Source organism: Diceros bicornis, chromosome 16, assembly GCF_020826845.1.
Source record: "Diceros bicornis minor isolate mBicDic1 chromosome 16, mDicBic1.mat.cur, whole genome shotgun sequence".
Classification (NCBI taxonomy): Eukaryota; Metazoa; Chordata; class Mammalia; order Perissodactyla; family Rhinocerotidae; genus Diceros; species Diceros bicornis.
The window spans coordinates 67,951,477-68,236,331 of record NC_080755.1 but is presented as its reverse complement, the minus strand read 5'-3'; the positions used below and the strand labels follow the sequence as shown (position 1 = coordinate 68,236,331).

At 48.5% G+C, this 284,855-nt stretch overlaps 6 protein-coding genes across 16 annotated transcripts; 2 read left to right on the top strand and 4 right to left on the bottom strand.

Moving 5' to 3' along the window:
* Nucleotides 1–30,161: 30,161 nt before the first annotated feature.
* On the bottom strand, nt 30,162–42,330 carry RBFA (ribosome binding factor A). Of its 3 annotated transcripts, none has more exons than XM_058557373.1 (7): nt 42,135–42,330; nt 39,785–39,827; nt 38,966–39,142; nt 38,163–38,275; nt 35,642–35,726; nt 32,260–32,333; nt 30,162–30,995 (listed from the first exon to the last, which is right to left on the bottom strand). In XM_058557373.1, exons 1-7 carry the CDS (start codon nt 42,293–42,295, stop codon nt 30,617–30,619), a joined length of 1,032 nt encoding a protein of 343 aa, XP_058413356.1. In that variant the 5' UTR covers nt 42,296–42,330; the 3' UTR covers nt 30,162–30,616. The 3 variants fall into 3 exon arrangements, with proteins under 3 accessions (XP_058413356.1, XP_058413357.1, XP_058413358.1); XM_058557374.1 differs by having other exon boundaries at nt 30,162–30,992; XM_058557375.1 differs by lacking the exon at nt 35,642–35,726 and having other exon boundaries at nt 30,757–30,992.
* A 1,240-nt stretch (nt 42,331–43,570) lies between these two features.
* LOC131415502 (probable 2-ketogluconate reductase) lies at nt 43,571–53,465 on the bottom strand. 4 transcript variants are annotated; one of them, XM_058557369.1, is made up of 6 exons: nt 53,038–53,459; nt 52,447–52,831; nt 51,365–51,536; nt 49,663–49,841; nt 48,113–48,209; nt 43,571–43,884 (listed from the first exon to the last, which is right to left on the bottom strand). In XM_058557369.1, exons 1-6 carry the CDS (start codon nt 53,392–53,394, stop codon nt 43,728–43,730), a joined length of 1,347 nt encoding a protein of 448 aa, XP_058413352.1. In that variant the 5' UTR covers nt 53,395–53,459; the 3' UTR covers nt 43,571–43,727. The 4 variants fall into 4 exon arrangements, with proteins under 4 accessions (XP_058413352.1, XP_058413355.1, XP_058413353.1 ...); XM_058557372.1 differs by lacking the exon at nt 48,113–48,209 and having other exon boundaries at nt 43,821–43,884; nt 53,038–53,463; XM_058557370.1 differs by lacking the exons at nt 43,571–43,884; nt 48,113–48,209 and adding an exon at nt 48,216–48,285 and having other exon boundaries at nt 53,038–53,465.
* Nucleotides 53,466–65,586: 12,121 nt separating this feature from the next.
* On the top strand, nt 65,587–85,302 carry TXNL4A (thioredoxin like 4A). Of its 3 annotated transcripts, none has more exons than XM_058557365.1 (4): nt 65,587–65,677; nt 66,087–66,256; nt 76,272–76,375; nt 84,985–85,302. In XM_058557365.1, the coding sequence occupies exons 2-4, from the start codon at nt 66,104–66,106 to the stop codon at nt 85,238–85,240; spliced, it is 513 nt and encodes a 170-aa protein (XP_058413348.1). In that variant the 5' UTR covers nt 65,587–65,677; nt 66,087–66,103; the 3' UTR covers nt 85,241–85,302. The 3 variants fall into 3 exon arrangements, with proteins under 3 accessions (XP_058413348.1, XP_058413349.1, XP_058413350.1); XM_058557366.1 differs by lacking the exon at nt 65,587–65,677 and adding an exon at nt 65,785–65,903; XM_058557367.1 differs by lacking the exons at nt 65,587–65,677; nt 84,985–85,302 and adding an exon at nt 80,265–80,685 and having other exon boundaries at nt 65,998–66,256.
* Nucleotides 85,303–86,417: 1,115 nt separating this feature from the next.
* HSBP1L1 (heat shock factor binding protein 1 like 1) lies at nt 86,418–92,312 on the bottom strand. Its single transcript, XM_058557368.1, has 4 exons — nt 92,016–92,312; nt 91,067–91,133; nt 89,954–90,048; nt 86,418–88,149 (listed from the first exon to the last, which is right to left on the bottom strand). The coding sequence occupies exons 1-4, from the start codon at nt 92,064–92,066 to the stop codon at nt 88,144–88,146; spliced, it is 219 nt and encodes a 72-aa protein (XP_058413351.1). The 5' UTR covers nt 92,067–92,312; the 3' UTR covers nt 86,418–88,143.
* Nucleotides 92,313–109,245: 16,933 nt separating this feature from the next.
* SLC66A2 (solute carrier family 66 member 2) lies at nt 109,246–182,244 on the top strand. Of its 4 annotated transcripts, XM_058557361.1 has the most exons (6): nt 109,246–109,289; nt 109,681–110,020; nt 116,826–116,959; nt 125,269–125,430; nt 157,998–158,214; nt 180,269–182,244. In XM_058557361.1, exons 2-6 carry the CDS (start codon nt 109,818–109,820, stop codon nt 180,474–180,476), a joined length of 924 nt encoding a protein of 307 aa, XP_058413344.1. In that variant the 5' UTR covers nt 109,246–109,289; nt 109,681–109,817; the 3' UTR covers nt 180,477–182,244. The 4 variants fall into 4 exon arrangements, with proteins under 4 accessions (XP_058413344.1, XP_058413345.1, XP_058413343.1 ...); XM_058557362.1 differs by lacking the exon at nt 109,246–109,289 and having other exon boundaries at nt 109,515–110,020; nt 125,269–125,322; XM_058557360.1 differs by lacking the exon at nt 109,246–109,289 and having other exon boundaries at nt 109,515–110,020.
* Nucleotides 182,245–187,362: 5,118 nt separating this feature from the next.
* KCNG2 (potassium voltage-gated channel modifier subfamily G member 2) lies at nt 187,363–244,178 on the bottom strand. The gene is made up of 5 exons (XM_058556626.1): nt 244,106–244,178; nt 224,377–224,650; nt 222,524–222,587; nt 221,876–222,479; nt 187,363–188,172 (listed from the first exon to the last, which is right to left on the bottom strand). Exons 3-5 carry the CDS (start codon nt 222,544–222,546, stop codon nt 187,363–187,365), a joined length of 1,437 nt encoding a protein of 478 aa, XP_058412609.1. The 5' UTR covers nt 222,547–222,587; nt 224,377–224,650; nt 244,106–244,178.
* Between the last annotated feature and the right edge of the window lie 40,677 nt (nt 244,179–284,855).

The window sequence follows — 284,855 nt, the reverse complement described above, 5'->3', positions numbered from 1 at the left end:
GGGAGCATATGAGAACTCTTTGTACCTCTGCTTAATTTTACTGTGAACCTAAAACTGCTTTAAGAAATAGTCTATTACAATTAAACAAAAAACAAACTGCAGAACTATGTGCTTCTTGGTAATTCTTTTGCATAATTAATTTAATTGAAATAGGTACTGCTGGGCCGGCCCCGTGGCTTAGCCGTTAAGTGCGTGCGCTCCGCTGCTGGCGGCCCGGGTTCGGAACCCCGGGCGCACCGACGCACTGCTTCTCCGGCCATGCTGAGGCCGCGTCCCACATACAGCAACTAGAAGGATGTGCAACTATGACATACAACTATCTACTGGGGCTTTGGGGGAAAAAATAAATAAATAAATAAAATTTAAAAAAAAAAGAAATAGGTACTGCTAATTACACACTAAAAATCGTCTGTCCTTTTTACTTTTTAAGTGAAGTCTCACATGTTGTTTTGTATTGCTACATTCTAATGTGCTATGAGAGATATGATGCTTATTCTTATGCTAGATAAGAAGCTCTCTTAGGATAAGAGAGATGGGGAATCGAGACGGATGTTTCTCTCTTGATTTCCTCACTCCTCAAACCCTTTAGCAAAGTAGAGAATATATCCCAGAAAATGATGCTCCATCTGAGTTTCCCCAAAGCTAGCACAGCTTCATATTAGGTGCTTAATCTATTTGTGTTACATCAAACTTCCACTGTAGGTTGATAACCACGCTTACCCATAAGATCCCTTATCATCAGATCACCTGGTTCCTAAATTTCAAAACCAAGTTAATTAGAATTAACTACTTTATCCCTCTTGTAAGACATCCAAAGGAGACAATCATGGACGTGAGCACAGTTTGGCTGTAAAGACAGTCATCCAGATGTTGTTTATAATATTGAAATGCTGGAAAAAACCTATTTCCCAACCACAGGGTGTGTCAGACACTTTGGTTCCTCTTCAGCAACCTCCCACTCTCTCCTTTTACTTGTGAACTGAACTCTGTTTTCTGCAGGCATGGAACAACACCACTGAGAGGAGGTGGGCTCCTGTGCGTCAGGTCAATCATACTCCATTCCACTTGACACTCATCAGTCTGGGATGGAATAGGACCCATTCTGGCCAGTGAAAGGGAAAAGGAAGTATGCTGTGGAACTTCTGGGAGAGGTCTCTCTCGTCGACAAAAAAGGGAGTTGTGTAAAGAAAAACCCTCCCTCCCTACTTTTGGATAGATGCAAAGATGTGGTTCTTGGAGCTGCTGTGGCCATCTTGTAACCATAAACAGAGATGGCCACCACTTGGCAGATGGCAGAGTGCAAAGATGGAAAGCACCCAGTTGTTGATGTTTTTGAGTGGCAGATCCATCCCAAGATTTCCTACCACTGTACTTCTTAGTAAGATGGTTACTGTCCTGATTTAAGCCACTTTTGTTGGATATTCTAATATGGGCAGCTGAAAACATCCTGGCTGACATCAAGGAGATTGAATGGTTAAAAACAACCATACAAGCCGAGAGGTGGGAGCAGCACAAGTGTCCATCACCACATGAATGGATACACAAAATGTGGTCCATCCACACAGTGGAATATTACTCAGCCTTAAAAAGGAAAGAAGTTCTGACAACTGCTACAACTTGGATGAACCTTGAGGACATTATGCTGAGTCACATAAGCCAGTCACAAAAAGACAAATACTGTATGATTCTGTTTATATGAAGTGTCTAGAGTAGTCAAATTCATAGAAACATAAAGTAGAATGGTGGCTGCCAGGGGCTGGGGAGGAGGAAATGGGCAATTAGTGTTCAATGGGTACAGCATTTCAGTTTTCCAAGATGAAAAAGTTCTGAAGATTGGTTGCACAACAATGTGAATATATTTAACACTACTGAACTGTACACTTAGAAATGGTTAAGATGGTAACTTTTATGTTGTATGTTCTTTACCATAATTAAAAAATTTTAAAAGAATAAAATATCTTAAATGATTATGTATCATTTAAAATGATATTTAATATCTGAGAAACATGTTTATGGAATGTTGGGTTAAGAAGGTATATATATAGAGGGACTTCAGCATGTCAGTGTGAGGAGCTCTGCAGACCTACTCCCCAGCAAAACTAGTGAAAATTACATATTTAAAAAAAAACATTTAAAGTCTCTGGAAATGGTCTCAAGGACATATAGCAAATGAAGAACCATTTACTGAAGAAAATCTACTACAGTCTAATAAGAACAGTGAGAGTCTGTGGTATTTGAATTGAGAGCCACTCCCTCCCTCCCCCTCCCAGTGCCAGAATGGTGCAGCCAAGAACACAGAATTCTCTCACCCCCAACTCCCAGCCAGCCTGTCTCCCTGGTAAGGGCAGGATGCCAGCATTTCCCATCCCCCCCAGCCACCTATTGCTGAAGCTGATTTCTGGGTGAGTGTGCCTTAGAGGTAGAGGCTCCCTTCTTCTGGCCAGTCCCCACCTGTAGGATGGAGGCTCTACTGTGGGCACTGTGTGCTGAGGAGACTGGTGCCCTGGTGGCGGTTTCACACCAGGAGAGGAAAGCCAATGAGACCTCAGGCTGCTGCCCCTTCCACTGAATGCTCAGAGAACTTGAAAATAGACTCAGAGATTACGCAATCAGAGAGAAAAATGAACAGAGACTCAGAGAAATGTGGGACACATTAAGTGCACCAACATACATGTAATGGAAAGAAGGAAAGGAAAGAGAGAAAGGAGAAGAAAAAATATTTAAAGAAATGGCTGAAAACTTCCCCAAATTAACAAAAACAATTTTCACATCTAGGAAGCTTAATGAACTCCAAAAAAGACAAATACAAAAGATCAACAAATAGACTCATCATAACTAAAAGTGCCAAAAGGTAAAGACAAGGAGAAAATCTTGAAATTAGCAAAAGAAAAATGATGTAGGAAAGCCCAATAAGATTAACAGCTGACTGCTCAAAAGAAATAATGGAGGCCAGAAGGCAGTGGGATAATGTATTGAAGGTGCTCAAAGGAAAAATGTCAACCAAGAATCCTATATCCAGAAAAGTTATCTTTCAAAAATAAAAGTGAAATAAAGACATTCTCAGATAAACAAAAATTGAGAGAAGTTTTTGCTAGCAGACTCACATTATAAGAAATAGTAAAGGAAGCTCTTCAGTCTGAAAGCAAGGGACCCCAGATAGCAATTTGAATCCACGTGTAAAAACAGAGTGTCAGTGTAGGTAATTATGTAATTATAAAAAACAGTATAAATTCATATTTTTTCTCATTTCTTAACTGATTTATAAAGCAATTGTACAAAACTATGTATATAATGAATTGTTGGACCTATAATGTATAGAAATGTAATGTATTTGACCATAACAGCACAAAGAAAATGGGTATGTGCAAAGGTGTGTTGGGCTGAGGACTCCGTATGGTAACTCAGGAAGCCCTCCGTATAGTGGTACTGAGTGAGCCTCTGGATGCAGTGCTAAGTGAAAAGAGCAGATTTCAGAACAGCATATATAATGTGCTACCTTATGTGTAAGAAGGAAACACAAATAAACACATATATTTGCCAGAATCTAGTAAAAATGGTTGGCTGTAGGGAGACGGAAAGTGGGGCAGGAATGGAAAGTGACCTTCTCTTACTACACCTCATTTTACAGTTATGACTTTGTCAACATTATACCTAATTAAAAGAAATTAAATTTAAGAAACTGAAACGAATACCACTATATATCACATTGGTGGTGCAATCATATAGAGAAACATTGTTTTACATGACTTTGACACAGTTTTATTGGATGTCCTTAATGGGATGCCTGCTAAAGAAAAAGGAACTGCAGCACGGTATTAAACTTCATTCAGTAACAATAAAGATGGAAAATGTTGATAATTGTTGAAGCTGGGTGATGAGGTTTCATTGCCATTATACTATTATACTATAGCCATTATACTATTTTCTCTACTTTTCTATATGCTTGAAAAATCCATAATTGAAAAAAATTGTTTCAAAATCCCCCAAAATAAGAAGTATATGTAGCTCTCCCCACCTAAACAATTCAGTGCTGAAGCCTCTCAGGGAGGCAGAGCCAGGCGGCCTCAAGTGGTATCCCAGTGTGGGGCGTCATACCCAAGTGGGGGAAGGAGGTGTCTGTGTATGAGGAAACTCAGCACAGGGTAAAGAGGAGACCCACATGGGGAAGGAGGTAGCAGTGATAGGAGATTGCCTATACGTAGTGGGATTGATCACAGAAGTCAGTTTATCAGCTAGAAACGGGGCAAGATTCTCACTGTCAGAGAAGACTTACAAATATGGAAAGGGAGAAGCTAGAAGGCTGGATTGGAATTGGAGGAATAGGTGTGTATCCATGGGTTTCAATAAGGAGACATAGAGGTCAGGTAGGCGGGCACTGTCTACCTGACGGGCACACTGTCCAGGTCCGGATAAAGGATTTGCCGCCTGACAGGGGTGCAGTCAGTAAACACCTCCCGCTGTAGCTCCAGCAGGGGTGCAGTCAGCAAACACCTTCCACTGTCTGCTCCTGCAGGGGGACCCTCAGCAAACACCTCCCGCTGTCCGTTCCTGCAGGGGGGCAGTCAGCAAACACCTCCCGCTCTCGGCTGCTGCAGGGGAACCTCAGAGAACACCTCCTGCTGTAGCTCCAGCAAGGGAGTCTCAGCAAATACCTCCTGCTCTCCGCTCCTGCACGGGTTCTGTCAGCAAACGCCTCACGTTGTAGCTCCTGCGGAGGAACCTCAGCAAATACCTCCCGCTGTAGCTCCTGCAGGGGAGCCTCAGCAAACACCCTCGCTGTAGATGCTTCAGGGGAGCCTCAGCAAACAACTTCCGCTGTCCGCTCCTGCAGGGGAGCCTCAGCAAACACCTCCCGCTGTCGCCTCCTGCAGAGGAGCCTCAGCAAACACCTCCCGCTGTCGCCTCCTGCAGGGGAGTCTCAGCAAACACCTCCCGCTGTCCGCTCCTGCAGGGGAGCCTCAGCAAACACCTCCCGCTGTCGCCTCCTGCAGGGGAGCCTCAGCAAACACCTCCCGCTGTTGCCTCCTGCAGGGGAGTCTCAGCAAACACCTCCTGCTGTCCGCTCCTGCATGGGTGCCGTCAGCAAACACCTCCCGCTGTCGGCTGCTGCAGGGGGAACGTCAGTAAACACCACCCACTGTAGCTCCCGGGTGGGAACCTCAGCAAATACCTCCCGCTCTCGGCTCCCGCAGGGGGAACCTCAGCAAACACCTCCCGCTCTCTGCTCCTGCAGGGGTACAGTCATCAAACACCTCCGGCTGTCGGCTGCTGCAAGGGAACCTCAACGAACACCTCCCGCTGTAGCTCCTGCGGGGAACCTCAGCAAACACCTCCCTCTGTAGCTCCTGCAGGAGTGCAGTCAGCCAACACCTCGGCTGTTGGCTCCTGTGGGGGAACCTCAGTGAACATCTCCCGCTGTAGCTCCTGCGGGGGAGCCTCAGCAAACACCTTTCGCTGTCGGCTCCTGCAGGAGGACCCTCAGCAAACACCTCCCGCTGTCGGCTCCTGCAAGGGAGCCTCAGCTAGCTAGCTCCTGCAGGGGGGAGCATCAGCAAACACCTCCCGCTGTCCACTCCTGCAGTGGGTACCTCTGCTGCAGGTGCTGCTTGATGAGGTCTAGGGCTCCCACATGGAGAACAAGTGAAAACGCAGGGCACATAGTTAAATGTAAATTTCAGAATTTCAAATTTAACTGGCTGTCGTGTATTTTATCTGGCAGCTCTACCGAGGTGGTACTCTTCCCGGGGCAGCCCCCATCTGGTGATGGCACAAGGTGGGGCATCAAGCACAAGGATTTCCCTGCAGCGGGACTTCAGGCCTCCATCACAGCCTCTCCCTCTGCCCAGCCTGCTTCCCACCCTTCCTTTCACGAGGTTGGGCCCTGTACACATCTCGCCCCAAACTCCTTCTCAGTGTCTGCTTCCAAAGAACGTGTGTGTGTGTCTCCATCAGTAAGGTGGCAGAAGGTGGAAAGGCAGAGGTCAATATGTGCGTGCGTGTGTTAGCGCAGCAACTCCACAACCGCAGTGGGCGCGCCTCGGGGCCAGACCTTGGTTCTAGGTTCCCTTCTCCACTGAAGGGAATGTGGTGGTCAACTCCAGGGTTGGGGCGGGGAAAAGACATGAGCGTGGAACTCCTTGTTGTGCCAGAAAGTCAGGACGTGCTCAAAGGAGAGGCATGAGGAAGATGCAGCCTTTCAAGGGCTCTGCGGTGCCTCAAATAGCATCTCCCCCAAATTCATGTCCACTTGGAACCTGCATATGTGACCTTATTTGGAAACAGGGTCTTTGCAGATGTAATTAGTTAACAATCTCAGGATGAGATCATCCTGGATTTAGGGTGAGCCCTAAACCCAATGACTGGGGTCCTAATAAGAGGAAGGGGAGGGAGACTTGGACAGGTACACAGCTTCAGCCTCAAGGTGAGATTCCAGAAGCTGGAAGAGGCCAGGAAGGACCCTCCCGCAGAGCCTTCAGAGGGAGTGCGGCCCTGCGGACACCTCGACCTTTGATTTCTGGCCTCCAAGACTGTGAGACAATTTTAGGCACCAAATTTGTGGTAATTTGTTACAGCAGCCACAGGAAACTAACACAGGTTCCCATTGTCCCAAATGGGGACAATTTAAGCAGCAAAAGAAATTAACCATAGAAATGAAATGTAACTATTGAATAAAATACAAAACCTTGAGTTCATATTGATATAAATATTTGAATAAAATGAAAGTTTGATGAGGAATGGGACATTTACATAGTTTCTAAACACCTCCCCAGAAATACATATTAATTTGAGGGATGGAGTAGTAACATCACAGTGTGGGGGGCCAGCAGGCAGTGGTGTGTCAGGTCCTCAGCATGGATGTCACCAGGAACCAGATGTCCAAGCTGAGAAGAGCACAGCGTCATTGCTGGGAAGTTCCTGCCAAAGATGCAAATCCTAAATCTTATCATGAGGGAACTTCAGAGAAGCCCAGAATGAGGGACGTTCCACAAAATAACTGGACTTCATCTCTCAAAAGTACCTCAGGGGTTCAACATCCGCAAATCAATCAACGTGATACACCACATTAACAAAACAAGGAATAAAAACCACATGATCTTCTCAATAGATGCAGAGAAGGCATTTGACAAGATCCAACGTCCATTTATGATAAAAACTCTCAAAATGGGTGTAGAAGGAAAGTATCTCAACATAATAAAGGCCATATATGTCAAACCCACAGCCAACATCATACACAACGGGGAAAAACTGAAAGCCATTCCTCTGAGAACAGGAAAAAGACAAGGGTGCCCACTCTTGCCACTCTTATTCAATATAGTACTGGAGGCTTTGGCCAGAGCAATTAGGCAAGAAAAAGGAATAAAAGGAATCCAAATAGGCAATGAAGAAGTGAAACTCACTATTTGCAGATGACATGATTTTATCCATAGAAAACCTTAAAGAATCCATCAGAAAACTATTTGAAATAATCAACAACTGTAAGAAAGTTGCAGGGTACAAAATCAACTTACGAAAATAAGTTGCATTTCTATATGCTAATAAGGAACTAACAGAAAGAGAACTCAAAAAGATAATCCCATTTACAATCTCAACAAAAAGAATAAAATATCTAGGAATAAATTTAACCAAGGAGGTGAAAGACCTATACAACGAAAACTATGACACTATTGAAAGAAATCGATGATGACATAAAGAAATGGAAAAATATCCCATGCACATGGATTGGAAGAATAAATATAGTTAAAATGTCCATGTTACCTAAAGCAATATACAGATTCAATGCAATCCCAATCAGAATCCCAAGGACATTCTTCACGGAAATAGAACAAAGAATATTAAAATTCATATGGGGGAACAAAAGACCTGAAATAGCTAAAGCAATCCTGAGGAAAAAGAACAAAGCTGGAGGCATCACAATCCCTGACTTAAAAATATACTACAAACTGATAGTAATCAAAACAGCATGGTACTGGTACAAAAACAGACACACAGATCAATGGAACAGAATTGAAAGCCCAGAAATAAAACCACACATCTAAGGACAGCTAATCTTCGACAAAGGAGCTAAGAACATACAATGGAGAAAGGAAAGTCTCTTCAATAAATGGTGATGAGAAAACTGGACAGCCACATGCAAAAGAATGAAAGTAGACCATCTTCTTTCGCCATACACAAAAATTAACTCAAAAGGGATCAAAGACTCGAAGGTGAGACCTGAAACTATAAAACTCCTGGAAGAAAATATAGGCAGTACACTATTGGACATCAGTCATAAAGGGATCTTTTCAAATTCCATGTCTACTCGGACAAGGGAAACAAACGAAAAGATAAACAAGTGGGACTTCATCAGATTAAAGAGCTTCTACAAGGCAAATGAAACTAGGATCAAAATGAATAGACAACGCACTAGCTGGGAGAAAATATGTGCAAATCATATATCCGACAGGGGGTTAATCTCCATAATATAAAGAACACACACAACTGAACAACAAAAATACAAACAACCCAATCAAAAAATGGGCAGAGGAAATGAACAGACATTTCTCCAAAGAAGATATACAGATGGCCAATAGACACATGAAAAGATGTTCAACATCACTAACCGTCAGGGAAATGCAAATCAAAACTACACTAAGATATCACGTTACACCCATGAGAATGGCTATAATCACCAAGTCAAAAAACAACAAATGCTGGAGAGGTTGTGGAGAAATGGGAACCCTCATTCACTGCTGGTGGGAGTGCAAACTGGTGCAGCCACTATGGAAAACAGTATGCAGAGTTCTCAAAAAATTAAAAATAGAAATATCCTATGAGCCAGCTATCCCACTACTGGGTATCTACCCAAAGAAACTGAAATCAACAATCCAAAGAAGCTTATGCACCCCTATGTTCATCGCAGCATTATTCACCATAGCCAAGAAGTGGAAGCAACCCAAGAGTCCCTTCACCGATGACTGGATCAAGAAGATGTGGTATATATATACAATGGAATACTACTCAGCCATAAAAGAAGACAAAATCGTCCCATTTGCAACAGCATGGGTGGACGTGGAGGGTATTAGCCAGACAGAGAAAGGCAAACACCGTATGATCTCACTCATATGTGGAAGATTAACCAACACACGGACAGAAAGAACTGTTTGGTGGTTACCAGGGGCAATGGGGTTAAGGGGTGGGCACAAGGGGTGAAGGGATGCATTTATATGGTGACTGAAAAACAATAATATACAACTAGAATTTCACAATGTTATATACTATTATCAATAAAAAAAAACTTAAAAAAAATACCTCAGGGTCCTGAAGCCTGCAGGAGGCCTGAGGCTACTTTGAGTGAAGGGGATTAAAGAGCCTCACAGGCAAACATAGCCCGAGCCTCGAGACTGGTCCTTTGCTGTAAGGGGCATCGTGGGGACAAAGGGCAGACTCAGAGGGTCAAGGATTACTGGCATCGGGCCAGATTCCCAGGCTGCTCCCCGTGCGGCCACAGGGGGTCTTGTGCGGGTTTGACACTCGGCTGTCACCATCCTGAAACTCTCACCTGTCGATCAAGGCTCCCGTCTCTGTGTTGCACTGGGCCCCACAGATTATGTAGCCCGTCTTGGATGGTGTTAATGTGTCAGCATGAGTATCCAGATTTTGATGGTTGCACCATGGTTTTGTAAGAAAACGTCCTTGTTCGTAGGAAATACACATTTTAAAATACACGTCAGCAGTGGTCTCGGGCATCAGTTCGCAATCGGCTCGCAAACAGTTCAGAAGAAAAGTGTTTTGTACTGAACTTGCAGCTTTTCTGTGAGTTGGGGAACGTTTCAAAGCGAAATTTTATTTTTAAAAAAGGTACGTGCACCATGGTGCCATTTTGTAAATACTTTCATAGAAAGAAGACTGGAAAGAGATATACCGGAATGTTCCCAGTGGTCACCTCCGGAGCTGGGGCACTGGAGCTTGTTTCCTTCCTTGGTTAGAATGTATTTCCTCCAGTGTCGGTAGGCAGGTGATGGGAGGGACGTTGCGTTTATGTTCACTGGGCCCACAGTGGTAGAGCAGAAATGGAGATGCCCTCCTCCCCGCAAGGCGCCCACCCCAGCTCTTCACTCCTCCTGTTTCCTCGTCTCCTCCCACAATTTCCAACCAGCCCAGGAAGTCTGCTCCCTTACCCTGACCAGGCGTGGGCTTCTGCCCATCCTTCCCTGAATTTGTTCTCATGATCCTGCATCTCTGGCCCCTTCTTCCCACCCTTGTCCAAGGTAGGTGCCCTCATTCGTCCCCATAACTACACCCATGCCCTTTCTCCTTCAAGAGAGCAGGCAGCTTTGCAAAAGACCTGAAGTTGCTCATCTAAAACCTGGACTTTTGTTCCTATAATTGGAGTGGGTTGAAAGACTCGACTTCTGTTCCCTTGAGTGGGTCCAGGGCCTTAGGGGAGCCAGAGGGTCTGTGCAAGGTGACATTGGAAGACTCAGCCAGGGGACACCCCTCACAGAGCAGGGGTTCTCCACACAGGCCTCTCACTAGGGCCACCAGGGCCCTGACCCCAGCCCGGCCGCACCCTGGAGACGCAGATGCAGTTGGTGTGGGAGAGGCCCAGGAGAGGAGTCCTCAAAGAACCGTGGGGGCTTCTGATGTGCAGCTGAAAATCACCAAGCTGTGTCGATTCCCTTCAGGGGGGCTCCAGGGGATGATTAAGCTCCCTTCCCCACCACAAAATGTCCTGGGGTTTGCAGAGTGTGCTTCTTGGGCCAGGGGCAGCAGTGTCACCAGGGAACCCAATAGAAATTCAGATGCTCCTGGACTGTGAGTCAGGAAGGCTGGAGTTGGCCCAGTGTCTGCTTCTACGAGCCCCCCCAGGGGAGGCAGGCTAAAGCCTGAGAACCACTGACCTACACCAACAAAACAAGAGACATGACGCAGGAGAGTCTATCAGCTGAATGTGTGCAGTCCTCTCACACTCAGCAGCAATGCCACACTGAAAGGTATTGTAGGACATAAGAATGTGGAGAATGAACTCACTAATCTGCTCGCAGGCACCTGGGAGTTTCCCTAGGTCAGGGTCTCGCACTGCTCACGTTGAGTGTGGAAGTGGGGCACCCGGGGAGCCGGGAAAGCCCCGGTGTGGCCTCTCCCTCAGGACGGGGAGTGCCTCAGCAGTTCTCACTGGCCCCTGTTAATAGTAAGGGTTTGCTGGCTTCTCAGAGGCACTGAGCATCCACGGTCACGAGTGTGGGCTCTGACCCAGGCACCTGGTTAGCTCCCCCAGCTGCCGCTTCACCTCTGCCTGGGCTTGTTTCCCTATTTGTAGGATGAAGACCGATCTCGCAAGCCTGCGCCCAGCAGTGGTCAGGGCGGCCTGGGGCTGGCTCTCCAGGCTGTCTTTCTGCCTTCCTCTCCCTCCACCCATCCTCTCTGCCTTTTTCCATGCCTGAATTTCCTCAGCGTGCTGCCCTCACGACTCTGAGACACGTTGGGCCTGACACAAACTGGACCTCAGAGAAAAAGAGAGAGCAACAACCTCTTTGGTAACAAGAAAATTGCCAGAAAGCAGCCCACCCGTCCATGGGGCATCTGCACATCAGACGTGTGCCAAGGATGCCATCAGATGCCATGTCCAGGCCATTGCCCACATCCGTCCCTGCTGGGGGCCTTTCCCAAGGGCTGGCGCAGCGGCCAAGGGCTGTAGGAGGCAGATGTGTGAGCCACAGCCCCTGCTAGAAGGGGAGGCAGAGTGCCCTCTCGTCATAAGGGGGCTCCTCCACCCACAGATAGAGAGCTGCAGCAGAGAGGTGGGGACTGCAGGCTGACTCCGGCTCTGTGACCTGGGATGGTCTACATGGCCTCTACTGTGTCCTCACCTGTAAAATAAAGATAATGGCATTTACCGTCCAGGATTAGGTGCCTAGAGCAATGCTGTGAGCACTTGGTGAGTGTCCGACTTGGTTATTACCATTCCTGTGGCACCATATGTGCTTGCTCTAGTCTCTGCTTTCCAAGATGATAGGTGGTTGTCTGATAAACTCATTACCACTGAGGTGTTAATGGCTAATAGTGAGTTAGCCTAGACCCCTCCCTGCCACACTTGGATTTCAGTGGGGGAATTCTCAGTGATTGTATCTGTCAGGATGCTTTTGGATGCAATTAACAGGAGGAAGTGAATTTGTTTTAACAACCCAGATCTTCATCATCTCACCTAACAGGAGAAAAGGGGCAGGAGATGTGAAGGATGTAGCTCAAAGACACTCAGGCCACGGTTTTCCGTGCTGTCTCATATTTGCCTGGCACATCTTCAAGCCGGAGGCAGGAAACGGGGCGTCTCCTCTCATGCCCTCACTTCTCCTTGGCCAGAGGCCCATTCCTAAACCAGTGCTGGCAAGACAAGCTGCCTGGATGCCTTGTTGGATGTCGGCAAGCAAGGAAGAAGTGGGGGCCTCCTTCAGCCCCACACACTGTAACGCCTCAACCCTAAGGAACGCGCCAAGATCAGCGGAATGTCAGCCACCCTGGCGGACAGTACCTGACCTGCCAGTTCTCTGCAGGGGGCCTGGGGCCAGTTGCCGAACCTCTCAGAGCCTCGGGAGCGTCACCTGTGACAGGGGCTGCCAGGACCTGCATGACAGGGTCGCTGCGAGGAGCAGGAGCTTGTCTGTGGAGGGCACTCACGACAGTGGTGGGCACTCAGCCAGTGTGTGGTATGACCACCACCACCTCCTGTTTTCCCAAGGGCCTTCCTCTAGTTGAGCTACTCAGTGTGAATATTTACATGTTTAACTGAACAAATATTAATGTTTTTGATACAGGTGCTGCCTTGGACCCTAAGGATTGCAGATAAGGGATTGTAGACGTATGCATATTTTCCAAAAGTGTTATAAGTGTAAATAAGATAAAATTTTATGTCTTTCTTGAATCTTTGTATGAGAGCTATTTGTACCTTTTCCAATTTTTTATTGTGGTAAAATACACATAAAATTTACCATCTAAACCATTTTTAAGTGTACAGTTCATAGTATTAAAGACATTCATACTGTTATGCAACCATCAACCACCAAACATCTCCATAATTCTCTTCACCTTGTAAAACTGAAATTTTACACCTGTTAAATAATAACTCTCCATTTATGCGTCCCCCAGCCCCTGGCACCCACCTTTCTACTTTCTGTCTCCATGATTTTGATGAGTCTAAGTATCACACGTAAGTGGAATCATACGGTAGTTGTGTATTTGCCACTGGCTTATTTCATTTTGCATAAGGTCCTCCAGGTTCAACCATGTTGTAGCACGTTGCAGAATTACCTTTCCCTGTAAGGCCTAAGAACATGTCGTTGTATGGCTAGAACACATTTTGCTTATCCTTTCATCCGTCAATGGAAACTTGGGTTGCTTCTACATTTTAGATGTTGTGAATAGTGCTGTTATGACTTCGAGACCTTGCTTTCAGTTCTTTTGGATATATACCCAAAATTGGAATTGCTGCATCATTTGGTAACTCTATTTTTAATTTTCTGAGGAACTGCTATACTGTTTTCCCCATTGGTGCTACCATTTGCATTCCCACCAACAGTGTGCAGGGGTCAAATTTCTCCACATCCTCCCCAACACTTATTTTCTTTTTTTTTAATAGTAGCCATCCTGCTGGCTGTGAGGTGGAATCTCATTGTAGTTTTGATTTGCATTTCCCTAGTGATTAGTGATGTTGAGCATCTTTTCATGCAATTATTGGCCATTTGTATATCCTCTTTGGAGAGATTTCTATTCAGGAGTTTTGCCTGTTTTTTGTTTTTTGGATTTTTTTGAGGAAGATTTGTGAGCTAACATCTGTTGCCAATCTTCCTTTTTTTTCTTTTTCAGTTGAGGAAGATGTGCACTGAGCAACATCCGTGCCAATCTTCCTCTATTTTGTAGGTGAGTCGCCACCACAGCATGGCTGCCAACAAGCGGTGTAGGTCCATGCCCGGGGAACTGAACCTGGGATGCCAAAGTGGAGTGTGCTGAACTTAATCACTGGGTTTTTTGTTGTTGTTGTTGTTGTTGAGTTGAGGCATTCTTTATATATTCTGGATATTGATTCCTTATCACATATTATTTGCAAATGTTTTCTCCCATTTGGTGGGCTGCCTTTTTACTCTATTGATAGTGTACTTGCACAAAGTTTAAAATTTTTCATAAAGTCTAATTTGTCTTCTTTTTCTTTTGTTCCCTGTGCCTTTGGTGTTACATCCAAGAAATCATTGCCAAATCCAATGTCCTGAAGCTTTTGTCCTATGTTTGCTTCTAAGAGTTTGACATTTACAATTTTTTTTTATTGTGAAATTTTTGTTGTACACCATTGTCAGTCACCATGTAAGGGCATCTCTTTACTCTCTTCCCTCTGGTAACCATGAAACTGTTCTTTTTTTATTTTATTTTATTTTATTTTTTTAGGGTTTACTTTATTTTTTATTTTTTATTTTTTTAAATTTTTTCTTTATTGCAGTAACATTGGTTTATAACATTGTAAAAATTTCAGGTGTACATCATTGTACTTCTATTTCTGCATAGATTACATCATGTTCACCACCAAAATACTAATTACAACCCATCACCACACACATGTACCGACTTATCCCTTTCACCCTCCTCCCTCCCCCCTTCCCCTCTGGTAACCACCAATCCAATCTCTGTCCCTATGTGTTTGTTTATTGTTGTTATTATCTACTACTTAATGAAGGAAATCATGCGGTATTTGACCTTCTCCCTCTGACTTATTTCACTTTGCATTATACCCTCAATGTCCATCCATGATGTCACAAATGGCTGGATTTCATCATTTCTTATGGCTGAGTAGTATTCCATTGTGTATATATACCACAGCTTCTTTATCCATTCGTCCCTTGATGGGCACTTAGGTTGCTTCCAAGTCTTGGCTATTGTGAATAACGCTGCAATGAACACAGGGGTGCATGTACCTTTACGAATTGGTGTTTTCAAGTTCTTTGGATAAATACCCAGCAGTGGGATGGCTGGATCATGTGGTAGTTCTATCCTTGATTTTTTGAGGAATCTCCATACTGTTTTCCATAGTGGCTGCACCAGTTTGCACTCCCACCAGCAGTGGATGAGAGTTCCCTTCTCTCTACATCCTCTCCAACACATGTTGTTTCCTGTCTTGTTAATTATAGCCATTCTGACGGGCGTCAGGTGATATCTCATTGTAGGTTTGATTTGCATTTCCCTGATAGTTAATGATTTTGAACATCTTTTCATGTGTCTGTTGGCCATCTGTATATATTCTTTGGAGAAATGTCTGTTCAGGTCCTTTGCCCATTTTTTAATTGGGTTGGTAGTTTTTGTGTTGGTAAGATGCATGAGTTCTTTATATATTTTGGAGATTAAGCCCTTATCAGAAGTATGGTTTGCAAATATCTTCTCCCAATTGTTAGGTTGTCTTTTCGATTTGTTGATGGTTTCCTTTGCTGTGCAGAAGCTTTTTAGTTTGATGTAGTCCCATTTGTTTATTTTTTCTATTGTTTCTCTTGCCCGGTCAGACGTGGTGTTTGAGAAGATGTTGCTAAGACCGATGTCGAAGAGCGTACTGCCTATGTTTTCTTCTAGAAGTTTCACAGTTTCAGGTCTTACATTCAAGTCTTTAATCCATTTGGAGTTAATTTTTGTGTATGGTGTAAGGTAAGGGTCTACTTTCATTTTTTTGCATATGGCTATCCAGTTTTCCCAACACCATTTGTTGAAGAGACTTTCTTTTCCCTATTGTATGTTCTTGGCTCCTTTGTCAAAGATTAGCTGTCCATAGATGTGTGGGTTTATTTCTGTGCTTTCGATTCTATTCCATTGATCTGTGTGTCTGTTTTTGTGCCAGTACCATGCTGTTTTGGTTACTACAGCTTTGTAGTATATTTTGAAATCAGGGAGTGTGATACCTCCAGCTTTGTTCTTTTTTCTCAGGATTCCTTTAGCTATTCGGGGTCTTTTGTTGTTCCATATAAATTTTAGGATTCTTTGTTCTATTTCTGTGAAAAATGTTGTTGGAACTTTGATAGGGATTGCATTGAATCTATAGATGGCTTTAGGAAGTATGGACATCTTAACTATGTTAATTCTTCCAATCCAAGAGCACGGAATATCTTTCCATTTCTTTGTGTCTTCTTCAATTTCTTTCAGAAATGTTTTATAGTTTTCGGTGTACAGATCTTTCACCTCTTTGGTTAAGTTTATTCCTAGGTATTTTATTCTTTTTGTTGCAATTGTAAATGGGATGGTATTCTTAATTTCTCTTTCTGCTACTTCGTTGTTAGTGTACAGAAATGCAACTGATTTTTGTATGTTGATTTTGTATCCTGCAAATTTACCATATTCGTTTATTACTTCTAAAAGTTTTCTGGTGGATTCTTTGGGGTTTTCTATATATAAAATCATGTCATCTGCAAATAGTGACAGTTTCACTTCTTCCTTTCCAATTTGGATCCCTTTTATTTCTTTCTCTTGCCTGATTGCTCTGGCTAGGACTTCCAGTACTATGTTAAATAGGAGTGGTGACAGTGGGCATCCTTGTCTGGTTCCTGTTCTTAGAGGGATGGCTTTCAGTTTTTCACCATTGAGGATGATATTAGCTGTGGGTTTCTCATATATGGTCTTTATTATGTTGAGGTACTTTCCTTCTATACCCATTTTATTCAGAGTTTTTATCATAAATGGATGCTGTATCTTGTCAAATGCTTTCTCTGCATCTATTGAGATGATCATGTGATTTTTATTCTTCATTTTATTAATGTGGTGTATTACGTTGATTGATTTGCGAATGTTAAACCATCCCTGCATCCCTGGAATAAATCCCACTTGATCATGGTGTATAATCTTTTTAACGTATAGTTGTATGCGATTTGCTAGTATTTTATTGAAGATTTTTGCATCGATGTTCATCAGTGATATTGGCCTGTAATTTTCTTTTTTTGTGTTGTCCTTGTCTGGTTTTGGTATCAGGGTAATGTCAGCTTCGTAGAATGAGTTAGGGAGCTTCCCCCCCTCCTCAATTTTTTGGAAGAGTTTGAGAAGGATAGGTATTAAGTCTTCTTTGAATGTTTGGTAGAATTCACCAGGGAAGCCGTCTGGTCCTGGACTTTTATTTTTGGGGAGGTTTGTGATTACTGTTTTGATCTCCTTACTGTGATTGGTCTATTCAAATTCTCTATTTCTTCATGATCCAGTTTTGGAAGGTTGTATGATTCTAAGAATTTATCCATTTCTTCCAGATTGTCGAATTGGTTGACATATAGCTTTTCATAGTATTCTCTTATAATCTTTTGTATTTCTCCTTCTCTGTTCCTTTCTTCTATACAGAATTGATGGTCACTTTAGTTTGACCTCTGTCTGAAAGCTGTACTCTTTAACTCCCCTCCTCCCTCATGTTTTTGATATCATATCTAACCTCTTTGTTGTGCATTTGTATCCATTACGTTCTAATCACGGAAATAGATAATTTTTCCTATTTGTGGCCTTTTCTTTTCCCCTTAAATCAGTCCCTTTAACATTTCTTGTAGCACTGGTTTCTTGGTGGCAAACTCCTTTAATTTTTGCTTATCTGGGAAAATTTTGATCTCTCCTTCCATTTTGAATGATAACCTTGCTGGGTAGAGTATTCTTGGCTGTAAGTTTTTTCCTTTTAGCACTTTAAATATATCGTGCCATTCTCTTCTAGCCTGTAAGGTTTCTGCAGAGCAGTCAGCTGACAGCCTTATGGGGTTTCCTTTGTATGTAACTTGACATTCTCTTGCGGCTTTTAGGATTCTCTCTTTATCTTTAATTCTGGACATTTTGATTATGATGTGTCTTGGTGTGGGCCTCTTTGGGTTTATCTTGTTTGGGACTCTCTGTGCTTCCTGTACCTGGATGTCTGATTCCTTCCTTAGGTTAGGGAAGTTTTCATCTATTATTTCTTGAAATAGATTCTCTGACCCCTTGTCTCGCTCTTCTCCTTCCGGGACACCTATAACACGGATGTTAGTGCGCTTGATGTTGTCCCAGAGGTCCCTTAGACTGTCCTCAGTCTTTTTAATTCTTTTCTCTTTTACCTGTTCACCTCGGGTAATTTCTTCTAGTCTTTCGTCCAGCTCACAGATCCGTTCTTCTGTATCCTCTACTCTGCTTTTGAGTCCCTCTAATGAATTTTTCATTTCCAGTATTGTATTCTTCATTTCTGATTGGTTCTTTTTTATATCTTCCATTTCTTTGTTGACATTCTGAGTTCATCTATTCTTCTCCCCAGATCAGTGAGCATCCTTAACACTCTTAGTTTGAACTCTCTGTCAGGTAGGTTGCTCATTTCTGTTTCACTTAGTTCCTTTTCTGGGGTTTTGTCCTGTTCCCTTACTTGGAATGTATTCTTTTGCCTCTTCATTTTGCCTCTTTCCCTGTGCTTGTGCCTACGTATTAGGTAGGTCAGCTACGTCTCCTGCTCTTGGATAGGTGACCTTATGTAAGTGATGGCTTAGGAGGCTTCCAGTGTGCTTCCCTCAGTTCTCAATGTTCCAGGGGTGACCCCTATGTGGGCTACGTGTATCCTTCTGCTGTGGCCTGTTTGCTCTCCCTGTAGGCGCCCAGGGAAGCTGGGTTATGCTCCTGGCCAGCTGTTGTAATGCTCAGCTGCTTATAGTTGTTGTGGGCCCTTCAGTCTCTTTATCAGGTGTGGGGATCCCCAGCACAGTTGGCTGCAAGTTCTAATACCACATTTGTGTTGCAGTATTTCTTTTAAGTGAGTAGGCCCCCACCGTGGCAGGTTGTTAGGCTCAGCGCCTTACAATTGCTGTAAGCCTCTAGCCTATTAGGTCTCTTGTCAGCTCTCTGAGGATTGCAGCTGGGTGGGGCTGGCCTCAGGCACAGGAGCACCCAATTGTTTCAGGTGTTGGAAGGTGGAGCAAACCTCCTATGTGGGTCTTTGAGAAGTACAAGTCTTCTGCGGCTGAGAAGCCCTGCTGCCCACAGGTCCACACACACAGTCAACACAGTCCTGCCCCGTGTGAGCGCCCTGACCTCCCCAAGCGGACCCAGTCTCTCCACGGCGGGAGCCCCACACACTCTGCCACCGCCCCACACTCTCCACCCGCTCCTTGTGCACACCCTGCCCCGCTCAAGTCGGCTCAGTTGCCAGGCTGCAGAGAACCCAGTCACCAATCTATGCAGGCCCACAAGTTGCCTGAGGGCTTGTTGTTGGGTGGGGCCAGTCTCTAGGGTGGGCTGCCTGCCCCAGCTGAGCTGGATTAAATTGGTGCTCTAGCGGGTGGGGCAGACCCTGGGCTAGCAGGCCTCAGGGAGAACTCCAATGGCGTCTGTGTCAGCACGCCCACACTAGGCCACAACAATGGCTGCCGCCAATGTCCCAGTCCCTGGAGAGGTCTCACCCCTCACCGAGATGCACTCAGGGCCTATTAGGTGAGTCTCTTGTCACCAAAGCACTGTGCACCTTTCTTTCTGGTGATTTTAGGGTGCTTCCTGAAACGGGTGAGTTTGCGCGCGGGCCCTTTAAGAGCCAGTTTTAGTTTCTTTGTGAACCGGGTTTTCTGGGGGTGCTCCCCAGTGTTTTAGTAGCAGGCACAGTCAGATATTATGCCGCTTGTCTCGATTGTGCTGGGTCCACAAAATGCCCACAGTGGGGGCGCTCCCCGGCTCAGGGCCCCGCGTCTCCAGGAAGGGCTGCGTACCTGTGAACTGCTCCCGGTGGCCGTGAAGCTGGTGGCTTGTGAAAGCGGCATTTTTCCTCTCCAGAAGGGAGTCTCTGCCTCTTCCACCTCGGTTAGGATTGTCCGTTGTTGCAGGAGTTCCTCTTATCCAGTTTTCAGTTCTGTCTCAGGGGTAATTTTTCCACGAGTAGTTGTAAATTGGCTGTGTCCACGGGAGGAGGTGAGTTCAGAGTCTGCTTACGCCACCATCTTGTCAAGACTCCCCCATGAAACTGTTCTTTCTGTCCGTGTGTTGGTTTATCTTCCACCTATGAGTGAAATCATGTGGTGTCTGTATTTCTCTTTCTGGCTTATTTCGCTTAACATCATACCCTCAAGGTCCATCCATGTTGTTGCAAATGAGACGATTTTCTCTTTTATGGCTGAGTAGTATTCCATTGTATATATATACTACATCTTCTTGATCCAGTCATCAGTTGAGGGACACTTGGGTTGCTTCCACTTCTTGGCTATAGTGAATAATGCTGTGATGAACACAGGGGTGCATAAGCTTCTTTGGATTGTTGATTTCAGTTTCTTTGGGTAGATACCCAGTAGTGGGATAGCTGGCTCATAGGATATTTCTATTTTTAATTTTTTGAGAACTCTCCATACTGTTTTCCATAGTGGCTGCACCAGTTTGCATTCCCACCAGCAGTGAATGAGGGTTCCCATTTCTCCACAACCTCTCCAGCATTTGTTGTTTTTTGTCTTGGTGATTATAGCCATTCTAATGGGTGTAAGATAATATCTTAGTGTAGTTTTGATTTGCATTTCCCTGATGATTAGTGATGCTGAATATCTTTTCACGTGCCTATTAGCCATTTGTATATCTTCTTTGGAGAAGAGTCTGTTCATATCTTCTGCCCATTTTTCGATTGGGATTTTTGTTGTTCAGTTGTGTGGGTTCTTTATATATTATGGAGCTTAGTCCCTTGTCAGATACACAGTTTGCAAATATGTTTCCCAGCTGGTGGGTTGTCTATTCATTTTGATCCTAGTTTCATTTGCCTTGTAGATGCTCTTTAATCTGATGAAGTCCTACTTATCTTTTCCTTTGTTTCCCTTGTCTGAGTAGACGTAGAATTTGAAAAGATCCTTTTATGACTGATGTCCAATAGTGTACTGCCTATATTTTCTTCCAGGAATTTTATAGTTTCAGGTCTCACCTTCAAGTCTTTGATCCATTTTGAGTTAACTTTTGTGTATGGCAAAAGAATATGGTCTACTTTCATTCTTTTGCATATGGCTGTCCAGTTTTCCCAGCATCATTTATTGAAGAGACTTTCCTTTCTCCATTGTATGTTCTTAGCTCATTTGTCAAAAATTAGCTGACCATAAATGTGAGGTTTTATTTCTGGGCTTTCAATTCTATTCCATTGATCTGTGTGTCTGATTTTGTACCAGTACCATGCTGTTTTAATTATTGTATTTTTGTAGTATGTTTTGAAGTCAGGGATTGTGATGCCTCCAGCTTTGTTCTTTTTCTCAGGATTGCTTTAGCTATTCGGAGTCTTTTGTTGCCACACATGAATGTTAGTATTCTTTGTTCTATTTCTGTGAAGAATATCCTTTGGATTCTGATTGGGATTGCATCGAATCTGTAGATTGCTTTAGGTAATATGGACATTTTAACTATGTTTATTCTTCCAACCCATGTGCATGGGATATTTTTCCATTTCTTTATATCATCGATTTCACTCAATAATGTCTTATAGTTTTCATTGTATAGGTCTTTCACTTCGTTGGTTAAATTTATTCCTAGATATTTTATTCTTTCTGTTGCAATTGTAAATGGAATTGTCTTCTTGAGTTCTCTTTGTTAGTTCATTGTTGGCATATAAAATGCAACTGATTTCTGTAAGTTATTTTGTACCCTGCAACTTTGCTGCAGTTGTTGATTATTTCTAATAGTTTTCCAATGGATTCTTTAGGGTTTTCTATATATAATATCATGTCACCTGCAAACAGTGCAAGTTTCACTTCTTCATTGCCTACTTGGATTTATTTCTTTTTCTTGCCTAATTGCTCTGGCCAGAACCTCCAGTACTATGTTGAATAAGATTGGCAAGAGTGGGCACCCTTGTCTTTTTCCTCTTCTCAGAGGGATGGCTTTCAGTTTTCCCCAGTTGAGTATGATCTTGGATGTAGGTTTGTCATATATGGCCTTTATTATGTTAAAGTACTTTCCTTCTACACCCATTTTGAGAGTTTTTTTTTTTAATCATAAATGGATGTTGGATCTTGTCAAATGCCTTCTCTGAATCAATTGAGATGATCATGTGGTTTTTATTCCTCGCTTTGTTAATATGGTGTATCACATTGATGGATGTTGAACCATCCCTGTGTCCATTATAAATCGCACTTGATCATGGTGTATGATCTTTTTAATGTATTGCTGTATTTGGGTTGCCAATATTTTGTTGAGGATTTTTGCATCTATGTTCATCAAGGATATCAGTCTGTAGTTTGCCTTCTTAGTATTGTCTGTCTGGCTTTGGTATCAGGGTGATGCTGGTATCGCAGAATGTGTTGGGAAGTGTTCCATCTTCCTCTATTTTTTGGAATAGTTTGAGAAGGACAAGTATTAAATCCTCTTTGAATGTTTGGTAAAATTCTCCAGAGAAGCCATCTGGTCCTGGACTTTTGTTTTTGGGGAGGTTTTTGATTACTGTTTCAATCTCTTGTGATTGGTCTATTCAGGTTCTCTATTTCTCCTTGATTCAGTTTCAGGAGGTTGTATAAGTCTAAGAATTTACCTATTTCTTATAGATTGCCCAATTTGTTGGCATATAGTTTTCCATAATATTCTAATCTTTTGTATTTCTGTGGTATCTGTTGTAATTTCTCCTTTTTCATTTCTAATTTTATTTGAGCCTTCTTTTTTTCTTGGTGAGTCTGGCTAAAGAGTTGTCAATTGTTTATCTTCTCAAAGAACCAGCTCTTTCTTTCATTGATCCTTTCTACTGGTTTTTGGTTTCAATTTCATTTATTTCTGCTCTGATTTTTATTATTTCCCTCCTTCTGCTGACTTTGGGCTTTGTTCTTTTTCTAATTCTGTTAGGTGTAGTTTCAGGTTGTTTATTTGGGCTTTTTCTTGTTTGTTAAGGTGGGCCTGTATTGCTATGAGTTTTCCTCTCAGGACTGCTTTTGCTGCATCCCATATGAGTTGTTATGGTGTATTTTCATTTGTCTACAGATTTGATTTGATTTCTTTTTTAATTTCATCAATGATCCATTGGTTGTTCAGTAGCATGTTGTTTAGTCTCCACCTCTTTGTCACTTTCCTGGATTTTTTCTTGTTGTTGATTTCTAGCTTCCTGGAAAACGTGCTTGTTATGATTTCAATCTTCTTAAATTTATAGAGGCATGCTTTGTTTCCGAGCATATGGTCTATTCTTGAGAATGTTCCATGCGTGCTTGAAAAGAACGTGTAATTTGCTGTGTTTGGATGGAGCGCTCTCTCTATATATATTAAGTCCATCTCGCTAAGTTTGCCATTTAAGTCCGTTATTTCCTTATTGACTTTCTGCCTGGATGATCTATCCATTGATGTAAAGAGGGTGTTAAGATCCCCTCCTATTATTGTGTTGTTGTTAATATCTCCTTTTAGGTCTGTTAATAGTTGCTTTATGTACTTTGCTGCTCCTGTGTTGGGTGCACATATATTTATAAGTGAAATGTCTTCTTGGTGGAGTGTTTCTTTTATCATTATATATTACCCCTCTTTGTGCCTCATTATCCACTTTATCTTGAAGTCAACTTTGTCTGATGTAAGTATGGAAACACTTGCTTTCTTTTGTTTGTCATTAGCTTGGAGTATTGTCTTCCATCCTTTCACTCTGAGCCTCTCTGTCTTTAGAGCTGAGATGTGCTTCCCTGAGAGAGCATATTGTTGGGTCTTGTTTTTTAAATCCATCCCACTACTCTCTGTCTTTTGGAGAGTTCAGGCCATTTACATTTACAGTAATTATGGAAATATAAGGGCTTGATGTTGCTATTTTATCGCTCATTTTCCAGTTCTTTTGTATTGCTTTTGTTTCTCGTCCCATGTATTTCAGACTACCAATTCAGTTTGGTAGTCCTGTATGGAGGTTCTCTTAGTTTTCTCTTTATTTATCATGTGTGACTCTGTTCCAATTATTTGGTTAGTGGTTACACTGGGGTTTGTATAAAAAATCTCGTGGATGTGATAGTCCATTTTTTTGATGGCCTCTTATTCCCTTAGGCTAAGTCCATTCGATCCTTTTTCTCTTCCCCTTCTAAGTTATTGGTGTCATATCTCATTCCATCTTGTGTTGTGAGTTTGTGTTTAAAGTGATGAGGTTATCTTTATTTTTGCTGTTTTCCTTACTTTGATATTTGGTTTTATAATTAACTGTTTGCTAATCTATTCTGACGGAGAACTGTAATTTTTCTGGATTTGTTGACCTATTTTCCTTCTTGTTCAAAACGTTGTATCGCCTTTCTTTTTTTTCTTCAGGCATGAAGGCCTTCTTGAGGACTTCTGGTAGTGGGGGTCTTGTGGCAATACACTCCCTTAGCTTTTGTTTTTCAGGTATAGTTATTACTTATCCAACATATCTGAAGAATATTTTCACCGGATATTCTTAGCTGAAAGGTTTAGTCTTTCAGAATTCTGAATACATGGTTCCACTTTCTCCTAGCCTGTAAAGTTTCTGTTGAGAAATCGGCTGAGAGCTTGATAGGAATTCCTTTATAAATTTTTTTTTTTTTTGTCTAGCTGCTCTTAATATTTTTTCTTTGTCGGTGACTTTTGCCAGCTTTACTACTATATGCCTTGGAAAGGGTCTTTTCATGTTGATATATTTAGATCTCTTTATTTCATTCACTGGTATTTCCAGCTCGTTCCCCAGGTTTGGGAAGTTCTCAGCTATTATTTCTTTGAACAAGTTCTCTCCTCCTTTTTCCCTCTCTTCTCACTCTGGAATACCTATAACTGTTAAGTTGGAGTTGTTAACTGAGTCGGACATTTCTTGGAGAGTTTCGTCATTTCTTTTTAGCCTTAGTTCTCTTTCCTCCTCCATCTGGAGCATTTCTGCATTGCTGTCCTCAATATTGCTAATTCTTTCCTTCATATTGTGAGTTCTGTTGCTTAAGATTTCCAGATTTGTCTTTATCTCCTCTATTGTTTTTCATCTCTAAGATTTCTGATTGATTTTTCTTTACAGTTTCAACCTGTTTTATGAAGAAACTCCTGATTTCACTGTCTATGTCTTCTTGTATTTTGTTGACCTTTTTTATGATAGCTATTTTTAATTCTCTGTCATTAATGTTATACATTACTGTGCTTTCTAGGTTGACTTCTGGGAGCTTGTCATTTTCCTTTTGCTCTGGAGATTTAGTATATTTTTGCATAGTGCCTGTCGGTGTTGGCTTATTTTTCCTCATAGTGAAAATATTTGGTCGCAGTTCCTCTTGCTATCGCTGGGTGGGGGTCAAGAGCTGTGCCCGCCTTGATCTGCGGGTGTTCTGCTGAGCCCGTGGCTGAGCTGGGGTGTGGCTGAGCTGAAGAACAGCTGAGCGGAGGCTGTTGGGGCTGGAACACGGGAACAGCTGAGACCAGAGTGTGGCTAGGCCAAAGCAGCTGGGGCTCTGGTGCAGGCCAAAGAAGCTGGCGCTGGAGGGTGGCCAAGCTTCAGCGTGGCTGAGCAGAAGCAGCTGGAGCTGGAGCGCAAGAACCACTGGAGCACCCTGAATTGGCGCAGCTGGAACTGGAGCATGGCTGGGCTGAAGAAGCAGGAGCTGGAGCGCCGCTGGGCTGAAGAAGCTGGAACTGGAGCACTGCTGAGCAAAAGTAGCTGGCGCCAAGTCAGTCGGAGCCTGAGTGTGGCCAAGCCAAACCAGATGGAGCCGGGGGTGAGGGGGAGTGTCAAGCTGAAGGAGCTGTGGCAGGGGTGCAGTCGAGCTGACGCAGTAGATGCCACTGTTACCCAACGACAGACAAGGAAACAGCAGACAGGTCACTCAGCTACCCAGTGGCAGATCCAAGTATTAAACCCAGAGCACAGATTTGAGCCAAATCACTGAAAAGCCCTCTGCAGCATGAGGTCACTGCTTCCTCCTTAGTCGGGATCTAACGATCCAGTGCTCCTATCCTGCTTGGGTCAGGATCTGATGATACAGCACCCACGTCCTCTCTGTATCCACAAAACCTGCTTTTGCCTCCTTTCTCTCTCTTCCTTTCATTCATCCTCAAGCCCCGATTTTCTCCAATGTTCCCAACGACTGAATGCTTTTTCAGTTGACTTCTTTTTGGCTCCATGTTTCCGCTTCACCTCAGCTTTTCTCAGACACAGGTTGAGGAGCCTTGGAGCCACTTCTGCATTTGCTGCTCATGTCCTCCTACCTCTGAGCCAGCAGGAATGTTTGCCCTTGATCTTGGGGAAAACCTGAATATTCCATTAATCAGTTGATCAACAGGTACCTTACTTTGGCTTGGGAAGCCTTGGGGACCGTGGTCTCTCTCCTGTGGAAGATGCAGGTGAGAACTTGACTCTCACCTCCCAGTGTGGTAAGGTCTGGGCTACAGGTATTAGGGGGAGTCTGCAACCAAGACCTGGGGGTTCACAGAAGGCTCCCTAGAGGACATGGCACCCTGGGTGAGGCAGAAAGTAGTGGGAAGAGCACGTGCCACAAAGCCACAGGAACAGAAGTGCAGTGAGGCACCCCATGAGGCTGTGCATGAGTCTGGGCTCTATCCAAGAGACCATGGCTCCAGGGACATCATCAGATGAGTGTCCCGAGGGTTCTTGGAGAAAGCGAGCCTGGAGGCAGGTGCCAGGTGAGGGGGCTGGGGCTCGCCTCTGCTAGGAGAAAGAAGGGAAGACGTGGAAGGCAAATAGTATTTAGCAATGAAACTTTGACTCTAATAGAATGAACAACTCAAGACAAATGCAGATTCAAAGCTGACTTGGACTGGCAGGTGTCCCAGTCCACAGCTGATGACCGCCTGAGTCGGCCTCATTCTTGGCATCTCCTGCAGGTCCTGGTCTCAGCTCCTCTCTACTGTGGAATGACCTCACGGATTTGATAGGCCCTGACTCTTCCTCCCTGTGTATCTTAGCAGACTGTTTCCAAGCCCAAACTTTCCTACTGGCAAAGCCCTGTTTAAATGTGGTTGCACAGACCGTCAGATGACAGGTGTGCATGATGAACACAGGTTGCTGGGATGGCCCACTGCTGACCTGCACAGGCTCAGAACACACACAGTGAAACCACCAAACCTTCCTTCACTTAAGCCACAACCCTATGGTTTAATAATTAATACTTTAAACCCCAAACATATGAATTTATGTGTATCTCTGTTAAATTTCATCTGATTGGTTTTGGTTGTCTCCACCTGTTAAAAGGCAACTTTGAGTTGTATTTTGTCATATACAGTGCATTATTCTTTCCAGTGTTACTTTTTACATAATTTTAATAATCTTCAATTAAGTATTGAGCAAGTTCTGGAGCGAGATTTTCAAATGCAGGTCTCCATGCCTCTCAACAGGCTGGCGTTGAAAGTGAGGTGAACAAGGCGTGTGGTGCGCAGGCCTTTCTCGACCCTGTGAAATTAGATGGAGCAATGAGATCGTCCATTTCACTCAAGCTTAGATACATCACAGATTTCACTGTTATGTTTTGAATATACTTTTATGATTATGAAAAGTACTTACTCTCTTTATTTAAAAAAAAATTACACGTATTGCAAACTTGCAGAGAAGATTCCATAAGAAACTGAGATGTTTGGACCTTTATTGATGGGACCTAGAAGGCCAAAACAGACAGAACACTCATTTGAAGAACATGACGTTTCCAAAGACTGAAAAAAAAATCTTTTCCCCCCAGGGAAAGATTCACCCTGAGCTAACATCTGTTGCCAATCTTCCTTTTTTTTTTTTTCTTTTCCTTCCCCAAACCCCAGTGCATGGTTGTATATGCTAGTTGTAGGTCCTTCTAGTTCTTCTATGTGAGCCGCCACCACAGTATGGCAACTGACAGACAGGTAGTGTGGTTCCATGCCCGGGCACTGAACCCGGGCCGCCAAAGCAGTGAGTGCCCAACTTGAACCATTAGGCCCTCAGAGCTGACTCCCCACTGTCTTTTGCAGGCAGTGCTCCCTGGAAGCCTGTTGATCTTTCTCTCCTATTAAGTGTTTTCATTTGCTCAATATTTGGTTATTTCCAGTTGTGTTTTCTGGCTGCGCAGACAGTTCTAAGATTTCCACGGTCTGTCCTTGGGTCTCACTGTCTCCACTAAGTTTAGGTGGTGGGACTTGGGGTCGTATCTGAGGCTCCACATGCAGATCACCAATTTATTGTAAACGGATTTCGGGAACAGCCATAGGGAGAGACATACAGGGCGAGTGTGAGAAGGGGCACACCGCTCGCCCCTCCATGTGTTCACAACCTGGAGGCCCCTGAAGATGCTGTGAGTGACTCGGGTTCCAAGTCCTTTCGTGGAAAACAAAGTTGAACAGGAAGCATTCTTTCTGTTTGGGAAGTCCTGTGTTTTGTTTCTTTTCACATCAAAGACAAAATTAGTCCTTAAAAACGTGCCGAGTGCTGCAGCCCAGTTGCTGACATGGGCGCTATTAATATTTCTCTGCCCCAGTCCACATGGCCACACATCCTTTCACCACTTGTCCCAAAGCACTCGGCAGGAAATGGAAACAGATCCACGTGATTGACTTCCCACCTCTTGTGAACACGACTGCAGCAGCAGCAGCTTTAGGGCCCGTGTGGACACCCTCCAGGGTCGCATCCCAGTCTCTGTTTGATGTGTCAACTTACTTTGCTCCTTTTACTCTTGGTCCAAATACTACATCTGTCTGATTCCTGGCCCTTTATTTTCACTCTACTTGAACTATTATGTGGTGTTTTGTCTATCCTGACAGATTGTTTTAACTCCTTCCTGTAAGTGTGTGGAGTATACACAAAATTCCTTGGGTCTGAAAATTCTGTTCCTGCCATTTGTTAATTTTATACAGAGCTTAGCCCTGGAGCACAAACGGAAAGAAAGGAGCAAGCCAGCCTCTTGGACCAGGCTCTCCTACAACCCCCATTCCTTTGACACATGGAAGACTGATGGGGACACCCGCATTTTGCTGTGTACCGACATCACAACCCAGGGCCTGCCACCACTTGCCCCCTGCACTTCCTGCAGTGTGGACCCCGAAAGTGGTCAGCAGCTCACTGCTGTGGGGTCAGTATTAACCATGTTTTTTATTTTCTGTATTTACGTTTTGACATCCTGGGGGTGTTGTTCGCTGCAGTGAGACAGCCCCTCTGAGGTCACTAACTCCTAGACACAGTAGATGGCTCCCCTGTGAGCAGGCCTCTCATGTGAGACCAGCCAGTCCAGAGCCAGATCCCCGACCACCTCTTTTACCTAGCTCTTACCCTCCCAGGTCGGCATTTCCTCTGCCCCAACGCCCTCAGGGCCGGGTACAGGACAACCAGAGACCACCCCTATGGTCAATGGCCTGCCAAAATTATTCAGACCATCCAACCCTAAGCTTGCCCAAACTTGCCTCCCTGCCTTGCCCATTCCTTCACACAGAAACCACTATCTGTCCTCTCCACTGCCCTGACTCCTGACCAATCTTGGTGCCTCCCTCTGAGGCCTTGCACAGTGTGGAGGCTCCTGACTCTTGCAAACTGAAGGTAATGAACTCTTCTTTCAAAGCAGCTGTCTCCAAGCCTGCCATCTTACCATCCCTGATTAGCACAAATCCCATGTACATTTAAAACACATCCATCCTCCCTCTGGAGGTTTCTTTGGTCAGGAGGGAGGAGGCTGTATGAGCAACCTGTGCTCGCAAGGAAATGCTCCACACACCAGGCTATGCACATCCTCACAGGCAGGCAGAATCACACAAACACTACCACACATGTACACGCCTGGAGCATCGCAGTGGTCTGCCTGTGTCCTGTGAGGCCATCCCTTAAACAGGGGCTGCTGCTGTGCTGGCAAAGGCTGAGCTTCTCGGTGCCATATCCCTGCTGGGGCACTGCACCCTGTCGCAGATGCCTGCAGAGGAAGCGGCACTGGTGGCCTGCCAGGGAAAAGGGCAATGCTTTCCTTCCTGAAACTTTACAAAAATGGAAATTCACTCCTGAAAAGCCATGTTACAAGTTTCCTTCCTTATCTTAATAGAGCACCTTTCTCTGATTATCTGAACTTTGCTAACGCCATGTTTAGTATTTCAAGGTTGATGATGCTTGGGAAAAGGAGATGTCCCAAGCCCAAAAGAATGTTTCTCTACATCACACTTAAATAACGGTTTGTTTTCTTCCGACATCTCTATAACACATGTGCTTTCTCTGAAAGGCATGTGACAGCCATCTTGTACTTAGGAAAACTACACGGCACTGCAGCACCATGCTAGGGGCCATTTTTAAAGAGTGAAATCACCATCAAAAGGCACAAAAATGTGAAAAATGCGGCACTAAACACACTGTGAAAAGGACAGCTGTTTATAGTATGAGATGAACCAGAAGGCAGAGCGCTGCCGTGTTTGAACTTAACTGGCAATGTGTGCATCACATGACTCCAATTTTCACCTCTCTGTGCACGTCAGAGAACAACCGTGAAAGTGCCACGAGTACTGACTGGGTGGTTACAAAGAGATTCTAGTCCATAGGCAAACTTGCAAATATGGAACCTGCAAACAATGAGGATTAACTGCGTTGCCATCCACCAAAATGATTCCTGAAGTTTCCACAGGTCCCCCCCCCTCCTCCCAGGAACAAAGCAGTGAGGCAGGGAGGCTCAGAGATGATAACGGATGCACCTCACACCAAGGCTTTCCTGTGGAACGCTAGAAACGTATCTTTTCTCACAGCAGAGTTCCTCTCGCACAGACAGGTCAAGTCGGCAGAGCTGATGCCTCGTGATCTCTAACGGTCACCTCACTCCTTTCTGTTGCCGCCTCTCTCCACCTGTGGTTCCTGCTCTGCTTCTGGGAGCTCCCACCCATGTCCCAGGCTATGTTCCCCCAGACAGGCCCTGCTGTCGGCCAGGTCGTCTTCACCTGCCGTCCCCCACAGGTGGTTCTTGGGGGAGAGGTCCTCGTCAATGCGGGGCTTGGTCTTTTTCCTCTTTTTCATTTGCTTTGTCAGCTCAGCCACATGCTCCAGGCTCACACTCCCATGCCCTCTCTCTTTCCTCCTCTTGTACTCCATGATCTGCTTGTTGAGCGCCTCATGATTGATCCCACACACACTCGAGTGCATTGCAGGGCCTGGAGTGTCGCACAGCGATGGGGCATTCTGGGCCTCGGGGTCCCTGCTGGGGAGAAGAGGACTCTTCACACTGAGCACAAATGAGCACCGAGAACACTTCCCACACCCCCTTCTGATGAACTGTCCTAATGTCTGTCTAGGGTAAATTGAGGAAGCAGAAGGAAAGTGGGGTGTGGCTGGGCTTTCTCCAGTCTAGAAGCACTCAGCCAGCTCTCCTGGGGCCTGTGTGGCACGGCCCAACAGGGATCTGATGTAGCCATTCTGTACTGCCATCAAACGCATTTTCAGTTTTTTTCCATTTAAACACGGCCAGTGCACTAGGTCAGCTAAACAGAATTATGGGTGGGGTCTTTTAAATCTACTCAGGCCACTTGGTGAAGCAAAAGAAAAGAGAAGACAAGAGTCTACGCTGGAGCAAAACCAAAGAAAGTCTTTCAAAACCCAAATCTGGCCATGTCACCCCTTTAAACCCTCTAACGCTCCACTCTGGAAGTCTCCAAGCCCATGGGTCCTGCTCCCCCTGCCTCCTCGCCGATTGGGACATGCGGACTCTACTGCATGGGGCCCCTGCTCTAGCTCAGTGTCCCCAGAGTGCAGCATCCCTCACCTGGAAGGCTGTTGCCACAGCCCTGAGCTCCTGAAAGCACCCACGTGATGGTGATGGAGCCAGTCAGACCAAGAGCCTGCCTGCTGGCCCCTCGCCTGGAACAGGCCCCTCCACATACACCCCTCAAATCCCCATGTCACTTTCTCAGACAGAGGCCTACCCTGGCCGTCAGATCTAAACCTGCGGTGCTGTCCCCACCCACTGGCCCTCCTGATCCCTGACCATGCTGTACCTCCCCCTCCTAACATTCAATTTCCTGCTCAGTGACATCCATTGCTTCCTATTGGCCTCCCCTAGCCAAGACCCTGCTGTCTGTTCTGTTTAGGGATGTATCCTAAGTGCTGGAACAGGGCCTGGAAAGCAGCAGGCACTCAATAACAACGTGCTGAGTGAATGAAGAGGATGAGGGGACACACCTGTCCTCACCTGAAAGGTGCCGCAAGGACGGCAGACACCACAGGCCCCGGACCCCTGGGTGGACCACAGAGGTCCTCCCGACAGCTGCACTAAGGTGCTGAGTGCTTCGCCAGGCTGCCACTGGTGCTGCCGCGTGCTCACGCCAGGCTGGGCCCTGGGGGCACGAGGCAGGGCCTGGCCCACACACAGTCCATGGCGTGTAGAATGGCGCAGTGCTGTGGAAACCAGCAATTCCAGGCCTGGTATCTGTCCAAGAGAACCAAAAACCTACGTCCACCCATGTCACCTGAAATCACTGTGCATAAAGTTGTCTTTTTCATCTGGGGGTCCAAAGTCAGCAACTGCCAGTAACCAATCAACCTGAAAAGGAGAAGAGAGAAGGTAAACAGCAGGCCACACCCTGTGCTGCCTGTGGCGAAGTGCGGCTCGATCAGAACATGAGCATCACGCTTCCCCATGCTGGCTCCACCGCAGGCCTCCCGACGGCCCTTCACGTCATGCCTTCCAGATGACGAGACCCGCTCAGTAGCAGGTGCTTTCAAACACCTCTAATTTTAACAATCATGTTTTCTCTGATAATGAACTGTGGCTTTTTTAAAACTACATTTAAAACTTGTGTTAGTCAAATTTATGAAGAAACTAGTTAAGTATTAGCTGAATTAAATAACAGTTACTGGTTTCTAATGTAGTTTTGTAAGATGCTTCAGTTTTGCCACAGAATTTGTGTGTCTGGGGGAAAAAAAGCCTCCCAGCACAGCAACATGAAAGTCACCCATTGGGGGTCCGGCCTTCAAAACCAGCTCTGCGGAGGCTGAGGGACTACATCGGGAATAAAAAGTGCTCCTCAGCAGGGCACACACACAATGCTGCCCACCCACAGCGGGCCCTGCTCCCCAGACACCGCAGGTGGCTCACACCTGTACTGGCCTGTTCTGACGGCCTCTGGGGTCATCCACCGAGGCTGTGCACTGAGATCCTACCTCGCAGCACTGACCCACTTCAGTGCGAGCCCAGGGGAGCCTGTGTCCAAAACCATGGCCTGTCATTCCCCAGGCAACATAAACCATTATCATGATGGCACAGCAATAAAAATCACACATGTGAAAAGCAGCGGAACCAGGAGAAAAATCAGTCCACAGAAGATACCAGAAACAGGGCTGATGATGCTAAGAAACAAGGACAAACTGGACTTTTCCAAAGTTAAAACTGGGAGAAAATATTCACAATGCACATACCTGACAAGGGGCTCATACCAGATAGATAGCAAACCCATACAACTCACCAATAAGCAAACCTTACGAAAAATGGGCAGAAGATTTATAGACTTCACAAAAGAAGGAAACACCAATAGACACATGAAGAGATGCTCAATATCGTTTGTCATCCAGAAAATGCACCCTGTTCATCTCCTCTGGGCACATGTGGGACGTGGTGAGGCAGACACTGGACGAGCTTAAGGTGGCCTCCAACACAAAACCCAACAGCGTAATCTCTGGAGAAAAGACCTGTCCCCAGAAACGCTTAAGCATTACATGCATGCCCCCAATGACTTGTCTGGAAAGGAACCTACAGAGCCAGGTAGGACCTTGCCAGCTATTAAGTCTACCTCTCCAGACAGAGGGACAAGCCACGGCGTGGTAAGAGCGGAGGGCTCATCCTCCCCAGAGAGAGGGACAAGTCACAGCATGGTGAAAACAGAGGGCTCAATCTCCCCAGAACGAGGAACAAGCCATGGCGTGGTGAGAACGGAGGGCTCATCCTTCCCAGAAGGAGGGACAAGTCACAGTGTGGTGAAAATGGAGGGCTCAATCTCCCCAGAGAGAGGGACAAGTCATGGGTGGTGAGAACAGATGGCTCATCCTCCCGAGAGAGAGAGACAACTCATGGTGTGGTGAGAACTGAGGGCTCAATCTCCCCAGGGAGAGGGACAAGTCACGGCGTGGTGAGAACTGAGGGCTCAATCTCCCCAGGGAGAGGGACAAGTCACGGCGTGGTGAGAACAGAGGGCTCAATCTCCTCAGAGAGAGGGACAAGCCCCAGAGAGAGGGACAAGTCATGGCATGGTGAGAGCAGAGGGCTCATCCTCCAGGGGAGATGAGGACTGCTTTCTACCATCCCGACCACATGTGCCGGGTGAACTCCCTGCTAAGCACCTTTGTGGCTCACGCCATGACCTAATTTCTACCCGATTCTTTAAAGAAGACTGCCGCTTCACCCCCTTGCTCCCTTTTCTACTAGCAAGTCACATCCGTCAAGGTTGTTATTTTTATAATGTTCTCAGTACCACTTGTGTAACAAATAATAAAAGACAGAAATGTCCAATTAGGCTTTTTTTCCTCTGTGGATCGAAATACTACCTAGTCCTCCAGTGAATAATAGCTACCTAATTATAATACTGTAAACGCTACTTACTGGTTTTTTGGGGTAAACTTTTTAAAAGCATAACATACCTTAATAACCACCAGGTAACCACCACCCACATAAAATATAGGTATATATTTACAGGTTTTAACCTTTATAATTATCCTATATCTAAAGGAAGGAAAACAATTATAAAACAATTATAGCTACAGGACAGAACACAAACCTTGTAAGCCTTGATGGAGTACAATAACCATCCACGGCTGAAATCTAGGGAGCTGTGAGGAGGGCAGCTCTGACTGCTGCGCATTTGTAATTCAAGAAACGGAGGTTTGGTTTACTAGTTTAAAGCATAGGCATTACAAAAATTAAAGCCAGAAACAGTGGTCACCTCTGGGGAATCAGGCAGGACAGGAGCACAAGAGACGCACTTTTCATGTGTACCTTACTTTTCTCAACTGTATACACTGTCTTTGAATATTTAAAAATTAAACTTAAAATCTTACTCATATAAAAGTTTACATTGTAAAAAGTTAATTATTTAAAAGCCTTACCTACAGATGGACAACAGGCACATGAAAAGACGTTCAACATCACTAATCCTCAGGGAAACACAAATCAAAACCACACTAAGATATCACCTTACAGCCGTTAGAATGGCTATAATCACCAACACAAAAAACAATGTTGGAGAGGATGTGGAGAAACAGCAACCCTCATACACTGCTGGTGGAAATGCAAAGTGGTGCAGCCACTATGGAAAACAGTATGGAGATCTCTCAAAAAAATTAAAAATAGAAACATCACACAACCCAGCTATTCCACTACTGGGTATTTATCCAAAGAACTTGAAATCAACAATGCAGAGATTTACGCACCCCTATGTTCATAGTAGCATTATTCACAACACCCAAGACATGGAAGCAACCCAAGTGTCCATCAACTGATTACTGGATAAAGAAAACGTGGTATATATATATAATGGGATACTACTCAGCCATTAAAAAAAAAGACAAAATCATCCCAGCGGCAACAACATGGATGGTCCTTGATGGTATGATGTTAAGCGAAATAAGCGTGACAGAGAAAGACAAACACTGTATGATTTCACTCACAGGTGGAAGATAAACAAATACATGGACAAAGAGAACAGATTAGTGGTTACTAATTAGAGGGGAAGGGGCTTGGCGGGTGGGCATAAGGGGTAAAGGTGCACATATACATGGTGACTGACAAATAAAGTAAAACTGAAATTTCACAGTATTATAAACTATTATGACCACAATTAAAAAAAAAAAGAGCCTTACCTCAGCTAGAGCTGCATTTTCTTTGTCCTGAACAAACACTATCGGTGGTACATTCCTCAGGGTCTGCTGGGACATCAAAAGATGCCTGGAGACAGAGACAATGCAGATTTGCGTGGCTGTAGGTGACGCTTAGTGGAGAGGTGTAACAGTGCCAGAAACAAAAATATATGGTAATCTCAAGACGCAGAAATGAGATCTGCTTATCACATCATCCAAAAATGAAAATAGCCGCCAAGCGCCACAGGAGGGACACAAACGCGTCACCACCACCACGCCTCTTAATCCTCTAAACGCGACTTCTGAGATCCTCACCCAGAACCTGATCTGAACTCAGATGCCCTCCTGCACATCACAGTGGCCTCATGCTCCACGTTTGGGCACCAACAACCTGTTGGTGTTTCGTCCCTCCCTCCATGGACATTCATGGGCAAGGACACCACAGCCCTCCCCACCTGAGTATCAGACACGGAAACGTCTTTGTGGCATTCAGTCAGGCAACCCAAGCAGATACAAGCTAAATTGAGGTGCGACAAGCACCAGTGAAAACGCTGCTGTGACACGTGGCATGTCTGCTCAGTGACACAGATCTGGGTACGCAGTTATGGAGAAACCTTTACACTGAACCTTGGGTGATCAGAAGAGTTGGGAAAAGGGACATTCTGTTTAACAGAATTTTCTGATTACCGAAAAATTAATCAGAAAACAATACTGTTATATCAACACTTGGAAAGCTCTTATTTTCTTGTTTCTTTTAAATGTAAAAAATGAAATAAACTGACCATTCTTTGGTACACAACTTCAGAGACTATCAGGGATTACAGTGATGTGTATCAGTGATCATGACGCAGAGGGGCTGAGGTGAAGGTATATGAAAACACAAGTTGCACACATGACTCTGACTTCTCAGCATCTGTCCCCTCCTCCTAGAAATGAAATCTGACATAAAGAGGAGAGGCGAGAGGGACAGAGAGAAAGGACAGGGAAGTGGCTTAGTGCTGGTTAGTTAGGTGTCTGCATTTTTTAAGACTGAGGAGAAAACTAAAGAGCTTTTTTACTATCACCCACCTCAGCAGTTCTCAAAGTTTTTGATCTCAGAACCACTTTATACTCTTAAAAATTACTAAGGACACCAAAGAGCTTGTGTTTATGTGGGTTATATCTATCAATATTTACCATACTAGAAATTAAAACTGAGAGTTTTAAAAATATGCATTTATTCATTTAAAATAGTAAGTCGACCAAATGTTTACATAGACATTTTAAATGAAAAACTATCTTTTCAAAAAAAACTGAGAAGAGTGGCACTGTCCATGTAGTTGCAAATTTCTTTAATGCCTAGCTTAATGGAAGACAGCTAAATTCTCATCTCTGCATCTGCATTCCCTCTGTTCTGATATATGGTTTTCGTTTTAAGAGGAAAATCCAGCCTCACACAGATCTGCAACTGGAAAGAAGAGCGTATGAAGAGCCCTTCGTGACAGTGTGGGTCTTCTTTGATACTACACAAAACTCAACAAATGCTAGTTTACTAATGGTTAGCTGCAATGTGGAATCTGAAACCAGATCAGTGAACACCCTCACTCTGCCACACTGAAATCCACTGGTCTATCCTGCACTTTGACCTTTCCCTGTGCATAACTGTGTAATCTCATGCACTGCTCACTGGAAAATACTGTTCGCCAAGTTGTGCAGATTCTCAGAATATGAACACATTTTACTACACAACATTGCATTTGTTAATATCACCACCAATCTCATCAAGAGTGTTTACCAGAAAGCTGTCAAACTCACAGCGGTGGATATAAGTTTCTAAAATTTTGATTTTCACTTGAAAGCTTGAATTTTATCCCTAACAAATACCGTAACAAATATGGTCAGTTGTTTCCCCTAAGTAACAGGTTCACTTTGCTTATTTTGGAGAAAATGTCTGTCAAACACCCAAATCTGAAGAACCATAGCTGGCTCACTTGTTCTGTCAAGTGAGAGAGTGTCCTCTTTGGCTCGTGATTAGCAGCTGCAGCGCTCCTCCTGAGACAACCATCCCACGTCGGCACACAGCAGCGTTTCACGTACACTTCCCACCACACGGAATACTGGGAAGACACGTATCCAAGGGCTGAGATTTAATAAAACGTGTAGCTTCTGCTTCTTCCCCAAATCAGCACTGTGTGTAACTGTGAGCGTATGGCATGAAGCTGCAACCACCACCAGGACACTGGGCCAGCAATTTTACCCACTGTGGCTTCCGTGCAAACGTCACCAGTGAGGAAGGAAAATAACGTCTTATTGTGAAAATAGCTCTAACCTCACGATGCCCCTCAAAAAGACCTCAGAGGTCCCTAGGACCAACTTTGAGAATTGCTGACCTAGATTATGGCTTACATGAAAATGTAAATTATACCCTGAAATTCAAGAAAATGCTTCCAAAATTTTCCTTAAAACCAAAAGTACTTAACGAGACAGGCTGGGAAATTCAACGTGTAAGCAAAGCAAATTCGTTTAGGAAGCAAAGCGTCATCACCTCATATGTGCAGCACTCCTCTGTAGGGCAGCCTGTGTGTGCGCGTTCTGCTCAGCAGACAGCGTTGTCTTCCAGTACACGCGGCAGGCTGAGAAGTCTGAAGTCAGAGAGACCTGAGCCCCACCCACCCCAGCCTCACATTACTTTCAGCTTACATGGGTTTTCCGGAGACAGACAACATTCAGGAGATGAAAAGTAACTCATCAGCAGTCTTCAGCTCCAGGCACCCCTGCTGCCCCAAATCTAGTGCTCCAGCCCTCTGCTCAGGCCACCACCTCCCACCGCACACTCATAGCTGAGGGAGTGGGGCCCGGAACCCGACACCTCCTCTTCCCTGACCCCAACCCCACAGTGCTCATCGAAAATGCCTGAACTGTCACTTATTCTCCTCACTACTTCAAATGGCTAAATCCACTCTGAGTGGATAGAGAGCAGCAAGTCACCCCCTTTATCTTTACACCAAGATAACGGCAGACACGTCTACTTCTCATCTTTCCCTTAGACCTTCCAGTGCTCCACTTTTCATCACTCACTGGGCATTTGACAATGCGTTCAGCACCGTCTGGTCAAAGGCCCCACCGGTGTGCAGTGAAACATCTGCTTTCGCACCACATGTGTGCCCTCTGTCTGCCTTTACTACTTAAATGGCCACACTTAGCATGACTTCTGCAGCCCAAACAAAAGAGGTTGTAAATGATGTGGTGCCTTCTTTTAACTGGTAGGCAAGACCGTGGCGTGTGGAGGAAGGGCGAGGCCTGCTGTCCTCAGCCCCCGTTTCCTCTTGTTCTGGCCCTGCAGTCTACCTTGGAGAGCTCCACGTTCAGGTCACAGATCTCCTGGCTCACTTCAGGGGTGCACAGCAAATCGGTCAGCGCTTTGTACAGGAGGCCATTCAGGGCCCTCAGACGCACATGGTCTTCTTTCTTGGTTTTCTTTGAGGTACTTTTCGTTAGGAATTCCAACTGGGATGGCTTGTAAGCCTCCATCAAAAAGAAGAACAGACACAAAGGCCAACATTACAACTGTAAATTATACTTGTACTAACAATAAAGGGGGCTGGGAGAACTTGAACACCTCGACACACAACAAACAAACGTTACTCTTAGCCATCTTAGCTTTCATTAAGCTACAGTTTATTTTACAGACCTGGATCCTTCTAGATTTTACCTAACATCCCTCAAAGATTAAAAGTACTGCCAGTACATATTTTTTCCCCCCGAAATTTTCAGTCAAATATAATCCAGACACCATAAAATTCTTCTAAAAGTGTACAATTCACTGATTTTTAGTACAGTGTATTTTTTTCTAACAAGAGCCATACGTTATATGAACTTTTACAGTCTAGGTATGCAAGTATGTGTATGTTATATACACACACTAAAAACTGAATGGATATTACCATATGGGAACTTGACAATACGTATGACATTCTGGAAGACTTTAGCATAATTTTTTTTTAAAGATCAAAATTCCATGTTACCAATGCATTTGGTCCCACCCATACAGACACTGCCCCTCCAACAGGGAAATGGAAAGACTGCCAGGCTGGAGCTTTGCTGACATTTGGAATCTCATGCGCATCAAGATTCTAAAGTAGCTCATCGCTGCTACTCTATACTTACCAAGTGAGAGCCCAAGGAAGGACCTTCATACCAAAACTTTTTTCTGTGGGGAGAAAATAAGAACTATGTTGGATGTTGAGGGCGAATTAAAGAAGAAAAAGTTACATAAGATAACCTGAGTCCACAACTGTTTCTAAGGGGCTAAAAAGACACAGAAATGATGTGACTGGAGACCTAAAAATTTAGATATCTAAGTGACAACAACACGGACTGTGGGGGAGACACAGACACGGTTTAATTTGACCTCATAATTATCACTTACAGTCTACTTCTGGTCCCAAAGATAGAGAAAGACATTCTAAAAAATATACCTACCAATCTGCATGGGAGCACTATACCCTACTTGATACAGCTGTTCCCGGAGGGAAGGGTCACCAACTCTGATACCCCCATACATGTATAACAGGACTGAACAACTAAGTGAATGGGTGGAGGATGGGGGAGCCAGGCATCTCACTGCTGCAGTGGGAGGTTACAGATATGCAAGGAAAAGCTAGAATGATCTGTGTGTAGTAGTGGATCAGAGTCGGAGTTCAACATAAACTCAAGTTTCACTTAATACCGACACAGACGGTAACACAGAAATGTTCATTGATGAGTGTATACGCAGGAGTTAAGATGAACACATTATTTTCTGCTCTGTCAGCTGAAAGGCCCTAAAAGACAGATGCCCCAGTAGCAACACACACACCCAGCTCTCAAATGGTGGTTTCCAATGCTGTTCTCCAAAAAGAGGAACCAGAGCTCCTTGGAGAAACGGCTGATTCTAGGGATAAGGCATCTTGTAGTGCCAGAAAGTAAGAAAGTCTCAAAAAAATTTAAAACTACCACAAACTCCCATAATAATGTGGTACGTCAAAGGGATCCAGAAGCCAACTGTAAGAGTTCCCAATGGTCAAAGCTGGAACGATTTGAGCAAAATAAAGGAGTATGAGTCCCTACTGACATGAATCAATTAATAAATGGAAAAGAAACACATCTCCCACGCAGAATTCCAAATAATTCACGAGTATAACTGCCCACTCCTTAGGTGTGGGCTGCACGTGGTGACTCCCCCCAAAGACCACAGTATGGAAGGCAGAGGGGACACAGCTTCATAGCAAATAAACCTCACAAACAGGACCTCAGCAGTGATCAACGCCAACATCAACACTGATAAACCATGTCGACAGCAAGTGCCCTAGCAATGATGTGATGGAAACGGCACTTTACCTCTGGGGGCTTCTTCCCAAAAACCCAAAAACCCATAACCCCAGTACTATTATGAGGAAAATATCACACAAGTACAAGTCCCAACAGAATGGCATCCTATAAAATATCTAACCAGTGCTCTTCAAAACCGTCAAGGTCACAAAAAACAGGGACAGCTTGAGAAACTGCCACAATCAAGAGGAGCCTAAAGAGATGATGACTAAATGTAATGTGGTTCCTGGATAGACTCCAGGGTACAGAAAAGGGACATTAGGTAAAAACTAAGGAAACGTGAATAAAGCATGGACTCTAGTTAATAAAAATGTATCAATATTGGTTCATTAATCATAGCAAACGTGCCACACTTAAGTAAGACGTTAATACAGCAGAAACCTGGTGTGATTATATGGGAACTCTACTATCTTCACCAATTTTTCTATTAAAACAAAAATAATAACATGTATCTACCAGAGTCAAAGTTGAAAGTGGTATGGAAATCAACATATTTTATCATACTTAACGTTAAAAAAAAATTATTCTGACAAGCTTTCTTTATTCCTCAAATTAAGCCCACATAGAAAGCATTAATATGGAAAGAAAACTCATATTTTTATTCTTTCCCTCTTTATTTGATGAAACTACTCTCCGGAAAAACCCTTCTGGTAAGAAGAAGCAACACAAATGTATACATCACTTCGCTTCATACGTTCACGCTGTACTGCTAGTTTTTAACAGACTTAAAACTGTGTCATCTCAACTGTGTAAAAGACAAAAGAGACCGAATAGAAAAAACAGTAAATGTTAACAGAGAGAGAGGCGGAACCACCAGTGATCCTTCAATCATCATTAACAAGCAAAGGCTGCGCTTGCTGCCCCGGCGCTGGGAGAAGCCCTGTGGCCCCCCCACCCCGAGGTCCTCCCCTGCCCTGTACGCCCCCTAGAGTGCACTGCCCCCAGCCCCGCGGACCCCTGCCCCGTGCACCCCCCTGCCCAGCCCCGCGGAACCCCGCCCCGTGGACCCCTGGCCTTCTCCGCCCCCTTGCCCCCTGGACCCCGCTCCGTGGACCCCTGCCATCCTTCGCCTCCTCACCCCGTGGACCCCGCCCTGTGGACACCAGCCCTGTCCCCCTGCGGGTCCCTCCCACTCGGGGCTCATTACTTAGTTTTTGAGGCAAATTTCTTGAGCAGGTTCTTGCCGCAGGGAACCGGGGAGCCGTGCAGGCCTTGGGCGCCGCCCAGACGGAGCGCCGCGTGACGATCGCCGAGCAGCGCCCGGAGCTTCCCGCGGAGACCCCACAGCCGACTAGCCACCGCCCACATGGCTGCCGAACAAGCGGCGGCGCGGCGTGCGGCGGCGCGACGAGCGTGCGGGTCGGATCGCCGTGCGTGCGGAGCGCGGTGGGGCGGGGCGCCGTGCGTGCGGGGCGATGTGGGGCGGGGCGGCGTGCGTGCGTGCGGGCGCCGTGGGGCGGGGCGATGTGGGGTGGGGCGACGTGCGTGCGGAGCGTGGTGGAGCGACGCGGGTAAACTGGGCGGTGCGGCAGGGAGGGGCAGGGTCTAGAGAATGGGTAGGCGAGGCGTGAAGCGGCGGGGCGGGCTGGCGACCTGTGGGCAGGACGCAGGGCGGCGACGGACTGGGCGGGGCCGAGTGCGGGGTGGGCGGGCGCCTGTGGGCCGGGCGGGGCCGAATGCAGCGTGGGCGGGGCCGGCCGCGCCGCTTTCCCACGCGTGGCAGGGCTCCGCTAGCGGCCGCCGAGTGGCAAGGTTGGAACTCGCTGGTGGTGAACCCTACAAACTGCCTGCCTGCCCTGAGCGCAGAATGAGGAATATAGTTTATGCAAACGCAGGAAGCTAACAGACGGGTGCCTTGCAACTCCCCTGCCACAAAGTAGCAAATGAAGAAAGCAGGGAGATGAGCTCTTCGCTGGGTGGCTAAATGCATTGCGGGGGTGGGGAGGCTGGAGTAGAGCCCCTACTCAAGTTTCTTCCCGGCTACACTGCCGATTCCTTTGCTCACGCCAGAACCTTTTCTTCCTGTAATGCCTCCTCACCAGTGTTCCTGGAGAAGGACCACACATTCAAAACCACTCCAGAAAGGAGGCGTACTCATCCAAACCTACTGTCATCGTCATCTCTGCAGCGGACCCTGCGTCCAGCACTCTCCTCACCTGTCCGTCCCCCACACACGCTCGTAACTGGCTCTCACAGAGACCGGGACTGTTTGGTCTGCTCCCCACTAGTAAGTAATCACCGGACAGCGGGGACTTTGTTTCCCGCAGTCCCAGCACTTAGAACAGGACTTGACACATAGAAGATGCTCGATAATCATTTTTTAAATGGTTGAAAGAAATGAAAGCAAGCTATACAATCCAAGAAGCGAGCAGAATTTAACAGGATGGAAAGCAACATAGCCCACTAGGAAATCCACAGACCTAGCCCAGAGTTTTAATCCAAATTCAAATATCTGCAGGCTGTGGGACTTTAGACAAGTAATTCTCTGTGCTCAGTTTCATTATGAATGCTAACAATAGAACTTCCCTCATTGAGATGCCTTGGGGATGAAGTGAGAATGGAAGTAAAGCACTTACCAAGATCTCAACAAATGATAACTATTATTACTAAAGTTTTTCAGCCAAAATAATATTAAGCCAATCTATATAATGGACTGTAACATAAAGTACATAAAATAAGAATTTTTTTTCACATTTAATCTGCCATGTTTTTATCCCACTGAATTCTCAGCCCACATAAATCATTTAAGTAGCACTTCATTAGGAATGGGAAGGCCATTGAGAGAAGCCAGGATGCTTTCAACTGAACTTTCCATCATCTGTCTTCTGGCTTGATGAGTTGCACTTCCGATGTGAGGTGTCAGAATGATGTTCTTTAACTTCAACAAAGGATGATCTCTGAAATACAGATTAATTGAAGAAGACTATTCAGAGTTGTTTGGTCTCTTTAACTTCATATTCTGGTTTCATATCCCCACCTTCTGATAGGCAAGGCTATGAGAGGCCTTATGGCATACTCTACACCTAGGTATGACCACCATTCATCTAACCCTAATATGGGGGACCCAACATTTTTGGGTGCAAAATACGTATCTTAACTGCACCCAGGCCATTAGTACACAATGGCACAACATGCATGGTGGATTGAACAACACTGGCCCAGAAGACAGAAAAGGGCTTTAGGGGAAATAGGTGCTGGTCTAGGCATCATGGGACAAACTGAATGCGCCTTTAATGAGGAGTGGCATTCAGAGGGAAAAGATTTATTAACTAGAATTAGCAGATTGGAAGGAGTTCTCTTCCAGGAAGAAAGCAAATGATGGGAGTCAGCCTGGAAAGATAATAAGGTTTTAGTGAAGTGGGTCAGGTAGACTCAAAGGTAATGATGGATAACAGTAAAACACTGCATTGGGAAAGGGCTGTAACCTGACCCAAGAGGGCCTCTTGACCACTTTAATACAGACAGAGGCCAAAGTAGCCATGACACTCCTTCCTAGCTACCGAGGCTCAAGGAGCACACTTTTAGGAATCTTATGGACCCCCAAACCTATGGAAGTTTCCTGGGGGCACTTGTAATTTATATCAATGCACTATGACTGCCCTCGCCCCCAGGATTGATCAAAGTAAGACATATCCTATAGTATGGTTAGCAGGGATAAGAACTATTCTGAAAAACACTCACATCCTCCTCATAGGAAGGAGGTGGGCCCTACTATATAACAGCACATATTTGAAACCAGTCTCAGTCGAGGCTATGAACTGAGGCAGGGTGACTGGCTTTGTGCCAACTGACTTGGAACTCAGAAATAACTGAATCATGACCAACTGTAGCAATACCTGTCCATAAAAATAACTGGTGTATAGGCAAGAGCCAATTCTGTTGAGAAGCCATAGCAAATACCTCTGTAATTGTTATTGATTTGTTATGTAATGAAACTGAATCGTACCAGATGGTGTAACACTGGCACTGTTGGTAAGATTTAGCTACCTCATGTAAATAAGTCATATGAAAATACTGATATTGATGATTGGGAGATTGGGTATTGGGAGATTGAGTTAAAGCTTCCTCAGGGTCTAATACCAATGAGAAATGACTGGCCTGAGGAAAAACTGGATTTAGCTAAATATCAGCTCATTTATATACTATATCGTGCTGCACAAGTTCATCATAAGGTACAAAGAGTGGTAGATGAAGGGGGAAACAAGTAATCAAACTAGTACAAAAATACAAAAACGTATGCAATGGCTTTATAGGATGGGTTAGTTGTTTCTTTAAATCTATCCCTGCCCCACATTGGCTCCTCCAAATGTTAGGCATAGTCATACTGATACTATTGCTGTATCTGTCATATAAATATTATAACAAATGTAGATGCTCCAATAAATATCGTTTTGCTGTAAGACAGCATAGACCAAGGGCCGGGGGGGGGGGGGGGGGGGGGAGAGGATGGCCTGTGTCGTATAGGATTAACTCAGCAGGCAAGCTTGGAGTGCTCAAATCCTGCACATTCCAAAGACAGGACTGGCCCTTGACCGGCCTCTGGGAGATAATCTCTGACCCCTTGAGATATATTGATATCCTGATAAGAGTGTTTCCTTATAACTGGTGTCTGGGCAAAGCTAGATAGTTTATGCTAACAATGTGCTTTGTAGTGAATGCCTGTTTTTGTTCGCCTGGGGCCCTGGGCCACTCAGTATCAGTTTGACCTCTGAAGGGGCTGGACACTAAGTAGCTAATGTCAGACTTGTGGGCCCTCCATGCCTACATGACTGACCTCTTGAAACCAAGGCTTGGGTGGTTAGAAATCCCCCACGTGTGATGTCACACATCATTGCTGGAAGTAGTAAGTACTATCCATACAATCTACTGGGAGAGGACAACTGAAAACGTGTGCTTGGCTTCTCCTGGACTCCACCCTAAGCATTTTTTGCCTTTGCTGATTTTAATCTGTATCCTTTCACTGTAATAAACTGTAGCTGTGAGTATAAAAGCTTTTCTGAGTTCTGTGAGTCTTTCTAGCAAATCATTAAGCCTGAAGGTGATCTTGCGGACTCCTAGCACTATTGGCAAATGAATTTGTTCTTTCTAAAATAATCTTGTAGTAAATCCTTTTGTAAAGCAAAGAATACTTATGTAGTATGACTAAATAGCTCCAAATTTCCTACTTTTTAAATTATTTTTTTTCACAGTAAGAATCAACAAAATGTCTTCCCAAAAAATCAAGATGAAAACTCAAACATATCTAATAAAGATAATATACAGGTTAGAAATTAATATGAATACCTAAAGATTGAGTTATTAATAAAATACTTGCTAAATCTCTTGACCACAAAAATGATTTCACATGGGACACTGGGAGTGCACCACCTATTAGGATAAAATAAACTTTGGGATATAACTCTGGTATTTGCCCTTTGGCTTGTTAGTGAATCTAATAAAAAGCTCATTTTAGCAGAATAGGCAACAAGGATGATCACATGACTTCTAGGTTTCTGAGTAAATTGAAAACTGTCTAAAATGCTCATGTTTCTTAATTTATATTAAAATTATTTTTGGTTCTAGATTAGTGGTTCTCAAACATTTAGTCTCAGGACCTCTTTACACTCTTAAAAATTGAGAACCCCAAAGAATATTTGTTTATGTGGGTTATATCTATCAACAGTTACTGTATTAGAAATTAAAACTGAGAAAAAAATTTAATACAATAATACAGAAGCACACATTTCATTAGCTGTCACAGTGATGATATAATCACATGTCATTGATTATGGAAAACTCCACTGTACACTTGTGAGAAAACATGAGTGGAAAGGTAAATAACATCTGACATTATTATGAAAATAGTTTTGATTTCACGGACCTTCTGAAAGGATCTCCAGACCACATTTTGAGAAACTCTATTCTAAATAAATTGTTGTTCTTCTCAGAAATGTCTGTAAGTTCTATGGTCAATCTTGATGATTTTAGATATTAAATTTGGTTGTAATGTCAAACATTCAGCTGACAGTGATTTGCTTATGGGATAGAAATCAAAGCTGGAGGAATCAAAGCTAGGAATAGCTAGTTTAATGAATGACAGCACCAAGATTCAAAATAAATGACAGAATCAAGACTCTAGTCCTAACAGGCTGGATCACTGGGTCAAAACACATAAGCAAATGAAATTAAATAGAAATAAATGTAAAATTCCACACAGGTACTTAAAATAATTAAGGGAGGGGCCGGCCCAGTGGGGTAATGGTTAAGTTTGCATGCTCCGCTTCGGCGGCCCGGGGTTTGTGGGTTCGGATACCAGGCACAGACCTACATACCACTCGTCAAGCCATGCTGTGGCGGCGTCCCATATACAAGGTAGAGGAAGATTGGCATGGATGTTATCTCAGGGCTAATCTTCCTCAAGCAAAAACAGGAAGATTGGCAGCAGAAGCTCAAGACCAATCTCCCTCACCAAAATTAATAATAATAATAATAATAAAGGGAATAACAATTTCAATCTTAGCTGACTAAAACTCATTGAGCTAAGGGTGCAATGAGGCTTACAGGAAACACGTGCCACAAACGCAACCTTTGTGTCATCTCCTACAGCGGTCAGGCCACAGCATTGAGAGGACATTTTCAAAGGACCTTAAAAACTCAAGTGCTGGAAGAAATAATAATGACAAGCTGTCTGGAAATGCCATCATTTAGGCTACAATTTAAGGATATGGAGATATTTAGCCTCAAAAAAAAAAAGACTAAGATGAAACGTAGAGGTTGTCTTAAAATACATGAAGGTTTGTAAAAGAGGAAAATGATCCAAGTTATCCTCTGATGCTCCAGAGGGCAAACCAGGGCCAACAGGTCAGGAGGCACTATTTTGGCTCAACATGAGGAAGACTATTCTGTGCAGTCTCCATGTATAGGTCTGCTGCCCAAGTGCCTGGAGCTCCATCCACGGAGGTGCTGATGCAGAGGCCTGATTGTCCACAGAACTGGACAGGTCACCAGAGGCCTGCTCAGGCCCCTCCAAGACCAAGACCCTACAGTTCTGTGACTCAATATGGCTGGAAAAGCCAAAAGCAGCAATTGTCTGAGGACTGCCCCACCTGTATTGAGAGAACTGTAGATTCTGTCTGGCTTTATTACCTGGGCAGGGGCTCTGGGTACGTCACATCCAGCGCTGCTGCTTTAATAACCCCGGTCTGAAGAGCTTCCACCAGGGCATCTTGATCAACTAACAGACCTGAGTTGACGAGACAATTCCTCTGCAGTCACCGGTTAGGCAGGAAGCAGGAAAGGTGCTTTGGTCACACAAGCTGCTGTTCCAAACACATCCTGGTTTTGTCAAAAGTCTGACAGAGAGAACTCCATTCTGCCTATTCATCATCACAGGCTGTGAGCCTGCTGTGTGCCAGGCAGTGCAATAAGGCCCTCACAGACGCTGTCTCACTGAGTCCCCCAATAACCCAGCAAAGCCAATACTCATTTTACAGAAGAGGAAACCAAGGCTCCTACGTTATAAACTCACCCAAGGTCACACAGCTGCTAACACACTGACCTGGATCTGAGCCCAGGCTTGTCTGACCCTGAGCCTGGACAGGTCTCACTTCATACCACTTCCTAAAACCACTGCAGGGGTCGAGCTGAGCCCCAGAGTTTTATATACACATTAAAAAACTGAACAATCACAGATACGATCCATAAGTCTCATTTCAAATACAAATTAGCAGGGCATGTTGAGCAGCAGAAGCTGAGAGAAAACCCTTTCCTTCCAGCAGAGACCTGCAAGGAGCCCACAATGAGGGCGCCTCCTTTCCGCTGACCAGGTGTGAGTGACTGCCCCACAAGTCAGGACCCAGAGCACCCCTGGCTTGTCTGTGCCACTGGTAGAGAAGCCTCGTCCCAGTCCTTCCTGGGCGTTTGTTTTCCCAGAATCTTGGCCATGTTCACCAGCCTCTGACATTACTGAAAGAACATAATGCACTGTCCTTCCTGCTCATCTGGAGGGTCTGAATTTTCAGAGGACACTCAAGCGTACTAGCTCTACCCTGTGAGGTTTTGTGACAAGCACTGTTTCTCTTGTTTTACAGATGAGAGACAGGTGTGGCTGTTGGCAATGCCGAGTCTCACAACTCCTCTGGCCCCCAACCCCGCAAAGGTGAGCCATCTGGACATCTGACGTCAGCACTGATCCTCACGTGTGCTGTCCCTCGCCAGTGTCCAGAGCACTCTGTCTCTCTATAAATCCCACACCAACCCACCACTACCTCCTGTACACAAACACGTAAAGCACCACGTAAATGTCAACCAAACTAACATTAAGTTATTTTTAAAGTAAAGGCTCAGAAAACTCATCCCCGTAAATTTTGCTTAATTACAACTAGAAGAGCAAAGTGTGATGCCCCTACCCCAATTAGATGCCCAAACTTGGATTTGAAAACCCCCATATTGTAGCATTCTCATTCTTTTTGCTACTAATTTGAGGTTCAAAATGATATGAAGACAAACATCAGAAATATTTCTAAACAGAAAGTAAAATCTCTTTAACTCACCACCCCACCTGTCTAAGTGGATTTTTCAGACTATGCAGCCATTCAGGAAAAGGTTGACTAGACGTGCTGAGAGAACAGCCAGGGGGTTTCTCCCACGTGACTTTCCAGCCATGCCAGCCCACACACAGACAGTGGAGCAGGTACCTCTGCCAATGTTGACGAGAATCGCGGTGGGCTTCATCAGCCTCAGCTCCCTCCTCCCTATCAGCCTCTGGGTCTGGGGCGTCAGGCTCACAGCCAACATCACGAAGTCCGATCGCTGAAGCAGGTCATCCAGCCTCTCACAGTAAGTGGCCCCAACAGCTTCCTCCTCCTCCAATTTCCTATGAAGGGAACAAGGAAGAAAAATCACATTCTCTAGTCAGAAATTCACCAAGTTGCCCCAGGAAGGAGTTTCTGAGGGGAGCCAGGGACTCGGTCTGTCCCTCCCTGGGCCAGACCCCCACGTGGGTCCAGGAGGCGGCTGGACCCTGTGGCCAGGACTCACCCATGGAAACCCCGTGGGCACCTCTGGGTTCTGAGGTGAGCCCTCGGTGTCTGTAGGGTGTCCGGACAGACCGGGAGCTCCTTGAGGCCAGGAGCCTCCTCTCACTCGTCTTTGAGCCCCCAAAGCCTGATACAAGCCCAATCGTGTGTCAGACACACTTTCAATGGCATCAGGGCATTGCCGAATGTGGGCAAACACAGCCAAGTTTCCAGAAAAACAATCAGGAGAGAGCCTGGGAGTGTTGTCTGTTGAACAGAAAGCAAGGATCCAAGGGTGTGACGCAGGCAGGATTTTGTGTTTTGTTTTTGGTCCAATCTTAACTCCTGCTCTGGCCACCCCAGACAGCTGATTATTCAACAGAAATTCCAAGCTCCAGGAGGTCACAGCATTCCTGGTGGCCACAACTGCCATACAAACATGGAATACAAAATTATACACTCTCTCCTAATACGTGTCTCTGCTGGGGGATGGCATGGAAGAAAAATGAACAGAATGGCCAGCACACCCGGCTCCCTCCTGAACACCCTGCCCACATCACAAACCCTGTCCTGGAAGAGCCCTGGCCTCTGTGTTTGCCCTCTCATTGCACTGAAAGTTGACACCTACCTGTCTCTCCACTGTCCACTGTGCAAATACAGTGACTGAAAACGGAGAACAGTTCTGATACAAAATCTCCCGGCTCACCATGCCTCCATGAATTTCTCATCGGCCAGAAATCTACTCCATGTGCAATGAGAAGTCACTAAATGGGTGAACAATGGCCATCATCTGGCTGGTTTGCAGAGGGGGCTGGAAGTTCAAGAGTGGACGTGAGCAGCCCCTTAGGAGGATGTGTGTTTCAGGTGAGAAAGGATGTGGCCTGAGCCCGGTGGCATCGATGAAGAGAGAGAGAACAGGCAGGTTGGAGGGTTGTTCTAGAGACAGAATCAACAGGACTGCGTGTTGGGCTGAATGCTGTTAGTGGTGGACAGAGGAATTGCATGTGAAAGGAAGTGGGTTTCAGATGGAATAACTGAGTCCATGAGCATATACCTCAGTACTAAAGAAGCCAAATTGCTCACTGGGTGTGGATAGCATATCCCATGATCAAAAAAATCACTTTAGAAATAAAAAAAGAACACAATTGTGAGTTAAAATCTCTTTTCTTTCTGGTGAAATTTTTTCAATAAAAAGAAGTCACATTCTCAGGTAATCATAAAAATACTACGATCTCTTTCTTGACCATGAATCCTACTTTTTGGAGAGAAAGAGTAGGGGAGTCTTATGAAAAATGGAGGGATAATATATCCAAGCCCTATTTAAGGCAGTGATAGTATAAGTTCCACTCAGTTAATTTCAAGTCCATTTTCTGAATTTTACCTGCATTTCCGATTGTGATACAGAATCTTCATTTCAAATGCTTTGGCCCTCTGAGCAATCTTATAGCCAATGCTGCCCATGCCGATGATTCCCAGAGTGGCTCCCGTCACTTCTTGACCCATAAAGTTTATATAAAAGTTCTCTGTATCTGGTGAAATAGCCAACTGATAACCTAAAACATACAAGGTGCAGAGAGGGCAGTGGGGACGGCATCACACACAGAAATCCCACAAGCCTCACTGGGACCTTTTGACCAAGTGACGAGATGCCAGGATGCCTGCAGTGGACCATGGGCACTCATGCATCTCGACCTGACAGCAAACAAATGTTCCTGCAAGGGATGAATGAAAGGAGCACACGGCAGTTTCCTCATAACAAAACCAGCCTCCTGATAGAATGCTTTAAAATAGCAATTTCTTTCACACTAAGGAAAGATTTCTGGTTAAAATTTGTTGGTTTTGGCATGTGTGCATGTGTGACCATCTGTGTGTGTGCTTGTGACCGTCTGTGTATATATGTGTGTATGTGTGTGAACCAGGAGCCAGAAACACAAAGAGCCTGTTTCTTGCTACTCTTTCCTCAAGCCCCTTCACACTGAAGCTCTGTCAGGAGGGTGGGCCGAGTGTTGAATTGCTACACTGCCTTTCCTGGAGACGCCCCCTGAGATGTCCAGTGTATAGGAGTCTACCTACTCACTTGTAGGCCTACACCCCAGGGTAGCATGCTGACCGGCCAACGAATGACCCCAAGGGCTTTTCTAAAGTGGTGCTGAAGTTACTTCACAGCACACATTTACCACCTGTTCCATGAGTGGGTGGAATTCGGTGGGGGAGAACATGGCTGCCTTAAGACAGACTGTGGGACCACATGTGCCCGGGGTGCCAGGCTTGGGCACGAAGTAGGCGGCAAATGACCAAGAGCAGCTCCAGTTCCCAAGTACAATGAAGTCCTGGATGCGGTGTGAAGAAATCAGGGCCAGGAAAAGACTTGTGGTTTGAAGACAAAATTATTTTATCATGCGTGTTATTAAATACCTGTCATCTGATCTCTCTGGAAAACCAGCGTCTCCAATGGCCGCTTACCTTCCACTACTCTCCGAGCAGCCGCCAGCAGTAAGGCCATCCCCAGGTCTGCCGTGGGGTTGGAAACAGCGTGTGGTGTGTTGGCCACCTTCACACCAAAGCTGGCAATGAGCTTCAGGTCAAGGTGGTCTAGACCTGCTCCTGAACTGGCAATAATCTTCAAGGAGGGCAGGCTCTGCAGGAGCTCCTGGTTAATAGCTGGCTTTCCGCCCCAGATATATACAGCTTGGATCCTTGGGCCAAATTGTATTTTATTTTCTAAAAATTCTTGCATGGTAATGAGATTAAAGTGTTTCTGCAGATCTCCAACATGATCCTCACATATACAATATGGTCCTTCAAATCCGGACACCAGAACTCCAGGTAGGTCCTGATCTCCCATGGCCTGCAGAAAGACAAACGTGATTTCTGATGTCACAGAGGAGAGTCCTTGAGAGCACAACTCGCATGCTCTTCAGGTTTTCTACATTACAACAAGAGAGGAATTCATTTTATTTCCTGGATAAACTCCTACAAAACCTGAAAGGCAATAGACCCAGAGCCCTGAAGGAACCAATGTCTCCATCACACCCACTCTCCTCTCTGTCTTACCTGGGGCTTCATTTCTGCTCTTAAGCTGTGCTGGCAGCCTGTGTGGTGGCAGCCTGCGAGCCAGCCTCCAATGACCCCCTCCCGGTAATCCCACCTTTGGGTGACCTCAATCCTGGAGTGCACTTCTAGTGACCTGAAACATGGCAGAAGTGATGGGAGGTCACTGCTCTCACTTGCTCTCTGCCCCGCTCTCCTGGAGGAAGCCAGGGCCCTGCTGGAGGTGGCCCGGTGCAGAGGCCCAGGCGAGCGAGCCTGGAAGCCAACGCCCGGTGAGCCTGGAGAAAGCAACCCTGGCCGACGCCTTGATGAACATTTTGTGAGACAGCCTGAGTCAGAGACACCCAGGTAGCCACTCATGTCCTCCTAACCCTAAGACCTGGGAGATAACAGATGTTTGTTATCTCTTAAAATTTAGGATAATTTGCTACGCAGCAATAAATAACTAATAAAACTGACCATTTTTTACTGAGAAAGTAAAAGATATTTGTTATTATCTGTCAAATGAATTAAAGTTTTATGTTCCTTGTTCCTAATTAAAAATAAGATATTTTAAACATTTTATAACTTTCCTCCAAAAAGAAAACCCGTTGCTTTTCAATAGTTGAGGCTAATGAATACATTTTATTTTTGGGTCAAACTTAGCTAAAAATGTTTAAAAGTTTTTTAAAGCTCAGAGTGTAATTGGTTAAAAAATACTTGTGTTTACTTTTTGGACTTTGAGTAAAAGACTGAGAGAGCTTTATTCAAGATAAGAAGATTTAGTTTATTTTCACAGAGAAGAGGCTCAATTCCTGACTGCTCTATCTTTGACTTTCCTAACACTGGTTATGGAGTGGTGGTACACGCCCATCACCCCATTATTGTCAGTGGTTGTGCGTGGAAAAGACCCAAGATTCTCCAGGTGACTCGTGGCTGCTCCAAATGCCACATGGGAGTAAGATTCCCGGTCAGGAGAGATGCAGGGATAGTGATGGGAGCGCCAGGCGGATTCAGGAGCTCACTCCTTTCTCCGTCTCTCTTCACACACACCAGGCTTGGACCATCAGCAATCACAGGCCAGGGGTCCAGCAAAGGAGCATGACACAGGAAGTCAGACCCCATCAACAGCTTCCTGAGAAGGAGCAGAAGGACTCTTTGCTGCTGGTGCTCAGCCCTGTGCTCAGAGGGGTGGACTTTGGCTCAGGCACAGCTCTGTGGCTGGGCCGAGGTCTCCCAGCCTTCCTGAGTTCTTGGTGAACCTGGAGTACTAATAACAGGGAGTGATTTCGAGCTGTACCCTAAGAGCACATTTCCCTCTCTTCCCCTAATTTCTGCATAGACAGAGCTAAGTGGACATGCCTCTGGCAGGTGTCCTTGAATGGACAGTATTAACATGACGGGGAGGCTGGGAACATTCTGACAACGAAGGAACACTCAACCAAGTAGGTATGTTATTAGGCACCTGCATTTTGTCCAACTCAAAAGAAATTTGGAAAAATCAAAAATTTTACAGCTGTGTTTTTGGCTAACAGAGTGATAGCTCAGATATGTACATCTTCTAACTGCCATGTGCATTTTCCTCATGTTATTCAATTTGAATTGTTAAAATAGATTAAAAATTAGTTATTTTCTTCTTATAAAATGATTGCTTAATTTAAAAAAGAAAAGAATATTACTTTTGTTGAAATTGCCTTCAACAACCCCAAGGCTCTAAATTCAGGATATTCTTTTTTTAAAGTCCCTGTAAAATTGAGACCCAGAAAGAAAAATAAAGTAGAATGAACTTCCAATGGCTTCGTTCAAAGGAAAGTCAGATGACATTTATACAGTACTCAGGAGAGAGAGGTGCGGAGGGAGGTGCGCAGATCCGCTGACCCTGAAGCAATGGGTGCTCGCTTGTGACTGCTGGGGACTCTGGGTACAGCGAAGGATGGAGGCGGGAGGAGGGGGGGCTACACGAGTACAGGCTCAGTCGCTCAACGAGGGCTCTGAGAACTGCGTCGTTAGGCAATTTTCTTATTGTGCTAACATCAGAGTACTTACATAAACCTAGATGGTGTAGGCTACTACACACCTAAGCTATGTAGGGAAGCAGAATTTGCCACCCCAAATACGTCTCTTTGGCATAAAAATTGTTTTAGGCTGGTTATTTTTTAAAGAAACAGCAGACATGGGAGAAGCTCTGAAAACCAAGTAGAAGTCACCCTTTTGTAAGAGACATTTACATTTGTAAGGGAAACCACGTGTACCAGTAAGAGGAGGATGACTCTAAATCTCTAGGAACTCTCTTCATCAATGGAGAAGGCAAGGACTAAAATCTGAATAACAACCTTACCCTTGTTTACTGTGCTTTTCCTGGTCACCTCCCATAACTGACTCCTCACCCCGACATCAGCTTTTGTCTTTAGCTGAAGATGGTATTTAAGGTGATGGCTCCTGCCATCTTGGCAAATTATGGGTCTCTCCCAGGTATACAGGAGGTACACACGTTATTAAACTTTTGATTTTCCCCTGTTATTCTGTCTCATGTCAATTTAATTCTTAGACCAGGCAGAAGAACTTAGAAGGGTAGAAGAAAATTTTTGCTCCCTGACAGCTATATGGTGCTAACCTTATGGGACCACCATCGTACACGTGGTCCGTCACTGACCAAAACGTCACTGACCAAAACGTTGTTATGCGGCACACGACTGTAGAGAGAACTAGTTCAATTCGCAGAAGACAGCGGGGTCAGAATAAAGAATGTATTTTTAATTTAAAGATTTTATTTATGTATTTATTTTCCCCCCAAAGCCCCAGTACATAGTTGTACGTCATAGCTGTACATCCTTCTAGTTGCTGTATGTGGGACACGGCCTCAGCATGGCCGGAGAAGCGGTGCGTGCCCGGGATCCGAACCCAAGCCCCCAGCAGTGGAGCGCGCACGCTTAACTGCTAAGCCACGGGGCCGGCCCATATTTTTAATTTAAAAAGCAAAAACAAGAAACATAAAAACCAAATGCAACCACTAAAAACATGTTTTAGTTTTTGAGACACAGAGAAAGAGAAACAACAAAGATGGAGTGAGGGCAGGACCGACAGACGAGAACAAAGCTGGAGGAAGTGCAGATGAGGAGCTGGGCTCTGCTTGGCTGTGCTTCTCTCTGAAACTCACTTTCCTCCAACGTAAAATGAGGGTAACAGACAGCCTTGCACGGTGGCCCTGATGGTGACACAACACGCAAAGCCTGAAGAACCAGCTGTAAGCTTTCAAGAATGGGAGTTACTAATGTTTAAACCTGAACAATTTAGATATTTACCCAAGTCTTTAAAAACGAACAAAACTACACCAAAGAGGGGGACTGGATTCATAAAACACAGTAAAATTTCTTAAAATTCTATTTCCTCATGCCTCTTCCTCTCTTAATATTTGACAGGTGACTCCAATACCCCCAAATCATCCTTACTTCCCCAATGTGCCAAGACTTGCTTCAAACCAGCCCCAGCTGGCTTTTATCTTTCCTTCATGCCAAATCTGTCCTCTTCTCCTTTCTCCAAACCTTTCAAAGTCTATGCTCATCCCACCTACCAGTTCTCTGCCCGTCCATGAGTATAAAATCAAAGTTGTTTGTTCTCTGCCCTCCACACAGACCCCTGGCCCAGATTCTGCACAAAGGAGGCTCAGAAAACAGGCTGGAAAAAAAGAATTTTCCATAATGAGGGGTAAGCGATGCCATGGTTACCACTCTGCTTTCTTATCATCCTTAGCATGATATTCTAGATTTGACAGAGAATCATCTAATCAGCACATGACTAGATAAGGGGACCTCAAATATTAAGATATGCCAAAGGGCTGACAGAGTCCAAAGGCCTGTTTGCACTTTTACGTGTGGTTTCTCCAGTCACCAGCTATCAACAGACCCAATATAATTTAAAACCAGTACTATCACAATGCATCTCAGCAAAAACAGGGGTCACCCTCCTAAGAAATGGATTGTCAGGGCTTGCTGAAATTAAAGAATGGCAAGCTAAAAAACCAGATTCACTTAAGGGTGTAAAATATGAACTAGAATCTGACTTGGGAACCCGAGCTTAGGAAAATAATACATACCGGTCCAAGTCGACGTTTAGGTTCAGGCAGAGTCCCTGGAGCTGCCTTAAGTCCTCTCTCGCACGAGGCACCTGTAAATAATACCAACATTGGGTTTTTCCTTGTTAAATCTTTTAGGATCGTGCAATGGAGGTCTGGACGAGTCTTGGGATTCTAATACGGCCCACCTGTCCCAGGTGAGGTCCGAGGTCACAGCCACACCCACGCGGCAGAGCTCGGCCCAGCCCACGCCGCAACATGTTAGGGGCACACTGACCTTTTAAAAGGACCCCAGATTTAAGGGACGCTCTAGTGGACCGCAGCCTTTTGGGCACGTCCCTGACAGTGAGCGCCGGGGTCAAGGAGCGCGGCGACCTCGCACCTGCCGGCCCCGCACCTGATTCCGCCGGCCACGCCCTCTGTCCCGCCCCACCGGGCACGCTCCTGCCCCGCCCAGCCCCCACCCGACGTGACCATTCTCTCTGCCCCGCCGGCCACGCCCTCTACCCCACCCCACCCGCCACGTCCCTACCCCGCCCCAACCCGACTAGACTACACCCTCCGCCCCGCCGGCCACAACCCCTGCCCCCGCCCAGCCCTCCCCGACTAGACCACGCCCTCCGCCCCCCGGCACCGCCCTCCGCTCCCCCCACCCGCCGGCCCCGCCCCGCCTCCATCGGCCCCGCCCACACCCCGCACGTTCACGCCCTGCTGGCAGACACGGACGGCGGAAGTCGCGGCGGCGCGCACCGGAAGCGTGCTTGCATGTGGCGGCCCGGAGGAGGTTGGTTGCGGTGGTGGTGGCGACACGGGGCGGTGAGGGGGCCTGAGGTGCAGCCCCCTTCGGGACGTTCGGGAAGCCCTGGGCCGCAGTGGGGTCGTCGGTGTGTGAGGCCTTTGCGGCGGGGAAGGTTGCTGGCCGCCGCCGCAGCCTGACGGGCGTGAGGACGTGCAGACGCGCGCCCGGGGTGAGGTGGCGGCGGCGGGCTGGCGGGTGGAGGGGGCGGGGCCGCGGCGGCGGCGAAGAGCCCGTCTCCGCGCGGCGGGACCGCCCTCTCCCGGGAGCGCCGCCGCCCTGCGCTGAGTCGCCGGAGGGCTCGCTCCCGCGCTCGTCAGAGCCGCGAGCTCAGTCTCGCCGCGTCGTCCCGCACCGCCCGCGCCGTTATTGTGGTCTTCTCTCCTGGTTGAACGTGAACTCGTGTGTCCCTGCCCAGGCAAGAGCGCTGCTATCCCGGGAAGGCTCTGGTCTTGGTGTTTTTGATAGGAGGTCGCGGGCCTCTTCGGGACAGCGTCGTCGGGTGTGCCGGCCTCCGCGCGGCCCTGCCCTCCCCGCAGACTCGGGGAGCCGGCGGCTCGCATCACCCCGCGCCTCGTCCCGGCTCTGCTCCCTTGACTGCTCCCTCTGCCGCCCTCCTCCGTACGCCGCAGCGAGGAGCCTGAAATCTACAGGATCCGATCTGCTAATCCCCCGCTTCCGGCCTCCCAGCAGCTGGCCTTACTCACGTGGTCAAGCCACACTCCTGAGCGCAGCCTCCGAGCGCCTGGTCTGGCCTGCCCACTCGGCAAACCCTGTGTGCGCCCATCGCTTGGGCTGCTCGTGTTCTGTCAGTAGCCCCACTGCCGAGCCTCAGGCCCTGGACTTCTGCCGGGCTGCCTGGACCAAACCCCAGCCCTTCCCCTAGTTCGCAGTCGTCTTGCAGGTCCCCACTCAAGTATCACACCCTTAGGGAAGCCCTTCCTGAGCTCCTCAGAGTAAGTGTGTCCCCCTGAACTCCCCGCTCAGTCCCGAAGGGCTTCGTCACGAATCCAAGTTATGTCTATGATTTCCTGGGCAATGCCAGGCCTTCTGCTGGACTGCACTCCACGAGGCAGGAACTTAGTCTCGTTTATCGCTCTGTTTCCAGCACTTAATATCTCTCTGGCATCTGCTCAATATATGTTTGTTGAATAAAGAATGAATGAAATGCAAATGGGGGGGGGGGAAGCTTCCCAAAACAACTCTGGAAAGTGTCTGGAAGAAGACATAGAGTTTTACTATTTCTGTCTCAAGACCATAAAAAATCTGTTGAGCAAGCATTGCCTTGCAAGAAGTGAATATTACCCGTAGTCACAAAAGATTATTTGAAGTTTTATTACTACCTACTACCAACTACCTACCGAGAGGGCTCTATCGAATTCAATCCAGCAAAGAGAATCCACAAATTGCCAGAATCCCTGCTGTGTTCAGTTGGAAGTCAATATATTGAAAAAATAAGAATTTGATAAAACTGGCTTTAACTTTTTAATTAAATGCGCACAGAATATTTGTGACGTGTACATTATAAAAATAGCAATAAAATGAGCCCCTGTTATGCACCACCAACCCTAAGAAATACACCATTACCAGTACTTTTGACGTTCCTTGTGCCACTGCCTGCTGCTCCAGAGGTAACCCCTATCTTGAATTTTATGACACAGATATAAAATTTGCCTAAGCAATATATTGTTTGCTTTGGCATAGTTTTGCATTTTACGTTAATGGAATTATACCTTATGTAGTTTTTGGTGACCTGCTTTTTTGTAAGCTTTTCAGTATGTGAGCTTCATCCCTGTTTATACACGGAGGTGTAGTCACTCATCTTAACAGCTGTATAGTGTCAATGAGTACACCTCAGTTTATCTATTTTTCTGCAGGTGGATATTTGCATTTCTCTTAGTGTAAATAAGGCTGAGCATTGGCCACTTTCAAAGAGAACATACTCTGTAAATTTGAGGGTTTCTCCCAAGAGCTCAACTCTGGTGCCTTTAGCAGGTCTGGACATAGAGATTTCTGCAGCTAAGCAGACGTACAGTCCTGGGTGACAGGGTCTTTCCCTCCTGACCATGCCCCACCCAAATGAGGGGTTCTTTTGGAACTCCTTTGCTTGGCTCGAGATGGGATGGAAACACCTCCTTTCTTCCCCAAAGGGAGGAGAATGAGAATGGGAATGTACATCACTCTACAGCTTCCTCCAAGGAAATGACGTCACAAGTTTCTCCAAAGTATTTTCTCACCTCCTCTTATATATCCTCAAGAGTGATGGACAAAGAGTGTAAACTATTCTTTCCTTTGCAAAATCTGGAGAAAGCTGGTCTGGCTTCTTTCTTTGGAAGATGTAGGCATTTTAACATTTATTTTCAATTTGGGGTCTCTGCTGAAATTTAAGAGAGGAAAGTCTCACTTTAACATCATCCTACATTTAACTTAAAACATTTTTTCTGTTAAAAATGCAAATTCTGGGAGCCAGCCCAGTGGCGTAATGGTTAAGTTCACATGCTCCACTTTGGCGGCCCAGGGTTCACAGGTTCGGATCCTGGGTGCGGACTAATGCACCACTCATCAAGTCATGTTGTGGCGGCATCCCATATACAAAATAGAGGAAGATGGGCATAGATGTTAGCTCAGGGCCACTCTTCCTCAGCAAAAAGAGGAAGATTGGCAACGGATGTTAGCTCATGGCCAATAAAAAGCAAATTGCTCTGGAAGAGTTACAAGGCTTTCCATTTTTCATTAGTAACAATTAGTTCAGTCAAATTGCTTTCTTCCTCAGCTTAACTCAAGCCAGTTCTGAAGGAATGGGCACTCTGGACATGTGTATCCTTTCCTAATGAGGCCATATAGGGACACCTTCTCCCACCAGACATCTGTCTTGCTCTTGCTTGAGAATTCCAGACTGTGTTATTTGATACTTATGTTTAGTCATATTTTTTAATGAAGAACTCAATTTCTAAAGATAAAATGTAATTCAAGATGTTTGATTCACCCAGAGGTGAGTTAGTCTGTTGCCCTTTTCTGGATGTTCAGATACTTTTTGAGGGAATGGAAGGAGGGATGGGGAGCTTGGCCAAATAATCAATTTCCTTTGGCTATTTTGGTGGTTTTTCACCTCATTCTATGAAGCCACTATTACCCAGATCAGACAAAGGTACCACAAGAAAACTACACACCAATATGTCTTATGAATAATACACAATCTTCAATAAAATACTAGCAAACAAAATCCAGCAACATATTTTTAAAAATTGCCAAGACCAAGTAGGATTTATCCTAGGAATGCAAGGTTGGTTTATCATATAAAAATCAATGTGGTACACCATATTAAAAGAACAGAAAACAAAACCCACATGATGAACTCAATAGATGTAGAAAAAGCATTTGACAAAACCCAACACCCTTTCATGATAAACTAGGAATAGAAGAGAATTTCCTCAACCTCATGGAGGGCATTTGTGAAAAACCCATAGCAAACACTATTACTTAGTAGTGCAAGTCTGAATACTTTGCCCCTAAGATCAGGAACAAGACAAGATGTCTGCTCGTGCCACTTGTTTTCAGCATTGTACAGTGGTCCCGCCTTATCCATGGTTTTGCTTTCTGAGGTTTCGGTTACCCGAGGTCAACCTTAGTCCAATAATAGTAAGTGGAAAATTCCAGAAATAAACAATTTATAAGTTTTAAATTGCATGCCATTCTGAGTAGCATGATGAAAACTCACACCATCCTGCTCCATGCTGTCTGGGACATGAATCATCCCTTTCTCTAGCAGATCCACGCTGTATATACTACTTGTCACTTAGCAGCCCTCTTGGTTATCAGACTGACTGTCGTGGTACTGCAGTGCTTATATTCAAGTCACTCTTATTTTACTTAAGAATGGCCCCAAAGTGCAAGAGTAGAGGTGCTGATAATTCAGATATACCAAATGAAGCTGTAAAGTGCTTCCTTTAGGTGAAAAGGTGCAAGTTCTTGACTTAATGAAAGATAAAAAATCATATGCTGAGGCTACTAAGATCTACAGTAACTTTTTTTTACAGTATCATTGTTCTGTTTTATTATTATTGTTGTTAATCTCTTACTGTGCCTAATGTATAAATTAAACTTTATCCTAGGTATGTATGTATAGGAAAAAACATAATATAGATAGAGTTCAGTACTATCTGTGGTTTCAGGCATCCAATGGGGGTCTTTGAATGTATCCCCTGAGGATAGAGGGGGTTACTATACAGGATTTTTTTTTAGCTAGGGCAGTTAGGCAAGAAAAAATAAAAAACATCCAGATTGGAAAGGAAGGAGTAGAACTGTCTCTATCTGCACATGACATGATCTGGTATATAGAAAATGTAAAGGAATCCACTAATTATTACTATTTGGAGTAATAAATAGTTCAGCAAGGTTGCAGAGTGCAAGATTAGCATACAAAAATCAATTGTATTTCTATACACTACTTATGAATAATCTGAATATATTTAAAATAATTCTATTTAAATAGCATCAAAAAGAATAAAATACTTAGGAATAAATTTAACAAAAAAAAAGTGCAAGATGAGGGGCCAGGCCGGTGGCATAGTGGTTAAATTCGCATGCTGCACTTTGGCGGCCCGGGGTTCGCAGGCTCGGATCTTGGGTGCAGACCTGCGCACTGCTTATCAAGCCATGCTGTGGCAGGCGTCCCACATATAACACAGAGGAAGATGGGTACGGATGTTAGCCCAGGGCCAATCTTCCTCGGCAAAAAAAAAAAAAACACAACAAAAACAACAAAAAAACGGAGGATTGGCAACAGATGTTAGCTCAGAGCTAATCTTCCTCGCCAAAAAAAAAGAAAAAAAAGTGTAAGATGTGAACACTGGGAAATGTAAAAGTCACAGAAATTAAGGAAGACTTAAATAAATGGAAAGACATCCCATATCCATGGATTGGAAGACTTAATATTGTTAAGATGGCAGTACTCTCTAAATTGGTATACAGATTCAACACAATCCCTATCAAAATCTCAGCTGCCTTTTGTGCAGAAACTGACAAGCTAATCCTAAAGTTTATATGGAAATGCAAGGGACCCAGAATAGCCAAACCAATCTTGAAAAGGAACAAAGACGACTGACACTTCCTGATTTTAAGACTTACTACAAAGGTACACTAATCAAGATAGTGTGGTACTGACAAATGGCTAGACATACAGATCAATGGAATAGAATTGAGACTACAGAAATACATACTTTAAAGTCAATTGATTTTCAAAAGGCTGCCAAGGCAATTTGATGGGGAAAGAATAATCCTTTCAATAAGTGATGCTGGGACAACTGGATATCCACATGCAAAAGAAGGTATATGAAAAAGAAGTACATGGAAAGATGCTGTATATCACTAATCCTTAGGGAAGTGCAAGTCAAAAGCACAATAAGACATCACTTCACGCCCACCAGGATGCTATAATAAAAAAACAAGTGTAGGCAAAGACGTAGAGAAATCAAACCCCTCACATATTGCTGTTGGGAGTATAAAATGGTCCAGCCACTTTTGAAAACAGTTTGGAAATTCCTCAAAATGTTAACCATACTCACCATATGATCCAGCCATTCCACTCATATATACCAAGAGAAATGAAAATTAAGTCAATACAAAAACTTGTATACAAATGTTCAAAGCAGCATTATTCACAATAGCCAAAAAGTGGAAACAGTGCAAATGTCAAGTGGTGGATAAATAAGACGCAGTGTATCCATGCAATGGAGTATTAATCAGCAATATAAAGGATCTAAGTACTGATGCCTACTACAATGTGAACCATCCTTGAGAACATGACGTTGTCAGTCACAAAAGACAATGTTACATGCTATGTGTTTCCATCTATATGAAATGTCTAGAATAGGCAAATTATAGAGACAGAAAACAGATTAGTGGATGCCAGAGACTGAAGGAGTGGGAGGGAAATGGGGGTAACTGCTCATGTATACAGAATTTCTTGGGGGTGATGAAAATGTTCTAAGATTGTAGTGTTGATTCCACAACTCTGAAAAACTACCTCGCTTTAATGGGTGAATCCTATACTACATAAATGATATCTCAACAAAGCTTTTTAACAAAAAGAGGTACCTGGAGATGGTATTAGTGATGGTTGCACAACCATGTGAATGTACTTAATACCACTGAACTGTATGGTTAAATGGGTAAATTTTACATATATTTTACGATAAAAAATGTTTTAAAATACTGGTTTCAATAAATTATTTTGGGGCATTTGAGTCTTATGCCTTAGCTTGGAGTACTCTTCCGTTAAAAACTGCTTTTGACAAGTAAAGCAACTGTTTGGAAAGCATGACTGCCAAAATGATTAATTTTAAGGACTTCGTGTGGGAGGGAACGAGACAAGCCCTTCCTCAGCGGTGACTTCCTCTCGGTCCAGCCCTTACTCCTGCCTCCCGGGGTCACGGTGGTCCTCTGTCCACCTCCCCGCCCCCCCTCTGCCCCGGGGTCACGGTGTCCTCTCTGTTCTAGCCCCCGCCCACGGTGGTCCTCTCCGGTCTGGCCCCCCCCCCGGGGGTCACGGTCGTCCTCAGGTCTAGCCCCCTCCCCTCTCCAGAGTCACAGTAGTCCTCTCTGCCCACCCACGGCCCCCCGGGGTCACGGTGTCCTCTCTGTCCACCCCCCGCCCCGCGTCACGGTGGTCCTCAGGTCTAGCCCCCCCCCAGAGTCACAGTGGTCCTCTCTGCCCACCCCCCACCCCGGGGTCACGGTGTCCTCTCTGCCCACCCCCCACCCCGGGGTCACGGTGGTCCTCTCCAGTCTAGCTCTTCCGGGGTCACGGTGGTGCTCAGGTTTAGCCCTCCCCTCCACAAAGTCACCGTGGTTCTCTCTGTCCACACCTCCCCTCCTCCCGGAGTCACGGAGTCACGGTGTCCTCTCCAGTCTAGCCCTCCCGGGGTCACGGTGGTCCTCAGGTCTAGCCCCCCCTCCCCCCCAGGGTCACAGTGGTCCTCTCTGCCCACCCCCCACCCCGGGGTCACGGTGTCCTCTCTGCCCACCCCCCACCCCGGGGTCACGGTGGTCCTCTCCAGTCTAGCTCTTCCGGGGTCACGGTGGTGCTCAGGTTTAGCCCTCCCCTCCACAAAGTCACCGTGGTTCTCTCTGTCCACACCTCCCCTCCTCCCGGAGTCACGGTGTCCTCTCCAGTCTAGCCCTCCCGGGGTCACGGTGGTCCTCAGGTCTAGCCCCCCCCCCCCCCGGGTCACAGTGGTCCTCTCTGTCTACCCCCCACCCTCCCCGGGGGTCACGGTGTCCTCTCCACTCTAGCCCCACCACCCCGTGTCACAGTGGTTCTCTCTGTCCACCTCTCCCACCCCACCCCCGGTCACGGTAGTCCTCAGGTCTAGCCCCCCCCAGGGTCACACCGGTCCTCTCTGTCCACTCCCCCTCGAGGGTCACGGTGGTGCTCGGGTCTAGCCCCCCCGGGGTCCCAGTGGTCCTCGGGTCAAGCACCACCCTGGGGTCACGGTGGTCCTCTCTGTCCACACCCCGGGGCGACGGTGGCGTCGCGGGCAGCTCGGTCCCTCTGACGCCCTGACTGCAGCGACAGCCGGTCCGGTAAAGCCGCCCCTCCCGACCGTGGCAGCACCCCTCCCAAAGGCCACCCGTGCCGCCCACCCAGAGTCCGCCTCCCAGCGCCAACGCTCCGACTAGGGACGCGCACGCACTGCGCACACACGCGCGCACGCACGCGTCAGCGCGCAAGCACACGCCGACGTGCGTCCACGCCCGGCGGAACCGCTGCCCCGGAGGTGCATGTGTTGGCGGAGGTGAGTGCGTGCGTGCGTGCGGGCGGGGCGGGGCGGGGTGGCCGGGGGTCCCGGGAGGAGGGGCGCGGGGGCGAGGGGCTGGGGTGCGGCCCGGGGCCCCCTCGCCCTGGGATCCTGGCTGCGGGGCGGGCGGCGCGCCGGGCTGTGGTGTTCCCGTGGGGGCGTGGGCGAGTGGACGCAACGGCCCTGGGCCCCTCCCGCGCTGGACTGACCTGGGCCCGTGGGGGTGGGGGCGCACCCGGGTCCGTGCGGCAGCCCTTGCCCCGCAGTGGGACTGACCTGGGCCTGTGGGGGCGGGAGTGGGGGTGGACCCGGGCCCCTGCGGCAGCCGCCTTCTGCGGGAGAAGCCCCCGGCGAGGGGTCTGCGGTCGAGCTGGAAGGGCTGGCACATGGAGGCCCTCCCTCGCAGGTACCATCGGCCTCAGGATGTCGTACATGCTCCCGCACTTGCACAATGGCTGGCAGGTAGACCAGGCCATCCTTTCGGAGGAGGACCGAGTGGTCGTCATTCGGTTTGGACACGACTGGGACCCCACCTGTATGAAAATGGACGAGGTTCTCTACAGTATAGCCGAAAAGGTAACGCGGCCCCGCTGCTTCACGTGGCGTTCCGTTCTCGGCTGGGTCATTTCGGTGTGTGTAATTTATTTTACTTGGCTCGTTGGCAGTAGAATTTAAAAGTGAGATTAAAAAACTGCGTCTGTACTCATTTTTCATGGCTGACTTTCCAATGTGCAACACGTTCACCAAATAAAGAGAAGCAGCAGGATTGATATACTGACAGAGTCTCTGAAATCGTGCGGAATAGCTGGTGTCTTTCTGGTAGAAGTTTCCATAGACTTTCAGATTTTAAAGAGGTTCGTGATCCCTCTCCCTAAACAAGTTAGTTCTTATTGGTAGGGCTTTTTTCAAAATTTATGTCATAGTGCTGTGCACAAAACAGATTTGCAGACTTTGGCAAGAGCTTGGAGTTTAAAAGGATTGTCCTTATTTTGGTATCACGGTTCATTTGTTGTATTTATAAAACAGAATGTTTATGTTAATAACATAGTATGTCTTATTCTTTTCTTTTGGTTCTTTTTTTCTTTACTCCACCATGTATTTTGTACGTCACTTGGTTTATAGCTTAGAATGATTCAAATGCAGGAAACATCAGGAGAACACGGAATTGTGCTTTGTTAGAGCTGGTTTCCCTAGTTTTTAATATTAGTACACTGGGTTGTCTGTGGCCATTGTTTGCTGACAATGAAAGTGCAATTGCGGGGTACTCTTATATAACCAGGGCCTTAATTCTTCTCTATAAATGATTTCCCAAGGTGACTTGAAGATAGCTTTGATTTGAGCTTTTGCAAATGTAGCAATAGGGAAAAGGCAAATATATTAGTGTTAATAAAATATTTAACTTATTAACATTCCATAAATAATTTGAGAGATTAGTCGTTTTAATGAAGGGTAAAACTAATGGAAACCTTGAAGCTGTCTTTTCTTTCACAGGAATAGGAGATGCTGATATAGGTTGGGTTAAAGTAATGCCTTGGAGTAAATAGTAACAGCTGTAAGGATGTATTTTGTATTCAGGAAAGGACAAACATTGCTAATTTTTACTGTCTCCGATTTGGTAGGTGAGGCAGAGCGAGGGGTGGGGGCAGTAGGGATGGTCCTTATATTTCAGTTGTCATGAGTGTCACTTGGAATGCTTGCTTCTCAGGTGCATCTCAGATTCTGATTCTCTAGGTCTGGGCTGAGGTCCAGAAATGGCGTTTTTAAGAAGCTCCCCTAGGGATTCTGATGTGACTTCCAGAAACCTCTCTGTGGAGGTCGGGGTCAGAGCCACTCACCCTCCTCTCCCTCTTGGACCCCAGACGTTGAGGACCTTGCACAGCTGCCTGGGGAGCTCCGGGGAGCAGCAGTTCTCTCACACTGGGGTCCTCCCAGTCAGGGTCGGAGGTCGTGGGTGAGGTGGTGCCAGGGAGTTGTTTATGCATTACTTAGCTGTAGCGGTCAAGGGCAGGTGCTGCTGAATTCAGTGGAGAAGTGACCAAGAGCACTTTTCCAATAACCAAACTGTTGCTGTGTTGACTTCGAAATAACTTGGGGTGTGTGTTCTGGATTCTGCCTTGCAGGTGGCGGCATAAACACCAGGTGATGTCGAGATCCTGCTGGCCTCAGCACGAGGCTAGGATGCTAGAGACGTGAGGGTCGTGTGGCTCTTCATGTCTGAGCAAAACTCAGCAAGATGCTCTTAGCTAGGAGACAGTTTGTGTGTTAACGTAAGTTTTTAGGGGCTTTTACCAGAGTGCTTTTCTGATCCCTTTATGTGTAGACTGATCACTGTATCACTTGTAGATATGGTCTTTGGTATTGAACATATTGATAAGAACAGTTTAATTGGGCTCACTTTGAAAATTTTTTTGGTCTTTTAAGTTACTCTTTTTCTTTTGTCCAAAAATTTGGCTTTCTTTTTTTGGGGGCGGGGGGGGCGGGAAGTGGTGAGGAAGATTGGTCCTGAGCCAATATCTGTTGCCAGTCGTCTTCTTTTTGCTGAGGAAGGTGGTCCTTGAGCTAACATCCGTGCCCATCTTCCTGTACTGTATATGTGGGACGCTGCCACAGCATGGCTTGATGAGCAGTGTGTAGGTCCGAGCCCAGGATTTGAACCTGCCAACCGTGGGTCACTGAGGTGGAGTGCGTGAACTTAACCACTTCTCCACCCAGGCCTGCCCCTGGATTTCTATTTTAATAAAGTTTTAATGCTGTATTATAGTAGAGTTATTGAAAATGCAAACTTTAAATGCTTTACAAGACTATTAATATTTTATTTTCTTGTTAGTATAAGGGGAAGATATGAGTTTATATCTGAAAGCCCTTGCTGGGGAAGCTCAACAGGAAATTTTGAAGTTTAAGGTTTTAGTATAAAGAACAATTTAACTCTCTATTTAAAAATCTCCCTCTGCAGAAATGGCAGATAATGGGGGATCTTCCTCATCTTGTTCCGAGCCCCGTTTGGATATCCCAGCTGTTTTAAAGTGAGTAAACTTTCCAATGTGGAGGCTGGACTTGATTATACTGTTTCTCCTGGAATGTGGTGTGTTGACTTGGTGCTTGGACAGGGGCAGCCCCACCTTGGCAGGATTAGTTGTGAGCTGTATTGAAAACACTGAGATATGCTTAAAGATTTTAAAGATGTCTGGAGTTTGGTAGAGTGATAAGAACAAAGTTTCCTCTTTAGTAGCTGATTTTATGCACAGCTTCAGAGACTGTTTCAGGTAGCTTGAGCTGTCTTCCCATTTTGTAGGAACACAGTTTGTCACAGCTCCTGTTAGCTAAATCCCATGATGGGTAAGAGTAAATGGGTTGTTTAATTCTGTGTTAAAAAGCCCATACAAATAGAGTTTGAAATACGTAAAACTGCAGTCATATTGACTCATGATTGTACATTCTAATTAAATTGTATATAAGGCCAAATATATTTATGGGACTTTTTAGGAGTGATTTTAGGGGATCATTTTCAAGCATCACATATAGTCAGTTGAAACAGTGGAACTTCGATGCTCAGTCAGATGAGGAATCTCATAGGAACCAACAGAATGCATGTATTTTTGTATTCACCATGGATTTGTGTCTCTGGACACCCGGAGTCCATATCCGGAGATATAACAACCTTGTAGCTAGCAGCAAGCTATGAGGGGCAGTATGAGCAGAGGTTAGGGGTGCAGACCGAGCTATATTCTGCCACTTACTGCCCATATGGTCTTAAATGGCTTGTCTCTGTGCCTCATTTTACTGATCTGTAAAAAGGGATAATAGTCCCTGACTCATAGGGTAGTTGTGAGGATTAAGTTAATATAAAAGGCTTCTAAAACATTTTCTGTCACACAGCAAGTAGTATATTCAGTAATCATTAGCCAATATTATTATTACCCTTGTCTCTCTCACATCACAATGTTTGTAAGTGTTATTGTGAGTAGAGAATCAGGGCACATAGTAGTTTTAGAAAAAAAGGTATGCAGTTTTTTGGTGGCTTTGAAATGAATTACCTAAAAATGTAAAAATTGACACTTCAGAAATATATAGTGCCAATTGACAGTCTAGAACATTTTTTTCTGGAATTTTGGATGGGTTCTTAGCTGATGGAGGAGCTCCATACAAAAGAGTGGCCTGGTGGTGGGCGTCCCGGCTGTCAGTCGTAGTGGTTTGCATGAGTTACTTTAACTTGGAGATGGATTTAGTGGCGTGCAAAGGACTGCTCAGCAGCTGAATCCCTGACTTGCTAAGAAAAAGAAAGTGTCTTTATGAAATATGCAGGCAACAGGGTCAGGAAGGGTGTCTGCTGTTGCGAGCGAGCAAAAGAACGTGTGTGATACAGAGCAGCCTGATAAGAGAAATGAAATTGGTACATGTGGTTCTTGGTTTAAAAAGTGCTAATCAATAGCCGGTTAAGATTATTACACATAGAGTAGGCAAAATGTTATTTTAGATGTAATAGACTTTGCAAATAAGTTTAAAGTACCATTTAAGAAGGTAAGACTCCCATGGGTAAATGGGCAAAGAACTTGAAAAAGAGGAAATTCCACTGGTTAAGTACGCTTCTAAGAAACACACGTTAAAACAGTGCACTGTCGTTTTTTGGATATATCAGAGATAAAACGATGTTGAGTTATTGGGGTGTGGTGAGAGTCGATTTAACATTCATGGAGGAGTAAAACTGTTAGCATCCTCTTGGGCAGCAGCTTGGCGTTGTGTGAAAAGCCTTAATAGTCACGCCTTACGCCTCTTCGGTAGGCAAACTTATGCTCCATGAGACCTCTGCTGTAATTTATAGCAAAATTGGAAACAACTACAATGTCTGGTGATAGGAGAACGTGGTAATGACCATAATCTCTGGTTTTTGAGGACTCGGGTCAGTCACAATGCGAGGTAGGAAACTGACCCTGTGTGGACCCCATGACAGCTCCCTGAGGCTAGCAAGTAATTTGTCCGGGCTCGGAAATGGAGAAGTTTGGGTTTTAAACTGGGAACATCCATGCCACTGAATGGAATATTATTTGGCCATTAAACATTATTTTCTAAGAGCTTTATTTAGTAACATGGGGAAACATTTGTTATAATTTCAGCTGGAGAAAAGCAGAATGTATAGGATCTCCTCACAGGGAGCATGTGTGGCTGGGGAAGAGGAAGCAGTTTCCACTTTAAAACACTAAGATACTATTGGTTTATTTGATTCATATTTTTTTAAATTATATAACTTGTTTAAAAAATACTGGACTGGATACAAAGCAGTGGTTTTTCCATTCCATTTTATGTTTTCAAAATGACTGTTTTCAAAATGGAGGAAAGATAAGTAGACACCCTATCTTAATTTCATTTTTATATAAAAAATATACAGAGATTTTGTTAACTGCAGATTCGTTAACGGATGTGAAATGTTCCGGAGGAAAAGTTCAGACCATGTGGAAGGCATCACGACAGAATCCCTGCAACCTACCTTAGGAGAAGCTTTGACAGATGGGAGCTTCTCCAGAGGAGAGAAGTGGGAGGGCTCAGGAGAGCAAGGCCGCCCGGCGCTGTGTTGGCACAGGCTCATGGCCGCGTAGACTGGTGAACGACGTCCATGCTGGTGGTCCCTTCCTTCCCACAAGTGTTCCAGCTGCAGCAATTGAGAACCCCTGTCAGGGCACTGCCTCTGAAGGAGAAGATGGGTTAGAGTTCAGTATCATATCAGTAAGCCCATACTGTCCAAAAACACATTTTTAGTGACGATGATATGTTTCTTGAGTTTTAAAATAAAAGTTTATTGTTGAAGTTCATTCGTTGAGTAAATATTTAGTCGTGCCGTGTGTGTCAGGTACTCTAGGGACACCCCAGAAAAGACAGCAGATGTGGCTCCTCGCCTTGGAGGCTTCACATTTATCTGAAGCACCATAATGTAGTTTATGTAGAGAGGAAGGGAAAAAGTACTGTGGTGTCACTTGGTGGTTTATTTTACTTTGAATGAGCTACAGTTTTCTTATCATTGAGGGCAAAGGGAAATAAGGCCTTTGTTAAAGTTATCGAGCTATGAAAACCAGCATTTACAGTGTGAAAATCTTATGACATTGTTTAGTTGGGGTAGTTGAATGTCCTCATATGAAATAGATGAGATGTATTTTAGTCACTTTTAAGAGGATATGGTTTCTCATGTCAATTTCTGCTGTAACTTGGGAGATGTGGAGGTTCCAGGAACCAGAACCAGTTAGCTAAATCATTCCCGTTGAATCTGAAAGGCGTCTTGGGCTTTCATTGGATTGGCAATTTCTGCTTTAGGAGACAGGTCTGTGTGTGTGTTTGGTTATACTCTAATGTTAATATCTATCATTTTAAATCATAATGTCTTTGTTTTATTATGTGAGAAGTAATAGAAGAAAGTGTCTCTGCTTTCTAGTGAAATTTGGATGTCGGCAGAACCCTAAAAAACTAGGGGGGTGACTTTTGCCGAGATACAGTTGTGCAGCGGGTTGAGTGGTTGCTTTTCCCCCGTCATCTGAGTGGCCGTGGTGACCATGAAATTATTTCAACAGGTTATTTGAACATTTGGTTCTCAACTCACGTTCCTGCAACTCACTTCTTCTCTCCTTTGCACAGACGCCTTGCCTTCTTTCACTGGGAAGAGAGGGAAGTGGGGTGGCTGGGAGAGACGTCTTTTCCTCCCCTGCCTCAACACCTAAGTCCCTCAGCGGCTTCCCTCTCCTCATAGCCAAGCTCCTAGCAGGAGGTGTCCATACTTAACGCCTTCTGTTGGTCAGACCTCTGCATGGCTTCCGCCCTGTGCTGTCTTGCCCTGCCACTCGTGACCTTCCAGTAGCCAGAGTCACAGACGCCTCTCAGGCCTCACCTGACTTGACCCCTCTGTGGCACTCGGCCCAGCTCTCTCCTTGGAGGAGTCCGTCGTCTCGTATTGTGAGTGTGCCTGTCCTGGTGTGCCTCTCCGGCCATCCCTTTCCTGCCCTGGGCTCTGCTGTGGGCTTCCGGCTGTCCACATCTTGGCTTGGTCACTGTTGGATGCGGACGGCAGTGGTGTCTGGTCACTCCTTGTAGGAACGTTTCTCTAGACGCTCCTTACTTTTCTCAGGTTGGTTTGTATAAAACTCAGCTCTTCAACTCTCCTTCCTTATAGGTAAATAACTGACCCCGGCCTCTTAAGCCTGCAGGGTCCCTGCCTGCGTTTCAGGCTCCCCTTCTTCCTTCTGAGCCACTGTTTCAGGTGCCGCCTCTGCACTGGGCGTGTTCTTTCTTTTCTTTTTTTAAAGTATTTTATTTGTCTATTTATTTATTTATTTCCTGAGGAAGATTGGTCCTGAGCTAGCATCTGTGCCAGTCTTCCTGTATTTTGTATGTGGGACACCACCACAGCATGGTGTGTAGGTCTGTGCCCATGATCCGAACCCATGAACCCTGGGCTGCCGAAGTGGAGCTTGTTAACTTAACCAGTGTGCCACTAGGCCAGCCCCTGGGCTTGTTCTTTCTTGCATCTGTGTCTTACACGTGCAGCTCTGAGCCTGACCAATTCCCCACCCTCCCAGGCCTCCTGCCTGCTCTGGGCAGGCTAATTCCTTCTCGACTTGGGTAGGAAATCTCATCCAGAGGTTGGGGTTGGAGCCAGACTTGGTGAGCCTCAGGTTTGCCGTTTGCGTCCCCTTGTGGCCCGGAGTCGCTTCACCTTCCGAGCCTTCACTTCATCACACACAGAGCATTAGTAATGTCTCCGTTTAGGGGTGTTGAAAGAATCAGGAGTGAGGAGTGAGGAGTGCCTTGCGTGGAGTGGATTCTCAGGTGTTCACGGGACAGTCTGTGGACTGGGTGGAGTAGGAGCGTATTCAAGTCCTGTGGTGAGTGCACTTGACCTGGTTCTTTGCTTCTGTTAGGGTTCAGATGAGGAGGTAGCTGCCACGGACCAGATGGAACTGGAAGGCAGAAGGAGATAGATATTTGCAGCTTTAAGCAAGTTTCATTTATTCAGTTGTCTTGTGATTGTTAAATTTCAGTATTTATGTTACTTGATATTGTTCACATACACAAAAAAAGGATGATACAAACTTGTGATTCTACTTTTTTCTATAGTTCAAACTTACAACCCTGTTCGTTTGAGTTTTAGAATAATTGAATATTTACATGGTGATTCCATAAGTTCATATTTAATGTAATAATCGTTATTGGTATTTATTTTGTACATTTGTCACTGAGCGAGGCATTGAAGGGACAAAAGTGAGTCCAGGTGTGACCTGCTTTCCGGCTGCCTGTGACCGTGTATAGTCTTAACGTCTGTGGTGCAGTTTTTGTTTTGTTTTTAAATAAAACCAGAATGCAATTTGTGAGTTCACCGTGAAAATAAAGCTGGTTCAATTGACCTGACCAACACATTCTTACCGTGGGCACCACAGGAAGCCAGAGTTTCAGAAACATGTTCACAGGGCATGAGATCAGACCAAGACGAGTTCAGGTGATGTGGACATGCACGGACGCTGCCTTGAGGCTTTTAAAAACGGCCTGGAGACAGTGGGGCCTGTGGTGGTGTCAGAGCACTCACACACAGCCAAGCGTGAGGCTTTTGTTATGGTTTCCTCCCTACCAAGGCCATGGGGCAAGAGGGGTCCTCGTTAAATGTAAACTTCCTTCCTTCCTTCCTCTTTGTGGTGGTGGTGGTGGTTTAAATTTCCATACTAAATATTTTTTAATGTTCTCAGACGTAGAGAGGAGAGTATAGTGAAGTCCTCCGTACCTGTCGCTCAGCTTCTACAGTCTTGTGCCATCTCACCCCTCAAGCATTTTTTATACTGCGGTATTTAAAGGAAATCCCAGATACCATGTTATTTCATCTGTAAATTACAGTCAGATTTTTAGACTTAGTTGTATATGAAGAGGCCCGTGTATCTTGTATGAGTTTTCTGGGGCTGCGGTAACAAAGCACCACAAACTGGGTGGATTAAAACAACAGAAATTTATCATCTCACAGTCTGGAGGCCAGAGTCCGAAATCAAGGTGTCAACAGGGCCGGGCTCCCGGTGAGACCTGTAGGGGAGAATCCCTCCTTGCTTCTTCCAGCTTCTGGTGTTGTCAGTGGTCTTTGGGGCTCCCTGTGTGGCCTATAGATGCATCCCTCCAGTCCTCTACGTTCACATAGCTTCTCCCTGTGTGTCTGCCCTCACGTGGCCGTTTTCCTATGAGGACACTGTTCAGGTTGGATTAGGGGCCTGCCCAACTCCAGAGTGACCTCATCTTACCTTAACCAGTTACATTTGCAAGAACTCCATTTCCAAATAGGGACACATTCTGAGTACTGAGGGTTAGGACTTCAGTATATCTTTTGGGGGATGGGGGAGACACAGTTCAACTCATAACATATAAATGGATATAAGGTTTCTAGAGGGCACTGAGACAATATTTGTAAGGAGCCCGTAAAATGACATGACCTTTGTTTGAAGATTCTGTTTTAGGAACTTATCCTTAGGAAATAACGAAGTATGTACACGGATTAAGGGTAAGAATGTTCACAGGTGAATAATTGATATTAATGAAAAGTCTGAATTATTCATGAAAAATCAGAAAGAAAATAACAAAAATGGTGAAAAAATGGCATAGCCATTTGATGGACTATTATGTTGCCATAAAAATTGTGTTTTGGGAAAGTATATAAGAGAATGCTTGTTGTTAAAGCAGGATACAAAATATTGTAGTGTGATCACCATATGACTGTATTTTGTTAACGCAGTATAGTCACACGTCGCTTAACAACGGGAGTACGTTCTGAGAAATGACTTTGTTGTTGTGTGAACATCACAGAGGATACTTACATAAACGTAGGTGGTATAGCCTGCTACCCACCCAGGCTCTATGGTAATAATCTCAGGGGACCACCATCATGTATGCAGTCCATGTTGACCGAAGCGTTGTTACGCAGTACATAACTGTATAAACAGATTTTTATATATATATATATTTATATACACACACATATATACCAAAAAAGGGGGAAAGAATATACTAAAACTATATTCTCAGCAATTAACTCTAGGTGCTGGGATTGGAGGTGATTTTATTTATAGTTTTCTGGGTTTTCTAAATCTTCTCTGATAAACTTGCGATTAAAAAAATTAAAGAAAATTTGTTGTATACAATATTATTTGGGGTACTAGTATATTAGTATTTGCAAGTTTTCAGACCTAAATAAGTGGAAGAAATAAATGTGAGGCTGAACTCTAAAGACATGTTTTAGAGCTGTTGTTTAATGCACTTAATTAAGTATTTGTAAAAGTTCAAATTTGGAAAAGTTTCTATAGATTATTATTAGGTTAGCATGAATAATATCTCTGTGGACATTTTCTACAGGATTCTCATAACTTGCTATTCTGAAAAATGGTAAAGTGAGGTGTAAGTAACCAGTTTAGGATCCTGATGGTGGTGTTATTTTCCTGTGTGTTAGCTCTACTGGGAAGAATGTTGGAGAGTTAGTTTGAAAATTGTCCTGTTATACACAGTTTCTTGATTTTGTTTTTTAGTGTGCTTTTACAGAATAAAAAATTGATTTATTATTTCACGTTTTTTTCCAATCTCCTTTTAGGTTAAAAATTTTGCAGTTATTTATCTTGTGGATATTACAGAAGTTCCTGACTTCAACAAAATGTATGAGTTATACGATCCGTGTACTGTCATGTTTTTCTTCAGGTATGTTCTCTTATCTTCAAGTCGTTATTGAAATTGAATGTTGTTGTTCTGGACGTTTAATGTAATCAAGACATCTTCATATTCTTCTATTTAGAAGGAGATCAGTTATGCAGCCCTATCACAACACAGTTTGTGTCTCCAGGCAATCACTCTGGTCTTCTCAATAATTTTCAAAGTAAAAATTCCAGTTTTAGCATTTACTCAGTAACAAATTACCCTTTTGAAATAACTTTGCCTAGAAACCTAGCTGAAGTGTAATTAAGTGGAAGACATTCTTATTGAAATTTAAGATACCTTTAAATAAATCTATTGTGGGCCGGCCCCGTGGCTTAGTGGTTAAGTGCGCGTGCTCCGCTGCTGGCGTCCCGGGTTCGGATCCCGGGAGCGCACAGACGCACCGCTTCTCCGGCCATTCTGAGGCCGCATCCCACGTACAGCAACTAGAAGGATGTGCAGCTGTGACATACAACTATGTACTGGGGCTTTGGGGGAAAAAATAAATAAGTAAAATAAATAAATAAATAAATAAATAAATCTGTTGATAAAAATGTCTGTTTTAAAATAACTCCTTTTTAAAATGATATCAGTGACTTTATTTATCATCCTTCTGTGATAACCCAAGAGGAAAACCTGTATTTAGTGACTTTTCTTATAAATATAAGATTATTTAATCAGCTGAAAAATTCTGTTGTGGACCCTAGTCAGTCAGTTATTGGCATGAGGAATAGAATTTTCATAATTGCCTCCGATTAATGTGTGTCCATGACTTACGGACTTCGCATCAAAGGAAAAGGTGAGAAAGGTGTCTGATGTAGACAGCAGATACGGTTGATGGTACTTATGTAATAAAGTTACATCATGAGTAAAAAAGAAAAATTTCTGTTGTGGGGTTTACCTTGGAAAGAAATCACCGTTTGACGTTGTTTTTACTTGTCAGAATTTCTTAGTGTTTATTGTTACCACAAAAATTGGTAAAGAGCAGTGTCTGCATTAGGCTGTACCTGAAAACTGAGCTCCCTTGTTGGTGAGGAAGGTCTGAGTGGACTGTGTAGGGTGTGTGTTAGCTTTGTATTCTGGGTAACAGATCAGCACAAACTTAGTGGCCGAAAACAGCACCATTTATGAGCTCGAGGTCCTGTGGGTCCAAGTCCAGGTGGGCGCAGGGCGTTCTCTCTCACGGCCTCCCAAGACCACAGTCACCAGTTGGGATCTTATCTGGGCAGTCGGTCAGGGAAGAATCCACTTGGCTGAATCAGGTTCCTCGTGGTGGTGGGTCTGAGGTCTCTTTCCTTGCTGGCTGTCTGTTGGGGCCCTCCATCTTCGAAGCCTGCCACAGTGAGTTGAGTCCTTTTCACACAGTCTCTCCAATTTGCTGTTCTGCTTTTAGGGGGCTCTGTGATTGGATTAGACTTGCCCAAATAGTCCCAGATTATCTCCTTATTTTAAAGTCAGTTGATTTATAACGTTAGAGACATCTTCAAAGTTCCCTTTGCAGTATAATGTAACAGATAATAGTCATGATGTCATATCACAGTCCTGTGGATTAGGGCAGAAAATCATGGGGTTGTTTTAGGATTTTGCATTCTGCCTTCTGGCTCCCAAGATTCACAATCCCTCATATGCAAAATCCTATGAATGAGGCTTCTTAGGGCAAGCTGTAAGCATAGCTCCTGGACACCACTCCTTATCTGTGGCCCCACCTCTCCCAGTATGTAGTGTGGGACAGGCATCAGAAACGGATCCACGTGGGGGACAGGACGTGAGGAGGAAGGGGGCTCTGATGGAGGGCTGGATCATCCTCCTAGCCTGATGCCCCTCCTCTGGGAGGGCTCCACCCTGGTGTTCCTGGGTTTTTCATGAAAGGCATTTGCAGCTGGGTTGTTTTCCATGCTGCTTCCTGCCAGAAGCATTTTGGGGTTCCATCAGCTCCTTTCACTGCATCCTCTGTCCCTCAGCCCGAGCTGGCAGTGTTTCTGTCCTGGGCATCAGGGGGATGCCTTCTGCCTGGCCACGGCTTCCTGGGGGAGGATCCATGAGGCATACCTTTCCTTGTTATGACTGAGTATTCTGACCCTTAGGTCTTTCCTGAGTTTCAGGAGAAGGTCCCGTGGCCTCTTCCTTCTCTCCGTGGCACGCCTTCAGCAGCCATTTCTGGGTTTCAGCATCTTTTGCCATCTGGAGAGACTGAGAATTTCTTCTTTTTGTGCTAACCGTTCTTACACCAGTTTGTCTCTCTTCTCATTACTCTAAGCCGCAAGAAGAAACCAGACAGCATCATCAAGTCTTTGCTTGGTTTTTCCTCAGCTAAATATCCAAGTTCATCACTGAGTTCCCACAGGACTCAGGACATGCTGTCGCTAGTATTCTGGCGCTGTGTAACAAAGACGTCCTCCATTCTCTACTTTCCTCCGAGCCCTCACCAGCAGTGTTCTTAAAGTCCACAGCTGTTTTATGCAATGTAGGCCTTTTCTATCATGCTCCTCAAAATGCCTCCAAAATCCTTCAGGTGGGAATCGTGAGGGCCGTCTCCTGCTCTCTGGGGCCAACCTGAGAGGTGGGAGATGCTGTGATGGGGAAGGAGGTTGCAGAAGGAAGTTGGGGCGGTGCTGTGGCAGATTGTGTATCTTGATGTTTTAGGACTTTTGCTGCACTCAGAAAAGGAGATGAAACCTCCTCCTACTGTTTCTGTGACCCAGAATTCTATGACAAGTAGTATCAGTACTTTAGTTAACTTATTCACTAAGTATATCTATTGAGTCCCACCAGGTTTTATGGTCTAGTGCTGTGACATTAAGTCCAATAAGGCAGGGTTCCTGCTGTCACAGTAAATTAGCAAAGGGAAATGGGGAGGTGCCAGAGGACAGGTATTTACAGAGACACAAATAGCGAATCAAATAGGGTGGTATGAGTGCCTAAAGGACAGCCAGAGTAAGTTCAGAACAAGCCACTTGCATGCCACCAGGGGCAGACACATGGGCGAGGGCACAGAGGCACAACAGCATATTGTGTTTGAGGACCTGCAAGAATGTGAATGATTGACAAGGGACAGTCGGGAGAGGGTAGAAGGTGAGAGGAGAGAGCCGGGCAGCGTCCAGATCCCCAGATTCCTGGGACAGTATGAAGACTTGAAAGGTTATCCTGGAAGGGAATGTTTGCAGCAGCGGAGTAACGTCACATTTGCCTTTTGGAAGTTCGCTGGTTGAAAGGAGGCCAAGCTGGAGACTCCAGGATGGGGGCTTTCTGTGGAATAGTGGGCTGAAGCCAAATGTGTGCTCTTGTGGAAGCGAAAAGCTGATAAAAATCGGTCTTCAACAAACCAGGGAAAATTAGTGCAGGTACAACAGGGTTAATGTCTTTATTTTATAAAGTGCACATATAAACTCATTTTAAAAGTAGCCTCTTGAAAGATAAATTTGTAAAGAATCATCTGCTTCCCTAATCATAGAAATGCAAAATATCATATTCATTTCACAATTAGTAGGGCTTTTAATAAAATTTACACAGAAGTGCTCACAAGAGCACCATGACAAACCGTGACTTTGCTTTTTTCAGATAAATTAGTGCAACCCTCTGGAAAACAACTTGGCTTTCCAAGTGACTAAAACTGTGTCCTTTGACTCTTGGGTTACCCAGTTGGATATTGGTCCTAAGGAAATACAGACAGAGCTCGGTGGACAGTGCATTGTGGGTGGTTGGTTGGTTTGTTTTTAATAGTATTCGGGTCATTTCCAGTCTTCTCCTCAATCATGGTGTATCCTCTTGATTGTGTGTGTCCTTGTCTTCAATGATGTTTAAAAAAGATTGTAACAGTGGGGAATGCAAGGTGTTTTTTTCATGGGATTCTTTTTTAGAGGACTTTTGAGGGCATTGACCCCTTTGCTCTTGGCAGGAACAAGCACATCATGATTGACCTGGGCACTGGTAACAACAACAAGATCAACTGGGCCATGGAGGACAAGCAGGAGATGATTGACATCATCGAGACCGTGTACCGAGGCGCCCGGAAAGGGCGTGGCCTGGTCGTGTCTCCAAAGGACTACTCCACCAAGTACAGATACTGAGCTCTCGTCCTTGTCTTCCTGCTGTGTGTGAATGTCATGGAGTCATTTTCTTGTGGACATATTTTAAACGCTGTAAAGCCTTTGAGAAAGCGTTTGGGAAAGTACACGAAGCTCAAGGCACTGGAGGGTCTTTGCAGTGAGGGGATGCAGCCTCAGCTTTCGTTCTACCTGGCCATTGCCTTTTACATTAGCAAATATCTGTAAATATCTGGCTTAGGTCAATAAAATACCTGGTGATGGGAGCAGTCATAGTGGTTTATTTCTTAAGTAACTTGATGTATAGATTACTGATTTTGGTCGTCAAAACTTCTCCTCTTGAGCCAGTGGCCTAGTGGTTCAAGTTCCACGCCCTCCACTTCGGCGGCCTGGGTTCAGTTCCCAGGTGTGGAACCACGCCACTCATCTGTCAGTAGCCATGCTGTGGCGGCAGTTCACATAGAAGCACTAGAAGGACTTACATTTAGAATATACAACTATATACTGGGGCTTTGGGGAGGAAAACAAAAGAGAGAAGAAGATTGGCAACAGATGTTAGCTCAGGGCAAATCTTTCCCTGCCAAAAAAAAAAAACAACTTCTCATGTTTACCACCGGAGTGAAGTATGAAGTTGAGGTCTGTGTCCTGTGGGCTGCAGTGTCCTGCACGCTGGGCAGTGGAATCGGAGTTTCTTGGGGCTGCTGTACAAAGTCCCACAGACTGGAGGGAGGCCGAGAGTCAGGGAGAATCTGTCCCTACCCTGACACGGCCTTCTCCCTGTGTGCGCCTCTGCGTTCACGTTTCCCCTTCTTATGAGGACACCAGTCATTGGAGAAGGGCCACCCTGCTGCAGCATGACCTCATCTTAACTGATTAATCTGCAACAGCCCCGTCTCCAAATAAGGTAACATTTGGAGGTCCTGGGCGTTAGGACTCCCAACATAGGAGTTTTCAGGGGGCATAAGTCAACCCACAACAGAATCCAAAGGCTTGAGTTCAGAAAGAAGACATACTTAAAAAAGTGTTTTTTATTCTTCCAGTTATAAAAACTGTGTAGTAAAATAATGATTTTTGGAGCCTTCCTTTTAAATATGAGGAGTAAGAGCTGTTATTCCTCCTAAGATCGTATCTAATGTACTAAAACTATCTTTTCTGCGGAGTCTGTAGACGCCACGTCCCCGCAGTCCGTGTAGCTCGACAGTCTCCTTACACAGGCCTGTGTTTCTCTTCCACATTTCCTGTCCCAGCAGCATGTTGAGGGTGTTTGGGGTCTTCTGGCACTTCTCATCGCAGACTGAAATGCAAGTAAGTGTGGAGCATGGAGGCGGCACAGGGGGTGTGGGGACACACCCTGCAGCCCCCATCTGGCTTCACGGCAGCCTCTGCTGCTTACTGAGGACCTCGACAGGCGGCCTCCCGGAGCTGCGTTTTCTGTGGTGTGGAGGCGTGGCAGTGTCTGCTGTCTGACACAGGGCCGGTGGGCCCACAGTGGGGTCAGACGGACTGACTGTTGCTGAAACATGGGTGCCTATCAAAGATGAAGCCACCAGACGGGGGCTGTGCCATTACACAGATTTAAAATGCAAATCTGCAGTTCAGTCTCTCCAGTTCCCACTTACAAAATAGGGAGTATAATACTCTGTAGTGAAAAAAGTCAGTGTGACCCCAAGCACCTGGCATATAGTACACACCAATATTTATGACATTTCTCCAAGAAATAGCCAGTAATCCCATGAGAGGATGCTCCCATCGTGAGTCACCAAGGAAATGCGAATCAAAACCAGGAGATGCCAGGGATGGCTCAGTGACACAGCGGTTAAGTGCTCGCGCTCCCCTTTGGCAGCCCAGGGTTCACGGGTTTGGATCACGGGTGTGCACCAACACACTGCTTGTGAAACCATGCTCTGGCGGCGTCTCAGGTAAAGTGGAGGAAGATGGGCACAGATGTTAGCCCAGGGCCAGTCTTCCTCAGCAAAAAGAGGAGGATTGGCGTCGGATGTTAGCTCAGGGCTAGTCCTCACACAAAAAACAGGAGATGCTGCTTCACACCCACTAGGATGGGTGTGAATAGATTCAGAAGGTCAGATTATTACTAGTGTTGGCAAGGATATGGAGAAATTGGAAGTCTCACACACTGCTGGTGGGAAGGTAAAGTGGGGCAGCCGCTTTGGAGAACAGTTTGGCATTTCCTCGAAAACAAATACCGTTTGACCCAGCAGTGTCACTCCTAGATCTACACCCAAGAGAACTGAACATGTGTCTCTACACAGAAACTTGGACTTGAACATTTATGGTAGCAGTATTCATAATAGCCATAGTTGGGAAACAAATGTCCATCAGCTGAATGAATACACAAAATGTGGTCCACCCATGTGATGGAATACTATCTGGTCCTAAAAAGCAGTGAAGTAACTTCTGTAGGCTACAACGTGGATGAATCGTGAAAACATGAGGGTAAGCGAAAGGAGCCAGTCACTACCCCTCCCACGATTCCATTTACCTAAAATGTCCAGAATAGGCAAAATGTCCGTAGAGACAGAAAGTAGATTAATGGTTGCTTAAGATGTGGGGATGGGAGAATAGGGAGGTGATAGCTATTGGGTACGAGGTTTCTTCTTCAGGTGATGAAAACGTTCTAAAATTGTGATCAGTGTACTTATCTGTGAATGTACCAAAAACCATTGAATTGTATGGCATATGAATTATATCTTAAGCTTTATTAGGTGTTAACAAAAAAATAAGCAAAAAAAAAATTACACTACACATTTGTAAATTTACTGTGTGTTTATTGTAAGTTTGGTGTATTTTTAAGTTATAATACAAGTTCATTCACATTTGACTTTAGTAATTATCTTTTTGCTGGTGCTTTTTGGCTACGATGTAGTTGAATTTATAACAATTTAGTCTCTTCAATCCAAGTTTATCTTATTGTTAGGTACCTACTGTCTACCTCGCCCTGAACTAAGTGATTTACAGTCCATTTTCTCAAGTCTTTCTAGCCACTTGTCAGGTAGATGTTTGCAGAGGAGGAAACTAAAGTTTAGATTGCTCAAAGTTACAACTAGTTGCAGAGGACATTAATTCAAAACCTAGGTCTGCATGGCTCCTAAACGTTGCCTCATTGCTGTACCATGTTGTTTTAATCAAGTTGAAATTAACTGATGGAGATAGTATGTGGACGCTCCTGGTTCTCTGAGTGTTTGATTTCTGTCTCCCATCCATCCCAGGATGGCTTTTAGGCAAAGTCTAGAAATTAGTCACGGAAACTGACACAGAGGAACAAGCCTAGGAGGTACAGAATATATTCAGGAATATTGTAAGTAATCAAATGCTCTAGAGAAACTGACATACAGGAGATATGCAAGAATACTTGTCGCAGTATTATTTGGAAACAATGTTAGTCACATGGAAAATAGATAATGCAAAGGACTGTCACACAGCAGTTAGCGACTGGATGAGAGGAGAGCCACACGAATCAATGTAGATGAATCTCAAACTACTGAATGGACAAGCAAGGTGTGGAAGGATGCTGTGGTCTCAGGCCATCTACATGTAGTTTTAAGACATTCTAAGCAAAGATCTGAAACATTAAAACCACTAGTATCCTTGTGTGTTTGCAGTAGACTGTTCTGAGGGCTCCCTGGGGTAGACTGCCTTCTGACTGTGCTGAGCCCACAGAGAGAAGAGAGGAGCTCAGTGCAGAGTCAAAGAATCTGCCATCTACAAGTAGCCCCAAAAGCGCATTGCTGATGTTTCCAGAACCACACCCAAAGTGTGGTTTCTCAGTTAAAATGCAGGATGTATTCATGGCCTCACCAGGTTTCTTATCTGAAAGTTCAGGTGCTAACTGGGAAAGTTTGAGGTCTTGAAAATCATCAGAATGAGGACCATAGAGAGGACTTGTCTTATGCCATTTTGGATGCCTTCCCTACATCATTTTTATTAATGGCTTTTGATTTTATTTTTTTTTCCCCCCAAAGCCCCAGTAGATAGTTGTATGTCATAACTGCACATCCTTCTAGTTGCTGTATGTGGGACGCAGCCTCAGCATGACCGGAGAAGCAGTGCGTGGGTGCACGCCTGGGATCCAAACCCGGGCCGCAAGCAGCAGGGCGCAAGCACTTAACCGCTAAGCTACGGGGCCGGCCCAATTAATGGCTTTTGAAATGCATCTGATCCTAGCATTCTTTTGTGGCATCTTTACATTGATCATCGAAAGCTCTACAAAGAGCACCTCCAGCGTCCTAATGAGATCCCTGCTGCCTTGATGCTCTGTTACACTCGTCTCCCCAGTCACTACTCAGGCCAAGTCCTCCCTCTGGCCTTTGGTTTTCTTGGTCAATAAAGTGGTCAAGCTCTCACACATCTCCTTGGACAAAAAGCATCATAAAAAGATTGCAAAGTATTTTGACACTCCTGAAACTCATTCATTCAAAAAAATGTTTGAGTAGCTCTGGGTCCCAGAGATGGTGCCAGCTTTGGGCACACAATGGTGAGTAAGGTCAATCTGGTTCTGCCTTGTGGAGAAGACAATCACGCCATCACATAAAAGTAAAGTTACAACTGTCGTAGCCAACAGGCGGAGCCCTGGGAGGTCACACAGAAAGCAGAGCTGACCCAGAGTGGCCGACGGGTGGAGCCCCGCGAGATCACACAGGAAGCCGATCTGACCCAGAGTGGCCGACGGGTGGAGCCCCGAGAGATCACACGGGAAGCAGATCTGACCCAGAGTGGCGGACGGGTGGAGCCCCGCGAGGTCGCACAGGAAGTAGAGCTGACCCAAACGGGCTCAGGGAAAGTGTTTCAGGAAATTCAAGCTGAGATGTAAAGAGAGCTAACTGCGTGGGTAGGGGGATCCGATGCCCCGTCAGGGGAGGGAGCTGGGTCTTTCTGAGGACTGGGGAGTGTGGTGCAGTGGTGGGATGGGCTGCAGAGGAAGCCAGGCAGGGGTGGGCAGCCATGGGAGGCTTTGCCTTGGGAAGGAGAAGTAACGTGATAGAATTTTAGTTCTGAAAAGATCTTTCTGGCCCCAGCTTGGAGGAGCTAAGAGGAGATTTGGGGAGACAGTAAAAGTCTATGGTGATTGATCAGGCAAAAGACCATGGTTGTAAAGAAAAGTAGATAAATGTGAGAATTTAGAACTTCAGACAATTGCACCCAGAACTTCTGCCTCACAGAGTCAACCCTTATGATTAAGCTTTATGTTTTCATAAGTTTCATAACTTTGTGTTGAGTTTTAAATTACAAGTAAATGAATATAGCATTTGATAATGAATTAACTCTATTTTACTTAAGTATTCTATGAATAAACTCCTTTCTACTCAAGTTTTGTATTAATCTAGTTTACAGTAGAATTAGAGTATTTAAATACATGTAACTCTGTCTACTACTTTTCCTCTTTTCCCTATGGAAACATTCTGATTTCTTTTAAATGTATGTAACAGAGTTCTGGAAAATAGCAATCATTTGTAAAAATGTTAGAAAGATATTGGAATAGGTATGATATTATAAAATGCCAAATAATCTCTTTAAAGGTAGATGTCTGTGGTTTGAGTGAATAACTGAGATCTTAAATGTCAGCCTATAAAAGGGGATCAGCTTGGAACTTTCTTTAGAAAGAAGTTAATATATTTTTGACAGTATCAATGTTTTTATTTTAGTTAAGAACTAATAGAAGCTTTCTTTTATACTTTATTTATTTTTTTTTTGAGGAAGATTAGCCCTGAACCAACATCCATGCCAATCCTCCTCTTTTTGCTGAGGAAGACTGGCCCTGGGCTAACATCTGTGCCCGTCTTCCTCCACTTTATATGGGACGCTGCCACAGCATGGCCTGACAAGTGGTGCATTGGTGCGCGCCCGGGATCCGAACCCAGGCCGCCAGCAGCGGAGCGCGCGCACTTAACCACTACGCCACAGGGCCAGCCCCCTATACTTTAATTTCTTTTTTTTTTTTAAATGGAGATGGACTCTTTTTTTTTTTAATTTTACTTATTTATTTTTCCCCCAAAGCCCCAGTAGATAGTTGTATGTCATAGCTGCCCATCCTTCTAGTTGCTGTATGTGGGACGCGGCCTCAGCATGGCCGGAGAAGCAGTGCATCGGTGCGCACCTGGGATCCGAACCCCGGGCAGCCAGCAGCGGAGCGCACGCACTTAACCGCTAAGCCATGGGGCCGGCCCTATACTTTAATTTCTAATTTCTTAAAAATCTTGGATTTTAAACAGTGTTCTGTGTTACTGATGAAGACTCAAATCTGGTTTTACTTCAATTAAAATATCCACTTTAGTTTCTGCTGAAATTTTAATTAGAGCTAAGATGCTTTGAGATTTTTCACATAATCAAATGGAGATATCATGATTTTAAACCACCAAGAATACTGAATTTAAATGATACAATTTTAAAACTTTGGATTAAAAAAGATACACACCACTGTTGGGTTCTCACTGTTCCTTTCTCGGAAGCATTTGGCTTTTGGTCAGACTTCTCACCCTAATGAAACTGCAGAGAATTCATGGATAACAGTGCTCATTATGGCATTATGTATAATAGCAAGAAAGTGGGAAATAATCTCAATGTCCAAGGGAATGGTTAAATTATTACAGCCATATGGTAGAATATTAGTCAGCCATAAAAAAGTATATGAAATTTTCACATGGGAAAAAAAGTTTATGATATGAAAGAGAACAGGATACCAGATTATAAACAATACAATCAACTATATACAAAATTGTATACATAGAAACAAATGTTGACTGGTTAATTCTAGATTGTAGGATTATGGGTGATTTTGACTTTTGTATGAAGAATATGATTTACTTTATATGCAGGAATAATGTTATTTTTTACAATGAGAGCCTATAACTGACCCCTTTTACGTGGTCCTTGCTCTACTTTACTTTGGCCTGGAGAGAGGTGAATTGGACAGTTATTTAAAAACGTCTCTATATTTAAGCCTTCGTGTGCTGTCTGGGCCCCTCTTGTAACGACCTCTTTGGGTGGAGTGTGCGGTGACCTAGGAAGTAAACCCTGAGCCCCTGGATCACCCGTTTTCCTGGTTTTCATTTGGTTTGATCTGGTTTGGAGAACATTGCTATCAGTATCTGTTTGGATTGGACAGATTAAAATGAGTCTTTCCGGAACGATGTGACTGGAAATGTTGAGTTGGAATGCAGTTATTTACAAAGCAACTGCTGTCAGAAAACTGCTTATGATTTTGTGTAAAAGATCTATGTAGAACTTAATTCAGGAAAAATTAATTTGACCTAATATAGTTTATGCTTTTCTTCCATGATTTACAAGTATTAGGTGTGCATTGAAAAACGTTCTGCCAGTTTACAACCATCTTTGTTAAGTGGTTAATCACCTTCCGAATTACATTCTGATTGCATTGCCTTTGTTCTTTTAATCTTTTATTTTACTAAAATGAATTTTTAAATTAAATACAAAAAATTAGAACTCATGCTATGTAGATTTTTACTCAAAAAGTACAGTTTTGGGGCTGGCCTGGTGGCGTACTGGTTAATTTTGTGCCCTCCACTTCAGCAGCCCGGGGTTTGCAGGTTCGGATCCCGGGCATGGACCTACGCACTGCTCATCAAGCCATGCTGTGGCTGTGTCCCACATAGAAAAAAGAGGAAGATTGGCAACAGATGTTAGCTTAGGGCCAATCTTCCTCACCAAAAAAAAAAGTATAGTTTTCATTTTATCACATTTTCTGGTCTGCTGTCTTCAGGTCTGTAAGAAAAAAATTTGAAAGAGGTAATAGTTGATTTATGTACCAGTTAATGTACAGTGAAATAAACTGGAATCCAAAAACTTTTCAATAAAAGTACCTTAATTTCCTGTAATTGCTAAAACATTTTTATGTAGGAAAAATTCAGTATGTAGAAAAACATGAGTGATTTTCATTTTAGTCAGATGGAGTCAACATGGATTCACAAGTCAAGGTGAAGGAACAGCAGCTGCTCTTCAGACAGCCGGATGACTGGCTCCTGGTCATCGTCCCAGTCCCGGGACTGACCCTTGCTAGTGTGCGGGAGACCCGACTCCTTCAACACGTGTGGGGCCTGATAGAGGGCCAGATCCATCAGAGAGCAGTACTTTTTAGCATGTGGGGTCTGGGACTCTCCTGCTCACCCCTCTCCACAACAGGAACACAAGTTTAGGGGGGTTGCAGAATCCCCTGAAATCCATGGCATGAGCCCCATGTTAAGACCCCTGACCTAGCGCAGCCAACAAGCACAGATTTATCCAGATTTAAACTTAGTCAGGTCTTTCTTTTAATTTAAAAGTCATTAACAGCTTTTGAACAAACTGGAGATAATCTGCCTTTCTCTCATGCTGCTTTAAGTAACGGCTACATGTGCATCAAAAAAGTGAAATTTTGACACCCACCTAGCCATTTAACTTGATGCCTAATATTTAGTGGGTTTTGACCAAATTTAAAACAGCCAGCTGGAGTCTGGGTGATGACAGGAAGGGACCAAGTCACTGGCCCCCACCCCACGCTTGGCAGTGTGCCACGCTTGGGGGATGGGCAGGAACTGCCATGTGGCCCCTGCCCTCAGGCCCTGGCTTATCACCAGATCAGCCCTCAGAGCATGGACGGCTCAGGTCCAGCCCACGTCCAGGGGCCTCGGGAGGACTGAGGCTCCAGGCAGGGGAAGCTGTATTTTTCACCCTCTGGACAGAGTTTTAGCGTGCCACCTCAGTGCTCTGCAGCCCGTGGGTAACAGGACACAGGTTCCCATTATCTCTTTTACCAGAATACCAGACATAGATATTGATGTCCCTGATAGGTGAACTAGCTCTGACCTAGCAGGATAAGTGTGGGTAATCTGCCAGCTGACCCAGGATAACAACTGTCAGAGAAATGGGAAAGGAAAGAAGAAAGAGGCATCTAATTGTTCCGTTAAAATGTGCTCATAATCAGAATATTATATCAGTAAAATACACGTAAGCATCTTAATAAAATAAAGTTGTGTGTCTCCGTATATGTCCCATGGACAGAAATCCAGCCTGAGACTAAGTTAGTCTCAGCTAAGTATTTATTTGCATCTTCAAGATTAAGTGCAAAATTCCCCTGGAAAAGAAACGTTTGCATTGTGGGGTCTGGGTGGGGTCCTCAGCCACCACTCATGAAACGGGTTGAAGGCTTAATGTGCATGTGTCTTCTTTAAATGGTTACACGAATATATTGTCTCAACAGAAACTACTGGCTATAACCCCTACTCTCTAATTCATCGTGACTTGTGTTTTGATTGAAGACTAATTTGAGGGGTGGGGGTGAAATCCAATTATTAAATAATGGAATTTTTCATTTAAAATGTGCACTTTTTAAGGAATTACGAAAAACAGTGATTCAGTTCTATTTAGAAAAGAGCATTTATAAATGTGTTTTCTTATTCCTGAAGGTTTTTCCTGTAGTACAGAGACAGTAATTCCCATAGTGAACAGTATAGGATTGTATTTTTTAGATGAAAGCAATCAAAAGATATGCAAAAGGTGAACATATTTAGTTTCCTAATAATGTCCTTACCATTTGTCCTTTAATAGAATTTTCAATCCCGGCTTGCACCATTAAGTCATTTACATTCTTCTGTAAGTCCTCAAGGCGATTTCCCATTTCTTCCAGTGTGATGTTAAGGAGAATTGCACATGAGGTCAGGGCGCCTAGACAGAAAACCCTCGAAGACCTGCCTTCAAGTTGCACGTACACGTCACAGGGACTTATAAAGACGCCCCAGCAGTGCAACTTTCAAAATGAGGGCATGTCCTAATACCTTAAGGTCAGTGCACGTTAGCCGCCTTTCCAAGGTTTTTGTAGTGTGTCTTTAACCTTAAAAGGTTAAAACTGTGAGCTCGGTTCTGAAAACCTGGCTCCCCTGCGGGGACACGGGTTCGGGGATATGAGTTTGTCTGGTATGTTTAACTATGTTTTCACCAAACTCTAATGAGTATGTAAATAAATGGAAATTAACTTGGTTTAAAACCAACTTTTCTGCAGTTTAATTTTACCATGTTTAAGAATCTTTTTTTCCCTGTGGGAACCCATCCACAGAATCCAAAGTTGCTAGTAAATGGTTCCATATGCAAATACTTTGCACACAGTTTTTAGGGAATGAATTTAGTTGTGTAAAGAGAGCTCAGGTTGGGTAAGTCTTCAGGCAGAGGTTACCCTTCTCTGAAGATTTGCTCAACCTGGAAACACATTCTGTTCCAAGTCGGCTTGAATTCATGTCTTAACAGAACAGTGAGCTGCTGGAGTTACCAAGAAAACAAAGGCAGAGAGAGCCGCAGTGGCACCCCGTGTTGGAGACCTCGCCTGTGACTCTGCAGGTTTCTGATCGCTTGGCAGAGGATAAGGGTTGTTGAGCAGACTACCCAGACTCCTTCAGGGCTTGATGGGAAAGCCCTGTGGGCTAGTGTTGTACATTTCGTCCCTCTGTTTTATCCTTGCTGTACCAAACGCCCCGTCCTGCTGGTCAGGCAGGTAGTCATCACCCAGGAGTGGAAGTGAGCACATCAGGTGCCACGTAAAGGTACAGGTGCAGACACCAGGAAATCCCAGGTCAGACAACAAAATGGTATTCCACGATGAGGTAACAGTCCAGAAGCGTTACACTGTTTGTTATAAGACGGGAAAGGATATTTCTGAGGTTTAGTGTTGCAATCAGAGCTTGAATATGTTCTTGAAGTTCCTGAAATAGATTTTCTGCCTGAAAAAGTGAACCATAAGACAACTGAACATAACACTTACTCTTGACGGAGGGCATGTTGAGCATGGTGGGATAGAACTATCCACACGTGTAGTTGGGTGACTTCTGACCAGGTGCTGAGGCCTTTCCATTAGAAGGGTAAGGAAAATCTTTTCTACAAACAGTGCTGGAACAGTGAGATCACCAAAGGCATAGCTAAATAAACAAGCAGGCCTAACCCTACCTCATCCCATACACAGAAGTGCACCTAAATGGAAGCGCCAAAACTGTCAGATGCCCGGAAGATAAAGCAGGAGAAAGTCTTGGTGACCTGGGGCTCCTCAGGGAGTTCCTCAGTAGAGCTAAAGCAGCCATGCAGAGCACACGCGCGTGGGCACCGCCTCCCTGACACTCTGGGTCTTTATTAGCGGGGACTGGGACTGCGGAAACTGTGTACCGTATGGAAATATCCCTGTTGTGACCGACAGCGGGCACGTGTAGTCTACGACTGAGATCTCAGACCACGACGTGTGGTGCCCTCCTGCAGCCGGGCCGTCCGCCTCCCTCGGGAGAGCGGGCTCCGTCTAGAGCCTGCGATCCTCCGGGAAGCACGGCCTCCATCACAGCTCCCCCTTCGCGGTCAGGGTTCTCATGTAATAAATTCTTTTCGACAGGACAAACTGATCGCCCTTTAAGCGCTGCTTCCCGGTCACCAGTTGTCCTGTCGGCGCTGGAACCCCTTGGGGAAAGGGAAGCAGGCCAGGTTTGCTGCGGGGGTGGGGAGCGGGGTGGGATGTCCTCTGTTCCCTCGGCGGGAGCGGCCCAGCCCCCACGTCCAGACCCTCAGTCCCCGGACCTGGGAGGACGCACGATCCGGGAGGGGGCGCGGGGGTCCCCACTCACCGCGTCCCGCAGCGCGCCCCCGCTGGGGGCTTCCGGTCCCCGCGCGTCCATGTACCCCAGGGCGTCGGGTGGGCCAGGTGAGTCCAGGTGGGCCCAGTGGGCCCAGCGGCTCTGGTGGTCAGCGCCGCCTCGCTCCGCCTGGTCCCGGGAGCGATGGGCGCGGCGGGGCTGCTTCAGCGCCGGGTCCGCAGAGGGGAGGACGCGAACCTCGATGCGCCTGACGCGGGGCGCTGGACCGCGGCCGGACAGCTCAGCGCCCAGAAGGGAATTCCTGCGCCGGCGCGGCTGTCTGCTCGGGGCGCAGAACGCTGCCCAGCAGGTCCTGGGAGGAGACAAGGGGAGGCGCCAGGTGAGGGCGGCCGCTCCGTCCCCCATAGTCATTGTCCCTGGGGCGGGAGCTGGGACCCTCTGCGCGGATAAGGCCACCCGCTGGCTTTCGCGGGTTGCCCTGCACAGCGCTGGTTTGCTTTGCTTCCATTGCATCAGAGATGAAAGGTAGGCAGAGAGGGACTACGATCTCTTTATTATTATTAATTATTATTATTATGGTAAAACATAGACAATGTAAAATTTACCATCTTAACCGTCTTGAAGTGTGCAGTGCAGCAGCGTTAAGTAGGTTCACATGGTGCAGCCATCACACCTTCCACCCGCAGAGCTCCCTCATCTTCCCAAACTGAAGCTCCGCCCCGTTAAACAGCAACCCCACGCCCTCCCCCAGCCCCTGTGCCCACCCTGCCCCTTTCTGTCTTATGTTCCACCAGTTTTTATACGATGTTGTCACTTCTCTAATGGGGGATCATGGGGTGATCTGGCTGCTGCCCACACAGCCCAAATGCATACCTCGGACCCGGCCCTGTGATCACCCGTCAGGAGACGTCGTCCTCTCTCTCGGAATCTGCCATTTCTACGGTCAACTTTAAAATTAAGAATGGCTGTGTTCTGGGACCAATTTCCAACACAGCCAACATTCACACCTGGATTCCGCTTTTACTGGAGATCTGGAAGAAGGACCTCACAACCCTTCCCTTCTGCCAAGTGCTCTCAGGCCTGTCTGGACTGTGGCTCCTGGGTCACCTCATGGGTCATCCCCCAGGACCTTGTTTTAGCAAGTACCTGTTTTGTGTATGTGTCTGTACCCCTCTGGACAGGAAGCTCTGTGGGGCAGGGCTGTGTCTGTCTATGATGGCCCTAAAGTCCCAGGGGCCTGGGGAGCAACAACATGTGGACGTCCAAGTTGCTGAATGTTTTCATGAAACATGGCCACGTATGCAAGAGGCCCTGCGTGGTTAGTCACCTGGAGAATGCAACTCAAAACCACAGCGAGCTCCCACTTCACACCCACTGCGACGGCCAGAATCAAAGCAGACAGTAACAAGTGTTGGCAAGGATGTGCAGAGCTGGAGCCTACAGCCACTGCTGGGGGATGTAGGATTGGTAGCCAGCGTGGAAAACAGTCTGCAGTTCCGTAGAAAGTTAGACATAAAGTTAACATATAACCTCGGTTCTACCTCGTATACACCCAAGAGAAATGACAACATGTGTCCACACAAAAACGTATACATGTATGTTCATAGCAGCATTGTTAACAGTAGCCAAAAGGTGGAAGCAACCCAAATGTCCATCAACAGACGAATGGGTAAACAAAAGGTGGTCCATCTGTATGGTGGAATACTACCCAGCCATAAGAAGGAGTGACACTGACACCTGCTAGGACAAAGATGAGCCTTGGGGACATTGTGCTCAGTGAGAGAAGCCAGTCACAAAAGGCCACATGCTGTAGAGATCCGTGTATATGAAATTCCCAGAATTGGTGAATCCACGGAGACAGACAGGAGATGGGAAGTTGCTGAGTGTTGTGGGGAGGAGGGGGAAGGGGGAGAAGCTCAATAGTTAAGGGGTTTCCTTTCTTGGGGGACAAAAGTATTCTAAAATTAGATTGTGTGATGGTTGCACAACCCTGTGAATATACTGGAAATCATTGAATTGTACACTTTAAATGGGTGGATTTTATGGTATGTGAATTATATCTCAATAAAACTCTTAAAATAACTTTTTAAAACCATGTCTATTTTGCCACTTTTCATGTCTTTTTAGCATCTGTCTCTTTTTTCCTCTGAGCGGAGCTGAGAAAGAAGGGGGAGCTGTGTGAACTCTAGGGTGGTGAGTGTGGGAGGGGGACTTTAGCTCTGGACTATTTAGGGGAAGAGGGGGTTGGGCAGGGAGGGTCACTGGCTAAGCATTGGGGCTCCCAGCTCCTCCCTAAGGATGGTTCCCTATGAGGAATCCTGTCCAACGGCTTCTGGTTGCTCCGTGAAGGGGGCGGGGAGGCCTTCTGCCCAGAGGAGGAGGGAGGAGGCCTCACTGCAGGATGGTCACGGTGTTCTCTCCCCAGCGGGGCCTGTGCCCAAGAAGGTGGCTGCTGAGGACACAGGGAAAACCTGCTTGGCAAGCGGGGCCATGAGTCACAGCCGGTGGTGTTTTCCAGCAGAAACACACGTGAGTTTCAAGGACCAGAACTCACTCAAGCTAATTTAAGGAGGAAGCAGGGAAATTATTCAAAGGTCTTCTCAGAGAGCCGGTCTGGCTGAAGCACCCCTGCCAGGTTCTTGGGAGAATCTTCTAGTCCCTGGACGTGGGAGGTGCTGGGCAGGGCGCCCACATCCCGCAGGCGGGAAACCATGACTTCTGGAACCTCTGCCCTTCCTCCAGCATGGGCCTCAGAGTTTCCCTCCAGGGCCAGCCCAGCATTATCTCCTGGCGGGACCCCCTCCACCTGCTGAGCTCAGGAGCTTTCTAGACGCCACTGTGCTGGGGTCTCACCCCTTCATGCAGGGCTGGGCCGCGTGGTTCCGGACACCCAGACACCCCACGCCAGCGGAGGCCCACTCAGGTCGACACGACAGAGCTTGTACGCATCCAGGAAGCTGGATTTGGTAGAGGACTCTGGTTGTGAACAGCCCAGCCCTGGGTGCAGGTTCACGCCAGTGCACACATGTGCCCCACCTGGCTGTGCCTTCCTTGTTTTCATTACAGACAGTATTTAACAGGCAGGGAGCTCAGCCTGGGATAGGAGCTTGGAACTAGAAATGCAGAGACGGGAGGAGGCCACCGTCTCTCCAAGGCCCCTGGCTTCTTACCTGCGCGTGCTTCTGTCTTCTCCAAAGGGGCCTCTTGTGGGGGCCCAGCCTGGCCTTAGGTGGTCTTTCAGTTCTAGCTTCCAGAACAGCCTGACCAAGGCAATTAGCATCTGATGTACACCCAGGCCGCTGGGAAAGTAAGAGTTGTCTGTGGGAACAAAGCCCAGGCCCCAGCGCAGAGCGAGCTCTCTGCAGGTGGATCCGATGGAGATGGCCCAGGACCACCCTTCGGGAGGCAGAGCCTCAGGACTGCCATCACTCTGAGGCCTGGTGGGCTCCCCAAGAAAGGAGCGGGCTCAGGACCGGTCCCCTCACTGAGCTGGGAATGGAGGGAAAGCAGAGGTACTGTGAGGTGGGGCTCAGGCAGTCACCAAGGGAGAGAACCGGCAGGGTAGGAGGTTGTGGTACCAGGCACGAGATGTTTGAAAGGAGGATTCCAGAAGTGGAGCTGTTGGGGGCAGTAGCCAAGTCCTTGATGTGGCTGTGGAATTAGGTGGTTGGCCTGGAACAGAAGCAGCAGTCACCAGAGGTGGAGCGGTCAAGGTCTGTGTAGTTAAAGCAGTGCAGCGTCCCAGTCACCTGGTCCTTCCTGAGCTGGGAATCTGCATTCTCACGAGCACATGAAGTGACACCCTGACACCCACTGCACTGTGACAGTGCTGCGCCAGGGTGGATGTGGACTTAATGCTGGCGAGACTTTTCCGGAGAGAAAGGAAGGCTCAGCCTTGTGGGGCGGGGGTCCCAAGCCCTACAAAGTTCCCAGGTGCTCTGGGGATGTCACCAGGACACAACTGGGAGACAGACAAAGGTGTGCTCAGTTTACCTGGGGAGATAGGAAAAGTTTCATGGAAACTTCCAGCAGTTGCTGGAAGAGGGACTAATACTATTTCCATTTTCTCATTCATCTGCACAATAACCCATGCGAGACAAATATTGTTCCCCGTTTTACACCCGGGACCTCGGACTTCGCTAAGCTGTCTGAGATCATAGGACAGGGCCAGGAGCAGGGTGCGGCACTGAGGGAGCCTCACACCTCCCCTGTCCCAGCCTGTCCGTGAACCAGCAGAGCAGGGAGGCTGCTCAGAACCCGCTGCCCACCGGTCTCCACTCTGCCGGTCACCTTCCTTCCCTGTGCTGTCCGTTACATATGCAGCTAACTAGGATCCTTCAGGATTAGAGCAGGACAGAGCCCGATCCAGACCTATCTGTGCGAGGTCAGGAATCTGGGCCTTGAGTGGGGTGGTGTAACTGAGGCATGCAGCCCCGAGTGGAGGATTTGTCTTGCAAAGCATGACTTGTTTTCTTTGGCATCTAAGTACATCTTCCCCAAAGTGGAGATCCACGTGCAAAAAAAAAAGTTGGGCCCTTACCTCACACCATATACAACAATTAACTCAAAATGGATCATAGACCTAATGGAAGATTAGTACTGTAAAACTCTTACAAGAAAACATAGGAGAAAAACTTCATGATGATGGATTTAGCAATAATTTCTGGGCTCTGATACCAAAGGCACAGGCAACAAAAGAAAAACATAGATAAGTTGTACTTCATCAAAATTAAAAATTTTTGTGTATCAAAGGACACTATCAACAGAAGAAAAGGCAACCTACAGGATGGGAGAAAATATTTGCAAATCATGTATCTGATAAGGGATTGATATCCAGAATATGTAGAGAACTCCTAATACTCAACAACAAATAAATGAACAACCTGATTAAAAATGGGCGAAGGCCTTGAATTAACATCTCTCCAAAGAAGATACACAAACGGCCAATAAGCACATGAAAAGATGCTCATTAGGGAAATGCAAATCAAAACCACAATGAGATACCACCTTACAGCCAGTAGGATGGCTATTATCAAAAAACAGAAACAACAGGTGTTGGTGAGGATCTGGAGAAATTGGAACTCTGTGTATTGCTGGTGGGAATGTAAAATGGTACAGCCACTGTGGAGGATGGTACAGCAATTCCTCAAAAAATTAAACATAGAATTACCATATGAATCAGCAACTCCATTTCTAGGTATACACACAAAAGAAGTGAAAACAGAGACTTGAACAGATATTTGCACCCACGTTCATAGCAGCACTATTCATAATAGCCAAAAGTGTCCATCAATGGATGAATGGATAAATAAAATGTGGTAATATATACAACAGAATATTATTCAGCCTTAAAAGGGAAAGAAATTCTGACACATGCTACAACATGGTTGAATCTTGAAGACATTAGGCTGAGTGAAATAAGCCAGTCACAAAAGGGAACAATATTGTGCGATCCCACCTATATGAGGTCCCTAGAGAAGTCAAATTCATAGAGACAGAAAGCAGAATGGTGGGTGCCAGGGCCTGGGGGAGGGAGAAATGAGGAGTTAGTGTTTAATCGGTGCAAAGTTTCAGTTTGGCAAGATGAAAGAATTCTGGAGACAGATGGTTGTGATGGTTGCACAACAATGTGAATGTACTTAATGCCACAAAACTTACACTTAAAAATGGTTAAAATGGTAAATTTGACTTTAGGTATATTTTACCACAATATTTTTTCTTTTAAAAGTGCGTCTTCCCAGCCTCAGACCCTAGGCTAAGAATTCCAGGACCTAGGACACCTGTGATTCTCTTTCCCTCCCCTTTATACTTTTTATTGTATGTTTTATCTTCTCAACTGTATTCTCTCTGGTCCAACAGGAACCTACTCAGAAACTCTGATAACCCCGAGAACCCAATCTCTACTGGAGAAATAGGATCGTCACTCTGCACCTACCACCTGGATGGTTTTTCACCCACACTGCCTAGTTAGGAATCAGATTCTTAGTGCTGCATCCATGGGGACAAATTCATTAATGTGGAAGCAAGAATCACTCAACACAAACCCATTTTGTTAAAAGTATTAAATTTCAGGAACTAGGTTCAGGGAGAAAAATCCTCTAATGTACTACCTTGGAAATCTGCAGTATGAGAAAATTAAAGTGTGCTGTGAAGCTGCAGGAATCAGATGGTGCTTCACTGGTGTGAGGATAGATCGATCGGAAAAGAAAGTAGAATCTGAGTAAGAAATACATATTTATGGAATCAAGACACAGACCACAAGAGCAGAGCTAAATACGAAACGAAACTTTAACTAAATTAGAAAACTAGCATTTTAATTTTGACAGATGAGAACATCATAGCACTGCCAAATGTGAAAGGATGGTCTTCCCGTGAAGCGCACGTGCCGGTGGAAGCGGCAGATGCCCCTGATCCCACGGGAACGGCTGCATCCCTAAGGCCGCAGGTCTGAGATGCTGCTGATTGTGAGTGCACCGTTATCACCAGAAAGGGGTGAACACTGCCAATTCGACTGTCCTGCTCGGTGTTTATTTTACATTCATTAAAAGAGCTCTTTTTTTTTTTTTTTTTGTTAAGGAAGATTAGCCTTGAGCTAGACACCTGTGCCCATCTTCCTCTATTTTGTATGTGGAACGCCGCCACAACACGGCTTGATGAGCGGTGCGTAGGTCTGTGCCCAGGATCCGAACCCGGGAATCCCGGGCCGCTGAAGCGGAGTGCGTGAACTTAACCAGTATGCCACTGGGCTGGCCCCTAGTAGAGCTCTTTTATAGTTATTGATACCAGGTGGTGGATACCTGGGTTCACTGTGCTACAGTCTCTACTTTTGTGTATGTTTCAAATTCTCATTTAAACATTCTGTAAGAAAAGAAGGGTTCTTTTGGGGTATAGATTAGGGTTTATAGATTTGAGTATAGAATATTTTGCCTCTTTTTATTCTAAAATAGTTACATTATTTTCATAATTTTAGCTTACATTTCTTAATGCAACATTATCAACTATTTTATAATCCACTAACAATATACTATACAATTCTGGCCCCATTTGTAGTAAGTGACCTTTCCTGGAAGCAATTATCCTGAGTCAGGAGGATTTCCTGTACTGGGTGTGGATTTTACAACAGTGGCTCTCAGCCCTGGTCCATGTTAGAGTCACCCTGGGAGACTGCAAAGGCGGCCCAGACTCAGCACTGTCACGTTTGTCAGCACTGTGAGTGGTTTTAAAGCCCCCAGGGGTTTCAGCGTGTGACCAAGTTGTCAAAGCTGCTGATGAAGGAAGACTTGGGAAGATAGGAAAGGGGAGTGTTTAACGCCAACAGGCAGGAAGGGCCTTCCTTCATTGTCTCACATCTGGATACAGACCAGTGAACTACTGCGAGTTGTTTAGAATTTGAAACAAGACAGATTTTGGAAAAATTCTTTCTTCTGCCTGCTCAAATCTGCCTTTGAATTTCTCTAGTGAGTTCTTCATTTCAGTTATTGTACTTTTCAGCCCCAGAATTTCTTTTTGCTTTCTTTTTAGGTTTTCTATCTCTTTAATGATATTTCCATTTCATTCAAAAATTATTTTCTTGACTTTCTCTGTGTCTTCCTTTAGTTCTTTGAGCATCTTCTACACTGCTGTTCTAAAGTCTTTGTAGATCTGCCAGCAGGTCTTTTTCAGGGACAGTTTCTGTTGATTTACATTTTTCCTTTAAATGCACCATTCTTTTTATGCCATGTGATTTCTTGTTGAACACTGGATGTTTGATGTAATAATGTGGTAAATCTAGAAGTCAGATTTTCCCCCTTCCTTAAGGTTTGGTGGTTTTTCATCATGGTTTTTGTTTATTGTTTTTTTGATTGTTGTAGGCTCTGTCTGTGCCAAGGCTCAGCCTGAGGTGCAAGCTTAATGTCTTCTTAGATTTTTTTCTGAGCCTTTTCTTGGGCATGCATAGTCACTTTCTAATTTTCTCCATGTATACAGTTGCTTTTGAATGTCTAGTCTTTAATGACTGGCTCCCAAAAGGGGAAAAGAGAAAAATTAAGAGGGGAAAGGACACTCACCATTTAACTCTGCTGGAAGTGACTTGAGCCGGAGCAGGAGGGACTTGCTACAGTGGGAGAGGTGCAACAGCAGTGGCCACCCGCCTCTGTGTCTGCACCTCTGTGATCAGAAGCCGCAAGCAGCAGTCAGAGCACAGACTCTCAATATTTGGAGGACAGAATCCCTTTTGCCCACCCTGGCTCCCACATGCTGTGTGCAGGCTGCTCCAGGAACAGGTGCACAGCTGCCTGCCAGGGGGCTGGGGATGAGGACAGGTAGCTGTTACTGTCCTAAGAGCAGAAATTGGCCAAAGTTGACTGCAATTACTGTCCAGTTCTTCCCTGGAAGTGACAAGCCTTCAACAGGCTCCAGAGCTCCAGTAGTTCCATCAGACAGATTCTGCCCCTGCAGCTGTCGTCCAGGTGCTCCCAGAATCCTCCCCAAGGCTGTAGATTTTTTTTGTGTGTGTGAGGAGATCAGCCCTGTGTTAACATCTGCCAATCCTCCTGTTTTTTTTTTTTTTTTTTTTTTGCTGAGGAAGGCTGGCCCTGGGCTAACATCTGTGCCCATCTTCCTCCACTTTATATGGGACGCCGCCCATATAAAGCATGGCTTGCCAAGCAGTGTGTCGGTACGCGCCCGGGATCTGAACCGGCGAACCCCGGGCCGCCACAGCGGAGCGCGCGCACTTAACCGCTTGCGCCACCGGGCTGGCCCCTAAACTTCTTGAAAAGCTTTAGTACATGCTTCCAAATGGCCCCTGAAGGTTCCCTGCCTCCGGCTCTGACCAGCCTGGTATCTGGTTTTTACTCTGTACTGGGCAGTGCCAGGGTTGGCTAGGTGGGAACATGGTATTCCCACCACTCTACCAACTCCCCTCACAAGCCACCCCAAGAAAAATAGACGATAAAAAGTAGCATTCCATGCAGAGCACAAATGAAATCAGCTCTGCTCTTTGCACTGATCTCTAACACATGCTTAAGAAATATCAGGGCCTCGCTGTCAAACTCTTGGGGCACAGACACCGAGCAGCTGCGGGCTGGCTCTCGACCACCCAGTCCCTCTTCCTGCCATCACGGGCCATGTCTCTGAGCCTTCAGGGGCGTATCTGTGTCCTACAATTGCCGTGGGAATAAGACCCAAAGTGTGAGGAAAAAATAAAGTTGCTTCTTTTCCAGGTGAACAATTTATTGAGTCACAATCTTAATGAGGGAAGCCAAGAAAACAGTTGTATGGGCTTTAGGGAACTGAGGAAAAAAGTATTCAGCTCTCTGGGGAGGCTGCTTGTTCCTGTCACGGTGTGGGGACCCTAGGAAAGGCTCCAGCAGGATGGGCAGAAGGGAGAGAGGAGGGGGAGAGACAAGGAGGAGAGAGGGGGATGCGGGAGGAGGGAGGGAAGGAGGAAGAAAGAAACATGCAAGAATGAAAAAGAGTCTTTAAGGTAACTTGGTAGCAAGTTAATGTACACTTTGTATTTAAAAATTCTCTTTAGTATAATTTATTTTCCTTTTATTTCATGGTTTTTCAAATATAGTAATTGTGCTACTTGTTGCCACTGCCAGGTCACGGTCATAAGGTTTAAAATACTTGAAGAAATGCGAATAAAAACAGAAAACTTAAGTTGCCAGAAGCATTTCTGGAGCGTTAGTTATCACATAAAGGGTAGCCCACCCAGGAAGGTGAGTGGGAAGGGGGATCTGGGGGGACCTGAGTGCTGACCTCCTGCTGGGCTGGCAGGAATGTCCTCCCCTCTGCTTCCTAAGGTTTTAGTGTTAACTGATGCTAACAAAGAAGCCAGACACAAAACGTCCTATGTTGGTGACTCCATTTATATGAAATACCTGGAACAGGTAAATCCATGGAAACACAGCAGAGTGGTCGTTTCCAGGGTCTAGAGGGAGGGAGTCGGGGAGAAACTGCCTAACAGGCATGAGGTTTATTTCGAGGGATGAAAATGTCCCAGAACTAGATGGAAATGGTGCTGGCACAACATTGAATGTGCCAGATGCTACCAAGCTGTGCACTTTAGTGAGCTAATTTTATGTTATATGAATTTTGCCTCAAAAAAAAAAAAAAAGAGGTGCACCTCTGGAGAAAAGGAGCCCTGCGTGTGCACCTGTGTGTGTCTCTGTGTGCACTTGCGTGTGTCCTTGTGTGCATGTGCATGCGTGTCTGTGTGTGCGTGCATGTCCGTGTGTGTCTGTGTGTCTCTGTGTGCATGTGCGTGTCCATGTGTGTCTGTGTGTGTGTCTGTGCATGTCCATGTCTGTCTGTGTCTGTGTGCATGTGCGTGTTTGTGTGTGTCTGCGTGTGTGCATGTGCATGCGTGTCTGTGTGTCTGAGTGCATGTGCATGCATGTCCATGTGTGTGTCTGTGCACATGCATGTGTGTGTCCATGTGTGTGTCTGTGCATGCGTGCATGTGTGTGTGTACTGCTTGGCTGGCGGTGAGCCTGCCTCCCCGGGCTGCCTGTGTTGATTTACACCTAGAGTATGCAGCCTGTACCTTCTCTCCAGCAAGAGCTCGTTTTGCTGAATGACCAGCAGTGACCCAGCCGTCGTGAGCTTTCGTCTCGTGAAGAGCAATCTGGAACCTACACAGATCACTCTGCTTCTGCAGTTCTTCCTCCTTTTCTCGAATTCTCTGCTTTTAAGTTCTCATTTCCCTTGTTGCTGACCCTTTGGCTCCTTCTGTTCCTCCCAGTCTTCCTGAATCAGTCCCCTTAGCAGAGTCATATATTTCTGCTAATAGAGCTTGTCACGAATCTCTACCTTTTTTTCGCTAAAGATCTTGCATTCATTTTTCAGTGGATTTTTAGCCAAAGACAGTGAACAAGAGTCATGCTCCAGCTTCTTCGTGGTGCTCCTCATCTCGTGTAGCTGACACCTCGTTACTTGGCATGGATTTGAAATGCTCTCCTTCCAATCATTAACAAAGAATTTTGAGCATGAGATAGCCTCGTGTGCCTTCTCTTACCTCCCACCTTCCCTGCTGATGGTCTGCCAGCCGTTCAGCTGGACAAACCAATTATGCAGAACTTCCATTTCACTTTTTAAAATAAGCAAAACCTTTTTCTAGGTCTGTTGAGACTTCTGATGTGACTGGTCAGTTCTCTGGGCTCTGTGCGCTGCACACTTCTCGACGCTGCTTCCTCTAGTAACTGTACACGGTCCTTCTGGGGTTTTCTTTTTAGATTTGATAAAATTCAGACTTCGTCTTCTCTTTACTCTCTTTGGTTTCATTATGGGCAATCTTTCTCTCCGAATGTTCTATAAAATGATTCCTTGAAGAAACTTGTGATAGTTGCACAGCCCTGCAGCTTTCCTCTCATCCTCAACTTATGACCACGTTTTCCACCAGCATTCATTTAGTGCCTTCAAACTGCAGTTTTATCCTTAAGCCTAGCCTCTTTTTCAGTGTCTTGTTTTGCAGACAGGTCCCATGCCCTTCGTCAGCCTCCCCAATCACATCTTACATAACCAGAAGGTATTATCGATCCAGAAACAGACACGGGTACAACACTAGAGCTAGACACAGACTTTATTGAGATTCCACCAGTTTTCACAGTCATATTTTTGGTGCACGATACTGTTACCACACAAAATCGGGGTTCTCTGCCCAATGTGCATAAACAAGCCAATTAATTACGGCATCAGCCTTTGGGGGAGAGAGCAGCTTTATTCTGTGAGATTGATCTGCAGGGGGACAGGGGGCACATGCCCTCAGATCTGTCTCCCCGATTCAGGACTTGGGGCAAAATTTAAGAGGTTATGGAGAACAGGCTGGCACTCGGAAACACTGGTGGGACAGGTTTTGATTGTTGGGCTTCAAGCATTTATGGTAAGGTTTTAAACATTTATGACAGGGTTCTAAACATTTATGACAGGGTTCTAAACATTTATGATAGGGTTCTAAACAGTTTTGATAAGGTGGGGAAGGAATTTTAACACTGGGTCTTCCTGAATGAGGGACCCCTCATTTCTGGTAAGAGTCCGACTTTCACGTTCCGTGTCCCGGTCCTTGGGTTCCATGGGGAGGGGGATCTTTGGTCCCAAGGTCATTTCAGGTCATGATTTCTTCTCTTGCACTTGCCCTGGCTACTTGACTTTGCAGATTTTCTGAAGGGCAATTCTTAATCACTCAGCTGTTAAGAGATGTGGTCAGTTGAACTGGTCCTGGAGGGCCTGCAGTTGCAATGCTATTGAAGCCAGGTACCTGAGGGGTACTGTAGATATTAAACCAACTTGCTGTTTTTCCTGTTTAACTTGAGGGGTGACTCAGGGGTCTAGAGGATTTGTGACTTTGTTTTGCAGAAGAAAGAGAATGCCTTCCGGGAGGTTGCCATGGTGGGAGATCAGAATTGGCCACCTCAAAATATGTCTTTTTTTTTTACTTTGGTTATTTTATCGATAGACTGGGAGGGGTCCTTGCTAAAACCACACATTTACATTTCCAAGGGAAATCTCCATTTGTAAAGGTATCTCCCTCTCTGTACCAGGAAGAAGGGGGGATGACCTCATCTCTAGAAACTCTTATCAGTGCAGAAGGTGAGGACTTAAATCTGCATACTCTTGATTACTGTGCTTTCTGGTAATCTCCCATAGCTGACCCCCCCACCCCCAGCATCCTCCTTTGTCTACCTGAATATGCTATTTAAGGTGAGAACCTCCACCATTTGTCGAGAAACTCATTTTCCCTGGTTTCTCCCATGTATACATGTTATAAAGCTTTGTTTGATTTTCTCCTGCTAGTCGGTCTCATGTCTTAAAATTTAATTTGTAGCCCAGCTGGAAAGGACCCAGAGTGGGTAGAGGACAGTCTTCCTCCCCTTCAGTTCCAAGCTCCCAGGTATTTCACAAAAACCAGGCCCTGGCCTGAGTCCCTCGGGTGGCATCTTTGCTCTCTGCTGTAAGACTCGGAGATTCTTCTGAAATCGGATTCATGAAGATCTCCTGCATCGGCTTGTGCTGTTGTTTTCTATTCTTCTCTTGGCAGATGCATGGAGCTCTAACTAGTTCCAGAATGTTCCTACCACTGGCCTGTCCACCTTGCTCCCCTACTGTGAACTCGAGCTGGGGGAGAGGGTTGTTTGCAATCTGGGTGCCCCCTGTGCAGGTCACCTCTGGCTCCCTGAGACCTGCGTCCTCACCTTCCTCCTTTGGCTTGGGTGGTGCAGGGGCCCGTCTTTGAGCTCTGGCAGCCTTCCCTCCTGTCTGGTACTTTGGAGTTTCTGCTTTCTCCTATTTCACTACAGATGGAGTTTGCATTTCTGTTTATTGTTCTCTCACTGCTTTTGGGAGGGGCATATACTTGTCATGGGCTGGTGGCTCTGTCTGGACTGGCTTACGGCCCTGGCAGCTCCTTCTCACCAGGGAAAAACCAAGCAGCTTCAGAAGCAGGAGCCAGACAGGAAATCTCTCAGGTTGCACCTCTTTTCTTTCCTGTGTTTTTCAATATTTCCTCCATTTTCTTGTCCTTTTATCTTATTTTTGTGATTTTGTCATTCAAAATCTAAAGTGGTAACAACGTCTTGTGTGAGGTCTCAGCAATCCCCTGGCCACGTGGACACTCCCTCCCCAGAGGCTGAGCAGAGCCGAGAAGGGTGTGATATCCTCCACCTTTGAAGACATACCAGGGCCTGACCTGAGTCCAGTAGAGGCCAGAGAAGGGCCTGGAAGGATGGGTCACCTGTTCCAAGGCCTGGGGAGATGGGACGTGTGAGGGGTCCGTGGCGCGAGAGCATGGTTCCTCGTTGATGAAACTTGAAGCAACTGCAGAGCTGCTGCACTTTCAGTGAACACGTGGAGTCTTAGTGAGAGGTTCCGCTTGTGTCCACGCCGTGTCTGGTCCACATAGGGCTGGTGGAAACACGGGTGGGCTCACAGGGGCTCCTTTACTTGGTAACATAGTGTCAATGTGCAAGGCTAGAAACGGGCTGGTGTGGGTTCTAGGGCCAGCAGTCTGGGGATTCATGCAGCATGGTTGAGTGTTGTTAAAGGCCGTTTGGGAAGTGTTAAGGTTGTGGACATTTTGGAATTTGATTGTGTGTTAGGGGAGGTAATGCTCGTTTGTAACGAACAACGCCAAGTTCCAATGATGTGACACTGATGCTGGCAGGCGGGAGTGGGGCTCTGCCCCCTGTTGTCAATCAAGGGTCGCGTGCCGTCCAGGCGGGATCTGGGCCACAAGGAGTTCTCCACTGCCTTGTCTGCACCTGGCCAGCAGGTGGTGAGTAAGCAAGGAGAGTGGGGAGACCCAGTCATATCTGCTCACTGTAAAACATTTAAACCAGACAGAAGCATATAAAATACAGAGTCACATCAGAGACATCTACTATTAAGAGTTTAGACTTTATCCGCCCAGACTGTCTACTTATTCCTATTTAGATGCATATGTATATCAATTACTATATATCCAGATACATTAAAACCCAAGCAGAGAAGGATGCCTTGCTCATGCTCTTTTTGACAGCACAGAAGCAGCTCCCTGGGGAGGGTGAAGGGGCCAGCACTACTACCTGGGACAGCTGTCCTGCCACCCATCTGCTCACTAACCTCCACAGCCCTCTTCCCCTGTTCTTGTTGCTCCAGACACCAAATTCCCCAGGGACAGGGGCACTTCTAGAGGCTAATTTATTTATTTATTTTTTATTGAGGTAACATTGGTTTATAACATTACATAAATTTCAGGTGTACATCATTATGTTTCAATTTCTCTGTAGATTACATCATGTTCATCACCCAAAGACTAATTACCATCCATCACCCCACACATGCGCGAATCACTCCTTTCTCCCTCCTCCCTCCCCCCTTCCCTTCTGATAACCACTAATCCAATTTCTGTCTCTATGTGTTTGTTTGTTGTTGTTTTTATCTTCTATTTATGAGTGAGATCATACGGTATTTGACTTTCTCTCTCTGATGTATTTTGCTTAGCATAATAGCCTCAAGGTCCATCCATGTTGTCACAAATGGCCAGATTTCATCGTTTCTTATGGCTGAGTAGTATTCCATTGTGTATATATACCACATCTTCTTTATCCATTCGTCCCTTGATGAGTATTTAGGTTGCATCCAAGTCTTGGCTATTGTGAATAATGCTGCAATGAACATAGGGGTGCATGTATCTTTATGCATTGGTGTTTTCATGTTCTTTGGATAAATACCCAGCAGTGGACTAGCTGGATCGTATGGTAGTTCTATTCTTAATTTTTTGAGGAATCTCCATACTGTTTTCCATAGTGGCTGCACCAGTTTGCACTCCCACCAGCAGTTTATGAGAGTTCCCTTTTCTCCACATCCTAATACTTGTTATTTCTTGTCTTATTAATTATAGCCATTTAGATGGGTGTAGTGATATCTTCTTGTAGTTTTGATTTGCATTTCCCTAATAATTAGCGATATTGAACATGTTTTCATGTGCCTGTTGGCCATCTGTCTATCTTCTTTGGAAAAATGTCTGTTCAGATCTTTTGCCCATTTTTTAATTGGGTTGTTAGTTTTTTTGCTTTTGACATGTTTGAGTTCTTTATATATTTTGGATTGCTAAGACTGATGTCAAAGAGCATACTGCCTATGTTTTCTTCTAGGAGTTTTATGGTTTCAGGTCTTACATTCAAGTCTTTAATCCATTTTGAGTTAATTTTTGTGTATGGTGTAAGATAATGGTCTACTTTCATTCTTTTGCATGTGGCTGTCCAGTTTTCCCAACACCATTTATTGAAGAGACTTTCCTTTCTCTATTGTATGGTCTTGGCTCCCTTATCGAAAATTAGCTGTCCGTAGATCTGTGGGTTTGTGTCTGGGCTCTCAGTTTTGTTCCATTGATCTGTATCTGTTTTTGTGCCAGTACCATGCTGTTTTGATTACTATAGCTTTTAGTATATTTTGAAATCAAGGAGTGTGATACCTCCAGCTTGGTTCTTTTTTCTCAGGATTCCTTTGGCTATTCAGGGTCTTTTGTTGTTCCATATAAATTTTAGGATACTTTGTTCTATTTCTATGAAAAATGTTGTTGGGACTTTGATAGGGACTGCATTGAATCTGTAGATTGCTTTAGGAAGTAGGGAAATTTTAACTATGTTAATTCTTCCAATCCAAGAGCATGGAATATCTTTCCATTTCTTTGTGTCTTCCTCAATTTCTTTCAACAATGTTTTATAGTTTTCAGGTACAGGTCTTTCACCTCTTTGGTTAAATTTATTCCTAGGCATTTTATTCTTTTTGTTGCAATTGTAAATGGGATTGTATTTGTAATTTCTCTTTCTGCTACTTAGTTCGTTGTTAGTGTATAGAAACGCAAATGATTTTTGTCTGTTGATTTTGTATCCTCAACTTTACCATATTCATTTATTACTTCTAAAAGTGTTTTGGTGGATTTTCTAGGGTTTTCTATATATAAAATCATGTCATCTGCAAATAGTGACAGTTTCACTTCTTCCTTTCCAATTTGGATCCCATTTATTTCTTTTTCTTGCCTGATTGCTCTGGCTAGGACTTCCAACACTATGTTAAATAAGAGTGGTGAACGTGGGCATCCTTGTCTGGTTCCTGTTCTTAGAGGGACAGCATTTAGTTTTTCCCCATTGAGTCTGATGTTAGCTGTGGGTTTGTTATACATGGCCTTTATTATGTTGAGGTACTTTCCTTCCATAGCCATTCTATTCAGAGTATTCATCATAAATGGACACATGCGTGGAGGGACCCCTGGAACCACCTGACGACCCATGGGCCTCCGACCCTCCCCTCCATCCCCATCCCTGTCCCCACAAAGGGTGACGCCCCCAACCGGGCCCTCCCCTGTCCCCACGAGGATGACATCCTTCCACCCGGACCCTCCCCCGTCCCCACGAGGGGACATCCCCAGGCCTGCGCTGATCGCGGGTGGGCGACAAGACCCTATCCTCCGCTCTCGGTGGTGGCGCACCGCGTCTACACCGTCCCTCGCCTGTAGACAGGTGGAGACGCGTCCACGTGGGCGCGCCTGGCCCTAAAGGAATTTCCTAACCCAGGCCGGGAGGGCCGGCAGAGCAGCGTCCACTGGGCGGCCCGAGCGCCGCCGCCGCGACCCCCGACCTCGGACCTGGTCCCGGGCGCCCCACCTCCCCATGCTCTGCCGGCGCACTCTAGGACCCCGGGGCGCCCGCCCCGCCGCTCCTGTGGGCTGGGCCCCGACACTGTTACGTCACGCCGAGGCGGGGCCCCGGCGCGCGGACGGACAGACGGACGGAGGACGGGTCGCGGCCGACTGAGCGGGCGGAGCCGGCGCGGGCGCGGCGGGTAAGGGTCGGGGCCGGCGTCGGTGCGCGCGGAGCGCCAGGACAGAGCCGCCCCCCACCCCCAGACCGAGCGCTCCCCCCACCCTCCACCCCCGGGGCCCCCAGGGCCGTGCGCGCCCTCCCCAGGACCGAGTCCTCCCAGCCCCCAACCCTTCCCCCGGAGCCCCCAGCACCGAGCCACCCCTCCCCGGACCGAGCCCCCCGCGCCTCTTGCCCCCGCGGAGGCTGGTGCGCGCGCCGAGGCTCCGGAGCCGCCCGGGCCGGGGCAGTCGTGCCCAGCCGTGAAGCCCGCGCTGCGACCAAGGCGCGGCCTCGGCCTCCGGCTGCCCCGCGGAGCGCGGCCCAGCCTGCCGCGAGCCCGGCCCGAGCTCTCCCGTCTCCTCCCTCGCCAGGCTCCGGCGCGGCGACTGCACTGCGTAGCCGCGGCCCCGTGGGGATGACGGTCAGCGCGCGTTCCCGGAGCGCGTGAGAGCGGAGGGGACTTGGCCCGGTGGACGTCGGCCGCTGGCGGGCGACACAGGTGTTCGGGATGGAAGCGGAAGGCTTGGATTGGCTTTTGGTCCCGCTGCACCGGCTGGTGTCCTGGGGGGCCGCCGGGGCCATGGTGTTTGGAGGGGTGGTGCCGTACATCCCGCAGTACAGGGACATCCGGAGGACTCAGAACGCCGAGGGCTTCTCCACCTACGTGTGTCTGGTGCTCCTGGTGGCCAATATTTTACGGATTCTTTTCTGGTAAGTTGGCAGCTTTCTTACTGTGGGGTGCTTCCAGAGAGATGGCTTTCTCCTTCTGGGTTTCTTAGTGAGGCCAGGGGGGTGGAAGTGTCTGTACTTCCTAAGAAGTTGCTGGTGAAATGGATGAGGTTATTTCCCAGGGAAATGGTGGGATTGCTTTGGAGGGGGTGGGATTACATGTAATCTAAGGTCTGCGTCTTGGTTTCCCATGGCTCTTACCTCCTCAAATACTTCCCGGGCCTTCTCGGTCGCTGCCCTCTGGGAATTGGCCAGGGGGGAGGGGAGAGAGACCAGACTGAACAAGTGTCAGAGTAACTGAAAGTGGTGAGCACCCGCCAGTGGAACCCCTCAAGAAGGGGCAAGGGAGTCTGGAGGGAGGCATGCTCGCCGCTGTCCACTTCAATCTTCTCTGTGGTGTATGTAGTTTTGTTTTTTTTTAGATAGGAAGTCTACTTTCTGGATAATACTTGAGACTGTTTTTTTTTTTTTTGCTCCTCCCAGCCCAACTTTCTCTTATCATTATTTACATTGTGGTAGGAAATTGAAATTAATTTTGACAGTTGCTGAAGCCAGACATAATTAGGAGGGTGAGTTTTCAGAGGAATGAAAAGAGGTCTTATAGCCTCATTCTAAGGCCAAAAAAGTCTGGAACTTTCCTTCCTTCTGGACGGTCCCAGGCCACTCTGTCAGCACAGAGAGGGAGGAAGTTGCTCAGGAGGACAGCCTGGTGAAGAGGTAGGGACAGGGGCTCCGGGCAGCTGGTGTCTGGAGTCCACTTCTGGACTCTTCTTTTGACTTTTTGGTCACTGTTGGAGTAATCATGCTTTTTGGCAAACTGGTTTTTAAGTCAACCTTATCGAGGTATGATTTGTATTAAGTAAAATCCCCTGTTTTAAGCGTACATTTCGATGTCCCCTTTGTAATCTCCATCACTATGAAGATGTGAATTTCCTGAGCCCAGACTTCTCTCTCCTTTGCATTTTGTCCAGCAAACCCCTTGATTCACTTCCTGTGTGTTAGTTTTGCCCCTGTCTGGGGTTTTTAAAAGATGAGCTGGTGAGTCCACTCCTCCTCTGGAGATTTTGTCACCTCAAGAGGTTCGTCTCTGGGCCAGGCTACTTCTGAGGGAGGGGTCAGTGGGTGCTTATTTTTGTTTAGCACGAGTTGAAAAACTGCATTTTGAAGGTTCCTCTTTTCCCTTTGACTGAGGCCAGAGATCGTCCACAGCAGTGTGACATGTGGCTTCCCTTTTCTAAAATGGCCTTAATTAAGTTTAAGGTTGAACAGAAGTAGGTCCCAAACTATAATTGTGTGTGACGCCATTGTTAACTTTGCGCACACTGTGTGTGGGGGTGGGGGGGTTCGGTGCCCACCAGGCCAGGCAACTGCCCAGGCTCACGGAGTTAGGTTGGGAAGCAGCATTTCCTTTAGGTTGTGAAATAAGTTTCCTCCAAACCGTGGAGGACAGCTGCCTGAGGTTGGATGACCTTATGGGAAAAAAGTTCCGCATAGAGGTCTTTTTCCCCCATTACGCTTATCATTCAATATTGCAAAAAGAAAATAGAATATCTAATCTACATTTAACTATCTGGTTTGGAGAAGTCAGAAATTAAACCAGTTTCTTGAATGTCAGTGCCCCTGAATTTGACTGGCATTTGGATCTAGGAGTTCTCTCCTTGCTGCAGGGCCTGAGCCTTTGAGAAAGAGTCTTGAGCTCTTTCCTAATGCTGCATAGGGTGGCCTCCTGTGGGATTCTAAACTTGGTCCACCAGCGAGTGTTTCTGCACATCCAATCCGTCCTTTCCTATAGAGTCAGTCTCCTGAGCTGTTCTGGGTCACTTCAGGGGTTCTGTGGCTGCCTTGTGAACACATAGGACTGCCTTTAGCCAGCATTCCAAAACTGTGGAAATGTGTGGGATAAAGGGAAGGCTGCTTGAGGGTCTCTCTGGCCTGGGGTCACACTTTCCCTGCATTTCACACAGAGCAGTACTTTCGGTTCACGTGGTGAAGCCCAGCAGACAGGCTGGGTTCTGTCTGACTTGTAACTGATGTGCACCTCTCTGCCCACCTGGTCCCAGGATCTCACTTTCTGAGGGTGGTGCAGATGCTCCTTTTTATTCCCCTTTCTGGAGCCTCTGAAGTCCCCACTCTTAGTCCTTCCTCCATTTGATTTAATAGGTTTTTGAGGGTTTCCCATGTGCCAGACACTGGGCCAGATGCTGCAGGGTCTACGCTTCCACAGAAGCAGTGTATGGAATGTATCATGCACACATATGAGAATTATGGATGATTGGGGGAGGGACAGCACGGGTAAGCAGCTGTGGCAGGCTCCAGGTGAGCTGGGAGCTGGGTCTATGCTAGAACAGTGGTGGCATTAGAATAACTGAAGAGTGCCTTTCCCAAAGATGGCCAGATGCAGTCCTCAGAGCTCCAGTCTCTCTGGGAAGTCCCCTTGGAGATTTGTGGTGCAAGGCATGTGAGTCGCTCTGTAGTCCCGCAGGAGGGGCCAACCGAACTGTGTAAACCCAGGGTTTCTGAATCTTATGGAACTCTAATGACTTATTTCTTATAGTCCTTATCATCCTTTTGCAAAACTAGCATTCAGCAGATCATACTCCATAAAATGCTGATGTATAGGATTTGGCCTTTGTGGTGTCAGAAGCCAGGAGAAGAGCTAAGTGATGCCTCATAGCTAAGATTGGCAGGCTTGTGATTTTGTAGAGAAGGGAAGGGAGGGGGCCAGGGTGTGTGGACAGTGCTGCAGGGCCTTGTGACCTAGAGCCTCATGCTTTCATGGAGATGGTTCTCAAGCTCTAGCCCTAAGGGATAAAAATACTGTATCAGAGATGTAGTAACATTGTATCAGAAATGTGGTAACACTGTATCAGAGATGCAGACACACTGTATCAGAGATATGGTAACATTGTAGCAGAGATGTGGTGACATGTATCAGAGATGTGGTAACATTGTATCAAAGATCTAGTAAGAGTCTGCTACTAAGTGTGATAACAGTCAGTGCAGCACAGGGAAGTAGATACATAACTTTCTTCCCTTTGAGCTTTTCTCTGTTACTTTGAAGAGGAGGAGAAGGTGTACCTTGTAGAAATTTTGCTTGGACTTGGTCAAACATTGCACATCCTCTGCAATTTGTATCTCCCTGGGGGTGAGACACATGTATGTTGCAACCCAGGGAGAACCTACTTAGACTGGCTTCTCTGAGCAGCAGGCCTCATACTTGACTGGTGGGCTGTCCCATCATTTGCTGATAGAAGAGGCTGTGCCAGCCCATATTCTCAGGGGCTGGAGAGGAAAAAGTGCTCTCGTGATATCCCTGCCAGCACAGACTATTAGCATTAAAGGAAGAAGAAGTTTAACCAATTTGACGAGTAAAAAGTGGTATCTTTCTATCTTAATTAGCTTTTAAAAATTACTAATGACGTTGAACTTTGTTTTTTCCCTTAGATATCTTTTGTGAAAAGCTGTGCTTTTTGAAATTTTGTGTCTTGCTTAGCCTGTCTTCACAATAAAATCAGTTAATATTCACTTCACTCTCTCTCACTTCACTTCAAATGTCTCATTTCTTACTGTAAATATTGAGTTCACTTAGATTTGACTTATGGTGTGTGGTATAAAGGGAAGCCCAAACCTTGATATTTTTTCTCACAGTTTTTCTAGTCACTCATTGTTTCTGTTGAACATTTTAAAAATGGAAGTGGGGCCGGGCCCCGTGGCTTAGTGGTTAAGTGCGCACGCTCCGCTGCTGGCGGCCCGGGTTCGGATCCTGGGTGCACACCGACGCACCGCTTCTCCGGCCATGCTGAGGCCGCGTCCCACAGACAGCAACTAGAAGGATGTGCAACTATAACATACAACTGTCTACTGGGGCTTTGGGGGAAAAAATAAATAAATAAAATCTTAAAAGAAAAAAAATGGAAGTGGCCTTTCTCACCTTACGGCCCAGACTGCATGTCTTCAGCCTTCTAGCCAGACGTGCGCTGGGTGTGAGGAGTCCCTAGAGTAACTTATTTTACTGTGATGCCGGCCTGCTGCCAGGAAACATCTCTGGCCTCCTCAGCCTGATCTAGAACCTTCACTGTCCCCTCCTCTGACCTTCACTTATGAGTCAGTTGACCCCTGGGCTCAACTAGGTAGACAGTGGGACCAGTTCCCAGAAATGACTGGAAATGTCCTCAGACAGCCTTAAGGGTTATATCCACACTTGACAGAAGAGACGAGGCTTGGAGGCGGTAGGTCACGGGTACAGGGACTTGGGGGCAGCTCGGAGATGGAGCCAGCCTGACCCTCAGCCTAGGCCTCTGGCCTGGAAAGCCCCGGGGACCGCTGCCTCTCTCCCAAAGCCTCTTTCCAGCAGGACCTTCTCTTCACCCAGGCCTGGCTTATCCACCGTTTCTTGCTCTGACCACTTAGCATTTGGGCTCCTTTCCTGTGTGCTTCCTGAGGCGTCACTGGAGGGGCTCACATGAAGCAGCTGGATCCCAGGTGAGCCCAGGTGATGTTTCCTGGGGACACAGGAAGAATCCGGTGGTCATGGAGCTGTCTGCTGTCTGTGCCCTGGCCCCTCCGCCCTCCCTGGGCCCAGGTTGCGTGGGCTGCTCTCTTCTCTGCCTTCCTGCCAGCTCCCTGAGCATCCAGGACTGCAGGCCTGCTCTGTCCTTTGCTCAGAGGACATGGGGTGGGCCTTGGCCTCTGTAACCTCAGTCCTGGAACTCGTGTCGCCGCCCTGTGAAGATTCCATCTTGGCACCACTGCTCTCCCCGGGAATATCTGACTTTTCCTGGTTGCTTGACCTGCCGTGGGAGCCTCACCTGGACACAGCTCCCCTCCGCACAGCACCTTCTCACCTGCTGGGCCAGCTCACCTGGGTGGGCGCTCGTGGCCAGGGCGAATCCTCAGCAGAGGTGCAGTTGCTACTGTCCAGTGACTGTGCTGAGCTCTCCTGCGAGGCACTCAGGTCGATTAAAATCAGTCTGGCAGTGAGCTGTGTTCGCAGACGTGGGCCTGAGAAAGTTGATCTGTGGCGTTGGAGCCAATGCAAGGGCCTGTTTCTCTGCATTGTGGGATGCCATTTCTTCCTTACTGTGTAGGTGAGGTTCTCTTATTGTGTAGGCAAACCTTTCAGAGACTCGCTCTTCGGGTAGGGGACCAGGCTAATCTTGTCCTTTACAAGAAGCCTTGCCTGAGTTCTGTGGAATGCTGTTTTTGTGTTGATTTCTCAAGTGATTTGGCGTAGTTCCTTCTCACAGCAGCCGGCCTCACAGATGCTGGGATGGAGTCTCCTCGGGGCACCTGCGCCCGGGCCCCACAGGGCGCTCTGCTGCCTCTGCTCGGTGTGGGTGGGCAAGTCCCTGCCGAGTGGACAATTAGGGCTTCAGTAGCCAGCTCTCAGTGACCCTCCCTCTTCGGAGGTGGCTGGGTGTGGGCTCAGGCCCATGGGAGTGAGAGGCGATTGGGGAAGCTGGCAGTTGTCTCTGGGTCTCCTTGTTTTCAGGGGAAGCTGGGAAATCAGACTGTGACCCAGGACCTCCAGACTTGGTTGTCTTGACCACTAGCTCAAGTTTTGGAAATACCCTTCAGGCCACACTGCAGGCCGGTCCTAGCGGAGTCCTGCTTCAGGATAGCCAGGCTGGATTTGGGGCTGGGGCTTTGCAGGGTGCCGTGCCCAGGCTTCACCTTGGAGATGGTGGTTCTGCAGGTTTGCAGTGGGCCTGAATGGACCGTCATAGCTCCAGGGATTCTGGTGGCTATGGTGGAGACCCCCAGCTGGCGTATGAAGGGCTGTGCTGTTCTCAGCCCCTGAGGTTTGGGGTCTTCCGATGGGCCCAGCTGGTGCCTGTCATTGGACTGTGGTTCTGGCCTCCAGGAGCTTGTGGCTGAGTTGGTGAGACAGTCAACACACTGGAAAAAGGTCAGCAGGAAGCCTGGGTCTTGTGGCTGGGTGAGCTAGATGGAGTGGGGGGGTTTGGAGAAGAGAGTGGGTAGGAGTCCTGGGTTGGGGGTCATTGAGGTCTGGGTCGGGAGTCAGTGAGGTCTGGGTCGGGGGTCATTGAGGTCTGGGTCGGGGGTCAGTGAGGTCTGGGTCGGGGGTCAGTGAGGTCTGAGTCAGGGGGTCAGGGAGGCCTGCATTGGACATCAGGGTCTTAGGTTGGGCTAGGGGGCTGTGCCTCTGGCCACTTCTCCTCCTCTCTGCTGGGAGGCGGGTGGAACTTGGTGCCCTGGCCCCCTGCTGCTCTGCTCACACCTTGGGCTGCTCTGGCCAGGACCCTCTCCCCCAGGCAGGAGGCAGGGTTGCTGACTCCTTGTGCAGAGCTGCCTGTCCTTTTCTGGACTCTGGAACGAGTCTTAGCGGGGAAGCAGGTGGTCTGGAAACTGTGGGCTTCTTGCTGGTGGCAGCAGAGCCCTCTGCAGAAAGGTGTGGGACACCTGGCCGTGGTGGCGGGAACTCAGAGGACATGCTCACCCTCTTCAGGGGCCCTGGGTGGGGCCCCGTGATCCCGGGGGAGGGGATTGTGGTGCTTGGAGAAGCCCTGCATGTGACTCTGAGGGGTCTGCCCTGCTGAGGGGTGTTGTGGGGCCCCAGGCCCTCTCCACCCCAGCTCCGTCCCACTGTGGAGCCTGGAGTTCTGGGCTTCAGTGCCATGGGGCCACCACGGTGTGAGGAGCTCTCCCGGGGGCTGCTCCGGACGTGGCCATGGGGGGCCCTGCGGGACCTCGTGGGAAGACGGACGTGACACTTGTGACACCTGTATCCAGGCTCCTTTGATCCCGTGCTTTCTTGATCCCCCAGGTTCGGAAGGCATTTCGAGTCTCCGCTTCTCTGGCAGAGCATCGTCATGATCCTGACTATGCTGCTGATGCTGAAGCTCTGCACCGAGGTCCGCGTGGCGAACGAGCTGAACGTGAAGCGCCGTTTCTTCGCAGGTTGGTGATCGGCCGCTTTGGGACAAAGCCTTAAATCAGCAGGCAAACCTCGCCTGTGCTCAGGGTGAAGCAGGAGCCACTCTCGTCTGGCGTTGTTGTCTGAGCAGCTTCTCTTTCAGCACACAGCGCTGTTACCGCAACTGATGTTAGCATTTTCAGTATGTTAAGTGACTCGAATTAAACAATTTGTAATGTGAGACAATTCAAGATAATAGTTTCTTCACTGGAATCTGGGCGAGTTATTAACTGATCTTAGTGTTTCATTCTTCGCTATGACTGTCTGACGGCAGATTCTGAATCGGGATGGGAGGGGCGTGTCTGTTGGTTTCTTCTCTGGCTGGATCCTGTCAGGGGAAGACGTTGCCCGAGGAGCAGTTTTCTCTCTGACTTTGTGTGACCGGTCCATAAAACATACCCTTTCAGTGTTACCCTTTACCTGCAGCTGAGTGATCTGGGTCTTCTCTCACGTACCTTGTAAACGTACACCAAGAGTCATGCCTTTGTGGGTCCAGTGAATCGTCACCTGGGGTGGGCGTGCGGGGTCCGCATGCTTGGGCAGGACGAATGCTCAGTCCACGCCACTCCTTGGCTTTTTGGTGGCTCAGGAAATAGAAAATACTTTTTCTTATTTTTGCTTTTTCCTTTGAAAAAGCTCTCTCCGAGCTGATGCCCTGTGTTTGGATGTGCGGCTGGTGGGCCTCATGTGTGTGGGAGGGGATGCCTCACTTCTGCTTTTTCTCCAGTGACTGAATCTAGGGCAGCTCTTTGATTTTGCCAGCAGTTGTGTGTACAGTCTCAGCGGTTGCTCAGAGCGGCATTTTCTCCAGAGTCTGTTTGGTTCCGGGACTCCTGTGGACTTGAGGTCTTGCCCTCTATTTTTCCCTGATGTCTCTTTTCTCCCCTTTGAGTGATCCTTTCCCTTGTGTAGCTTCTGTCTTTATGTGAGATCACGTGTGCTAATTTCAGTGTTGCAGCAAATAGGTCAGCCTCCAGCTCTGGGGAGTGGCCTGGACCAGTTAGTATCTCTTACACTGTAGAGATGACCTGTGTGTTTCTGTTCTTTCTCCTCATATTCCCTCCTCCCCTGGGATCTGTTCTCATCCCTCCCTGCTGGGATCTGGGAATTACCGCTGGTCCTGCCTGGAAAGCAGGCTTCTCTAACCCAATCCCATACGAGGTGAGGAGCTGGGCTCTGCAGTTTCTCTTAGATAACAGGCCCACCACCCCTTCACTCTGTGATCTGTGCCCCTTTGAGCCTCACCTTTAATTCGGCATGGGGTCTCATAGCCGAGCACAGAAGGGGCAGTGGAGAGTTATAGTAACCTTTTCGTCACCCAGGGAGGGATGAAAGGCCAGGAGAGGGTGTGTGGTGCCCCAGTTGCTTAGTGCTCCCATGCCTCGGACACTGAAACATGAGACTGGGTTTCACGACCTTGTTTGAAATAGTGTGTGGGCTCTGATGATATAGATGCCAGATACAGCAGGTGTGTGAACCTCCGGGCCATGGAGCAGACTTAGAGTGTGACATTTATGTGACCTCGTTGAAATACAGAAAGCCTTCAATAGCGCGTCTACATGCTCCCCGTCTGCAGATCCCACCAGCAGGGCTTTAGGTCAGCACAGGTGAGGCGAGGGCAGTGGGAGATTTTGTGAGTGGGCAGTTGTGCCTCCTCTGGCGGCCTCTCGTCAGGAAGATTCTTGATATGAAAAGGAGCGAGGTGGTGGATGTCTCATCATTCTCTCTTGACTTCTAGAGTTCTGTGTAAATTCTTCCAAAAGGAGTGTTTCTATTCGGGTTAATGAGGGTTGAGTTAAAATGGTGAATCCCAGTTGCCAGGGCTAGGGCTGGAATCTGGATTTTGACAAGCAACCCTCTCTGGTGAGCAGGTTAATGGCCCCCATACGTGTCCACGCCTGGGAACCTGTGGTGTGTCACCTCATGTGGCCAAGGGGCTTTGCAGATGTGCTTAAGGCTGGGCCTCAAGTGGGGAGGTTGTCCTGGATTCTCTGGGTGGGCCTGATGTTGTCACGGGCCCTTATAGTGGAGGAGGAGGAAGAGCGGGGCGGAGGGGACAGCTGGCTTTGAAGGATGGGGCGGGGTCCTGAGCCAGAGGTGCAGTGGGCTCCGGCGGGCTCTTGAAACTGGAACAGCCCTCATCTTACAGCCGGCAAGGACAGGGGACCTTGGTCCTCCAGCCACAAGGAATTGAATTTTGCAAACAAGCTGAATGAGCAGAAACTGCATTCTTGCCTGGAGACTCCAGAAGGAATGTGTCCTGATTTTAGCCCAGTGAGACCTGTGTTGGACTTCTGGCCTCCCGAACTGTGAGATGATAAATCCATGTTGTAGGAACTTGTTTTGGCAGCTAACACACTCCTCCCTATGGGCTGCAGCATCTGGGATAGATACGCACCTGTGAGTATGCGCCGACACGTGTCGGCCATTGACCTAAGGGCGGGAATTCACGGGCGTGCATGTGGGCAGGGGCTGCATGGCTCTGGCAGCTCACAGGTGGTGGCTGGACTGCAGGTGTCGCTGCCCGTCCCCGCCCAGCCTGCACTCCCTGTGCAGTCAGCTCTGGTGGAGGACGCAGGATGCAGGACAGAGCCTCATGACCCCTGGGCTCCCTGCTGGGCCCCAGACGGCCTCAGGTGGGGAATCCACTTCTGACGTGTTTGAGAATTCTTGAGATTTTCATAGTCAGCACTTTAAATACTTGAATCCAGATCAGATTTACATGTTTTCATGTCTGCTACGTATGGGACACACAGGTCCCAGCATACCCCTAAGGGAAGTTTTTAGTGAAATGTGTGGGTTCGTTTCCTCTCATCTGCCAGAAGTTCGTGGGGGGTATGAAAAAACCAAACAGTTCAGGCTGGAAAGCTATGCAATCCTGTAAGCTGAATGGAAAGCAGGCTGTCCTCTGCTTTCTGGGGGTTCTCGGCTGAGGCTCTGGGGAGGACGCCCGGCCTCAGGAGGCAGAGGTCCTGCGAACTGACCGTGCACATTACAGTAACGCACGAAGAAAGTTCTGAATAGCCATGTTGCAGTGTTCTCATAGGATGGACAGTCTAAAAAGATAAAAGCTTAAATGTTTTCCAGCTATCTTCTATGGAGGCTTTTAATTTTGAAGGTCACCAATTCAACTTGAAAGTTAAGGTTAAAGAAACATGAATAGTATTAAGGAGAAAAAGCGGTTACTTAAAAAATCAAATATGTAATTTGTCATAAAGAGCAGCACACGCTCATTGTAGCCATTTTGGGGACGATGGAGGAATACAAAGTAAAAATAAAATATTTTCCATCCCACTGTCCAGAGGTGACCACTTTGAACATTTGGGCACACTTTCCCAGTTTTTCTTTCTTTCTTTCATGTCAGTTTCCTGTCACAAAATAGGGATGATTTTCAAAATTAGGATCAAACTTTTTAAAATGTCTCTTTCCACTGGAGGTTTTCTCCCTGCCCCTGCTCTAGGGGGTAAGGCCGGGGTGGGGTGCCTCTTCTGCTCCTGGCTTCCACGGGGCAGGAGACCCAACCTCCCAGGTGGTCTGGGCCCCGGTGGGATGGTGTCCCCGGTGAGGATGATGCCTCTTCCCACCGAGGCCGCGTGTTGTGGGGAGAGATTGCCTAAAGAAGCTAATGTGTGCCCACCGGGTAACTGTGCATTAGGAGTGAATTTGGTCTGTCTCATATGTGCTGTATTTTTCCTTTTCGCTTTTTATGGTGGGGAATTTCAAACATACACAAGAGTAGGGAGAGCAGCATATGATCACATCCACCTCCAGCTGTTTTCTCAGACCCTGTTCACATCCTCTTCCTGCAGGATTTTGAAGCAAATCCTAGACATATTCCATTTGTAAATAGTTTTTAGTGTATCTTACAAGATAAGGACTTTAAAAAAACAGAACGCCCATGCTATTACCACCCATGAAAAATTAATAATCCCTTATTATCAAATACTCAATTTGTGTGTGAGTTTCCAGCCGTCTCATCCATTTCCTGATCTTTTGGCAGGTTTGTTTCCTTGAATCAGGCCGCACTCTGTGGTTGTCGGTCATCTTTTTGTTGTTGTTGTTGATGATTTGTCTTTTAATCTACAGGTTGCCCCTGACTCCCCTTCCTCCTTGAAACTCGTCTGTTGCTGCAACGAGATAGTTTGCTCTGTGCACTCAGTGCTTAGTCAATGGTTGGTGGTTGGTGGACCGGCAGCAGCGCCCCCAGAGCGTGTTAGAAATGCAGAGTCTCCACCTCAGGCAGACCGCTGAACCAGACCTGCGTTTTGACAAGACTGCTGAGTGGCTCTCCTGCAGGTTGCACTTTGAGGAGCCCTGCGGAGGTGGCCCCGATCTGCCTTCTGCTGATGGCACCCGTGGTGGTCGCTCACATCTCTCTGTCTCTGGTTTGCCTGTGAAAGAACACTTTACAAAGAAAATGGAATTCAGAGGTCTGACCAGATCCAGGTGTGGTTCTTGTGTTTTCTGCAGGACTGTGGTGTGGTCCACCAGGAGAATGCATTGTCAGCTTGCCAATGCTTGGATGCCGGCAGCAGTGGGTGCTCGGTGCCTGGACCCATGAATCACTGGGGCTGCGGGGCGTGGGTGTGTCTTCGCAGGGTCAGACTTAGCCCCTCTGTTAGCTGGAGTGCTTCTCTGAAGAGACGATTCCCCACAAACTCGATTTGGTCATCCGGGGTGCCATTATAGAGGGAGGGCAGGCAGCTGCGGCCTCTTTCTCTTTTTGCCGGTTTTCAGAATTGGCTCCCTGGCATCTTGCAGTGGTGACCACGTTTGTGTTCACATTGCTCTGAAGGATGGATTCAACGTGTTTGATGACTTTCTCTTCCTTGCCGTTATTGTCCTTGTTGAAGCCCCCGTTGCCCCTCTCTGGCCAGCAGGAGCCTCTTCATTTGGCTTCTGACCTGACACACGCGAGTGGTCTCTCGGAACCCTGGTCTTGGTGTGACAGGATGCCCCGTGCTCGCCATCTATGGTTCCTGCCCCGAGCCTCTAATCAGCCATTTCTCCAAGGAGCTCTGGTGTCTGGACATGGCGTTTGGAGACCACAGTCTGGACACTGGGACGCCTGTTGGAGTGCGATTGTCTTTTGACTTTTTCGGGGGATGGAGCTAGGGAGATTTTTGGTAGATGAAATACTTCAGGCATGCATGCTGGTACTTCCAGTTTGACTCTTTGCAGAGCCCTTCATCGTGGCTCTGATCTCCTTCCACGTGCTGCTCAAGGACCTAAGAATAACAGGATATGCACCTGCCTCTCATTACTCACAGCAGCCTCGGGACGAGCCTGACGCTGACAGCAACTGAGAAGTTCTCTTGTTGGGGGTTCTCAGGATCACACGTTCTGACCGTCAGATCACTGCGTTTCAGTTGTTAGGAATAGTGCCTCTATGGGTGTGCCACCAACAGACTCACAGCTGTTCCATTTTATTTGAGAAGGAAAATTGTTTGTGGCTCCAAGTCAGGTGGTTGAATTCGTCTGACATTTGCCCCAAATCTCAACTCTCAGCATTCCAGAACAGAATTGGCTGGGGAGGTAGGTGGGGGAGGGGGAGTGACTGCCACTGGGTACAGGGTTTCTTTGTGGGGTGATGAAAGTGTTGTAAAATTAGATAGTGGTGGTGGTTGCACAACTCTGAATATACTAAAAATTACTGAATCGTACACTTTAAAAGGTGAGTTTTTTACAGTATGTAATTATATCTCAATAAAGCTGTAAAAACATGTTGGGTGGGGAGGGTCACATACTATTCTGAGAATGAAAGCTGAGGGCCCCGCCGCCCCCAGGGGAAAATGATTATGCACAAACCATTCTGCATTTTTGAAGGGACTGTCGATCCTCGGACGTCAGGTCACATGAGCCCTGTAATTCTCCTGCCCCTGCCCCGACACTGACGCAGGCTCCGCTCCTCATTGTCTGCTCAGTTTTGCTTGGACCACTGTAATCATACCTCCTCCTGGTCCCCAGGTCGTCCTGCATCCCACCTGCAACCGTCATCGCCTCCCTACCCTCCCGCGCTGCTCCACATGGTCTCTCTAGTGCAAGCCTTTCTTCATGTGCTTCCAGCAGTGGGTTTCAAGTTGTGATGAGGACCAAAAGCCCGGGGAAACAGTTGATGGTCTGGCCTCTTGCCATCTGACCACCTTCCCTCCTGTGGGCCCTGCCCTGTGCCCTGGCCATCCAGAACGGCTACTGCTCCTCTGTTGTAGCTTGTGCTGAGACTTCTGCCTCATCCTCTGTTTTTCCAGTCTCTGGCTGCTCAGCAAGTTACCTCAAAACTTGTTGACTTGAAAGGACAACACTTGCTCACGAATCCACACTTGGAGCAGAGCCTGGTGGGGACAGCCTGACAGCCGTCTGCTTGATCACTCTCGCACTCTCGTTCACTCACTTGTCCTCGCTCACTGGCTCCCTCCTCGCTCACATGTCTCGTGGTTGGTGCTGGCTGTGACCTCAGCAGGCTCTCTGCTGGAACATCCACACGTGGCCTCCTCATGTGGCCTGGGCTTCAAGGGGAGCGTCTGAGAGAGAACTGGGTGGAAGCTGTATCTTTTTAAAGACCTAGTCTTGGAAATCACACAGGATCACTCTTGTAGACTGGAGTGGGCACAGGCTCCCCATAATCAAGGGGAGAGAACATAGCTGCCACCTCCTGATGGGGAGTGGTGAGGGTCTAAGGAGGACGTGGGACTGGAGACGTTGCCGGGGCCATGTTTGAACCTTTGTGCTTGGCCTGGAGTGTTCAGTACAGATTTGTGGAAGTATGTGATGTTGAAGACATTTGTAATGTCTCTCAGCTTCAGAGCTCACTCTCCTCCAGTCTGTCCTACACGAAGGTGTTTTTCTAAAACAGATCTGATCATATTGCTTTCCAGCCAGGAAACCTTGGGTAGTTTGACTGATGTGGGATATAACTCTTCCCACCCTGAACATGCCTGCTGTCCCAGCCTGCTGCTCGCGCATGTCCAGGTAACGCCACAACCACACGCCCTCACACGCCTGTGCTTCTGTCCTGGCTGGGCCCTGCTCTTCAGCACATGTAAAGTTCTGATCGTCAGCTTTGGCATCATCAAGCCTGGAGATGAGAAGGGAAACAGAGCATGTTTGCATGTGAACTGTACAAGGAGCTAAATCGAGCTATCTCTCATGAATCCCCCCCCCCTCGTTCCCTCCCTCTTTGGGGACCTTGATCTTTAGAGGAGGTGCCAATGAATGTTGAAATTAGTCTAAATCTAAAAAATAGAAGCAGAAAGCTGAGAAAATCTGGCCCACTGGGTAGTCAGAACCCAGAAGACCCAGGAGGTGGTACTGCGGGGGCTGGGTGAGGAGGGGAGTCTGTGGTACCACACTGTTGTTTGTAAAACCCTGGCCTCCTCTCTAAGCGGCGTCCATGAACGTCTGCTGTCCCCAGTCCAGGCAGCAGGTCTGGCATTTGCTTTTAGCAAATCCGTTTACTTGCGTCATTTCCATTGTTGGGTAGAGTCTGCGTTGCCTAGGTCGGATGACCCACACCCTTTGATCCCTCCTCTGCTTGCCGCACTGTTCATTTAACTGCCTTCCTCCCAGACCCCACCTGGAGGTGCTCTGGCCATGTCTCTGAGGGCCCCGGGCTGCTGTCCTGGGCGGTGCAGAGTAGGGAGGTCTCAGGTGGCGTGGGCTGCTGGCGGGAGGAGCAAGGGACCTCGGAACAGAGTCGTCACATGCTGTGTCGGGTGCTCCTGGCTGTGTCACGGAGGGTCAGCTGCCCAGGCGTGCTCACTGGCTCACTGTGACGCGGTGTTGCCCGAGGGCCACGTGCTGGTCCAGTGCGCGTGTTGACCTAGTTTTCCTACAGCGGGCATTTCGTCCAGCGTGCTCTGAGTTGATCAGGCAGCCTTCTGAAGAGTTCTGACCCTGGGACAACATTACTGTCCCCAAAGCTTGCAAGCGGATGCATTTCCAGGGGAAGGAGAACTAGCATCTCTGATCTCTTCTGTCAGTGGAGCAGATGCTTGGGGGGCTTGATGCTGCTTCGGACCTTAGAAATTAAATGAAATGTGGTGACTTTTCATTTTTGGTCCCAAATTTTCTCCTCCTACCTCAAGCACTTACTTTGGAAGAGGGTTGGTTTGGAGAAAAATAGTTCAGAAGTGGATTTCCTAATGCACAGAAACCAAAATCTTGTGGTCTTTGTGTTCCAATGGTTTTTTTAAAAGAATGCAAAAAGGGCTGGGAGACACAGCTGCTTACCAGAGTTAAAACCCGTCTTTTTGTCTTTTCTCTCCTTCTTTCTGTTTCCCTCTCTTAAATGTAGCTGCAGATAATAAGAATGAAGAGCTCAGAGCCCTGCCCAGGCGGTCCTGTCTGGGTATGTACACGCTGCACGAGGCGCCCCCAGAACACTCGCTCCATTTTGTTCTCTGCAGCTTCGTTCCCGCTGTCATCACTTCCATCTGTGCGCTTCTTGAGCATGCATGTGAGTCGTTTTACCAAGCGTGGCCCCGTCTCCAGCAAACTAACCAACCCACAGCCTGCTCTTTTCAAGCATGAAGTAGTTCCTAGAAGCCTGCCCGTTTTCTGTGTGTGTGTGTGTGTGTGTGTGTGTATGAGAGAGAGAGAGAGAGAGAGAGAGGCAGAAAGAAAGAAGGAAGGAAAGAAAGAGAAATTATCATTGTACAAGTTTTGTGATTCTTTTGTTAAATTTATCCCAAAGTATTCTGTTCTTTTTGATGCTATGGTAAATGAGATTGTTTTCTTAATTTCATTTTGGATTGTTCATTGCTACTTTATAGAAATAAAATTGATTTTTGCACACTGATCTTGTATCCTTCAACTTTGCTGACTCATTTATTAGGTCTAGTAGCTGCTCAGTGGGTACTTGAGGGTTTTCTATGTGCAAGATGATGTCGTCTGCAAATAGAGATGGTTTTACTTCTTCCTTTCCAATCCTTTATTTCTCTTTCTTGGCTAGAAGTGGAGAGAGGATGTGCTTGTCCCGTTCCTGATCAGCGAGAAGGCATTTTGTCTTCACCGTTAGTATGGTGTCAGCGGGGTTTTACATGATGCCCTTTATTAGGTTAGGCAAGCGTCCTCCTCTTCTGAGTTTGTAGAGTGTTTTCATTGTGAGAGGATGTTAATGTTTGTCAAAGCTTCTCTGATCGTGTGATTTTTATCCTTTATTATCACGGTGTATTGCATGGATTGATTTTGTATGTTGAACCAACCTTGCATTCTTGGGATAAATCCCATTTGATCATGATGTATAATACTTTTTTTTTTTATTTATTTTTATTTTTATTGTTTTTGTGTGAGAAAGATCAGCCCTGAGCTAACATCCGTACTAATCCTCCTCTTTTTGCTGAGGAAGACCGGCTCTGAGCTAACATCTATTGCCAATCCTCCTCCTTTTTTCTTTTTTCCCCAAAGCCCCAGTAGATAGTTGTATGTCATAGTTGCACATCCTTGTAGTTGCTGTATGTGGGACGCAGCCATGGCGAGCCCAAAGAAGGGGTGCGTCGGTGTGCGCCCAGGATCCGAACCCCAGGCCGCCAGTAGCGGAGCATGCGCACTTAACCGCTAAGCCACGGGGCCGGCCCCTTGATGTATAATACTTTTTATAAGTTGCTAGGTTCTGTTTGCTGGTATTATGTTGAGGATTTTTGTGTCTATGTTCGTAAGAGATATTGGTCTTTTTTTTTTCTTGTGATGACTTTGGTTTTCGTATCAGGATAGTACCGGCCTTATACCCTCCTCCTCTATTTTTTTTTGAAGAGTTTGTGTAGGATTGGTATAAATTCTTTATTAATTAAAAAAAATTACCTAAAATATATTTGACATACAACATTGTATAAATTTAAGATGTACAGCATGTTAATTTGGTACATTTATGTATTATCATATGATTGCCATTGTAGCAATAATTAGCACCACTATCATGTTACGTAATTACTATTTCTTTGTAGTGGTTGGAATAGTCGTAGTCTTTTAGCAGGTTTGCTGGTTATGATACAATATTTGTTGTCTATATTCACTGTATTGTGCATTAGATCTCTAGGCCTGACCGACTACTCATTGCAAGTTTATCAGTTCTTTAAACGTTCAGTAGCATTATCGAGTGAAGCCATGTAGGCGGGGCTTTTCTTTGTGGGGTTTTAAAATTATGAATTCAATCTCTTGTTATAAGTCTACTCAGATTTTCTATTTTTTCCTGAGTTAGTTTTCATAGTTTCTTTCTTGGAATTTGTCCATTTACTCTGTTATCTGATTTGGTGGCATGCAGTTGTTCTCAGTATTCTCTTGTAATCCTTTTTATTTCTGTAAGGTTGGTAGAAATAGTCCCTCTTTCTCTTTTTGAGTCTCCTCTCTCTCTCCTTTATCTTTTGGTCATTCTAGCTAAAAGTTTGTCAATTTTATTGAATTTTTTCAAAGAACCAACTTTTGGTTTCATTGATTTTCTTTCTATTTTCTAGTTTTTTCCACTGTAGTATTTACTATTTCTTTCCTTCTGCTCCCTTTGGGTTCAGTTTGCTCTTTTTCTAGTTTCTTAAGGTGGAAGGTTAGGTTATTGATTTGAGATTTTTTTCTTTCTTCTTTTTTCATATGACATTTACAGCCATAACTTCTTTCTAAAGAATGCTTTAGCTGCATCCTATAAGTTTTGGTATGTGTTTTTATTTCTGTTGATCTTAAAATATTTTCTAATTTCCTTCAAGATTTCTTCTTTGACTCACTTGTTATTTACGAGTGTTTTGTTTAATTTCCACATATTTGTGAATTCTCCAAATTTCCGTCTGTTATTGATTTCTAATTTAATTCCATTGTAGTTTTGGGAACATATTTTTTATTATTCCAGTCATTTTAAATTGAGGCCTAGCAGATGGTCTCTCCTCGAGAGTGTTCCGTGTGCTCTTGAGGAAGATATGTATGTGCTTTTGTCGAGTAGAGGGGATGGGTGTCTCTTAGGTTTTACAGCCTTGTTTAAGTCTTCTTGTTCCTGATCCCTCTGTCTAATTATTATGTCCATTACTAAAAGTGTGTTTTGAAATCTCCAACTATTTTTGAATTATTTGTTTCTCTTTTCATGTCTGTGAGTTTTTGCTTCCTGTATTTTGGGGCACTGTTGTTAGATGCGTATATATTTATAGTTTTATCTTACCGATAGATTGAGCCTTTTACTGTTTAAAATTTCCCGTATTTCTAGTAATATTTGTTTGCTTTAAAGTCTATTTTTTCTGATATTAGTATAGCTACTGCAGATCCATTGTGGTTGCTGTTTGTATGGTATATATTTTTACATTCTTTTACCTTTTTTTTTGAGTGAGAAAGATTGGCTCTGAGCTAACATCTGTGCCAATCTTCCTCTATTTTGTATGTGGTACACCTACCACAGCATGGCTTGATGAGTGGTGTGTAGGTCCTCGCCCGGGATCTGAACTGGTGAACCCTGGGCCACCAAAACGGAGTGTGCAAACTTAACCGCTGTGCCACTGGGCCAGCCCCTCCATTCTTTTGCTTTTAACTTATTTGTATTTTTGAATCTAAACTGTGTTTTTTGTAGATAGCATATAGAGAGTCTTTTAAAAAAAATTCATTCTGCCAATTCTGCCGTTTGGATTGTTGAATTCATTCATATTTAATGTAATTAGGATGCTTGGTTTACATCTGCCACTTGATGTTTTGTTTTCTATATGTCCTCATGTCTTCTTTTCCCCAACTGTTCCTCCTTTACTGCTTTCTTTTGTATTAAGCAAATCTTTTCTAGCATAATATTTTAATTCTTTTAATGATCTTTTTTTTTTTAAAGATTCGGCCTGAGCTAACATTTGTTGCCAATCTTCCTTTCTTTTCTTTTCTTTTTTTTCCCCTGCCCAAAGCCCCAGTTTCTAGTTGTATATTCTATTTATAAGTCCTTCTTGTTCTTCTATGTGAGCCGCCACCACAACATGGCAACTGACAGACAGGTGGTGTGGTTCCGCAACCAGGAGCTGAATCTGGGCCACTAGAGCAGAGGGTGCTGAACTTCAACCACTACACCATCAGCGCTGGCGCTAACATCTTTTTAACTATGTATATTTATTATTTTCTTAGTAGTTGCTCTAAGGCTTGTAATATGCATCTTACCAGAATCGACTTCAGATTTATACTAACTTAATTTTTTAATCAGTTGAGAGGAAAGGAGAAGAAATAAGCACTTATATTGTCTTTTGCAATTACCTACCTAATTACCTTTACCTACACTCTTTGTTTTTCTCACGTGGGTTAGAATTACTGCATGATGTCCCCTGCTTTCAGCATGAAGAACTTATTTTTAGTGTTTCCCATAAGGTGGGACTGCTGACAATGAATTCTCCTAGTTCTTGTTTATCTGGGAATGTCTTTATTGTGCCCTTGTTTTAAAAAAAAGTTTTTCTGGATGTAAGAATCTCGGTTGACAGTTTATTTTCTTTTCAGCATTTTGAGTATGTCATTTTTCTCTTGCCAATTTCAAGATTTTGTCTTTTTCTTCGGCCTTCAACATTTAGATGGTGATGTGTGAGAGTAGGGATCTCTTTGTTTTTATCCTTTTTGGAGTTTGTTGAGCTTCTTGGGTGTGCAGATCAATATTTTCATCAAATTTGGGAAGTTTTCATTAATTACTTCTTTGGCTGTTTTTCCTTTTCCTTTCTCTCTCTCGTCTCCTTCAGTACACCCATCATGCATATATTGGTGCACTTAATATTGTTCCACATTTCTCTGAGGCTCTGTTCATTTTTCTTAATTCTATTTTCTCATTCCTCAGATTGCGTAATCTTTATTAATCTATCTGCAAGTTCACTGATTCTTCTGCTTGCGAAAATGTATTGTTGGGCCCCTATAGTGAATTTTTATTTCAGTAATTGTACTTTGCAATTCCAGAATTTTCATTTGGTTTTCTCTCTCTTTTTCTTTTTTTTAAATAATTTCTATCCTTTATTGATGTTCTCTATTTGATGAGGTGTCACCATATCTTCCTTTAATTCTTTATGTATCATTTCCTTTAGTTCTTTAAACATATTTATAATAGCTCTTTGAAGTCTTTTCTGCCAAGTCAAATGGCTGTGCTCCTTCAAAAGCAATTTGTTTCTTTTTTCTTTTCTTCTGTATATGGGCCACTTTCCTGTTTCTTTGCATTTTCCCAAATATTTTGTTGAAAACTGGATCTTTTTAGCTAAAATATTATAGCAGCCCTGGATACTGATCCCCCACCCTGGTTGGGGGGCCTGTTTACTTGTTTATATGTTTAGTGACTTGGCTAGACTGTGCAGTCTCTGAGCCTGTCCTCCCAGGCAGGGCTGTGGTTCCAGCTGTCTTTCACTCTTCTTGATTCCCCTGTCAAGCTTCTGGGTGCTCTGTCACCATTGGCATCATACTCACCTGTGGGCCTCCACTAATTGCTAGCTGATTGCTCTGTTGGTTTTGACAGCACCCTGGGGCAAGGGCTGCTCCAAGGTGTGATCCAGTTAAAGTCAGGCAAGGGTGTCTCAGGCTAGTCTGACAATTGCTGTGTCCCTGGGAGGTCTCTTCTTAGCTGTGTCTCTCTGATAAACTCTGAGCAGTTCTGCTGTTTAGCTTGTTGGTATCATGGAGCTGCCAGCTTCCTCTTCATCACAGAGCTGCCAGCTTCCTCTTCATCACAGAGCTGCCAGCTTCCTCTTAATTGCTCGATCACCAAATTCTCCATTGTTTTAGTCAGTGCCGTGCTCTGTTCCAGGACAGTTCCCCCTTTGGGGAGCACTACAGAGCTCTCTGTTTTTGTGCCCCCACTTCCAGGGCAGAACCTCTGAACCCCTGCTCCGGAGCTGGTGGCAGGGGCCGCAGTGGCCTTTCTTGGAGTGAGACCACTGCCTGAAGGCAGGCACTGGGGGTTGCAGCCCCTGGTCTTCTTGGCTTCCCCTCCTGGTGTGGAGCCTCCACCCTAAGAGCAAGCTAAGGCAGAAGCGGTGTTGTCCACCTGGGGTGAGATTCGTCCTGCGGGTGGGGGCCAGGTGGGGGAAAGGGAGCCACTACTTCTTGGCCTCTCTTGCCTGGAATAGAGCAGGAGCTGAGCAGGGGGATGAGACGTGCTGGGGGCCTGCACCTCCTGGGAGAAGCCATTGCCTGGACTGGGAGCTGGGGCAGGGCCCATCTTCCCGGCCACCCCCCCTGGAGTGGCGCTTCACTTAGGGTGGGGGGCAGCAGGTCGTGTCTCAAGTGCTCTTTTCTTAAACAGATGTTTCTCCATTGCTGTATGCCCTTCGCACACTTCCCAGAAGCTTTAAATGGCTGTTTTTGATGACGCACAGCCGTTGGCGGTTGTTTTGCTGGGGAGAGGTCTGCAGAGACCCTCATGCCCCCATTCTGGAAGCGCCTGTCCCCCTCTGTAGTTAACCCCTCTGAGAGACCCTGGCGGCCAGAGTGATGGAGGATTTTCAGGCCAGGAGAGCAACGGGCTTTTCTGTTTCTGTTTGCAGCTGCAGTGACGGAGGGACTCGGGCCTCATGTTTTCCTATTGGTTTGGTGTCAGGTGGCTGATACCGTAGGGTGTTCACCGGAACAGACGGCTACGTCCTCCGTTAAGTTTTTAGAAGTAGCTTAAAACTTTAATTTTAGTGAAAGTGCTATTTTGATTTGGGGAAAAACTATTTCCCTCAGACCCCCTGCGCCGAGGCCGTTCTGGTGCACTTTCTGCCGAGTCCAACCCTGTGTGGTTGTCACGAGCCACACAGAAGCTGTTCAAGCTTGTCTGTGGTTCTGTCAGCCAGAGTCACCCAGCTTGCTGGGCAGAACAGCAGAGCAAGGAACACAGGGCCCCAGCCGCTGGCCTCTCTCATGGTCCATTGGGGTGCCCCACTCAGCAGAAACTAGCAGCAAGGGCCTGAGATGTGATAGGGAGAGAAAAAGGCTCCTGCAATTCAGAAAGACTCACCAACCACAAAACCCATAATGGAGCTCACCTCCCTGCCTGGGGCAGCTACAGGACATGAGAGACTCACCTCTCTGAGTTGGGCAGCCATGGGGACACGATGGACTCACCCTCTGGCAGCCGCAGGGACGTAGTGGACTCACCCTCTGGCAGCATTTTTGAGTGAAGGGTCATGTCCCTTCTCACTGGTCAGTCCTGCTCAGTGTGCTGGGCTGGGCTGGGGTGGGGGCCATTGTCTGGGTCTCTGCTCCTCTGGCTGTAGCAGTGGCCTCTTGTGCTGTGCCTGCCTGCCTTGGGCAAGGGTGATGTTGGGGGTGGACGGGACTGAAGGTGGGTCAGTAAAGTGAGCCCAGGCTGTGGAGGCTGAGAAGGGCACTCATACTCATTCTGCATCCAGATCGTCAGGATCACGTGAAGCGGGAGGGCTGTGTAGGCCTTGGGCCCCCTCCCCTAGTGGGTGTCCGCTGGCTCCCAGGCCACAGCTTCCTGCAGGTCAGCCCCTCTTGCCCCTGGACGCCGCCGAACCCCTACCCTGGGCTTTCTCAGATGGACCCCACAGCGCCCACACCTGTAGGGCTGGCATCCCTGCTTCCTTTTTGGATGTGGGGCTGGAGGTCAGGGCCATGTCCCAGGACGGGGTCAGTGGGCTCTTAGCGGAGTCAAATAAATAAGTCAACCCGCATGGAGGCGTGTGGGGCTGCCCAACAGAAGCCATGTGATAAAAGCTGTGCTTTAGTTTGAACCAGGCTTTTGAGGGAATGGGATATTTGTTTTGTTTTCATGGAGAGTTGATTTTTACATCTTTAAAAAAATTGTGGGAACCATCACACAGTTAAGGCGGGACTGCAGTCCAGTTTTGTTCTTGAACTATTTGAGAATAAGCCGCTGAGTGGACCCTTGATGGCACCCTGATGCTCTAGTGTCTGGGTCCTAAAAACAGAGACCTGCAGGTCTGTGACCACACTGCACTGGCCCCGATCCGACTGCCCCGTCTGATTAGCCTTGACACGTCCCTGCCATCGACCCCAAGTCCCGTCCGGTTTCTCAGTGACGTGAGACAGGATCCTGTCGGAGTCACCCTCGTGTTTGGTGGTCTTCAGGCTCCTCCAGCGTGGAGGGTCTGGTCCGTGGATCCCGGGGATCAATTCCAGACCAGTGGTTCTGGAGGCCCCAGGCAGCTAGTCTGAGGTTCCCCGGGCTGCATTTGTGTTCCCGGCGCCTCCTGTGGGGGCGGCGTGGGGCCATTCCGGTGCTGCCCATCTCCACCGGAGACGGCAGACAAACACCTCCCTCTGGGGAGGCACCTTGAACCAGATCCTGTTCCTCCGCAGACTTTCATTGTGTTCCTGTGTTTAATGACGGCAGCAGGGATGTGTGGCTTCCTGCTCTTGACTCCGAATAAACTCGTGTCTGCTGAGCCTGCATGTGGGTCCCCGCATCCTGCAGAGGTGCCTTCATTCCTGGGGCGCCTCCCTACCTTCCGCCACTTCGAGGTGGTCCAGGTGTGTCAGTGCAGCCTCTGCCTGGCCCAGGAAGCAGCCCCACCCAGCAGCCTGGACCCTACTAGTGGGAAGGGGGTGCTTTTGCAGGTTGTGAGGTGAGCATGGTGAACAGCGCTGGGGCCCGGGGGGCCACCAGGTGGGAGGGTGGAGCCCGAGTGGCGGGAAGGGGACTGGCTTGGTCCCGGCCTCCTTGGGTTTGGTTCTCTCACCAGAAACCAGTGATGACGTGGGTACCCTGCCGGCTCACTAGGCCCCAGAGAAGTGGTGCAGCGTCACTATCGTCGATGGAGCTGTGGCAGGCGGAGTCAGCCATGGTGGGGGAAAGAGGCGACATGTCCCTCAGCCACGTGGACTTTGGTAGGCCCCAGAGAAGTGGCGCAGCGTCACTGTCGTCGATGGAGCTGTGGCAGGTGGAGTCAGCCATGGGGGGTGGGGAAGAGGCAACATGGCCCCCAGCCATGTGGACTTTGTTTTTAAACATAGCTGACGTTGAGCATCAATATGTGCCAGGCCCTGTTTTAAGTCTTTTATGTGAAATTACTAATTTAATTCTCACGTCAGCCTATGCAGAGGGTGCTATGATTAACTCCATTTTACAGATATGGAAACTGAGACACAGAGAGGTTGGGTCACTAGGCAGGAGGCCACGCAGCAGTAGGTGGCAGGCTGGGGTCCCGGAGCCTGCGTTAATGCCCCATCTCCACCCATGAGCCCTCTGCATGTCTGCTCCCGTCACCCTTGGGAGCCCCGCCCCCTCTGGTGGGGTGGGCTCTCACCACAGGCGCAGGCTGTGTCCCCACTCTGCCTGGACATCACTGCCACCTCTTGCTGTGCCCTCCTCTCCATAGGAGTCCAAGGGAGACCTCTGAGCCTCCCGTCCACTTGTTGGCCACAGGGCCTGGGGCTGACTGCTGTGTCCCCCACCCCCACCCCGCCCCTCACACCTGGGTAGAACCCAGGGCAGAACCTGGCACCGTGTGGAGCCCGTGTTCCTGCAGGTGAGGCGGTGGGGCCCTGCTGCGGCGGAGGCGATGCTGGGCTTCACACACAGGAGCAAAGCCCCTCTGCTCCCACCTTGTTCCTGCTCTCCACACGACAGCTGCCCCCAGACCTCAATGGTGCGCATCGCCTATAAGCCTGGGGGCCGTTGACTCTGCTCTGAATCTGGTCCAGCCCAGGGCCCTCAGGGTGACAGGGTGTGGTGGCCTCCGAATCCCAGGTGACCTGGGCAGACAACCCCCGGCTGGGCTGGCCTGGGCCGAGTAAAATGCCGGACAGCGCTGCCCAGTGAAACGCAGTGCCAGCCAGAAAGGGAGCCGCTGTGTAATTTAAAGTTTCTGAGTAGCAGATTAGAAAAGTGAAAAGAAACTAGCAAAATTAATAACGGTGTACTCTTTACCAAAATATTATCATCTCAGCACGTAACTTCTATCGTGATTATTAAAGGGATATTTTCTGTTGTCTTTTTCGCATGAAGCCTTTGGAATCAGGTGTGTGTCCCACACTCGGCATGTGCGCCCCCTCGCCTTGCTGGAGGCTCAGGGCCGACGCTGGTCAGTCGGCCTGCGGCCCCTGTGGGACGAGCTGCTCCTCAAGGAGGGGCACTGCTGTGTCAGCGTGCGTCTGAACCGGGTCTCGGGGTTGGAAACGTAGTTTTTCCTTTGGTTCTGACAGCTGACACTTTCCTGGCTGTTGCTGTGGTGACTGACGGTCTCTGGGCTAACAGGCCCAGCGTGAGGAGCCATCTTCTCTGATGTCCTCTCTCCGCCGGGCGGGTCTTTTGATGCTGTGGCCGGATTGCCTGACTGGGAGGTTTGCAGGCTCCCGTCTCCCTGTTGGTTCACAGATGCAGAGATGGGAGCGTGAAGCGCTGCGCTGTTGCTGTCGCCTGGGAGGGCTGAGTGCTGGGGTCTGTGTCGCCGTGTGGGGGAGGGGCCGCCCTCCCTGGAGGGTCTGATGTGACATCTCTTCCAATCGCTGCAGACGCAACCTCCCTCCCTGCCCCGGCACACTGCCCTTTCTGTGGAGGAGTGGTCTTGGCTTTTCCCTGCTGCTGGCGCCTCCCCACCTGGAATGCCCTGGATTCCTCGTGGTCTGGAGTTAGCTCCCTTAGAGGCCTTGCATGCTGAGTGCGCGTAGGGTCAGGGTGGGTGTGGGCTCCCCCAAGGCGTACAGGGAGATGGTCCTGCCTCTGTGGTTCTCGGGTCAGTGGGTCCAGGCCATCAAGATCGACTGTAGCATTTTGTGGTGAATTGCCCTCCACATCCGCAGGCTGACAGACGAGATGTGGGGTCGGGGAGGCAGGCTGGGCTCACGCTCTGGAACAGGGCCCCTCCTGCACCGTTGTCTCATGTCACAGAAGGCACGCAGTCGCTGCAGCAGCCCTAGGAGGCCCTTGGAACCCGTCCTTCTCCTCCCTCAGGAGTGACCCTACTTGAGAGGGAGCTGCTGCCACGCGGTCATCAGGGTGTCCTGTCCTAGTTACTGGTCCCAGTCCCGAGACCAGCCTCAGCTCATCCAAGAACTTGGCCCCTCGCTGGCCCTGCCTCATCATGGACCTGGTCTGTGGCCCCACCCCTTTCCCTGGAGTAGTGGGCTTGTCAGGACGGCCCCTCAGCATTCACAGCTTCCCCTGGGGGCAGGGGGCAGCGTGGGCAGGTCAGGGCAGGAGCCCGGGGTCCAGCACTGGCAGCTTCCGGGAGAGCCCTCAGCACTCTCTGTGCCTCTTGGGGTGCGTGGGGATCTTCTGGGAACGGCTGTCCCTGGAAGTGGGGCGTGGAGAAGCCCCACGGCCTTGTGTGTCGTGGGCTGTGGGGCTCATGCCACTTTCTCTGAGGCTTTTGGTCATTGTCGTGGCCACTGTGAAGCTGCCACTGGGGAGGGAGCCCACCCCGTCCTCCGCCAGCAGGGTCCCCAGGGCCTGGACCTCAGAGTGGGGCCATCATTTGTCACCCTCCTGCTTCTCGGGGAGCAGGAGGGACCACGCCTGAACCGATGGGGACAGGCCACACGGGGGCGCTTGCGGGCTTCCGCGGTCTGGAGTTGAGTGTAATCTGCAGAGCTGCCCCAGCGTTTACATAACTGTTCTGTCCTTAGTGGGGGTCTCAGGATGAGCCGGCCAGGAAACGACCTGTGTGGCCAGGGTCTCCTGCTCCCAGACCGTCAGGCAGGCAGGTGGGCCGGGGTCTCTGTCATTCCTGCCCCTTGATGCAGTCCTCGGTTTACCAGCACGGACTTGTTCCTCTTCTAGCGGACAGGCCCGCAGAGCTGGGGCATGTTGTTCCCCCCAGGGCGGCTGGGGCTGAGCTGGGGCTGGACCTGGGCCTCTCTTTCCACCGGGCCCAGGCCCTCTGGCACCATGAGGCCCGAGGGGTGTTGGGAGGTGCCCCGGCCACCGTGGCACCCGACCCTCGGGCGGTGTTGGCAGCATGCTGGCTTTCCACAGCATCCAACAGAGATGACAAGATCTCATAACAAGACAACAGGCTCTTGTAACAGAAGACAGACCCCCCTCGGCCGTCCATCACCTTCCTGCCTGAGGTGACGGTCAGAGAAGCGGCTGCCCGCGTCCCCTCAGGCTGGTCAGTGGGAACTCAGTTGCCAACAGCCTCCTTTTCTCTTTGAAACGTGACCTCACATTTGAGAGAAGGAAGAAGTTGTTATGTTGCGATTGGTGAGCGGTTGTATGTTTTTGAATCAGCTCTGTGGAGGTGTACTTCACATACAATAAATGCTCCGTTTTAGGTGGGAATGCTCTTTTAGGACAGTCACTGGGGGCCCTGGAGGAGCTTTGGTTTTCGGGGGGTGGGTGGTGCATGTTCCCTGCACGTACCCCGTGCCACTATTGGGGCTCTTGTCCCCATCTAGTCACATGATCCTAGTTTTCATGTAGTTGTCTCAATGATCTGACAGTGTAGCCTGCACAGGGCCTGCTGGTGGCAGGGCCGGCACTGCCATCCTGAGGCTCAGGGACGGTAGCCCTTGTCTCAGTGTCACACAGCCTGTCTCAAAGTCACAGGCACATCTGAAGGTCACACGTCTGGCGGGGTGCCGTCCATTGGCCTCCACGCCCTGTTCTCTCGTCTTTGGATGGGGGAGGCAGCGTTGCACGAGGATCTGGGTTCAGATCTTGTGCATCCCTTCAGCCGAGTGGCTCTGCCTCAGTATCCCCCATATTTGAGTTGTGTGGGGTTCAAGGCGCTGACGTAAGGAGCCCTCTGGGGGGCGGGCCGAGCACCTGCAGACGTGCCTGCTGGATACAGGAGAGACCTCGACAGCTACAGCTGGGAGAGGCGGGGGGTGGGGGTGGGGTGCAGAAACGAACGGTCCCCAGATGCGGCACCAGCCTGTCAGCCAACGGATTATTGCGAACCTTCGTGGGCCTGGACTGTCCTGGGTCTCGGCACCCCTAGGAGTGTCAGGCGTGGCCAGCCCTGCTGCGTGGCCTCTGCGTCCGTTTAGATGAAGGTGATCAGTGATGACCCCAGAGGATGCCGTGGGGTGTGGGGGCTCTGTGGCCTGAGCTTGTGGGCCGTGTTCTCCTGCGGTTAATGGGGTTGACCTCATGGCATGGGGACAAGAGGCCGGGTGTGAGCTGAGTGCTGGTTGCTGGCACAGGGTCAGTGACTGGTGGGGGCCAGCCAGGCCCCCAGCACCAGAGTGTCTCATGACCAGACCACTTGTTAACTGTGGGTGGCCAAGGCAGGGGACCCTGGCTGTCCCTTTGGGGCTGGTCACGGTAGACACCCACCTGCCTGTGGCCAGGTCTGCCGGGCTGTGGGTGGAGAGAGGGCCCCGGTGGTAGAGGACTCCCTGGTGAGGGAGGAAGGAGTGAGGTTAGGAGGAGGGACTAGCGTTTGCTCCTTGGGAAACGTCACGAGTTCGGGGGTCAGCAGAAGGAACAAGGAGCGTGAGTGTTCCTTCTACGTTGTATTTCACCCACAGGGCAGGTTCCTGCGGTGACCCAGGGCCAGCAGTGGTCAGCTCTGCCAGCTGTGCTCCCACTGTCAGGATGACCATCTGAGCTGAGGGGACCCACTCCTTCAGTCGGAGGAGAACTGACTTGAATTCCAGAGGAAAATAGCCTCTTTGCCTTCCGGGACCACGCTTGATGGGTGTCGATGAGAATCTGTCCCTGAGAAGGCTTCTCCAACCCGGCCCCTCCTCCTGCCTCAGGGAGGGGAGGCCAACAGGTGCCCTCAGACCTGGGGCTCTGAGGTTGTCCCGCCCCCAAGGAAAGACAGACGCCTTGTTGGGGGCCCAGTGGAGCAGGTGTGTTCAGTGAGAGGGGCGGTGTAGAGACGGTCAGGCTGGATTCATAGTTTGCCCCTTCACAAGCTGACTCCCCCCAGATACGTAAGAGACCAAAGCTCTTGCATGCTCATTTTGAGCATAAAAATACAATCTTCCTGCCCACAAGGACACAGTCTCCTCGGGCAGGCTTCCAGAAGGTAAAATTGCTTCTTAGTCCAGCAGTGATTGGACTGAACGTGACACTTGGAGGGCTGGTGGCGAGGATGGAATCCCTGTGAATCCAGGGCCAAGCGTCCTTCAGACAGACGCACAGGGGTTTCTCCACATTTAAATAATCAGGCGGCTTAAGGGATGTGCTCATGGTTGATTGGCAGTCCTCTGAGCAGACTGAGGAGCAGGAAGAGCTGGATGCATCTGAGACGGAGCTCCCTCAGCCCCCCAGTCCTGGAAACATTCATTCAGCACTAAATGCCCTGTTTTCAAGTCTCGCCTTTGGTGCCATTGTCGAGAAAACACATCACATCTGCGGGAGGTGTGCGGGTTGTGAGGACGCTGAGGAGATGCCATTTCTGTTAGCGTCTTAGCGGGTCAGGTGTCCCTCTCAGCTGTGTTCTTCCCTTTGCTGCCATGCATGGGCGTCCCCTCCCCGCTTTCCCCGCACCTCTCCTGGGACCCTCCCCGGGGCCCGGCATGGCTGGGGGCCCAGGTGGCTCCTCTTGAGAAGGGGGGGGTGCCCTCCCCTTCCCTGTGCCTGAGGATACCAGTTTTCCTGGGAGGAAGTCGGAACTCTTCTTTCTTGGCTTATTTATTTTTTATTTATTTATTTTTTTGTGAGGAAGATCAGCCCTGAGCTAACATCCATGCTAATCCTCCTCTTTTTGCTGAGGAAGACCAGCTCTGAGCTAACATCTATTGCCAATCCTCCTCCTTTTTTTCTTCCCCAAAGCCCCAGTAGATAGTTGTATGTCATAGTTGCACATCCTTCTAGCTGCTGTATGTGGGACGCGGCCTCAGCGTGGCCGGAGAAGCGGTGCGTTGGTGCGCGCCCGGGATCCGAACCCGGGCCGCCAGTAGTGGAGCGCGCGCACTTTACCGCTAAGCCACTGGGCCAGCCCACTTAGCTTATTTTTTTAATTATTAATGAAAAGCCTTCTGACATTGGAATCCCTCAGAAGTATAGAAAATGTTTGGTTCCATCTGACACAGATCAGGAATCTGTACTTTTTTAAGCATCTTATGTGTTCCTGTAACTGTTTCGGACTAAACTCTGCAAATCTCATTTTGTGCTTTCTATAACTACCCAGTATTATCCTCAGCTGATGTTTTTACTTATATAATTCCTACTTTTCTCTCTGTACCACTTGATTTAATTCAGTGCAAAGTATCAGTTACAGCTGATGGGTGGATGGGTTGCTAAATTGATGTTAAATTGTCCAGGACACAAATGACAGCACCTTAAACTTGAAGTTTAAAAGGATTATTTTTAATTTTAGCATTAGAAAATATACTCACTTGGGCTGGCCCAGTGGCTTAGTGGTTAAGTGCGTGCGCTCCGCTGCTGGCGGCCCGGGTTCGGATCCCGGGTGCGCACCGACGCACCGCTTCTCCGGCCATGCTGAGGCCGCGTCCCACATACAGCAACTAGAAGGATGTGCAACTATGACATACAACTATCTACTGGGGCTTTGGGGGGAAAAAAAAGATTAAAAAAGAAAATATACTCACTAAACTGGATATTTATATCTTTCTATGTAAAACAAATCATACCCGTTAAAAACTTTTTATTATACATTAAAATTTGTTTTTTGAGATATAATTCACATATCATAAAATTTACCCTTAAAAAATTTTAAATTATATGTTTTCAATTCTTCTGGGCACGTACCTAGCAGTGGAATTGCTGGGCCATGTGGGACTCCACGTTTAATCATCTGAGGACATGCCGGGCTGTTTCCCATGGTGGCTGCACCATTTTACCTTCCCAGCAGCTGTGCGAGAAGTTGCCAATTTCTCCATATTCTCGTCAAAACTTTTTCTCGTCTTTTTTGTTGCCAGCATAGTAGCTGTGAGCTGGCATTTCCTTGTGGTTTTCATTTGCATTTCCCTGGTGATGCTGAGCACCTTCTCATCACTTGTTGGCCGTCTGTATGTCTTTGGAGAAGTGTGTGTTCAGATCCCTTGCCCAGTTTTTTAATTTATTTTTATTTTTTATTGATGTCTTAATAGTTTATAACATTGTGAAATTTTGGTTGTACATTTTTGTTTGTCAATCACCATATACATGTCTCCTTTCACCCCTTGTGCCCACCCCCTACCCCCATTGCCCCTGGTAACCACAATACAGTTCTCTCTGTCCATGTGTTGGTTTATATTCCACATATGAGTTAGATCGTATGGTGTTTGTCTTTCTCTTTCTGGCTTATTTCACTTAACATAATACCCTCCAGATCCATCCGTTGCAACAATCGTTGCAAATGGGACGATTTTGTCTTTTTTTACGGCTGAGTAGTATTCCATTGTATATATATACCACATCTTCTTGATCCAGTCGTCAGTCGAGGGACACTCAGGTTGCTTCCGCTTCTTGGCTATAGTGAATAATGCTGCAATGAACATAGGGGTGCATAAGCCTCTTTGGATTGTTGACTTCAGGTTTGTTGGATAGATTCCCAGTAGTGGCATAGCTGGATCACAGGGTATTTCTATTTTTAATTTTTTGAGGAATCTCCATACCGTTTTCCATAGAGACTGTACCAGTTTGCATTCCCACCAGCTGTGTATGAGAGTTCCTGTTTCTCCACAACCTCTCCAACATTTGTTGTTTTTTGTCTTGGTGATTATAGCCATTCTAACGGGCGTGAGGTGATATATTAGTGTGGTTTTGATTTGCATTTCCCTAATGATTAATGATGTTGAACATCTTTCATGTGCCTATTGGCCATCTGTATATCTTCTTTGGAGAAATGTCTGTTCATTTCCTCTGCCCATTTTTTGATTGGGTTGTTTGTTTTTTTGATGTTCAGTTGTGTGAGTTCTTTGTATATTATGGATATTAACCCCTTGTCGATATATGTTGTGCAAATATTCTCTCCCAGCTGGTGGGTTTTCTATTCATTTTGATCCTGGTTTCATTTGTCTTGTAGAAGCTCTTTAATCTGATAAAGTCCCACTTGCTTATTTTTCCTTTAGTCTCCCTAGTCTGAGTAGGCATGGCATCCGAAAAGATTCCTTTATGACCAATGTCAAATAGCGTGTTGCTTATATTTTCTTGTATGAGTTTTATAGTTTCAGGTCTCACCTTCAGGTCTTTGATCCATTTTGAGTTAATTTTTGTGAGTGGTGATAGCAGATGGTCCACTTTCATTCTTTTGCATGTGGCTGTCCAGTTTTCCCAACACCATTTATTGAAGAGACTTTCCTTTCTCCATTGTATGTTCTTAGCTCCTTTGTTGAAAATTAGCTGTCCATATATGTGTGGTTTTATTTCTGGGCTTTCAATTCTGTTCCATTGATCTGTGTGTCTGTTTTTGTACCAGTACCATGCTGTTTTGATTACTATAGCTTTGTAGTATATTTTTAAGTCAGGGATTGTCATACCTCCAGGTTTGTTCTTTTTCCTCGGGATTCCTTTGGCTATTCAGGTCTGGTTGCTTTCTCCGCTGGAAAGGGGCCCGTGTCCCCTGGGGGGACTCCCCCCTACCCCAGGGGGAGACGTGGTTGGGACGTGGCACTTTCCCCCATAGCTGCCTGTTCCCCAGGCTCCAAAGACTCAAGAAACAGAAGAGGAGCGCCTCCCCACAGAAAAGTGGGGTCCCCAGTGTGAGGGGGGAACGAGAGCCTTGAGGGTCTTACGAGGGTCATTCCTCCTAGAGACAGATGCTTGTCCTGTCGTCTGGGAACTGAGGGTGTCCGAGAGCCCCGTGGTGGCAGGAAGGCAGCAAAGGCGAAACACCGGGACCTGGAGGTGGAGCAGGCAGTGCCACACTGAGCTCTGGTCAACCCCGTGCCCTCAGTGGGCTGTGTGACGGGGCGAGCTGTCAACCTCTCGGTGGGAGTTAAATGAGCCAGCACTCGTGATACACTTGGAATAGGCACATAGCAGTGCCTGAAAGATGGGCTCAGCCCCTACTGGATGCCGAGCAGATACCTGCTGAAGGAGGGAAGGGATGTGTGACTCGGTGGACGGAGCAGGGGCTGATGGCCAGTCTAGGTGGGGTCTGGATGGAGCACGTCTGCACTTGGAGGCATTTCCCCGGGAGAGAGGGTGAGGGGTGAGCTCGCGTGTGTGGGGTGCTTGGGAAGAGTGCATCCTTGACACAGCCCCTGGACTGGAGCGTGTCCCTCCACGTGTCTAAGGGAAGCACATGTAATGATGGAGAGGTCGGTCCCGGGAACTAGGAAGGAGCCTTGGTCTTGACTGGGAAGTAAGCTCCCTTCCTCTTGCAAGTGAAGCATCAGATGAGAGTGCTGCCATTTTTAATCGACCCCAGACCCAGCTCAGAGAACTTAGGTCTAATAGCGTGGACCGGGCACCATGGAGGTGGTTTCCTGAGGACAGGAGCGCCATATTCTCCCAGTTGTGTGGTTCAGGAGCTCCTCAGTCCCGTCTGAATCCCCAGCCCACTTTTCTTTTAGCAGCTTTGTTGAGGTATAATCAGCACACAGTGAACACGTATTTATTTAAAGTGTGCAAATTTGGTGAGTTTTGACATGTATACGACCATAAACCTTTACCCCAATTAAGACAATGAACATGCCCATCACCCCCAAAAGTCTCCTCTTTGTAATCCCTCCCTCCCTCCAGGCGCCCACTAATCTGCTTTCCATCACTACCCCTTCACTTGCATTGACTAGAATTTGATGCGAGTGGAATCTTACAGTATGTACTCTGTTTTGTCTGGCATCTTTCTTTCAGCATAATTATTTTGAAATTTGTCCTAGTTGTAGCATGTATCAATAGTTCATTCCTTTTTATTGTTGAGGAGAGTCTGTGACGTGGTTGTTCTGCGGTTTTTCTGTTTATTCACTGGTTGATGGACATTTGGGTCATTTTCCAGTTTTGGGCTGTTGCAAATTAAGCTGCTATGAACCTTTGTGTACAGGTCTTTATATGAACATGTGCTTTCTTTTCTCTTGGATGTGTACCTAGGAGTGGACTGGCTGGACCATGTGGTAAGTGTATGTTTAATTTTTTAAGAAACTGTCGAGCTGTCTTCCCAAGTGCTGTACACTGTGCGTTCCCACCCTCTCTGTGTGCGTCTGCTGCTCTGCATCCTTGCCCACACTTTGTGTGGACCCTTTTTTATTTTTAGCCATTCAAATAGGTATGTGGTGGCATCTCATTGTAGTTTTAATTTGCATTTCACTAATGATGTTGAGCATCTTTTCATGTGCTTATTTGTCATCTTTATATCTTCATTGGTGAAGTGTCCAAATCTTCTGCCAATTCAAAAGTTGTTCTTGAGTTTTGAGAGTTTTGTATTTTGGATACAGGTCTTTTATCAGATATATGGTTTACAATATTTCCTCCCTGTCTGTGGTTTGTCTTTCCATCCTCTTAATATTATCTTTTGACAAGCAGAATTTTTTAATTTTTATGAAGTCTAGTTTGTCAATTTGTTCTTTCATGAATTGTGCTTTTGATGTCATGTCTAAGAAATCTCTATCTAACCCAAAGTCACAAAGGTTTTTTCCTGTTTTATTCCTGGTAATTTTGTAGTTTTAGGTTTCACATTTAGATCTGTGATCCATTTTGAGTTAATTTTTGTTTATGATGTGAGGTATGGATCCAACTTCACTGTTTTTGCATATAAATGTCTTTTCTCCATTAAATTGCCTTTGTAACTTTGTCGAAAATCAGCTATGTGCGTGGTGCACTTCTGGACTCTGTCCTGTGTGTGATTTGTTCCTCCAGCCCCTGCCGGTGCTGCTCTGTTGTGAGAACTATAGCTCGGTGATGAGTCTTAGAATCAGGTGGTCTCAGTCCCCCAACTTTGTTCCCTGTTCTAGATCCTGTGCATTTCTATATGAATTTCGAATCAATTTGTCAGTTTCTCCAAAAAAGCATGCTGGGATTTTGATTGGGATTGTTTTGAATCCACAGTTTAATTTGGGAGAATTGACATCTTGATGATTGTGCAGAAAGTATTCACACCGAAGGCCTGGGTCTGCTGTCCTTAGAAAGGCCCGCTTGTCAAGTTGGCCGCAGGCTGATGTCTGGGAACTTCTCATCATTCCCAGGGCTGGTAAGAGTGGGTCTCTGTGCCTGAACGGTTTGCACAGTGTGGGGAGATGCTGAGCACCTGCTCTCCGTCTGGAAGTCTGGTGTGTGCAGGCAGGGGTGTCTGTGTGAGCAGCCCCCGGGGAAGACCCTGGGCGCTGAGTCTCTGCTGGGCTGCTCTGGTGGACACGTTCCAGCTGTGTTGTCACCAGTCCTTGCTGGAGGAGTTAGCTCACCCTCTGGGGTCTGCGGGGGGCGCCTGGGGCTCTTCCCTGCTTTCCCTCTGGACTTCGCTGTGTCTTTCCCGTTTGACGTTGCATTACACTCTGCGCTGTTGTAAATCGCAGCTGTGACCCTGAAGGCAGGCTGTGTGAGTCCTCCTAGGAGAAGCGTCGGGCCTGGGGTGGTCTGGGGACCCCCACGCAATAATAACAAGACTTCCAACACATGAGCAGTATGTTTCTCTCCATTTATTTAGGTCTTTAATTCCTCTCCACAGTGTTTCGTGGTTTTCAGTGTATGGGTCTTGCACATCATCAGATTTATCCCTAAGTGTTTTGTACTTTTTGATGGTATCATATATGGTATTGTTTTTAAAATTTCCAATTTCTGATTGTTCATTGCTAGTATGTAGAAATGCAATGAATTTTTGTGTATTGATTATGGCCTATAATCTTGCTGATCTCATTTATTAATTCTAATGGGCTTTAGCAGATTCCTTGGATATTTTATGAATAAGGTCATGATCAAGGTCATTATCATGTCACTTGGAAGCAGAGGTCGTTTTACTTCTTTCTTTTCCTTGTTTGATTGCCATGATGAGACCCTCCAGTGCAATGTCGAATAGCAGTGGTGCCAGTGAGCATCCTTGCGTTCTTCCTGATCTTAGGGGAAAAGCTTTCAGTGTTTCACACTGAGTGTGATGTTAGCTGTTGGTTTTTTGTATGCTCTTTATCAGGTTGGAGAAGTTCCCTTTTATTCTTCAATTGTTGAGGACTTTTATCAGGAATGCGTGTTGAATTTTGTCAAATGCTTTTTCTACATCTATTGACATGATCATATGTTTTTCTTTTTTAGTTTAATGTGATGCGGTGAATTACATTGATTGATTTACAAATGTTAAAACAACCTTGCATTCCTGGGATAAACCCTCCTTGGTCATGATATATTAAAATTTTATATATTGTTGGATTTTATTTGCTGAAATTTTGTTTGGAGTTTTTGCATCTATGTTCATGAGACATATTGGTCTCTCATTGTAATGCCTTTGTTTGGTTTTGATATCAGAATAATGCTGGCCTCATGGAATGAGTTGGGAATTACTCCCTACTTTTCAATTTTCTAGAGAGGTTTGCATAGAATTGTTATTATTTCTTCTTCAAATATTTGATAGAATTCACCAGTGAAGCCATCTGTGCCTGGAGTTATCTTTGTGGCAAGATTTTTAATTCAAATTTAAATTCTTAATAGACACAGGCTTATTCGTATGACCTATTTCATCTTGAATGAATTTGCATCTTTTCTTTTTTTGCAGATCATTCTGTCTAGAGATTGATCCATTTTATTGATCTTTTCAAAGAACCAGCTTTTGGTTTCATTGATTTTTCTCTATTTTTCTGTTTTCTATATATTGGTTTCTGTTCTGATCCTTATTATTTCCTTTTATCTAATTATTTTGAGTTTAATTTGTTCTTTTTTCCCCCCTGGTTTAAGAGGTAGAACTCGAGGTCACTGGTTTGAGATTTTTCTTGTTTTCTGATATTTAGGGCATTTACTGCTATACATTTTGCCCTAAGTACTTCTTTAACAGCATCCCATAAATTTTTATGTGTTGCATTTTAATTTTCATTCAGTGCAAAATACTTTCTAATTTCTCTTTTAATTTTTCTTTTACCCAAGTGTTATTTAAAAGTGTGTTATATAGTTTATTTACTTGTATCACTGGAAGCCCGTGTTGGAATCATGTATTGAGATGATTTTATGGCCTACAGTAGGGTCTGTGCTTGTGAATGTTATGCCTGCACTTGCCAGAATGTGTAGTCTGTTGTTGAGTGTTCTATAAATGTCTATTAGGTCAAGTTCATTGGCAGCGTTGTTCAAATCTATATTCTTACTGATTTTCTGTCCATTTGTTCTATCAGTTATTGAGAGAGGGTATTGAAATCTCTGGTGTTCATTATGGGTCTATCTGTTTCTCCTTGCAGTTCTCTCAGTTTTTCCTTCCTACATTTCAAAGCTCTGTTATTAGGTACATAAATGTTTAGGATTGTGATGTCTTCTTGATTAACTGACTCATTTATCATTATTAAATTACCATCTTTATCCCTGATAATCTTCTTTCCTCTGAAATATACTTTGATATTTGTATAGCCACTGCAGCTTTTTTTTTTTTTTTGTGAGGAAGATCAGCCCGGAACTAACATCCATGCTAATCCTCCTCTTTTTGCTGAGGAAGACCGGCTCTGAGCTAACATCTATTGCCAATCCTCCTCCTTTTTTTTTTTTTGCCCAAAGCCCCAGTAGATAGTTGTATGTCATAGTTGCACATCCTTCTAGTTGCTGTATGTGGGACGCGGCCTCAGCATGGCCGGAGAAGCGGTGCGTTGGTGTGCACCCGGGATCCGAACCCGGGCCGCCAGTAGCAGAGCGCGCGCACTTAACCACTAAGCCACGGGGCCGGCCTCCAGCTTTGTTTTGATTGGTGTTGATGTGGTATATCTTTTTATTTTTGACAAACTATTTGTATCATTGTAGTTCAAGTGTGTATTTTGTAGGCACTATACAGTTGAGTCTTGCTGACAATCTCTGCCTTTTAATTGGGTTATTTAGACCATTTATATTTAATGTGATTATTGATAAGGTTAGGTTTAAAATCTATCATCTTGTTATTTGTTTTCTATTTGTACTATCTGTTCTTTGTTCCTTTTCCCTCTTATTCTGGCTTCTTTTTGATGAATTGAGTACTTTTTTGATTCCATTTTACCTCCTGTTGTTGGTTTAGTAGCTGTGACTCTTTGTTTTGTTATTTTAGTGGTTGCTTTAGGGTTTTGTTAATTTATTTTTTAGTTTCATTTTATTGTGGCAAGAACACTTAACATGAGATCTACCCTCTTAACACATTTTTAAGTGTATAATACATTATTGTTAACTATAGGTACATAGCAGATATCTAGATAGCAGATATCTTAGAGTTTATTCATCTTGCTAACTGAACTTTATACTTGTTAATTAGTAACTCGCCATTTCCTCCCTTCCCAGCCCCTGGATCTACCATTCCACTCTTTGATTCTGTGAATTTGACTATTTTAGATAACTCAGAGAAGTGGAATTATGCAATAATTGTACTTTGTGTGACTGGCTCATTTCACTTAGCATAATGTCCTCAAGGTTCATCTGTGTTGTCACATTTTTCAGAATTTCCTTTTTAAAGGCTGAACAGTATTCCATTGTGTGTATATACCACATTTTCTTTATCCATTCATCTGTTGATGGATGTCTGCTTTAGGGTTTATAGTATTTGTCTTTGACTATCTTAGTCTACCTTCATGTGATGTTATACCACTTTATGTATGCTGTCCAGAACCTTGCAGTAGCATAGTTCTATTTCCCCTGCCAGCCTGTGTACAACTGTTGTCATATGTTTAAGTTTATATATGCTAAAGTCTTGTACTACATTGTTCTTATTTATTTTTTTTGTGAGGAGATCAGCCCTATGCTAACATCTGCCAATCCTCCTCTTTTTTTTTTTTTTTTTTTTTTGGCTGAGGAAGACTGGCCCTGGGCTAACATCTGTGCCCATCTTCCTCCACTTTATATGGGACGCCGCCACAGCATGGCTTGCCAAGCAGTGCGTTGGTGCACGCCCGGGATCCAAACCGGCAAACCCCGGGCCGCCGCAGCGGAGCATGTGCAGTTAACTGCTTGCGCCGCCGGGCCGGCCCCTACATTGTTCTTATTTTTGTTTAAATAGTCACCTATCTAGTAGAGATTTAAATTATAAGGAAAACATTGTACATATTTACCCATTTAGTTACCATTTCCAGTGTTCTTCGTTCCTTTGTGTAGATCTGTGTTTCCATTTGCCTTCTGCCTGAAGGACTTCCTTTAACATTTCTGGTTGTGAGTCTCTGGTGGTGAATTCTTTAAGCTTTTAAATGTAAAAAAAGTCTTTATTACCTACCTTCATTTTGAAATATATTTCCACTACGTGTGGAATTCCAGGTTGACAGTTTTCCCACCACTTTAAGGACGTTGCTCCACTGGCAGCTTGATCACTTCTGATGAGAAACCTGCTCGCTTGTCTTTGTGCCTCTACACGCAATGACTTTTCTTGCTGCCTTTACAATTTTCTCTTTATTACTAGTTTTGAGAAGTTTGGTAGGATGTGCCATGGTGTAGTTTTCTTCATGTTTCTTGTGCTTGGGATCTGTTGTGCTTCTTAGATTTGTGATTTATAGTTTTCATAAAGTTTGGGAAAATTTTGGCCATTTTTTTTCCTGAGGAAGATGGTCCCTGAGCTCACATCTGTGCCAGTCTTCCTGTATTTTATGTGTGGGATGCAGCCACAGCATGGCTTGATGAGCAGTGTGTGAGTGTGAGCCCAGGATCTGAACCCATACCCCAGGCCGTGGAAGCAGAACACATGAACTTAACCACTATGCCACTGGGCCAGCCCCAGCCATTTTTCCTTCAACAGTTTTTTTCTGTCCTCCCCTCCCACACTTCAGGGACTCCAGTCATGCATATATTATGGCCCTGAAGTTGCCTTGCATGTCAGTGATGCTCTGTTAATTTTTAAAATTCTCTTTTCTATCATATTTTGCATAGTTTCTCTGCCTATATCTTCAAGTTCACTGATCTTTCCTTCCGCTTTGTCTAATCTGATGTTAATCCCATTCAGTATATTTTTCATCTCAGATGTTGTGAGTTTCATCCCTATGTGTTTTTTTTGGGGGGAGGTGCTTTAAAAAATATATAAATATATTAAATTTAATATATATATGAATATATATCTTTAATATATATATGTAATTTTCCATGTCCTTACTTTACTTTTTGAACACATAGAATACAGTTATAATAACTTTTAATATTTTTATTGGCTAATTCTAACATTCACATAAGTTCTGGGTTATTTTCAGTTGTCTTAATTTGTCTGCTCATTATGGGTCATATTTTTTGTTTCTTTGCATGCCTGGTAATTTTTGACTGGATGTCAGACGTTGTGAATTTCACCTTGTTGGGTGCTGGATGTTTCAGTGGTAACAAATGACAGCGTATCCTGAAGGAGTGACAGGCTGAGATGGAACTGGACATTCTCATTCAGTCGTGAGAGGCCATAGATAGGGACAGATGACTGCGTTTGGAGACCAAGGGCATTACGCCACACCATTGACAAGCCATTGCCGTGGAAGCACAAGCTGGCTATCAGTGGGCTTCTTGTTCCTCTTGCCTCAACACACACTTTGTCTTCCTCTTTCCTTTCAGAAATGTAATAACTGTTGTTCAAATGCAGACGAGGGCTCTTTCTCCTCTGTTTGTTCACTGACATATCATCTTGGAAAGCCAGATGCTGTCCTTGGTGCTGGGACGTTTTTCTGGGATTTCAGAAACAATGGTAAACCCAACTCCTGAAAGAGAGACTATTTTCCTGCCTGTCTCACAGGCAGGAACAGACCTCTGGAAAGAGAGTATTGATTGTGATTCATCCTTTCTCTCCTGCTGACCAGCTCCGATCCCACGTCCTCCAAGTCACATTCCTCTCCCGCTCCCATTCCTGCAGGGAGCTTTGTCTCTCCCTCCTGGAGGATGTGCTGCGGGCCGCCACGCGGTGGTGTCCGTGCGAGGCCTTGAGCCCTTGGACCTTGTTCTCTGATGCAGGAAAGTACTGTTTGCCACACGAGTGTTGAACTGGGCCATTTTGTTGCCTGTACTAGAATTTACTCATGATGTACTCATGCTTATGGATGACAGTGCCATTATTAGGACCTTTTGAGAAAACACCCTTCATTGGTTTATTCATTCAAGATGTATATTTGATTCCGCCTTTTCCTAACTGTCTGATGGAGACCACGTTGTGTAACTTTGTTTCTAAGTTCCCCTGCTCAGATGTGGGTGGCCTGGTTGTGTTGCTCGGGCCGTGCCCATGTTTGCACCATCCCTGCCTCTGCTCCCGCAGGTGGCTTCACTCGCCCCACTTTTCCTGGACCGCCGACTCTGTAGCGTGCGGTGTCTTCACACACTGTGACAACACGTTGGTGCAATTGGGGGTTTTGTTTCATGCTAGAGTTGTGTTTCCTTAAGAATCCAGGTGTGAGCGCTTTCAGAAAGGCTCACTGAAGGGAGGACGTTAGTGTCCTTGCTTTGCATTCTAGACGATGGCAGTGGCTGTGATGGGCGGCGCACATTTTCATCACCATCATCACGTTGACACGTCTTCAGGCTGTTGGACCCTTGGATGTGATTTGAGAACTCTGATGCCGGAGCTCCATTTAGGGTTTGGACTCTGACTCAGGGGGTTGAAGTTTTATAAACTTGACCGCTAGGAGTTACGGTTATTGCTGAAGGTCATTTCAGTGGGTAATGGTAAAAAGATTTCTCTCTTAGTTCCTTACAATGAATTATTTGCGTATAATCCTCAAGAGGGGCCAGTTTCTTGAATGTTACATCCTAGGAAGCTGCTGTGTGCCGTGACACGCTGTCCTGGTTTCTCACACTTGGGGGCTCTGGCCCGCCCTACCGAGAGGCTCCTGCATTCGTGTCAGCTGATAGAAGAGAGGCCGAGATGTGGACTGTGCTGTGGGTGGGAAAAAGTGGGCCAGGATGTATCTGTTTCTATGTAGTCCTTGCTTTCAAAAGGAATTCTTTAGAAATGTATCTGTGAGGCTGTACTTTCTGCCACAAATTAGTTTAATTACATGAAATCCAATTTTGTGAGTTTTTTTTGTGTAAACATAGATCAGTTTGGTTTCCATTGCTCACTGGTGATCCTTTTATGGACTTAATATAGTCAGGTTTTTGGCGAACAGCAACCACGTGAGCCGGATCTTTGGAGCGTGTGGCTTGGCTCTGGAAGAACCTTGACGCTCCACGGATGCTCTGGGGCGGCACTTCACCCTGTCTTTCTCCGGTGAGACGGTGTGGGGCTGCGTTTTGTGGGAAGGTGAGATAAACTGGGGATTGCTCTAGTTTCTAACCCTGCTGGCCCCCTTTTAGGTTGTCTGGGTTTCATTTTCTCCTGAGCCTGCGGCAGTGTGTGCAGCGTCTCTGTCAGGAGGGCCCTGTTCTGGGTGTCAGGTGTCTGTGGAGAAGCTTGGTGAGTGTTGACTTCAGTGCTCTCCCAGGATTATTTTTTAGCCTCAACATGTGCCGGTTCTGGCCGTTGTGTGCATGGTTTGCTTGGCTGAAGCAGCTCTGCAGACCTGCCTATGACACTGCATCAGGGTGTGGACCAGCAGACCAGAGGCCTGAGGCCGCCCAAAGGAGACAGGAGGGCGCCCACTAGCAAGAGGTCAGAGGTGGCCATGTGGGCTCCTGGCAGCCTCCCCCGGTGTCAGGGTGAAGCCTTGGGCCTGTGACCCCAGCACATCTCCTGCTGGGCACCGTTCTCCTGTCCAAGCACATGGTGGACGCCTGCAGTTCCTGTGGCCTCAGGACATCTGTGCGTGCTCTCTGGCCCTGCTCTGAGGTGTAACCCACGACTTTCCTCCAGTAGCAGTGGGCTCCTGCTGTCATCTACGAGGGTGTGAACTGGCCTCTGGAGTGACTGACACGGTCTGGTGCAGAACAAATCTTTCTCTGGGTAACAGACCAGCAGCCTTGGCTTCATTAGTACCAGCAGAGAGGACCTGAGTGGTCCTGTCGGAAAGCTGCCCCCAGTGGTCCACCCCTCATAACCCCGTGGGTGGGGGGACACGGGCCCCCCACCCACATGGGCGCCAGTCGTGTTGGCCACCTCAGGCACCTACCCTCCTACTTTCTGTCTCTATGGTTTTGACGACTCTGAGTTAGTTACCCTATGTAAGTGGAACCATACAGAATTTGTCCTTTTGTGACTGGTTCATTTCACTCAGCATAATGTCCTCGAGGTCCATTCATGTGCCAGAATTTCCTTCCTTTTAAAGGCTGAATAATACTCCATTGTATGGATAGACCACATTTTGCTTATCCATTCATCTGCTAGTGGGTACTTGGTTGCTTCCACATTTTGGCTATTGTGAATAATGCTACTTTGAAGATGAGTGTACAAATATCTGTTTGAGTCCCTGCTTTCAATTCTTTTAGGTGTATACCCAGCAGTGGAATTACTGGATCATATAGTAATTCTATTTTTAATTTTTTGGGGAAACACCATACTGTTTGGTGGTTCCCCAAAAACCACTGCTTTTTTTCCACAGCAGCCGCACCATTTTACATTCCCACCAACAGTGCACAAGGGTTCCCACTTCTCTACGTCCTCACCAACACTTGTTATTTTCTGTTTCTTGATAGTAGCCATTCTAATGGGTATGAGGTGGTATCTCATTGTAGTTTTGATTTGCATTTCCCTGATGATTAGTGATGCTAAGCATCTTTTCATGTGCTTGTTGGCCGTCTGTATATCTTCTATGGAGGAATGTCTATTCAAGTTCTTTGCCCCGTTTTTGACTTGGGTTGTTTGCTTTTTTGTTTTTGAATTGTAGGCATTCTTTATGTATTCTGGATACAAGTCCCTTATCTGATATATGATCTACAAATATTTTCTCCAATTTTGTGGGTTTCCTTTTCACTCTGTTGATTGTGTCATTTGAAACAGAACTTTTGTTTTTTTATTTAATTTTTTCAGTTTTATTATTATTGACATGTAAGTTTAAAGTATACAGTGTTAGACTTGATATACTTATATATTGTGAAATGATTACCACAATAAGGTTATTTAACACCTCCATCGCCTTACATAATTGCCATTTTTTTTGGTGGTGGTAACATTTAAGATCTATTCTTTTTTTTCCCCTGAGGAAGATTAGTCCTGAGCTAACATCTGTGCCAAGCTTCTTCTATTTTGTATGTGGGTTGCCGCCACAGCGTGGCTGATGAGTGGTGTAGGTCCACGCCTGGGATCCGAACCTGTGAACCTGGACCGCTGAAGTGGAGTGCACTGAACTTAACCGCTACACCACGGGGTCAGCCCCTAAGATCTAGTCTTAACAACTTTCAAGTATACAGTACATTATTGTGAACTGTAGTCACCATGCTATACATTAGATCCCAGAACTTATTCATCTTATAACTGGAATTTTGTACCTTTGACCAGCATCTCCTCATTTCCCCTACTCCTCAGTCTCTGGGAACCACCATTCTACTCTCTATTTCTATGAGTTTGGCTTTTTTAGGTTCCACATATAAGTGAGAACATACAGTACTTGTGTTTCTCTGTCTGGCTGATTTTACTTAGCATAATGTACTCAAGGTCCATCCATGTTGTCACAAAAGGCAAGATTTCCTTCTTTTTGTGGCTGAGTAATATTCTGGTGTGTGTGTGTGTGTGTGTGTGTGTGTGTAAGCACACCTCACAGACATTGCAGGTTCCGTTCCTTACCATTACAATAAAGGGAAGATCACAATAAAGTGAGTCACATGAATTTTTTGGTTACCCAATGCATATGAAAGTTATATGTATACTATTCTGTAGTCTTTTAAGTGTGCACTAGCATTCTGTCTAAAAAAACAATGTACATATCTTTTTTTTTTTTTGTGAGGAGATCAGCCCTGAGCTAACATCCGCCAATCCTCCTCTTTTTTTGCTGAGGAAGACGGCCCTGGGCTAACATCGGTGCCTATCTTCCTCCACTTTATATGGGACGCCGCCACAGCATGGCTTACCAAGCAGTGCGTCGGTGCGCGCCCGGGATCCGAACCAGCGAACCCCGGGCCGCCGCAGCGGAGCGCGCGCACTTAACCGCTTGCGCCACCGGGCCAGCCCCTGTACATATCTTAATTAAAAAATACTTTATTGCTGAAAAATGCTAACCGTCATCTGAGCCTTCAGCAAGTCATAATCTTTTGCTGGTGGAGAGTCTTGTAAAAAATACAATATCTGTGAAGCACAATAAAGTGAAGCACAGTAGAATGAGGTATGCCCTATATTCGCATCTTCTTTATCTGTTCATCCATCACTGGACCCCTAGGTTGTTCCTGTGTCTTGGCTATTATAACTAATGTTGCAATGAACATGGAGGTGCAGATGTCTCTCCCAATTAGTGATTTCATTTTATTTGGATAAATACTCAGAAGTGGAATTGCTGGACCATGTGCTATTCTATTTTTAATTTTTTGAGGACTCTCCATACTGTTTCCCGTAGTGGCTGCACCAATTTACATTCCCACCAACAGGGCACAAGTGTTCCCTTTTCTCCACGTCCTCACCAACACGTTATTTCTTGTCTTTTTGATAATAGCCGTTCAAACAGGTGTGAGGTGATAGCTCATTGTGGTTTTGATTTGCATTTCCCTGATGATTAGTGATGTTGAGCACCTTTTCATGTACCTGTTGGCCAGCCTCCCATTCGTAGGTTGCCTTTTCATTTTGCTGATTGTTTTCATTGCTGTGCAGAAGCTTTTTAGTTTGATGTAGTCCCACTTGTTTGTTTTTGCTTTTGTTGCTTGTGCTTTTGGTGTCATATCCAAAAAAATCTTTGCCAAGACCAATGTCAAAGAGCTTGTTCCCTAGAAACACAGAAGTTTAAAGTTGTTATGTAGTCCAATTTATCTATTTTTTCCTTTGTTGCCTGTATTTTTGGTGTCGTATCTAGGAAATCATTGACAAAGCCAATGTCATGAAGCTTTCCCCCTATATTTTCTTCTAAGAGTTTTATAGTTGTATCTCTTATGTTTAGATCTTTGATCCATCTTGAGTTAATTTTTGTATATAGTCAGGTAAAGGTCCAACCTTAGTCTCTTCTCAGAAACTTTTTAATAAGAATTTTCTGTTAGTCGTTTGCCAATTGACTTGCTCATTAAGAACCTAAAATAGAAAGGCTTCCGACAGACTGAACTCAGACTCAGGTTTTTAAAGTCCCTGGACCCTCTCCTGGTGTCCTCAGCTCACCTGTGCAGAGCCCATCCCTGTCCCTGGACCCTCTCCTGGTGTCCTCAGCTCACCTGTGCAGAGCCCATCCCTGTCCTGGTCTGAGTTCTCAGCTCTGAGCACGTTCTCTCCACTCCTCTGGCACAGAGGGTGGGAACTGCAGCAGGTCTGAGAGTCCTCCCTTTGCTGCATCCTCTGGTGCCCTCTGTCTGGAATACCTCTGCGTTTGCCCCCAGCTCTGTGTCCCAGCTGCCCCCAGCACACTCCAGCCCCCTGCTGCCGCTGGGGCTTCTTCATGAAGTATACCTGGCTTACACCCTTCCCTGCTCTGGAAAGGTGATGCCCCCTCTGGTGTGACCTCAGCCTGCGGACCATGTCCATCCATCTCCAGCCCTCCCACCCACAACCCCCTTTCTAGCTTAGAGGCCCGGTGGTGTTCTAATGTGGGGTGAGGGAGTGGAGTGGTAGGGGAGACCCAGGTCTGGGGAGCTAGGAGGACAGGGCATATGTGTATGCTTGGACACCCCCCTCACGGCACTTCCCAGACCCGCAGACAGCCAGCCCCGACACCTGGCGTCCTCACCCACACCTGCAGCCCTGCTCGGCCTTTTCCTAGTGGGTGCCCTGGCTCTGGACCCTGCTGGTCTAAGTGCCAGTTGGGCTCGGGCACGTCATGCCCCTCCCGTGCTCCCTCTGTGTTTGTCCCCATTTCCCTGACCTTCCTTCAGTCTCCTCTGTCCCCACCTCCTCCCATGTTCATCTGCCAAAGCCTGTGAACGTCACGTAATTTGCTAATTTGTGTGAGTGCTTATGAATTTGTTTTCTGCAGGACACATCTATCGAGCAAATGATAATATTCTGTCAACTCAGTGTGTGGTGATAATAATTATATACCTTTATTGGGCCCTTATTGTGGACTGAGTACTTTCTAAGATTCATAAGATTAACTCATTTAACCATTAAAACAAGCCCAGGAGGTAGGTACTCTATTCCTTGTTTACATCTGAAGAAATGGAGATGCATGGTTAACTAATCCAGAGTTGTGGAGGGGGCATGGGGGTTCTAACCCCGGAAAGAGATCCTACAGGCACTGGTATAATCCTGCACTATGCTATCAGTACTATTCTAGGAGGAATTTAAGGGTTCTAGCATCTTGTATGAGTTAATATCTGCTGAGTTAATATCTGTGTTAAGTCTCCCTCAGAAGTGCCTTGGTGGAGAGCAGTTGGAGCCCCATGGCTCACATCCGTCTTCCTCATGCTGACCTCGACCTCCTCACGCGGTTCTCGTCCCTGTCCTCACGCTGACCTTGACCCCCTCACTCGGTTCGAGTCCCTGTCCTCACGCTGACCTCGACCCCCTCACGCGGTTCGCGTCCCTCTCCTCACGCTGACCTCGACCCCCTCACTCGGTTCGAGTCCCTGTCCTCACGCTGACCTCGACCCCCTCACGCGGTTCGCGTCCCTCTCCTCACGCTGACCTCGACCTCCTCACGCGGTTCTCGTCCCTGTCCTCACGTTGACCTCAACCCCCTCACGCGGTTCTCGTCCCTGTCCTCACGCTGACCTTGACCCCCTCACGCGGTTCTCGTCTCTGTCCTCACGCTGACCTCGACCCCCTCACTCGGTTCGAGTCCCTGTCCTCACGCTGACCTCGACCCCCTCACGAGGTTTGCGTCCCTTTCCTCACGCTGACCTCGACCCCCTCACGAGGTTTGCGTCCCTTTCCTCACGCTGACCTCGACCCCCTCACGAGGTTCTCGTCCCTGTCCTCACGCTGACCTCGACCCCCTCACTCGGTTCCAGTCCCTGTCCTCACGCTGACCTCGACCCCCTCACAAGGTTCCCGTCCCTCTCGTCACGCTGACCTCGACCGCCTCACGAGGTTCTCGTCCCTGTCCTCACGCTGACCTCGACCCCCTCACTCGGTTCGAGTCCCTGTCCTCACGCTGACCTCGACCCCCTCACAAGGTTCCCGTCCCTCTCGTCACGCTGACCTCGACCCCCTCACGTGGTTCGCGTCCCTCTCCTCACACTGAGCCGGACCTGCAAGCCTAGCTCACGTCTCTCTCTTTTTGCCCTAGACTTCGACCCTCACCACTTCTGGCACTGGAGCAGCTTTGCAGACTATGTGCAGTGTGTCCTGGCCTTCACAGGTGTGGCAGGCTACATCACATACCTGTCCATCGACTCGGCCCTGTTTGTGGAGACCCTGGGCTTCCTGGCTGTGCTGACAGAGGCCATGCTGGGCGTGCCGCAGCTCTACCGCAACCACCGCCACCAGTCCACAGAGGGCATGAGGTAGGTGGGCACACAATGCTCTTGCTGTGCCTGTTGGCATCAGGGTGCCCACTCATCTGGTAAAAATCAAACGTGTACAAACATAGTTGCTTTATTTTCAATTATATTTGTAAAACTGCCAGTTAAAGAGCAGTTTAGATTTAAACACATTGATCCATTGACCTCTTGATGCATGACCATTATGTTAGTGCGCCACGGGTGATGGGAAGCTGAGATCTTCTTGTGAAGCAGATAACTGGTCACAGGATCTGAGAGCTGCTCCTTCAGGGCTGTTGAGCCTGAAGCGTTGGAGTGGAGGGAGGTGCCGAGTGTAGAAGAGTGGGGGTGAGGGGAGTAGGCTCTGCCCACAGAGTGCAGAAGCGTGCAGAGGCAGCCCTGGCTTACGTTGGTGGGGCTGTGTTATGAGATGTACTCTCAGTGATGGGGGCCGTGTGTCATGAGATGCGCTCTCGTTGGTGGTGGGGGCCATGCGTCATGAGATGTGCTCTCGGTGATGGGGGCCGTGTGTCATGAGATGTGCTCATGTTGGTGGTGGGGGCCATGGGGGCTGTGCGTCATGAGATGTGCTCTCGTTGGTGGTGGGGGCCGTGCATCATGAGATGCGCTCATGTTGGTGGTGGGGGCCGTGGGGGCGGTGCGTCATGAGATGCACTCTTGTTGGTGGTGGGGGCTGTGCGTCATGAGATGCGCTGTCGTTGGTGGTGGGAGCCATGTGTCATGGAGGCCGGTCCAGTGGCTGGGGATTAGTATCCCCTCCCCATGGGCCCTTGGCACCCACTGACTCACTGAGGCTGACCACCTGCTTTGTGGCCACAGCATGCTCACACCAGGCTCACATTGCTCCCACATCTGCTGCTTCCGAGCCCGTCTGCCCATACCTGTGTACGTGTGTGCTTGGCTGCACCTGAGCTGTCACCGTTTACCAGTTAAATCCTGTGATGTGTCTGCACGCGGCTCTTGTATCCTGTCATGCAGGGGACTCCCTGGGAATATGAATCCAACACTGTCTTGACTTTCCACGTCCAAGCTTTTATGATGGGACAGGGCCAACCATTGGTCAGAGATAGGCCAGAGAGGAGGCTACCTGTACAAGTGGCAGGAGGCCACGATCCAGGGACGGGAGGATGAGATCCACCGGTGTCTCCAGAAGGCTGAAGGTTCAAGTGTCTTAATGTAGGAAATGACACAACAGCTTCCTCCCTTCAACACCACCAAGAGCCCGTCTCAGGACACTCCCTTATGGGGCTGCCCTGACCTCAGGAAATTAGAAAAATAATTCCATTTATAATAACACCAAAAAAGTATAAAATACTTAGGAATTAACTTAACCAAAGAGGTGAAGAACTTGTACAATGAAAACTACAAAACATTGCTGAAAGAAATTAAAGAAGACATAAATAAATGGAAACACATCCCGTGTTCAAGGACTGGAAGACTTAATCTTGTTAAAACGTCAGTACTACCAAAGCGATCTCAGATTCAATGCAATCCCTATCAAAATCCCAATGACATTTTCACAGAAATAGAAAAACCCATTCTAAAATTCATATGGTATCTCAAGGGACCCCAAATAGCTAAAACAATCTCAAAAAAGAACAAAACTGGAGGACTCACACTTTGAGATTCAAAAATTACTACAAAGCTACAGTAATCAAAGACAATGTGTTATTGGCATAGAGAGACATGTAGACCGGTGAGAATAAAATGGAGAGCCCAGAAATAAACACTCACATATATAGTCAAATGATTTTCGACAAGGGAGCCAAGACCATTCAATGGAGAAAGGTTAGTCTTTTCGACAAATGGTGGTGGGGAAACTGGATCTCCACCTGCAAAGGAATGAAATTAGAAGCTTACCTAACACCGATTATAGAAATTAACTCAAAATGGATCAAGGACCCAAATGTAAGACCTAAAACAGTAAAACTCTTAGAAGAAAATGTAGGACAAAAGCTTCATGACATTGGAGTTGGCAGTGATTTCTTTGGTATGATACCAAAGGCACAGGTAACAAAAGAAAAAATAGACAAATTGGACTTGATAAAATCAAAAAATTTTGTGCATTAAAAGACACTATCCACAGCTGGTCCAGTGGCATCGTGGTTAAGTGCTCACGCTCTGCTTCAGTGGCCTGGGGTTTGCAGGTTCAGATCCTGGGCACGGACCTACGCACCGCTTGTCAAGCCACGCTGTGGCGGCGTCCCACATATAAAGTAGAGAAGGATGGGCATGAATGTTAGCCCAGGGCCAATCTTCCTCAGTACAAAGAGGAGGATTGGCTACAGATGTTAGCTCAGGGCTAATCTTCCTCACCAAAAAAAAAAAGACACTATCCATAGAGTAAAAAGGCAACCCACAGAATGAGAGAAACTATGTGTAAATCATGTATCTGATAAAAGATTAATATCCAGAATATATAGACAACTTCTAAAACTCAACAACAAAAAACCAAACAACCCAATTAATGGACAAAAGACTTGAATAAACATTTTTCCAAAGAATATTCTAAACAGTCTTCCAAAGAAGATTACAAATGGCCAATAAGCACAAGAAAAGACACTCAACATCACTAATTATTATGGAAATGCAAATCAAACTACAATGAGATGTCACCTCACACACCTCACCCATTAGGATGGCTACTGTCAACAAAACAAAAAAGAGTAAGTGTTGGCGAGAATGTGGAGAAATTTGGAACCCTTATCACTGTTGGTGGGAATACAAAATGGTACAGCCATTGTAGAAAACAGTATGGCATTTCCTCAAAAAATTAAAAATAGAATTACCATATGATCCAGCAATTCCACTTCTTTGGTGTACACAGAAGAATTGAAAGCAGAGTCTTGAGATATTTGTACACCCATGTTCATAGCAGCATTATTCACATCTCAGATGTGGAAGCAGCTCAACGGTCCATTGATGGATGAATGGATAAGCAAAATGTGATATACATACAATGGATTATTACTCAGCCTAAAAAGGAAGGAAATTCTGCAATATGCTACAGTGTGGGTGAACCTTGAGGACATTGTGCTGAGTGAAATAAGCCAGTCACAAAAGACAAATACTGTATGATTCCATTTATATGAGGTACTTAGAGTAATCAAAATCATAGAGACAGAAAGTAGATGGTGGGTGCCAGGGGCTGGGGGAAGGGAGAATGGGGAGTTAATGTTTAATGGGGACAGAGTTTCAGTTTTACAGGGTGAAAAGATTTATGGGAATGGATGATGGTGATAATTGCACAGCAAAGTGAATGTATTTAGTACCAGTGAACTGTATGCCAAAAATGGTTAAGATGGTAAATTTTATGTTATGTATTTTGCCTCAGTAAAAAATAAAATAAAAAATAACCTACCAAGGCTGGCCCTGTGGCTTAGCAGTTAAGTACGCACGCTCCGCTGCTGGCGGCCTGGGTTTGGATCCCGGGTGCGCACCTACGCACCGCTTCTCCGGCCATGCTGAGGCCGTGTCCCACATACAGCACCTAGAAGGATGTGCAGCTATGACATACAACTATCTACTGGGGCCTCGGGGAGAAAAAGGGGAAAAAAAGGAGGAGGATTGGTAATAGATGTTAGCTCAGGGCCAGTCTTCCTCAGCAAAAAGAGGAGGATTGGCATAGATGTTAGCTCAGGGTTGATCTTCCTCACACACACACACAAAAAAAACCCTACCAAAAGAAAAGGAAAGAAGGAAATAATACAGGGAGATCCCATGTACCCTTTACCCAATTTGCCAATTGTAACATCTTGCAGATCTGCAGCCCAGTCTCACAACCAGGATGCTGACACTGAGACAGTCCAGACACAGGGCATCCATCACCCCCAGAGCCTCCTGACACCCTTTTATAGCCACACCCATCTCCATCCGTCCCAGCCCCACCCCCAGACCTAAGCCCTGGCAACCACTGATCTGTTCTCCATCTTTATAATTTTGTCATTTCAAGAATGTTGTATAAATGAGATCACACAATATACAGTCTTTTAAGATTGGCTTTTTCCACTCAGCATAATTCTCTGGAGATTCATCAGTTGCTGTATCAACAGTTTATTCCCAGTGATGTCTCATGGTAGGGATGTGCCACAGTTTGTTTAACCATTGACCTGTTGAAGGACATCTGGGTTATTTCCAGTTTCCAGCTGTTACAAATAATGTTTCTATAAACATTCATGTACAGGTTTTTGCATTAACATAAATTTCTATTTCTCTTGGATAAATGCCCAGAATGCAATTGCTGGATTGTGTGGTAGTTTCATATTTAGTTTTTACAGAAATTGCCAAACTGTTTTCCAGGGTGGCCGTACCATTTTACATTCCCACCAGCAGTTTCTCCATATGCTTGCCAGCATTTGATGCCTCTGTTTTTCACATTAGCCACTGATAGGAGTGGAATGATATCTCATTATGGTTTTAATTTTCATTTTCCTAATGGATAATTATGTTGAGCATTTTTTATTTGCTTATTTGCTATCTATATATCCTTTTTGGTGAAATGTCTCTTCATGTCTTCTGCCCATTTTCTAATTGGATTTTTTTTCTGTTGATTTTTGAGAACATTAAAATATATATATATATATATATATATATATATGTATATTTCTAGATACTAGTTCTTTATTGGATATGTGGTTTGCCAATACTTTCTCCTAGTCTGTCGATTGTCTTTTCATATTCTTAACAGGACTTTTTATGGAGCAAATGCTTTTAATTTTGATGAACTCCAGTTTCTCAGTTTTACCTTTTATGAATCATGATTTTGGTGTCAAGTCTAAGCACCCATGGCCTAGCCCTAGATCCTGAACATTTTCTCCTACGTATTTTTCTAAAAGTTTTATTGTTTGCATTTTACATTTAAATCTGTGATCCATTTGAGTTAATTATTTTACAAGACATGAGACTTAGGTTGATGTTCTCCCCACCCCCACCCCCCACCCTGGCCCTTTGTAAAAAATCAGTTGGGCATATTTGTGTGGATCTCTTTCTGAGTTCTCTTCTATTTCATTGACCTGGGTGTCTCTCCCTCTGCCAATACCCTACAGTCTTTAGTTCTGCAGGTATATAATGAATCTTGAAATTGGGTAAACTGATTCCTCCCATTGTCTTCTTCTTTTTTAAAATTGTTTTTGTTATTCTAATTCCTTTGCCTTTCCTTATACATTTTAGGATAATCTATAGCTGCCAAAAATTTTGCTGAGATTTTGATAGAAATTGTATTAAACATGTATATCAGTTTAAGGAGAAGCGACATCTTTACTATGTTGAGTGTTCCGACCCATTAATATGGGGTATCTCTCTATTTAGATCTTCCTTGCTTCTTTCATCAGCCTTTCCCAGTTTTCAGGATACAAGTCTAGTACGTGTTTTATTAAATTTACACCAAATTATTTCATTTGCTTATGAGTGATGGCAATTGGTATTTCATTTTTATTTTCGTTTTCCATATGTCATTGCTAGTATATAGAAATACAATTAATTTTGTATGTTTACCTTTATCCAGCCACCTTGCTGAACTCATTAGTTTTAGGAGTTTTTTGTAGATCCTTTGAATTTTCTATGTAAACAATCATGTATAAATAGGGACAATTTTATATCTTCTTTTCTGATCTGTATACCTTTTATTTCTTTTTCTTGCCTTGTTGCACTAACTAGAACTTCCAGCACTATGTTGAATAAGAGCGGTGATAGCAGACTCTGCTTGTTCCCGATCTTAAGGAGAAAGCATTCAGTGTTTCACCATTAGGTATAATGTTAGGTGTAGAAAGTTCTCTATTCCAGTTTTTCTGAAAGTTTTTATGTTGAATGAGTGTTGAATTTTGTCAAATGCTTTTTCTGTATTGATTGATATGATCATGTGGTTTTTCTTCTTTAGCCAATGGTGATTACATTGATGACTTTCAAATATTGGACCAGTCTTGCATCCCTGGAATAAACCTCACTTAGCCATAGTGTATACATTTGTATATATGTCTGTGTGTGTGTGTGTGTGTGTGTGTGTGTGTGTGTGTGTGTGTGTGTGTATATATATATATATATATATATATATATATACAGCTGAATTTTCCTTGCTAATTATTTTAAGAATTTTTGTGTCTATATTCATGAGGGATATTGGTCTGTAGTTTTTTTTTTTTTTATTTCTTTGGCTTTGGTATTAAGGTAATACTAGATTCATAAAATTAATTGGGAAGTCTTCCTTCTATTTTCTGGAAGAGAGTGCAGAATTGGTGTTAACTCTTTTTTAAGCATTTACTAGAATTCTCTGATGATCTGTCTAGGCCTGAATATTTCTTTTTTTGGGAGGTTTTAAATTATGGATTCAATTTCCTTAATAGTTACAGAGTTATTCAAATTATATATTTCATATCGAGTGAGCTGTGGTAGTTTGGGATTTTTGAGGAATTGATACATTTAATCTGTCTTGTCAAATTCAAGAGTGTAGAGTTAGCCATCGTATTCCCCTCTTGTCTTTTGGATGTTCGCAGGGTCTGTATTGATATCCTCTGTTCCGTTCCTGGTAATTTGTGTATTCTCTCTTGCTAGAAGTTTTTCAATTTTATTGATCTTTTCAAAGAATCAGCTCTTTGTTTTGTTGATTTTTCTGTTTTAAATTTCACTGTTTGCTCTTATCTTTATATAAGTTGTTGATATAAGACATTTTCTTTTTTCTAATGTAAGCATTTAGTACTATAAATACCCTCTCAACACTGCTTTAGCTGTACACAAATTTTGATGTTTTATTTTCATTTTTGTTCGTAACTATGAATGTCTATTTCCTTTAAGACTTTCTCTTTGACCTATAGATTATTTAGAAATGTGTTGTATAGTTTCCATGTGTTTAGAGATGTTCCTTTTGTTTTTCCATTATTTATTTCTAATTGTGTTCCATTGTGGTTAGAGAACACACTCTGTATGACTACAATTCTCTTAAGTTTGTTGAAGTTTGTCTTGTGGCTCAGAATATCTTCTGTCTTGGTATGTGTGCTGTGGGCACTTGAAAAAAATGTGTATTATGCTGTTGTTGCATGGAATGTTCTCTAAGATTAGAGAACTTTGGGTTCTAAGATTAGTTCCTTTGGGTTGAATGGTGTTGTTGAGTTCTTCTGTATTGCTGACTTTCTGGCTAGTTTTTCTATCAGTTTTTGAGAGAGGGATGTTGAAGTCTCCAACTATAATTGTGAATTTCTCTATTTCTAGTTTTAGTTCTGGTAGTTTTTGGTTCCCATATTTGGCAGCTTGGCTATTTGGTGAATACACATTTAGAATGACTATGTCTTCTCGGTGGGTTGACCCTTTTATCATTATATTCGTCTCTCTCTGTCTCTAGTAATTTTCTTTGGTCTGAAATATGCTTTATCTAATAATAATATAGCCACTGCTTCTTTCTTTGATTAATGTTTGCATAATATATCTTTTTCCATTCTTTTACTTTCAACCTGCCTATATTGTTATACTAGAAGTGAGTTTCTTGTAGACAGCATATAGTTAGGTCATGTTTTTTTAATTCACTTTACCAATCTTGGTCTTTTAATTGACATCTTTATACCATTTGCATTGATTATAATTATTGATATGTTAGGGCCTAAATCTGCTATATTATTTTTTGTTTTCTATACTGTTTCTTGTTTCTCTGTTTTCTTTTTCTGACTTTCTATGGGTTACTTGAACTTTTTTTAGAATTCATTTTTGTTTAGTGTTTTTGCGTGTGTATCTCTTTGTATAGATTTTTTAGTGATTTGTCTAAGTATTATATTAATATACATAACTTATCACAGTCTACTTGTGTCACCATTGTACCAGTTTGAGTGAAGCATAGAAACTTTACCTCCATTTATTTCTCTTTACCCTCCTCCATTTATAATGTAATTTTCTTAAATATTTCCTCTACTCATATTTTGAACCATATTAGACAGTGTTATAATTTTTGCTTCAATCAACATAATGCAGAAAACTGAAAATGAACAGGAATATCTATTGTATTGACCCTTAGTTTTGCTTATCATGTTCCTTCTTCATTCTTGCTGTTCCAGGATTCCTTCTTTTATTGTTTTCTTTCTGTTTAGAGAAGCCTCTGTAACCAGTCTTTCAGGGCGTATCTGGTGGTGGCAGATTCTCTTACTTTTCCTTCATCTGAGAATGTCTTGATATCCCTTTCATCCCTTAAGGATACTTTCTCTGGACACAGGATTCTGGGTTGACAGTTCTTTTTCAGCACTTGAAGAATGTTGTGCCACTTCCTTCTGACCTCCATGGTTTCTGATGAGAAACCCACTGTCATTTTAATTGTTTTTTCCCCTATAAGTAAGGTGTTATTCCTCTCTAGCTGCTTTTGAGATTTTTTTCTTTGTCTTTAGTCTTTAGAATTTTGATTGTGATCTGTGTCTTGGTGTGGATTTATCCTGTTTGGGATTCATTCAGCTTCTTGAATCTCTAGGGTTATGTTTCTTGCTAATTTGGGGGAATTTTTCAGCCAGTATTTCTTTGAATACTTTTTCGGTCCTGCGCTTTTCCCCTCTTCTTCTCTGACTGATGATACGAACATTAGATCGTTTGTTATGATCAAACACATGTCCTCGAAGCGCTGCTTTCCTCCCTCTGTTCTCCTTGTTCAGACTGGCTGATTTCTGTTGTTCTGTCTTCCAGTTCACTGATTCTTTCCTCTGTCCCATCCATTCTGTTCTTGAGCCTGTTCACTGACTTTTTCCTGTTGGTTATTGTATTTTTGAATACATTAAATTTTCGTTGGTTCTTCTTTATATCTTTTATTTCTTTGGTGAAACTTTCTCTGTGCTGAGGTGTTCTATTTTTTTATTTGTTTCAAGCGTTTTCATAATTGCTCATTGAAGCAATTTTACAGTGGCTGCTTTAAAATCTTTGGTTTTTCTAACATTTCTGCCATCTCAGTTTTGGCATCTAAAGATTGTCTTTTTTTATTCTATTTGGGATCTTCCTGGTTCTTGGTATGATGAGTGATTTTCCTTTGGAACCTAGACATTTCCATGTTATAAGACTCTGGGTCTTATTATTTTTTTTTTTTATAATTTTATTTATTTATTTTTTCCCCCAAAGCCCCAGTAGATAGTTGTATGTCATAGCTGCACATCCTTCTAGTTGCTGTGTGTGGGACACGGCCTCAGCATGGCCGGAGAAGCGGTGCGTCGGTGCACGCCTGGGATCCGAACCCGGGCCGCCAGTAGCAGACCGCGCGCGCTTAACCGCTAAGCCACGGGGCCAGCCCTCTGGGTCTTATTTAAACCTTCTGTTTTTGTGGGCTTTCTCTGACACTTCCTGGCAGAGGGTCTTGAGTGCATGGCAGCAGTGGAAGCCTAGGATTCCCACTCTTTGCTGTCATGGGTGGTGGTGGAGCTGTAGTTTTTTTGTGTGTTGTTTGTCTAGAGTAGAGCAGTTGTCTGAAAGTTGCCTATTTTGCCAGGCAGCCCCCTTCTTGCTCTCTTGGATGGGAAGAGCAGCCTGTTCTTGGGGGCTTTTGGTCTGCGTCTGCTGGCGTTCCAGGTTGCCAGCTTCTTCAGCTCCAAGTCTGGGGTTCATGAGGCAAAAAGAAAACCCAGGGTTTTCCACAAGGGTTGGCCACTGTGTTGTCCCTAAGTGCAGAGGTCCCCAGCCAGGCCGCCGCCTTCTCTCCACCTTTGAGAGTCTTCTTGTGTGTGTTTATACGTAACGTCCAGGCACATCCATTGTACTTTGTAGGAGGAATAGGGAGATGAGTTCATCTTCTGGGAAGCCGAAGTTCATGTCTCACCTGGTTTTAACTGACCTTTGCTTTTGTGTGCGATGCTCTTCTCTTCGGTACAGGAAACATATCTGCAGCTGTCTTTTAGGCTGGTCTTTTAATCTTCCTGTTATTAACTGTTTGACCACTGCCTTCACACACCTCCAGAGCATCTTTGCCCTCTGACAGTGATACGAAGCCCAGATGCACTGATGTTTTAATTTGGGGTCTCACCTACGTGACCAAAGGCCTTGAAGGCAGGGTCTGTATCCCATACATTTCTCCCCCAGCATCTGATGAAGTGTTTGGAAAATTTCAGCAGTTCAGTAAATATTTATTGAATGAACATGTGAAGGAATGAAATAGTTGACTCTCTAAGCCACCTTTGGAAAATAGGAGAATACCTGGGGAAACATTTATGAATGTGGAAAATCAACCAGTTTAGGCACCTAGATGATTGTCCTAATTTTGGAGAATTTGTGTATAATGGCAAAACATGCAGAAGAGGCCCTCTGGGGTAATGGGTTCCTGGCAGAGCTGTAGTAACTCATCTTGCAAAGGAGTGCTGGAGAGAGACCGCTGTCCAGACCGCTGGAGGTCTGTGTTGCTCTGCGGAAGTGCAGCTGTGGGCGAGGCCACACGTCCATTTCCCACTTGACGTTCAGATTCTTGTCTCAGAAGATGATCATGTGATTGACAGAGAATATGGCATTTGGAGTATTTGACTTTGAGAAGAGGAATGGCACACATCGACTGGAATCTTGATGTTAGGGTATAAAGGATGTGCGCAGTCATCAGCCCTCGGTGACCCCAGGCCCTCTCCCCCCAGTGGCTCCTCCACCATCTTCTTGGTGGGTCTGGGTGCGAGAAGGCAGAAAGCAAAAGGAGGGAGTTGTCCTCTGGAGAAGACTGAGGTGAAGAAGGAGATTCCAGTTGAAACTGTGAGGAAGTTTGGCTAGAAGGCCCGGCGTGTATTTGGGGGGAGGCCCTGAGCCCATGCGAGGAGTGAGGACCCACACAGATCATCATGTCAAGGTCCCGTGCCAATGGAGGGGAAGCCCATCTCTGTCATGGATGTGTCGCTAATTCAGTCAGCTCCGAGTGCAGGAAGGCTAACTTAGTATGAGGTCCCTGCCATCACAGAGAACCGGGTCTGGGTGGAGATGTAATTAGGTTAGCTGCGTTCTCAGAGGTGCCGTCATGTTAATGAGCCATGGGATACCAGGTAGAGAATCTTTACATGGAGACTCAGCCATGGCTTACGTGGGCGAGTCTGCAGGGCCAGGCTGGTGGAGGTCACCTGGGCCTGTGCCCTGTGGTCGTGCCATCTGCATGCATGGGGCCTGGGGATGCCATCCTGCCCTGCAGCTGCCTGAGGTGAAGGGGGCCGATATTGAGGTCGTGGAGGTGAAGGGAGGTGTCATCGGGGTCACGGAGGTGAAGGGAGGCGATGTCAGGGTCGTGGAGGTGAAGGGAAGTGATGTCGGGGTCATGGAGGTGAAGGGAGGTGATGTCAGGGTCGTGCAGGTGAAGGCAGGTGTCGTCGGAGTCGTGGAGGTGAAGGGAGCCATTTTCTGGGTCGAGGAGGGTCACAGGTTTTCCATTCAGAGCAGGCTGTCCATTACCTACTCCTGGAAGTTGAGTGTGCCTGAGTCAGTGTGGGAAGGTGACTCTGTTCTCGCTCTGTGTATGTTTAACAGATCAGCGTCCCTTTTTCTCAGGGGCGAGCACAGACTGAATATGTGTTGGAGGGAGGGTAAGTGCAGGGGGAGTGGATTACAGTTTTATTTCCTATAAAAATTTATTCATCTTCAAAGAAGCTTGTGTAAGGAAACTTGAAAAGGGTTTTCATCTAGTAATGGATTAAATTTTAAATGTGCATAAACAAAACAATCCTGTTTCTCTTATGGGCAGGAGACAGCGGTTTTGCCATTTGCTTCTCTTAACTGAGCTCACGTACACCCCAGGGCCTTTGGCACGTTCTTCTGCCTGGAGCACTCTGGCTACTCTTCCCCTGGATCACCCAGGTCTCTGCTCCATCCCGCCTTCTTGATCTAAAGCCAGGCCTGCCACTGTCCAAAGTCATTCTCTCTTTGGTTGTCACTTTATCTTCCTGCCCCAGGGCAGTGACCTTCCTTCTCCTGCTCTGTGCCACATCCCCAGCACCCAGAACAGCTTGGCAGTCAGGTTGGTGAATCTGACTCAGTGATCCTGAAAATGAGAATCTGAGTGTCCCTGTGCAGGTTGATGAATGAGTTTGATGGGGCGTGTGTGCTTCCTGGTGTATAGTCTCCAGTGTAAAATCACATATTTAAGATGCGTGCACACAGGCCAGCATTTACAGACGCAGAAAAAGCAGGAGAATGATGGGAAGTAACAGAAGCCTGAAAAATGAAAGCATGACGTTTTTCTCTGAGGACCAACTAGCGCCGGCGACCGGAGCCATGGGAGATGAAATGCCACCTCAGATCTGCTCTGGGACACTTGGCCCCAACTCCGCGTCAGAAAGACTACCGTTAGGATGTTCAAGATGGGCGGGGACTCTGAATTCCTGTTTCGCTCAACGCCTCATCCACCTTCTCACAGGGCTCCGCTGGAGAGTCCTGCCTCACCAGGCTTGTTTAAAGGGCGAGTGTACACACATGTATGTACACACCCACATGTACACACGCATACATGCACACACTCGTGCACACACATGCACACACGTGCATACACACGCACTCATTTTATGCTTTGGAGCAACTGTCAGACATATTTTTGAATGATTTCCCTTTAAAAGAATATGCAGTGATTGTTGCTTCTGAACCAGTAATAAAAAGTGACGAGGCGTTTGCAATGACTTCACCAATTAACACAGCAAGCTCTGAAAGACGGATTCTGCGAGAATACCTGCTGCCTCCTTCCTCCATGTTTTCCTGGATTTGAAGACTGTTCCCTAACAGGTAATTATTGGGGGCCCGGGGGTGGGTGAGAGAGACGAGAGGAGGCCGACGTGTGAGAACCGCGATGGGAATCCTTACCGCAGGTGGGGAGGGACCTACGGGGAAGCCTCTGGAAATGCTGGAGCATCGAGGCACAGACATTCAGAAGAGTGCCCAGCCTATGTGGCACACGTCGCGGCTGTCGTGCAGCGGGGAAGCTGAGATGCAGGCCACCCACTGGGCAGTGGTGGGCAGAAGCTGGACCACCCCTTGGGGCAGCAGCTCGGGGCCGCCCAGGCCACGCGGCCAGTCCCAGCCGGGACACTTGGTTTTCATGCCTTGACAGCCGCGTCTGGGAGGCGTCTCGCCTGGTCTAGCTCTGGCCTTGCCTTGAACCCAGACAAGCAGCTGGGCGTCTCAGCTATGGAAGTGGAGCAGCGTCTCCCAGGGGCCTCCTTTGCATCAGCCCCCACATGTCTTCTTGATGCCCTTCTCAACACACACTAGGCCCCGTAATTGTGCGAGTGGAGGATGCCATACATGGCGTCTGTGGTTGAGTGTATGTGTGTGCACACACTCATGCACGTGTACACACCACACACATACATACCACACACACGCACACACTACACACAAACCACACTTGTGCAAACGCACATGTACACACTACACGCACACATACACACCGCACACATGCACACACTACACACAACACATGTACACACCACACGCATTCACGTGTACACAACACACACATGTACACGTACACACCACACACACGTGCACACACTACACACAATGTGTGTACGCACCACACACATGCACGTGTACACACCACACACGTGCACATGTACCCACAACAGCACACGCACACGCGCACACCACACGTGCACACACTACGCACAAACCATGCATGTACACACCACACATGCGCATGTACACACTACAGGCGTACACACATGTACACACTACATACGCACACACTACACACAAACCACAGGTGTGCGCACCACACACATGCACGTGTACACACTACACACACACGTACACACACTACACACAAACCACACGTGTACACACCACACGCATGCATGTGTACACACTACATGCACACACACACACAGTCCAGCCGGCCAGCCCAACATAAGAGGAGAACTGGAATAATTAGAGTTTAACAAAACCCCATTAAAAAGAGGAAAAAGCCCTGCTGTCTTTAAAAAATAACTTGATTGAGATATAACTCACTCGTTGAAAGTGTACAATTCTGTGGATTTTAGTACATTCTCGGAGTTGTACAGCCACCACCACAGTCTAATTTTAGAACGTTTCCATCACCGCAGAGAGAAATCTCATGCCCTTGAGTGCAGGCTTGCCTGGGGGATCCTGTGGGTGCGGTTCCAGACCTCCACAGTAAAGCCAGTGCTACGATAAAGGGAAGATCACCATAACATGAGTCACACGAGGTTTCTGGTTCCCCAGCTCATGTAAAAGTTATGTTTACACCATCTTTAGTCTATTAAGTGTACAACAGCATTATGTCTCAAAAGACAATGTGCATACTTTAATTAAAAAATACTTTATTGCTAAAAAATGTGAACCATCATCTGAGCCTTCAGCAAGTCATACTCTTTCTACTGGTGTAGGGTCTTATAGAAAACGCAGTATCTGCTAAGTCCAATAAAGAGAGTGCCTGTAATCGCTCCCCGTTTCTCCCAGCCTCCCCACACAGCCCTAGGCAACTACTGATCTACTTTCTGTCTCTATGAGTTTGTCTGTTCTGGACATGTCATATAAATGGAATTATACAACATATGGCCTTTTGTGTTGGGCTTCTTTCGCTTTTCGTAATGTTCCCAAGGTTCGTCCATGTTCATTGTATCAGTTTCATTGATGGATCATTCTATGGACACGGCACGTTTTGTGCCTCCCTTCTTCAGTTGATGGGCACTTGGATTATTCAGCATCTGTTTGGCTGTTGTGGATAACACTGCTGTGAACATTCGTGTACAAGTGTCTGTGGGCCTGTGTTTTCCTTTCTCTTGGGATGTGCCTAGGCGTGGAGTTGCTGGGTCACATGGGTCATGTGTTTAATCGCTTGAGGACCTGCCGAATGTTTACCACAGTGGCTGCGCATTCTCTGTTCCCACCAGCGGCAGATGAGGGTTCTGACCGTTCCATACCCTCACTAACACTGGTCATCGTCTCACTTTTGATTAAGGCTATCCTAGTGGGATCTCATTGTGGATTTGATTTGCGTTTTCCTGATGATAATGATGTTGAGCATCTTTTTATGTGATATTGGACATTCTTTGGAGAAAGGTCTATTCAGATCCTTTGCCCATTTTTAAATTTGGTTGTTTGTCTTTTTATTATTGAGTTGTAGAGTTCTTTACATATTCTGAACACTAGAACCTTAGTGGGTGTATGATTTGCAAATATTTTCTCCTATTCTTTGGGTTGTCTTTTCACTTTCTTGATGTTTTCCTTTGCAGCACAAAAGATTTTAATTTTGATGAAATCCAATGTATCTTTTTTTTTACTGCTTATGTTTTTGGTGTCACACCCAAGGTCACCTGCTCCTTTGGGATGTGTCTTGGGTGGATTTTGAATTATGGGAGACCTTTTTTTTTTTTTTGCTGAGGAAGACTTGCCCTGAGCTAAGATCGGTTGCCAATCCCTCTCTTTTTTTTTTGCTTGAGGAAGATTAGCCCTGAGCTAACATCTGTGCCGGTCTTCCTCTATTTTTTTGCATGTGGGACACCCCCACAGCATGGCTGGTGAATAGAGTACGTCTGCGCCCAGGATCTGAACCCAGCTGCCGAAGCGGAGCACGTGGACCTTTAATCACTCTGCCACGGGGCTGGGCCCTGGGAGAGCTTTAGATGGGTGGAAAGGAGGGGGAGCTATGGCCCTGGCTGGGAGGTGCAAATGGGAAGTGGGTTGGGTAGGCCAAGGGGGTTGACGTGCCTGAGCTGTGGGCTCCGGGGGAAGTGGGTGCAGGCACAGGAGTCTGTCTCTTATCTCTTGGGCATTGGCCAGGGAGAGGCTTTCTGGACTGCTGGACAGGGCAAAGGTGAGGCGAGGGGTGTTTTAGGAATAGTGATCTGGCAGCCCAGTCGGGGAGGAAAGGTGTGGAGGTAATGGGAGCCCAGATTAAAATAGTGGGGGGGGGGCAGACAAGAGGCAGCAGCTGGAGTTGGGGATGGACTGATAGATGGACCCACAGGCGGGCATGTGGAGGGACCTAGAAAAAGGAATCCAGCTCCCAGGCCACCAGCCTGAGCCAGGAGAACGCAGCCTGAGGCCTGGGAGGTGACAGTCTCCCCTCCCACCCAAACTGGCTTCTGCAAGGTGTCTGTGCTCTGGGCTCTGGGGGTGGGCTTCCTGCTCTGTCTCAACCTGGGGCTGGTTGAATTTCCTCTGCCCAAGGAGGCCGGGCCTTCTTTGGGGTGGGATGCCCACCCCCAGAACCAGGCCAGACCCAGCCATTCGGGTCGTAGTGTCAGTTAGGACACCCCGGGCATGTTCCACAGTGATAGGTGTGCCTCTGGGACTCCTCCCTCCCTCCCTCTTCCTCCTTCCCTCCTCCCTCCCTCTCCCTCCCCCTCTCTTCCTCTCCCCCTCCCTGGTTCCTTCCCTCCCTCTTCCTCCTTCCCCCTCCCTCCCCCTCCCTCCATTCCTCCCTTCCTTCCCTCCCTCCCTCCATTCCTCCCTCCCCCTCCCTCCTCCCTCCATTCCTCCCTCCCTCCCCCCTCCCTCTCCCTCCTTCTCTCCCTCCCTGCCTCCCTCCCTCCTCTCCCTCCCTCCCTGTCTTCCCTCCCTGCCTCCCTCCCTCCTTCTCTCCCCCTCTCACCTCTTCCTTCCCCCTTCTTCCTCCTTCCCTCCCTCCCCCCTCCCTCCCTCTCTCCCTCCCTCTCTCCCTGCCTTCCTCCTCCTCCCTCCCCCCCTTCCCTCCCTCTCCTTCCCTCCCTCTTTTCTTCCCTCCCTCCGTCTGATAGTTGTTGAGGGTGAAGGATGACACAGCAGCCCGTGTTGGGGAACAACAGGAATTCACAGCTGTTGAGCATCCTGGGCAGCATGCAGAGTGAAAGCCTGGGCTTGGGCAGACATCTGCAGGGCACCACGGGCTCTCAGGTGACCAGAAGTTGTGGACGAGGGAGGCTGGAGACTCCCGGTAGGCCGGAGCTTGCACCTCCAGCGCGTCCCTGCTCCCTGCAGAGGGCATTCCCTGATGAACACAGCACTTAGTGGTGTCGGTGGTATTCATTTCCTGCGGGCCCCGGGAACAGCTTGATTAATATTTGACTGGCTGCTGTGCCCCTGCCTGCCCAGAGCCCTCTACACACGCGCCTGGTCGTGGGGCCTCGGTGAGGCTGTCAGATTCCTGTCCCTGTGCGATAGCCGACTGAAGGGCCGAGGCCAGGTGAGGCGTCTGGGCTGCTAAAAATGTTCCTGTGTGTCAGGCAGAGCCCAGCTCTGAGCGATGACCTCACATCTCCGCTTGCCAGGGTGAAGGGTGCACCTGTGCGTTCAGGGCCCAGAGGGACACTGACTGGGCACCAGGCAGGCGGCCCCGGAACAGGTGACAGGTGGTCCTGGGTCAGGGATACATCTGTGCTTCTGCCGTCCCCACCCCACCCCTTCCCATGTGAGGCACTTAGTGGGTGCCCTTGGGCTAGTCAACCTCTCTGTGCCTCAGTTTCCTCCCCCATAACAGAGGAGCCACGCGGCCACCTCATGTGTGTTCAAGGGCGGGGGACCGGCATCGGCAATGCTCAGCATGCATGTTGCCTTTCCTGACGCGTGCATGCATGATGGTGCAGGGCAGGCTGCTTTTCACATGGGGACCATCACATTCCGTTCTCCTTGTCAAGCTTTGCAGCAGAGCCTGAGCAAGCCAGGTCCAGAGCCGCACCTGTTCAGACCTGGCTCAGGTCACAGCATGTCGCATTTATGGCCCTTGGCTGTCCTCTCTGCAGCTGCCTGGCCCGCCATCTGACCCCGGCTGCAGCCGCTTGGCTCTGAGGGGAGCTGAGAGCCCAGCACATGGTTCTATTTTTGTTGGTATGTGCAGCCGTGAGCTCAGTGGCTGTGGAATTCCCATCAGGGTGACTGTTCTACATGCTTCTGGGTCCACCCACTCGGATAGAAGAGCAAACTCCCACCTGCCCCCTCCCACGTGGCCTCTGAGGTGGGCTCTGAGGGGCCTGGGTCTGCCCTGTGGCTGCAGTAGCCCCCACCCTCCACTGGGCAGGAGCAGAGCTGCCCGGCTCTCCCAGAGCCTGCACGTGTGTCACCCAGTGTGTGAACCCAACTTTGGGAAAGGAGTTATGAGCCAGACATCGTATGGAGACCTAAAAAGAAATAAACGCAGGTGTGTCTTTGTGTTGACAGTTTCTAGAACATCAGTCTTCTCCCTGGCAATTGGGACCTCCCATAAATTGAGCAGTCCTGTTAATACCTGTATGTGGAGAGGTGCACACAGCTGCAGACTGTGGAGTGAGTGTAGCTGAGTGTCTGGGTCGTTAAGGGCAAGTGCATTCCGTAGAGGAAACTTCTGTAATAACTGGTCCCAGTGGGGGTGTTGTGCTCTCATCTCTCACTCTCATTTCAGTGTGGACGAAGCAGAAGATGTGGAGGGCATGCTATCCATGCTCCTCCTGGGGGGTCTGACACTGTAACTTTGGGATCAGTCCAGAAAGACCATTTCTTGCTTTTTTGCCTGGGCTTTGTGCATGGAAGAAAGGAGGTGACAGAGGGTCTGGGAGTGGGGGAGCAAGACAGGGACACTGGGAGGTGACAGTGGGGAGGCGTCTTGTAGGAAGGCTCTGTGGGCATCTCCGTGTGCTCAGCACAGGGCTCTGCTGGAGGCAGATCCAGCCATGGGATGTGCACAGGACACCAGGGAGACTAAAGCCCTGGCTCTGCAACCAGAGGACAAGGGAAGGAGGGTCCCTGAGAGCAGAGGGTCAGGGGGATTGAAGAGAGGGTGAGTCTTGGGAAAGATATCCCATAAAGCTGTATACGAACTCCTGGGCTCCCCCCAAGCTATGTGTGCATGGAACTGGCCTAAACTACATCCCCAAGGCTTTGAGGACTGAACTTGTGGCAGACCACCAACCAAGTCCAAGACTGGCCGCTGGGTGCTGCCCGTGTATGGAAGATCTGGATGGCACTGCCCAGAATTAGACAATGTCCAGGATGTAAACCAGAATCACTCTGTGTGAAGAGTCAGGAAAATCTCAACAACTCTCAAGGGAAAACACAACCAACAGACAACAAAGACAACCAAAAGACAATCAACCAAGGTGACACAGATATGGGAATTATCAAAGATTTTAAAGTCACTGGTATAACTATGCTCTGAAGAGCAGGAGCAAACACTCTTGAAATGAATGGAAGGACAGAACATTTCAGCAGAGAAATAGAAGCTATAAAAAGAAAAATTTTAGAAAATCTTAAATTTAAAAATACAGTTAGCTAAATAAAAAACACACTTCATGAGTTCAGTAGGAGAGTGGATATGACAGAGGAGTCAGTGAACTTGAAGATAGATCAATAAAAATCCTCCACTCTGAACAACAGAGAAAACATCGGCGAGGGGGGAGGGGACAAAAGAATAGACTCGGGATAGTACCAAAAAGTCTAACATTCGTGTCATCTGAGTTCAGAAGAGAAGAGAGTGTGGAGCAGAAAAAAATAGTCAAAGAAATAATGGCTGAAAACTTCTCAAATTTGATACAAGATAAACTTACAGATTTAAGAAGTTCAGCAAATCCCAAACGTGTGTCACATCACAGTCAAACTGCTGGAAACTAAAGTCAAATAAGTGTGGAAAGCAGTCAGAGAGAAAGGACTTGGGGAAGAAAGCTCAAGTTACCGTGGATCTCTGGTCAGAAGCCAGGGAGGTCAGAAGGAAGGGGCACACTTTTCAGGTGCAGCAGGAAGAGAACTGTCACTTCAGAATTCTGTATTCAGCAAAAATATCCTTCAGGAATACAGGTGAAATAGAGACCTTCTCAGATGAAGGGAAACCAAGAGGATCCATGGCCGGCAGAGTTGAGGGACTTCAGCTCTTCTCAGTAATTGATAGAAAAAGTAGACTGAAAATCAACAAAGATATAGAAAAACTGACCCCCCACCCCCCAACTGGGTCCTACTAACCTTCACAGACCACCACCCAGAACACACGCTCTTCTCAAGTGCTCATGAACAGTCACCAAAACAAACCATGCCCTGGGTCATAAAACCTTAACAAACTTAAGAGAACTGAAATCATCTGTGACTGTAGTATAATTAAGCCAGAAATTAATAACAGAAAGATATCTTGAAAATCCCCAAAGACTTGGAAGCTAAACAACACACTTCTAAATAATCTGTGGGTCAAAGAGAATAGAAAATATTTTGAACTGAACAAAAGTAAAACACTATATCAAAATTTGTGGGATCATTAAAGCTGTGCTTAGAGGTAAGTTATAGTATTAAATGTTTATGTTAGAAAAGAAGAAAGGTCTCAAATCTAAGTTTTCATCTTAAGAAACTAGAAAATGAAATGCAAAGTAAACCCAAAGCAAGCAGAAGGAAGGAAATAATAAAGATGGAAGAAAGAAATGAAATTGAAAACAAGACAAACAACATTAACCAAAAAAAAGTAGAAAAAGTCAACTAAACCCGAAGCTGGTTCTTCGAAAAAAATCATTAAAATTGGTAAGCCTGTATTCAGACTGACAAAGAGAAAGAGAACACGAATTACCACTATCAGGAGTGGAAGAGAAGATATTCTGTAGACCCCACAGACATTAGAAGGAAATGCTGTGAACGACTCTGCCCATAACCACGACAGTTTCTTGAAAGCCACAAACTACCAGGACTGACCCAAGAAGAAACAGATAGCCTGAATATCTATTAAATAGATCATCATATCTATTAAAGAAATTGAATTCATACTTTAAAATCTTCCAAAAAAGATCTTTTTCAAGGGAAGCCAGAAATCTGGATTTTTTTTTTTTTTTTTTACACAGAATTAGTCATCAGCTAATTCAAAACAAAAATTTTGAAACACTGTGTGAGCTGACACCACAAGCCAACAAAGATGCCCCTCTGGGCTGGTCTGGTTGTGGGGAGCCTGTCCGCAGATATGCAGCTCTCCCAGCCTCCCATTGTTTTCCCAGGCAGTGATCCCGGAGAAACCTCCATCTGGTTGAAGGTCAGGAGAGCTCTCCGCTTCCCGTCCGGGTTCTGCGTGGTCAGTGTGATGCTTCACTGGGCAGAGGAGGGGACGTTGAACAATGTCTGGCACCTGCCACGTCCTCATGCTGGGGGTCCAGGAGACGGGGCGGCCGACCTGGGGCTCAGAGGTGGTCGGAGCCCTGCCTCCGGGGTGGAGCTCCCCGCGGGAGCTCAGGGTGCCCCGCCGTGCCCTCGGCCTACGGATGGCTCCTTGGCCCGACGTTTACAGTTCTTACCTGCGTCCTGTCCACTCGGGAGTCCTCACCCTCCCACAAACTCGTGGTCTGGTTCAATTAGCCGTCAGAGGTTCAGCCTGTGGAGGGAAACTGTCTGACTGGAACGTTTTATGCAGGAGAACACAGCAGTGCTTATGCTCCAGGGTGGTAGACGCCGCCTGCAGATAAGGGTGTGCCTTGTTCCGTTTACTCTCCCAGGTTCCCTGTGACCACAGGGACTAACCTGAGATGTGTGTGGGGAGGGTTTGAGCCGATTACCAGAAATGGAGTCGCCCACAGGTCATCTGAGTGAGGGACCCGGCAGGAACTCCCGGGAGCAGCCCGCTTCTCTCTGCTTTGCCCGGCGGCCTCCGGTTTTGTTCTCAGCACCCCTGCGTGTGGGCTGGGGGCTCCCCGGGTCTGGGGTTAAGGAGCTCGGGGTGAGAGGGGCCGGCTTGTCCAGCAGCACATGGGACACAGCCAGGCCAGGGTGTCACGACCTGGGATGATGGCCCTGCAGCTCCCTGTGGCCCAGGGCTGCTCTCCTGAAGTTCTGGGGCGGCTGCTACCCTGCTGGGTGGGGCCCCCTGGGGCGCGGTGTGAGGAGGTGGCTTTGAGGCCACCGCGAGTCTCCCGAGGGGCACACACCGGAGGCGCCGGCAGCCAGGAAGGTGGGAACGTTTGTGAGGCCGTGTGGGCCCTGACCCCGAGCTGGCCCCTTCCTGCCCTGCACAGCCGAGGCTCCTGTGGCCGCGCAGGACAGGAGGGATGGGAGGGACAGACAAGGGCCCCGGTGTCCCCTGACTCCCTGGTGTGTCCCCTACCGCCTGTGTCCCCTGACCCGTGTGTGTCCCCTGACCCCTGTGTGTCCCCCTACCCCTGTGCTTGTCCCCCTCCGCCCACCTTGTGCCCCCACCGCTGGTCTGCACGCTGACCCCTGGTTTGTGTCTCTGCAGCATCAAGATGGTGCTCATGTGGACGAGTGGCGACACCTTCAAGACGGCGTACTTCCTGCTGAACGGCGCGCCCCTGCAGTTCTCCGTGTGCGGCCTGCTGCAGGTGCTTGTGGACCTGGCCATCCTGGCGCAGGCCTACGCCTTCGCCCGCCACCCGGCAAAGCCGGCCCCCCACGCAGCGCACCCCGCCAGTGCCAAGGCCCTCTGAGGCGGCCGGGGAGGATGAGGACGTGTGACCACCGGCCACAGGCACCGCCCCAGCCACCTGTCCTCCTGCGTGGGGCAGGTGGGCACCGTGGCCCCCTGAGATGCATCCGGGCCGTCAGGGTCTCAGTCAGCCTCCATGGGCTCTCAGGGTGGCGGGCGGGGGCCCAGGTGCCAATGTTTGTGCCCACTCACCCCGAGGAAGAGTGTGAGCCGGTTTTACACCTGAGGGCTGCGATTCGGCTGTTTTCAAGGTGATGGAAGGCAGGTCTCTCAGAACACACCTGGTGGATGCTCAAAGACCCAGGAAAAGGCGGGCTTAGGGCCGCTGCGGGACAGAGGGCATCGGGGAACCTTCTCAGCCCTGCGGATCAGCTCAGCCCACAGTGGGCCCGGACGTGGGCTGGGGGGCTGAGGGGCCTACAGCAGCCGGGGCCCGGCTGAGCCTCCAGACGGGTGGGACTGGGGAGGAAGGATGAGAAATGGCAGCAGGAGAACCGGGGTCCCGGCATGCAGAGCCTGCAGTCTCAGAACGGCCTGCGAATGGACGCCTTAGTGATAGCGTGTGGCGGGGGGGGCCTCAGGGCAGGGTTGGGCCTGGGCACAGAGAGCATGGCTGGGGTTTTATATGCGCCTGGTACACATGGAGGGGAAGCTGTAGGGACGCACGTTACGTGTGCTCTCATTTATCTGGCCAGAGTTGGCCTTTCAGGGCCTGGGACTCAGCCCTCAGCGTGGCAGTGGGGCCCAGGGACCTGGTTGCTGGGCTTGCCTCCTCCCGGGAGGGGCTGGTGTGGACCACTCTGTGGGGAGGGGGCAAGCCTGTGTCCACAGCTGGGGACTGGCCAGAGCAAGCTCAGGGGTGTTGGAACCAGAGCCTGGAGCTCTCCATGAGTCCTAGGGGTGTGTGTGGGGAGTGTGGTGTGGGGGGTGTGTGTGTGGGCTCCTGGGAAGGCCGAGGCCCAGGGCGGGGCTGGGCAGGTGCACCTGGCCACCCGAAGAGGCTGCCCTGCCTTCGGGAATTGCACACATCAGCAGCACACAGCCCTGGATGTCCATCTTCCAGGACGAGGACGGCCCGCAGGTCACGGAGGACACCTGAGGCAGGCGTCCCTATGGCGGGCAGGGTGTCCCCACCCTCTGAGCTTGGGGGCCTGGCATGACCTTCCAGGCTGGTGGGCCATGGCCTGGCACGGGCGTCCCTGCCTGCTGTCCTCCTGTCTGTGCGGTTCTCCATGTCCTGCCTCTGGCTGTGGGGGGCCGCTGGCCTGACAGTGGTCTCCGTGTTTGTCCCTCCCTCTCAGTTTTACACGAGCATCTTAGCATCTCAGCCGTGCTCAGCAGCCCTGTGCCAGCCCCCAGATCCCAAAGGCTGAGCGTTCTAGATGCTTCCGTGTGGCTCCCACAGGCAGCGTTTTCCCTCCTGCTGGGTGGAGGGGTGGCTCTCTGCAGTGTCCACGCTGTCTGCGGCCAGTGCCAAAGCTCTCGTGGCGTCTGCTGTGGCCAGTGGAAATGTTCAAAGCCGTTTCCTCCTCCTGAGGTTTCCTCAAAAGCTCCTGAACATTTGAGTGAGGATCCTGCTAGTTCTTTGGCCTGTAAGATGCTTTGAAAAATGTTTATTTTTAAAAAACGAAAGGAGATGTCTGTAGCAGTAATTGCCTCCAAATTAAAATGTCACCGATTGCCGTGGTGACTGAATGTGCCCACGTGTGGGAGAACTCGAGGTTCTGTTGGTGTGGTGACTTTAAATCAATAAACCGCTCACGGATCCCGTGTGGCTTGGTGAATGGAGTCAGAGCGGGGCCCAGATCAGAGTGAGGAATTGGTCCCCTGTCCTCACGTCACCTCGGGGGTCCCCAGGGAAGCTGGCTCCAGGCACTGGCCTGCGCCCAGACACGGCCACGTCCCCTTGGCTGGGCTGGTGCCACCTCCCCGGGTACAGCTCTGGCCCCTGTGAGACCTGGGCTGCTAGCTCAGGCTCCCCCAGAACAGACCAGTCCCCAGGACAGTGACCAGCAGGGCCAGGCCAGTGGGGGCCGGCGCCTACCCCCGGAGCCGGGGCTCCATCTCGGCGCCTTGGTCTCTGCCGGGTCACACCATTCCCCCCACCACAGAATGCCTCAAAAGGATGGGAAGTATCTTGTTTAAAGGCCAAGAGAAGTGTTTCAAGGAAAACTGGGAGCACACGGGATGCTTGCGGGACAATTCCACATGGTGAGTAGGGATGGAGCCGTTTGTCCCCAGCAATTTTCTTTTCTTCATGGAGAGTATTTAGGTTGCGGGCAAGATTTTAAAAAAAATATGAAGTCAAAATACATGAAAGTGATATATTTTTAATTGTTTTGACGAGTCGCCCAGCCTCAGGCACCGGCCCGGAGAGCCTGAGAACGAGCTGATGAGAGTGGTGGATGCTCAGTGTGGCTTCTCGCACGGCCCTCAGTGTGGAGCCTGGAGTCTACTTACTGACGCAGGGTCCTGCTTTGGGGTGGATTTTTCCTTGTGATAAAGTTAATTAAAATTAACTATTTTAATTTAAAAATTAAAGCATGCAGTAAAAATTCAAATAGTAAAAAAAGGACAAATATATGAAGGTGTTTTTTTAGGAGCCCGTCTCTGTTCCTGTAAACTTACCCGTAGCCCATTTCTGTGGCTCCACGAATGAGCAGAGAAGTGACACAGAGAAGGCGCCTGTGTTCCTCTGAGGAGTCCTGGAACTGCCATCGGAGATGGAATGGAAGGAGCTATTTCATGGGCTCAGCTGTTGCCCGGCCGAGGGAGCTCTGCGCCCTGAGCTCAGGACACGGCCGTCCATCGGGGAGCGGGCAGAAGTGTTCAATAGCTCCACGAGAAGTGGGGATTCTACTAAAAAACATATGAGGCTCACTTTCCCCCTAACTCTAAATCTCCTATTTGTTTTTATAGCTGTTCCTTTCAACAGGAGAGCATTTTGAAAATGGGAACAAAATGGTGATGCTGCTCTAGCTCCTGGGGTGGGCGACAAGGTCCATCTCATTCAGCTGAGCCTCTGAAGCTTAGAGCCCACAGAGCTGTGGTGGTGCTTAACCTGCCCACAGCTCTGGAGCTGCTGTCCGTGACCGGGTTCCAGCTGCTGAGAAGAACCTGTGTATGTGTAGAGGGGAAAGGGCAGGGTGCATTTTCCCTTAAAATAAGGGGTGTAGGAATTAGGCCTATTTTGGCAGCAAATGTGGGGGGTTTCAGGCCCCCAACGTTGACAGTGGAACATGTTCAGCCCAGGGGCTCCCTGTTCAGTCTGAGGGGTCCCCCAGGTCCCCCAGAAGCACACACATGGTGGGTGAAGAGAGGTGGGTGAAAGGAGCAGGCAGGTGAAGTGGGGGGGGGGTGGAGGGAGCAGGTGGGGGTGGAGGGAGCAGGCAGGTACAGGTGGGGGGGTGGAGGGAGCAGGCAGGTGAGGTGGGGGTGTGGAGGGAGCAGGGTGTGTGGAGGGAGCAGGCCGGCCAGCTGGTCAGGGTACAAGGGAGGATGCGCAGCACATGCAGAAAGCAGCCCTCAGGGCAGGGGGAGTGTTTGGTGGTTCCTGGAGTGTCACAGACACAAATCGTCCCCTGAAATGCTTGCAGACGGTTTCAGGGAACCAGAGATCTCTGGCAGGGACTGGGATTTTGCGTCTTTGGGAAGTGGGTCTTCAGGATCACTCTGGCTTTACCACTGAGGAAACTGAGATGCAGAGATATGGCTCCCTGCCTGGACTGACCCGACCCACAGGTTTCGGGGGCAGTTCACTGACCAGAGCGATCATGACCTCATGCCACGGTGCTCTCTGCACAGCACGTGGGGTGCTTACAACGGCTGCATTTCCAGACTGTCTCCTGCCCTCCCTCCTGCAGCACCGGCGAGCACAGTAAACAGAGTCCCAAGGAAGTAGCACTGTAAATGCACCTCCGGCGGGAACCTCATGTCTGTCCCACAGGAGGGGTCTTCAGTGTGGGTGTCACCGGCACGTATGAGGTAGCAGACTGGTGGGGACCTGGCAAGCTCCTGGTGTCCTTACCCAGACGGGGAAACAGGCCGCAGCCAGCAGGAGGCCTACCCACATGGCCTGTGTGGGAGAGATGGCTACGGAGGGTCAGGGTGGGTGGGGTGGCCCCTGGCACTTTAGGAGAAGGGAAAGGAAACCCAGGGCTGGGTGGTCTGCTTCTGGTGGGAATCGCGTGTGCTTCCCTCCACCACAACCCTGTTGTTCTCAGCAGAACGGCCAGCGGGCACCCCTCAACCCTGTGACCCACGGTGGCCTCTGGTGCTCCAATGGCTCTCCTAGTCTTGGAGGGCTCCTGGGCTCCCGCAGAACCACTGCAGCCGGGCTGGGGAGGGGGACAGGACAGATCCCTCTGGTCCTCCCCCACCGCTGACCTGGCCCTTGGATAACCTGGGTTATTTCTGGGGGTCTTCGTGGTGAAGGTCAGCGAGCCCACTGCACAGGGGAAGCAGTTTGCCCCTGGAGGTCACCAGCCATGTCGGATGAGAAGCAGAGGGTGGCAGCACCTTGGGCGTGGCATCAACGTGTGGGTGTCTCACAGGCACCAGCAGATGTCTGTGTTGGCGGGTACCGAGCTCGCTACTTGCTCCTGAGCAGGACCCAACGCTGTCACTGTGAGAGGGCTGCCAGCTTTGGGCCCCAGGACCCGCCCCGTGTCCAGAGCATGTGGGGACTTCCACTGACCTGGCCACCAGGAGGAGGCAGGGCTGAGCCCTAGGGTGCAGTCTGGCCGGAGCCTGCACTCAGGTGGGCTCCCCTGGTCCCCAGGCAGACCTCTGCTGGCCTTGGCCTGGGGCATTGGGCCCAGGAGGGAAGGAGAAGGGGACCCTGCCCCAGGGAGAGCAGGAACCAGGGCCGGCACCCAGCCTCCCACTTGCGGGGGGCCAGCCTCAGGGCGAAGCTGCAGGTGCAGCTCTGGCGGTCCTGGCTGTGCAATCAGGCTGGCGGCAGGTGTCGGGCCAGGTGCCGAATCTGGCCTAGCAGACAGCTCTGTTTCCCCATCTGATCCAAGGGGACCCTTTCTGCCTCCGAGAGAGAGGTGAGGGAGCAGATACTGGAGACAGGCCTCGCCTCCACGTGGTTTGTGGACCCTCGGCTCACTCAGACCCCGGGACATTTCCGGGTCGCTCGTAAGACCAGGTGACTTCAGTTTCCCTGCTCCCCAGGCCCTTGTCCACCTGACTCTGACCGACAGACTCAGTAGGTGGAGCCCGGGTACTCAGGGAAGACAGGAGGGGGAACTGAGGCTGCGTCAGGTGCCCAGCCTACCCCACCCTGCAGAACCTGGGCTCATGGAAATCCCTCCGGTCCAGCCCTGAGTTCTGTTTCCAGCTGGGCTCTCTGAGAACACCCAGCCCTGCCCGGGGGGCGGGGGGCGGGGTAGGGCCAGCAGGAGGCTGGGGGTGCTGCAGTCGCAATTCCAGATGGGGCTCCACTGCGGGACTCGGAGGGACACAGCCGGGCTTTGCGTGCAGGGTGCTGTCCAGGCAGCAGTGTCCCACTGCATGTACCGACTCCCCTGTGATCACAGGAAGCCCCATCCTGGCCCCAGGAGCCCCTGTGCTCTGGGGTGGAAGCTGGCACTGCTGAGAGGAACTCAGCCCGAGCTGTGCAGGAGGCGCACTTTTTATTGGGTTGCAGTAGCATCTTGGGAAATGTCTGCAGAGCCAGGGCCCAACCCCGGCCCCGCCCCAGCCAGCCCCTTCCTCTCCTGGCGCTGGCCCTGCAGGAGGGGCCCCGCCAAAAGTCGCATGGGTGGGTGGGGGGGTGTCCGTGTCAGTGGGCCCTCTGTGGTGATGCAGGTCCCCCCCTGCAGGGGCTGTGGCAGCGGTGTTTCAGGAGTTGTGGCTCAGCTCATTAAACTGAAAATGGACAGAGCAGCACGACTTGGAAAGCTCCCCTATTCCTGATCTCCGGAGCAGAAAAGGCTCCCTCCTCGGTAAGGACAGCCTTCTCCTGCCACCCAAGGTCCCTTCTCCCATCTCCTCCCCGACCTCATCCTCCTGCCAGTCCTGGAGAGGAGGGCAATGTTCTCACAGGGGAGGGGAGGCATCCGGGATAGGGCTGTGGTACACAGGCCAGTTGAAGGGCAGGGGACCTGCACCTGGAGCTTTGCAGAGGCATTTTCAGGGGAGAAGTTGTGAGAAGACGATCCTGGAAGATCCCACCGAGCTAGTGCCAGGAAAGGGAGGTCAGAGGTCACGGCTGGGCCCCTCCCCCAAAGGAACTGAGGGGCTGTAAGCGGCAATGTCACACCTCTGTCCTTGTCCCTTGGCAGAGATGTGGGCCTCAGCAGAGCTGCATTGTGTAGGGAAGCCTCCCTCCCGATGGGCACAGCCCACTGTGGGCGATGTGGCAGCAGGAGGGAGGGTCTGCCCCCTCTGCTTCCTCCGACTCCTCCCCCAGGGTATGCGCCCCCCAGTACTCCCCAAGGCTGCCCTCCATTGCGGCCCCCCAGCTCCCCCAGGCTTCCCTGGCTGAAGAGCAGGGAAGGGTCAGGCTGAGGCCTGGGGACTAGTGAGGCCCTCCGCCATTTGCTACAGGCTCAGAATTTCCGGGCCTTGTTGGTTTGTTTTCTGCTAGCCACGGAGTCCAGGGAGGCAGGAAGAGAACTGCCGCGACGCTTCTGGGAGGGACTCTTCGCTCCAAGCGCTGGATGGCCTCTGACCCCCACCCAAGTCAGGCTGGGGTCAGCCCTGGGCCAGTTTTGGGGGTACTGGTCGGAGCAACATGCACGAACAGGAGCTGCTGTCCCCCAAAGTGGGTCCCTGTCCCCTCTGCTCTGCGGGAGGCGAGGACTGTGGTTCTATTTCTAAAGCTGGAGAGGAGCCGCCTCCCGGCCGCCGCCACCTCTGCGTGCAGGGTCCCCGCGCGGTCAGGCCGGCCCTGCCCGCGCCCATGGCCTGTCCGCGGAGTCCCCGGCCGGGCTGGCGCCGTCAGGATCCTGCGAGCTGTCCTCTGTGGCGGTGGCGGAGCGCGTGCTGTCCTCGCGCAGGGCCGGCTCGGGGCTGGCGGCGCGCTGCTGCTGCTCCTTGAGCTCGGAGTAGGAGCGCGAGAAGGTGTGAAAGATGGAGGTGACCGGGAAGGCCATGAGCAGGATGCCGCTGAGGATGCTGCTCAGCGCCACCACCTGCCCGGGCAGGCTGCGCGGGACCATGTCGCCGTAGCCCACGGTGGTCATGGAGATGACGGCCCACCAGTAGCTGGCCGGCACGCTGGAGAAGTCGCGGCGCGCGCCCAGCTCGCGCTCGGCCAGGTGCACGAGCGGCGCGAAGAGCGCCATGGCCACGCAGAGGAAGAGCAGCAGCAGCCCGAACTCGCGCGCGCAGCGGCGCACCGTCAGGCCGAGCGAGCGTAGCCCCAGCGAGTGGCGAGCCAGGCGCATCACGTAGAGCACGCGCAGCGCGCGCAGCAGCCGCAGCACCAGCCCCGCGCGCTCCAGCAGCTTGTTGCCGCCCGCGCCCGCGCCCGCGCCCGCCCGCGCTGCGCCGCCCGCCGCCAGGCCCACGAGCAGCGACACGTAGAAGGGCAGGATGGCCAGGATGTCGATGATGTTGAGCGGCGTCCGCAGGAAGGCGCATTTGCTCTCGGCCTGCAGCGAGCGCAGCAGGAACTCGAAGGAGAACCAGGCCACGCACACCGTCTCCAGCACGAAGAGGTTGCGGCACTTGGCGGAGCACTCGCCCTGGGGAGGAGAGGGGGACACGTGTTGGGGGCAGGGAGGCTGGCGCCCTTGGTTCCCCGGGACGGGGGATGTCACTCCCCGCTGCCCTCCCTCCCGACCCCAGCCCATGCAAGTGTGCCGCTGCAGGGGCGAGGGGTATCCGCAAGAAAGCCTAGTTCCTGTAAAAAAAAAAAAAAAAAAAAAGAAAAAAAGATTTACTCGGAGACCGGCTTCTGGCTTGAGAGCATGAGAAGCTCAGATGACAGCCTCCCCAGCAAAACTGGTGAAAAATCATTAAAAAAAAAAAAAAAAAAAAAACCCAAACCATTTAAAGCCTCTGGAAACGGTCCTAAGGGCAAACAACAAATGAAACATCTATTCCAGAAAATCTATGAAAATTCATTACGAAAGGCAAGAGTCTTTACTATTTGAACCAAGACCACCCCCCCACCCCCTCCCAGGAGACTCCACTCCAGAGGCTGCAGCCAGGAACACAGGGCACCCTGCCCCACAGCCCCCAGCCAAGGGCTTTCTTCCCAGGAGGAGCAGGACCACAGCATTTCTCGTCCTGCCTCCCGCTGCCTGTGGCTGAGGCTGAGTCCCAGGTCAGTGCAGTTGAGAAGAGGGGCAACTTCTCCCGCCCAGCTCCCACTAGTGGGGTGGAATGGAGGCTCTACCTTGTGGTGCATGGAGAATACTGGGACCCCCCCCCCATTGCCCTTGCCGGGGCTTGGGAGGGTGGTTTCTCCAGGAGAGGCAAGCCAGAGGATCTCAGCCTGCTGCCTCCCCCTCCCTCCACAGAGCACGCAGCTCTGAGAATGGGAATCACCGAGAAAGAGGCTTGCCACTGTCCCCACCCCCATTCCAGACCCCTGGCACAGAGGTTTAGCCTTAGGGGGAGAGTAAAACAGCTCCTGGTTTCTTCCCAAAGGAACTAACTTCATTTGCAGCAGAAAGTGGTCACTTCAAACCCAAGGGCGCTCTCAAGAACAGTGGCGGTTGTAGAAGAATAACAGGAGGAGATTCGTGGATCTAATGAAGACACAGCCCAGGCCGCAAGCCGGCTGGTTTGCAGGAAGAACTGGGGTGTAGGACATCTGAAGGAGCCCTCCTGGGGTCAGAGCAAACACCAGACACTGGCCTCAGAGACTATCCCTCCAAAGAGCCACAATGTGATTGGATCAGTTTGCAGAGCAATTTATCCTCCAGGGCATTGTTGAAAACTACAGAGCAATCAGCCAGCAATTAAAGGAGTGTCACAGGTGGGTGTGGTCAGGGAAAGAGAGTCCTACCCAAACCACTGTCATCCCAGGGTGACCCTGGGTGTCCCCAAGCTGGGCCTCCCCGAGGAGCAACATCAAGGACTAAACACTGTGTATGTGTGTATGTGTATGAGTGTGTCAGTGTGTGTATGTATGTGTGTGTGTATATGTGTGTATGTGTGTGTATGTGTGCAAGCAGTGTGTGTGTGGCAGGAGGGGGTAAGAATAGACTTCACCAAAATAATCCAGCCAATTACTAAACAAATAAGCAAATAACAGTAACAAGCCCTGAGTGGGGTCAGTATCAGGGTTGCTACAATATATTATCTAAAATGTTCAGTTTCCAATAAAAAAATCATAGCGCAGGCAAAGAACCAGGAAAGCATGCCCACATATCAGAAAAACCAGGCAGCAGAAACTGTCTGTGAGAGTGATGCAGTGTCAGATTTAACAGAAAAAGATTTCACAATAGCCATGATAAAGGTGTTTACAGGCTAGGGGGAAGCCTGATGAAAGAGGTAGTGCAAGGCGTGGGGACAATCCATTGCATTGAATGAGAAGATCAATAAAGAGAAAATTTGAAAAAGAACCAAATGCAAATTTAGGCGTGGAAAAGTATAATAACAAATAAAAAATTCACTAGAGGAGCTCCACAGTAGATTTGAACAGGCAGAAGAAAGAATTAGTGAACTTGAAGATCAATTGATAGAGATTACACAAGCCAAAGAAGAGACAGGGAGAAAAATGACAAGTCTCAGAAAAACGTGGGACACCACTAGTCCACCAACATGGGGAAATGTAAGTACAGAGGAGAAGGGAGAGAAAGGAGAAGAAAAATGTTCTGAGAAATAATGGCTGAAAACTTTCAAATCTATTGGGAAACCATACCCTATGCATCAGGAAGCTCAATGAACTCCAGGTGGGTGAACACAAAGAGACCCACAGACACACACATCACAGAGAAAATGCGGAAAGCCAAAGACAAGGAGAAAGTCTCGAAAGCAGCAGAGAGAACAACACGTCACTTTCGAGGCGACTCCAATAAGAGAGCATACTGACTTCTCAGCAGAAACAGTGCAGGCCAGAAGGCAGTGGGATAACATACTCAAAGTGCTCAGAAAAAACTGTTCATCAAGAATCCCACAGCCAGCAAAGCTCTCATTCAAAAATAAAGGTGAAATAAAGACCTTTCCAGATAAACAAAACTGAGAGAATTCATTTCTAGTACACCAGCCTTACAGAAGATGCTAAAGGAAGCTCTTCAGGCTGAAAGCAGGTGATCCCAGAAGGTCACGACCTTGGATCTGGCAAAGGATTCTAGATATGACACCAAAAGCACAAGCAACCAAGATAGAATAAACAATTAAAATTAAAAACTTCTGTGCCTCAAAGCACAGAATGGCCTGAATTGTTTCTCTTCAAAATCCACATGTTGAGTCCTAACCCCCAGCACCTAGAATGTGGCTGTATTAGGAGATGGGTCTTTGAAGAGATAATTAAGGTAAAATGAGGTCATATGGATGGGTCCCTAACCCAATCTGACTGGTGTCCTTATAAGACGAGGGGATTAGGACATAGACTCTCACAGAAGGATGACCATGTGAGGACACAGGAGAAGACAGCCGTCTGAACAGCAAGAAGAGAGGCCTCAGAGGAAACCAACCCTGCTAACACCTTGATCTCGGACTTCCAGCATCCAGAACTGTGAGAACATGAACTTCTGTTGTTTAAGCCACACAGTCAGTGGTACTTTCTTATGGCAGCCCTAGCAGACTGATACAGACACCATCTGGAAAGTAAGACAATCCACAGAATGGGAGAAAATATTTGCAAATCATATCTCTGATATGGGACTTGTATCTAGAATATATAAAGAATTCCTGCATCTCAACAATAAAAAGACAAACAGCCCAATTTAAAAATGGGCAAGAGATCTGAACAGACGTTTCTCTAAAGAGGTATATAAATGGATAACAAGTACATGAAAAGATGCTCAACTTCATTAGTCATCAAGGAAATGCAAATCAAAACCACCATGAGATAAACTTCACACCCAGGAGGATGGCTAGAATGAAAAGTCACAGGACGACAAGGGTGAGGAGGATGTGGAGAGAACGGAACCCTCACACGCTGCTGATGGGAACGTAAAACGGTCCAGTCATTTTGGAAGACAGTCTGGCAGGTCCTCAAATGACTAAACATAGTTACCATGTGACCCAGCCATTCCACTCAGTGCCTGAGAGAAGCGAGCATGTGTCCACATGGAAACATGTGCAAGGATGTTCACAGCAGCATTATGCGTAAGAGCCAAACAGTGGAGACAACCCACGTGTCCATCCCTTGATGATGGATAAACAGAATGTGGCAGGTCCATGCACTGGGATGTTACTGGGCCACAGAAAGGAGTGAGGCTCTGACGCCGGCTACAACACGGGCGAACCTCAAAGACGACACGAAGTGAAAGGGGCCAGCCCCGAGAGACACATGCTGAGTGTCCTCAGCGAAGTCCAGAGTAAGGAAATGTATGAAGACGAAGTGGAAGTGGTTGCTCGGGGCTGGAGGGTGTGGCTGCTGAGGGGCACAGGGTCTCTTTGGGGCGATGGACGTGTTCTAGAATTAGATTGTGGTGATGGCTGCACAGCCCTGTGAATGTACTGAAAGCCATTGAATTATACACTCTAAAAGGGTGAGTCGTATGGTGTATGAATTATATATCAGCAAAGCTATTTTTAAAAAGACTCAACTCTAGGTAAATCCCAGAGCATGTGGCTGTTTGTGGAAAACGAGTGGGGACAGCAGGCCTGCCGAGGCCCGAGGTGCAAGGGGATCCCAGTGCAAGGGTTCCAGGTGTGGGGGTGTGGAGAGGCCTCTGTTGACAGAACAGCAGACAGAGAACATGCAGACCTCTCTGAGCTGCCTGGCTGCTGACGGTCCTGGTCTGGCCACATCTCACCTTTGAGCCTGAGCCCCCGCCCAGCCCAAATCCCTCCCGGGGTGACCTCTATCGTGTTGAGGAACTGGAGAAAACATCAGAACACACCAGAGGCAGCAGCAGATGCCCGTTGTGCTCTCCGCTCTGAGTCTGGGCTCAGGCTGCCGGGTGCCTTGTCCCCCACTGGGATCATGTCCCTCTGAGCATCAAGGACAGAACTTCACGCCCGTCCAGCTGCCTCAGCCCTCTCACCAGGTGATAAAGCCTGGGGCCGGCAGTGGTGACCTTCCATAACCAGCGGACAGCCCTCGAGGACCCACCCGAAGCTTCAGATGGAGAACAGGTCGTGGTTCAGCAACTGATGTTTAAACCCCATGAAAATCTGCCATGCAGCGTTGGTCCTGAGGGCACAGAGGTGAGTGGACCCACAGGCTGCTCCGAGGCCTGTCTTGTATATTCGGGGCAGACACTGATCTATCACCTGGTCTGTAAGGAAGCCGGGCCAACTCGGCTCCCGCAAACCTCTCTCCCACCGGCACTTTCCCAAGCCGGCCACTCTCTGCTTGTGGCGCTTTCTGTATGGAGCAGAGCCTAGCCTTCCCATTAGTGGCTGCTGGAGCCCAGTACCTGGGCTTCTACATTAACCATCATCCCTGTTGTGTGCCTGGAAATACTGGCCAGGTGCTCACTTCCTTGGTGGCGTGGGCCCCGGGCAGGCGCACAGCTCGGGTGTGAATCCTCTGAACACAACCTGGCAGGTCTGTTCTCAGAAAAGGCGATGGCGGCTCGGGCCCAGATGAAGGGGTCACTGATGCCGTGGGAGGAATTCCCCGGTTTTCAGACCCTCTCCCAGGGCACGTGGCTCACAGGTGGAGGGTCTTCAACAGCCTGTCCTCCCGAGGGACCCTGTGGGCCCCCCAACCCACATGTCGCCTGGCCCATCCTGGCTCAGAGTGGACAGCTCACTCCAGGTGGGGGCTGTGTGTCGCTTCCAGGAACTCCCGCAGCCTCTCTGGTGCCCTGATTGAAAGAGTAGCAGGGCTGCAGGCTGACTGGAGGGGCCTGGATTCTTTGGGACAGGTCGGCAGCGTGGCCCAGGGTCCGAGAGTGTCCACCTCAGCTCTGGTCTGTGGTTCTGTGGTGTCCCCCACGCCTGTGTCCCTCTCTGTCATGTGGAGAGGGCAGAGGCGTCTCAGTCTTGTCCCCCGAGATTAGGAGCTGCTGTGCGTGGAGATGCCCCCAAGACGTGCACTGGCCTCCACGCCGACCTCTCCACTGCTCCCACCTGCCAGCTCCACACCTGCCAGGTCCAGGTCCCCGGGGCACACAGGCCAGGATGGGGACAGCAAGCGTCTGCTGAACATCACCACACAGCTTCTGGAGGGGCAGAGGCAGGGGCGGGAGGGGCACAGGTGGCTCTTCCTCCCTCTGGAAGGTGCTGAGAGAACCCAGGAGGGTCCTGCCTGCTCGGCCCTGCTCACCCCGCCATATCTGGTGACAGTGACAGATCCTAGCGGGAGGAGAGCCCACAGCCAGCGGAGGGCTGTGGTTAGGGGCAGAGGCACAGCAAGGGCGCCTGCCTCTCTCCTTTCCGGAAGGTTCCTTAGGACTCATGTCCCAGGAATCCCGGTGTGCAGATCCAGCACCACCCGAAGCTTCCAGGCTGACGGTGGCCCAGACCTGAGGCAGAGGGGCCTTTGGCGGGGTCTGCGGCCTGGGCCCTCCCCCCTGCTCAGAAGAGTCTAATGACCTCAGCCCAGGGGGCATTGGTGGTCCTGGGACCCGCAGCCCCAGCAACACCCATATAACGTCCCCTCCAGGGCTGACTACAGGCCCCGGCTCCCCATCATCCCAGCATCGCAGGCGGCACTCGGCCGAGTGCAGCTTCGGGCCCCATTTGGGTGGGCTGCATGGGGGTAGAGGAGCGACGTCTGGGGAGTGGCTCCCTTGTCCTGTGCATGAGGAGTGACCCCAAGGTGCCCACCTGGAGCCAGGTGGGTCTGGGAGGAGACGGGCCTGTCGGGGCCACGATGGCCCCTGCCGTCTCCTTAAGGACCAGCCTGCAAGTTAATGGGAGGAAGCTATTTCTGGAACTTTCAACCCAGAAAACAGACCCTGATTTATCATAATTTGACACATCTAGCCTATTTGGCCAAAATCGGGTCAGAAATAAATCTATGTTCAGCCTGGCTCACCCCATTTTGATACCCCCCCACACTTTGGTCTCGCCTGGCTTTCTCTGGCATTTCACTGACATTCGGGTTGTTACATCAGGCCACGAGCTGCAGATGCCCTGATGCATTCAACGTGGGCTGTCTGTGTGCAGCCTGGGTGAGCCACGAGGTATGCCTGGTGGGCACAGGGCTGGGGCTGGCATCCAGGGTCATGACCCCTCTGCCAGAGCGAGCAAACGCCTTTTAAACTCTGCCTGCTTAGCTCTGGGCTGAGGCTCCTCGAGGTAACTCTGTGCCCCCCATCCAGGACTGACCCTGCAGGCTGGACAGAGCAAACTGCCGATGGCTTCTGCCCATCCGCTGTCAGGGTGAGAGGGGCGGGCTCTGGTCCAGGGTCCAGGGTCCCAGGGGGCTTGGGAGGACACAGAGACCCTGGGGCAGACACCTCTGGAGAGAGAGAAAGTGGAGCCCAGACTGCGACGGGTCTGGCCTCGCCGGCCGGCAGTGACAGCCCCACTTCCCTCCTTCCTGTAGGCGGGGCTGTCCCCATCCCCTACCCCCACCCCCCACCCCCCTCTCTGTGGAGCTCCTGTGGGAACAGGAGTGAGTGTGCTGACTCTGCAGGAACGCGTGGGACCCATCGCCCTCCCATCCCAGGATGACGGCCCCGAATGCACCAGAAAGCCGTGCAAGTGTGCACACGAGCCCAGAGCCCAGGCAGGCGGCGCCAGGTCCCAGCTCCAGAACTTGCACGTGCTCCTCCTCAGAAACCACAGCACTCTCCAGCTCTGCATGGGAAATGTGAAATAATACTACAGGGAGCCCAGGACCCAAAGTCCCATTCTCCACCCAGGTCCACCAGCTGGGGCCTTGAAACCCTGACCTGCCCCGCCCTGGCCCCTCCACCTCTAGCTGCCCGGGTGGGTTCGGGGAGCCGAGGACGGAAGTATCAATGTAGGGAGCTCCCGTGCAAGATGCCTGCAGCTCCACACACTGGACCGGGTGCCCCTGGGGCCCGTGGACACCGAGGGCCAGTGACAGACCCTCTGCTCACCCGGAGCCGGGCAGCGGGTTCTCACCAGGGTACGAGTGCCAGGCTGGGTGCATTGGGAGGGAGGCCTCTGGAAGGAGGGCCTCCCACAGGCAAGTGGGGGTCCTGAGAGGTGGGGAAAAAAGGCAGGGGGTCCTGGCGCCCCAGGGCGTTCAGGAGCCGGTCTGTGGTGAAGGAGGCACAGAGAGGTCAGCCTGTGCAGGGGAGATTGGAGCCCCAGAGGCCGATGGCGAGGCCGAGAGAAGGTCAAGAAGAGGCAGGGAGGCCGATGGCAGCGAGGGCCGAGCCTTGCAGGGGGAGAAAACCAAGGGCCAGGAGGAGGGGGTCTTGGAAATGGAAACTTTATGAAGTGGGGACCGACCAGACCGGGGCGGGGGGGGGCTGGAGGAAGGACGCATGACCATCTCAACCCAGGCAGACAAGGGGGTTAATGACGTGCAGAGTGGAAGTTCCTGCAGAAACCCCCGGGGCACCTGCACACTCGTGCCGCTCTGCAGAAGGGTCAGGGCTGGTGGAGGGCAAAAGCCTGGATGGCCTGGAGGAGAAGAGTGGCACTGAGGCCGTGGGTGGAGAGCCGAGGGGGCAGAGCAGACAGGAGGAGTCCGGACTGTAGGGCCCAGAGACACGTGAGGGGGCAAGGGAGGGCTGGAAGGACTGCTGGCCCCCACCAGGGAGCGTGGGAGAACATCCGGAGGGCCAGGGTGCTGGGGCAGCCTGGGGCTCCTTTCCCCTCAGGACAACACAGACGTTTCCAGTAAAGGCTTCCATAAGCTGGTGAGGCCTGGGTGTCTGTAAAACCCATAGCAGAGGTGAGCTGAGACTCTAGGAACAGAAGGGGGTCCGCTGAAGGGGGAGAGGCCCAGGGAGGGGAGGCAAGAGCCCCTGGGGACGACCTGGTCATCTTGGGGACAGGAGGCCAGAAGCTGCAGTTGTGGGGGCTCCCGGGGAGGGGAGAGCGGGAGTCTGAGACGGCACACGGGAGGGATCCGGGCCTCTGAAGTCAAGCCCCTCACTCCCGCCCCGTGCGCTGGAGGCAGAGCCTTCTCTGCAGGCTGCAGCTCCACACGCTGGGGGCAGGCTGCCCCCATTCTCCCGACCCCCCGCCCCAGACCTGCTCCAACGCCCTCACCAGGCTCCTCCAGGGGCTTCCACGGGGCCAACCACATCCCCAGGGGCACTGGTCCTCGGCGTTGTGAATATCCGGTCCCACAGGAAAACTTCCCTTCTTGGCCAAAGTCCACAAGACACTGTGTGCCCTTCCTGAGTGACCACCCGGGATCCAGGTACCCATGAAGTCTGCGCAAGTGACCCTGCAGGCGCCCGAGCCCTTGGGCTGTGGGTCTGAGCTCCTCTCTTCTAATTTGGTTTCTTTCTAGCATGGGAACTGGGCACCCTCCAATTACTGTGGCCCAAGAACCAAGGGTCGGCTGCCCCCACAGAAGCAGCTCAGTCAGCGAGTTCAGCTTGAGCTAATTACAGACACACCTGTGAGGACATGGGGGTGGCTAGACGGCCCACTCCTGCCTCGTCCCTGCACATCTGGGCATCACTGAGCCCAATGCCAGATTTGGTGCATGTCTTTAGACCTACGTCAATGGTACCATCCTCCATAACCACGAAAAAACCAACCAACCAAGCAAACTGCTAGGAATATTCTCCATGGACACGTGCTCAAGTTTCTCTAGGGCTTCCTAGGGATGGAACTATTGGTCTGTCAGACAGGAACATCTGTTTATCAGAAATTGCTGAGCTGTTCCCCTAGATAGCTACACAAACTGAACCCTCTCTCCACCAGGCGAGGGTCGCCTGGGCCTCAGGCCAAGGATCTGGAGGCCCAGGGTGGTTCCAGGATTCATATAAACTTCTCACAAATGTATATTAAAAGCCTTCAAAGGGTGTGTACACGTTGACCTGGAAATCCCAGTTTGGCGAGGGAGTTCTCAGGGGATATCGGAAATGCTGGCAGACTATGTCGAAGGATGTGCTCTCTTCCCAGACGAACGCTCAAGCCTCATGGCCACAACAACCCCCAGCTCCCTGTGCTGCCTCTTACAGCCAGACCGTCCCCGCCCCAACCCTGGGAGCCCTGCTCCCTTTGCCTTTTCCAGGACGTCCCATAAAGGGAAGCATGCTGCAGGCAGCCTCTTCCCACTGGTGTAATCCGAGACTCACTCGGGCTGTTAGGGGAGTCAGTGGTGCAGTTCTTTACGCTGACGGGCTCAGGGCACGACGTACCCGCCAGCTCTCCCTCCATCCGTTGGTGTACATGGTGTAGCACTGCGTGGTGTCCAGTTTGGGCTATTTCAGATTAGCTGGTGTGCAAATTCACGTACAAACCTACGTATGGACACAGGCTTCCATTTCTCTTGGGTAAACGCCCAGGGTGGACTGCTGATCTTATGTAAGTGTGCTCACTTATTCGTTCTTCAAGCTTATTCGTGGATTTCTTGGGACGTTTTATGAACACGGTTTTCTTTCTTTCTTCCCAATCATGTACCTTTATTTCCTTCTCTTGCTTCACTGCACTGTGGGGACTTCTAGTTCAATGCTGAACAGGCTTCACCCCCGTCTCTGGGGGCATCCAGTCTGTCATGTTCCATCATTATGTCATCCACTGTAGGTTTTGTAAATAGACGTTTTCTATCAGGTTAAGGAAATTCCCTTCTGTTTCTAGATTGTTGAAGGCTTTTGTTTTAATCATGAATGGATACTGAATTTGCCAAATGCTTTTTCTACATTCATTGAGACGATCAGATGGCTTTTCTTCTTTGCTGTGTTAACATTACGAATGACACCGACTGATTTCAGATGCTGAACCAGGCTTGCTCTTCTGGAAAACTCCCCTAGGTCACCACGCATTATCCTTTTTACATATTGCCGTGTTTGATTTACAAATATTCTGTGGAGGAGTTTTCATCTATGTTCATGAGAGACACTGATCTATATTTTTTCTTTTCTCCTAATGTCTTTGTCTGGTTTGGTACCAGGATAATATTGGTCTCATAGAACGAGTTGGGAAGTGTTCCTTCCTCTTCTATTTTCTGGAAGAGATTGTGTAGAAAAGGTCTTATTTCTTCCTTAAATTTTTGGTAGAATTCACCAGTGAAACCATCTGGGACTGGAGTTTTCTTTTTGGAAGGTTTTTTTGTGTGTGTGTTTGAGGCAAATCGGCCCTGAGCTAACATCTGCCAATCCTCCTCTTTTTTAGCTGAGGAAGACTGGCCCTGGGCTAACATCCATGCCCATCTTCCTCCACTTTATATGGGATGCCGCCACAGCACGGCTTGACAAGTAGTGCGTCAGTGCGCGCCCAGGATCCGAACCGGCGAACCCCGGGCCGCCACAGCGGAGTGCGCTCACTTAAGCGCTTGCACCACCGGGCCGGTCCCCCTTTTTGTAAGGTTTTAAACTATGAATTAAATTTCTGTAATAAGCTCAGGATTATTCAGGTTATCTACTTCTTCTTGAGTGAGTTTTGGTGATGGAACATGTTTTTAATTTAATTTTTGTTTTACAAAAGTAACACATGCACATAATTTTTTTACAGTTCAATTAATAATAAAAGGCTTATAGGAAAAAACAGTATTCCTACCCCCAACTCTTATCTCCCAGAGGCAAATTTTTCAATTTTTAATTGTTTCTTCTGATAGTTACTTCCATACTTTTAAATACCATGCTTGTGTATTTATTGACACATTAACTTTATACATTTCTACCCACTGTGTAGTCATGGCCTGGCTTTCACACACCCCACCACACCATCCCCACTTGTCCATGACCCCTTTCCTCCAAACATAGTTACTCACGTTTTGGGGTAAAATCAGTAATTATTAAGACAATGTGAATACTGGTCACTGCTGAGCCAGGTCCTACTCTACAATTACTTTTTTTTCTCATAAAATGTTTTGTTTTTCCTGAAATTTTATGGCCACGTTTTAAAATTGCTCAGCTTGCTATGAATATGGTACATTTTTTCCAAATGCTCAAACACAACAGACAGTTGGTAGGTGTGTTTCCTCTCCGAGACCTGCCTTCCTGCGGGGACCCCCAAGGTCGTGTGCAAGCTGTGGGGCAGCGTCCCTCTGCTCCTCTCGATTTGGGTCTGTGTATCCCCTCTTTGGTTCACTCGTTCTGCTGAAGCACATCCTCCAGTAGCTTCCTGAGGAAGACGCCTCTGCATGTCTGGAAAGTTTTTGTTCTGCCTCCAAGCTTGCCTGCATGATGGTGTAAAGCAGTGATGGCAGAAATTCATTTCCACTCATGATTCAAGGGGGTTGCCCCGTTATATCCGAGTTTTGCTGCTGAAGTTTAAATTCACAGGAAAGTGCATAGATCATGTCAGTGCATTTCCAAACCGAACGGACCCACGGGACCAGCACAAAGATCAGAACCAGAATGCTGCCAGCCCGGCGGCCCTGGGGCCCACCATCCTAAGGTCCAACGTGGCGGTGACCATTCGCCCTTCCTACGTGACTCTGTGTCTCACCCTCTCCCCGAAACTTCCAAGAACGCTCTTGCCCCTGAAGTTTCACGGGGCGTGGGTGCGTTTTCATCCACTGTGCAGGGACCCGTCCTGTGTGAGACCCATGTCCTGGAAGCTGAGAGCTGAGCCCCCAGCAGCCTCCCTCGGCCATCTCTGCTGGAATGCCTCTCGTGAGGGATTGCTTCCTGGACCAGGCTCCACGTGCTCACCCCATCTCTTCCCCTCTGTCCTCTTTGTACCTTACCCTCCACACGTGCACTGATTCCTTTCTAATCCAGCCACCCCGCTCTAAATTTCTAAGTGCTCCCCTCCATTCCTGGTTCACTTCCACAGCAACTTGTTCATTTTGTGGACACGACAGTCCCTCCTGCCCTCTGAGGGTACTCATGACGATTCTCCAGTGTTTCTGTTTCCTCCTCAGTTTCTTTCCTCCAAGCCCCATCTCACCCGTCTCCACCGTGGTCTTCCTTTCACATTATCCTTCTCATCTTTCCCTACTCGTCTCCTTTCCTGTGAGGGGGGCTCCTGTGCCTTTCGTCAGGGCACTGATGCCCGCAGGTGGATTCTCCCCCCGAGGAGCTCAGGGCCCCCAGAGAAGGGCCCCCAGGCTCCTGCTGGGGGAGGTGTGCAGCAGCTTCTCCTGTAATGCTTGTCGCAGCCCTGGTACCCGCAGCCCTCTGTGGGCCTGCACGCCCAAATCCTGTCACAGGCCTCAGGCTTCCCGGGGGGCAAGTGGCCAGAAGCTGTACCGTTGGGGCGGCAGGAGCTGGGCTCACCTCCCACGTGGCTCACTGCCCGTTCTCAGCCTCGGTCTCCCCGCAGCTGTGTGCACCCTGAAGCCTCAGAGGGGCCCAGGTTTGGGGACCCAGGCCGAAGGCAGAGCAGGCAAGCTGGGGCGGGGACAGGAGACCCCGGAGGGTGCTCAGGGCACGACCCAGCCACAGCCAGGTGCCGTCAACCCAGGCAGAGGGGAGCACAGGGGTGGGTCAGGCTGGCCCCAACACCAGGGACAGTGACAGCTGGTCCACGCCAACTTCTGGAAACTAAGCGGTCTTGGAAACCATTCTCAGGAGGCACGGCCTCCACCGTGTGGTGTCCAGTGGGCGCTGACCCTGTTCTGATTTTCCAGGGAAATAAAAGGAGCACCAGGCCGAGCGTCTTCAGTGATGAGGCTGTGAGCGGTTAGCGGCACGACGCTCTGGACAGTCCCCACATGGGGCGCGCTTCCGTCCCCGGCTCCGTTCTCATTTCAGAGCATCGAAAATTCAGGGGTGTTAGCCCTGCCCGGGAGCACCGCTGACGCTGTCGAACTGTGCACTATCACTCTCGGGAGATTAGAGCAAAGTGTACGCCTGAGGAGATGATGCAAAGGCCATGGGCGAATTCACCTCTGCAAGCCACACGGCCAGGGCACCCGCTGAGCTCCCAGCCGAACCCCATCACCGGCGTGAGGTGTCCCCAGCGGGTATGCCAGCAAAGTCACCAGTTCTACCTGGTTCCCAGACTGGGCGCGTGAAGGGTAATCCTATAGAAAGGACTTGGCCTTGTTGACTTATTTACTCATTCACTACAGCCTGTGTGCAGGTTTTATCCTTAGCTTCCCACAAGTACCTGAAAGAAAATACTAACTCACTCACTAACTACGAATTTATAATAATTTGACTTTGAATTGAATCAAGGTTTATTTTTTTCCAATTATCTATGGAAAAAGCCTCTTGTAGGGCCAATGGAAAAGCAGGAGAAGGAATATTAAATCCACTTAAGGGAACAAATTGTTTAAAAATAGCCAACAGTCATTTGCACAGAAATAACCAATGTACTCACTTCAGATTATCTGCCCTGAGGCAGAGCTGTCAGTTCACTTCGCTGTCGACACTCTGTGAGCTGGTTCTGGGCTGTCGTCCATAGAGAAATAGAGACAACTTCATCATCAAGTGCCCTGCTCTGCCTCCCTGGTTGGACTGCGCCTGGTCCTCCCCACGGCACCAGCCCAGCTGGTTCTCCTGGAGCAACGTCCTGGCCAGATGCCGAGAGGGTATCTGTCTTCAGAACGAGAAGGCAGCAACGACCGCGAGCATCTTACAAGTCAGAGCACTGAGAGGCAAGTGAGACTGCGTGGTACTCATAGCCGTGAACACGCGCACCTCCTGGTGTTCATTCAGTCAGCCAGCTTCGCCGAGTGCATGCGTTGGGCCAGGAACTGGCTGGGGCCGCTGGGGTCCCTGCCATCCTCGCAGGAGTGACCGACACGAGCCGTGTACAGACACCGATGAACAACACAGTTACAGACGGCAACCCCTCCCATGAGTGAATAAGGAGGGTGTCCATCTCAGGAGAGAACGTTCCAGATCACGAATCTGAATTCCATGGGAGAGACGGACAGCAGCACAAAGCCTGCAGCCACTGTTCTTCGTTTAGTTCATTACGTTAGCCGACGTTCCCCAGGGGTGCCATCCCACAGCTGCGGGCACGCTCTCTCTTCACTCGTTGTTCCGTGCCAGCTCAAGCCCACTTTGTCCCTGCAGCGTCCCCTGGTGACACCAGCCACAAGAACATCCCCGGGAGCCTTCTGACCTTCTGGTGGGTCAGAGAGTCTTTCTGGGTTTCAGTCGTGGCTTCTCCACGAGAGTGGGGACACCAAGGGCAGGGAGAGTCCTCCTCGTGGGGCCGAGCACCGTGCTATCCATCGAGTGATGAAGTCCATAAACCTGGAGCTCCATGCCTCTCAGCACAGCCAGGCCGGCTGCTTTCGAGCCCCCACGACCCTGGGCAGGAAGTGCCGGTGGTGTTGACCAGGAAGGGCCCTGCACCTCGGCTTCTGTGCTGGGGGCTGGGGGTCTGCTGTCTGATCGGGTTCAGCAGGAAGTGATTTTTTCCAGGCAAGGCGCACCTCCCCCTCAACTGCAGCGGGGCAGGCGGCAGCTGGAGGGCCTGGAAGCACGGCCCCTGGGGGCTCCACACATCACAGCACCTCTCGAGCACGCAGGCTCGAGACAAGGTTTCCTGTGGGACCCACGGCCGTGGACGACACTGAACCGACATCTTGGGGCAAGTTCATGAGCAAAGATCCAGTCCTTCAAAACCCAGGCGGGTGGGGCCCTGTCACCAACGGCGGCCCTGGGGGCTGGCCCACCCCGTGCTCACCTGGGGTGCTCCAACGTGTGTGCGCGTCACAATTATGGTGGAAGTATCATTAACATAATGTCAAGTTCTTATGTTAACTACAAAATTCCCCTTGATGAGTTCTGCCTTGGCAGGTCCACGTACTGCACGTATATGTACCCGTCATACCAGCTCTGACACTGCCAATGTCACCAGCCCCCGGGGGCTCAGGAAGTCCCTGCCCACCCCCTCGAATCCTGTTTGCTCTCGTGTTCCACACTAGAGTAGAGAAATTCCACATGAAGTAATTTTCATCTCTTCGTGACACAGGCATCTACAAAAGTGAAGGAACGCATTTGAAAGGTCATGTTTAAATGAAAAATGAAGATTTTCCAGTGCCTTCTCATGACCTCAGCCCACTGCCTGCGAAGCCCCACGCCAGGCCACACCAGCTCCTGCGACGGGCACTCAGGAAACAAACCAGCTGTGCACCAAAGTCACCTGCCGTCAATCTCTCCTTTCTCAGGGCGAACACCTTCTGCAGCCTGGATGCATTTAGAGCTTTTCACGTTTTTGCCGTCAGCATCTACCCTGGGTCCAGTCTCGACACTGTCTGTCCTCCCCTCTGCCTCTGTCTGGGGCAAAATGCTCCTCCGGCGACCACAAGCCTGCCTCCAACCTCGAACCATGTCCGTCCCCAATTTCTCCTCCGTTTTCAGGGCCTGCTCAGGAATGGTCCCTGAGGTGGGGCTGGCAGAGCTCCCACTGCTGCCTGGTGAGGACCTGCCTTGCCTCCCTGGGCTCAGGTCTACGAAGAGCTCTGTGGGCAGGGCCTGTCCACAGGACCCGGAGTCGTGGCACGTCCTTGTTCACAGGATTAAGAATTTCAAGACGGTGACTGGGAGCGCTAACGAAGCATGGGGCCATCTGAGCAAGGAGGCTGTGGTCTCAGGACGCCCGGAGCCTGCCTGTGCCTCCTTGTTCTGTTTTCCTGGGGCCTAACGGCAGTTGCCCAAAGTGCCTGTGACCTGGGCTTATGAGAGACGGCGAGAGGAAAAGAACGTTTACAAGACGCAGACCCCGGAAAAGGCAGAGAGGCAGGAACCTCCTGCAGCACAAAACCACTTCCCCTCGACGCTGTGGTTACAAGTGATTTCCAGTCAACAGGCTTTTAAAAATTATTTTCAATCCCTTTATAGGTAATTTCACTAAATGCATTCAACTCCCATCAACAGTGGTTGGCACCTTCTCTGCACGGGTCTTGTGCAGGTGTGAGCTGGCTCAAAGCTCACGTTCAGAGCCGTCTTATTAGAGACCCAATTCTCACGTTCTTGCCCACACTGTTCTCCTCCCCGTGGACCCCCTGGCGGGGCCCAGGGTGGGCACAGACCCTCAGCCAGCAGCCAAGGAGCTTCCCAGGTCCTGCCCAATGGAGGAGCCGCAAGCTCACTTCTATCTTCGTGCACACAGCTATTCTGCAGTCCATGTCTGAGATTTCCAGTATTCGAAGTCCTGTGGATCTGCCTCACCTTCTGTTTTCTCTCTGGACGGGCGTTCGCAGGGGCATGCCTCCCCTGCACTTGTCTTTGACTGAGTGCTGAAAACTGCTTTTGAGAAAAAATAAAATAAACAGACAAATACATATATAAATAAATATTTAAGAGCTGCAAAAAATTCTAGTCTTATTTGACTCTCTATAGTAAGACATATATGTTTTCAAGTTTTTACCGTTGTTATAAGCAACACTTCAGAGACCGTCCTAGACATGCGATTCCAGTGATCTCTGGGGTAAATTCCCCGAAGTGGGTTTCCTAAGTTAAACAGAAGCACATTTAACATCTGGATAGATATTTCCATATTGCCCTCCCTCTTCAAACACCCTTCAACAGTATATGGAAGGGCTCAAGTCTGAACATCCTCGAAAACACCAGGTGTGGTCACTTATTTTAGTCTTTGTGAATGGGATAAGTAAAATGCTGTCTCGTTTAAATGTGCATCTCTTTGATCGTAAAGGAAACATCTTTTCCTATGTTTTCTGACCATTACCTATCTTAATTTCTGGTTTACATTCTTAGCCCTCCTTCCTACTGAGATGCTGTTATTTTCTTACTGATGTTTGAATTTCCTATATATTAAGGATATTAACCCGGTCACATATGTTGCAATTTTATTCTTAGATTTTGGTTCTTTCACTGTTTAAATTGGGGAGGGGAAGGCTTTCCCTAGTTTTGAATTTTTTTTTTTTTGTGAGGAAGGTCAGCCCTGAGTTAACATCCATGCCAATCCTCCTCTTTTTGCTGAGGAAGATTGGCCCTGGGCTAACATCTGTGCCCATCTTCCTCCACTTTATATGGGATGCCACCACAGCATGGCCTGACAAGCGGTGCCTCAGTGCGCACCCAGGATCCGAACCTGGGCCGCCAGCAGCGGAGCGCACGCACTTAACCGCTACACCACGGGGCCGGCCCCCAGTTTTGAATTTTTATGTTGTCAAATATTTATTTTCCTTTATGGTTTCTGGCTTTCTTACCAAACCCAGAAAGATTTCCCCATGAGCTTGGCCACGAGATCTGCTTGGGCCAGCAGGACACGGGCAGATGGGACCCAAGCACAGCCTTGAAAAGAGACTGGGAGGAAGTTCCACCGCCACCATGTGAAATGCCTGGGCTGGCCTCCTGGGGGAAGAGAGCAGAGACCACCAGCCATCCAGGCAAGACCCAGATGCACAGTGAGCCCTGTGATGCCTCACGGATGGGGCAAGCTGTTCCCACCCAAACGTCAAACCACAGAATCACCAGCAAATAAGTAGCTGACGCTCTGATCCAACAGGTTTTGGGGCAGTATTATTACACAGTAAAATTGACATTGGGGTAATTGATATTGGGGTGGGTCTCCTCTTTTACACTTTCTTTTCCTTATTCTCCAGAATTTACAGGCTAGTCTCCCATACGTATTTCTCTAGATTTTTAAGATTATTTTGTGAGGTTCCAAAAACACCCACTGGGATTTTGCTGAGAGTATAATAAATTTAAATATTAATTTGGGGAGTAATTTTCCCATTCAAGAACATGACGTGCCTCTCTTTATTCAGCTGTTTTCACTTCTCTCAGTAGAGTTATGTTGTTTTTTCTTGCACAGATATTGAACCTTTCTTGCTAAGATTATTCCTAGGCATTTCATGTTTTTCTTATTACTGTGACCAGAATAGTTTTTCCATTAAATTTTCTATTACTGATAGTATATAGAAAAGGGGCTGATTTTTGTATATTTATTTTGCAGCAAGCCACCTTAACACATTCATTTATTTATAATAATGTTTCAGCCAATTCTCTTGGGTTTTCATGTGATCTGCAAAGAGGGAGGCCAATTAGATAATCAGTAGAGAACATACGAAAGTCTCCCACTTGGTGACGTGGTGAAGGCTGCCTGATTTGGGGACACGCAGACATCACTGAACTGTGAACTCCGGGCCGACGTGTGGTATGAGAACTGGAGCTCAGGAAAGAGGGTTTTGAAATGGATCTGGTGACACTCACAGGCCCTGGGGCGGTCAGGAGAGGAGGGCCACAGTGCCTGGGCTCGTCACCTAAGTTTGTACCCGGGTCAGAGCCATAGCCCACTCGGCTCAGAATTATTCTTGCTGAGGTGGTTGCCCTCGGACACAACCCATCAATGTCCTGCAGCCTCCCCAACACGTTTGACTCCAGTTTCTTTGCAGTGCTGTGACCTGTGAACACGGTCTGTGGCCACTGCGTGTCCATCACGGTCTGCGGCCATTGAGTGTCCATCATGGTCTGGGGCCATTTGTGTGTCCATCACGGTCTGGGGCCATTGTGTGTCCATCACGGTCTGGGGCCATTGAGTGTCCATCACGGTCTGGGGCCGTTGAGTGTCCATCACGGTCTGGGGACACTGTGTGTCCATCACAGTCTGGGGCCATTGAGTGTCCATCACGTCCTGGGGCCATTTGTGTGTCCATCACGGTCTGGGGACTTTGTGTGTCCATCACGGTCTGGGGCCATTGAGTGTCCATCACGGTCTGGGGACTTTGCATGTCCATCATGTCCTGGGGCCATTTGTGTGTCCATCACATCCTGGGGCCATTTGTGTGTCCATCACGGTCTGGGGCCACGGCGTGTCCATCACGGTCTGGGGCCACGGCGTGTCCATCACGGTCTGGGGCCACTGCGTGTCCATCACGGTCTGGGGCCATTTGCGTGTCTATCACGGCCTGGGGCAATTTGTGTGCCCTCACGGCCTGGGGCCGTTTGTGTGTCCTGACGGTCTGGGGCCGTTTGTGTGTCCTCACGGCCTGGGGCTGTTTGTGTGTCCATCTGCACTGAAGCCTCACATTCACGCGCTGTGTGCAGAAGCAGTGCCTGTCTTAGTGCTAAATCACTCCTTCTGGATTCCAAGGGTATTTCCTGGGAGAAATGTGCCAACGTTCTCAAACAGCACCTCTACCTGTTCTAGCCACTCCTTATTTTACAGTCATCACTCACATCTTCCTACACTGAGAGCCAAAATTCAACACCGCCCATGAAGATGAGCTCTGTGCTGGGCTCAGTGCATGATTCCAAGACAAATAAGACAAAAGGCCTCTTCACCAGGAGCTCCGATCACGAGGGAGATACAGCCAGACTCCACAGTCCAGGCTGGTCCAGATGCCTATTTTAGATGAAATAGGTGCACAGAAGGCAGGCCGAGGACCATGTGGTCTGGGAAGGCTTGTAAAGAGGTGGCATTGAAGGGTTGAGCAGCGGGAGTCCCACAGGGAGGCCGCCTTGGGCACTGCAAGGGCCTGCGAGCAAAGGTGCAGAGGTTGGAGGGCAGGCTGAGTGGGGGCTGATGTGGGCGGGTGGGGGGTTGAGGGAGACCCCAGCCAGGACAGAGAATCGGCTGGAGGCTGGCAGTTGTTCTTCCCCAGGAGAGGATCACGTGTGTCAGCACACTGGGAAAATATCTCCATGCACAGAATTAAGAAGAACAAAGCAACAACCTAATGAAGGTGATGAAGAAAAGGAAATCCTCAGAAGTGTAAACGGCAGGTGAAGGTGTGAAGAGATGTTAGCCTCCCAGTGGTTGGTCGAATGCAAATTTAAAAAGCCAGGAGACGGCTCTTTTTAAGAGACAGGCAAGTTGTCATAAGGACACCCAGCACCGGCATGGTACTCATGCAGAATTGTGCAGAATTGCACAGCCTCCTTGGGGGCAGGGGCCCAGTGGCGGTGCACGGGACGCGTACACCCAAGGAAATAATCAGCAGAGTGGATGAAGATCTGTGGACAAGAATGTTCACCCCAGTGGGTTTACAACAGCAAAGAACTGGAAACGAAAGCAGCAAGGAGGGAACAGTTACAATTACAAAACAGCAGGACTGCTCGCTGTTACAGTTTCTGGAGGATGCTTAGGGCTTAGGGTCACAGTGTTGCGGGAACCAAGTGGCTACACGACCGTGCGTAAACTACTTTCACAGTTTCACAAAGGACATGGAGAAGAAAGGACACAAAGTGAGACATTCAGGCGACAGTATTACCTCCCAGGTGATTTCCATTTTGCTCTCTGTACTGCTCTGTCTCCTCCATGCTTTCTATAAAGAACAAGCGTCACGTTCACTATCAGGAAAACTCTCTGAAGAACTGCATGTTCTCTGGCTGGGTGGGGAGCAGAGGGATGGGCATGCACCCCCAGGACCTGCAAAGCTGGGCAGCGGCGGGGAGGGGCCTGGCTGCCCGCGTCCCTGGACAGGATCTGAGGTCCCAGCTCTGCACCAAACTGAGCTCATATAACCATCCTCGTAGAAGCGCTGGGTTTATTTCTCAAGATGTTCACTTCCAGATCGTATCAGAAAATAGCAATTCTCCCAATCCCCACAGTCTTCACTGAAATCCATGCTCCTCCAGAGCACAGCTGGCTTGGACCGTCACCTGTTCCCCGCCAAGGACCCAAGAGTATCAATTTAGGGATTTCATGAACGTATTTCCTGCCCATGTCCTAACTCCAAACCCTTACCCAATTTCTTATGGGTGTTGATAAATTAACATTTTTGGTAAAATAAACAGCACAAGCTCCTCCTCTGGGACTAGCCAATTTGCTGAATTATAATAGTTAATGTCCTCTTTTAAAAACACCCTTTCATGTTATACTTAATATTTCAGGCTTAAGTGGAGCCTAAAATCGTCTGAATTCCAATTTCTCAGGTCTGTTCCCCCAAATGGGTGATGTCTGATGAATTTATGCTTGGATGAATTTAGCTTCCTTAAAAATGCAGCTTATAAGTCAAAATAATTCAATCCTATGAGGGAAATGCTGGGATGCAATGGAATTATACACACGTGGAGAGATCTTTCTTTTCCACGTATTTCCACTAATACTTCCATTTAATACTCCCATAGCTACTCCCATGCTGGCAGCTGCAGAGAAAAAGTGAGGACAGAATGACTCCCGCAGTATGCACCGAGGGTAAGACAGCAGAGTCCGTCCCCCGACCGCAGCCTGATGGGGGCCTGGTTTAGGCACAGTGCCCCTTGTTAGAACGGCTTTAACTGCAAGAGCATTTCATCTTGGGGGGCCCAGGAGAGGGGATTTGGTGGGGACATGAGCAGCAGAAGCCCTCAGCCCCAGGGAACCACAGGGCACCATGCTGGGTTCCACATTCTCTCTTCTTTCTTCTTCTCTGTCCACCTTCCACCTCGGCCTTTCCTCCCCTGTCCCAGGGTCAGTGACCATTCGAGGGCCCATGGGCGAGGGGTCGCTTGAGGTAGCTATTTAGGGAAAGCAGGACTCAGGCCTGCTTAATCTCAACAGCTTTGAAGAATCTACATTTATAGGTGAGGTAACCAGGCTCAGAAAGGAGACTAAGTGTGTTGGGTCTTGCAGCAGTCAGAGCAAGAGCTGGGAAGGAGTCCTGCTCCGCATTAGTCTGAGAACTTAGCCAATACCCAATTTTGCCTCTTAGGGTGACAGAGAAGACAAACCAAAGACCTTGGATAGATTATGGCAAAAAGAATCTTGGGACTGGTTTCCTGTTCTGCACATAGGGAGCCTGAAGTCACCACTCCATCCTAACAACAACAGAAAAATCAACATCACTTCTCGGCCCTGTGAGAGAGGACGCAGGGCCAATCTCTGCCCCCAAGATGGGAGAGACAGTCAGGTGAACACAGGAGTTGCGGCTTCCCAGAGCAGAGACTGCGATGGCTGCAGGAACCAGGGCTGGGTAGGACAACCTCCCCAGTGCCCGACAGAGTGCTGGAGGCTCAGTGTGGACAACTCAAGGGTTAGGGCACTAGGGGGACCTGGTCAAGGGCGGACCCCACACTTTTTTACTTCCAGGAGCTGGACCAAGTTCTCACAGTAAACATCAGAGAAAAGAAGACATACAGCTGCAAACAAGCACATGAAAAGAAGATGCCCCACATCCTATGTCATCAGGGAAACGCAAGTTAAAACAATGAGATACCACTGCACACCTATTAGAACAGCCAAAACTCAGAATATGGACAACACCAAATGCTGGCGGAGACGAGGAGCCACGGGAACTCTCATCCATTGCTGGTGGGAATGCAAAATGGTGAAGCCACTTGGGAAGGCAGTTTGGCAGTTTCTTACAAAACTAAACATACTTTTACCATAATTTTCAGCAATCACGCTTCTCGACATTTATCCAAATGAAGTGAAAATTTATGTCCACACACAAAACTGCACACGGATGTTTACAGCAGCTTTATTCATAACTGCCAAATGGTAGAAGCAACTAAGATGTCCTTCATAAGGTGAATGGATGGATAAACTGGGGTTCATGCAGACAATGGAATATTATTCGGCACTAAAAAGAAATGAGCTGTCAAGTCATGAAAAGACATGGAGGAACCTTAAATAAATATTACTCAGTGAAGGAAGCCAATCTGAAAAGGCTCCATACTATGTGATTCCAACCGTATGACATTCCGGAAAAGGCAAAACTATGGAGACAGTGACGAGAGATCACGGTTGCCAGGGTTTAGGGGGAGGGAGGGAATGAATAGGAGGAGCACAGGATTTTTAGGGCAGTGAAACTACTCTGTGTGATACTATAATGACAGATACATGTCATTTTACATCTGTCCAAACCCATAGAATGTACAACACCAAGAGTGAACCCTGCGGTAAACCACGGACTCTGGGCGATGATGATGCATCAGTGTAGGTTCATCAATTGTGACAAATGTCCCCTCTGGTGGGGATCTTGATAATGGGGGAGGGAATATAGGGGAAAATTCTGTACCTTCCCCTCAATTTTGCTGTGAACCTAAAATTTCTCTAAAAGAATAGTCTTGAAAAAAGAATCTTGTAGCTTCTATTCCAGGCATTTGAGCACAGCTCTTTTTTTCAGACTAAAGCACAAATCCAAAACACAAATCTCCTATTTTTTCCCTGCCAAATTGGTGCAGAAAGTAGAGGGAAAAAAATGTTCTGAGCTTCATGTTTATCCATTGGCACATCCGGCTCTGTTTCCAGCGCCTCTGAGAGTCTCGCAGGAGGGTGTCTCACAAGAACAGGCAGTGGGCCCTTGGACGTGGGTGCCATGACCGTCTGGGGCCTTGGACTGCACTTCCGGGCAGTGCGGTGGGGGCAGGAAGGGGCCTCATGCCCTGTTAGGAAACGGAGCATCATCCCACCTTTCTCAGCAGCCTGGAGGGGTCACCATCCTCGTTTTACAGAAGAGAAAGATGAACCAGGCATGCTGGCTCCCGACGAGGCTGGGCCCACTGCGTCATATTCCCGCTGGACTTTGCTGATTCCCGGATCAGACCTTTGTGAACAGGAAAATAAACCAACCAAACTCATTCCTCATTTTCAGGGGTCTGGGAGCCTCTGTTCCTTGGGTCACGAGGGGGCACTCCGTGAGCCCTGTTCTCTGCCTTCGCGTTCCTGCAGCCCCGGGGGCACAGGGCAGCAGTCTGCTGTCAGGACTGGCTGCAGGGCGGAGGCTGCTGACCAGTGTCCGTCTGTCCTTCTTCTTTTCAGCAAAGAGCAACCTAAGCCTCTCCTGGCCTGTGGCACCTGATCAAGATGACATTTCCAGCCCCTTTGCATGCGTGTGCCGACGGGACACAGAGGGACGCGAGCTGCCGACTGCTCAGCCACGTTTCCACGTGGAAGCCACCGGAGCCTCTTAGGACTTGGGGGGGAGCCGTGTGCTGAGCATGCACAGCTGCAGGCCCCTGCTGCCCACCCCCCGACGCTGGTGGGGGACCCCCATAGTCTGGCTCCTTTGCAGCTAACATGGCATTCTTATGCCGTCATGGATGGGAGAAGCTCCACGAGGAGCTCAGGAGGAAAGACCAAGTCCTCAGGCCCCAGGAGGTCCCTGTGCTGCTGGCTCTGTCCCTGAGGCTGCCATGATAAACACTGCACCCCGGGTACTGGAATAACTGACACTTCCTCCTCACAGTTCTGGAGGCCAGACGTCCAGGATCCAAGTGCTCGCGGATTCCGTGTCTGGTGAGGGCCCGGCTCCTGTTCACACACAGCGTCTTCTCGCTGGGTTCTCACACGGCAGAAGGGGTGAGGGAGCTCTCTGAAGCCTCTCTTATAAGGGTACTAATCTCATTCTTGGGGGCTCCAACCTCATGACCCAATCACCTCACCAAGGCCCCGCCTCCTAATGCATCACCTTGGGGGTTAGGTTTCAATGTGTGAATCTGAGGGGACACAAGATTCAGTCCACTGTACCTGCTCTTTCCGAAGAAATCAGTTCTCAGTGCAGAAGCCCCCTGCCCCCCAGGGCTCAGAGCCACATATCTCTGCTTTACGGGCTTGCATTTAGGGATGGGAGATGACGGTCCCACACTGTGCTTCATGCCAGGGCTCCTCTGTGGGGCCCGGTGGGGGGGGGGTCCCCATAGATCCCAGAGGACAGGTTACAGCAAATGTAAAACACATTTTTGCTGATGCTGGCAAGTGCTATTTGTCATCTCTCAGGGCCCAACCCTGTGGGATGTGCACAAGAACAGAACATCCCACCCAGCCGGACACACGGTATGTGAAACAGTGAAGCCAGAGCCAGCGCTCCCAGGATGGTTAAGTTTATGTGTCAACCTGACTGGGCCACGGGTGCCCACACATTTGGCCAAACATGACTGTAGGTGTGTCTGTGAGGTTGTTTCTGGGTGAGATTAACGTTTGAACCAGTGGACTCTGAGTAAAGCAGATGGCCCTGCCCAGTGTGAGTGGGCCTCGCGCAATCAATCGAAGGCCTGACTAGAAGAGAAAGGCTGACCTTCCGCGAGTAGGGAGCTCCTCCTGCCTGGCTGCTTGGGCTGGACCACCTTGTCCTTTGTAGTCAAACTGAAACATGAGCTCTTCTTGGGCCTCAAGCCTGCTGGCTCTCAGACTAGAACACCATCAGTTCTCCCGGGTCTCCAGCTTGTCTGCTGCAGACCATGGAACTTTTCAACCCCCAGCATTGCAGGAGCCAGTTCCTCATAAAATACATACATTTTATGTATTTGCATTTTATCTATCTATCCATCCATCCATCTGTCTACCTCCTGTTGGTTCTGTTTCTCCGGAGAACCTTGACTCAGAATCTCACTCCAGCAAGAAGCCGGCAAAACGCGATGTGTGTCGTGTGCCCACAAGCAGCAGAAACTTTGTCACCAGCTTTTGACGCTGTTTCCAAAATGTTCTTAGCGAATTCAATAGTTGAAATCTCAGTCATGAAATCTATAACTAATTACGCGGGTCTTGAGTTAATCATGTGAGCTCAAAGGAAAAAAATCAACCCGCAGATCCAAATATCAGCCTCAGTGTAAAAGGAAGTGATGACTTTGGAGAAACACAACCTCCACTTGCAAACCTTCTGTGAAGACACGCTGTTCCCCGACAGGCTGGCACACACAGCCTGTCCCCTCTGCCAGCCAGGGCCCAGGCAGGCGCCCAGCACGGTCTCCAGGCAACACTCCAGCCGCCACCGCCCAAAAGGGATCTAGGAGCTATTTGCCGGAATAAATACTTCTGTCCACCATCCTCCAGACAGTTCTGAAGGCCTGTCCTTGAGGTATCGAGTCGCTAAAACAGATGTCACCCTGCCACGTCTGACACTTCAACACCTGGGCGTGGCCTTGGCCTTGCCTGGCCATTGAGAGTGCGCTCGACCCCAACGATGCACCACCTTGTTGCCCGGTCACCTAATTCACTCCAGATGCAGGTTTCTCAGGAGAATCAGCACCCGCCTGCCAACGATGCCGCAGTAATCAGGGTCTCTGGTCACACCGTGTGCTCACTTGGTGCCTCTGTCGGGGTGCTGGCCACGAGCATGGTGGCAGTGGAGTGGAGAGTGAAGGCCAGAGACCCACCGGCGACTCCACAAAGGCTGCAGGAAATGGGAGGCTCTCGCCGCCCCCTGTGGCCACTGGGAGTGGGAGGTGTGGGTCAGCCCTGGGGCTGCCTCACTGTGCCGAGAGCCCGGAGAAGCCCCTGGGCTCTCCTCGGTAAACAGGGCAACAGTGCCACTTCCAGCTCTGACCCACCGCAGCCCGTGGGGGGCCATGGACCACTCCACGCTCCCCCAGCACCTGCACGAAAACATCTACTCATCTGCCGGGGGGTCTGTCCAACCCGGTAATTAAGCAGAGGAAATGATGATTATCACCGTGACTATTTCTCCCAGGCACCACAGTGTGCACCGAGGGTGTTTTGGTTTAGAATGTACTTTTTGGGGGTCAGAGAATTGAGGATAACTTTCTGTGGCCACGGATGTGTATGGTTTTGGTATTACTAACCTTTGTCCCTGCAGACAACATGGAACTGTTGAGCAGATCACCCTAAGGCCTGGGTTTGGGGTGCCACCAAGCCTTTCCTTCCTGGGAAGCCACAGCCGCTGCGTGAACATCCCGCAGTGGACCAGGTGCTGAAGAGTGAGCCTGGCTCGTGGCAGGAATGCTGGGAGAGGCAGCCCTTTGAGGGGCAGACCTTCTGGGATAGGGCAGGGTGCCCTCCGGGTCCCGCAGGTAGAGGCCAACCAGCAGCCACCATGGCCCTGGGGGGTGATTCCACTGGGGGGAACCAGGTGTGGTGGAGAGAGGGCTGGGTGGCCTTGCTCCCCTCTCTGTGCCCTCGACTCAGTAAGCAGCCCCTTCTCCAGGCGGGGCGCACTCCGAGATGCCCCACAGCAAGGAAGCAGTTGACTTGTGTGGAAGATGCTTCATTCGTGGGTTCTGAAGAGCTGTTGGCAACACGTGGCCAATGTTTTGCTCAAAGATAATTTAGGATTGGAGCGTGTTCCACAAGTTTCTGGGTGGCTCTGTTTTCCCATCTCCCTGTTGCAGCTGGGCATATGTGCTCGACAACAAGGTCTTCCCTCCTCACAAGTTTTATCCTTATCTCCAAATGGAAGCACAGCTCTTTCCTGTGGCTCTGCAACGGCCAACTCTGAGGTCACAGCACTGAGTTGTATCCCTTTAAGATCTCATACCCTCGAGGCCCTCAAACAGCAGGTGGATTCTTTACCAAAAAAAAGAAACATCTTACTGAGTCTGAGACCACGCACACACACGGGAAGTATGAGGCCAACGCCGTCCGCGGAGCTGCGGGGGCTGAAAGCTGGCAGAGTGACGCTGTGACTTGGAAGCAGGGAGGGAACACCCCTTGCACGCCGGTCTTCCCATCGCAGACAACCCCCCCCCTCCAGGTCACCGCTGGGCCACGGAGATGCTGCTTCTCACCATCCGGGTCCCGGGAGCTGTTGGGCGGCAGGTGTTGGTGGGGGCAGCAGGCCCCGAGCCAACGGCGCTGGCCAGGCAGGTGTGGCTGCCGACCCTGACGGGGCCTGGAGGACGAGCAGAGAAACCCAGCCCCAAGTATTTTCACGGCTGGTTGGCCGGATAATGCCCGGAAGACGCCCAAGTCCTGGTTCCGGACCCACGGCTGTGTGACCTCCCGCGGCAGAAGGGGCTGTGCAGGTGGGACGAAGGTGAGGACCCTGAGCTGGGAGAGTCCTGATCACCAGACTCGTGCAATCCCAGGGTCCTCCTAAGAGGGAGGCCGGAGGGTCGGAGGCAGAAGGAGATGACGATGGAAGAGACCAGAGTGACGTGCTGTGAGGATGGAGAACGGGCCATGGCCAGGCACACACTGGCCCTACCAGCTGGAAGGGCCGGGAAGAGATTCTCCCCGGAGCCTCCACGGGAACCAGCCCGCCCACTCCTGGATCTTGGCCCAGTGAGGCCGAGGTCAGACTCCCAACTCCGGGACTGAGAGGGAGAAACGTGCATTGTCTTGGCCAGGTGGTTTGTGGCGGTTTGTTTCAGCGGCACAGGGAACAGAGTGATGCACGAGGGAGCTCCAGCAGAGTTACTGAGGTGCCCACCGTGAGCAGCTCCCTGTAACTAAGTGTCCCTCCAACTAGGCCTGAGCGCCACAGTGTTGCCCTTGGAACAGCATGTCTTGGTGGCCAGGGCTAAGCCCCGTAGCTGCTCCAGCCACTGCCTGGGCGAAGGAGCCAGAGGAGGGGTCTGGGGTCTCTGAGTCACTGGCCGCACACACAGCCCTGGGGGTCGTGCAGGGCACCACTGTGGCCCAGCCCAGCCCTCACCTGCCCCTTAGACTGGCCTGGGGTCCTCCCCACACCAGCCCAGGTCACGGCTCCCCGCCTGGGCACTGCCACCTGGACGCTGAGGGGCCACCGAGTTGGGGAGGCGGCTCTGCCTGGCACTCATTGTGGAGGACGGAGCAGGAGGCAGAAGTGAGTAAGAAGGGGGCCAAGGGCCAAGGGTCAGCTGTGTGCCCCCCACAGTCTTTCTGTGGCCACGCATGGCTGCCTGCTGAAAAGGCGCCCCTGAGCTCTCCTCAAAGCCCTGCGCCCCCTGCAGCTCCCCCAGGGCACCAAGACCATTCTCTCACTGCAGTGGGAGCTGAGTGTTAGGAGAGTCTTGACCACCAGGTCTGGGTGCAGCATGGTGTCAGGAGCTGTCACAGCTGCCTGGCGGGCCTGACAGCCCCGGTGACAACGCCTGCAGGGTCCCTGTGATGCCGGCCCGGGCCCTCCTCAGGACAGGGCGGGGGGCTCTTTCTAGAACACCCCCTCAAGCTGTCCCGAAGCCCCTCCTGGCCCAGGGTCCTCGGCACCTCGTGAAGCAGTGCCTGGATGGGACGGGCGTCAGAGTTGCTCTCGTCAGCTCGCTGGACTCTGGAATAGTCTCTACCGCGGGCGTCGGCTGTGGTGCTGCCCCAGCAGTGCCTCCCAGAGCGCCTTATGCCATTTTTGGCTGGGCGCCACCTCCCCAAACACTCACACAGAGGTCACTCGAGGCAGAGTAACGGACGAGTTGCCATCCCAAGGACCGCACCCCAGGCTGCTCCCAGGCAAGTGAAGGGACACAGGAGGGCCCTAGTCCAGGCCACGCAGGGGAAGGACTGGAGGCCCAGCCAGTCCGGCGGTCACTCGCCTACATCGGGCCGTGTCAGGTGGGTTAAGCTTGGCAAGAGCACAGCTGGATCTCTACGATCTGGGCTTTCACCCTCGAGTCACCAGCAGAACTCCACACGCTCAGCCTCACCATGGCTGACAAACACAGGCAAGCAGAGGGGTGCACGGACGGACAACTGCAAACAGAGTCTGGGGGCAAAGGGCGATTCCCTGTCCAGGCCACCCCGGGGTCTCTGCTACGTTCTTCCATCCAAACACCTGAGCAGTGACTTGTGTGTGTGTGGAAAACAGACACAGCATTTTCCATCTTCACCATTGTTAAGCGTGCAGCTCACGCACATTGTTGTGTAGCCATCACACCCTCCACCCACGGAGTGCCCTCATCTTCCCAAACTGAAGCTCTGCCCCCATTAGACAGCAAGCCCACCCCCTTCCCTGTGCCCACCCTGCCCGCTTCCGTCTCTACGGTTGTGGTTCCCCTGAGCGCCTCGTGTGAGTGGAATCAGACAGGGTTTGTCCTTCTGTCACGGTCCTACCGTCCTGTCACTGGTTTGTCCCACTCAGCACAACATCACAGTTCCTCCTACAAGTATGATTTTGGAATCAATTCTTCCTACAAATGACGTTTAAACTTCAGGACACGGAAGCAAAGAACTAGTGTTTGTTCAGTTAGAAAGTGTGAGCAGCTCATTCTGGATGGAGCTGCCACCCCAGCCCTGGGCAAAGGGAAACACTGGGCACCAACGTGACCACTCTGGGTGGACAGCGAGGGCCCCAGGCGGTGACGACCCTGCGTGGACAGCAAGAACTACGGGCCGTGACGACCCGGTGGACAGCGAGGGCCCCTGGCGGTGATGATCCGGGGTGGACAGTGAGGGTGGACAGTAAGGACCCTGAGCGGTGACAACCGTAGGCAGAAAGTGAGTGCCCCGGGTGGTGACAACCCTGATGGAAATCGAGAACCATGGGCCGTGACGACCCTGGGTGGACAGTGAGGGTGGACAGCGAGTGCCCCGGGTGGTGACGACCCTGGGCAGACAGCGAGAGCCCAGATTCTAGGGGAAGACAGGCTGTGAGGAAGTCGTCTGACAAAGGAGGGTGCCACAAGGGAGCAGCTGCACGGGCACCTGCGCAGCCGTCACTGCAGGCGCTGTTTGCACACTTGTGGACCTTACCTGACCCAGTTTCACAGCAGCCGCATGACCAGGGTTAAGTCGCCCGGAGGGATGTGACCTGGGCCATCTGGCTGCAGAGCCCCGTCCTGGATCAGGGGAGGGGTCTCGGTGCGACAATCAGAGATCCCGTGACATGGAGGGGCGGAGACAGAACGTGGGGAGATCCGTCCCAGACCCGAGGGCCGGAGTTCTCTGTGCAGTGAGCGGGGCTGGGGCAGCCCGGAGGGGGCGCTGCCTCAGGCAGACTCCTCAAGGAAGAAGCTGCAGCCATGGGCTCCCTTCCAGCTCGGCAAAGGGCTGGGAACCCCGGGCAAGGGCGCTCGCTTCCTCAGGGAGGAGTTCACGGATCAGCAGCAGGAGCCACAGGGCCACTTTCCACTAATTCCCGTAATAACAGAGGGTAATGATCTTTTCTCCTTCTGTGCTTTTCTGCGCCAACACACAATAATAACCATCAATACTAACACTGCCAGAGGTGAAGAGACCGTATCAGAGACACTGATAAAGGGGAGCCGTTAACCACCTTCTAGTTCTTCAGGATGCTCTTTGCTCCCCTCAAGATCATTTTCCAGAAGAAAATTGGGAGCATTTAAAGAGAATGTCGGGAGCACTAGAGAAGCCCGAGACCCTCAGGTGCAGGGACCCATCAACACCACGCCTCTCAGAGGACTCATCTGGGGGCCTTCAAAAGAATACTTTAAATTTTAAAACTAAACCATTTAGCCACTTATTTAAAATCAGAGCTCACATATAAAAAATATTTTAGCCTTGTGACTTTCAAGTTAAGGTCTATAGGAAAAACCCCAACAAATAAGAAAACAAAACGCTCCCAGTCTTCTCTCTTCTCCTCTGCCCTCTGTTCCCTGTGCCTCGTGCCTGGCACTGTCCCGAGTGACAGAGTCGTGGTGCAGCTGCTGCAGAAGACGGAGTGGAGCTTCCTCGAAAAGTAAACAGTTACCATATGACCCCGCAATTCCCCTCCTGGGTGTAGACCCACAAGAACCGAGAGCAGGGACTCAAGCAGATAATTGTACACACACGTTCACAGCAGCATCATTCACTACAGCTGAGAGGAGGAGGCAACCCAAGCGTCCACTGATGGATGAACAGATACAATGTGGTGCACACAGACACTGGAGTGTTATTCAGCCTTTAAAAGGAAGGAGATTCTGACACCTGCTACAACATGGACAAACCTGGAGGACGTTATCCTGAGTGAAATAAGCCAGTCACAGAAGAAGAAATAGTGTATGATTCCACTTATATGAGGTTCTTAGAGTCGTCAAAATCATAGAGACAGAGCATAGACAGTGGGTGCCAGGGGCTGGGGAGGGGGATGGGGAGTTGGTGTTTAATGGGGACAAAGTTTCAGTTTGGGTAGGTGAGAAAGTTCTGGAGATGATGTGGTGATGGCTGCACAACAATGTGAATGTACCTAATACCCTGAACTGTACACTTAATGGTTAAGGTGGTGAATTTTACCTATATTTCACACACACACACACACAAAGTGATGAAACACAGAGCTTCTTCCTTCCTGCCGTAGTTTACTCAGCACCACATGTGGGCCCAGCATCTCGAAGATGTCCCTGCACACGGGAACGGCCAGCACACGGACGTATTTCTCCACGAGTCATCAACATAGGGATTATTCCTTTCTAAACTGATGACTGATTTGGTGAGACACCTGGGTGATGTGAAGGGCTGTTTCGGGAAATGGGGAAGGGGTGGATGTGGCCTGTGAACGGTGGTGATGTGGAGAACAGTGGGCGCCCAGCAGGATTCTGCGAGGGCCGGCCTGACTTCTGGATGATGTCACCAGTCGAGGCAGCCCTAACGCTCCTCCTGTTCCCTGGTCCTTGTGTAAACGACTTCCCTCCTGCATACTGTGTGGAGTTATTGCTACTCAGAAAATCCAGACACCTCCAGCGTCTTTTTAGAAGCAGAATCCGAAACGTGGGCCTGTTGAAGACCACTGGAAATGACAGTCAGGAATCAGGCACCCAAACAATGAAGGAAGCTAAACCAATTTCGTAAAATTTACATTTAAATTTAATCTGCAGTCAGGGTCACCACGCTCTTGGTTCAGCCAGCTAACAGTGAATGTTCCAGGAGGAGGCAAGACATTTCTCATAATGAGTTGACCCACCGGCGCGCTCCGGGCATAACCTCCCGACGTCTGAGAGGCTCTGAGGCTGTGACGATGAGCTGCCCTGCCCAAGGGAGGGAGGCCCGAGGGAGCCTGTGCCCAGACCGTGGAAGGCACCACCTTCCACCAAGGGCACCACCAAGGGAGGGGCAGGCAGGATGCCCCCTGCCACCCCATCAGGAAATGCAGGGCCACACTTTCAGGGCAACACTCAGCATCGTCCTTCAAATACAGTAGCACCCTCTTCTCTAACCCACCTACTGGAACAACACAAACCCAGGCTTCCCTGAATGTTTCCTGAACTTTCCATGAAGCACTCAGCGCACAAACGCTGACACGCTTTGGGGAACATCCTAACCCTAGAATGGTATTTCTGCCCACGTTCCATGTTCCGGCATCCTCACAGGACAGACAGAAGGGGGCAGGAATGAGCCCCAGCTCCTGGACAAAGCCAGCTCTGGGTTTGCCGGAGCCAGAAGCCTGGCCCTGGCTGTACGCCCTCGAAGAATGCGGAGGTCCCAGGTCACGTCCCTGTGGTCCAGGACGAGGGAACTGGAGGTTAAAGCACATGACTCTCTAGACCTTTAGGATGCTGAGGTTTCAGCTCCAGGTTGGCCGAGCGTCCAGCTGACTGTTGGAGAGAATCAGCGGAGAAGGCCTGACCACAGGGCCTCGCTGAGTTCTTCAAATGGGCTGTAATTTGGGGCCTCTGCTGTCAGTGCACAGCCGCTGGCCTATGCGTCCGCCTCCCTCGGGGGCTCACTAGGGGCACGTCAACAGCGCAGGCGAAGGTGGTTCTGGCCACCACTTAGGGAGGGATGTCTAAGACCACCACTCAGCGTGCGCTGCCTCGGCCCAGCTGCCTCCAGGTCCCGGTCCCAGCCCTAGTCCTAAGCCTTGACCCCACTGTCCTCAACCCCTGTCCTGGCCACCCCGGGGCGCCCCCGGCCCCCAGTCCCACCCCGGCCCCGGCCCGCGCTCACCCGCTCCTCCTCGGCGCGGATGTCCGGCATGGTGCTCAGGCAGAGGCCGATGGCTGTGACGGCCACGAAGGCGACGGAGACGCAGGCGAAGAGCTTGCCGGCCGGCCCCGAGTGGGGGTTGTCCACCACCTCGCGCAGGCGGCGCCGGCCCCGCGCCAGCCGCCCGCCGGGTCCCAGGGCGCACTCCGGGCTCCCCGGCGCCGCGCGCCCCGCCGGCCCCGCGCCCTGCGCCTCGGCCGCCTCCTCCTCGCGGCGGCGCAGGCGGCGCAGGCAGCAGCGCTCCAGCCGCGCCTCGTCGATGCCCCAGTAGGCCAGCTCGTCGCGGAAGGCCAGCGCGCACGGGCCCCGCAGCAGGCGCAGCTTGCCGGCGCGCAGCAGCGCCACGATGGCGCGGAAGGCGCACGGGCTGCGGTCGAAGAAGAACTCGTCGCGGCTCACGTCGTAGTCGTCGCACACGCGCAGCAGCTCGTCGTGGCCGCGGCAGGCCCGCAGGCGCGCCAGGCGCGAGAGGGGACAGCGGGCCAGCGCGGCCCAGGCCAAGCGCACCCTGCAGCCGCCCACGTTGATGATGACGTGCCGGGCGCGGGCCCCGCCGCCGCCGCCGCCGCCGCCGTCCGGGGGCTCGGGGCTCGGGGGCTCCACGTGGCCGGGGAGCAGGGCCATGGCCCCATGTGCCGGGCCAGGGCGCACGCGCCGGGTCAGGAGGCTGGGCCTGCAAAAAGGAACGGAGCACGTGTTAGGCCGCGACCAGGAGCCCAGGGAATGCCCGGACCGCGCGCACAACCCGGCCTGGGGACGGAACCGAACCGAGCACTCTCCCGGCCCATGCCCTTGGTTCTTCTCTCCTGTAAACCTGCCGTCTACGGATGATCCAAAGAGCGGACCCTGGTTAAGCGACGCCCTGCCTCGTCTATCTCCCGGAGACGAGGGAAGTGGCCAACAGATGGGCTGGGGAACACCGCATAGAAGGAAGCGCGCCCTGGAGTCTCAGCCTGGGGAGGTCTGGGCTGGGTGTAGGCATCAGCTTCCTACCTGCCCATCGACAAATAAAGGGGGGCTGCTCTACATTTAAGGATGTGAGAGGGGCGCGCCCGTGGCTTAGCGGTTAAATGCGCAGGCTCCGCTGCTGGCAGCCGGGGTTCGGATCCCCACACGGACCCAAGCACCACTTCTCCAGCTATGCTGAGGCCACATCCCATATACAGCAACTAGAAGGACGTGCAGCTATGACATACAACTATCTACTGGGGTTTTGGGGGGAAAAAATAAATAAATAAAAATCTTAAAAAAAAAAAAAAAGAGATGTGAGAAACATCAGCCAACAGCCAGGTGCAGCGTGTGGACATTGTTGGGATTCAGGTTAGAGGGAATTGACCATAAAAAGACAGAGTAAATGAGAACCCCCAGCACTATGTAGGTTGTAAAGAACTTTTAGAGGTATGAGAATGGTACTGCGTTCGTGAGACCCGGAGTTTCTGTCTCTTAGTGTCCACAGGGAGGTACTCACTGTGCAAGGGTGTCTGGGGCCTGCATTAAGCCAGTCTTTCTGGAGGTGCTCTGCAGACACACCCTCTTCCTGCTTTTCACAGAAGGGGAGTTGGGTAATGGGAACACTAGGGTTCATTATACTTTCTCTCCATTGTTAGGCATGTTAAAAAATTTCCGTAATAAAAAAGGTTCTGTTTTGCTTTTTAAAAAGCTTCCAGATAATTCTGCACACAGCTGGGGCTGAGAGGCACTGTCTGGAGACAGACACTCAGTGCCTGCTTCTCCCATCTGCCTCGATGTCGCTAAAGCAGACGTTCTTATCTGTTGTCCATGGAGATTCTTCAGGGGGTCCATGAGCCTTCTACAACTACGCAAACACTTGTGTATGCGCACAGTCTTCTAACAGAGGGTCCTCGGATTCTCTGAGGGATCTGCGGCCCCTGAAGCTTAAGTCCACTGCTCTAAACAGTTTAAAGAAGGGAAAAGATCTTTGGAGCACAGGAATTGCTAGCCCAGATCCCATTTAAAAGATGTCGAATCTGTGTCTCCCACCCTAACTGGAAGAATACATAGGGCATTCTCTGTTGGACGCCTGCTCCGGAAGGCACAGGCCAGGGTGAGAGTTCAGACAAGTCTCTTACGTGGGTGATGACTCACGTTTTTACTCCATGAGCAGGTTCAAGAAGCTCACAGAAGAAATACTATTCCTATTCCTAATGAGTGTCTGTCCTAGCATGTGCATAGACCAGCAACCAAAATTCGTAAATGTGCAGCTTACTCAGCACTCATTAAAGGGACACTTCACAAAATATGTTAATGAGGCCAAATCACTTTTGTCCCGAATATGGACATTTTAACTTTCATGGCAAATTTAGCTACATTTGCATTTTGCTTTCATTCTTCTGCTCAGTGCTGGGTCACCTCATTTAAATCTGTGTATCTATTTGGAAATAGGGTCACTGACTCAGGAACCATCTCAAAGAGGGTCCATAAGTAACACCAATGACTTTGACCTTCAGGGAGACGACTGTGGTTTCTCCTCCATGCTGCGGAGGGGCGATTCCGTTCCTCCCCCAGATTTGCTGCTCAAGATGTCTGTGTGCTGGGTGACACGGTGAGGCCAAGCATTCCAGCTCTAAGCGCTTCTGTGTGCTTGGGCAACAGGGACATCAGCAAAGAAAACAGGCAGGTCCCAAGCCAGGGGCGGGAACTCAGAAGACCCCAGACAGTGCTGACGACAGGCCCGTCTCCCGGGAGGAAATCTCGGAAGTCAGAAGAGGCGGTGACCTGGAGAGAAGACACAGTTCCAGCTCAGGTTCTCAAGCGTGCACCGTGGCCAACAGCCTCAGAAACATCAAGGGATCCTGCAAAATGGTACCCTCCTGCCCAACACTTCAAATTCTGTGTGACTGGAAAATCGCATAGTGAGGAGCTCCAAAAACACATCCCTCCAACAAAGCAACAAAAAAGCTGGTAAAAACCATCAGAATCGAGTCTTTTGGAACTCTGGAAACTAACCAAAGGCTTGCAGCAGCCAAGGGAACACTGAAGAAAACACAGCTGACACGGTAGCAGCAGCGAGCTCTGCAGCGTTTTAACTCCAGCTCCCAGTTTAGCGTCGGCAACCTGAAGATGACAGTCTGGCATCCCGGTGCCAGGGCTGCAGTGGAAGGAGGAGGTGGACCTAGTTCACAAGGAACTAGGATCATTTATTCTGACCTGAAAGAGTGGCTCAGAAAGCTTGCCTCTCTCTTCCCTAACTTGGAACTCTCCAGGCCTAACGTTGCCACCTGGGCAATTTGTCAAAAATCATTTACAGGAAAACGTTTTACCTATTTCTACCTGAGGCAACGGATAACTGTTGGGCAAATGACAGGTTAACCAGGAAGCTCTGGAGGAGAGGCTGGGGAGTGAGGTGTTTGCGGAATGAGGGCTTGGAGAAGCTTCCACGAATTCCTGGAACTCTAGGACTCCACGCATGCGCCTGGGGCTGTGCATGTGCTCAGGAAAGACCGGAGAAGGGAGGCCCTGCCCTTTCTCCTCTGGCAGACCTTCAGACTCTGCGCAGCAGGCGGGGAAGGGGAAGGCAGAGTGTGAACTGCCCGCTGAGTGTTGAATGCGCCACCCCTCCAGCCCGTCTGCAAGGCTGGTTTGCTTTTGTTTTGGTTCCAGGCACTTAAGTGTCTCTGCCCAATCACTTGCTGACCATTAAGCTAATGGAACAGAGATATCAGTGGCCACACAAGACAAAAACTACAGACTTTGCATAATTAGTTCAGAATAGTCACGAAAACAAACAAGCTCCTGCACACACCCTGGGGAGGGGAGAGTCTGCCAGAAGAAACGCAGGGGTGAATCCTCAGGACCTTGACTGGGCAGTGGTTCCTGCAATACGACACAGCACGAGCAAAGAAAGGAAAAAAGATACGCCAGACTTCATCAAAATTAAGGACATTTCAGGGCCGGCCCCGTGGCGTAGCAGCTAAGTGTGTGCGCTCCACTGCTGGCGGCCGGGGTTCGGATCCCGGGCGTGCACGGACACACCGCTTGTCAGGCCATGCTGTGGCGGCGTCCCACATAAAGCGGAGGAAGATCGGCACGGATGTTAGCTCAGGGCCAGTCTTCCTCAGCCAAAAAAAAAAAAAAAAGAAGAGGATTGGCATGGATGTTAGCTCAGGGCTGATCTTCCTCAGGGAAAAAAAAAATCAAAGACATTTCAAGAAAATGAAATGACAATTCACAGAATGGAAAAAAATTGTAAATCATATATCTGATAAGGGTCTAGTGTCCAGGATATACAGAGAACTCAACAACAAAAACAAACAACCCAATTAAAACATGGGCAAAGGACTTGAATAGACATTTCTCCAAGGAAGATATGAAAATGGCCAATAAATACATGAAAAGATGCTCAGCGTCATTAGTCATTAGGGAAATGCAAATCAAAACTGCAAGATACCACTTCACATCCATTAGCACGGCTATAATCAGACAAAAGGAAAAACAGTGTTGGAAATGATGCGGAGAAGCTGGAACCACACTCACCACTGGGGGGACATGAGACAGTGCAGCTGCTGTGGAAACCGTCAGGCAGTTCTTCAAAAAGGTAAACACACAGTTACCATGTGACCCAGAAATTCCACTCCTAGGTATATGCCCAAGAGAAATGAAAATGCACATCCACATAAGAACTTGTACGTGAATGTTCACAGCAGCATTATTCACAAGCCCTGAAAGGTGGAACACCCGATTGTCAACTGATGATGGAGAAACAAAACGTGGGCTATCCAAATGTTGGGCCATAATTAAGTCGTAAAAGGGAATGAAGTACTGATGAATCTTGAAAATCTCATGACTGAAAGAAGCCAGGCGGAAAAGGTCACATGTTATATGAATCCATTTATAAGAAATGTCCAGAATAGGCAAATCTGTAGACAGGAAGTAGGTTAGTTGTTGTCAGGGGGTCGGGGAGGGCGTGATGGGAGTGACTGATGAACGGGTATGGGGTTTCTTTCAGGGTAAAGAAAATGCTCTGGAATTAGATAGTGGTGATGGTTGCATAACATTGTTAATATACTAAAAACACTTAATTGTACACGTTAAAATGGTTAATGGTAAATATTATGTTATCTGAATTTTATCCTAATTTTTAAAAAATAAAAAAGTCTGAGTGAGTAGGCTGGGGTGCAGTCCAGAACTACGCATGTGAAAGAGCATGTCTAGTGCATGGAAGTTTGAGACCCGTTGCTTCAACTGTCAACATCAAGACCTTTTGTCGTTATGTTGACGATTTTATACTCCAACTGCTACCAAGTGAAGCTGAAACCTGCCGCCAGGGCCGCACGGGAATTATAAAACAGATAGGCATCGGAGTGGGTGTGTTCAGCACACAGCCCACAGATGCCCACCTGCCCCAGGAGTGGGACTCATCTGAGACTTGAGCAGGGGTGGGGGTGGGAGAGCCTCGACAAGACTAATCAGGTAGCATGGACTCGCCAGCAGGATCCCACTTGCCAGTAAACAACTTGAGAATTTCTTCTGGACATGAGAAAAGTTGCCTTAGGTGGTGTAACTGCATGAATGGAGTGAGGGAGGAGTTTTCAGTAATCACCGGGACAGCGTGTGCCCTGACCTTCGAAAGCCAAGCTCATTGCAGACGTGAGGAGAAAGTGACCAAGATTCAGTGCTGTGTGTGCCTCTGCCCCACAGGCTGTGCATCATCCAGTAAACGTTTAATCAATATCTGCTGTCACCCGGTCACCTGGTGAGGCTGAGGACAAGGTCATGGAGCTCACAGTCTGGGGGCACAGGCACCCAGCGCCTCCAACAGTCCACAGCAGTCCGGGCTGTGCGGGAAAATGCAGATTTAGAGGGTGCTCTGAAAGGTCAGCCAGGAGGGGCTTCTCAGAGGCGGCTGGGCAGGCAGAGCTGTGCTGAAGGAGGGAGAGCTTATTTTACTCAAAAGCAGTTGTTTAGGTCACAGGAACTTGCTGCAGAGGTTTCCTGAGCTGCCTCCTCATATCGAGGACTCTGGGGGATTCCAGGCTCCGAGCGTTCCAACTCCTGGGCCCCCCGGGCTCACAGACTGAACCTCCTAATGAGGCAGCAAGACATCCGGACACTCCGCGCTGGATGGCAGGAAGCCAGCAGCAGCAGCGCTTTGTCAAGGATGCCTTGCAGGGGCCTGTGCGGGGCACTCACACCCTACATGCTCTCCAAGGGATGCGAGGCCGACCAGGAAGGATGGGGGTCTGAGGTTCCAGGAGGGGCTCACAGAGAGAAGGTGCCACCCTGCGAGGTCGTGGTCTAAACTGGGCAGGCCCAGGTCTCAGCTCTAAATCTGAGCTGAGACCAGTGGTTTCTGCCTGGAATACAAACGTCAGGTTTCACCATAAGGGACAGAGAGATCACCTGCTTACTGGCAGACATCGTGCTGGAAAGCGCCATGCTGCACGAGGCCCTGATTCCTCACCCTCTCACAGCCCCTTGGAGTCACGTACTAAATACGTAGAACAGGTTGATTGACTCCTTTTGAAGCTGAATCAAATGTGCGTTCCAAATTCTTTGTACGTAGGGATGAATGATCATTAAAGAACTGGATAATCTGCTAGAACCTGGAATTCTTGCTAGAAAGGGATTTCTTTACCCAGAATATACATTTACAAATATAAACATAAGTTATATGTCACTTTAAGTGTTTTTAAGTCAACTTCTTGTTGACTTAAGAGGCTTCAAAGTTACTTCTGGAAGCCCTGAAGTGCATTCCCCATCCCCAGCGTGGAACATAGTCTCTGAAGTGCTGTTGATTTTAAGAAAAAGACTGACCACTCGATAGAAAAAATGGGCAAACTGTCACAAAGTTGACAGTAAAGGTGAAAAATAGCCTTTAAACATATGAAAAGATGTCCAACTTCATTCATAGTAGCAAAATAAACATCTCAAATTACCACAAGGTATTATATGAGAATAGATGAAAAAGTTTGATGACACACTCCGTTGTCAAGGATGTGGGGTCTAGCAGACTCGTTCGTTTTTGATGGATGGTAGATTGGTACCACCATCACGAGAGGAGGTGGAGAGTCTGACCTAATCCTACAGGAAGCAGGGACCTTTGTAGGGCTACACCCTCAGCGAAAGGGAAAACTAGGAAAAATCTACCTACAGGGACAGGAAGATTGTAAGACTTCTCCGGCTGGATCTAGGTAAAAACTGAGATTGTGTGTCTAAACGCACAATGGGTTGGAGGATGGAATTTTGGTCTGTGAAACTCAAAGCTAAGGAATTATGCCCCATAAAAGTAGTCTCAGGTTGGTGTTAGAACAATACACATAAGCAGTCTAGAGCTGTGCTTCTCAACTGGGGGTGACTCTGCCCCCAGCGGGCATTTGGCCAGGCCTGGGGACACTTTTGATTGTCATGACTGGGTGTGACTGGCATGTAATAGAAACCAGGGATGCTGCTAAATCCTACAGTGCACAGGACACCCCCAAAATGCCAGTAGGGCCATTGGTCTGTAGGGACAGACTCTCAATTAAAGCCTCATGGATTCCCACAGGTGAAGCCCCAACTAAGATGAATTTACAAACCAAAATTATAAAACACACAAGGCAACACTGACATGAGCAAACACCAGCAGACATGTGAACAATAGGTTTAGGCTCCTAGGACTTGCAGATAATAGGATTATCAAAAATAAATAAAGACATGAAGAAGGAATTAAAAACACCAGAGGAGAAAAGACACTATCAAAGACTAGGAGCATGTGAATAAAAAAAAAGCCTCCAGAAATGAATACACACAGCCATAGATGAGGCGGAAGCAGAGAAGATGGGGTCAGATGGAGGCACTCTCCCCCAGGAGGCCTCCCACAGGAGTCAAAAGAAGACAAACACTATAGAAAAAGCCACACACGCAGAGGAGGAAGCAAAATTCCCGATGTCTGTTCACCAGGAATCCCAGAAGAGGAGGCAAAAATAAACCAAGGGAAGAAAATGCATCAGGGTTGGGAACTGACCAGTGTTCAAGATGGAAGACTCTCAGAGTGCCAAACGGGACAGGAGAATTCCACGCCTGGTGCCTTATGGGGAAATCTGGGGGCTTTAATCGTCAAATAAATGTATCCTGTGGAACTTGATGGTTTTTAACTTGGGAAGTAAGGAAAGCTTTCGTCTTCCTGCTTCTGGGGAAGACGCACTTGAGGGCTGAACGCCACTGAGGCCGGCACAACTCCCTGCTCTCCATCGTCTGTGTTTTCTGCCTGATTCCCTGTAACACGTGGTAACTGGGTCTGGGACACTCAGGCGACCACAGACAGAAAGGGCCGGGAGATCTGGGTCCGCTCTTCTGAGGCAAACGCACCAGAGGCTCCTGCCTCGCTCTGCTGTTTCTCCGGCAGCGCCCACCCTGGCCGGGAGCTGCCGGCCCACGGCTCACACCCGCCGCTGCGGGGAACAGCGCCAGGCAGAGCCAGCACGCTGGAGAGAAAACAGAGAACACTGGCGGGGGCGTGGAAGCGCCAATTAGAGATGGCCCCTCCTGGGGAGGCTGCGGAGGCGCGCTGGCAGAGGTGTGTGAGCGTGCGCACCGGGCTTCCTCATCCAGCAGGAAGGAGAGAAAAAACATGAAGACGTGGAAATGGGATCTCAGGTATCGGACGGAAATATTAATTCTGTAACCGAATTTACCATTTTGTTTTTAGGCTTACAAACATTAACGGGAACAGACCAAAACCTCCACGAAGTTGTGGATTTCACCCAAAGAAGGGAAGTATTCTTTTCCAGGAGAAATTTCTCTCCTTGTGCAAGAAGAGACAGCGCTTTCTTCTTGGAGAAGGTGACCTTTAAAATGAGATCCCTGATATACCCGGGCAGATGGAGCAACATTGCTGGGAACCCCATGTCCTTGTAGCCCCCACGTCCCTGGGGCCCTCCGGTGCCCCTGGGCTGTGCACACACCAGGTGAACCCCCAGCTGCTGGGCTCTTTCCCCGGGGCTTCCTCTGGCCACCACGGTCCATCCTGCCTCCCAGCACAGGTCAGAGAGGCTGAGCCTTAGCGCTCCCCAGGAACAGCCTCCCCGTGGCTGGAGGAGGCAGGTGGGATGGCCCTCAGAGTCTCCAGTCCCCCAAGGGGCCTCGCTGTTGACTGCCTCCGCCTTCCCCTCCCTGCCTGGCTCCCGACTGCCCCGATGGCTTTCCTGGGATCACTTCCCGAGTAAGCCACCCAAGCCCTGTCAGGATCTGCTCGGGAGGAATCTGAACCCAGAGTCGGGAAGTGCGAGGACAGCGCTGCGTTTGGAGGCCATGGTTCATGGAAATAGGAACAGGCAGGGAAAAAAGTGCCTGAAAGAACACGTTACCAACATCTGACTCATCCTTTCACCCGATCAGCCAGTGATCGCTCGTTGCCTCCCGTGCACCAGGAGCCGAGATTCAAGGACAGAACCCTCCATTTCTTCTTGTAGAAAGAAAAGAGATTCAATGACTCTATCTTCGGCTGCTTCACTAGGTCTTTTATAGGAATTAATGCTACTTTATGATCTTATGTCTGTGAACCCCACAGAGCCCAATCTCTGCCCTGCCAATCACTTTCTTCCCCCTGCAATTTAGGGTGCAGATAATTTACCATCCAGACTGGGACACTCTTTGGAAGGTAGGGTGCAGTTAACAATGACATGGGGACACCAGAGGAAATGAGAGGGAGGTTACCCTGCCGGGCAAGAGCAGAGGGGACCAGCGTGGGATGGAGGGGGAGGGCGGTGGGAGAGGAAGCCTGCCCCAGTATGCACAGCCCACCCATGTCTTGGATCCCCAATTTTGAATAAATGCATCGAGGGCTAAGATGGGACCAGAGCTGAGGAAGGGAGGTGCTGTGGGAATCGTGGTTGAGGGGGTCCGGGCTTCTTGCTGAGGCTGGGCCCGTACTTAGTGCTTCAGGGGAAGACAGGATGGAGGGCTTGAGGAAGTGGCGGAATGTGCAGGGGCAGGCAAGGGAAGGTGGGGAGGGGGAAGGAGAACACAGACCCTCCTGCACAAACCCCTGATTGGTGAAATACGTGTCACTCACAGCTGTTCCACTGTATTTATTCAACAAACACTCATGGAGACCTCAGCAGATCCAAGCAAAGCTCTAAGTCCTTACACACCAGCTGACACCCTACAGGTAGGCAGGATTATTACCCATGTTCTATGCTGAAGGACACTGAGACACAGAGAAGTGAGGTAACCAGCCCAGGGTCACCCAGTGGAGGAGGTGGAGCAGCCCTGCTTCTGAGTCTGCTCTTCACCCCTGGACTGGGCAGCCTTCGGTATGGAAGCTTCCAGACACAGGCACAGAACATAAACAGGCGGCAGCAGAGGCCTGTCCAGGTGTAGCTCCCAGCCCACAGGCCACAGTCCCCACCTCCTTTCTTCTCACCACACGGCTGCCCTGAAGGCGGAGCATGGGTGCAGCAGGCTGAATTGTGACCCCGACAAAGACCTAATCCCCGTACCTGTGAATGTGACCTTATTTGGAAATAGGGCCTTTGCAGAGGTCATCAAATTAAGATGGGAGGCCCTACCCCCATGACTGTCCTCGCAGGAAGAGGAGACAGACACACAGAGCAGAGGCCGTGTGACGCTGGAGGCAGAGGCGGGGGGGATGTGGCCACCAGCCAAGGGGCGCCTGGAGCCCCCAGGAGCCAGAGGAGGCAGGAAGGATTCATCCCGTAGAGGTTCCAGAGGGAGCGCAGCCCTGTGGACACCCTGATTCTGCACTTCCGGCCTCCAGACTGTGAGAGAACACATTTCTGCTGTTTTAAGCCCCCCGTTGGTGGTGCTTTGTTACCGCAGCCCCGAGAACCAATACAGAGGGTAACGGTGAAAAGTGGTTGTATTTTCTTCCAGGCAGAAGGCGAACTATGAACACACGAGTACGCAATACCATGGCACCAAAGGAAACGGGGAGAAGCCGTTTACCACGTTCATTGCGGCCTCTCAGACTGTCGCTGCAACACTACATCTTTTTCACCAAGAGAGAAGTGAAGTCTGGTTTGGCGAAGGTCCCAGGTTATGTTTTCATGTCAACATTCCGTTTGTAACTGATTGCCCAGCATTCTTCCCGTCCAGTCTCACTTCCCTCTTAGGAAAACAATGCCTGTTTTGTATAAATCTGGCTGAATACTTGTAAATAAATTAAAGGTCTCTAGGACCCCTTGAGCAATTTAAAATAAATTGTGGCTTAAAGGAAATCCTGGGTGTAAGTCCATCTGTACTGGGCGGCAGCACTGTTGTCCAGGAGCTGGCTGCAGAGATGCGCGTCCTCACCACGCCTCCCGAAAACAGCAGAGCTGCAGGCAGACTGTGCAGGACCTGGTTCTAGAAAGCGGAGCAAGCGCGGGTGTTCCTACACATGAATGTGTAACCGTGAGAGAGGATGACAACAGAATGAGTGCCACAAAGACTTTCCGGTAAACGTAATAAAGAGAAGTTGCTGGGATATGATGACATTTACAGTTCTGAATTAAAATTGTTCAGAATTTCTATGAGTGCCCACTGGGGGCTTCCTCACACAAAGGATGCCTCACTCCAGGTGGGTGCCCTGTACATCTGGGGGGTCTCTAGTTTATGTGAGCGCTGCCAGGATCCACACAAGCCGCTCCAGGAGACGAGTCATAATCCTTAAGTACAGATAGCTTGGAGGGGTTTCCAGACCAGGGCTCTCAACTGGGGTCCACTGCGCCCCCCAGGGGACACGAGGCACGGTCTGCAGACATCTCTGGTTGTCACGACTAGGGGGCCACTGGCATCAAGGGGGTGGAGGTCAGGGCTGCTGCTCAGGGCCCTGCAGGCCCCAGAGGGCCACCACCAAGAGTTACTCAGCAACATCCGGGGTGCGGGCGGTGAGACCCTGCTCAGACTCCTCAGTCCTACTGAGTAAAGAACTCACTGAAGCAGCCGTGCCAGGAAAGGGACGACAGAGGCTAGGTATCAACTTAGATGCTGGAAGACATCCCCAGGCTGTTGAGGGGACACAGGAGGCTAGTGGACTGCCACACAGCAGGGCGTCACAGCCAGGAGGAAGCTCAAAGAGTGGTTTGACCTCAGCGTAAAAGCTGACTGCTCTAGAATCTATAACATGTTGTGCACTAGAGACGCTGCAGACAATCACTCCAGCAATTACAGGCTTAGGTAAGTCATCCCCTGCCCCCACTTTGGTTCCATGTCTTCATAAATTGCGTTCACACCTGTTGACCTTTCCCCTCACCGCTTCTCAACATCAGCCACCCCAGGGCCAAAAGTGTTGGTTCATGGGGAAGGGAAGCCATGACTCGGACCTTCCTCAAAGACTGTCCCAACCTTCTCCCCTGTCTTGTCTTCTTCCAGATACACACTTTCCTTTGCCGTCGAAATGCTTAACCTCTGAGATGACGTAAATTCACAAGAACAGACACATGAGACAGGCCATGTGACAAGGAAAAAGTGATCTAAATAGAAATGCTTTTCTTCAACCAACCAACCGGCACATGACTGTGGCTGAGACAGTTTAGAACAAAAACGCATGTAACTTCATGACAGTGAAGACCTCACAGCCTACTATTCAGTGAGACACTGCATGTTTTGTTTTTCAATTCTTACTGTCCTACCGTGACAAACACTATATGAATTAAGATAAAAAACACCTAAGGGTTAAAAATAAAAAGCCAAAGGTAAATAACTAAGTTTACATAAAACAGGACTCAGGAGATTTTCATAGTCCTAAAATAAAGACAAGTAGTATTAGGATCATTCCATGATTTCTTTCTGACTGTTAAACTCATGGATGTTTAATTACTTTGTTTTGAAATGGATTTATTTTCTATATGTCAAAGTTACACAAATTACAAAAGGCTTCTAAAGTGAGTATATGAACAGAACTGAAAACTTGCTAATTAGATCTATTTTTAGCCATGCTGTTGAAAGAAAAATTGACAGTTATTTTTCAGTTATGATTTATGAGAACCACATATAGCCTCCAAATCTATAAGACACATAGAAATTTGGTAACTAATAACTCTTATCCACAAAGCAAGGTGTATATACAGCAGAGCTGTATATAACTGCCCCCAAGATTTTTTAAATCAAATTTTTAATTTTGAGATTGTAGAGATTCCATGTGCCCTTTACCCAGTTTGCCCAGTGGTAGCATCTTGCAGAACTGCGGCCCAATCTTACAACCAGAATGCTGACTCTGACACAGTCCAGACACAGGGCATCCATCACCCCCAGGACCTCCCTTTTATAGTCACACCCACTTCCCTCCCTCCCATCCCCCCCCCCACACCCACCCCTGAAACCACTAAAACCATGAATCTGTTCTCCATCTCTATACTGCTGTCATTGCAAGCATGGGATATAAATGGACTCACACTGTTATGTAACCTTCAGGATTGGCTTTTTTCACTCAGCATTGCTCTCAGAGCTTCCTCCAGGTTGTTGCTGTATCAACAGTTCGCTCCTAGAGATCTCTTGTCTATGGATGTGCCACAGTTTGTTTAACCATCACAAGTTGAAGGACATCTGGGTTATTTCCAGGATTTGACTATTATGAACATAGCTGCTATAAACATTTCCATAAAGGTTTTTTTTTCCCCTCTGGGATAAATGCCCAGTGAAGCAAAAGTTTTTACTTTTGATAAAGTCCAATTTATCATTTCTTCTTTTATTGACTGTGCTTTTGGTGTCAAGAATAATTTTCCTAGTCCAACATCCCAAAGATTTTCTACCATTCTTTTTCTAGAGTTGATAGTTTTACATTTTAAGGCCGTGATCCATTTTGAGTTAATCTTTGTATCAGGAGTGGGATGTGAGTCACAGTTCACTGTTTTGGCCCATGGAGGTCTAACTGTCCCAGCACCATTTTGAAGACTATCTTTCCTCCATTGAATCACCTTTGTAAAAAGTCAGTTGGGCGTGTTTTTGCGGATCTGTTTCTGGGTTTTCTCTTCTGTTTGGTTGATCCATGTAAATGTCTCTTTACCAATACACACAGCTTGATAACTGTAGCTATATGGCTAGTCTCAAAATTGGGTGGACTGATTCCTCCCACTTTATTCTTCTTTGCAAAGTAGTTTTACCTATTCTTGTTCCTTTGCCTTTCCATACAAATTTTGGAATAATTTTGTCTATACTTACAAAAGAAATTTCACAGGAGTTTTGACAGGAATTGTGCTAAACCTCAAGCCTACTTTCAGCTCTCTCATTCTTCACCCATTTGGCAGCTCTGCTGTTTGGTGTGCACACATTCAGGATTGCTACATCTTCTCAGTGGAGTGATCCTTCATCAGATGTAATGTCCCTCCTTGTCTCTGCTAGTGTTATTTGCCCCTTATCTACTGTATCAAATACTAATGCAGCCACTCCAGCTTTCTTTTGGTTGATGTTTGCATGATATATCTTTTTCTATCCTTTTACTTTCTATCCTTTTACTTTGCTTATATTGTTATAATTGAAGTAACTTTCTTGTAGACAACATATAATTGGGTCATGTTTTTTCACCCATTGTGTCAATCTCTGCCTTTTAATTGGTATTTGTTTTGTTTACACCATTTATACCTAATGTAATTATTGATATATAGTGTAATTATTGATGATGTAATAATGTAATTATTGATAAAATCTTCCATTTTATTTTCTGTTCTTCATTCTGTTTTATTTTTCCTGCCTCCCTGTGGATTACTTGAACATATTTTAGAATTCTACCTTGAGTTATCTATAGTGTTTTTAGCAGTTGCTTCAGGTATTGCATTATATCTACATAACTTATCACAGTCTACTGGTGGTGGTATTTTACTAATTTGAGTGCAGTGTAGACACCTAACTTTTCTTTATATATGTATACCATACCCCGTTTGTAATACAATTGTATTAAATAATTCCTCCACATACCTTTAGAATCACATCAGAAAGTGTTACAGTTTTGGTTCCCACCACCAAACATAATTTAGAAAACTCAGGAGGAGAAGGTAAGTCTATTACATTTACTCCTATTTTTACTTCCCATGTTCCTCCTTCTTGATGTCCCAAGGTTCCTTCTTTTATTATTTCCTTTCTCTTTAGAGAAATTTCAATTAGTCAATATTTAAGGGTAGATCTGCTGGTGAGAAATTTTCTTAGTTTTCCTTCATCAGAGAATGTCTCGATTTCACCTTCATTCCTCAAGGATATTTTTGCTGGCTTTAAGAGTGTGAGCTGATAGTTCTTTTCTTTTAGCACTTGAAAAGTGTTGTTTCTCTTCCTTCTGGCCTCCATGGTTTCTGATGAGAAATCACTGTCATCTGAATTGTTTCTGCTGTAGGTAAGAGGTCTTTTCTCACTAACTGCTGTCAAGACTTTTAATTTCTCTTTAGTTTTCAGAAGTTTGACTCTGACGTGTCTTGGTGTAGATTTTTGGGTTTATCCTGTTTGGAATTCATTCCGCTTCTTGAATCTGTGGACTTGTGTCTTTTGCCAAATTTGGGAAGTTTTAAGTCATTATTTCTCCAAGAACTTTTCAGTCCTGCCATCTTTCTCCTCTCCTTCCAGGACTCTTAGAATGTTAGATCTTGTTATAGTCCCGTAGGTCCCTGAAGCTCTGTTCATTTTTTTTTTCCGGTCTATTTTCTCTCTGTTATTCAGATTGGGTAATTTCCATATTCAATCTTCCAGTTCACTGATTCTTTTATCTGTCCCCTCCATCTGCTTTTGAATCCATCCATTGAGTTTTTCATTTCATTTATTGTATTTTTCAATTCTAAAATTTTCATTCTGTCTTCTTTATATCTTCTATTCCTTCACTTTGCTAAGACTATTTTTTCATCTGTTTCAAGAGTATTTGTAATTGCTTGTTGAAGTATTTTTACAATGACTGCTTTAAAAATCTTTGCCCAATAATTCTAATATCTCTGTCATCTCGGTGTTGGTATCTACTGATTGTCCTTTTTCATTTGGTTTGAAATCTTCCTAGTTCTTGGTATTCTAATGAAGCCTGGACATTTTGGGTATTATGTTATGGGACCCTAGATCTTATTTAAACCTTCTGTTGTAGCTGGCTTCCTCTGACACTGATCTAGCAGGTGAGGGAGGAGTGTCATCTCACATTGGCAGGCGGGGGTAGAAGACCAGGTTCCCCACTTGGACTCTGTTGACACGGGGGGCTCTTCACTATTGGTGGGTAGAGGTGGGAATTCCTGCTCCCCAGCAGGTGTCTGCTGAAACCAGCCCAGTGGGAGGTTGGGGTGCCTCATTACAGCATTGGAGGGTGGAGACCTAGGGTCCCACTCAGCCTTGGCTGGGGGTGGGGCCACACTGTTTCGGGTAGAGTGATTATTATCTAAAAGTGTTCTGTCCTGCTAGGCTGCCCCTTTCCTGGTCCTTTGGTGGGAGAGAGCAGGCTTCTGTTGTCTGCTCCCATTGGCATTTCTGGGTTGCCAGCTTCTCCAGCTCCCATTCTGGGATGTTTGAGACAAAAAATCCTCCAGGAACTCATCATGGTGTTGCTTCTTGGGTCCTGAGGTCGCTGCTGGTCTGCCTTCTTCTCTCCACCTTTCAGAGTCTTCTCTTGTTTGTTTTACATGTAATTCCCAGGGGTGTTAGTTGTCTTCAGTGGGAGAAACAGAGAAAAGTACGTCTACACCATCTTCTCAGAAGTGGAAGACCCCCAAAGATTTTGAAAACAAGCTATAAAATGTTTGCTAATCTTGTGATTTATAATAAAGTCAGTTTAAAGAGATTCCACTTGCTCTGGAAACAAGTTACAATGAAATAAAACTGATGTAGAATGATTTTTTTTCTCTAAAAAAATTACCCAGTTTACTTAAATGATATTTGAGTGTTGAGCATCTAGTGTGTCTTTTTTTTTTTCCAGGAATTCCTTTTTTTTTTTTTTTAATTTTATTTATTTATTTTTTCCCCCAGAGCCCCAGTAGATAGTTGTATGTCATAGTTGCACATCCTTCTAGTTGCTGCATGTGGGACTTGGCCTCAGCATGGCCGGAGAAGCGGTGCGTCGGGGCACGCCCGGGATCTGAACCCGGGCCACCAGCAGCGGAGCGCACACACTTAACCGCTAAGCCACAGGGCCGGCCCGTGTGTCTTCTTATTCTAGCTACTCAGTATCTCTTAAATTTTTGGAGATTGTGTCTAAAGATACATATGTAAGCAATCAGATGTTTTGGGTGTCCATTCACTCTGATTTCTAAACAAATATTTTTTCTAAAATTATTCTTAGAATAATAGTCACTTAAAGTGGCTCCAATAAAATCCTGAGATGACTCAGGATTTAAGAGCAGTCTTCACTTACATTCTGCACAATTCTGAGGGAGCATCCGGGCCCCCATCCCAGCAGTGTGTGGACTGCAGTCACAGCTGTGAAGCTCACCGCCCACCTGTGCTTGGTACCCTGGCTGGTAACAATGGGCAAGTTCTCACTGCAAAGTCCTCTGTTTGACCTCTGCCTTTTGAGGATTTGAAATCAATGAGCCTAGACTAGCGTTAATTTACCTCTAAGTTTAATGAAGCACAGACAGTTCTATTGAATAAATAAGAAGGAAATATTCAACCTGCTCAGAAGAGTGACATGAACACATCCACCATAGGTTATAAGTTCATACAGCTAAATACCTTCTCTTTCTACAGAAAATGCACCTAGCCATCCGGAACCATTTCTTCCCACTTAAGAACTGTTTCTCACTTGAAGCGCTGATTCCTGATGGAAGGCAGGCAAAGTCCAAGGTGAGACCAGACATCTTGTACCAGAAAGCAAAGGAGCACTCCAGCGTGCGTGGAGCACGTTGGATGGCTGTGCATCAAAGGACACGGGGCCAGCCTGAAAGGGCTCCTCTCGGCAGACTTTGAGAGTCTAGACACAGAATGACTCAACTTATTGAAAACGTGAGTAAAGAAAAGCCCATGAGTCTACAGCGATACAGTTATAAAAGAGAGAAATAAATAAATAAAGAAAAAACATTTGCCATCATTGGAGGACAAGACATCCACCCAGTGCCAGCAACCAGGTCACTGCGGGGGAGTGAGGCTTTACAACGGGCAGGTCTAGTACTCACTCCTCAATCCAGTAGCCAACTTGGCATGGCCATCCTGACATTATGGGCCTTGGATGTGATGCATGTGCAGTGGCCAGCATCACCAACAGTCGTCTGGCTCTGCTTTAGGTGAGTACAGGCTCTAATCAGATGCCTAGACCCAAGTCCCAGTGTCCAGAGAACATGGGGGATAGAGAAACACCACTGAGAAACCCGAACACGGTCATCCTGCAGAACAACTGGCCTGGATTCTTCAAAGAGTAAATGACACAGGAAAATAAAAGGTGGGAGGAATGTTCTAGAATCTGGAGTAAAAGCAATTAAGAGGCATAACAACCAAATGAAGTGTGTAAACCTTGATAAGATTTTTATCCAAAAAACCTACAAAAGACAGTTCGGGGACAATTGGGAAATCTGAATTTGGACCTGATATATTCATTATTGTTAATTTTCTTAGGTGTTATAATGGTATTGTGATTATGAAAAGAGAATGACCTTATTTTTAGGAGATGCATGCTTAACTATTCAGAGATAAAGTATCTTGATTTCTGTAAACTACTTCCAAATGGTTCGTATATTTCATACATATAAGAATACACACATTTCATACACACACACACACACACACACACACACACACACTCAGAGGCACAGACAGATGGCTAGGTTTTCACTGTACTATTCTTTCGACTTTTCTGCGTGTTTGAAATTTTTCACTTAAAAAAAGCTAGAGAAAAACAGCCAAAAACAAAAAGCCCAAACTAACACAACGTAATTCTTATGATATTACTTTTCTTCTTACAAAGTGGGATGCAAAACAATATATAACCTCCATTTTTATCAAAATATTAATAATGGTTATTATGCTTGTGTGATGGTTAATTTTATGTGTCAACTTGACCAGGCCATGGGGTGCCCAGATATTTGGTCAAACACGATTTTGGGTGTTTCTGTCAGGATGCTTTGGACAAGGTAACATCTAACCTGCAGAGTAAAGCAGACTGCCCTCCCTAATGTGGAAATCTTACATTTTATGCTTACCATGAAGGTTTTTTATGATAAATAACATGAAAACCTCACTAGGAAACCAAGCCAAGCCACCTGCTCAGCCCACCACCCCTTGGCCCAGAAGGCAAATGTCTGCTGACGCCAGCCCCCTGGTTCTGCCAGCCTAGGGAGGTGTGCTGCTCGTGGGGCCTCTGTGCTGGACATTCACGTTCTTGACCATCTGCTGGGTCACTCCCGCTTTCCTTTCTCTTCCTGGCCCCTCGGTATAACTGGCCTCTGCCAACTTCCTTTGGACAGACCTGGCACACCTGTGGATTCGGGGTCCCGGTCCAAGGGTTCAGCTTTAACGTGTGCGGATCTGCCAGTGTCGTACTTCCACTCACGCAGTCGGACCACACTGGTCTTCACCAAATGGGCCCAATTATTCTTTTTTACATATTTAGATGACTTGTCCATTATTCATGCATTAATACAACACACTTTGACCTACTCAGCTCTTTGTCTGTCTGTGGGACATTCTAGTGAAAGTTTGCTTCTTTTAAACTATTGTGGCCAAGCAGATTTTGGTTTTGTTCCATAAACTCATGGTTCTTGATTTCTCACTTCCCAAGCACCACTAACAATGTGGTGTGGAGAGAAAAATGACAATTAGAATCACAACTGAAATTCCCAACAACCATAGCAGTCACATCAAACTGCAGCAAGAGAGATTTAGGTTAGACGGTAAGAAATCCTTAACTAGTTGTAAGCTTGAGAAACATTGAAAAAAGTTATATAGTGGTCTCCCCTATCTGCGGTTTCGCTTTCCATGGTTTCAGTTACCCTCGGTCAACTGCAGTCCAAATATATTAAATGGAAAATTCCAGAAATAAACAATTCATAAGTTTTAATTTGCACACTGTCTGAGCAGTGTGATGAAATCTCGTACCGTCCCGCTCCGCCCCACCTGGATGTGATTCATCCCTTAGTCCAGCGGATCCACACTATATAAAGTGCCGCCTATTAGTCACTGAGGAGCCATCTTGGTTATCAGACTGTTGCAGTATCTCAGTGCGTGTGTTCAAGTAACCCTTGTTTTACTTAATAATGGCCCCAAAGTGCAACAGTAGTGGTGCTGGCAATTTGGATATGCCAAAGAGAAGCCGTAAAGTGCTTCTTTTAAGTGAAAAGGTGAAAGTTCTCAACTTAATAAGGAAAGAAAAAAATCATATGCTGAGGTTGCTAAGATCTATGGTAACTTTTATTACAGTATATTGTTATAATTGTTCTATTTTATTATTAGTTATTGTTGTTAACCTCTTAGTGTGCCTAATTTATAAATTAAACTTTATCATAGGTCTGTATGTATAGGAAAAAACACAGTATATATAGGGTTCAGTACTATCTGTGATTTCAGGTATCCACTGGGGGTTGTGGGAGATCAAAATTGGCCACCCTGAAATATGTCTCTTTACCTTGATTATTTTCTCTGTCGTAATTTGACCTCCCCCAAACTGCCTAAAGAATTTAACATAGAAGACCTATTTCAGGAGGGAGCCAATACCATATGATGGCTGTAATATAATGTAAAATAGATGTCACAATAGGAAAGGCACTAAGCCCCCTTATCAAAAATTGTCATTCCCCGGCCATATTCTCTAGGTGGCCCTGAAAAGAGTTGCCAGACAAACATATACATTTATAAGGGAAATCTCCATTTGTAAAGGTATCTCCCTATCTGTACTGGGAAGCGGGGGGATGACCTCATCTCTAGAAACTTATCAATGTGGAAGGTGAGGCCTTAAATCTGCATAATAACCTTACTCTTGTTTACTGTGCTTTTCTGGTAATCTCCCATGACTGACTCCCCCACCCCCAACATCCTCCTTTGTCTTTAGCTGAAGATAGTATTTAAGATGAGAATCTCTGCCATTTTGTTGAGAAACTCAGTTTCCCTGGTTTCTCTCATGTATACATGTTACTAAACTTGGTATTATTTTCTCCTGCTAACCAGTTTTCTAATTATTTGGCAAGCCATAAGAACCTCGGGGGAAAAGGCAGAGGGAGATTTTCCCTCTTCCCCAACAGGGTCTTGGAATGTATTCCCCTTGGATAAGGGGGGACTACTGTACAACATCCTTCACTGCCAATTTTTAAGGGAAATTAGGCTTATGTTTTCCCCACAGATTGGGTAGGTCCTGGCTCACAGCAGGAAAGCAGACGAGGGAGGAACATCCCACCTCTACATTCCAGCACACTGTTGATCTGCCTTCAGATGAGAGGAGCAATGCTGAGAAGGGATATTTCTTTGAAAACAACACATCTAACTGTGTTAAACTCTTCTAAGACTGCTAGGTGCCATGCACAACAGGATTCTTGCCACCTAGGTAGGAAAAGCCCAAGGACGGAGTCAGAAGATTAGGATCTTGGCCTCAGCGCTGTGTCTTGGGGTCCAGTTGGTGAATCAAGGGGCTGAATGAGAGGATCGCCAGGCCCCTTACAGATTTAAGGTCTAAATTTAAGTCCACAAGTACTAGAGAAGAGTGGGAAACAAGAGAGGCGCAATATTGTGGAAAACAGCAGAAGAAGAGTGGGAAGAAGATGGAGGAAAAAAGTAGCAGTGAGGGCTGAAGAGGAGAGAGGCCTGGGCAGATGAGGGACAGGTGAGGGACAGATGAGGGACACAGGGGAGCTAGGTAGGAGCTGGTGGACACCCTCCACCCAGGTCGTGAGCACCCTAGGTCATCTGCCCAGCCTTCAGTCAGGCATCCTGGGAGGAAGCCTCTAAGGATAAACACCGCCCCACGTTTGTTCCTCAGCTGCTATGCTGCTAAGGTGAGACAACACTGGGGGAGACAGCCCCGCGGAGGATGAGGTTGACTGGAGCCTCGGGAACCCACAGGACAAGGATGGGAGTGCTGAGGGACAGCAGACAAGATTCTCCGGGGGACCCCAAATTCATTATTTTGTAGGTACCTCCACTCCACCTAACTTGAAACTTCTCAGGGGAGTGCCCACACTCATGAAGGCCAGTTCATCCTTCCAGGCCTTTCCCCAAAGTTCTACCTTCCTTCCCATTTATCTAACCTCTGAGGAAATCAGTATTTTGGGGGGTAATCATATGTTAAAATTCTTTAAATGCGATGGTTTAATTTAAAAGGACATGGTCCAGTTTTCTCTTAGTGGTGGTGAGGAGCGTATGTGCAGGCACGTTTCTTACCCTTGGTCGATTTCCCTGTGTGGGTCTCATCCTGGGTGTCCCTTTTCAAATGGAGCCGTCTCATAAGGCCTCTGCCAGTACTCCTCAACCCCTGAAATGACATGTTAAATTCCTCTGTTAGGGCCTGGCTTCTTGACCTTGGTTGGATCATGAACTTCTTAGAGAATCCAGTAAACACATTCATCGCCTTATAAAATATACATGATCACACATACAAAATCTTGGGTCAGTCTGGGGTTTTCATGGACCCTCTGGAATCTACGATGGCTGCATGGACCCAGAGATCCCAGGTTAAGAGCTTCTATTTCAGGAGAAACATTTATATTTACTCCAACTACCAATTTAATTACATGATGGTTATTGTACCTTTCCTCCAACCAACATTCTGACTCCTGTCTACAAAATGTACAGAATCTCTAAGTGCAGGGTTTTGACAAGACAAATGTAAACGTAATAGCTTTTCAGCATTTGTTCCTTTTTCTTATCTCCTCTCTGTCTCCAATTAGCAAATTAGACACCTGCCCCAGATATCACCCTATAAAATGTGAGAACTATTACCTCGAGGCTCACACAAAAGGCCCTGACCCAGTCTTTGCTGTTTTGGGAAAAGGATTCTTTCTGGAGGCCAATCTGTGTGCTGTGTTCTCATCCCATCCACCTGGGGGGTCCTCTGGAAAGTCCTCCCTAATTAGTCCCTCTTCCTGCCTTTCTAATTAGCATGTAAACAATACATCCATAGACACACCCTCTTGGCCCTACAACTGACTCCCAGCACGGCCCATTTCTCACCCTCCCTCTTAGCCACGTCTCCTGAATGAGAGTCTTCATGCCCTACCCACCCCCACCCCCCTGTACTCACACTGTGATCTGCCCCACCCCCCACGCTGGGCTCTTCTGTCCTAACCACACTGGGCCTTTCCCACATGATAGGACAGCCTATCCTTCTGGAGCCCTCTTATCTCTGTGCTCAGCTGACATGGTCCCATTCTAGGCTCCTTCTCCTTTCCCTGCTTCTCCCTCTAAGGCCTGATTGCTTCTGACTTCCTCCTGGGCATCTCCGAGCAATGCACGCCTGGCAGTCAAGTTGTCCATGCCCAAGGCTGTCTCCTAGCCTCTCCAATAAACGAGCTGCCCACTGCAACAACAGAGCTGCTAGAGGAGAGGCTCAGGAGTCGCTGGGACTTAGGCCACCTGCTCACCCTCCCTTGGCCTCCTAGAGTCTACCAGACTGCACATGGGCACCATGTCCCCTCCAGGTGACCCACACCACTGGGCCTCACCATGGCCCTGGGCTTTGTTAACTGATTCACAGAACATACAATCTGGTAGAGCTGGCCTGAGTTTCCACACCTACACTCCTGTCAGATGGCCTGGGTCTCTTACCTACAATCCTGTCAGAGGGGCCTAGGTTTCCACACCTACAATCCTGTCAGAGGGGCCTGGGTCTCCATAACTACAATCCTGTCAGAAGGGCCTGGGTCTCTCACCTACAATCCTGTCAGATGGCCTGGGTCTCAACACCTACAATCCTGTCAGAGGGGCCTGGGTCTCCACAACTACAATCCTGCCAGAAGGGGCCTGGGTCTCTCACCTACACTCCTATCAGATGGCCTGGGTCTCCACACCTACAATCCTGTCAGAGGGGCCTGGGTCTCCACACCTACAATCCTGTCAGATGGCCTGGGTCTCCATACCTATAATCCTGTCAGAGGGGCCTGGGTCTGCACACCTATAGTCCTGTCAGATGGCCTGGGTCTCTCAGCTACAATCCTGTCAGAGGGGCCTGGGTGTCTCAGCTACAATCCTGTCAGATGGCCTGGGTCTCCACACCTACAATCCTGTCTGAGGGGCCTGGGTCTCTCACTTACAACCCTGTCAGAGGGGCTTGGGTCTCCACAAGTACAATCCTGTCAGAGGTGCTTGGGTCTCCACAAGTACAAGCCTGTCAGAAGGGCGTGGGTCTCTCTCCTACAATCCTGTCAGAAAGGCCTGGATCTCTCACTTACAATCCTGTCAGAGGGGCCTGGGTCTCTCACCTACAATCCTGTCAGAGGGGCCTGGGTCTCTTACCTACAACCCTGTCAGAGAGGCTTGAGTCTCCACACCTACAATCCTGTCAGAGGGGCCTGGGTCTCTCACCTACAATCCTGTCAGAGGGTCCTGGGTATCTCAGCTACAATCCTGTCAGAGGGGCCTGGGTCTCCACACCTAATCCTGTCAGAGGGGCCTGGGTCTCCACACCTACAATCCTGTCAGATGGCCTGGGTCTCCACACCTACAATCCTGTCAGATGGCCTGGGTCTCCACACCTACAATCCTGTCAGAGGGGCCTGGGTATCTCAGCTACAATCCTGTCAGATGGCCTGGGTCTCCACACCTAATCCTGTCAGAGGGGCCTGGGTCTCTCACTTACAATCCTGTCAGAGGTGCCTGGGTCTCCACAAGTACAAGCCTGTCAGAAGGGCCTGGGTCTCTCTCCTACAATCCTGTCAGAAAGAAAGGCCTGGATCTCTCACTTACAATCCTGTCAAAGGGGCCTGGGTGTCTCACCCACAATCCTGTCAGAGGGGCCTGGGTCTCCACAACTGCAATCCTGTCAGAGGAGCCTGGGTCTCAACACCTATAATCCTGTCAGAGGGGCCTGGGTCTCTCATCTACAATCCTGTGAGAGGGGCCTGGGTGTCTCACCCACAATCCTGTCAGAGGGCCCTGGGTCTCCACAACTACAATCCTGTCAGAGGAGCCTGGGTCTCAACACCTATAATCCTGTCAGAGGGGCCTGGGTCTCTCATCTACAATCCTGTCAGAGGGGCCTGGGTCTCTCACCTACAATCCTGTCAGAGGGGCTTGGGTTTCCACAAGTACAATCCTGTCACAGGGGCCTGGGTCTCCACAAGTACAATCCTGTCAGAAGGGCCTGGATCTCTCACTTACAACCCTGTCAGATGGCCTGAGTCTCCAGACCTACAATCTTGTCAGTTGGGCCAGGATCTCTCACCTACAAACCTGTCAGAGGGGCCAGGATCTCTCACCTATAATCCTGTCAGAGGGGCTTGGGTCTCCACAACTACAATCTTGTCAGAGGATCCTGGGTCTCAACACCTACAAACCTGTCAGAGGGGCCAGGATATCTCACCTATAACCCTGTCAGAGGGGCTTGGGTCTCCACAACTACAATCTTGTCAGAGGATCCTGGGTCTCCACACCTACAATCCTGTCAGAGGTGCTTGGGTGTCTCACCCACAATCCTGTCAGAGGGGCCTGTGTCTCCACAACTACAATCCTGTCAGAGGAGCCTGGGTCTCCACACCTATAATCCTGTCAGAAGGGCCTGGGTCTCTCACAAGTACAATCCCATCAGATGGGCCTGGCTCTCTCACCTACAATCCTCTCTGAGGCAGCCTGGGTGTCTCACCTCCAATCGGGCAAGAGTCTGCAGAATCTCAATATGCACATCCTCACGTATTTAAGTACATCTCTCTATGGCTGTCTGCCTAAGATTTTTAAGAAGAATATTATGTTCCAGTACAATTGTAACTGCTAAATCTGTTTCAATGTATAGGTAAGAGGATTATAATTAGTACATTTGTATGCAAATGTACTGTTAAATCCATTTTTTCTCTGAAGTAGCTATTTACATAAGTATTTTTGCTTCTGGAGCTCAGAGGAGAGAGATTTCCGTCCAACCCACCACACTCTATTTAAGTGCTCAGGCTGCGGCAGCGGCTGGTGGATAATGGAGTCGCCTCCTCTGCTTACTGTGGTTTTGGAGCCTGCAGTTTGGAGGGAGGAAACATAAACTGGGAGGGTGGGGTTAACACTCCTGGGAGTTCTATCTCTCCTTCCAGCTTTTTCCAAATCCATCCTGAGCATCTCTCCTCTGATGATCTCTTGGAGATAATAGATGGACTCTCAGTTTGTCAAGGGACACCAGGGCAGGGGCCTCAGTGGGCTTGTCCCTGCCTTCATCAATTTCTAACACGGTGATAGTGATACATACAACCCACATTAAAAAAAAAGCTCCTTGCTGGCCTAAGTAATTCTTAAGACCTAGAAGTTTGAAAGCTGCCATGCTAAGCTACCGAGTCCCCAGCCCTGCCCCGCTTGTGGGGACCTGAGCCCTCTGTGGTCTGGGACGACTTCCCGACCCGAGATGCTGTGGCTCTGGTCCAGCCTGGCCCTGGACGCCCACACTGAGCAGACGTTTCCACAGGACAGAGCTGCTGAAATTGCAGGAGACTTGGTTTGAAATTCTCGTGGATTCCAGTAGTTTTCCCTTTCCACGCTTTGCCCATCACATAGTCGGTGAAGGAGTGCATCTCTCATGAACCAGAGGTGGGTGAGCTGCAGTCAGAGGACACAGGGGCAGACCAGCTACCAGGCTCTTCCACACTCTAGCCTCATGACCCCCGCGGGACCTCTGCTGAGCCTTAAGTGAGGGGTCCCCAGGCTGGTCCCCAGAAGGAGGCCTGAGACTTCCACTGTGTCCACCTAAAAGACCAGCAGAGGCCAACTTGGGCCCCCGCTGGCCCCAGTAAGAGCAGGCACCAAAAAGCAAATCTGTTACCTGAACAGAAAGTGAGCATGAGCCAAAGCAGATTTCCCAGATAATTGAATTTTTACTTTTTAATCACGACATTTCTTAATTGGTAATTTCTTTTTCAAATCAATTTTATTAAACAAGTGATTAATCATTCCCATACCTTCTGAAACAGAATGTAATGCACATAATTTAACTTTCTACAATGAACTGCATGCATAATTGTGAAGTTATCACACCGTGCTGTCAACCACACAGATGTGGGATAAGACGCGGAATGGGCAGATCTTTACAGCCTGCGGGGCTCAGTTTCTCCAAGGAGACCCTGATCTCAGCCTGATTTCTTCTACATAGCTGTAACTTCCTCATACAGGGAGCAGTGAGCCTCCAGGAGATCTGGTGCTGCCAACTTTTTGCAAAATAAGTCTTTGGCTGAAGCCTGAAGCAACTACGTCCACGTGAAGACATCACGCTCCAGAAATTCTCTCTTTCAGTTTGACTACAGCGTTCTTGGGCCTGCCCAGAGCGAGAGAACTCCTGACACTCCTGCCCCTGACACCACGGCCACTTCCTTGCCAGCTCACCTCCTACCTCTCCACCAGGCTTGGCGCAGACCCGTGGGACAAAAGTCTTGATCTTCCTGAGGATTTACTCGCAAACCTACAACTTGCCCTTCACGGCCAGCATCTTTTTCTGCAGGCGTCCTCTTCAAGCCTGGGGTGGGGTGGGGGGTTACATGGCCTTTGAAAGAAAAAGCAGGTTACAGAACAGCACAGATCATATGACTGTGTATTTGTACACAGCATATGCTCTCTCTGTGGGTAGATGCATAAAGAAACTTCTGGAAGGAAAGTCATCAACAGGTTGACAGTACACAGGTATGGGCAGCGGAATTTTAGGAGATAGCTTCCTATTTTCTTCAAGTTTTTCTTTCTTGCTTTTTTTTTTTAAACAAAAGATACAAGTAATTTTAGTAACTAGAAAAAGGAATAAAACTATTCTAATTTTAGGGGGGATATCACATCTTTTAGTTTTTTATATGATGCAACTGAAGTCCCATTAATTACAGCATGACAGATCGACCTTTGTGTTGGATCCTTGTTGGCATTTAATAGCCTGAGTATTAAAGTTGATGTCAACGGGCAGTCAGGGAGTTGGTCAAAACTCCGAGGTCACTAAGCCTGCTCCTGTAATTCTCAGGCAGTAAAATGACTTTTCATGGTGGGCTATTCTCTAACCAACAGTGACAGGGCAGAAGAGATATTTTTGTATATCCACACACCAGCTTATTCTTTGAAAACTGCGGATAAACAATACTTTAACATGTTGCTTTGAAAATAACAATCCTTAAAATTCTAGGATGATGACATTTTCCAGTCACTCAAATTTCTTTCTTTCCCTTTTTTTAACTACATGATTATATTCAAGAAATTTAACTTTTGAAACAGAAAGAATTTTAAAAATCATAAGAGACACTTTGAAGTTTTCTATACAAATACATCTGAAAACCTAGATGAAATGGATAATTTCCTTGGGAAACACAGTCTACCAAAATTGATCCAATTAGAGTTAGAAACTTAGGCCAATTTCCTTTGAACAAACAGAGAAAGTCACAAAGGAACTACCCCACAAAAAGTACAAAAAGTACCAAACCCAGGTAGACTCAGATTGAATTCTACCAAACTTCATAAAGACCAGATAGTCCTGATGCTTTACAAATTACTCCACAGCATTGAAAAGAAAAGAAAGCTTCCAAATCCCTTTTATGAAATAAGTAAACACTGATATTTAAACCAAATACAATCAGTACAAAGAAATAAAACTACAGTCCAATATCATTCATGAATATCAATGCAAAAACTGTAAACAAAATATTATTAAACAGAATCCAATGTCTCTTTAAGAAGAAAAAGTACTATGACAAAGTGGAATTTATTCTAGAAATGCAAGGTAGGTTCAATAGTAGGAAATCTATTAACATCACACACCATAAAAACAAATCAAAGAGGGAAAAAACGATATGATTATCTCCACAGATACCAAGAAAGCCTTTGACAAACACTCAAGGAATTGAGAGATATTTTATTAACACAATAAACTATCATGTTAAGTACAAAAGCCAGTCTCTCATTTAATGGAGAAAAAACTAGAAGCATTTCCACTCAGATCAGGAACAAGGAAAGGACACCCACTATCTCTGATATTATTCAACATTATACTAGAGGTATTAACTAATGCAATTAGGCAAGAAAAATCCATTAGAGCAGAGAGTGGGAAAAGAAGAAGTAAAATGATCTCTATTTGCAGATGAGATGACAGTGCACTTGGAAAATCCCAGAGAATCAATGATAAAACTTTTATTTATTAAATAAAAGAATTCAGTAAAGTAGGAGGCTACAAAATCAATAGCCTTTCCTATATACAAACAATAAATAGAGGATGTGATGATTGAAAAGTTGATTTATTGGCAACAAAAAAGATTAAATATGCAGGGATAAATTTCACAAGGAATACGTACAAGTTTACAAGGAAAATTTTAAAACACTCTGGAAACGCAAAAGTAGAACTGGATGAAGGGGAAGCGGTCCCCTGTTCTTGGAGAGGGCGACTCAATGTCATAAAGATGTTTTTCTCCCCAAGTTAGTTTATAAATTCAGTTCAATCCCAGTAAAAACACAGCAAGCTATTTGATAGAGTTAGACACATTAATACTAAAGTTCAAATGTGTAAGAATAGCCAGGAACACCCTGAAAAAGAAACTATAAGGAGGAAACTAATATATAAAGAACTCTTAAAAACTGAGGGACAAAGGACCAAAAGGCCCGTAGATAAATAAGAGAAAAAACATGAACAGGCAAGTCACAAAAAGAGAGATAAAAATGGCCCTCAAATGCATGGAAAAAAATGTTTAAGCACACTCATAATTAGAGAAGTGCAAATTAAGACCGAGACATCATTTCTCATCCATGGGACTGGCAAAAATTTAAAAACCCAACCATGCACTGTGTTGGCCTGGCTGTGAGGACACAGCACTCCACCCAGGGTGGGGGTGTGCACTGCCCCTGGAGGGAATGGGCAACACCCAACCAAATGAGCATGTGCATCCCACTTCTAGGGTCGATCCTGAAGAAACACAAAAATACACACTCACAGGTTACTCAGTGCAGCACTGTTTGTAATTGGAAACAACCCAAATGCCCATGCAGAGGAGAGTGGCTCAATACATATGGTGGGTCCGCACAGTGAGATATGCTGCAGCTGCAAAGAGAATGAAGAAGATCTCTATGACCTGATAGGAGTGGTTCCAGGATACATTGTTAATGAAAATGCAAGGTGCAAAGGAATAGTTAGAGTATGCCGCACTTTGGGGAAGAGAGAAGCTATAAAAAATACACAGGTGTCCACCCGATTGCACAGAAGACACTTAGGAAGGACCACCCAGAAACTAAAGAGATTGGTCCCCTACAGGGCTGGAAGGAAGGGAGGTCGGAACAGGGTGGCAGGAACGAGGATGGGACAACCTCCTTTTGGTACCTTTTTGTGTGGCTCTGACTCTTACAATCATGGTGGTGTTCCACATTCTCTGCCCATGCCACAAAATAAACCAAAACCCAAATGGAATGAAAAACAGTAACACATACGGCATATAAATAACCTCACTGAAGGGTGGGAAGACAAGAACTAGCCTAAGCAGCTGAAGGAAACAATATTTGACGGCATGCTGTGAGGCAGCAGACAGAAAGAGCTGTGCATAAAAGGCTGTGTCAAGTTAGCAAATTCTCACAGGCTGAGAACAACATTCTTCTGAAGTGTCAACATCTCAAGAGGTAAAGAAAAACTGGAGAAGTTACAGACTGCAGGAGACTGAAGAGAAATACAAACTGAATATGGTGTGGGATCCTGAATGGGGTCCTGGACCATAGATTAGTGGGAAGGGCTGTGACCTAGCTACTGTACAGGACTGATATTAATTTCCTGGTTTGGATCATTGTGTTATCATTGTTAACAGGAGGGGAAGCTGGGTGGGGGCATAGGGAAACTCTGTGCTAATTTTGCAGCTTTTCTGTAAGTCTAAAATAGTTCAAATAAAAAGTTTTTTAAAAACCTTAATTTTTTCTGCTTAAACCCCGGAACACTGGAATGAAAAGCACCTTGAGCCTGAATTTGACCAGTTTTACTGAAGCCCTCACACCCCCTCCCCAAAATATTAATGCTGGGATGTCTTCACAGCAAAACGTACCAGAACGTTCAGCCCACTTCTAGAATAGCCTATCAAAATCCTGACAGAGTGTTTTGCAGAGACAGAAAAACTCATCCTAAAATTCGTACGGAATATCAGAGACTCTAAATAGCCAAAACAATTTTGAAAAAAGAAGAACAAAGTTGGCAATCTCAAACTTTCCAATTTTAAAACGTGCTAGAAAACTACAGTGAATGTGGTCCTGGCATGTGGATGGATATACTGATCAGTGGAATGGAATAGAGGCCAAGAAATAAACTCTCACATTGATGGTCAGTTGATTTTCGACAAGGGAGTCAAGACCATACCATGTGGAAAGGACAGTCTTGTCAACAAATGGAGTTGGCAAAACTGGATATCCACATGCAAAAGGATGAACTTGAACCCCTACCTCACACCATACACAAAACTTAACTCCAATGGATGAACGAACTAAGTTTAAGAGCTAAAAGTATAAAACTCTCAGAAAAAAACAAGGTCAAATTTTCATGACCTTGGCAATTCTTAAATATGACACCAAAAGCATACACAACAAAAGAAAAAACAGATCAGTTGTACTTCATTAAAATTAGACTTTTGTGCATTGAAGGACACTCTTAACAGAGTGAAAAGACAACCCACAGAACGGGAGAAAATATTTGCAAATCACATATCGGATAAGGGTTTAATATTGAGAATATATAAAGAGCTCCTACAACTCAACAACAAAAAGAGAAACAACCCAGTTTAAAAATGAGCAAAGGACTTGAATAGACATTTGTCCAAAGAAGGTCCACAAACGGCCAACAAGCACATGACAAGATGCCCAACATCATTAGCCACTGTGGAAACGCAAATCAAACCACAGTGAGTTTCCACTTCACATCTACTGGGATGACTATAATCAAAAATACAGACAATAACAAGTGTTGACAAGGATGTGGAGAAATTGGAATCCTGGTACATTGCTGGTGGGAACGTAAAACAATGCAGCCGCTGTGGAAAACAGTTTGACAGTTCCTCAAAAATTAAACATAGAGTTACCACATGACCCAGCAACTCCACTCCTAAGTATATACCCTAAATAATTGAAAGCAGGGACTCCAACAGACATATTAAGCCAGTGTTCACAGCAGTATTATTCACAATAGCCAAAAGGTGGGAGTGTCCATCAGCAGACGAATGGATAAACAAAACGTGGTCTATGCATGCAATGGGATATTTTTCAGCCACAGAAAGAAATGCAGTACTGACACCTGCTACAACATGGATGAACCTTGAAAACATTATGCTAAGTGGCAAAAGGTAGACACAAAAGGACCAACACTGTATGAAGTATCTAGAACAGGCAAATTTGTAAGACAGAAAGTAGATTAGAAGTTACCAGGGGCTGGAGGGAAGAAGAAATGGGAGTTACAGCTTAGTGGGCACAGGGTTTCTGTTTGGGGTGATGAGAAAATTTTGGAAGTAGTGGTGATGGTTGCACAACATGGTGACTGTAGTTAATGCCACTGAATTATAAATTAAAAATGGTTAAAATGGCAAATTCTATGTTTTATATGGTGGACAGCCTCCAGCTCTGGTCAGCCAGCTGTGTGGGCCTGACTGAGTGCTGAGCTGACGGATAAGCCCCTGTGTAAAGCGGAGCAGAGTGGTCACCAAGATGACTCATGAGTTGTGACCGGCGCGAAGCTCAAACTGTCAGAGCTGAGGCGGCCCAGTCAGAGCAGACACCGTGCAGACCAAGTGCCCAGCGTGGCGCCCCCGTGTGGACAGGCGCCAAGTCCCTGATGTGATGGGGACGTGCAGGGGGTGTGAGACAGAGCCCAGTCTTGGAGCAGCGGCCCTCCCTCTCAGCTTCCAACCCTGCGACCTGAGCCCTAGCCGAACCTGTGTGGCCACCTGGAAGGTTGCAAGGATCAGGGAGGCCATGTGCCCAGTCACGGGGCAGGTGCTCTGTGAGCGCCAGGTCAAGAGGTGCTGCCCCACGCTGCCATCGGTGTGCTGTCCCGGGCCCCTCCCGGGCATCAGCTTGCCCAGTGTCCCTCTGGGGGCTTCTTCCTCGTCCCGCACCCTGTGGGCATGTGGCCTTGGCCCCTGGCCTCCCTGTCCAGCCATGGCTCCTCGCTGGCCTTGGAGGATCAAGGCGGAGTCTCATTCCCCAGCTGCTGCTGCGAGGCCGCTCCTCCGCCGTTCTGTGCGGCTCTCTGCTCCTCTCTTCTTCATTTTCTTTCTTTCATCTCTTGACTGTTCACGGGTGCCTCCGTTTCTCATTCAACACACAAATGTCCGCTGAGCATCTCCCCTGGCCAGGCACCAGGCGGGGCCCTGGGCCCCCAGAGGCTGGACCACGTGCCATCAGTGAGCCCAGCAGCCTGGCCAAGCCTTGGGGCCATGGCTCTTCACAGCCATCTGGGGGCTGTTTTTAACAGCAGGGGCTGCCAGACGCCCACCTCTGGCTACCCCTAAAGGACATGCAAAGCATCCCCCGAGCCCAGTGCCTGGAAGGAGGGCGCCTTCCGGACACTTCCTCCAGGAGGAGTGTCTCTGTCTCGGGCTCAACAGGTTCCTGCAGGTCTGAGCTGATTCCGCATCACCGTCTCCTGGAGGCAACGCCACTAACAGCTGAAAGCCCCCTCCGCGTCCCAGCGGTGACGGGACCCTGACGAGACTCCTCACCCCGCCTCTGAGGAGTTTGTGTGTGGCTGCTGTGACCTTCAGGTTTCTGAAAACAAAATTTTTAGAAGAAATGCTGTTTCCTGGCAGCCATGGGAAGTCTTCCCCTTCTCCTTTCTCTACGGCTGCGAAGGCACAAACAGGCCAAGACAGTAAGGCCCATCCTGCCCCTACAGGGTCATCGGGTCCTGCAGGTGGAATCACTGGAGTGCCCCAGCCACTCTTCAGGGGGGCGGCGATGGGACGCAGGAGGGGTGGGGTGTCGTGAGTGTTGCCCCTCTAGACATGGAGGAGACCCCTCCCGGGGACACATCTGTGTCAGGTGCATTTTCTTCTCTGGGAAGTGAATCCTACAGAGGCACAGGGACTCTAGCAGTAAGAAGCCTGGCAAAAAGTGTCGCCATCCCTGCCTCACCAGATGGGGTCCATAGGCGTCACAGCTGGACCAGAGGTGGAGGGGGCTCCATCCACGGTTACAAAGTCCGGAGGACCTCATGGCAGAGGCAGCAGAAGGGAGGCTCTGCAGCAGGCGCCCAAGGAAGGGGAGGTGTGGGGAGGGGGGACGGTGCCTAAAAGGCTGCTTGTGTCACCCCTGCTTTACAAGCTGGACTGCAGTCAAGGCCCCAGTCATTGTAAATGGAAAACAATTCCATTTACAATAGCATCAAAAAGAATAAAATACTTAGGAATACACCTGACCAGGGAGTGAAAGTCTGTTCCCTGAAAACTACAGAAGGTGGCTGGAAGAAATTAAAGAAGACACAAACAATTGGAAATATGTCCCATATTCATGGATGGGAAGACTTAATATTTTTAAGGTGTCTCTACCACCTAAAGCGATCTGCAGATTCATGCAATCCCTATCAAAATCCCAATGATGTTTTTTGCAGAAATAGAAAAATCCATCCTCAGGTTCATATGGGATCTTAAGGGCCCTTGAACAGCTAAAGCAATCTTGAAAAAGAACAAAGTTGATCTCACACTTCCTGATTTCAAAACCACTACAAAACTACAGTGTGGTACAGTGTGGTACGACATGGAGACAGACATTCAGACCAATGGAACAGAATAGAGCCCAGAAATAAAGTCTTGCATATATGGTCAAAGGATTTTTGACAAGGAAGCCAAGACCATTCAATGGGGAAGGACAGTCTTTTCAAGAAATGGTTTTGGAAAACTGGATATCCACATGCAAAAGAATGAAGTTGGACCCTTAGCTCACACCATGCACAATTATTAACTCAAAGTAGATCAAAGATCTGAAACCGTAAAACTTTTGGAAGAAAACATAGAGGAAAAGATTCATGACATTGAATTTGGTAATGATTTTTTTGATATGACACCAAAAGCACACACAACAAAAGCAAACATAGACAAATGGGACTTCATCAACATTAAATAATTTTGTGCACCAAAGAACACAACCAACAGAGTGAAAAGACAACCCACAGATCAGATTATAAGGAGAAAATATTTTCAAACCATACATTTGATAAAGGATTAATATCCAGAGTATATAGAGAATTCCTACAACTCAACAACAACAAAAAATCCTATTTTAAAAATGGGCAAAGGATTTGAATAGACAGTTTTTCAAAGATATACAAATGGCCAATAAGCACATGAAAAGATGTTCTAACATCACCAGTCATCAGGGAAATGCAAATTAAAACCACACTGAGATACTACCTCATACCCATTAGGACAGCTATTATTTAAAAAAACAAAGACACCCAGAAAATAAAAAGTGTTTGCCAGGACGTGGAGAAATTGAAAGCCTTGGGCACTGGTGGCAGGAATACAAAATGGTGCAGCTGCTGTGGAAAACAGTATTGTAGTTCTTCAAAAAATTAAAATGGAATCACCATATGACCCGGCAATCCCACTGCTGGGTATACACCCAAAAGAATTGAAAGCAGGGACTCGAACAGATATTTGTGCACCATGGTAGCATTATTCACAATAGCCAAAAGGTGGCACCTTCCAACAAGAGATGAATGGATAAACAAAATGTGGTATATTGATACAATGGAATATTACTCAGCCATAAAAAGGAAGGAAATTCTGCAATATCCTACAACATGGATGAACTTGGAGGACGTTATCCTGGGTGAAATGAGCCAGTCACAAAAAGACAAGTAGTGTATGACTCCACTTATACAAGGTACTTAGAATTGTCAAAATTGTAGAGACAGAAGGCAGGAGGGTGGGGGAGGGGAAATGGGAGTTATTGTTTAATGGGGACAGAATTTCAGTTTTATGAGATAAAAAGAGTTACGGGGATAGACGGTGATGGCTGCACAACATTATGAATGTGTTAAATGCCACTGAACTGTACACTTAAAATGGTTAAAATGGTAAATTTTATGTCATGCATATTTTACCACAATAAGAAAACCTCTAAAGCCGTGTAGTTGCTTACGATCTTATCAGTGATTAGTTCTTCACATTACAGAGACCATGAAGAAAGCATCGTTACAGATCCAAACATCACACGCAGATTCCTTAAGGAATTCTGGCTGCAGCTCGTTACCTCCCAGGTCTTGGCTACCAGTTCACAGGTGGCAATCCCTCGATTCCTAATTCCCATTTTTTTCTCAACTCAAATGTCCTCCCTCTTAGAAGACTCATTCAGAATCTCCAGAGCGGATGACACACGGTTCATGTTCACGGTGATGTACACTTGACGCCCTGGGAACACCCGCTGGCTTTACGTGGTGCGCTCAGGAGCAGCAGCTCGCCTGTGCCCTCCTGCCAGCTGGACAGCCACCTCCCCAGCGAGGAGGCCTGCTCCTTGGCACACTCACAGACGCGCAGCATCGGAGGGGCACGCGGGCATCGGCTGAACCCACAGCTGGGGGTCATGCGGGAGCAGCCACACTGCTTCTCCAGGAGGAAGCGGGAACTGAGGCCCCTCTCCGAGGCTGGAGATGGGACCAGAGTCACAAGGAAGGGAGAAGGTTCTGAGAGGCTCATCGCTCACCCCTCCAGCCCAGACCGTCTCCCGGATGAATCAGTCTGCGGAGGACTCCAGCTCCAGGTCCTCCGGGCTCCCCTCATCAGCATCCCGGGGCTTCCCTCCTTCCCTGTCCCAATTCCATCCCCACTGGGTCGCATTCCTGCTCTTGGTGAAGCCGCACTCAGAGCTCCACGGGCAATCATCCAGGGCTGGACACCTGCCCAGGTACTCGAGTTTTAACATGTTGGAAAGACAATCCACCAATGAGCATGTAAACAACTTCTCCACAACCCCTACAATCTCACTAATCAGTGTCGAGACCATAAGAACCATAGTCCTCTGTGATAATGCAGGATAATTCACACGGGTGCCCAAGACAATGAAGCTACAAAAATGAGACCATTGCGTGGGAGCAATCCCCGAGTCAGAACCTGTCCCGCCTGCTCCTAACACTGGCCTTTCACGGCTCAGCAGCCACCACACCCGGGCCCCTCTGCATCAAGGTTAGATTCTGCCCCTCAGCTCCAGAAACCCCGGCCAAGAGGACTTCAGGGCTTCCGCCCCATCCCGGGGGCTGAAGATCAAGGTTACCAGTCAACCACCTACTCTGAGTCCCGGTCCTGCGTCTGTAGCGTCAGGGGTAAGAACAGCCCCCCGTGTCACCGTGTAAGAAAGTGGGGAGACCGTGCATGTGAGGCGCTGTTGTCCATTTCAGACAGTCCTAGCATTTTAGTACAAACCAGACAATATTTCTACCACGACAACAGAAGATGACTTTCACGTCCTGGTGAACACGCGTCTACCTGTTCTGAAGAGGGAGATTACGCTGTCACTGAAGGCCAGGGGGTGGAAACACAGGCTGTGAGATGAAGGGGCCCAGGAGTGCGCAAACCATTCTTCGTCAATCCTACCTCTTCAGGCAGAAATACAGGCCGTCTTGGCAGAGCACTTTCAGATGTGGTGGCGCTTGTGTGAAAGCACAGTACGAAATTCAGTTCACCAGGACAGAGGGCTGCCACACACGACAGTCTAGTTGGAATGAACTGGTGTCATCTAATTTTTATATAATTTGACTTTAACAGTCAGCGTTCCAAAAATAAATCGCTGTATCACTTGTTTCAGGAACATATTCTCCTCAGTTCAAATAGTTTCCTAACTTACTAATGCATATTTGTTATGGAAAGTGCGGGAGACCTGGCTCAGGAGGAGGAGGAAGGCACAGCAGCCTCGGGGAGGCCCGCCAAGGCTGTCGGCGCTTCTCTGAGACTCCGGAATCCAGGAGCATCCCCTGGCGGAGGACGGCTGCACCCCCACACACTTCGCTCCCCGCCATGGCAACCTCACCCTGTGGGGCTTACCCAGCGGTTTCCGTCTGCACCTCCCGTGGGACGACAGGGCCGTTCCTGCCTGTACAGTCTCCTCTCATCTGACCTCAAGTCCTCCTTCAGGGTGGCCGGACGTGGATCTGGGTGGTCTACACCACCCATGCTTCCCGTCCGGGACAACGTCCCGTCAGCCTCTGTCCTCGGCCCAGCAGCCCCTCTCATTGGCCCGCTAACAGTCACTCACTGAAGCATCTGTGGCAGGTCAAGTACGTCCTGTGGGGGGCCTCGAGCAGGTCACGCGGGCAGGCACAGGGACGGGGGAGGCGACACGCAGCTGTGGTGCCCGCTCCCACCCCACACCCCGTCCCTTGGAAAAAACCCACATCCCACCACCTAAAGGCTTCACGGCAGCCCTCCCGGGGACCAGGCCTTTCAACGGGTTCAAAACCGTGCAGTGAAGGAAGGGGTGTTCGGGCCAAGAATGAGGCGTGCAAGGGAGTGGAGAAGGTGCAGTGGGGAAAAGGAACGTGACCCAGGATGTGGGAGGGGAGGCTGCAGGCACCCTCCACGCCGTCCAGTGGGAAAGAGAGCAGAGCATCCCAGAAAGCTTGGCGTGACCAGCGATGTGACACCTCCAAATACCCACTGACTGTGCCACAGCGACAGCCATGTGACAACTTGTGTGACTACGTGTGACAGCCATGTGTGACAACCACATAAGAAAAGTGTGTGACAACCTGTGTGACAGCCATGGGTCACAACTGTGTGACAGCTCTGTGTGACAACCATGTGTGATAACTGCATATGACAACCTGTGTGACAATCACGTGTGACAACTGTGTGTGACAACCATGTGTGACAACCTGCGTGATGGTCACCTGTGACAACTGTGGCTTTAAGGCCACGTAAACTCTGCAGCTTGGTTGTTGTTCACCTGCCTGCACCCAGGCGTCGGCTTTGCTCAGGAATAAGATCAACAGATCTGCACGAGTGAGCTGGCGAGTTCCTGGGCTGCTGGCTTTCTTTCCCCACTGAGGCCTAGCCACCTCTCCGCTGGTCACAGGTCTGCCCTGCCACACCTGCCATGGCCCCACTCCAGGTCAGCAAATGCTTCCCAACGTCCCACTTGGTCAGGCCCGTGAGAACCCCTCTATGGGGGCAGGTGGCTTCACATTCATGAGAAAGAGCAAATGACACATTATTCATACCATTTGCACGTGTGTTAATAGCCTTTTAATTCAATTTCAAATGGGCCCGTTATCTACTTCTGGAAGGAAAACAGTCAACTGGAATAAGTCAAGGTCTCATTCCCACACCATCGACATCCTGATTAACAATCAGCAGGCTACAGGGAGGCAGAGCAAAGCAGAGGTGGTGACCTGGGGAGCCCCCAGAGACGAGGCCCCAGAGAGCAGAGAGGAGCCACCAATGGTGGACAGCTCCTGGCTCCATGGGCGCCCGGGACTCCTAGGTCCCACTGCCACAGCTCTGCATTGTCTCCCCTCTGCCACCTCTGAGGAGGACACACATGGGGCTGCCAAATATGGGCTCAGGGAAGTGACATCCCGAGGGTCGAAGTCCCTGAGCTGGCTCTGAGCAGCACAGTCTAATGAGTTTAGAGCTTTTCATGGAAGGATATAAAAGCAAGTGACTTCCAGTATCCTGGGCACAGAGTACAAGCCTGGGGGGGGGGGGGGCTCTGGTTTGACTCCCCCTTCAGCACCTCAGTTCTTCCCACTAGAAGCTGGTCCCTCATCCTCCAGGCCCCGATCACCCTGCACAGCCCGCCCCACGGAGTCAGCCTCTTCGACTGGACTAGTGGGTTAATTTGGCCAAAGTGGATCATGATATTATCCTACTAACATTCAGCCTCCCGTCAACGAAAGAAGCACCCGTGTCTTGTCCTTTCTGCAAAAATACACGTTGCTGGTCAGCTGGCCAGTGCTACGGGGAGAAGGCGCCCCACGATGGACGCAACACGCCTGCTCTGTTCTTTTTAGCCATAAGAAGGATATGTTTTGATGTTTCCTATTCTTCTCTACACTAATTTGCCTAAATGAGTCTTAGACATTCATCTTATAAAAAATAATGTTCCTATTATAAAACTAACCCATGGGAAGAATGGAAAATTGGGCAGTTCAATAAAATAGAAGGAAAAAATACCTTTAATCCCATCACCACAGACAACCACTGAAAATTTTCGTCTTCTTTCTTTGTTGATTTTTACCTGGTTGGCAAACTTCACACACTGGTTGGACAGCGGCTGCAGCAGGTGCCACTGAGCTCCAGGGCAGCGGGCCGAGGGGCAACGGGCAGGGCGCTGTGCGTGGAGGAAGGATGGCCACAGTAGGGGTGGGGGCAGCGCTCAAGTTCCAGCGTCCAGACTCCACTTCCAAGGTTCTCTCTTTTTTCCCTCCTCGTGGGGATTCGACAGGGAAACAGAAAGGTTTAGCAAGACTTACAAGGAGGAGGGTTTGGATTTTGTGCCTCCTGGTTGTACAGGGACGGTGGGCGTGGAGGGTGGTGAGACCGAGGGTGCTGAGTCAACGCCCACGCTTTCGCTGAGTTGAGGTTCTTTCATTCATACTGGGATCCAGTAGAAACACAATGCTGGGTCTTCTTGGATTCCATTGGAAGTCATCACCTAACATCCCCCACACTTGTTTACACTGTCTACGAGCAGGTGGGTGGTCACTGCGCATCACGTCTCATCTCGAGGATGGGCCCTGACTTACTTCATCTCCCTGTCACAGGCCCTTATTTCAGTATCAATTTACAGTCACATACTGTTTCATAAATGCTGCAAAAATGTGCTTTTGGATATTAAAGTCACTTTCTCTGAGAAGCCTTCCTTACTTCCAAGATGAATATATTGTGAATTACATTACTAACACACAAATACATTTTCATTGTAGAAAATAACAAGATACAGAGGCACGTAGAGTAACAAGCACGTGTCCACCTCCACTGTTCCCTGCAAGTCAAATCCCTTCCTCACAGGTAACCACCCTTAAGGTGGACTTATTTATCCTGAACTTCTACTAAACCTTTATATGCAATCTGCACATACACATTTTTAAAATTAAACTTATTTTGAGACAATTGTAGACTCACAGGCAATTGAAGAAATAACACAGAGAGATCCCGTGTGCCCTTTGCCCAGCTCCCCCATCTTGTAAACCGTCACAAGCCTGCAGCCCCGTCTCACAGCCAGGACGGCGACCTGACACAGTCCAGACACCAGGCATCCACCACCCCCAGGGCCTCCAGACCCCCGCTCCCCTCCCACCCTCCTTAACCCCTGGTCACCACTCATCTGTTCTCTATCTTAAAATTTTGTCATTTCAAGAATATTATATAAGTTGAATCACACAGAAGATGATTAGAGATTGGCTTATTTCACTCAGCACAATTCCCCAAAGATTCAAACTGTCAGGTGTATCAACAGTTCTCTCCTGTTTGCTGCAGAGTATTATTCCATGGAATAGATGTACCACAGTTTAACCATTCACCCACAGAAGGACATCAGGCTGTTTCCAGGTTTTGACTTTTATTTCACTGAAGCATTTCACTTCATTGCACTATTTGCTATGATGTTAAATAAAATATATGGATATAAAACTTGTCATGCACTTTTTTTCTTGTTAATCTACACACAAAGATGTCTCCCTCCATCCAAAAGAAAGACAGAAAACAGGGAGGGAGCCCTCTTCCCCGCAGCACCAGACACAGGCCAGGTGCAGCTTGCTCAAGGAGATGATCAAAAATCGGCTGGCAGGAGGATGGCGGCTCAGGCAGTGCACACGTGACTCTGCCCAGAGGGGACGGTGGAGGCGTCCTTGATCTCGATCCCAGGATGGAGGAGGAAGACTCCAGGAAGGGGGAGCCTGGCAGGTGCCCGCTTAGCCAGGGGCAGGGGGCCTGAGCCCACCACGCACAGCCTGGCCCTGACCTTGGCTTCCCAGCTTAGTGCTCCTGGAGATTTCTGAACCTAACTAAGCCTAACCCAGCGAAGAGGAGACCTGGTGCCTCCACACACACATAGCTGGGCAGGGTCTTCCCATTATTCTGAACCCACAGTGAGAAATACGTTTTATATTGTGAGCCAGAACACAAAACTACCCAAGACGTAAGAAATGCTGATCCTTCTCCTCTACTCTGTCTTGCTACAAAGACGCAAGTCACAACCCACAGACCCGTATTTCCAACCTCCCCGCAATGAGAATCACCCAGGATTCGTGTTGAGCATCCGAATCCCCAGGCCCCACCTCAACCCACCAAACGGAGCCCCAGCGTGCGGCCGGGAAGCAGGATGGCAGCACCTGGCGAGTGTTAGTGGGGCAGTCGGGACAAGTTCAAGGCTCTGACCCTAACTAGCCCAAGGGGTGGGGAGCACTGTGGAGACGCCCGGCAGGGTCGCGGGGGCCCCTGGAAGCCGCCCCAGCTGGAAGCAGACCCTCTGTCCACCCATACCCCTCCCCCAGCCCTGCTGGGGACGGGCAGGCCGTAGGCCAGTGCGAACAGAGTCAGGAACACCACAATCACACAGCCTCTCCCACCAGCACTAATCCTTTACAAAAATAAATTTGCCTCTTCAAGCTAGAATTTAGTAAAAACTGCTACAACATTCAGATTAGCCTGAGGGTTTCTGGGATCTGCAGGGCCCCATAATTCTAGCCTTTGACTTGCACGAGCCCAACACTTCCCAAGTCTAATCTAAGATTGAAACTCCATCGTTTAAATATCTGAGAAGGTTAAAAATATCTGGGAAGGTCATTAAGTTCTGGGAACTGCCACCCAGGGCTCCTGCTACTGCCGGCACTTGTCTACTGTCCTCACCAAGTCGGCTCCTCCAAGGGGAGGGGGAGCTGTGGGGTACAGAGCAGGGGAGGCCCGGAGGGCAGGTGTGCTGGGGGAGGCAGGAGGCAGGGCTGCTAAACCAAGAGGTGCGTGATTTCTAGCCGCCCATCCAGGACCAGGAGAGCTGAGGACGCAGAGCCCTGGCCCCAGCCTGGGCCCCTCAGGAGCAGCCTGGGAGTTGGGGCCGCGGGGACCGTTCGCCTTCACAGGTGCGTCAGGTTTTGCTTTGTGAATTCTCTCTCACTGTTTCAGTTTCATTAATTTAACACAGCTACGTAAAGGTCTTCCATACTATTCACACATTACAGTTCAATTAGCCTTTTTCCAAACACACAATCAAATTATAATGTTGGACATTTCCGTTTTGAGTGAATGTATTACTGATTTCCCTTTCACGATACAAGTTTCTCCTCCCAACGTCAGGACTGAGACACAGTTCAGGCCAGCCTTCTCCTCTGACGTGGGAGAGATCAGAAGATATAAGCCATTAAGAGATCTGCCCAACGTCTCACGGCTGAGGGGGCCAGGATGCGTCCTCACAGGACTGCGCACCCACTGGTTCTCAGGGTGAGTTAACCGCACGAAGCACCCAGTAGCCAGTCTGTACTGCTGGTCAGTCTGCCTTCACCTGTCACACCAAGAGACTCAAGTAGACTGTCCAGAAGGTTCCTTTTAGAAACTCTGTGACTCTGAGCGGACCCTCCGGCCTTCCCTGGTGACCTATTTCCACCTGACGTTTGGGTCCAGTGCTTCGTAAGGTGGTCTCTGATCTAGTGTGTTCTTACAAACAAACCTGCTGGGCAGACAGCTCCCATGCAAGGCTGCCGCCGCCCACAGGTGCCCACAGGTGGGACGAGAGCAAGGAGCTGGCTTCCAAGCCAAGGGCCGCCCTCTCTCTCGTCCACTTCAGTACACCTCGAAGGGGAACTGCTCCCAAGAAAGGGGAGCTGTCCCAAAAAAGCGCTGGACAGTGAGAGAGACCCGCTGTGTTTCTTCAATGCCCAAGCGGACCCCGAGTGCCTCTCAAACTGTGAGGAGCAGACCATCACCTGTTAAAAGGCAGCTTCCAGCTGGGTGGGCCCGAGAGCCTGCATCCCTGACCAGCCCTGGAGGCCGATGCTGATGGCATCAGGGCCACCCTTGGTGCAGCAGGGGAGGCAGCCTCACCTGGCTCCCCTCGCTGTGCTGCTGACCTCCTCAGCCACAGGCCTGGGGCTGCCTGACAACACCCCTATTCAGTCCGACTATGAGTGACCTTGCAGGCAGTGGGGGGCTCCATGCTTCAGCCCTAAAACGTCCCTATTCCTCATGAAATTGCCCATCAATACACAGGTGCTCAGGCATTTAGACACACAAGGCCATTCTTCTCGGACCCCCTGGACCTGTCTCATCTGTAAAAGCTCATCATCCTCATCTTTCCAGTCCCGCGGTGCCCCTCTCCTGGCTCGTCTTGAACCCCCAGCACCCACACTTCCTGGTGCTGCCCCATCTGCTCCCCTTCACTCCCACCCCCACACATCCGCACTCGCTGCAGAAGCCAAGAACTCCCTCCCACTCCAGATACCCCTCAGCCCATCCTGCCCTCCTGGCACCTGAGTAAGAGGAGCTTCTTCCGGAAAAGCAGCCAGAACTTCGAGGCAGGAGGAGGAAGAGGCTGCACAGAGCCCTCGGCTGCCAAACCCTCCCGGGACACTCCGACCTCACATGCCTTTGTCAGGGCAAACCCCAACATTTTATCATTTCCTGCCAGCCTGTGTGTTCTACAAGACCTGTTAATTATGGCACATACACCTCTAATTATTAATGCAGCTCCCAGCCATACACTGGGTAGAAACTCTTAATTATAACTCAAACAATTAATCAACCAGCACATATTTTCTGAGCATCTGGCATGCGCAGGACTCTGTGCCAGGCATTGAAAAGAAAAACTGCACAGCCTCCCGCTTCTGCGCCAGCTAAGAACTCGCTTCCCTCCTTTTCTTTCCATGTCTACAAAAACACCCAATTTTTTCTTAAATTATGGAAATCTCAAGTTATAAAAAAAACTTTTGCGAAGTGGAATATATAAATTGTAAGAAGAAAGGGTTCAGAACACTATTTGGCACTGGCCTTGGAGAGAATCTCAAAGTGGTTTTCATAGCCTGCCCCCAGTTAAGATACAGATATAAGTCTCTTCTTGGCAACACTGTGTAATCTTTAGTACTCATGTGGCTGGTCCACCCAGAGACCCACAGCCAAGTGGATTTCATCCCCTAAATGTACCACAATGCCCCTCAAATTCACGGTTTAAAAGAACCCAGAGCAATTCCAACCCATTGACTCAGTGGGAATTATTAATGAGGCCTGCTGTATACACTGCTGGTCCTGGAGAGGAGAGGAGGGGAAGGAGGGCACTCTCTTCTGCTTAAACCTGTCTGGGATCCGTGGGACCCCTCCTGGATTTCTCACCAGAAACGAAAACTCCTCAGGACTTGGTCCCTGTGCTCTCCTCACCTTGAAGACAGGATGACCTTGGGGGGTTCACCCAACTGACCCTCCCTCTCAGCAGCTGCCGAGCCTGCCGAACAGTGAATCAGCCTCTCCACCTGCAGGTCCTCGGAGGCCACCTCCCAGCGGAGGCACTTCGAGATTTACCAAGAGTCAAAATCCATCTTTCAACTGCCACTTGCTCCAAACACCGGCCTGGAGCACACACTTCAGGAAACCTCAGGCTTTGCAGTCTGAGGAAGAGGGAGGAGAAGGGGAGGCTCCAGGCAGGGAAAAGAAGGACGTTCTGGAATTCTAAAGGCCAAGTAGAATCCAATGGAGCCCAAACCGAGCTCTGGGCTGGGGTTTTGGACCAGGTGACAAAGAATGACAAAGGGAGTCACAGCCCACGACCTCTCGAAGAGCCAGAAACCATAAACTAGCACCTTTGGAACCAGGCGGGCTGGGAAGGGACTCCACTGTCACCCCGAAACCGCGGGAGCGCAAACACGCGCGGACGCACGGACGCCCCGGGGTCCCCGGAGACTCGCGGGCTTGGGGGAGGGTTAGGGGCGCAGAGAGAGCCCAGCTCGCCCTGCCCGACGCCCCGCCATCCGCGCCGAGGCCCAGGACCTCCTTAGCGCCCGCCCTTCTCCCCCCGGGGCACTGTCCGGACCCGGGACAGCTCCCTGCGCCCCCAGCCCCAGCCCCCGGTGTGGGCTCGGCGGGCGAGTGTGGCAGCCCCTCGGCCGGCTCGGGCCGGGAGGGCACAAGGCGCACCTGGGCTCCGAGTTCGCAGAATGCGCGGCTGCCCGAGCGGGACTCGGTCTCCTCGATTCCCGTCCGCGCCCCAGCTTGGCGAAGGCAGGGCTGGGAGGGCGGCCGTGAGGGTGTGTCCGGGAGTGTGTGCGTGTGTCAGGGTGTGCGTGTGTCGGGGTGTGCGTGTGTCGGGGTGTGCGTGTGTCGGAGTGTGCGTGTGTGTGCGCGCTGGTGCATGTATGGGGGCGGCAGGAAGGGGTGAGGAAAGGGCATCAGCGCGCCGAGGACTCGCCCACGTCCCGCTCCCTCTTCGCGGGAACCCGAGGTGTCCACCAACCAATCCAGGGCGAGCGTGGGGAAAGCCCTGGCCACCCACTGGGGTCCCCCACCTTGATCACCCCGCTGGGGCGCCCCTCCTGTCCTTCCTCTCACCTGGGCTCAGGCAGATCCGACGCGAACAGGCCGGGCGGCGGCCGGAACCCCGCGCTAGCCGCGGCCGCTCGGACCCCCATGAAAGCGCACGGAGCGGCCAACTCGCGCTCCTCCGGCCGGGCGCCAGCAGGACTCGGCATTCGGAGCCCTGCGGGGGGCTGGGGGCGGCGCCCAGTACAGCCCCGCCCCAGGCTCGGTGCCCAGGGGCGGCGGGGGGCAGGGCGCTTCAAACGTCCCTCCCAGAATCTCCTTTGATCCCAGCCCACACCACCGCGCAACCGAGTAGAAACTGCGCGCGCCGGAACATCGCCGCTTCGGGACAGGTGGCTGCGCCCCTCTTGCCCTGCTCCGACCCTCGAATCTCCAGCGCAGACCCCTGCGACCACCCCCCCACACCCCGCTCCTGCCCCTGCATCGGTTCCCTACGGTGTAGACCCTTGCCCTCGCCCCGGCCCGGAGAGACTCCGGTGTAGATTCTCCTGCGTCCCTCTTGCCCCACTCCTGCCCGGAACTCTCCCGTGTAGACCCTCCCTGCCCCTGTCCCCGCTCCGGCCCCAGAACCCCTTGGTGTAGACCCCCGGCCCCACTGCGCGCAACTTTACCTTGGGGCTGGACTCCGCGGGCTGCTGCTCCTCTCGCCCGGCCGGCCGCCTCCTCCGGGCGGAGCGCGGCGTCTCAGGAGCCCGCAGCCCGCACAGTCCGGCACCGCCCCGCGCGCCGCCCCCGGCCCGGCCTGGCGATCCGCCCGGCGGCGCTGACGCGGCGCCCCCTCGCGCCGGCCGCAGGTCCCGAGGGCGAGCGGACCCCCGGGCGCTGCTGTCAGACCCGGAGCCCGGATCCCGGGGCCGTGTCCACTCGGAGCGAACTCCCGGGGGCGCACGGGGCCCGGACTGGGCTCTGCGCGCCGCGCCCACCAACGCGGCAGACACGCGAGCTCACACGCTCACAAACACACACACACTCTGTGGAGGCATAGACCCCTCCGCACCCCAGTAACCACACCCCAGAGCAACTCTTGCAGTAAGGGGGCAGAAGAAGAGGCTTTCCACGTGGGCGCGGCCGTGAGAGCCCTGGGGAAAGCCGCTTGTGGGGTCTGGAGACTCTTGGCCAGTCACCAGGAGAGCCTGCTGTGTGGGGCCAGCCCGGGCAGACGCGTCTGTGTAATGGATCTTGGATTACGACGCTCCATCTCTGGTGAGGGATGTTTCATCATTTGCATTACAAGAAGGAAATGTTCCTCTCCAGCTTGAGCCTGAACACCCGGACCTTGGAAGGAAGGATTTTTCTCCATAGAAACACTGATTGAATTTTCGAGCAGCAAAGGCCTGGCCACCCTGTTCCTGAAAGGCCACCTCTCCCGCAGGAAATGAGGGCTTCGGGGCGGCTCCGTTTGCCAGCAGAGTCTTCCTTAGGCTGAGCAGAGCCTGCCTTTCTGGGCATATGACGCCCAGTGGAATGGACATTGTAGCTGCTGGGGCAGAAGTCAGGGAGAATCCCTTTAACATAGAAGCCCTTCGACCCTGAGAAACGCTCGCTAAAACGTCAATAAACAAACAAGACACCTCACGGACACATCTCAGCCTGCCTGGGCACAGGCGGCTTTATTGACGTAGGTATGAATGTGGGGGCGGGGGGAGGTGCGATTTCCCGGTCTCTTATTGTTCTTCATGGGAGGCAATTTCCAGACCCAGCTCCATCCTGGCTGCCTCTTGTGGACCCTGCACCTTGTATCAAGTCCCTGGGTTGCTGTGATGTGTAGAATGGAACTAGCTCATCACCTCCCTTTTCCAGACCCTATACCTCTGTTTATCCAGCCCAAGAGCCCGCCAGCCTTTTCTGCCACCACGTCACATTTTTAGTCAACAAAAATCTCTAGATCTCTCCAGTCTGCTTGTGCAGTTCTTTCTGATTTTTTCCTAATCATGATTTCCAGTGATTTGGTTCTTTAAAATCTGGTGCAGTGTATTAGAATTTGTTCCTATTAAATTTTATTTCATTAGTTTTTAGTAACCTTTTTGGTGAGTCTGTCACATGTTTCAGAATCTCAGTCCTATCAGGTGGCAATATTAGCTTCTTCCTCACCTCTATCCACTGGAAAATCAGTGAGTCCAAGTCATCGATACAGTCACTGTTTCCTAAAGAAGGGAGCATCTGAGGGGCCCAGGCACTCCTCTGAGCTCTGCCTCCGTCTGGTGCTAGCAATCAATTTGCCTTGAGCCCGACCTTTGTGCCAGCCACAATCTACCTCCCACCCAGACTGTTCTAGCAACTCACATTTGCCACGTAGTTTGGGAGATGTCAATGGAGACTTCATCCAAAGCCTTTCTGAAATCAAAATATAACCAATCAGGCATCTGAACTGGTAAGTCTACCAATGTTACCAAAAAAAAAAGGCCAACAGATGTGGTCTAATAGGACTTTTGTAGTGTTGGCCTGACTTTCGCCACTTTCTTTCTGAAACAGTGCAATGTAAGCCCCCTGGCCCCAGAGGGTGCGAATCCTGGTCCATCACTTAGACATCTTGTGTGTCTTTGACCAAGTCCTCACCCCCCCGTGCCTCAGTTTCCTCAGCTATAAAATGGAAATAATCATAGAACCCACCTCAGTGTTTGTTCTGATAATTAAATGAGTTAATCCTAGGACTCATCTGGCCCATAGTAAACAAACCGATTATCACCATGGTTTTAGGCACTCACAACACAGTAATGATCTAGAGTGTTTTAGGAATGTTGAAACAAAACACTGAACATGTCTGCAAACTGAGGAGCTCTGAACTGGGGGCCTGGGGGGCCCTGGGAGAGGTCAGGCTGCCCCACTTCCACCTGAGGACGCTGGTCCCTGCAGAGTGTGCTGTTGATGGCGTCTTTCACGGAAGGCCACTCTCTCCCCATCGCCAAGTAGACACCTTCAGTGTCTCGCTGAGGACAGGCCAGGATGCACTTCCTTTTTAATTAATCCTCATATCTGGTTGTATTTCTCATCTCTCTAAGCCCCTTAGTTTCCCTCATTATGTGCGTCTCATTCCCTTTTATTAGTTTTATTGCTTTGTCTCTGGACTTCCAAACGCTTCACTCTGTACTTCTGATCACTGTTGAAGTCGCAGGGAGGCAGCGTCCGTGAGGGGTTAATGCTGAGGGTGTCAGCCGCTCTGGCAGCCACACGTCCTGGGACCCAGCACTACTGGTATCTTATGGATGCATTGCTGGTGGTTCACGGGGACAGAGAATCGGGGACAGGATTGCAGAAGATGGTGCTCATCATTCCCAGTAGACTCTTCATTGCTTTTTCTAAATAATACTGAATTCACATCCTCATTGATGCATGGGTACTTTTGTGTAGCTTCTGTTTTAGGAAAGGAGCAAACATTTACAAAATGTTTTTGTATGTAATGCATAGTCATTGTAGAAAATTAGTAAACTTTCAGTGAAAAATACAAAGGAGAAAATAAGAAATCCCCTACAACTCCCATCTCCATCATTCAAATTTCATCACTGTTACTATTTTGGTACCAAGACATTTTGGTCTTTTTTAATGTAAAAATATGTTTTTGTTTGTTTACATGCAGAAATAGCATTATAATATATACCGGATTTTCACCCCTTAACAGGAATGAACATTTTCAACGTTTCCAGGCTCCAATATCATTTTAAATGCTGGCATAGATTCCATCCTGTAACTAGTCCATACTTCCACTGAAACGCTACTGTTTGACGTCCATGTTTTCTCCAGTTTTTTGCTATTGTGAAATACTCTGCCATAAACATCTTTATAGGCCTATCTTGACCTAATTTCTTGACTATAGTAACATATTAGTGAATACCAACTTGTGTTGTTAGTGGAAAATCCTTGTGTGAATGTAATTGAAACTTCATTTCCTTGAAGAGATAGAGAGTTTGTGTGTGTATTGACTTATCCCTGTCTCAGCAGACGGAAGCCCCTTGTGCGGGGGGCATGTTTTATGTTTGCTCCCTTGTCTGTAGCATTGGGCCTGGCCCCTAGGTGTGTGTCGTGTTTACTGTGAATGTGAGAGTGAGGAAGGGAACGAATACCGTTAACAACGCAGATGTCTAATGACTTCCTTTACCAATATTTTCCAAATAAGTCATTTTCTTCTGGATATTTAACTATAATTCTCATGAGTTTTCATTTCTTGGCAGCTTTTCACAACAAGATGATACATTCCCTTCTTTTTTTTTTTATTGATGTTTTAATAGTTTTTAACATTGTGAAATTTTGGGTTGTAGATTTTTGTTTGTCCATCACCATATATATGACTCCCTTCACCCCTTGTGCCCACCCCCACCCCCATTGCCCCTGGTAACCACAATACAGTTTTCTCTGTTTCCTTCTTTTTTTTTGTCAGAGCTTTACTGAGATAGAATTCAGACAGCACACAATCCACCCACTGATGTACAGTTCATCGGTTTTAGGACAGTCCCAGAGTTGTGCAAACATCACCACAATCGACTACAGAGCACTCTTGCCACCCTATAAGAAACCTGCACCTTTTATCACTCCCCAGCTCCCCCAGCCCCTGGCTACATGCCGCTTTCTGTCTGTGGGCTCCCTTCTTGGTTCACAGGTGCTCACGTCAGAGCTTGAAGGAGTGGCTGGCGCTTCATCTCCAGGCAGGTGACACTCTCTGAGTTCCCATGTCGTCTTGTCTGCTCCTGGCTCTGTGGGTCTTGCAGACTCTCTTTTGTTTGTTCATCTGCCTGGTTCTTAGCTTTTTTTTTCTTTCTTTCTGTTTCTGGCATCCATCACCCTCCCTCTCTGAACCTTGAGGGAAACGAGCCCTCCCCCTCCTTGATGGGCTCTTCCGACCTTGACCCCCACTGCCTTCTCCAGGCCTCCTTTCCCTGGCCTCTCTGCTGCTGCTTGAAAATATATCTTTCCGAATTTCTATTCTCTGAGTTTTCTTTCTCTTGAGTGTTTGCAGCCTTTCATGTCTTCAGGTCATTTTGCGGTTTCCCCAAATGCCCAGAGATCGGTATCTATCCCTCGGGGGCTGTTTGGCGGCCCCACGCTTGTGTCTGCTCTGTCATGCCTGCTTTGATGGATCTAAGGCTTCCCATCACAGGGAGATCAGTCTCCCTTTGAGCTTTCTCAGATTTCCTCCTTTGTCCCTTACTTTTCATCCTCTAGCTAAACCCCCCAGCTCCACACTTCTGTTACTCTATTTCCTCATCTTAATTTGAGCTCCAAAGACGGAAGCAGTCTACTGGAATGTGGGTCCGTTTATTCAGTGTGTCTTCCAGGCCGTGAGTGTGTCCTTGACAGCAGAGACCCTCTGGTCTTTTGCTTCAGACCTTTGTGGTTCAAGAATAGGATGGTGTTGGGCCGGCCCCGTGGCTTAGCGGTTAAGTGTGCATGCTCGGCTACTGGAGGCCCAGGTTCAGATCCCGGGCGTGCACCGACGCACCGCTTCTCCGGCCATGCTGAGGCCGCGTCCCACATGCAGCAACTAGCAGGATGTGCAGCTATGACATACAACTATCTACTGGGGTTTTGGGGGAAAAAAAGGAGGAGGATTGGCAATAGATGTTAGCTCAGAGCCGGTCTTCCTCAGCAAAAAGAGGAGGATTAGCATGGATGTTAGCTCAGGGCTGACTTTCCTCACAAAAAAAAAAAAAAAAGAATAGGATGGTGTTTCACTCCGAAACAGACGTGCTCCTGAATTCTGTGCACAGTATAATTGTGTGAATTGGTTCCAATGTAAATACTTTAAGGGGAGCTCTGACTAAAGGCACTCTGGTGGATTCCTGAGTGCTGTAAGCAGTTGGCTTTTTCCTCCACTGTTTGGCAAGGGAGGGGCTCATGTGTTGAATTTTCTTGGCCACAGGGGCGTCTGAAGAGTGAGGTGCACGTCCTGAGACCGGGTCCTTCTCTCTTCCCTGGCGGGCTGTGTGGTTGGGGCCAGCGGGCGTGGCTGCGTTGCTTTGTGTCTGTAACTTGCAGAATCCGTGTCTCAACAGCGATTTACATCACACTCCTCAACGTTGCTTTTGTTATTCTGAGATGTTCCTGATCCGTAAGAGCCACGGCATTTCTTCAGGAGTGTCTCTCATTTAATTTGAATCTACAGTGGCACACAGGAATCTTTTGCTACCTCTATCAATTTTGTGCTTATGAATTTAACATTCAATGTTGCTTGTGTCATGCTTCTCGGAAACAGTCTCAAATTTGATGTAATAACGTGTTAAACTATTTGAATTGCCTAGTCCTGTGTAGTGTACTGGAAAAAGGTTCTGGGTGACTGGGACTTGCTGAATTATGTGGCATCAGCAACATTCTGAGGAGAGGATTTTCTCTTCTCTTTGTGAATGCAGCGGAGTCCTGGGCCATTCAAGTGTCAGGGGACAGATCACTTACCTCTCCTCAGTTCAGGAAATGTTTGTTCACACGTCCATCAAGCACCTACCTGGTGCCGGATGTGCTGGGCATGGCAGCCTAAAAGACGCGGCAACCCCAGCTGCCGCCCTCGGGAGGCTGGAAACCACGTTGAGGAGACAACACCCTGTGCGGTTGGCTACACTGATGGTCAAACTTGAGGATGATTAAATGGCAAACCTGAGATGGAGGAGGCTGGATGCTGTGCACAGGAAGGCTGGTGGCTTCTCCTTCTTGGCTCAGCCTGTAAAGGAGCTTTAAATTCTTCCTCCCAAACATGAACCACCCCACGCCCCCCACCTGCCCCCATCTTCAATCTCCACAGAAAACTGGTGGCTCAGATCCTAGAGGCTGGAGATGGTTGTGAGAAAGAGAGACACAGAGAAAGCTGCAGTCTTCTCCCACACACACAACAAACCCAAATAGAACAAAGAGGCATTCGCAGATTAATAAGTAACAAACAGCAGGCACTTCTTAGCCTGTATTGGAGGTAGCTGCCTTCCCCTCAAAACAGTGAATGGATCCGAGTAATTGTATGGAAGGACCAAGAATTCGTGCAAGTAATAAGAAGAATGGTTCAGGAAGAGATAAGGCAAAAATAAATCGACGGCCAGAGCAGTGACAGCCCCAGTGGCCCTTGACCGTGGCTTTCCTGAGTCCTTTGGAGGGATGGGGCGAAGGGACCGTTGGTGCCCGTGCAGGCAGCAGAGTTGCATCCGCCACTCCTGGTCCCGGCCACCTCTTCTCCCTGGGATCGCTGTTAGTGCTTCCCAACTGAAAAATAAGTAAAATCCAGACTTACTCTTGCCTCCTGATAAATGCTGCTGTAGTGCATGTCTGGTCTCCTCGAGTCCAGCCCGGGTGCCCAGACGCCCTCTTGGCTCAGGTCAGACCTGCTGGGTCTCCTCCCACAGACTTCCGCCTGGGGTCCTTGCTCTCAGGGCTCGCTCCCTCCTGCAGACGATGGACTGTGGTCTGGCTGAGCCATTCGTTCTGCATGGTACACAGTGCTTCCTGTACTTCTCTTTTAAAAAGTGTGCTCTGTCTCCCCAGGTAAATGGCAAGGCCATCGCTCATAAGAATGTGTAGTATTTCAGTTGGAAGTGCCCTTTGGTTAGACTGTTTCCCTGGATAAACTTTCAGCCTCACACACTTGGTAACAGTTCTCTGGCACAAACTCATCCCCACAGTGTCTGGGGGTGGTGCACCTTAGCTCTGCCTGGTCTTCAATTATTGCATTAGCCCAGGGCTTTCACGAAGGCCCCAGCGTGGGTGTGAGCTTCGTGCTCTGCATGCTGGCTTGTGGGGTAGTTTTTCTTTGCTGAGGGATAACATTAACCATCCCCCAAGGCCTGACATTAATTACAAGGAGTTCCCATAGTTCTGACAATGCTTTGGTCTGTGGCCGTCCTGCTAGCATCTGCCACAAAGAGAACCTAACTCCCCACACTGGCTTCCCTGCAAGTCAGGCTGAATGTGACTTGGAGGAGGGGGAGCTCCTTTCCGTATACAAAACACATCTGAGTAATTTAGGCTTCTTCATACTTCCTGTGGGACTAGAAGGAGTCTGGTCACTCCCTATTTGGAATGTCAAGGACAAGATAAGGCCCTTGGACAAAACAGCATGTGTGAGGGGTGTGTGTGTGTACAGGTCTGGTGGATGGAAAAACAGGAATTCTCCCTCTTACCCCGACGGTGCCCGGAGTCTCTGCGCTGTCATGTTTTTCCAGTGGTGTGCGGCCTAAGCGTGGTCTTTGGTGGCAGCCATGGGACTGATGAAAATTTAAAACCACGATGAGGTGGCTTCAGACACCCAGGGGGAGCACAGGACCGGCTCCCGGAGGTTTCCACTTGTCGAGGAGAAAGAGCTTCACATGAAGGACCGGGGTGGGGTGGGGTGGCGGTGAAGATGCTGGCTATCCGGGAGGGGCCCAGGGCCTCGGTGGGTCTGCTGGTGGAGAAGCGTCAGGTGGGACGACTGTGGGCTTCTGGCTGTGGAAACTGCTCGGCCAAGGTACAGCCTTTAGGGGCGAATTCATTCTGAGGAAGAACAGTGTTTCCTTAGTGTGACGAGGATGTCCCCGAGCCCCGTTGAGGACAGCTGCGCCACAGGGACAGCCATGGGGCTGTGAGCCGGGAGGGCCCCGTCTCAATAACAAGTTCCACTGCCGTCCTTGGAAGGAATTGCCGTGACCGCGCCCGTCTCTCTGTTGACCTGGGCTCTGAGCGCCATGGCCGAGGCTGTGTGGGAACACAGCCCCAGGGTCACGGGCTTCTCTGGGAGTGGAGGTGGGCTCTCTTTACCATTGTTTTCCACTGAAAATTAGTAAACCGTCTGTTCATCAGAATAGCTACATTGTTTACCTCTCAAAGCAAACAGTTCTTTAGTGCAAATTTCTAGAAGTTTCCCTGACTGTCCCCTCGGTAGCACGTCCTGACCCTAATGTCCCATGACTGCCGTGATGGTGACCACAAGTCACGTGTGGTTCAGGGAAGAGCGAGCACTTAGCAGCAGGAGGCTTGTACCTGTCTCCCGTCTTCACCTCGGCTGCCGGAGTGCAGCCTTCAGTCTCATCCCACAGAGACCGTAACCGAGGCCACGGTGGCCTCACCCGCTGCCCCACTTTGAGCTTCAGGGCGTCTCAGCTGTCCCTCCCCTACTGGGGCCGCCTGTCGGCTCTGGAGATGTTTTAATTCTGTTTGTCTGCGACTAGTGAAGGGAAGCTCCTTCCCAAGGGACTAAAATGAAAGTGATGAAAAGTACAAATATCAACAAACATTTGAAAAACCTGTTCAAGCTCGCTTATAATTAGAAGGCAAATTAAAATGATGCCACTTTCCGTACAAAACCAGAGTGTCTCCATCCTCCTGTTCTGAAAGTCCCTCTGAAGGAAATAAATTGGAGATGGAAAAACTCCCCCTGAGGATGTTTACAGGCGCTGCATTCCTAATATTGAAACATGGGAAATGGCCTAAATGTCCAGCTTTAGACTGGCTTCACGGGCCACATTGACACGGCCCCTGGAATAGTATGCAGCCATCACAAACATTTCATAGCACTGGACACTGTTGTGCTGTGGTTCAGGTGACGGGCAGGCCGTAAACCATGCAGATCATGTGGTGTCGACTTGGAATCTGGCACGAATGCATGCGGACCGGACTCGGCAGTCAGGCTGGAGCAGATGTTCCGTCCGTCTGTCCAGTGGCTGCGACCTGTTCTCAGGAGAGAGTACAGGGCAGGTGCCAATGCCAGCAGCAGTCTCTCATGTGCAGATTTGAGTGACTGTGACTTTCCTGTATTTCCTGCACAGGACCCATGTGACGTTCACAGCCGTGAAAGGTGGGACATGCCCAGTACTGAGGGCCCTTCCCGTTGGCTGGTCTTCTCTGTGTCTCGGAGGCCACGGCCGCTGGAGACCCAGCAGGAGGGAGTCACGGCACGTCTGACTTTGATGCTTTAACCCAGAAAACCAACCAATTTACCGAGGACGGTGTAACACTGGCATTGGCGTGCAAACAGTTTCTTTTATTTTTTTTCCTTGTGAGGAAGATCAGCCCTGAGCTAACATCCATGCTAATCTTCCTCTTTTTGCTGAGGAAGACCGGCTCTGAGCTAACATCTATTGCCAATCCTCCTCCTTTTTTCCCCTTTTTCTCCCCAAAGCCCCAGTAGATAGTTGTATGTCATAGTTGCACATCCCTCTAGTTACTGTGTGTGGGACGTGGCCTCAGCATGGCCGGACAAGTGGTGCGTCGGTGCGCACCCGGGATCTGAACCCGGCGGCCGCACTTAACCACTAAGCCACGGGGCCGGCCCCCCAGGTTCTTTTACAATTTGGTAAAATACTGAGAATTTAAAGTGCTATTCCTAACCATGGAACAATTGAGTGAATAAAAGTTAAACCGGGAAAAAATTGTAGTTTGTCAGACTGCCTCACATTAAAAAAGAAGGAGAGAAGACTAATTCTGGAGGCAAATAGTATTTCCAGCTTCAAATCAGACGAAAGAATACAGGCTTTGCAAAACGCTCCCGTTCCCCTCCTGTGCTCTTAGATGGTGAATGGTTTCATACTTTGTTTGTGCAGATTGCTCTTTACTGAAAACACTGATTCCATAAGCCAGTGTATGGCCAGCACTCTTGCTTGGACAAGAGAATGCTTCTCGAGCTGGCTGGGCTCTCAGCGGACTCTAGCCCCGTGGCCCACTCGCTCAAGGCAAAGAGCCCGGCTTCAGGTGGAATTGAGAGTTCAAACGGTGTTATTGGGCCCATTTTTGTTCGCCCACGTGTCTTGGCGCTCTGTCTTCTCTGTCTGTTCTCAGCAGGCGCTGCACACGAGGCAGAGGCCCTGGCGGCTCGAGGCTTCACCTGAGAGCCTCCAGTGGAGAGAAAGTGCTGGCAACACTCCCAAGAGGGATCCGACTGGTTTAGCTCTGGCCCTGTGTCTGGAGGCGTGAACTCTGGACAGATCAGGCTGGGGTGGTGGGGCTGCTGGGGAACAGGGCCGAGGGCCCCAGGAAGAGTGGCTCTGATAGGAGCCTGGGGCAGGGGACGTGGTGCGCAGACACCTGCGTCTCAGTCACCCCAGCACAGCGCGTGCACCAGAGTCTCAGCCTCGGCTCCCTCTGCGTTTGGGTGGATCGTTACTGGGGGTCATGTGCCTGGTAGGATGTTCAGCAGCATCCCGGTCCCCCACCCATGAGACGCCAGTGCCCCTCCCCGCATTGTGTAACCAGAACTCTCCAGACATCGCCAAACGTCCCGGGGTGGGGGCAAAGCCACCCCAGCTGAGAATCATTGCACAATACAATGCCCGCACCCCGAATTCTCTGCTAGAAGAAGTCGAGATGGCCGCTGTGGTTCAGAGCTGAAATGAGGTTTTAATCTTAGAGGTCATTTGGTCCTGCTCTCATCTCACAGGTGAGGAAAGTTTAATAGCGTCTCAAATACAATTTAGAGGAATGGAAAAGGCACAACTCTGGTCTATTTTCATCTTTTCAGTGCTGACTCTTCATTGTCGTGAAAGAAAACATGATCCTGGCAGTGAACACAGGAGAAAATAATGACAGAACATGCGCCCGAGTCGGGAACTCCCCCACCGACAAGGCAGTCCCTCGCTCCGGGCAAAGGACAGCCCCTAATAGTGCTCTGAAGCCCTAAACCTCCAAAACGGGAGTTGCAGGAGCTAAAAATAGAGACGTTGTCGGTAATGAATGCAGCCTTTCTCCCTTCTCCGAGATGAATAATTCCAGCCCCACTAGCACTTTGACATAAACACATCTGCCAGCACTTGACTCGTCTGCATGCTGTCCTCCCCGTTCCTCCCTCTCGCTCTCAGGTTGTGGGGTCCAGGGCTGAGCCAGCTTTTAAAATTAGTATAGAATTAGCACAGAGACCCTGGGAGGAAGCAGGCATCTCTCATAAGGAATGTGCACACATTGGAATAGATTCCAGCCACAGTATCTCAGAGAAAACCTGAGGACAGGAGAGAATTTGGCCCTGTCTGCTTGTTTTTGCTTGTCCTCGTGCGTCCCAAATCCACATGCCTTTTATCAACAGCTGAATCATTTCACTCAGAATATATTCACCAGCTTACCAGGGACGTTTGCATTTCATGTGGAATCAACTGGTCAGATCCACAATAGAATCACCCATTGGCACACATGGACACAGTGTCGTCAATTAAATTTCCCATTATTATAAAATAATTTCTCCTCATGCATTCAAGAACTTTCCTTAATTACCCTCTCAGGGTTGGGTCTGTGCCAGATGCTTGTAATGCAAAGTGTTCCTGTCGTGGAGGAGCTTCTACTCTTATGGGGGAGACAGACCTGTAGACAGGTCTGTAGACAGGTGTCTGTGATGGTGCAGGTAGACAGGTGTAATCTTGCAGGCAGACAGTTGTGACAGTGCAGGTAGACAGGTGTGACCGTTCAGGCCATCGTAGTGCAATCCCCTTTGTCACATGCAGATATTGGTTCAGTGTCTCTCTCCTGTACAGTGGGGACTGCATCTGTCACCCCCAATCCTGCCGAGAGCTGGCACATGACGAGGGCACAGAGTTCTTTAAAGGAATAAACCGGTGGCATTTGAATTCCGTAAGTCGTCATGCAGCGATGGCTTCATTTCTGAATTCTTTTATTTGGTGAAGCAATGGGAGGGAAGGGAGGAAAATTAGCTGGAAACATGGCCGTCTCTCCTTCATTGTTCTATCAAGAAGGTCACTGTTCTCCTGTGGACAGGCCAGGCCCCCGCCTTTCTGTCCCACCCGCCCTCTCCAGCACTAGCCTGCTCTGCCCCCTTTGCTGACTCTGCTCTGGCCTATTTTCCGGACGAAACTCGCTCTCCACCTCCACATCCTTCTGACATCCCTGATGATTTCTAATGGCCCTGTTGCCCTTTGCTTCACACACTCAGGAAGTACAGCGTGACATCAAGCATGTGTCCCTTCTCCCATTCTATGCCCCAATTTACAAGGCGACAACTCACTGGGCAAGTACACTCTGTGAGTAGGAAGCCCTTTCTGCCTCCTTTCCCTCCTGGTGTCATAGCAACTGGAAGGAGGACAGACAACTCGGCGTCAGATGGTTCACGGTCTTAACATCCTGAAGACGCTGTGCCTAGACCAAGGCGGTGCTGTTCTCCTGCCGACGCAGGGGCTGGTGACCTGGCCTTGCTCCTCTGCACCGGTGCATTTGCACAGGCCTCGACAGAACATGAGACCTCTAGGTACCAGCCACCTCATGCCTAGTGGCCACCCATCGAGTCCCCATGGCCGCCCTGACGGAGGGTCCCCCAGGTCCCTCAGGGGTTGATGTGGGCCCAGAACTGAAACACCCTTTTCCCTGAGGGCCCTGGGGCCTCCTCCACATGCTGCCAGCTCGTCTTTCTCAAATACTGACAGACAGCTGTGGGGAGAGGCCCTTCGCAAATGCGACCTGCTCTGCACCATCAACTGTTCACACACAGTTGACAGTGTGAAGACAGCATTTAATACCACGGCTGTTTAGGACACCTCTGGTCTTGTCTTCCCCAGCTCAGAGTCCCTGCTGGCCTACACAGAAACTCAGGGGCCTTCTGGGGCCTCGGGGCCCTCCCAGCCTGGCCTCCAGGGCATGTGTGTGGGGGAGCACGTGGTCTGAAAAAGCACAGTCCACAAAAAACACACCAAAAACTATTGTCTTCATTACGCCAGCTCCAGAAAGCAGAGCTGCTAGAAAGTTCTTGGCCGGGAGCAGACACAGACTCAGCCCCATACCCACGGTGCTGGGCTGCAGACTGGAGGCGAGATGCTCACGGGTCACGCGCTGGGGTGCAGTGAGCAGGTCCCTTCCCCTCTCTGAGCTGGGCTTCCTCGTGGCGAGCAGGTGGTGCAACCACAGGGAGGAACCCAGACACACGGCTCGGGACCCCAACCAGCCAGTCAGTCAGTCCTCAACCAGTCAACCAACCACGCCTCCGCAACGGAGCCACATGCAAAACCGTGGGAGAGGACCACGGAGGCCGGAGCTGGGTCTCTCCAGGTTCTGCGCATGTGCTCTCTCCTGCTGCTGTCAGTCCCCATCCTTTCCCTAGGAGAAGGCGGAGCCCTGAGCGGATGGCTCTCTGTGGGCTCACGTCCAGTTTGAGGGTGGCCTTGGGAGTGGTGTCAGAAGTGAGGCTGGTCTTAGATGGACGGTGCCCTCCAAGTTCTCAGCGGGGACACAGAGAGCCGTGGAGTCTGTCGGGGACCAGACAGGTACTGCTGCGCTGGTCTGCTGGCCGCTGGTCCCTGCATATTTTGTCTTCTCTGTTCATCTTGCCCCGGTCCTTCCATGGGGACACCTGTAGGGCACACCCAGGGTGGGCTCTATATTCAGACGGAGCATGAGAAGGGTCATTTCACGACATGACAGGACAGATCCTGATGGGCCCTGGGCATCTGGAGTGCCATGTCCACAGTGGGAGGCTGTGTTTGCAGGACAGAGCAGTGGGGTGGTGGTCTTTCTAGGAATGCTCTGGGACCCTCGTGGAAAGGATGGACCTGGTGACTCAGATGCCGAGGTCACATCTCCTCCTGCAGCTCACTGAGGATGCTGGGCCCCATCCTGTGTGCCATCATCGTGTGATGTTATCGGTGTGACATCACCAACGTGGCATCCATATGGAACGTGGCTGCCCACGGACGGGCGATGCTGCCTGAGAGGGGTCAGATCATCCCTCAGACTGATCGCAGGCTGTTTTCACGGCACCTGAAATCTCTCTTCCCCCTCCCTCCCCCAGTGGGTTGCATGTTTCCACTCATTATCAGAAGTGGGAAATATAATTACCAGGTGAGGAATCGTAAGTAAAAATCTTCCTTGGTAACTAACAGGAATGCTGGTTCCCAGTTTGCTTCGGGTATAAAGTTTTCCTTGTTTGGTACTAAGATAACAAGTGTCGACAGGAGCAGCTTCTTTAAAAGACCACCCTGGTTGGAAGAAAACTAAGCTTTCCAAGTGTCCATCAGCTCTGAGTCGTGAGCTTCCTAGCTCCTGCGCCCAGCTCCCAGGTGCCATCAGACGGAGCCGTGAGCCTCGCCGGCTCCAGCCACCACGTATAAAAACTGCCCCCGCCGTCCCCAGCGCTGTGCAGGGCACTTCACACCCGACGGCGCCTGTTCCCACGGCGACCTCTGGGGTGGGAACTCAGGTCAACGTCACAGGACAGAGACTGAGGCTTGAGGCGAGCAGAGGCGAGCTAAGACGGGCGGGCCTCCCCATCACCGGCAGCCAGCACTGCCCCAGGGTGACCCTGAAACCAAGTCATCCAACATCCACAGTCCTTTGAAAAGGGAGACGTCTAGGAAAGTGTCGTTTTGTTCAGATTGACAGTGAACTTGTCATTGCCTGTTCGTTGATTCCCCAGCAGTTTTCAAGGACGTCAGGGGTCAAGGGCGCCAGACACCTCACGGCTTCCGGGGAACAGGTCCCGGGCCATTCCATCCCTTGGTTAAACGCAGTTCTTGAAACATTGTTTAGGGAACAATCATGGCGTTGCAGAGGCTGGAAAGGCAGAGGCCTGGTATGTCAGTGGTTAACCTGCTCACTTATTTTCCTATATTTGCTATAGAATGACTGGAAAATTCCCCGTTCCTCAACACCTACGAACCAGAGATTACCAGAATCAAAAATAAAAAGATACCCCACAGCTTTTCAAACAGGTACAGTACATGATTGAAGGCGCCCTCCGAGACTTTTTCAGTGCCACTCATAGGAACTCCGAGACGGCCAGGCAATTAGAGAAACCATTGCTGTTGAGAGAAAGAAATACCAAATGCTGCTAGCTTTAAATTTTTCTTTTTTGTCAAATTGGACTCTGGCCAAGTTATAGAATAGAAAATTTGGATTTTAGAAGGAAACGCAACAGCCCACTGGTTCAAGAGTAATATTGGGCCCTACAGAAGATGGATGTTGTGAAACACACACAGAGGGAGGAGAATTCTCAGTAAGAACTGGGACCCTACACTCTCTCCAGACAGAGCCAGAGCATAATTTTAAGACCTCCCAGTGTTTTATCTTCATTACAACAGCAGACATGCCTAGGAGTCCACACCTCCAAAGAGACACAGAACTTGGTAGGGGTCGGCCTCGGTGCGCCCAGAGAGTTCTGCAGGTTTCTCCTCGAGGATAAGACGTTCACTTATCCTGAGATAAAGTTTCCGAAGCAGAGATTGCACTGGCCAGTTCTGCTCTGGTCTCCCCACAGGAGAAGGAGGGAAGATGCAGGGTCTCAGCTGACGGAGACCTGCTCTGGTCTCCCCTCGGCCGAAAGGCCACCAGTCATGAGCTACAGCAGTGCCCAGGAAGGGTGGTTTGCTTGGACCCAGGAGGACCGCATGCTGGGGAAACCCATCGAGGAGAAGATTCACCAGGTGACGTGCCTGCACGGCCCATGCTCGGGGTCCGGGACATGGAGGACAGCGCTTCGTTTGCAAATGGAGCCTTGAAGCAGCTCAAGTTTGCGGCGTTGTGATATGTTGTGTTCACCAAGGCGGTTGTTAGCTCAGTTCTGGAGCCAGGGACATTTGCTAATCGACAAACTGCAGGCCAGGTGCCTGCCCTGTGGTGGTCATGAGAAACGATTCCAGACAGGCCAGCAGATTCAG

Bases quoted from the DNA above. Each gene is read 5' to 3' on its own strand.
- KCNG2 (XM_058556626.1), bottom strand. From the start codon at position 222,546: ATGGGGCCATGGCCCTGCTCCCC. The intron at 222,480-222,523 runs GGCCACGTGGAG...GGACGGCGGCGG, and splicing joins GGGCCATGGCCCTGCTCCCC to CGGCGGCGGCGGCGGGGCCC. The intron at 188,173-221,875 runs GTGAGCGCGGGC...TCTCCTCCCCAG, and splicing joins TCCGCGCCGAGGAGGAGCGG to GGCGAGTGCTCCGCCAAGTG.
- SLC66A2 (XM_058557361.1), top strand. From the start codon at position 109,818: ATGGAAGCGGAAGGCTTGGATTGGCTTTTGGTCCCGCTGCACCGGCTG. The intron at 125,431-157,997 runs GTGAGTCGTTTT...TTTTTGCCCTAG, and splicing joins TGCGCTTCTTGAGCATGCAT to ACTTCGACCCTCACCACTTC. The intron at 158,215-180,268 runs GTAGGTGGGCAC...GTGTCTCTGCAG, and splicing joins CAGTCCACAGAGGGCATGAG to CATCAAGATGGTGCTCATGT.
- LOC131415502 (XM_058557369.1), bottom strand. From the start codon at position 53,394: ATGAGTGGCTACCTGGGTGTCTCTGACTCAGGCTGTCTCACAAAATGT. The intron at 51,537-52,446 runs GTAAGCGGCCAT...TGTATGTTTTAG, and splicing joins TGCTCGGAGAGTAGTGGAAG to GTTATCAGTTGGCTATTTCA. The intron at 43,885-48,112 runs GTAATAAAGCCA...TCTGTATTTCAG, and splicing joins TACCCAGAGCCCCTGCCCAG to AGATCATCCTTTGTTGAAGT.
- RBFA (XM_058557373.1), bottom strand. From the start codon at position 42,295: ATGTGGGCGGTGGCTAGTCGGCTGTGGGGTCTCCGCGGGAAGCTCCGG. The intron at 39,828-42,134 runs GTAATGAGCCCC...TTCTCCCCACAG, and splicing joins AAATTTGCCTCAAAAACTAA to AAAAAAGTTTTGGTATGAAG. The intron at 32,334-35,641 runs GTAAGGCTCTTT...TCTCCTTTTCAG, and splicing joins AAAATGCAGCTCTAGCTGAG to GTTGATTGGTTACTGGCAGT.
- TXNL4A (XM_058557365.1), top strand. From the start codon at position 66,104: ATGTCGTACATGCTCCCGCACTTGCACAATGGCTGGCAGGTAGACCAG. The intron at 66,257-76,271 runs GTAACGCGGCCC...ATCTCCTTTTAG, and splicing joins TCTACAGTATAGCCGAAAAG to GTTAAAAATTTTGCAGTTAT. The intron at 76,376-84,984 runs GTATGTTCTCTT...CAACTGTCGTAG, and splicing joins ACTGTCATGTTTTTCTTCAG to CCAACAGGCGGAGCCCTGGG.
- HSBP1L1 (XM_058557368.1), bottom strand. From the start codon at position 92,066: ATGGACGCGCGGGGACCGGAAGCCCCCAGCGGGGGCGCGCTGCGGGAC. The intron at 91,134-92,015 runs GTGAGTGGGGAC...TCACTTTTTCAG, and splicing joins GGGGCGCGCTGCGGGACGCG to GCAGAAAATCTATTTCAGGA. The intron at 90,049-91,066 runs ATATCCTTTCCC...TTAACATCACAC, and splicing joins TGCAACACTAAACCTCAGAA to TGGAAGAAATGGGAAATCGC.